Source organism: Pelecanus crispus, chromosome 9, assembly GCF_030463565.1.
Source record: "Pelecanus crispus isolate bPelCri1 chromosome 9, bPelCri1.pri, whole genome shotgun sequence".
In the NCBI taxonomy this organism is placed as follows: Eukaryota; Metazoa; Chordata; class Aves; order Pelecaniformes; family Pelecanidae; genus Pelecanus; species Pelecanus crispus.
In genome coordinates, this window is record NC_134651.1 from 32905352 (window position 1) to 33122066 (window position 216715).

The 216715-nt window shown below is 44.5% G+C and overlaps 6 protein-coding genes and 2 non-coding genes across 12 annotated transcripts; 6 read left to right on the plus strand and 2 right to left on the minus strand.

Annotated features, from left to right (window-relative positions):
• Nucleotides 1-3674: 3674 nt before the first annotated feature.
• Nucleotides 3675-32316, minus strand: LRSAM1 (leucine rich repeat and sterile alpha motif containing 1). Of its 4 annotated transcripts, none has more exons than XM_075716388.1 (25): nt 32293-32316; nt 27914-28097; nt 26267-26323; nt 23898-23942; nt 23358-23435; nt 22412-22480; nt 21597-21681; nt 20225-20346; nt 18940-19030; nt 17861-17991; nt 17175-17204; nt 15991-16113; nt 15762-15901; nt 15258-15302; nt 14154-14224; nt 13291-13390; nt 12260-12347; nt 11442-11516; nt 9833-9913; nt 7436-7531; nt 6734-6832; nt 5768-5899; nt 5250-5331; nt 4799-4947; nt 3675-4285 (listed from the first exon to the last, which is right to left on the minus strand). In XM_075716388.1, the coding sequence occupies exons 2-25, from the start codon at nt 27983-27985 to the stop codon at nt 4160-4162; spliced, it is 2187 nt and encodes a 728-aa protein (XP_075572503.1). In that variant the 5' UTR covers nt 27986-28097; nt 32293-32316; the 3' UTR covers nt 3675-4159. The 4 variants fall into 4 exon arrangements, with proteins under 4 accessions (XP_075572503.1, XP_075572502.1, XP_075572504.1 ...); XM_075716387.1 differs by lacking the exon at nt 32293-32316 and adding an exon at nt 31730-32135; XM_075716389.1 differs by lacking the exons at nt 17175-17204; nt 32293-32316 and adding an exon at nt 31730-32135.
• Nucleotides 32317-32711: 395 nt separating this feature from the next.
• Nucleotides 32712-35447, plus strand: RPL12 (ribosomal protein L12). Its single transcript, XM_075716508.1, has 7 exons — nt 32712-32786; nt 32891-32964; nt 33348-33446; nt 34168-34249; nt 34734-34820; nt 35159-35271; nt 35360-35447. Exons 1-7 carry the CDS (start codon nt 32750-32752, stop codon nt 35363-35365), a joined length of 498 nt encoding a protein of 165 aa, XP_075572623.1. The 5' UTR covers nt 32712-32749; the 3' UTR covers nt 35366-35447.
• Nucleotides 33884-34012, plus strand: LOC142594379 (small nucleolar RNA SNORA65). The gene has a single exon (XR_012831373.1). It is a non-coding gene; the product is annotated as a small nucleolar RNA SNORA65 (small nucleolar RNA).
• LOC142594378 (small nucleolar RNA SNORA65) lies at nt 34456-34584 on the plus strand. Its single transcript, XR_012831372.1, has one exon. It is a non-coding gene; the product is annotated as a small nucleolar RNA SNORA65 (small nucleolar RNA).
• Nucleotides 35448-43721: 8274 nt separating the features above from the next.
• On the plus strand, nt 43722-53419 carry ZMYND19 (zinc finger MYND-type containing 19). Its single transcript, XM_075716940.1, has 6 exons — nt 43722-43772; nt 44063-44122; nt 45634-45740; nt 50876-51016; nt 52010-52190; nt 53276-53419. The coding sequence occupies exons 1-6, from the start codon at nt 43722-43724 to the stop codon at nt 53417-53419; spliced, it is 684 nt and encodes a 227-aa protein (XP_075573055.1).
• Nucleotides 53420-59238: 5819 nt separating this feature from the next.
• Nucleotides 59239-66750, plus strand: DPH7 (diphthamide biosynthesis 7). The gene is made up of 9 exons (XM_075716757.1): nt 59239-59376; nt 59905-60041; nt 60479-60566; nt 61318-61412; nt 63030-63196; nt 63724-63796; nt 64617-64682; nt 64883-65055; nt 66112-66750. Exons 1-9 carry the CDS (start codon nt 59239-59241, stop codon nt 66726-66728), a joined length of 1554 nt encoding a protein of 517 aa, XP_075572872.1. The 3' UTR covers nt 66729-66750.
• Nucleotides 66751-70072: 3322 nt separating this feature from the next.
• MRPL41 (mitochondrial ribosomal protein L41) lies at nt 70073-70623 on the minus strand. Its single transcript, XM_009478289.2, has one exon. It carries the CDS (start codon nt 70621-70623, stop codon nt 70216-70218), a length of 408 nt encoding a protein of 135 aa, XP_009476564.2. The 3' UTR covers nt 70073-70215.
• A 335-nt stretch (nt 70624-70958) lies between these two features.
• PNPLA7 (patatin like domain 7, lysophospholipase) lies at nt 70959-204508 on the plus strand. Of its 2 annotated transcripts, none has more exons than XM_075716316.1 (36): nt 70959-70991; nt 71856-71890; nt 74397-74462; nt 74918-75005; nt 75640-75722; nt 80190-80278; nt 80674-80814; nt 83070-83229; nt 84279-84359; nt 90196-90324; nt 91721-91801; nt 92399-92543; nt 93110-93202; nt 97732-97832; nt 98718-98864; nt 103909-103986; nt 105048-105253; nt 111274-111405; nt 112648-112771; nt 126355-126468; nt 138375-138435; nt 140628-140777; nt 150933-150996; nt 151509-151677; nt 152841-153023; nt 153611-153729; nt 170693-170849; nt 178402-178518; nt 182995-183064; nt 185081-185197; nt 187181-187329; nt 188104-188256; nt 190975-191082; nt 197455-197539; nt 202496-202584; nt 203710-204508. In XM_075716316.1, the coding sequence occupies exons 2-36, from the start codon at nt 71858-71860 to the stop codon at nt 203788-203790; spliced, it is 3963 nt and encodes a 1320-aa protein (XP_075572431.1). In that variant the 5' UTR covers nt 70959-70991; nt 71856-71857; the 3' UTR covers nt 203791-204508. The 2 variants fall into 2 exon arrangements, with proteins under 2 accessions (XP_075572431.1, XP_075572432.1); XM_075716317.1 differs by lacking the exon at nt 70959-70991 and adding an exon at nt 71330-71348.
• Nucleotides 204509-216715: the final 12207 nt, after the last annotated feature.

Sequence of the window (216715 nt, forward strand, 5' to 3'; positions counted from 1 at the left end):
CTCCCCTATGCCTGGGCCCTGGTTATCACACCCATCCCCTGTGCTGCCTGCTGAGAGCAAAGGCGGTGCATTGTTCTTGGTGCAAAACTCTCCCTGCCCTCGGGTACACAGAAAAACAACTGGAGACGGTGCTGGGCCAACGTCTGTCTTTAATGTCTCATGGCTCTGTGGGCAATGCCCTTCCCCAGCTGCCATGTCCCTCTGCATGTGCCACGCTGGGCTTTCTTCTCAGGGGCAAAGGGCTTTTTTTTAATTGGTTTTGAACAGCTTCACCCACAGAAAAGCAATATGGGACCCTTCCCATCCCTTTTCACTCTGTCCTTGCTGCCTGATGAGATGGACTGAAGTGCAGCCAGGGAAATAGTCCAGCCTCTGGGACTGCAGCACTGGCAAGCATGCGCCGCCCCATGCTGTGACTCCTGCTGAGCTGCCGCCGGCGGGGTCTGGAGGCGCCGGATCATTATGAACACAACGTGAGCACAGCCAGACCCCAGGGGGTGAGGGAAAGCTCTGCAGTAAGTTAATTTTTAAAGAGTCTGAGGCCGAGCTGGGGCAGCCGAGTGTCCTGGGGCCCCCACATGCCTGGGCTGGATCCTGGGAGGTGCTGAGCCCCCAGTCCCATCCTCAGCCCTCTCCCTGCCCTCCTCGCTGGGGCTGAGCCATCCGTGGCCCGAGAAGTCCCTGACCCACCGCTGGGTCCATCCTGGCTGCCCCAGGGGAGGCGGCGGGGGGCTTTGGTGCAGGACGAGAGCCCCTCTCCCCCATCCAGACCTACTTGAGGAAGACGAGCAGGAAGAAGGTGGAGACAATGAGGACGAGGATGCCGGCAGCAAAGCCAAGGCGCAGGTTCTCCATGGAGGCGAGGGGGGACTGCGTGTCCAGCAGCAGCCCCCGCCCTGGCAGCCCCAGCACGAAGGCGCCTGGTACCTCGGAGCCACGTCGGAGGCCACGGGGGGACACCATGCCGCTCACCGCAAAGATGGGGGCGTGAGCTGTGCACGCCACCTCTACGGCCACGGAGCGCGACGAGGCTTGGCAGGTGGCTGGGGGGGCACCGCTGCCTTCCTCCCTCTCCTCTTCCTCCTCCCCACGCAGGGTCCCCAAGGCTGGCGTCACCCTGGGACCACCCGGAGCCAGCTCAGGCACCAGCGTCACCATCCTGCAGAAGGGGCAGCTGACGAAGGCAACGGCGGTGGCACGGCACACCAGCTTGCGCAGACAGCTCAGGCAGAGGGAATGGCGGCAGGACAGCTGCTGGGGGGCTCGGCCCCCCCCAGGACCCCAATATGCTTCATAGCAGATCCCGCACTCCCCGCTGCTCTCTGGCCCCACTGCCATGGTGCTACGGGGGAGCACAGCCTGGCCACCGCAGCTTTTGAAGATGGGAGGCGGGTGATGGCCGTGCCCTGGGAGGTGTGGGGGAGGCGAGGGTGGCCTCCCCCTGCTGAACTTCAGTCCAGCCCTGGGGTGCTTGGCAGGCACTGGACCGGCACGTTCCTCCTCTGCTGCCCTAGGAAAGGTGCTGCCCCCAAAAGAAAAAGAAAAACACACCTGCTTTTTTATTTTTCCATTTCCCTTTACAAATCCATTATATTCTTATTATTTCCCTAACACAATGGGTGGAGTTTTTTAATTATTTAGTTTAGGATAAGCTCACCAGTGGGGGACATTAGCCCCCTATGCATCCATTCATGCTCAGCCTCATTTCACACCAAACCTGGGGCATGTTTATCACCCAGCACAGGCGATGGCTCTGGCCAGCAACTGGCACAACGATCTCAGGGTTCAGGGATGGTTGTGCTGAGCAAAGAGCAGCTGCAGACCGCTACAGCCCCTGCACAGCTTGAGGCTGGATGCGGGCGAAGGGCAGGGATGCTTTTTTTTTCTTTCTTTAAATTTATTTTTTATTTTTCCCCCCAAACACTGAAAAAACCTGAGCACAGCCTGGGGTGACACAGGGCATCACTTGGTGGGGACAAGGTGGCAGTCCCCAGGCTCCCAGGCAATGCTCCAGCTGTTATGGTGTCTCCATACGTGGCTGAGCAGGGTTAGCCCTGCGCCTGTGTGGGGCTGCAGCGGCCCTGGGGATGAGGGGCAGCCCGGCACTGCCAATGCTCCGGGAAAAGCTGGCACTTATTTACAGGCAGGCAGCGGACCTTACCCTGAGATCCTGTCACTCGTTACCACCTGCCCCAGCACGGTGCAGGGGCACGAAGGCAATCAGTGATCGCCGACGGGACAGGACGGTGGGCTGGAGGGGCCGCGTGCAGCATTGCTGCTGCTGAGCAAAAGTCTTGAGGCAGCTGGCAGAGCCAGCGTGTCCCTTCCCCGCTCCAGCCGGACGCATGGGGCTCCCAGTGTGGTCCCTGGCTGCCCTGGGGGAGCAGGGTGCAGGGGAGGCTCCCTGTGGGGCTGGGGCTCTGGAGAGGCTGGCTGGGACCTGCCACCCTCCCTGCTGCCTTGCCACGCTTCATGCTCCGGCAGCTCTGACTCCTTCCTCCTCCCTGATCCTGGGGGAATGCCAAGCACCTCTGCTGCCTGCACCCCAGCCAAGGGGGAGCAGGGATGGGCGCAGGCGGGTGAGCCTCCCTGCCCTCATGCAGGCAGCCCTGCCAGGGCTCTCCTCGCTGTACCCCAATGGCCAGCTGCTCCTGTGTGCCCCCCCTTACCCAAGCACCCAGCAAGTCCCTGGATGGGACCTGCTGGCTCCTACATGCAGCAACAGCTCAACGCGAATGCAGTGGCTGCAGCAGGGAAATGTCCCCAGGGCTGTCCCCAAAGAGCTCAGCCCAGGGCCACGCAGACCCAGCCCAGCTCCCAGTGGCACATCCCCTGGGATTTCTGGTGGCACACAGCACTGCGCACCAGCCACCTCCACACATGCTCCGCACGGATGCTCTGCACGGGCATGGCACACGTGAGGTGGCCCCAGCAGGGAGGCCGAGGTCTGCCCCTGCCTGGAATTCCCCAGGGCTGCTCTGCAGCGAGCAGTGACCTCAGAGAAGTCCGAGATCCTCAAATTGTTCCTGGTTTGACAAGGGAGAGCAGGTGGTGAAGCTGGGACAGCCGGGCACGTGGCAGCTCTGCCACTGCTCCGCAGCCCCCGGCTTTCAAGCATCCTCCCCCTTCCAGAAGGAAAAAGGCAGCAAACAACCACCAGCAGAAAACAGCTGCTCTTTAATAGCTTCTCCTGGGGGAAGGGCTGTGGTGGGACTGGGCTTATCTCTGGATTTTATATTTCAGGTCAAGAGACAAAAGGCTGACTGGGATCGTTACTTATTAATGACAATGGAGAACTACCCGCATGCCAATGCATGGAGGCCATGCAGAGCTGCACCAGGCACAGTCCCAGCCCACCCGCTCACTGCTGGACTTGGGCTAGCTTCTGGGTGGCAGCAACGCTTTCCGCTCCCAATGTGTGTTTTTTGGATGAGGGCTCCCACTGGGCTCCTCTGGCCAGAGCAGGACCCTCAACTCCTGGATCTGGGGCTGTTGCAGACTCTTCCCTTCAACAGGAGGACGAATTAGGGGTCGGGGAGCTCCTCACTCTGCCCTGGGACCTGCTGCCCGTGGCTGCAGCCCACCAGTGCCCTACACACACTCCCGTGGGCCACCAGAGCAGAAGCCCCAGACCTTCAGCATGACATAGGTGCAAGGCACTGTCAGCACCCCAGTGCATCACATGCCCCTGGCCGAGTCCTCCCACAGGACATTCACCCACCTCTGGGCAATGGCACTCAATGCAGGAGCACAGCAGTGCCCCAGCCACAGCGGTGGAGCTGCAAGGTCACAGTGGCTTCAGAGATGGCATTGTGTCCCTGCTGAGCAAGGGGCATTTCTGAAGGCAAATACATTAGCCAGAGAGGAGGGACCACAGGTGCACCCAGTTCCATCACTCAGTGCTCCCAGGCAGGCAGGAGGAGGGGACGCAGATGAAGAGAGAACCCAAGGCAGAGGCTGAGAAGCCATCAGGGAACATGGAGGGTGCTGAGACTCCTGGGAGCAGCCAGCAGCCAGCCCGGGGCCATGCACGGGGAAGGCAGTGCTGGTCATGCTCTGCGAGTGTCTGTTTAATACTGACATGAAGTAGAAGGGGGATGTTGGCCCAGGAAGGGGTGGCAGAGGTGGTGCCAGGTAGCCTCTCCTTCCTCCATCCTGCCTAGCCACTGTGGAAGATGCGGATGCGCTGTGTGATATCCTTGCGGCACAGGGGGCAACTGTGCAGCCGCTCGCAGCAGGTCTGGCAGCAGCAGACATGGCCACAGGGCAGGAAAACTGTCTGGGTCTGTGGGAAGACAGAGGAGAGGACACAGTGTTGCTGTCCCGTAACACTCATCCCAGCGCCACTGTACTCCAGCACAGGAAGAAATGGGGCTGGAGGAGATGGGAATCACCCAAGGGTGTCACAGTGTGGGACGCAGAGCCCCGCACCCCTATCTCCATCCTGGGCACAGCCCAGTGCTGTGTGTGCTCGAGGGTCTGGGCTGTGCAGAGAGCATGAGTACAATGGGCCTGAGGGAAGGACACAGGTCAGGGCTGGACCAAGCAACCCTGTGAATGCTTCCCATGGCTGCTGTGCGGACGGAGCGGCACAGGAGCTCAGCAAGCTCCTTCCCAATCCCGCAAGAAGCATTGCCCTGCCCTGCCTCCCTCCCCTGCCCAAGCCTCAGGAGCTGGAGGGATGAGCACCCAGACATTGGCCAGGGCCAGGCAGGGATACAGATATGGGGGGGATGTGCTGGATACTGCCCTCACTCCACCCCCCTGCTCCAGCATCACACGTGTGCTGGGGTCTCACCTCCTGCTCCATGCAGACAACACACTCCGACTTCTTCTCATCCCACAGCAGTGGTGGAGCCGTTGGGACCACAGGGCTCAGAGGCTCCTCGAAGGGAGCGCTGGGTTCTGGGGCTGCAGGGACCTCAGCGTCCACCGTCCTCAGCAGCTCTGCAACCACAAGCAGGAGGTCTGAGCACCAGGACAGCTGCCCATCTCCCACCCACCCAGCACACATGGGGATGGCTGCAAGCAGAGGGGAGCTCGGGGCTCTAATAAATACAAAAGTCAAAGGGACTAGCTTGACAGCGCAGCCTGAGCTCTGCCAGCCGTCCCTGCCTCTCTTACTCGCACACCAGCCTTGCATGGCTCCACTCCCCAGAAGGAGGCATCTGGCCCTGCAGATCTCCCCGTTCAAGGCTCGGGTACCTGCCGCGAGTGTCAAAGACTAGGTGGAAAAGAACTGGTGGTACCTGGGATCGTCTTGGCCACAGCCAGGATCTCCTGAGCTCGCTTGAGGATGGCATGCTGCAGGCCAGCCTCCGTCACACCGATCTGCGATGCAAGAGGAGGACTGTTAGCTCTCGGAGGGGAAAGGAGGAGACACATGTCCCCAGGGGGACATTGTGAACCCTTGGGCCTCACTGGCAAGACCCAGCCGTGCCAATGGAAGCACCTCTGCCAGGCGTCAAAGCCACATAAGGGAATTCCCCCCGTGCCATTTCTACTACAAAGAGTATCTGAGGAATATCAAAAGACAGAGCCAAGCTACAGCTCACCCCGCAAGTGCTCTGGGAGGGCTCTCTCCTACTCAAGACAGGGCACAGAGCAGCACTAGCACCTCTCCCTGCTGGGAGGTGATGCACCAGGAGCACCAGCACTCCCTTCTGCCAGACCACGGGCACAGCCATGAGCACGGCCAGGCTCAGAGCAAGGGCCAGGCCAGCGCAGAGTCAGTCTCGTCCTGCACTATGTATCTGCTGTCTCATACCTTTTCCAGGTCACTGGCAGTCATGGTGCTGAGTGCTTGCAAGGATATTCGATGGTGTGCAAAGACTGGCACGTACTGTTCAGCAGACAGCTCAATTAGAAGGTTCACTAGCTGACGCTCCAAGCCCTCCTCCTGCAAAACACAAGGCAAGCTCCCAGACTTCGCTCTCGAGAAAAAGCATAGGGACAGGCAGCAGCAAGGCTGGCAGCACAGCCAGGCACTGTGCTCATTCCTGCCCTCTGCCCTGCTTGAAGCATTTTGCATCCCTGAAGACATTAAAGCTCAAAAGCCCAATAGCCAGAGGAGCTTTGGCCGTAGGCATTTTATGAGCGCAATTCAAAATGCTGTGCTTTGGGGAGAATGAAACATAACTGTTTTGGCAGCCAATGTCTGCAATAGCACCTGCTTTGCAAACTCGAGCTGATATGCCACACAGGCAGAGCTCAGACCCATCCCTTTGTGGCCACCCCCATGGGTATTTTAACAGCACAAAGTCCCTAGCTCAGTATGTTAGGGCAGGAATGGACAGGAGTTGCTGCATTCAGACAGATTTGCAGGGGAATTTGGGGAGCCAAGCAGAGCTGTTTGGGGGGTTCAGCTGGAACAAAAGTCCCTGCCTGGAAGGTGCTCAAAGTCTTCTGCTCCTGGCAAGCAGTTTGACAGTGGGATAGCAGCTCCAGCTGTGAGACAGCTGAGGTGTTGGCTCCTTACAGACCTGGGCAGCCCCATAACCTCCAACGTACAGAAATGAGAGAGGGCTGCTGGGCAGCTCTGTTCAGAGCATGATGGCTAAATGCAGGGCAGCCCAGGGTCTCCTCCAGCTTGTCAGCCTGTGCGAGGGGTCTGTGCCCTGCTCCCTGCCTTAGCTGAACCTGCGGGTCCATGCAAGGCTGCCTTCACTCCGCCCCCTCCATGCTCTGCACAGCAGAGCACAGCTATGGTGAAAGCATTAACTGCAGCAGCGACCTGGAGTTTCAGGGAGAGGGGCTTCTGGTTCAGCAGACGCTGGTACTGAATGAGCCAGTAGTTCTCCTGTTTGGTTTCACTCTTTGCCTCCATTTCCAGCTGAAAAACAAACTCATTCATTCAACAGCCCCAGATAACGTTGCAAGCGGTATTTAGGGCAGCCTGAGTTGCATGTATAGGAGGGGAAACCAACAGCTTGGGCTGTGCAGGGCCAGTTCAGAGCACTGCAATGGGCACAGCTATGGTAAGATGGGCATTTCTGGCCTTCTGCAGGCTGGTCCCACTTCGACCCCCCGCCCCAGCCAGTCTAGGGTTGTGCATTCCCTCCATTCACTTTGCCCCAGACACTGGAGCCTGGTCTCCTGAGGCTCAGGAGAGTCTGGAGGTCTTCAGGATTACAAGACCCACACAGGGCCCTTGTGGGATTGTGCTCTTTCCCCGCTACAACTCCCTTTCCTGATGGGGGAGATGATGATGATGATGATGATGATGATGGTGCCTCGTGCTGCACCAGGGAATGGCACTAACTGTGCCCCTGAGAGCTTACATTAGCACTTTCTGAAGTTAAATTAGTCTCTGGATCTGGACACAACTCCTCAGAGCCCTCCTCTCCTTTATTCCCGTGCTGACCCATGGACTCTTTCCCTGCAGCCAGCCCATGCACTTCCTCATCTACAGCACCTAATTAGGGGCCTTCGTTACCAGTAGTTGTCGCAGTTCTTCTTCCCTTTGCTTCTTTTCTTTGAGCAGCTGCTGCAGCAGGTAGCCAAGTGCTTGGCGTTGCTCTGTGATCACCCCCTGCAACAGAAGGACTCTGGCATCCACATCTCCGTACCATACCGATGCAAGCAATCACCCTGCCCTGATTTCCAGCAAAGCACTTACCATACCCAAAACAGTCACAGCATATGTGGAAGCCCTGTGTTCCACGGGCCCTTGGCCCAGCTGAGCAAACAGCCTGAATCCTCTCCTAGCAGCTGGCAAGGCAAACTCAAGCTGCACCCATTTTTTTCGGTCCTGCACTGACCATTATCCAGTAGTGCCAACCCCAGGCACACCTCGGGCAGCCCCAGACCGCGCTGGCCTGCAGCAGCTCTTCATCACTCCATCAGAAGTTCAGTCAATGGCATTACAAGTGTTCACGGTCCCCCTCCTTAACTGAGAAAGACCACCTGAAACTAGGTCCAGAAGCCTGCAGGTATGCAGAAGAAGTAAGGTAGCAACCTCCCCATGCCTTTGGGAAAGCTTGCTGTCATTGGGGTCTCACACCAAGCACTGCTGGGTACCACAGCAGGGTAAGTCATCACTGCAGCCACACAGCTGGGAAATGAGGAAAGGTTAATTGTCCCAGGAACATCAGACCATGTGGCATCTCTGCACAGTTCAGTCCCAGCTAGCTCATACCTGCTGGGAGGATCATTAACTGAGCAGAGGCCAGTAGTCATCGGACTTCAGACGTCCATGGACAAAGGGACAAGATGCTGTTAAAGGGCTGACCTCCTAAAGAAGAACTGTGGGGAAACCTTCATTGATTCCCATCTGGATCCTACACAGGGACAAGGTCCTCTGTTTAAGCAGGAGACAGGAACGCCTGCCTCTCACAGGCAAAACCCACCATTAGCTGATCAGAGATGCTTTGTCCTGATGGAGGCAAGAAAGCTCTTCTGCGTCAGGATCTCCACAGAGGTTAGAGGGACAACCAACGACACATGGGAGCTGCTCCAGATGAGCAACCCAGACAGCTTCAGCTAACCTTGAGATGAGCTCTCCTGCCCACCCACACTGCAGACACCCTGCTGGGATTGCTCTCTCTCAAACTGACCTTGCAAGAGACCTGTGCAAACGCCTTCCTTTCTCAGGCTGCTTTTGGTTCTTCCCACTTTCCAATGATTTATCAAGTTCATTACTATAGCACCTGTATATTGGGGGAGAAAGCAACTGTCTGCTGAATGGGAGATATCAAGCATGACTGCAGAAAAGCTTCTGCCACAGCACTTTGTGGGCACTGCCTGTGCACTGGGGGTTCTATCATAGCAGGGAACCTTTGGGCTGTAGACTGCTAAATGGCTGGGGGGTAGCCAGAGAGATGAAGCTGTTTATGCCTTGTTTCCTAGTGTCTAGTGCTGAAGTTGCAAACATAATGTGCTGCCTGCTGGGCTGCAGATGGGTGCTAGGGCAGAGCCTCATTTTCTGCACTCCTCTGGAACTTCTGTGGTCACTTAACAGGAATCATCCAAGCCCTGTGTCATTTGAACTACATCTGCCTGGGGTTCCTTGGTCTTCCCTACATGAACTTTGGGCAGTCCCCCACCATCAGGCCTCCAACACTGCAGTGTTACATGGAGGAGCTGCATGAGTTAAGGTAGCATAACCCAAATCTTACACTTCAAGGTGTCTAGCACAGGGCTCAGAGACAGTCCTGTCTTAAGTCAGCGCTTAGCAACCTGCTGGGTGCACCACTCTTGTAAAGTATATGGTGTTTGCTACTGATTTCGGGCTCACTAAACAGGTGCCCTAACCTGGCCAATAGCGCACACAAGAAAACAACTGATGCAAAGGCGTAATAACAAAATTCAAAGCCAAGCTGCTTAAGCCAAACTTGATATTCCTGAATGTGTGACTGCTGATGTAGTCAGCCCATCAAATGGTGGGATGGTGGGGCAGAGCAGCCTGGGAGACAAGGCTTGGAAATGAAGGGGGAGAGCTGAAATGAAGTAAATACATCACTGGCAGGTATTTAAAAACAAAACACAACACAACAATGTAAGAAGCCATGCGATGCGCAGCAGGCAGGTGTTTCTGGGACAGCCAATGACTGGATCGCAAAATCCCTCCCCACCCAGCAAACCTGGAACTGCCCATTGCTATCAGGGCCGGCTTATTTGTCTCTCCCCTGAAAATGCATTGAGATGTTTAGGAGCAGCAGCGATGTTCCCAAGTTACCAGGACAAAGAGGGTTTTGCGGTGTCCTGTGGGTAAGTACCCTTCTGACTAAGCATAAAACCATCTGGAAACTGCAAGGAGCAAAAGAAGCAAGTGGAGCTTTTGCGATCCCAGAGCAGAGAGAGGGTGGTGGGGCAGCCCCAGAGCCCTACATACCTGCAGCGTCTCTGTGTCCAGTTCTTGCCTCTTTAACTCCAGCTGTGTCAACTGCAATAACTCTGTTTCTATTAATTTAATCTAAACAGAAGATGAAACATTTTTTACTGACATTTGAAATTACTTCAATTTATGCTCTTTTAAAATGAGGTCTAACTGCTGCCCTGGGAGGAACGGCACTGCAGAGCCACCCAGAAGTGTGGGGAACCTCCTAATGCCCTTCCTATGCTCTTAGGGTTGCTCTTTGTCTTTTGCCTAAGGAGCTGTGTCCCCTGCTCTCTAACTGTCTCTCTACTCTAAACACCTTCTGTTCAAGTCTAGAAGCACACTGCAATCAGTTTGTTCAGGCACACCTTTTGCAGCCACTCTGGAAGGCAGCAAGTGATTGTCAAAGTCCTCCTAGCACCACCACTCAAACTGCAGATGAACTGGGACAGGGTTCTGGTTTCTAGATGCTCCAGCAAGTCCCATAATGATACATGCTCTTTCAGGTGGGCAACTGAGACACAGAGAGGTGAAGTGAGTTGCCCAAGATCCCACAGCAAAGCCAAGATGAGAGCCCAGCTCACCTATCTGCTAGGCCATGTACCATCCCCAGGCCACGCTGCTTAATGTGTGCCACTGACCACGAAATTCCTACCGACACCAGCAGGCAGTACCCATGGCTCCTACCTGTTCACTACCTGTGCAGGATGCTGGTGGGGTGGGCTGGATTTCAATAGTAAAAGGTCCAGCCGTGGTATCAAGGAACAAACTCCCTTTGTTTACAGAGCAAGGGCAAGCAAACTGCAGGGCTCTTACTGATGAACTCAAGCAACGGAGAGTCATTAGACTCATCTGGATTGTCCGTGCACAATCCATAGGCTTCCAGAAGAGATTGGTCACTGAATGACTCACTATATCCAAGCTCTTAAGCTTATCCACCAACTCCTGACCTGACACTTTTCTGCTAGTGTCAGATCAGGAGAGGGAAGATTCTGGAGCACCATGTCAGAAACCAGCCACCCATCTTTGTGCATCGACCACCACTACTTTCCCATCTTCATGCATCAACCACTGCTACTTTCTCCACCAGCTTTTGCTCTTCCCCCCGACTATCGCATTGCACCTTCAGCAGAATGGAGCTCAGAAAGGCAGGCTGAGAATGGGAAAGAAAAGGTGAACTTATGGCTCAAAGTGCAGTTCTGATGTGTTGGATGGAGATGCAGTCGACTCATGTGGAAACAGCAGCCCTGCTAAGTACACAACCTGAAGGAAATCGTAGTTGCAATTGCAGATCACCCCCACCGAGCCAATGCAGGTCTGTCCTCTAGTGACCACTCTCCACAACTTCATCCACATTAGTGCTGAGATGATTGAAGCAATGGCAATTCCACTACTTCCATGAATCTAAAACCTGCATTGTCACTCCCTCCTATGGAGCTGGGAGACTGTAGTTTAACCAACACTGCCCAACACTTTGTTACAGAGCTCCTAGCAACACAAGAGCTCTTCACTTCCTCCAGGCCCTGCTCTATGCTCACAGCACTTTGATCTTCCTCAGAAGTGTCTCATCGAATGGTGGTATGCGATGAGTAGCTGGTTGCTCTTTCCTCTGTTGCTGACTTACCTGGTTCCTGATCTGCCTGTGCATAAGATCCTTCTTCACTTGGAGAGCTTCAAAGGCAGCTTTCTGCATCTCAATCTAAGGGACAGGCAAAATCTTGTTTAGTGAGGTTGTTGATGCAGCTGCAGATGGGCCAGGAAACCCTGTTACCTTGCAGTGACTCATGTACAAGCACCTGAACAGTGCTTACTCTGGGCAACAGTGTCCTGATTACGCTATGACTTAGATCCCACAGTCCCAAAAGGTAAAACCCACTTTACAGACAGACACAGAAGTTATACTCATGTTCTTCAAACACACATTTTGAATGCTCTGTATGAACACCACCTCATTTTCAGCACCACTGAGCACCCAAGCTGTGCAATAGGGCATGGCTACCCAGCACTTCTGAAAAATGAGCTGCAGAGGTGTCAGGTTCAAAATGAGGTATTCAAAAGGAGCACAAGCTTTGAAAATGCTTCCTGTAGGCAGCTTGCCCCAAGTTGCCCAGGAAACCTGCCAAAAAGACAGGACTTCTGTCTCAAAATCCTCTCCATTAATCATCAGACCAGTTTTGCTTCCCATGGTCTGTGCTGCTGTCTTTTCTGAAAATTCACTGTCTAGTTAAAAAATATATACATTTTTCTTTCAACCACCCAAGTCAGTTTGTTAGAATACCAGAGATTCTCAAAGTTTAGCACATAGTGTTAAATAAAATAAATTTTGCATGCAGCCCAGCACAGTCACTGTTGCTCCTGTGCTCCACTCTCAATCCTGCTTTCATGTGCAGTTGCTTTCTCTTGACCGCCCCCCACCCCCAAGCAGTTTGCTCCCTTGCCTACCTGCTGCAAGATCTCACTAACAGCTCTGTTCTGATCCAGCTGTTGCCAAGCCAGGATTTGCTGGAACTTTTGATCCGTCTCAGCTAGGCTGCAAGAAGATGGATTTACCATGGAGTTACTGCTGAGTCTGAGACTCTTGATGCAAAACAAGAGGAAAAGCAGGCAACAGGGAATCCAGGAATGGAGAAATTTGTGACTGAACAAGGCTGAAGAGCCATGGCACTGTACAGCTGAAGGCTGACAGATTTAAATCCTTCTTTCATACAATCAGATGAAACCTACACCACAGACCAAGCCAGAGTAGAAGCACCACTGCCTGCATGCGCACAGCTTGAAGTCCAAACAGGGGCTGCCACTGCCCCAGCAAGCTGCTCAGGTGATGAATTTGCACATTGGTATTCTGCACTGGAAAGGGTGTGCTGATGAAGGAGACCCAGACAATGTGGCCATATATTGCCTGCGCTTGCAGGCAGGACTGGGTCTGCCCACTGCCCTCTGTTGGGCAAGTCACAGGCACACAAGGTTGTTTCTGTTCAGTGCCAGATGCTGCCAGATTAAAATTTCTCACCTTCTGGTAAACAGAATGAGCCAGAAGGCTCTCTGTACCTATAGCAATGCAACAAGTCCTACGTATATACAAACGGCATCCTTGAGACAACCCTGGGAGGTGAGGAAAGGAGTTCTGTGCTAGAGTTTGACACTGAACTGGCTAACAAAACAGGAAGAAGACCACTCTAATTTCATCCTCCATTATTTAGTAGAATGTATAAAGTAAAATAAACAGTGTAAAAAAGTGATAGTTCATCCAAAATATGATTAACATGCATATTCTTGTGCTCAGAAGGTGGTTCATTTAATCAAGTTTGACAGTTTCTTTAAATTGCAATGTCACCTGCACTTACACAGCTGTCCTGCTGCATTCCAGCGGCTGCAGGAGTTCCTGTGTGTATATATGGGAATTACACTGGGGACTGCTGGAAAGAAAGGGACTTTACAACAGTACCACCAGCCCCAGACATCTCCCACTGTACCTCGAGCAGGCCTGGTTGACAAGGTCTTGCCGACGAGACTCATAGGTCATTTGGATGAGCTTGTTCTTGTAGCTTTCGGCCAGCATTTGTTGCATGGCAGCTAGGAGACAGAAGTGCTGTCAGTCTGTGTCAGAAGCAGGTGTCTAGAACAAGCGCTCATCTACCACTGCCGCTACAATCACTTGCCATTAACAGTGCTTTCTCTCTCATTACCAACCTGTCCTTGCTTTTTCCATTCCATTCATTTCAGAGCAGACTCATTCAGCTGCAAGAATCATAGCTATTTATTGGGAAATTAGCTGAGCAAACTCCACTCTGCCAGTGCTTGCATGTCTCCAGCACTCAGAGGAGCCCAGTCACTTCCTACCAACCCTCAGGTGGGCTGCAGCTCTGCCTGTCCCACTGCAAGCAGCCCATCCTTAGGGTGACAACACACACACACCATTTCCCTTGCAACCCCAGCAGATCTGTTCATGGCCATCAGGAGCAGAAAAGGCTCCCTAGCACCATTCTTGTTTACCACATGCCTCCTGCCTCAGGAACCCGGTCAATTAACATCTGTTTGGTACCTCTGAGATATGAAGCACTTTGTGCTTCATATCCAGTCTCACAAACTCCTTGTGTGACATGCTGTAGCTATACAGGGAGCATAGCTTGCACCTGAAGGTGAGGTGAGTGAGCTGAAGGTGGAAGCGGTGGATCAGCTATGGCACATGTGCAATGCTACCCCCTGCAGCAAGCAACACAGCAAGAATGTGTGCTTGCCAGAGCATCTCCCACATGGTTGTCACCTATTCAATGCATCTCCAGAGGAACCAGGTCTGTCTTGTACCTTACCACCCCAAAGAGTTGTCTGGACTTACAGGCCACTTCCCTTCTGCGTAGATGCTCCGTCTCCTCCTGTGTTATTGCCATCAGCTGTTCCATCCTTATTCTGCCAAACAAACAAGAACAATTCAGCCACTCCTTCAAACAAGCATATCTCACTTCTCCTCCACCCACCCAGCTCAGAGCCTAAATGCTGGGCAGATTCACCCTGCCACCTGCTCAGGAAAGCCATGTGCTTATCAGAGACACAAAAGTCCTAGTGATTTCTTGGTAAGGAACCTCTGAGTCTATGGGACACAACATAAATTTTGCTCAAAGCCATGGGGACAATAGCTTCTTACACTGGAAAGCTGATCTTTCTGAGAAACAGAACATCCATGCAACACGTATATACTCTCACCAAACATGGTGCCACTCCCTTTTTTTGCTTTCCTTTCTCTTGAGGCTTGACGAGCACTTTAAAGCTGACCTAAGCAAGCAGTGCCAATGAAAGCAGCAGCCTGGCCTCCACTCCCACCTGCCCTGTCCTTGTCCCAGCACAAACACACACAGTGCCACTTAACAGATCAGGAACTGGTGTGGATGGAAAACTATGACATACAAAGGGATTATTTTCAGCCAGGTCAGTATCCCCATCCAGTTTACTGTGCTACTGCACAAACAGTTGGCTGAAGGGAGAGGGCAGCGTATAGGCAGGGAGAGTTGGGGACAACCACTTTTGGTGGCAAAGCTAGCTCAGAGTGTTGGCTGAATGGCAGCATTGCTTTCAACGTATTCCTCACAGCCTGTACACGTTACTAGATCATCATCATAAATGCCTTGCTTTCCAACAGACGTAGGATTTCTGTTGGTCCTTGATAGTGGAATGCAGGGTTTTCTTTCCAAACTCCTTAGCTAGGACCATTCAGAGATGAAAAAGAGACAAAATCACCATCTCATTGGGTTTGCCAGACTGAGTAAGACCAGGCACATCTAGTCCTGTGTCTTGCCTCCAACAGTGACCAGAACCAGCTGCAGGTATGAGATGAACTTCCCCTGACTTAAGGTGAATTCAGACTGATGGCTCTGAAAGAAAGGTCCCAGCCCTCTTACCAGCTTCTTGCCCCTTTTCTAGAAGAGCTTATTTCAAGGAGACTCACCTCTCATTCTCCAAGGATTTCAGAATGTCTGAACTTTGGTTTTGCCTAAAAAAAGATAAAACAAGAGGTTTTCATGACGCCGAACAGGACATCTTACTCCCCCAGAGGGCAAAAAAGACTTTGCTTCTCATGCATAGAAGAGCGGCTTTAAGCAGGCTGGTAAACTTGTGTCAGCACCAGCCCAGCAGGAGATCCAGCAGACTTAGGCAGTTGAGCCTTCAAATACTTCAAATATGCACCTTCCATGAAGAATTAATTTTTTTTTCCACAGCACTGCAAGACTCCAACAGCACACATATGCGTGAAACACAATTTTTTAAGGTGTCGAATTCCACTTCATTTAAATGGGACTTCGGCAGTTCAATAGCTAAGGCACCACCTACAGTCATTGATCCTGACCAGTTCCGTAACACTCAGAAAGGGCAAAATGAACAGCTCAGAATGGGACAAAATAACACAAGGCCCCGAGGGACAGAGATTACTGCAAGACACCCTGGGACCCACCTCTGGTTGTCCTCTAGCAGCTTCTGGATACGGCTGGCAATGCCTTGCTCTGCTTGCTTCAACTGCTGCAGCAGCTTCAGGCGCTCCTCCTCCAAACAGCGCTGGTGCTTTGTCAGACCCTCCTCCAGCCTCATCTGGTCCTAGGCCAAAGCAAGAGAGAACCAAAGGAGAAAGTGGTCAGTTTAGGAAAGGCAGTGTCTTGTACGGGGCCTGCCCAGAAGAGACCTACCTCTCTCACTGTCTGCAGGATCTCATCCTTCTGACTGTTGATCTGCTGAACAAGCAGAGCATGTTCTCTTTGCCCCATGTTCAGGCGCCGCTCAAATTCCAGCTTCTCCTGCATTTTTTTTTCCTGAGAGGAGCAAGAAGAAAGATGAATTCCAGAAATCAGTAGAGTGCTGGCTCTGCTCCTTCCCAAGCAAGAACAAATTCTGGCAAAAACATAAAACAAGGCACAGTAATCCCCTTGACTACAAGAAAACAAATCAAAAGGCAAACAGGAGGCTTGACGAGGGGATGGAAATATTCTCTCCTTAGGAATCCAAAAATTGCGAAGCAGAAGCTGCTGCTCTTTTTCATGACAGTCTCCAAACTCCCCACAACTCATTTCAAAGTCATAAAGCCGAAGTCCATGGACATCAACCCATACATCTGAAACACCCAATACAAACACCCGGAGGGAAGCCCAAAATTAAGGTTGTGTTCAATTCCAGACAGCAAGGGGACTCCCTTGTCTGAAGAGAACAGAGCAAAGGCAGCAGCCAGCTATGAGCAGCATTAGCTAAAGGGAGAGGTGAACTGCATGACAGGAGCTTCTGATTATTTCAAAGTGAGCTTTGCACGGGGGAAGAGAAAAAGACCAGTGAAATAAAAAGAAAAGCAAACTAAAAATGCAGCCAGGTGAGGGGAATGCAGGACAGAAAAAAGAATGCTAGGAGAGAGCAGGAATGGTGGCACTATGAGACAAAGGGCCAAGGTAGGAGTCACAGAGGGGCTGGAGTTCAGGGCAGGGACATACTGAGCAGCCTGTGCATGGACGGCTCACACACACCTGCCCACCTCATGTGAAAAACAAACTGAGCTTTCAGCACAGAGAGGCAAGAAAAAAGCCACCTGGTATGAAAGCCCCCAGATCCAACTGCAAACACAGACTGATTTAAACTGGAACTGATAGCTCAACAAGAGAGACTGCAGCTCAACGTCTGTGTGTGTCAGACGAGTCAGCCACAGATTCCCCCACGCTCCAACTTTTCTTCTGCAGTGAGGAGTGAGCAGCTCTGGGGGGGCGTTCTGCAAGAACTCAGTTCTCAAAATACTCAATTTTGGCTGAGCAACCGGATAAAGGGAGGGAAAACAAGGAAAAAAAAGTGGAGCTATTCTGCAGACAAAGCATGTGCAGTGGTTCATCCTTACCTTCCTCTTCTCATAATCCAAGAATTTATTCTGAAAAATAAGCAATATGAGCAGACATTTACTCCCAGGAGCAATATTTTGTAGATATTATTAGCCCACATTATATTTTTTCCTAACTGAGTAAAGACATCAACCAAAGGCACAAGAAGATTAACATAGCCACAAAGTCCAGTCATTCATGCTTCTCCAGGGTTAAAGAAATTTACTCTGCACTTGCTAAACAGCACAGAAATTAGCACAGCTTATCATAACATGCCTAGCCTCACCTTTCCCAGGTAGGGCTGGACATGCCTAGTACTTGGCTAGGAATCACAAGGTTCTTCTGCAGTTTGCTGTCTCCCCAAAAAACCACATGTGTTACCATGCTGCACACACCGTGTCACATTGTCACCCCTGTCCCTTGACTGCATCATTGCTTTCAAGGACAGAGACAGTTCTTTACAATGTGTGTTCCAGGAGTCAGCAGTGGTAACAAGATCCTCAACTGTCAGGGAGGAGATGAGCCATCCACGCCCACAGCGCTATGCCTGCTTCTGGGCACTGATGCTCTCTTGATCCGAAAAGACACATTTTATGGGTGAAAAGGTGATGAGGGATGATGCACTAAGTGCTCTGACATCCATTGATGGAGCAGAGAGACAAATCTAAAACCCTCTCACACAACTTCACACGCAGTGGAGCCTCACCTGCCACTCGCTCTCCTCCTCCAAGTACTTATGCACTGCCCTGTCCACCCCATCCACTGATGTTCCTCTTCCATCACTCTCCAGCACAGGAAGCAGATACTGTGAAGGAGGGTAGTATGCAATTCCACACTCTGGAAGGTATCAGACACAAAACAAGAACATTTGGTGCTTAAAGACCTCCTTGGCAGCATGGCCGAGGGCTGGCTGGTGCGTGAGACTGCTTCCAACTGTGCTCCCTCTCCCCACACACAGACGAGTGCCCAAAACAGCTCCTTCAGCTCAGGCAGGCTCAACAACAAGAAGTTCTGAGAGGAGGTAGTGCCACCCCATTCCCACCAGGAAGATAATCAAGGCTAAGCTGTTCAGAGAGAAATGCTTCCTTCACACGGGTACAGGCATGTTGATTTCTGCAGGGCTACAAAGGTTACTGCCCATATTAAAATAAGTTCTGGCTGTCCTTTTATTTTAGGGATTAGCACAATGTCTAGCAAGGCACTTCCCCTGCATAAAACCTCTTCCAAACCTTCCTGTCTGTATTAAACTCAGTGTTTACAAATACACAGTACAGTATCTTTGTCCTCTGAGTTTTCCATCTGGTTTCATCTTTCTCTCTGACAAACCATCAGTCTGCAGCCCCCAAGTCTTTTCTTACTGAAAATGAGGGTAGAAGGGACCTCGAGTGACTACTGAGTCTATCTCCTTGTCCCAAGGCAGCTATACCTGGACAATGCCTAATCCTCCCACTTGAGAAAATACAAATGACAAAACAAAATCACAGGGAGATGCAATGACTTCTTACAGTCACTCAGACAGTCTCCAAGTCAGCTATTCTGGTGCTTTAACAAACCATTATAAATTTCGTGTGACAGTAAGAAGCAAGTCTCAAGGAAGGACTCCTGTTTTGCTGCCTGCCAGCAAAGACACATCACTCACTGACCAGCCTGCCACGTGTGCACAGCATCGAAAACCACCCCAAGCAAAGCCAACCCAATGTTTGTCCTTCATTAATGCAATCTTTGAACATGCCACAGCACAGTCCCCCAAGTTCACACTACCATCCACAGACTCTTCTTGCTTACCTTTGCAGAGGAACTGCTGAATGGACTCTGTACCTGCACTGCAAATATCAGGTGATGGGTAGGTCATGGAAGAAGCATCCAAGGTCAGTGTCTCCAAAAGAGAACACACAGAGCTGCAGGTTATTCTGGTGGCCCAGCCAGAGTCCAACTGCAGTTATCCTTGCAGCTCCCCAAAATTTCACTTATGCAGTGATAATTTCATCTTACCCTAAATTCTGACATAAATACGGATTTGTATTGAATTGCATAAGGATGTTTGACATCTTTCAGAAGTGACTCCACTGTCTCTTATTTGGGAGCTTCTGAACTGGTCCTTCAGTGGAACATTTCCCTCATGCAGATGTGTTTAAGCACAAGAGGGAACAGCACTTCTCAATTACAGAAATTTTCTACAAATTTCTGTACGCTGGAGCCCTTAAGCATGATGTGTGGAAGGGATGGTGATACAAAGGACACGGAGGGAAGAGGGGTACCAGCAAGAACAAGTGGAAGGATCACTTGCTGTTTCGTCCTACTGTGGCCACCAAAAGGACCTAATGTTGCCTCCTGTAGAGAAGGGCTTAGCAGGAAGGCCCAGAAAAGAACCACTTTATCAAGCACAGGGCAGCAAGCTGCACAGATCCCTCATCTCAGAGGCTGCCCATAAGAGAAGTGAAGCCCAATGTTGTGTGTTTGAGACAGGAGAGCATTTATTCGCATCTTTCATGCTGCTGTCTGAGTCAGCCCTGTTGCCTGACATTTGCACAGTTTAGCATTGACAAGTTTGGTAGACAGAAGGTAACACATCCATAAAAATCTTGATGGTTGTCCTATTTTGAATGTGCACTCCAGGGAGCCAGAAGCCTACGGAGGCTGACAATGAGTCAGAGATCTGTCACAGCAATGGAGGCAAAAACCTCATCGGAAATATCCCATCTGCTCATTTTGAATCAGCCTTGGTGGAAGCAGCCTAGTCAATCTGAGCCCAGAGGCTCTCAGAGAGACAGCCCTGGCAGAAAATACCTGGGGGTTCACTCCCTGTGGATTACTTCTGTCATGATTAAGCAATGGCAAAAAGTGATCAGAAAAGATCAAAGCAGAAAGGGTATACAAAAGCTATTTTGGACACCATGAACCGCATATAGCCTTGTTACAATCCCCCACAGTGGGTCCTGTCCAAGCCCTAAAAATTCACTTTCTATGCTAAATTTATTATTGTATTGAGCAAGTAGGAAGGGAAGCAGCCTGCAGCAGAATTAAACAGCCTGCAAAGGGGAGAGACAGACATGGTTGACTGGGTGCATACCTCCAGTGTGCGGATGTGAGCCAGCACCCGTGGCAGTTCTTGCAGCATGTTATCACTGATATCCAGAGTGCGCAAACTCCGCAAGCCAGTCACGGTAGCAGGCAGCTCCTTCAGCTTGTTACCTATAGAGAGAGAAAAGTCATTTAGTACCACATACCTTCTCCAAAGCAGGACCCAGCAAGTTCATCTGCTGGAATACCAAACCATAATCACACATATGACTCATTTTCTATACTCTTCTACAGGGACGGGGCTATCATGGGTCACACAAGGACTCCAAAGGCTGCCATTGCCCACCAAGGCAAATGGGAATACTTGCACACAGCCCAAACGCACAGGTCCAGCAGTAGTTCTTCATGCCAAAACAACCTCCTCAGCTGAGGCCACTGCTGAAGGCTGGATCTGTGGTCTTTATCAGGAGAATATTCGTGAGATGGAGTCTTCTTCCCTTTGGTGCAAGTACCAGAGATGGGAGAAAGGGGACTGAGTGTGGGACTGCACATCTAGGGGTCAGAGGCCAGGTGCTGCAGACAGATATGGCAATGAACTGAGCTGCACTTCCAAGTTCCTCACCCTCCATTTCCTTCCTTGTTTCAGCAACAGTTCCCTGTAACAAAGTCTCCTTTTTCTCCCAAATTTATGGCACCGCGTATCTGGAAAATGCCCAGGAGTCTTGAAAAGAGGTACGGCTGTGACCTTTGTGTTAGGGTTGTGCGAACCTGGCAGGGCTACAGAGGCCCACAGGACCGAGCTCCGGGTGTCAGTGGACTTAATTGTAATTCAGTTTATCTGGGCTGACTGCTCTGCTTGCTTTACTGAACTGCTTCTGCCAAAGACCTACTATTTTTCTTACACTTGAATCTGCATAGATTTCTTAGGTTGGTCTAAATCATTATCCAGAGGGGGACAAACCCAGGCCTGGGACTCCTCTTGCAGGGCACAGAGTGCTCCCAGCTGGAGGTGGGTCTCACGCTCCCGGAGGAAGACGTGTGCCTCCAGCCCTCTCGGCACTCCTCACTGCACGAATGAGGCAGCTGGAGCTCTAAAATGCTGGCCACGTGCGGGCACACAAGTAAGCTTTCAGCTGTTGAGATTGGGCACGATGACCCAACAACCTCTCCTTCAAGAAAAGGCAATGGGCTGAATGAAAACATCATATGGACCAAGTTTGACCCATTTTCTGCTTAGATGATTCCTTCTGCCTTGCCAACTATTTGAATTCAAATCTTTCTTGTGTTCTTCCTTAGCATTCATAGTGTGAACCATTTGGTGCTTACCTTCATTGAAAGGAACAATTACTAATGCAGCTCAACATGACCCAGATAATAAAAGGTGCTTTGCCCAGAGCACCGACAAGAAACATGTGCCATACCTTTCACATTGAGCATCTGGAGCTGGGCAAGGTCTCCTATAGATTGTGGAAGACATTTTAAAAGATTCCTTTCGAGGTTTAGGACCTAAGGTATTAACAGAAAAGATATTCAAGATATTCTTTATACAAGTCTCAGGTCTTCTATGCACCTGTGCTGTTGGGACTATTTTCAGGCCCAGAAGGACAGTTTGAAAGCGGGTTTAGACAATGCTTGCTAGGTTAAAACAAAAAATTATTTTCCAGAAGCTCTGGATACAGGGTACGTCTAGCTACCTCATGCAGTGAGAAACCGTATTCACAACCAACAGCAGCAGTAGGTGCTGAATCCAGATGCAGGACCTGGGAAGCAAAGCGTCCTCCCCTCCAGGCCTGCACTCCCCCACCCTGGTGACTGAACCTAAAGCTGCACCCAAGCAGAGGGGACCCTCAGTGTGCACTACAACGCACTGCACCGAGTTTTCAACATAATCACACCAGGGAGAATGGTAAAACATGAATATTTTGCGAAATCAATTGGACTGGAAGCTCCAGCTCTGCTTGCTCATAGCACCTGCTTGGCAGTGTGAGCCATTTGGACTGACAGCCCTTGCACTAAGCTGGTACTATATAATTCAGCATGCCTGCTCTTCTCCTGCTCACCCTCTCCAACAAGCCAGTTCAACGGTGACAGTCAAGTCAATGGGATAGATCTGACATTCTGACGGCTATCATTTAAGTTGTGATTAATTATAAAACAAACAGCAGTAACCCCATATTCGTGCTGTCATGTAACATGCCCTTTACAGACACTTGGGATGCAGCTGCAAATATTTTACCTGAAGAGATGTCAGCTGACCAATATCAGCCGGAAGCGATGCCAGCTGGTTGTCATGCAGGTCTAGAACCTGGAAGAGTAGATGATTTCACCAAACAAGGTTGGGAAAAGAAGTCATGGTGCAAGAATGAAAGGTCTTGAATTATCTAGCAATGAAAATTACTTCCCTTCCAGTGAGGCTTTGAGAAGTGGCTTAAGTTTTCAAGGAGACATAGGCACTTAATTCTTGTAGGTCTTTTGAAAACTCAAGCGTCTATACATCAATAAACAAAAAAAAAGATTTGGGAGAGGAGTGACACCAAGGGAGCTGTTCCACAAAACTAGATTAGCCAACTGGATAAATCATCTCCATGGAGCCAGCCTGGCAGAAAAAGACATTTTCCGCAGGATCAGTGAGCTGAACTGCTCCAACACCAACGCTGTCACAGGGAGAGGGCAGGACTACACCTGGACACGTTCGTCCATGGGGAGAGGTGAGCTGCTGGAGTGACTCTGCCTCTTATGCAACCACAGCACAAGGGTGGTGGAGCTGGAAGCCCTCAGCATTTATATGACAGGTACGGCAATACAGCCCCATCACACACAGTCACCCATCACCAGTTTTGTTCACATTCAAATGACCCACCAGTGCAGAAGAGAGATGGATCTACTCCATAACACACTCAGCCTTGACTGACCACCACCTTGAGAAGCTGTTGAGGGGGGAAGTGTGGGATTATGAAGAGGATAAATGAGTTCTGGGACTGATTATGATTTTATACAAACCGCTCAGTGACCACTATCTGTCTACCTGGGAGGTAAACCTAGGAAAGGCAGGTTTCACACCTTGTTACCGATTCTTGGCGAAGACAGTCAGACAGAAGGAATTTATTTGGGCTAATGTGTTTTAATGCAGCTAGAATGCAAGGAAAATAGGCTGCAGATCAACTGTTAAGAATCACAATTACCTTCACAGTTATGAGACTCAGGAGGCTGCAGGACTTTGGAACTAAAGATGTTAGATTGTTCGTATGAATAATCAGCACCTGAGGAGGAAAAATCCCATTGAAACATGAACACAAGAGATGATGCTGTCTAGAACAAGCACATTTGTTGAGATTTAATTGTGCAGTCTGTAGAAGAGCTTAATATCTTATTCAGTATCATATAAAATATTAAAATAATAAATGGATTGTCACAGAAGGTCAAACATTTAACATGAGATCTAAACAAGAGCCTAGTTTCTTACATGAGAAATATCATTAGATAGGCTAAGATAGAAGCAATCACCTCATCTTTCATGACAGAAGTTAGCTCTAAAGCACGCAGACAGGCTTAGTCCTACCTAAACTGCTCTCTACATAGTATCGTACAAGTGGCCAAATTCATTACAAGCAAACTTCTTCTGAAGCAATAATATGAACAACCACATACAGTCATTTCAAACACAACAATAATACTCAAGCATAATAATAGAATTATCTAATAATTTCTGATTGCAACATTACCTTTTTTTGCAAGACTTTACAAGTTGCAAAGGCCCCATAAGGAACCTAAAAACAATTAAAAAATAGTTGTGTCAGACTTCTCAGGATACTATCTTTGTAAGCACTTCTACACTATTCACCTGTAAAGTGTGAATAATTAACTTCATTGAAAACACAAGTGATACTTAAAATTACTGGCCCCTGGTTTTGGCCCAGGATGCCAGTACTTCCCGGTTAGCTTCCATTTAAACAGCTTGCAGTATTTCTCCACAATACAGCAGTGCCGTGCATAGCACAGAACAGACCGAGGTTTAGGCAGAAGTCCAAGTCTTGTGTAATTTAATATTCAGTGTGCAGATGACTCAAGAGTTCAGGCGTATTTTCAGTTAGTCATCATACAAATGTATTCTATGGTTTTGCAACCTCGGCAAACATGCTATAGTGGGCTAAGTGAGAAAGGTGAGCAACAGGCAGGACTGAGGTCCTCATATGTGGTAGGCTTTGCAGGAGAGGGGCAGTCAGAAAAGGGATATTCCAGCAAATTCAGCCCATGCTAGCTAGCCAAGATTCTGAGCACCATGACCTGCTCTGCAGCATGGAACTGGCATCGGCCAAACTGTTGTCTAGAGTTAATTTTAAGACCAAACTGATGGCTTACTTTATTTATTGAAACTACAAAGGCTAAAAATAAGCAAGACAAGAGTTTTTGGTACCAGTCCAAAAGGAGCTGCTGGGGATCCAAGACCAGCTGCAGCTATGAATGGAGCTGGCTCAGTGTGCATCTTCTGTCTGCCACCCTTTTACCCAGACTGGCTCACAGACTGTCCCACACAGCTTGCAAACCTACACACAAAACGCTGTTGGCTTCTGATCTTGGAACAAAACACCCCAAAGTCTCAGAAAAGTCATTTCATACTGCAGAGCAGACAGCTATCCTCTCCAGGATGGTCCCAAATCTCTCCCCAAAGAGCAGTGCAATATCTATTAGCTTGTTTGGCAAAGGCTTCCTGTGACAAAAGGTTACACAGGTACCAATGTGTTTTAGAAACATACAACAATGAATAAAAACTGAACGTGAAATAGAAACGGGCTTCTGCTTAACAGGATTGCCTGGCTGCCAGAATGAAAAGCTGTGTCTCCTCTGAAAGCCTGGCAATCTGTCACTAACTGCTCACACTCCAGCAGACAGCTTGTTTCTAATTTAGTTGGCTCCCATAAAAGAAGCCAAGCTGGAAGTGAGATTTCCATCCTTAACCAACAGCCTGGAACCAGGGATTTTCACTTATAGATGAAAAGCTGGACATGAGCCGGCAATGTGCGCTTGCAGCCCAGAAAGCCAACCATATCCTGGGCTGCACCAAAAGCAGCATGGCCAGCAGGTCGAGGGAGGTGATTCTGCCCCTCTACTCTGCTCTGGTGAGACCTCGCCTGGAGTACTGGGTCCACCTCTGGGGCCCTCAGCACAAGACGGACATGGACCTGTTGGAGCTGGTCCAGAGGAGGGACACCAAAATGATCCGAGGGCTGGAGCACCTCTCCTATGAGGCCAGGCTGAGAGAGTTGGGGTTGTTCAGCCTGGAGAGGAGAAGGCTGCAAGGAGACCTTATTGCGGCCTTTCAGTACTTAAAGGGGGCCTACAGGAAAGATGGGGAGAATCTTTTTAACAAGGCCTGTTGTGACAGGACAAGGAATAACGGATTTAAACTAAAGAAGAATAGATTTAGACTAGACATTAGAAAGAAATTTTTTACAATGAGGGTGGAACACTGGAACAGGTTGCCCAGAGAGGTGGTAGAGGCCCCATCCCCGGAAACATTCAAGGTCAGGTTGGATGGGGCTCTGAGCAACCTGATGTGGTTAAAGCTGACCCTGCTCACTGCAGGGGGGTTGGGCTAGATGACCTCTAAAGGTCCCTTCCAACCCAAAGCATTCTATGATTCTATGATTGTATGATACAGAAGAAGCAGCACAGGTGGCAGACTTTGTAGCTCTAAGATTAGAAACAGTCAGCCTTAGACAAACAAATCCATTTTATGACTTGCAAAATTAGGCCATGAGGTCCCAAACTAGGGTCCTACCAAGGTACTGGTGGAGGGTATGAGACCACTCTGCCCTTCCCATCTTGTCAAATGAAAAAGGATTCCCAGGACAGAAATGTGGAAGCATCAAGTAGGACAGGCAATCTCCCACAAAAAAAAAAAAAAAAAAAAGGCAGAAGCAGCCCTCACCTGAAAGCCAGAGCTCAGCAGACATAGGAAGCAGCAGACCAGTAACAACGCCATTTCTGCCTCAAGGCTCACAGACATGATACTAAATGTGACAGTTGGTAACAAGAAGCAGACAGAGAACTCAGACCTGTGAGCTACTACTGGAAGTTGTACAGAACATACCTCCGAGAGTTCACATTTGGATATGTCAAGAATGTCATCAGCACCAGCTTCTTTTGCCTGGAGAGAGAAGATACACACCCAGAGAATTAGACCATGCAGAAATACATGGCCTCTTGCTGCATACTGACTAAACTACTCAACTGGCCCCTCCCTAGAAAATGCAATTACAGTTCTCTCTGTAATTCAATGATGACACTAGAAGCAAAGGGTGCGCTGCTACAACTGCAGCAAGCAAAAGCAACTGGGAAACCAAACTGCAGAAAAACCCTTTGGTGCAATAAATGAATTTCTGCACAAAGCACATCCTAATTCTGCAATTTTAACTGAAAGGATATGGAAAAGAAATTATGGGTTCTCAATAGAGGCACTTCCTAGGAATAACAGCAGTGCCATCCAAGCCTGTAAAGAGCCTGCTGTGTCATTGGCATGTCTTACCCACCAGACCAACCTTCTTCTGAACTGTACACAGAAACCAAAATAACCTACTATTGCCTTTTTGCTTCCGTGGGACCTGCAGAACCAGCTCTGCTGTGTAAGGAGGAGCAAGGAGTCACTGCTTCTGTACAGAAGTGATGTTCCGTGTTCAAATCAACTACATCCAATGCAGTTGCTAACAGCAGTGAAACTGGACAAACCTTACTGTGAGTAGCATTGCATCTCTGGAAATATTTTCTTAAAGAAAAGGCACGGCACGATGCAATAAACCCGCAATAACCTGCTTGTGTTAGTGCCTCTGTTAAGTCTTCAGAACTGGGTATCTGACCCTAAACTAAGCACATGCAATACAGAATTAGTCCTAGAACAGATTAAGCTATCCTTCCCCAGCCCCACAGGAGCTGAACAGAAACCTTCCAACTGAATAAATTCAGTAAAACTGGCTTCATTATTGGTACATAACAAAGCCTTCCTTTCCAAAATACCTTACAGACATCCAACAGGCATAATTCTGTCACTTTTAAAATGCAGGTGCCTCTGGGGTAAAGCACAGCAGACCCCCTATGCCAGCACTGGTCCATAGCTCCTATGGCAGAATAGGTGAAATAATTCAAAAGAAGATTGCTTTCAGAAAGCCAACTTTAAATCTGCAGCTGCTATAAGGCAGGTAGTTCTGCTGAACTTGATGGCATGAAAGCAACTTGCTGAGGATCTACCCCAGAAGATCCTGGCTAAATCCTACTCCAGGAAAACAAACAGCAGTATCTAACAAGCTAATCCTCTGAATCATAGGAAGAAACGAAATAATAATGAGAAGCGAAAGAGGGGCACAAGGCAAGCCAGTTGTGATGGGAAAGGTGATGTCACAGGTTCCTTGGCAGGAAAAGCAAACTGTGAGGTCTGTAAGAGTGAAGGGGCATGGAGGAGAAAGCAGGGATGGGGTCCCATATGCAGGCTGGCAGATGCGGTCAGGTGGAGGATGTTACATGGAACCACAGATGCAGAGAGGGATGGAAGTGGCATGAAGGAGACCTGTGATTGGGAGGGCAAAGGGAGACAGGGAAAGCAGGAATTCTCTGATGTACATTAGGAAAATGACCTGCTGTCTTGGTGAGATCGGTAACATGATTACTGGTAATGCAGGGGACATACTGATTCAGCTGGCATCCAAGACTAGACACAGAGAACAGAAAAGACCTCGGCACTGCTTACCAGGCACATTTGGTATTCAAGGCGCTTCCGAGCATCATCGCTGGGTTTCTTCTTACGGAAGAAGAGTGGCATCTTTAGTTTTGACTATAGCTCCGTCTCAGTGACACAAATGATCAGCGTAAATAAGGGCAGAGGGCTCCTGGAGTATGTGTTTGCTGGGGAGCCTGGACTACAGAACTGTGCTCTAATAAGGGGAGAGAGGGGGAGAAAAAAGAAAAAAATCACTGTCTCAGCAATTGTCTTTGTTTAAGCCCTTCTCTGGCTTGGTCAAACAGGCAGATTCCAGCACACCTCCATGGCAGAAGTGTAAACATGAGCCGCAAAAGCACTGCTGTGTCTCTGAGATGGGTTGATTGTCTTGGTCATCCCTGTGCAAGATAAATTAAGTCAAGCTGGAACATGTACAGAGAAAGGCTATTGAGTGATCAGGAAAATGCAGGGTCCACACTAGGATAGGAACTAAAAAAGCTGTATTGAGAGATCAAGCACCAGGGACAAAACCCGAACTATTTAAACTCAAAAGTCAATTCTGGCACAATAACAAGCAACTGTAAAATGTTCTAGAATAAAGCTAGGCTAGAAATGTGAAAAACTACTAATCCTGAGAGCAATACAGCTGCCTTTGCCTTCTAGGGCAGGTGAGAATAAACAAGACCCCAATACAGTTCAAAATACAGACAAGTGTTTGCAAGGGACTTGATGACTACTGAGTGCAGCAGAGCCTCCTCTGGCACGTCACACAGCCTGTCCCAGTTGCTTCCCAGGATGTCACGAGGACCCCAGACAGGCATTTGGAATCAGGATGCCCAAGCTAAACTTTGCTTCTCAGCTTTAGGGGTTGTCCCAAGTTAACAAAACACTTGATTCACTTGCTTTCTGGGCAGAAGCAGAGTCGCACAGGAATACTTTCCCCGTATTAGTCACACAGTGAGATGAAAAGATTCTGCTTAAACACCTAATAGCTTAAAGTCAGATTTTTAATAAAATAAAGCCAAATGAATGCCCAATAGTCTAATAACTGCCTGCAAAGCTAGAAGAACCTAACTTCAAAAAACCTCTGACTACAAACCAGAGCCGATCGCTTCTGCCCCAGCCACAAGCCGGGGTGTGCTATCTGCCCTCCCAAGCACTTAGGAGCTTCTCCCAGGCTGTATGTCTCCAGGTCAGATTGCCATACTCCATCCTGGGCTTACAGGGCAGCCAGATCTTCCCCAAAATGGTTGTTCCAGGTCACTACAGGACTGAGAGCTGGAGAATCTTCTTCTGTTAATTCAACTGGACTGTATGCAAAGACACCAGCTGATTCAAGTATAAAGGGAAGAGAACTTGAACCAGAAAGAGGAAAGAGTGGATCACAGTAAGATGCCTCATGAAATCAGAACTGGAGGTGGGTGAAGGGGTAACAGAAACTGGAGTCAATTCTGGAAGAGGACTGAACCAGCAGGGGAGAAAAAGGGAGTGTGTTGCTGGATTTTGTGGGAAGGGCAGAAAGCTAAGGCTGGACAAGAAATGGCGAGACCAGCTGGTAATTAGATGGACACCAGTTGGGATGCTGGGAAAGGAGGGACGGGAACCAGCTGAGCAATAAAATCACGGAGGAAAAGGCGTTCATCTGAGGCTGCTTGAGAGCAGGGGGCAAAAACTGGCAATGCAGAAAGAGTGCAGAAAGAGCCCAAGCTGGGGCTGCTGGTGAACAAGGACTCACAAAGGGAGCTGATGCAGGTGGGACTGAATCTGGCTTGGTCATAAGACTGGGATAAGATAAGAGCAGAAAAGCAACAGTGAGCCCAAAAGGGGGAGTTTTGAACTGGCTGGGCAAGAAGCCTCGGGGTACACAAGGAACCTAAAGAGCCATGATCAGCACTGCACAGCAAAGAGGGTGGGCCCAGGCAGGAGCTACAGCTGCCAAAAGTCCAAATTGAGATACACGCTATGAAGCTTGCATTGGAAGTTTCACTTTGCAATGACTTTTTTAAACAGTTTCAATAAGCAATTTTAAAAACAACATAAAAAAGCCAATACGTCACCAGTTCACCAGTGTGTTCACCAGTAAATGGCACAGCTATACAATACAGTTAATTTATGCTCAGTGAAGCTCATGTGTTGTACATAAAAAAGATGGTTCTCTGCCAGCTCAGTGTCTACAAACTGGTCTCAAACTGAAAAGCATGTAGCCACAGCATACAGCCAGAGATGTTCCTACAGTTGCTTATTATGGAGAACTCTGCCAAAAAACAGAGTTTTATATAGACAAATCCTTAGCGTAAAAGCAAAATACAACTTCAGTCTAAATGCATCCAAACAACTACCCTTCATTTCACTCCAGAAACAAGGAGGCAAAGACGTCCCATTTTACCGTACTGCTGTCATACCACTCTGCTGGAACAAGTGAGGAGACACAGCAGAAGGTGGCTACAAACAAACTCATTCTGTGCATTAGAATCAAACCCTAACAATTTCATGGCTCTTTCCCTGCCATCCCACTTTGCTGTCTTTTTAACAAGTTGAGGCTACTGAAATGCCCCTCTGACTCACCTCCCCCCAGGAGGGGAGGTAACAGCAAAAATTCAGAAGATTAAGCAAGGAGGGAAGTTGTCAGAGCTACAGTTTAGAAATGCAGGAAAGCAATCAAGAGCCATATGCAAGGGTCAGCCATCACAGACAGAAACAAAAGAAGGAAATTTAAAGATGAGAAACCAGAACAAGGGTGCCCGCAGCAAGACATCCGTAACTTTGCTGAACATGTTCAACTATTTGCTGAGGAGTTATGCATCCCCTTGTCATGTCTTACCTTTCTCTATTACAGCTAGACACCTTTTATTAGTCATGTGGATAATGGAAAATCATTAAAATTTCACCCAAGAAAATACATAAAGACATAAAGGCTGAAGGACAGACAGTTGAACAGGGAAAGAATCATATCAGGGGTCAAAAGATGAAGGATCAGAGACTTGTTAAATGGATTGAACAGCCTTTAAATGTCAAACTTGCCTTAGTGAAAAGACATGTCAAATCTGCAACAGCAAAGTTGTGCCTCTCTCTGTGAGATTGGCTTTGTATGCTCTGCTGACCATCATCAATTTTAAATGAGACTAGCACTCAGCAGTCAATAATGAGAAGGGCCTTTGCCATGCGACGACATTTTATATGATGTAATTTTTTTTTATTAAGTTATTGAAAGAACTATGTGTAAGTGCCCTGGACAGCATCCACCCTGCAGTAAGTGAGCATCCATGAATGCAAATCCTGCGTCCCTACGGATGCCAGCTGCTGGTCTTTGCAGGCACCTGCTCTGCCTGTGTAAGCAGCAACAACGCACACACACACAGGGCGAGAAAAGGCAGGGGTATGCCCTCTGTGTGTTTTACAGTCTGCAGCTGTTTAGATGCCGAAGGTAAAACAAAACCAAAACCCTAATTTTACAAACAAATGTAATCAAAGCAAAACAGCAACGTGGCTATATAAAAAGACCCAAACCAAACCCCAATTTCTGAAACATTTTGTACATCGTAAATACGGCATGGCACTGTAACAGACAAGATCGGGGTCTGAAAGGAAAAGAGATTTTATTTTCTCTGGGAAAACATGCTCAGGAGCACAGCAATGCAGCAGTGAGTCAGTGTCTGGATCTGAGTGGGGCTCCTGCAGAGATGCTGCCTAGTCAAGAAGGACAGAGCTGTCACCAAACATCTCTCAGGCCTGCTCACTGAGAGGAAGGTTATCAAGCGACTAGCAGTGGTAGCACCAAGCCCTGCAGCCCAACATGCACTGAAACAAGATTCAGGAAGGAGACAGAACTGCAGCTTTGTAACTTACTCTCCCGCAGCACGTTTACTCTTTGTGCTGGAGAGCTGTCATGAGTTGTACCACGCCCCCATAATAACCAGGCTCTGCTCAATCCTGTCAAGGTCCTCCCCTGGCAATGCCTGTAACAAATCTCCTCTCTTCTTCACCAGCTCCAGCTCTGCCTCTCAGTCCTTTCCTTCCCTTATTGTCACTATTCTCTTCTTCTTCTCTTTAGGGATTCCCTGCAGTGTCCCCCTCCCAGGTTTCACAGAGATTCCAAAGGCTATCTTTCTCGGTCCTCCTCTTCTTTACTCTTTTATCAGCCAGAATGGAGCCGTTCTGCGCCTGAAGGCCTGAGCGCTGCCAACACCGGCCCCGACACCTGAGGAAAGCAGCAACAATGAGCAAGGGCAGCGTCTCCTCCTGCAGCAAACACACCCGCAGCTTCGGGCACCACCTGCTCCCAACCCCCGGTCGCCTTCGCGGAGGCGGCAGAAGCGCCTGCACGGTGCCCCGTGCCTTCCCTCGCTCCCGCCCCTCTGAGGAGCCCGGGCGCAGCCCGGGAGATCTCACACCCACACGGAGCCTCGCACCCTCGGGAAGGGCAGAAGTCGCCGCCGATCCGCCGCGAAACCCGGCCCCGCCAGGCCCCGCGTCTCCGCGCTGAAGGGAGAAGAGCCCCGCACACGCTGCCGAGGCCCGGGGGCCGATCCCCCCCCTCCGGCCCGGCCTCGCTCACCGCTCCCCGCCGCCATGACGCAACACCTCCCCGCCCGCCCCCTGCAGGGGTCACGTGACCTCCCGGCCGCGGGGACCATTGAGAAAAGCGCCCAGAGCGCCCCGCCCCGACCATAGAGTTCAGCCCAGCCTCCCGCAGCGCTCGTGCGCCCCCAGGCGGGAAGGCTGCCCGCCCCGCCCACTGCCCGCCCCACCCTCTCGCGAGATCTCGGCGGCTATATCCGGTGCCCGCGCTGAGCCCACGGCCTTTCCGCCGCCCCGCCATCCGCAGCGCCTCGCCATCCGCCGCCATCCGCGCCCGGCGCCGCCGCCATGCCGCCCAAGTTCGACCCCAACGAGATCAAAGTCGGTACGTGCTGGGCCGGAGGGGAGGCGGGGGGGCGGAGCGGCCGGGTCCGGGCCGTGAGGCCGGGCCTGGCGGAGCGGGGCTGACGCGCGTTGCTGTGCCCACAGTGTACCTGCGCTGCACCGGCGGGGAGGTCGGCGCCACCTCCGCTCTGGCCCCCAAGATCGGCCCCCTCGGCCTGGTACGTACCGCGGCACCGGGCGGGGAGCGGGGGGAGACGGGACCGTGGGCGGCTCCTGGAGCGGCGGGAGGCCTCGTGGGGCGGAGGACGGCGGCGCTTCCCCCGCTCCAGGAGCGCGGTCGCTTGGGCGAGGGACGGGGCAGGGAGGCGGGGCCGCAGGTGTGAGGCGGCGGCGCGGGGTGAAGCGTGTCCCGGGTGCGTGGCAGCTTCAGTGGCGGGCGGCTGCCCCCGCCCCGCTGTCCGGCCTGGGAGCGAGGGAGGAGGGTTTGGGTGGTATTATGGTGCGGTGAAAGAAGCCATGATGTGTTCGGTACAGTGTAGGATGGGGATATTCTACTTGGATGCAAGTGATGTTTTTGTAACCATAATGTGTCTTTTCTTAGTCTCCCAAAAAGGTTGGTGATGACATTGCCAAGGCCACGGGTGACTGGAAGGGGCTGAGAATCACGGTGAAGCTCACAATCCAGAACAGGCAAGCTCAGGTACTAAACGCCAGAAGGGATGGCTTAGTGGTGCAAGCATCAAGCACAGATGAGCTCTGCTTGCTCGAACCACAAGCTTAAATCCCGGCAGGGTTGACTCAGCCCTTCATCCTTCCGAGGTGGATAAAATGAGTTCCACACAGCCAACTGTGTGGGGGTCTTCAGGGAAAGACCTTAAAATGCCTGCATGAACCTTCTGAGTGCCACTGGATTGAATCTGGCAGTGGGGCGGGGTGTGTGTTTATGAAGCCTGGGGCTTGCCAGGCTGAAGGTTCCCAGCCTGTGAGCAATGGGAAGGGATCTGCCCATGTGCAGAAGCTGATCTTTTATCCTGTTGCAGATAAAATTGTTCCTTCTATGGAACATCTGACCAGGAAAAAACTACTTCAAGCAACACAGAAATTACAAAAAAAACTCCTTACCTAGTCCTGTAGCCACCTGCCACTATACCTGTCCTGAATTCCGTGGCTGGTATATTCCAGTGGTGAGCTGAGAGGAAGCCCCAGTCCAGGAAGCAGTCCTCTTCTTGCTGTGGGGAGGCCTGTGCCGAAAGGCTGGGAACAAGTTTTTGCATCACAAAAAAGCCTTGTGTACAAGTGAACTAACCAAAAATGCAGTGTTCTGGCGATAGCTTTCCAGGCACTGACTGCGTCGTTGAGTATTTTCATTGGCTACCTAATTCTCCTTGGAGGGGGGGCAAAATTAATCTCTTTTCATTTAGATTGAGGTTGTTCCTTCTGCCTCTGCTCTGATTATCAAAGCTCTGAAGGAGCCTCCTCGTGACAGAAAGAAGCAGAAAAACAGTAAGTTTTCATCTAGGTTTAGTTCTGAATGTGATTTGGTGCTAAGAGGGGAATGGGTACCTTCCTTCCAGATTATTCAGCATAAACTGGCAAACAAGTGCCATGGGGATGTATCTTGGGCAGCGGGAATTCCTTAAATGTCAGAGTACAGATGACAGTCTATGCAAGCAGAGTTCAGTTTCTTGGAAGATGGGGTAGAACAGCCACCTGCCACTGTACCTGTCTTGTAGTGCATTGACTAGTACAGTCCAGAGGTGAGCTGACAGAAAATGCCAACTTCGGAAACAGAGTTATTCATCTTTGGGGTAACTTTGTGCCAGAGTTGGGGAGCAGGTGCACTGATCACAGCCCCGCTGTAGTTGTAAAGTCTCTGGTTTCCATGTGGTCTGAGTGCTGGGAATGGTGCTTCTCTAATGAAGCATGGGGGACTGGGAAGTGCCCTGTGTTTACATGAACTTACTAGTGCTGTTGCCTTGCTTCACAGTTAAGCACAGTGGCAGTGTCAGCTTTGATGAGATAGTGAACATTGCACGGCAGATGCGGCACAGGTCCCTGGCTCGAGAGCTCTCGGGTAAGTACTGGTGCTGGAGTTGCACTGAGTCCTCTCTCTGCTTGCTGTGAGTGCCTGAGCCAGGTTTTAGTCTGATTCCTGGGAGGGCCCCATAGCTGTGGTGTGGTGGTGGAGCTCCTCATGTGGCTTGGCTACTCAGGCACTGAGAACCACAGAACAACCTTGTGCTGGCTGTGAGCCAGCCTCACACCTGGTGAAGGTAGTACAGGATGGTGAAGGGTATACAGCATCAGATGTGGTGCTTTCTGGTGTGTTCCCTGGAAATGAGTATGCTAAAGTGGCAAGGTTTTTTTTTTTCCTGTGGTAAAGCCCTGACAAGCTGTATCTTCCCGCTACAGGGACGATCAAGGAGATTCTTGGAACTGCCCAGTCTGTGGGCTGTAGCATTGATGGCAGGCACCCACATGATATCATTGATGACATCAATAATGGTGCAATTGAGTGCCCAGCTGTAAGTATCCATCTCTGACTGAAATTGCTGTATAGGCTATTTAATAAAAGGCTCTCTACTAATGAGCTGTATTTGCTTCTTTCAACAGAGCTAAGACTGCAGAAAAGAAGTTGCCATATGAAGGCTCCTTAAGTTTTTTGTAGCACCTTAAATACTTAATAAAAGACCCAGTTGTCTGCAAACAGTGCTGCTGGCTTAATTTCTCCTTGTCCTATGCCGCATGAATAGTGGGGTTTGGCTGGGGACCACCTGCCCTCTCATCAACCAAGGTGATGGTTCTTACACAAACTTCAAAGCTAGAAGATGCTTATTTCCCATTTACTGCCCTGAAGTCATATGCTTGCAGCAACACCGAGCTTTGAGTGGAGTTGCCTCAAGCCAGCACTCCCAAACACACTGTAAAGAGCAAACATTGTTAACTTGTGTCCTGTGTAAAGCTTTGTGTGCTCTGTTCTTGCCAGTGCTGGATGTGCAGCTCAGAGCAGCAGGTGTTGCCTGAGGCAGGCGCTGTAGTAACAGGTCCACCTTCCCCTGAACCACTACAGCCAGGATGCAAACACATACTGAGGCCTGAAAATAATTTTGCAGGCTGCCTGCCTTGTAACCCTTTGCTAGAGTAGCTGCATGTGCTTGTGGAATGGAAGGGCTCTGACTAGTCCCTGTTTGAAATGAAATCCAAGGTGTGGCTGTTCAGTCAGCATTCCCAGGGACTGCAGGAGCCAGGGAGAATACCTTCATGTGTCTGGCATTGCCTCTAGCCCATCATCATTGGGAGGAACCTATGGCTTAGGTGGCATTGTGGGTTTTCCATTGTAGAACAGGTTAGATTCTTCACTTGGATTTTTCTCCTGCCTTGAAGCAGAGGAGATACTGGATTTTCTTCTGGTGACCAGGACAAGTACACACACTAGCTTGAGCTGAATTTCTTTTCTTTTTTTTCTCCTTGCTGAAGAGGAAGAAGTCCCTTGATTATGGGTGAAATCCTGTGGTCCTCTCTGTTTCAGAGAGTTGTAAAGAGCCCAGTCTCATGTTTCTTGGGTCTCCTGGTTCCTTGAATTGTGATACTGGGGGAGCAGGGTAAGCAAGCTCTGTAACCCCTCTTTACATCGTATGTTCCAGGTCCTGGTATATTCTCTGAAAGAAAAAGAAGCAGTTTAAATGTATTTCTTTTTGTGGGGGCATTCTGTAAATCAAGTGCTACTGCTTGTCAAGAATGGATCCTAAAACCAGGCTGAGCCACAAAACTTGTGTTTAGCAGTAGATATTCCAGCTGTTTCTGCTAGTAACTGTACCCTGCAGGAGTGCCAACCTAACCTGCTGATGAAGAGCTGCTGCTCATAGACAAAAGGAGTTTGCTCTACTAATGGCTCTTGCTGAAGGAAAGGCAGCTTGCTTGCTTCAGATAGAAAACCTGTCAGAGGTGTCCATGCCCATTATGGTATAGATTGGGGTAGGGATGTAAGTGCAGCTATTGAAAAGCACAGTGAGGAAAGAGCAAAAGGTTTAGCCTTGCTTATCCAAAATTAAATTTTTTGGCAAAGCTCTTGAGGAGGGCCTTGCAAACACCATGATCTCATCCAATGAGGATGCAAGGAACTGAAGTTCAGCTATAGCACATCTACCTATTTAACCTTGGAGAGGTTCCTGTGTGTTTCAGGCTTGATGCTTGAAATCATTGTACTTCACAGTATTTGACACGTGGTTCTCACACCTGAAAGCTCTGTCTAGCTGTTACAGTGGTGCAGCCGGGGGGGGTGGATAGAACCAGAGTCCTTCAAAGATCCGGGGGAAACTTCCTTCTATTTCTAGCAAAGGCTGGATTTTCCCTTGGGGCGGCACAGCACAAGGGATGATCTTTGAGGCTGTGGAAAGCTCTTAGAAGTGAAGTGAAATTACCCTGGTAATAAGAATGCTTTAGCTGACTCTGAGGTATTACTAAAAGCCCTATTAACAGCAGCATTATGATTGCAGTTTACTTCAGCCCTAACAGAGCGGGCGGGGGGGAAGTCCTGAGTGTTAATTTACATCTATTTTTCCAAAGGGAAAGGGCATCAAATTGTTTTCAGGATGCTGAACTGTATGAGCCTTGGTCTCAGAAAAACATTCTGCAAGGTATGTTTTCCTCCTCTGCAAAGTGGTGACAGTACTTGATCAACTTTTTTCTTGCCAGCATCTCTTGCAGATAACTCTTAATGTTATTCTTATAGGGTACTTACAGCCCCAGAGGAAAACTTTCTGGCTGGAGCTCTACTGCAGCGAGCAGGACTCTAAAGCGGTGTCCATTGCAAGAATTGGGGGAGGAAAAATAATAGTTCTGCTAATACTTCTAGGGGTGTGTAGGAGAGAGTATGGTATATGTGCTAGTTGGGCTTCTAAAGTTTGTTGAATGGGGTCTAGATTATTTATCAGGATCTGCCTGAGCCCTTTGTAGGAAGAAGCCAGTGCAGCAGGAGGGTGAAGTTGGCTGCAGCAGGGAATTGTCTGCTGCTGTGTCAGACATACCAGGTGCTGAATGAGCTGGAGCCTCTGTAAAGAGGAAAACTCAAGTCTCCAAATAAATTCCATCCCAAACTGAGTGGGAGGAGGTGAGCACCTGTAGTAATGTTTATTTCTAAAGTATATTCAAGTAAAGTGTTGTTTTCCAGTATACAAAGCACTCTGTAATTCCTAAGCAGCTTTAGTTGAAGGCTACTTGGATGCAGAGCAATTGTGAGCTGGTTTGGTGAAACTAAACCCTTGTGTTTGCTCTAGCTTAAGGCAGGAGTGTGGCTTGGGCTGAGCCTTCCCTGCTGCCTCTCAGCACACAGCAGTCATGCCCTAGGAATGTATCTTGTACTGCTTGTGAAGCATAAAATGTACATTGTGTTAGCAGCGGGATCTTCAGAAATCACCTCTATCTGCACGTGATTTAACAACAACTGCTTCTTTGACAAGACTTCCGTTTCATATCTGCTCTACTTCTGCTAAAGTACCTACTAGTGAAGCAGGTAAAACTTCACAAAGGTGGACCCTGGGAAAGGAGAAGTCTCCTAACCTGTCCTTGCAAGATCCAAAATGCCAGGCCAGCATCAAGGCCCAGCCAAAAGAAACTGCAAATCATGTTTGTTTTCCACCATAGTCCTGTTTTCTGAAAAGTTCAATGAAGCAACAACTCTGTAATTTTGCACTGAGCTCATGGGCAGGAGGGAGATGCATGACAGCACCAAGGGAGTTGCCAGGATCTTAGGAGAAAGATCAGGCTGGCAGTGTAGCGGAGGGTAGGTGACTGCTGGAGCGGGGATGCGCGGGTGGAGGAGTTCAGGCTGACCGGTGCATTTACGATTTCTGAGAAGATCCACGTTTGTCCTTTGTTCCCTGATGAAATGCGGGTACATTGCTCCGGTGACTTGGGGGCCATGGAGATTGAAGACTGGTTGTAGTGAAATAGGGAAAAGCATGACGAAAAAAAAATTAGCTTTTATCAGATGAAACAGCCATGGCAGACACCAATTTTACAGTACATCCCAAGCTGTGACTCTCAGTGTGGAGGGAGGAGCTGGTCCCTCATTCCTAAAGCAAAAGTGGCAAAGCCTGACCCAGGTGTCCCCAGAAATTGTGGTTCTCTGCAGAACCCGCAAGGTTTTGCCCACAGACTGTTACAGTCTGTCTGTTCCTTTATAACATGGGCTGTATCTTGGGCAGCTTTGCCCACAGTCCAGGCCCTTGCTGGCCTGTCTCGGCTAGCTGCCTGTCCTAAGCTCTGCACGCAGGCAGTGCAGGATTTTGGGCAGCTTCTTCAGCTGATAGAAGCAGAAAACAGGAGAGTTTGTGGCTTTGCTCTTTCGTCTGCTTTTTCTCCTGCTGTCTGTAGGGCCTTTTTCTGAGGCAACCAGGGAATAAAACAAGGCTGAAATGCCAGACACTTGCCATCTTTAATTCCTTGGCTTGGAGCTGACCACATATCAAACTAGGAACGGTGCTTGGATGCTCTCTGAACCAGGGTCAGGTGTGGTTCCTCATGCTCTGTAACCTGGCACCTTCCCCACCTCTCAAAGGACATGAGTTGCAACAATTTCTGATAAGGTATAGGGGGAAAAAAATCTTCTGTGATGAGTGGTCACAGGCTGCAACAGGGATGTGGTGGGGTCTCCATCCTTGGAGACAGACAAAGGTCAGCCTGACACTGTCCTGGGCAAGCTGGCCTGTCTGCATGTTGGGCGGATGGTTGGATCCCTTCCAGCTGAAGTTACGCAGCGATTCCACGACAAAGCTGCATGAATGTTCAAAAAACGGGTAGATGTGGCACTTCGGGACATGGTTTAGTCTAGTCTACCCTTGATTGGTTTAGAGTGGACTTGGTGGTGTAGGTTAATGGTTGGACTGGATGATCTTAAACGTCTTTTCCAACCTAAACGATTCTATGATTCTATGAATGCTTACATTACCTGAGGTAGGACAGCCTGGCAGCACCCCTTTCAGCAGCAATTTTAGTTTAAAGAGGTTTACAGTGTTTGTTGACCCTGGTGTTGATCCCCCACTTTGGTGTGAACCCCAAGAGCCTCAGGAGCCATCAGTGTCATGGGTGCCCAGGGGTGTCCTGTGTACCAGTACACACACACACACTGTGGTTTTTCCCCCACTTGGCAGTGCTGGAAATAATTGGAAAAATGATTTCTTTTGCTTAAGGGAAACTCTCTTGGGGCAGAATACATAACCTTTCCCATGCTACCTTAGGGCACATGCTCTGGTGGAAGCAACGTAGTGTTTGGAAGGAGGGTACTACCCTGCCAATAATTCATTTTTTCTAAACCAGGCTTCTTAGAAAGGAGGCAAAAGGCTTGTTAAAGATAGTAACAACCTACATTAACTTCACATTTAAAATCCATCTTCTTCATAACTGTTTGTGCTCCAAAGCCAGGATTTCTTCCCACTCTGGTGACCTATACCTTCAGGAGAAAATGAAAGGGACATTGAGAAGCGCTGAGCCCTGCCCAGGAGACCTTTGCTCTGGTGGCATAAGGGATTTGTGCGCTTTAAGGAGAATTAGCTTTCTCATTTCCCTGAGACAAAACAGGCTCTGAAAAGCCAAATCTTTAGGATTCATGTCTTCCTGCGTTACAAAATGTTAGGATAGAAAATCTGAATTTTGTTATAGCTTGGTGTAGGGTACGAAAGGCCCACGGGGCCAGCTTCCTTCCACCTGCCTGCAACACATGCTGTAATGGTGGGTGCAGTAAAGTTAAGCACTATTTACTGTGGGCACAGTGGGAAAGGGAAGGCTGAATCCAGCATCTCCCAGCGGGTGGGAGCCATTGGTGGGTGCTCATGGGGGTGCAGGTCCCATCCAAGCTTGCAAGCAGCATGGTGGGGTGTGAACCATTCACTAACAGGGCTCCTCATGACTCTGCCGTTTCTGATCCGGGGTGGATCAACCGATGGCATGGCTGTGCCACTGGGGCCGTACGTTGGCTCTTGCTAGCGCCCAGCCTAATGCCACGGTGCTCAGCCAGCTGCCAAGTGCATCTGTCCCCACGAGCAGGAATTAGACTCCATGGCCCACCTCTAGCAGAAGACCACAGTGCTGGGGAGATACCCTGCTCTTTGCAAGGGCGGAGAGGTGGTCTCCATCCATCACCTCCTGCCCCATGTCCTGTGGCTTCGAGGAGGCTGTGCCCTTCTGCAATGTCTCTGAGGGCAGGGAACCATACTGAGGGGGCAACATGGGAAGTACAGAGGGTGTCAAAAGGAAGACAAAAGGCCCAAATAGGAAAGGGACCTTTTTCTGGCATAAAGAAAGGGAGAAGCCTGCTTTCTGGAGGAGTTGCAGGCAGAAGACCTGGCTGGAAATGGGGCTTGGGCAGTACACACCTGTGGCTCACCTCCACTGTGGACATCTGAGCAGAGCAGCACCCAGTGCTTCACCACCCCTCCTAGGAGTCAGGCAGGCTGGTGTCCCTGCAGGGGCTAAGTGCAAGCAGTACCCACAGCAAACTTCCAAAAGGGAGCTAATGCCACAAATCCTGTGTGGTTTTTTGTGAAAAGGAATATGCAGATTACTTCTCCATGCTGAAATCATGAACACAAATTGCTGCAATGCCCTTGCATATCCATGTACAGCCCAAAATAACCCCCAGTGCTGGAAGGGCTGACAGTAAACTGCGTCCCATGGGGAGTCCTTCCACTGCAGGGTGACCTCACAAGCGGCGTTTTGTGAGGCCTGCGGTCCTCCAGGTCTCCCACCGCAGCTGGGGCTGGTTGCCTTCCCCAGCCAGGGCACAGCGAGTTTGGGCACTGTGGCCCACGCCTGGGGTCTCATTAACCACCCCCAGGCAACCTCAAAGCACACTGGCATCACCAGCATCATTCTGACTTTCTCCCTGGCCCAGACCATTTCTTCTCCCCACCCGCTGAATAAGAAACCCCTAATTCCTGCTCAGTGTGTCTCCAAACCACATGAAAGAGCAGTGCTGTGGGGAACCAGAGCTCTTTCCACCCCAAGTGAAGGCCCTGTGTGCTGAACACCAACCACCTAGCTTTTGCCAACAGTGGTACCATGGGCTCTTGTTTTTTTCTCTTTCAAATGTACGGCCACAATCACCAAAACCCACAATCATCAAAAATGAAGTGATGCCCCTGATAAACCAATAGGCACATTCATTAATTCACTGCATGTTCTTTCCTTTCCAATTAACGTATTAGAGATTTTATTTTTTCCCTTACAAATTCTTTAAAAAGTGAAACATTCTTTTTACCATGTATGTATTTTGTTTCAAATTCGACAACTTGATTGACTTTTTCATTAAACGCAATTACTTTTGCCTATCCTGTTGCAAAGGTTCACCTGTCTGGTTCGCTGTTATGAGAAAAGGGTCAGGTTTGTGCCCAAACTGTAGATGCAGCGCTTGCAGAATTAGGTACTCCTGTGATCTTGTGGGTCAAGGTGCTAATGATGGACTGCTCCAAATAGCTTCATGTGTTTAATTTCCCTGGTCCATCATTATAGCCTTTAGGTGTACCTCTCTTCTGTGGGACTGCTCCATCACAGGGATGAAAGATTCAGGAAAGTTTTCTACAATTCATCTTTAGATTTAACGTTAGATAGTCGTAGCACTGGTTTAAACCCACCTCCCTTGTTGTTCATGTTCTTCAGGACACAGTTGTCCTGTTCTGCCCTAGAGCTTTGTAACTTTGTATGTAGGAAGCTTCTTTGTCAGCCCTCCTCAGCTGCTTTATCCATTTATTTGCGCTTTGGATTCCCTCTGTTTCAAGTGTTGGTTTCTTCAGCGAACACATCCATCAGGAAAACACAGCAGGCTCTTCACACACCTGCCTCGACACACTCAGCTCCGGCTGCGGAGTCTTTGGGAGGGAAAGCTCTGCAAAACCCTTTCCCTGAGTTTTGTGGAATAAAGATTAACTTTTCAGTGCTGGTGATTCTTATTGCCGTTTAGATGTTAGTCACCATTACATCATGGAAATAAGTAACCGTACACTCATCCTGCTCGCATGAGGACGAACCAAACTCCCCAAGAGCAAAATGTCCTCGGAGCCCCCTCACTGCAACGACGGGTCGAGCAGGGCTCTTTCTCTCGTCCCCTTCTTTCCCCGCACCGTGCATGAGTTTTGGCAGGGACGCCCGCTCCAGCGCGCACAGCAGCTGCTGGGATGCCGGACAGGCGTCCGCGGGGTTCATCATGGCCGGCAGTAACGCCCAAGCTCTGTTCGTCGGGTTCGCCCGTGTCCCCGCAGGAACACCCACGCAGGCACCCTCCCAGCACGTCTCGCCCCGGAGTCTGTTTCCCCTCCGAGCCGTTTTCCAGCTCGGCGCCCGCGTCCGGCAGCCGCTGCGGATCGCCGCCGCGGGGAGCGCCGTCGCCATGTGCCGGGCACCGGGCAGCGCTTCCCCGCCGGCGGCGGCGGCGGGCCAGGGGCAGCGGAGAGGCCTGAACTTCCCACAGGAGCCGGGCGGCCTGCGGCTGGGCCCGGGGGACCCCGGCCTGCGCGGCCGCTGCGGACAGGCCCGCCCGGGCAGCGCGGCCCCTCAGAGGCCGCGAGGGAGGCGGGAGGCGGGAAGCGGGCGGCGGGCGCGAGCGGCCCTTTTAAGCCCTGCCCCCACCGCTCGCGCTCTCCAGTGTCGGCGGCACGAAGCTTCCCGCGAATGTGACGTCACCGCCCGCGCCTCCCTCTCCCGCCCGAAGCCCGCTCCCGAGCCCGCGCCCGCGCGCGGCCCCCCTTCCCCACGTGACCTCGCGCCGCGCCGCCCGCCGATTGGACGAGCCGGCGGCGTAGTAGGAGTGACGCGCCGGCGGTGCGGGGCGCCATTGGCCGGACGGCGACGGGTGGGAGGTGGTGCGGCGCCCCGCCCCCCCGGGTGTGCGCGAGGCGGCGGCGCGTGGCAGCGGCGGCCCCCGCTGGCGGGCTCTGAGGGGCGAGCGCGGGTGGCGGCGACCCCGGCCCGGCCCGGCCCCGCCATGACCGACTTCAAGCTGGGGATCGTGCGGCTCGGCCGGGTGGCCGGCAAGGTGAGCGCGCCGCGGTCGCGGCCTGAGGGCGCCGGGGGGCGCGGCCGGGCGCTGCGGGCCGGGCTCGGCCGCGCCGGGCGGAGCGGGGGGCGGCGGGACCGGGGTTCGGGGTCCGGTCGGGCGCGGTTCTGAGGGCCCGCGCCGCCGCCGCCGTGGCCGGCGCGGGGGGCGGGAGGCGCGGGCAGCCCGGCCGGTGCCGGCGGTGCCGCCGGGAGGGGAGGGGAGGGCAGGGCAGGGCCGGGCCGGGCCGGGCGGCCGCGCTGACGGCAGGCGGCCGCGGTGTGTTTCAGACCAAGTACACGCTGATCGACGAGCAGGACATCCCGCTGGTGGAGAGCTACTCCTTCGAGGTGAGGGGCCGCGCACCCTGCCCCCTTCACCCCGCCGCTGCCCCCCGCACGGTTCCCCCCGTCCCTCCGGTGCCGCTCCTGGCCGCCGCCGGGGGCCGGCCCCGGCCCGCCTGTGCTGCCCGCGCTCTGCCGCTGCTCCGCGTTAGTTGCTTTATTTTGCTTGTTGCTTTAGTGGCGGTACCAAAGCCCCCTCGCTGTGCCCCACGGACCGGCCGCCAGCCCCACCTTCCTCCCGCCGCCTTCGGCGGGCGCCGGGGCCCCTTTGCCGTCGCCTCTTGGGCCAACGGTGCCTGGGAGGACTTTGCTGTGGGACCGGTTTGCAGTGTTCTGGGGGTGGAGGCAATTGCAATCTGTTGCTGAAGGTTTTGGGTTTTTTTTTTTTTCCTGTGTGACATGCTTAAATACAACTGCTTATGGAAGCGCTCTGCCCTGCAACTTTCCTGCTTTGGGGGGGCGGGGGAAGTTTGAAATTATCAAAATACCAATATGAATGCTTTTCAGCAGGGAAAGTTCTGGGTTTTTTTTTTTCGTTTTAAATGAGCATTAGTTTAAAACAAATTAATTTTATTAAATAGTTTTTTGCTTTCAGCTGAAAGCTGAAACGTATACAAACAGAAATTTGTATACTTTTTGAGAACCGATAATTTTTGTCTCCCCTTATTTGGTTTGGCAAACTTTAAAAACTTTGACTCTGCACATAGTCTTGGATGAGAAAAACTTCTTTTATTGATAACTTATTATGGGACCAGAAAAAATTTTTTCTCTTCGCATCCACTGAAAGAGGGTAAGTGGATTCTACCAAGGCTTTGAAAGGGAAAGAATTCTTGATTAAAAAATCTTCTAAAACTAAGGCTTTTTTTGAGGAGGGACCATCTTTTGCTTTGTGCCTGTAGCGCACCAGGCGCTTCAGAGCTGCACTTAGGAGCGTTAAGTGCTGTGGCAATGCTGCTACCAGAAAACGCCGTGTTTGCCCATTCCTCCTCCGTGGTAGCTCACGGTAAGCATGTACTGTCACCGAGAGTGGTAATACGCTGCAAGCATCCTAAATTTGTCTAGTCCTTAGTACGGTTCGTGAGCATTAGCGCCAACACAAAGTGGAGTGGAGAAAAGAAGGCAGGAGCACTCCTTCCACTAGCAACCCCTAATTAGATTGGTGTAAAGCAACACTGAAAACAAAGCCCTGGTGGCTTGCTGATGGCTGTACAGAAAATCTGCACTAGAGTGGAGAATGGATCCTGGCCCTACAGGCTCACAACTGGATTGTTGCTGTTCTTTGTCCAAGTGGGACTCCTGCTGTGCCCAGCCTCCTTTCTTCCCTTTCCCATCTTCATAAAGTACAATAGCAGAGCTGGTTGGTTCCCCTTGGAGGTTTGAAACAAGTCAAATTCCATTAAGGTCAAGTGACCTCTAGGAGACAGGTGTTTCAATATTGGGTCCTCCCTGAATCCCAGTGGAGCATGTGCTCTGCTACTCAGTGTTGGATGTTCTCACAGCCTTTCCCTTTTCTCTAGGCTCGGATGGAGGTAGATGCTGACGGAAATGGTGCTAAAATATTTGCTTACGCGTTCGACAAAAATCGTGGAAGGGGATCTGGCCGTCTCCTGCATGAGCTGCTCTGGTAGGTATTGTAAGGAGAGCTAAATACTTTAAGGGTTCACTAAGGTGGAGTTTGCTGCCACCAACTTGTATGTTGTTTATTTCTCTGCCTGTAGTATTTTAAGTCTTCTCAGGAGGCTTGCGGCTACACTCAGTTGGAAACCCAGCACAGGGGGTGCCCATAGATCTTATTATGGCTTGGTTTTATGCTGAGCCTTCAGACAGCTGAGTCCCTGTAAAAACATTATTCCATGGAAAACAGTGATAGGTGAGTATTATTCTAATGGAGACCATTTAAATCTGAGAAATGCTGTTAAAACTTAATTTCAGGGGTGGGGGAGCAGGGAGCAGGGGACTGGCTTCATTTAATAGGTGAAGACTATTAGGTTGACTATTTAGTAGACTAACCTTTTGAGTTTGGGGTTTGGTTTTTTTTTTTGGTCCCATGATAATCAGGTACGTCTTACTGACAACAGTGAGAACTGGCAGAGCACTGGAGAGAGATAGAACCTCTGATAACTTAAAACTTTGGGGATTTTTGTTTGGCCTTCTGGAAAGCTGCCTCAAGTGGTGCTGATGGTGCTTCGTATCAGCTGCTATGTCTTATTTTCCATATTTTAAGAATCATTGCTTGATATCCTTTCTAGCTGCCAGTTTAGATTCAGAGGCCAGCTTACTCAGTTGTGAGAGATTAGTTCATCCAGTGAGCTAATAGCTGCTCTTTCTAGATTTCTACATGGGTTTGTAGAAAAGATAGGGTATGCTAAAGAGAACTGTTATTTCTTTTAAAAGCCTTTTTTGAGAAATTAAGCATGTTTTATATTCAGTTCCATAAACTATACTTAGCAGTCACAGTGCCCAAGATATAGCTGTGCTTTCTTTGTTGTTCCAGGTTACTTTTTATTCCCCAAACTAGTCTCTGTACAAGAGGAGGGAGACAGGAAGAATATGAGGGGCTGTTACTATTATTTACAATCTGGTCATTAAATATGGATTTTAACCTGCATCTGTTAATGTTTAATCTTGTTGCACATATAACTTTGAAAATTATTACGAGGTTGGCTGCAGTATGTGGGATAAATCACTGTCAGCTACTGCTAACTGTGAATCTCATACAGTAATAATTGTCATCTGTAAGTAGCACTAAATGGCACCTTAAAATTATTCCAGCTGACTGTTGTGAAGGCTGTGTAGATGATGACAGTCCAGCTGTTTGCTTGTTAGACAGCCCAGTCATTGCCTCTTCTGGTTTGTTTTACTTAAATTAGGAAATAATTCTAATGTATTCAGTTAAGTAATTCAAATTGTGTCACTCTAGCATGCACTGGTGTTAAAAAATCTGAGATCGTGTGCGTAATAGGGATTTTTGAAAGTCACAAAGGTGGGGCGTAAACTGGAGCTGCAGTTCTGAAGTTGCAAGTCAAATTCTTTGACTAAAAAATATGAAATATTTCAGCTGTTTCTGTAAATTCAGTTTCATCCCTTTGAGGGTGTACATTTTGCTGTGATCTTTAATTACAAGCTAACACAATGCAGGTTTGTATACCTTTGTGACTGAGTCTCCTAATGTCTTTAGAAAGTCTTTTGGCTACAGGTGCTATGTAGTTACTGCTCCTCCTAAACAGAATAGGCACGTTTTTCAGCTTTACTTACCTGCACTGGGGACTGCTTTGAAAACAAAACAGAAATGTGTCTTAGTGGCAGGTCCTTCCCTTTGCGAGAAGGAGTACTGCTGAAGGTTTTGGAGCCCTTGAAAGACAGGAGAGATGGGCAGTAGCGGTCATTACTCTTTCAGGGCAGGGCCAGCCTTACTTCTTGGGTAAATTAAAAGTAAAGAACTTGAATTAGTGCAGGTATAGGAGTGTAATTTAACTTTCCTCCCCAAAACGTACCTCAAAAAAGCAGCTCACTCGGAAAAAACTAACCTGATTGTGTGCTTCTAGTTTAAGATTAAGTGAGTAGGCATGTGTTGGATGCTATTGAAAGTAAAGCAGATTTTTAATTTTTTTTTTTTTTTAATTTCATTAAGCAGGTATCACTGTTCACATAATACAGCCCTCAAAATGGGAAGCTGGTAGCTACCAAAGCTGCAGCAATGACCTTCTCCCACTCTTCCCCCAAAGCCCTTCTGCTGACCTATGCAGAGCGTGAACTACAGTACTAAATGGGAACCAAGATCTGAAAAATACGCATGTTTGCTGCACATATTCTTCAGGAAGAGCTTCATGCAGCCACTCTTGTGCTTGCTGTGTTTTCAGGATGGACTGTTAGCTTCTCTGAAGCAGGATTTGAATACCTCTGGCTAGGGACCTGCAGAATAAGTCTGTCATCTTCTCGCCCTGTTCCCTGTATAGAAATCCCAGCTTGCTGTATTTTGGCTGGGTGTAGTGATGTTCCCTGGGGAATAGCAGCATCAGGAGATTAGTCATAAGTATCACTAACTGTGTGTTCAAGAAGACATCTAAGACCCGATTTCTTTTTTTTTTTTTTTTTTTTTGAGCACTTAACCATCATACTGCTTATAACCTACTCAGTTATGGCTGCTGTTGACTTCAGTTGCTGTTGTCTGTACTTGGCACTATTATGGGCCTCGCTTCTCAAGTTAGCTGCTGAAATATAAAAAGAACAGTATCCAGTTAATTCTCTGAGAAGTTTTGATTTAAGTGTTTCACCTGGCATCTTGTAGGAGCTCAGGTGTGGTGGGGGAGGTAGAAGCTACAGCTCTGCAGGAGTTGGCTGCATTACTGAGGCTGTTTCTTCTTTGTCCCCTTCTTCAAGGAGAAGGCAGGTTCCTCCATGAGCCTGTCCTTCACTGCGCATTTCTGATTAACTTCTGGAGATGGTCCATGCTGTACACTTTTGAAGCATAGGTCTAGGGTGAGGAGTGGTATGTGCTTGTGCATTCAAAGGTTGCTTGATTATGTATGGAGAAAAGGGACTGTTCTGAATTCTGCTAATTCTGGCGTCTCAGTCAAGGGGTATTCTGTTAACATTTTTATTGGTCATCAGCAAGACCCAATTTCCATGTTTACTTTAAGACCTTTGTCACTTGATGTAATAAAAACTCACAGCAATGTAGAGACGAATGCGGGTTTATACATAGTGAAAAAAGTGGGCTCACTGTGCTAGCAAATTTTATCAATATTTGCTTATGAAGGATTGTGGGTACAGACCTAGACTTTGTAGGAGCAGTGTAGGCATGTGCCACTCTGCTGTGGCTTCCTGGTGTCGCAATCTCTTGTAATCCTTTCTTTCCCCAACTCCATCCTTTCTTAAACTCTCATTATCTAATCCATTTCAAAAATACTTCTTAACTTGGTCTTGGACTCCCTTCCCCCCAGCACAGTTTGCTCTTGCTCTGAACTTGTCTCCTCCTCCCAGATTCCTTGTTCATATTTATCCCATCTCTTTTGTTGGCACTTTGTCCTAGTCTCAATCTAAGAACCTTAACTCCTTCCCTGTCTCTGTATCTGACTGATGCTCACCTTCGTCTGTTTGGGTCTGTGTACCTTCTGGGTTCCCACTTGTAGCCCTCAGGATTCGCGATTTCCTTGCCAGACCCTCTGGTAGCCTTCGACAACTCAAAAGTAGCTTTTCCTCCTTTAGGGCATTTCAGCAGACTCCTTTCCATAGTTTGTTTGCTTTTGTGTGGGTTCCCCCCACCCCCTAAAGAAGGATTTTATTCTTTTTACCTTCAAAGGGGAGGGCTTCTCCCTGTTCTGTGGCAGTCCAACAGATTCCCTAGCAGGAGGCCCCATACTCTATTCACATGCAGGCCTGCCGTTACAGGAAGAATTGCTTCACCTATGAGCTGGAGCATGGGCTGTGTCTGGGTGCTGCGTGTAGCCTCTCCAAGGGAATTCTACTCATTGAATTCTAGGAAGTTTAAGGTCATATGTGAATTACAAGTGTTTTTCTTTCCCCCAAGGTATGTAATTTAACCATAGCTGGATGGATTTTGACAAAGAAAACAAAAGACTACATTTTTCATTGTCAGTCACATTGAGATGAATTTCCCTGTTCTGCTGGATAATGCTAGAGCTTTGTAAAGGGAGGAAGAAAGTGGGAATTTTTTAACTTGGGCAAATCGTATCTCTTCAAAATTGGATGAGCCATTTGAACCGAAATGTTCAATAAACACTGAGCTGGAAGCAGCATCCAAACTAGACTTGGGTAAAGTTGTAAGTAGCTGTTGGAACCGTTTCCTAGAAGGAAATGCTGGGTGACCCTCAGACAGCACTGTCAGTTTTAAGTTGTCCTTCTTGATTGCTGCCAGTATGTTCTCTCTGTGCTTTGAAATTAATCATGGGATAACAAACATACCAAGAGACAATTTCTGTCCAAGCCTTACATTTCAGGTGGGATGGGGATTCCTGCAAGAAATGATACGGAAACTTATCCAGGCATAAGGGTGCTTGACAGTGAACTTGATACTTCATGAAATAGAGAAAGGAGAGATGAAAAGAAGGTGGAATGGGAAATGAAAACTGTTAGAAGGCAATAGGGAAGAATCACAATAGGACTTAATGTGCAGCCATCCTCCTTGCTGACAGTCCTGCTTTGGTTTTGAGCAGTTTCAGTAGATGTCTCTTGGTCAATTATGGAGTCATTGCAGGCTTTCTATGTGTTATGCACAATTAGAGTCTAAAAATAATTTGCATACTTGGTGAAAAGTCTCTTCTGTTGCTTTTTAAGAGATATTTCTTCATAAATAACAAACTCTGACTTCACACCGGTGCCCGACTTGCATTAATGTCTCTGATAGAATTTCCTATTAAAATAATAAAGCAGTATTGGCACCTTTCAAGTCTGCTCTGTGGAACACAATAATTACATAGACGCTTTTGCAGTAACTGGAGTAGGAGTCTCTGGAACTTTCTTTGCAGTATGCTTACAATTAAAATATACCATGATTGTCTTTTGATTCAACTCACTCATAATGGAAATAACCTCCTGGAACAAGTCTCTTCTGGGAGTTGATACATCTGAAGTAGCCACTGTAGTCTGTTGGCCACCCAGGTTTTACTGCAACTGTTTTGGTGACACCAGGCAGTGAGCTTGAATGCAGAGTATCTTCTGGAATTAGTATGATTCTTTGCTTTTTAGCTCTGGAGGCTTGTTCATCACTGACCCTCAAGTTGTTTTTCTCTCCTCCAGGGAGAGACACCGGGGAGGGATTGCTCCTGGATTTCAGGTGGTACATCTGAATTCTGTGACAGTGGACAACCGCCTAGACAATCTGCGCCTAGTTCCTTGGGGTTGGAAACCCAAAGCTGAAGAAATCTCTAGTAAACAAAGGTATGTCAATAATTGGCAGGGGGTTGCCATCAAAAAAACAAACGTCTTAAATTGTTGTGCCTCCTTCCTTCAGTGATTTTCATCTTGGCAGAGCCTTTTTTATTTGACCTTGGGCTACTTACACATCACTGTATGTCTTAACTTCCTCACCTGAGGAACAGAGTTAATGCTCACTGTTCATGCTAGCTGTGAAGGGACCATCTAACCCCATGGTATTATGCAGAGGTCCTGCTGTGCCAGATGTTGTCACCGCAGTAAAACAGTAAGCCTGCATTCCCTTCTGCTTGAGTGATGGCATCTGGGCACGCTGAATTCAGTCTGCAGATTTTACTGGATTGTGGCTCTTGTCCTTAGGCACTGAAATTCTAACAGCCTGTAGAAGCCAGAAGCTGCAAATGCTTACACTTGTAATTGTATATTTGGGTTGAAAACAAAATGAGTTCCTGGGATCAGCTTCTATTGCCTTTCACTTAGTAGGTTGTGGGAACTTCCTACATGCTGTGTTGCGCTAATGTTACTCAAAGCACATCAAGCTCTTAATGTCAGGATGGATTTGTTTAATTTGTGTTGTAATGCAGGTGTGTTCATTTTTGGTGGAGACCCATAGACTTAACATCACACTAGACACTTTTCTGCAGCACCCATAAGATGGGGTTGTTAGAGCTTATTAAACTGATTTTGAGATGTAGTGAATGGCAATGATGCTATCCTAGCATGTTTCTGTGAGTTCAAGAACAAGAAATGGACTTCAGGCCATTTACGCAGAAATAATTTTGCTTGATGTAAATGTTTCTTGATAGATACTTTTTAACTTTTTTGCATTTAGGCTAAAATAATCCTAAAAAGATGCTATATTAGAGGAGTATCTGTAGTCTGAGTCTTAACAAGCTAAATACAATGTTAACCCTACCTACTTTATTAATGAATTTAGAATCAATTTCCCTGTATGCATATTATGAATTTATGGACCAAACTTTCATTTGTTTTTTACAGGGAACAAAGTCTGTATTGGCTGGCAATCCAACAGCTTCCTACAGATCCTATAGAAGAGCAGTTTCCTGTACTGAATGTAACACGATATTACAACGCTAACGGGGATGTTGTGGAGGAGGAAGAGAACTCATGCACATATTATGAATGTCACTACCCCCCATGCACAATGATTGAAAAACAGGTGTGTTCAACAGAGTTGAAAGTAAGCATGTAATGACTTAGGCTACCATGTATGTCCAGGGATTTGTTCCTTAAAATGTAAAGCTTTATGTGTGCCATTCAGTTGCTGAAAGTGGTAATTCGTTTTAACTCGGGTTTTCTTTGGCATGAATCTTCAGACCCTATGATAATGTTCAGTTTGAGAGAATATAGTTTTGAATAGGGACAATAAATGACCTAGTGGCTTACTGGGAGGAGTGTAATTTCTGCCGAGTGTATGAAAAGACAGGTGGAAGCATTCCTCTAGGGACCCAGAGCTGGAATGAGCAAGCAGCTGTATAAGACAGGAGGAAGAAGCACTGTAAGAGGTTTTGGGCAGTGATGGAATAAAAAAAAAAAACATGCTTGACCTTCCATGAGAAGAGGGTGGATTTGAGTGGCCTTTATTCAGGGGAGAACTGGGAGGAAAGCTGGTTCTAGTTCTTTGCTGTAGGTAGATGAAATGAAGCAACATACATAGAGAATGGCAGAGAATGAGATGTCCAAGGGCTGCACCTCTTTGTCAGACAGATGTCCTTATCTATGAATAAGAAGGGCTTTTCTGGTGATAACAAATGCTGAGTAGACTAAAATAATTTTGTTCCACTTTTTTCCTTGGGGAAGAGAACGTTTGCAAAAATGGTCTTAAATGCCCTCCATTTGAAAAAGAGTGAGCTTTACCTTTTATTTGGGTCTGCATACGAAAGCTTCCTGGATAACCATAAGTTTGGCAATGGCTGAGGTTGTGCAGCCCTCCTGATCATTTCTGAATTTAAGATTTTTGTAGTTGTAAACAGAACTTCAGTTGCAAAGCAGTAGCAGTATGAGAATAAATGTGAAGTGCTCAAATATTTTGCCTATTAAGCCCATAATGTGATTCTGCAAGAGCAACTGCAAAATCAACAAATGCAATTACTTCAAAACCTTTTGATACTCTGACACTCATGGCAGGATGTTCATATTTGTGATAGGTGCAAAAGACATGATCATAAACCTACTCAGGAAATGATGTAGAGGTGCTCCTTGGCACTGAGCAGGCTCACTAATGCTGTCTTGTCTTCCTCATAGTTACGTGAATTCAACATTTGTGGCCGATGCCAGGTAGCGAGGTACTGTGGGTCACAATGCCAGCAAAAAGACTGGCCTGCTCACAAGAAACACTGTCGGGAGAAGAAGCGGACCTTCCAGCAAGAGCTTGGACCAGAACGATGACTGGGTGGCACAGGCCTCTTAGCAGCAGGATTCCTTCTCAAAGGCATTGGACTCTTGCTTTTGCACAGTAATGACAGACTGCTTATTGAAGCCAGAGGCACTGAAGAAGAAAAACCCTGTGATGCTTGAGCAGAACGGCTGACTGGACTAAGCCAGCTCTGACTGGTGCTGTGGAAAGGGATTGGGTCTACCCTTCCAGTATTATATTCTCAAGCAAAAAGACTACTGTGGAGGCTCCAGGCAGGAAGCTTCTCATTATTTATATGTTAATACGTTTGTAAACTCATGTACAGTTTTTGTTAGAAATTCTTGATAGGACTCATTAACTGTAATGTTCAGATGAGAACATGTTGTTGGCCTAAAAGTTAAAAAAAAAAAAAAAAAAAAAAAAGAAAAAAAAATCATGTAGCAAAAGCTTTTCCTCCCATGTGGCTAGAAGTATCTGTGGCTGTGCCAAGGCCAGAAGGCAGGCTCCGACATCAGCAGTTACTCTGGAGAAATCTGCATGGAAGTTATATTTAAAAAAAAAAAAAAAAAAAAAAAAAGGCAAACAAAGTAAAGGTTGGAATGAATCATTGTCTACTCTCTAGCTTTCTCCCCTTCCCTTCCAGCTGCTTTCAGAGCACAGTCACACTTGGACGTTGGAAATACCTACTCAGTAGGAACCAGTGCACCAGAAACTGGAGCGGAGTGTAGGGGACCATCTGGGATCTGTGCATTACAGGCAAGCTATAGCGTGTCGCTGCCTTCAGAGAAGGGCTGCTGGAGATTCTGATTTAAGCAACGAGTATTTTTAGAAAGCTGAATTAGCTTTCTTGTTATGAAACCTTTGTATATAAAGTAGTTGTAGGGAAGCTCAGGTAGCCAGCTGTGTGTGGATGTGGTTGCCCTTGTGGCTTCCCCGTAAGCGTAGCAAATACTATAGTGATGTGCAGATAGGTTTAAATGATCTACTATTTGGTAATTTGAGTTATTTATTCATTTTTTAAAGAGATGCCATTAATCCAAGAATCACTTTTTGATTTTTTTAATGTATTAATGAGTAAAAATATGGGAGGAGGATTTGACTTGCAGAGTACACGCCTGTTTTCAAACATTTTTGTCATGTATAATCTGAAAGTTTTTTCTTTTTCATTTTTGCCTTAGAAATACAAGGAATATCAACTGAGTTTCCTGAAGAACTCAATGGATAATTTAGTGCCAGGTGTTAGTCTAACTTCACAGTAGAAGGATGTGAGCTGCTGAATGCTTAATGCAGAGCCTTTCTCGGAGTGCTTAGTCAAATAGATATTTGAATTTTTTTTTGTAAAAGCCAGTAAGAATTTAATTTTTCAATCAGGATTCACTTTGCCACTTCATGTTGCAATGTTGGTCTTGCTTGTATTCAGTTTGTTAGAAAAATTGAACTGCTGTGGACTTCCAATATTATATTATGTTTCTAATACCTGCACAGGAAGTTCTTAATTATTAGTATTTGGGTGGGTTTTTGTACTTTGGCTTTAAGCATCTTGGGAAGTAACAAAGAACTTCTGAAGCTTCCTGCTGGAAGTTCACTTCGTAGGCACACTGTCAAGTTGCAACTCTTAGTTCATGGTTATACTGTAACTTTTCTGTATAGGCAGCCTAAAATGCCCTTAAGTATGAAGAAGTCAATCAGGACCTAATGAAATTTTCCTGTAATGGGTGATAACTTTTTTTTTTAAGGAAACATTCATTTTGCTTTAAATGAATTGTACAGTTTTTGCTGAATATAAAATGGGACATAAGGATTTTTTTTTTTCGAGGTACTCCATTGAAAAGGGCAGAAGTATTGACTTTTTTTTCTTTGGCTCCTTTAAAAGGCTGCTATTTGTCATGTCAATTTTCTGTTGTATTACCAGTAAACTGAAGTGCAGTCTTAGAGCATTTAAACACTTTTAAACACATTTAAACACTTTTGCAGCACCAAGCAGGGAAAATGGTCATCATTAGTCCTAATGTTTGTAGTATTGCTGCAAGGAGAAATGAGGACAAAGACAGACTGTGGAGGAAGCCCTGATGGGGCAACGGGTAGGTTCCTCTTGAGCAGCAGATGAAGGACTGAAGGAAGGGTGAGACTCGAGCTAAAGCGCCTGCAAAAATAGGATGGTGGGTTCTTAGGGCAATCCTGATACCAGTGAATGGGGAGGGAAGGGGATGGAAGGAAGGGGTGATGCAGGTGAGGAGGGAAGATGCCCACTAAGTTAGGGGTCTGTTAGACCATCAACTGAATGAAAAGTAACAAGTTGCCTGGACATCCTGAAAGGGCTTGGTGAAATAACACAGACACTGACTTTAGTCTGTAATCTTTGACTCCAGACTGTCCTTATGCCAGAGGAGGGAAGTGGCTACAAGGATTTTGACTTCTAGAAAGGTCCCAAGGGGACTGCAGTAAGCATGTAACTGCCTGTGAACAGTTTTTCCTGATTGGTGTGGGGAGTTGTGTGATCAACAATTCTGGCAAGAAGATCTTTGTAACTTCCAGATATCTTCCCTTTTTGTAAGGTGTGTCAGAAAGGAACCAGTTAAACGTGAATGTGGCAGCTCTGCTTCATATAGCCTATATGGTTTTTCAGAGGATGAAGTTCTCTTGTAAAGGACCTCCTTTCCCCTCTTAAGGAAACCAGGCTGACATGGATGTCCTCATACAGGCAAGTATCTAGAAAAGCACAGGGTTAGAGTACATGGTCACTTGCAGCGAGCCTGTGCAGTACTGCTAAATGAACTGACTTTTCAAGGACTTAGCCTGATAGAGATGCTGTCCATCTAAGGTGTTTCCTGCAGGGAGGAAGAAAAAAAAATCCTGCATCTATGTCTTAATTTCTTGGTTCTCTGAAGCATGGAGTACTCTTTGTTTGCACACACCCCTGATTCACCTGTGGACCAAAACAAGGCTTAATGAGTCAGGTTTCCTAGGCAGGAGCATTTGTTTGGAAGAGGAGCTCAAAACTCAAAAAGACTTCTGGGAGAAAAGACTTGCTGGGCTATGAGGAGTATGGAGAGAGAGAGAGAATGAGTGCAGTGGGTTGGGATCAGGGTATTCTGCACTTCCACAGCCTGTTGTACAGCCATCTATCTCTAAGCTGTGATGCCTGTCAAGCTGCTTGAGGATCTGCTGATTCATGTGCTTTTGGGAGACAGAATTTGGCTGTTCAGGCCAGTGCAGTCCTGCTGGCTTGGCTTTGCCACCAGCTGTGCTGCTGTGTCTTTGTGAATGCACGTGGCATCTTGTGAAAGAGTTCCTGCTGGTGGGTCACGCTGGCTGATCTTGAATCACCAGGAGTGGGTGAACATCCGTCTGGTGTAAGCCAGTTCCAGGAGGACCCCATGGGCTTCTAAACACTTTGAGGAAAGTCTGGAGGAAGATTTCTGTCACAGTTGCAAAGTGGCAAATCCAGCTCATGTCAGGAACCTGCAGCATTACTGATGCTGGCTGTAACAGAGGAGTGCACACACCATGTAAGCAGACTGTGAAATGTTACTTCCCCCCCCAGGTACTCCATATAAAAGTGAGGTGGTAATACCAATCCCAACCATTCAAAAGTCACAATTCAAACTGATAAAAATCATGGCTGGCTTAAGGAACACAAAATCTGAAATATAATGTATTGCAGGGATCAGTGTTTACCTTTTGATATTTGAGCCTTTAATACACCCATAGGATTATACTTTCAAGTTTTCCTCTGTGGTGGTGATTTAATTTTAAATGAAACTGGTGAAGGTAAAAGGGGCAACTAAAAGACTTAAATGCTTGGAGGTGGCATGGAGACAGTGTAAGACACCAGATTGGGGCCAGGAGCAAATGTTTACCACCCATCAAAACAGAATTGAGAGAGGCCAAAAGGAGGTTGGTGTGATTAAACAGCAGCATGTGGGATGCTTGCAGAGTAAGAAATCCTTTATATAATGAACTTGTGTCCAAATCTAGAAGATGGGAAGAGTAAGATTTGGCAGGTGAAATGTGGAAAAAAAGAAACAAAAAACCAAACTGCAAAATAATGCAAAGGAAGATGGAGTATGAAGAACATTCAAGTCAGAAAACTTGCACAAATAATTTTGAAAAATTCAGGAGCAGGGAGGCTGCCAGAGTCAGTAGCCCTGATGCACAGTAAAGGGAAGGTCTGACCTGAAGGTAGAGTCCCAGCAGAAAAAAACCAAGTGAATTGTTTGCATGTATTCACTGTGAAAGAGCTGGGGGAGTTCACACAGGAATACTTCCATATGGAGAGCTCAACAGAGAATCTGTTTAAAACTGAAGTGCTATTAGGAGAGATTAAAGTTCAGATGAAATGAGCAGTAACAAGTTGCCAGGCCCAGATGGTGCCACCTACGGGCTCTAAGGACGAATAAGCTGAGCTACCAGCTGGCATAGTAACCTCTTCCCTCAGTACCCCTGGCAAATGTGACAACAGTTTCTGAAATGAGTTTCAGGGCAGATGTGGCAAACTACAGCCAGGTGAATGTAGCACTTGCACTTAGCAAATTCATAGATGCTATGATGCATCATCAATGGCTAAATATTGGGGAGGAGTCAATGCAGTTTTTGTACGGGGAAGTTGTGCTTCGAAACCTTGTTGGAGTTTTTTTAATGGCCTCAACAAGCAGGGGATAAAGGGGATTTGGTTGGTACAGTCTGCTTGAACTTCCAAAATGCACTTGATCATGACTTTGCTGAAGGCACTTAAAGAAAAAAAGTTGCTATGGGAAAAGGGGGAACATCATCACGTGGACAAACAACTGTTTAAAAGACAGGAAAGGAAGACTTAAAGGGAGGGGGTTTTGGTGGAGGGAAGTCAACAGTTGGATGCCCAATATATTAAAAAATAATTGGGAAAAAGTAACGAATCAGGAAGGTCACAACATCCACTGATGACGTTATTCAGTGTAATAATAATATAATAAACGCTTGAGTGAAGAATTGCAGAAGGTTCTTGTGATACAGATTGATAGATGAAATTCAGGATCAATAAATGCAGTGTTGCTTATGGGAAAGTATCAAAAGACGAGCCCTTAGCTGACTGTTTTCACTTAGCAATGAGACCTTTGGGTTGTGAAACACCACACAGCAGAAATTTCTGCTTGGGGAACAGCTGCAGTAAACCAGGCTCAAGGAAAGGACGGGGGAGCACCACGGAGTAAATTGGTTGTGTGCCGCATCCTGGGCGTGCAGTTCTCTCTCTGCCTCGGAAAGGTTCAGGGCAGGGAACAGGATCCGTCCACAGTCTGGAACAGCTTCTGCGAAGGCACAGCTATGTCGACCAAGTCTCTGCTGTGGAAGAGAGATGAGCGACGGGGATATGAGGAAGGTCTTAAAGAGTAGCAGAGGGAGGCTGCCAAGGGACTACTACTGCTGACTTCCTAACTAGCAGCTCCTGGGTTAAAACGGAGCAGCAGTCCTTCACCTAACGCGCGTTTGAGCTGCAGACCCTTTCCCGCAGGATGCGGTGGGTGCTAGAAGACTGCACCCACCTGTATTTCCTGTTTGGAGGGAGCTTGGGCGAGTTCAGGGAAAAAAGCCTCATCCGAGGGCGGGTAAGGATGAAGCTCGGCAAGTCCCCGAGCTGCCTGTGCCAACAAGCCCGGCTTGGGCCACAGGGCTTCTCCTCCAGGCTGGGCGGGGGGCCGGGCTCGGCGGCCCGGGCGGGGGCAGCACCGCCCGCGGAGCCGCCGGTGGGCCCAGCCGGGCCCGCCCCGCGCCGCCCCTGACCGGGAAGCAGACGGGCGGCGGTTCCGCTGCGCGGCGGCGCGGCGTGCCCGGAGCCGTCCCGCCGCCGTCCCGCGCAGCATGAGCCCGCCCTGAGATGGCGGCGCCGTGCCGGACGCGGACGCTGCAGGTGGTGGACACGGAGTTCAGCGCGGACGCGGTGGAATGGTGCCCGGTGGAGGGCTGGCACAGCATCCTGGCCTGCGGCACCTACCACCTCCGCCCGCCCGCCGCGGTGAGCCCGCCCGCCCGGCACCGCACCGGGACTCGCTTCCACCCCCCGGCCGCCTCAGCCACCGAGGCCGGGGTCGGCGGGTGTTTCCCGCCCTTCGCGGGCCACCTCAGCCGGGCCCGGGGGTCCTCCCGGCCGCCTCAGCTACCTCAGCCGGACCCGGGGTGGTTTCCCGCCCTTCGCGGACCACCTCAGCCGGGTGCCTCGGCGGCGCCTCCGCCGCCCCCCCGGCCGCCTCGGCACCGCGCCTGGCCCTGCTCCTGGCAGTCCCGGCGCTGTGGGGCCGTGCTTTGTCCCAGCTGGGGTGGCTTGAGGTGGCCGCAGTGTGTGGGGCTGAGTGGGCCCTGCCGGTGAGCCTGGCTGGCTCTGAGAGAGCTGTGGCGGCTTTAGTCCCTTCAAAGGAGGGACTTGAAAAGTGGGAGCCCTCTGCCCTGCTCCTGCCGGCTGCTCCTGGCAAGATCTTGGGTGGGGAGAGGTCTGGGAGAGGTAGAATCACTACTAAGGCTAGTCTTTTTCCAATTTTTGGTGCAGACTGACTCCCGAGGAAGTAATGGGGCCTGTGACCGGACTGGGCGCCTCTACCTGTATCACTACAACGAGGATCAGCCTTACATCCCGCTGACCGAAATCCAGAGGATTGACACTGCCGCCATCCTGGACATCAAATGGTAATGCTGGCCCCTCAAGGCTTGGAGCTCACAGCAGTGTGGTCTGCTCTTCTGTGGTCCTGCTTTGGCTGTTGGTATGGCAGCAACATTTACTAACTAAACTGTTCCTGACTTCTTGGAGGGAAGTATTCTCCAGTTTGCTCCAGTGAGCAAAGGCTGCGCTCATTTCTGTTACGCTCTTCTGCTTATTTATGAACAGCTGGTCAGTGATTGTGGACCTCTTTTGTTTATATAGAGGGGAAACCTACTATATATTACTATATAATCTCCTCCATGCAGGTTTATGGGAACTTGAGGAGCCTTAGATTTTCTTTATGAAGTTTTTTTGGTCAAGTACCTTCTCCTTGTGCATCTTGGAATAAAAGTTATGACTTTGCTTTCCTGCTTGCATACAAGAAAGATGGACATTCAAGACTTGTTTAACTTGGATCTTTTAGGTGCCATGTTCCCGTTGCAGAACATCCCATGGTTGGTATTGCAAACTCGACTGGCGCCGTGGAGTTTTGCCACCTGACTGGAAGTGAGGTAGGTGGTTGTAACACCTGCTGCTGTTGAAGCTGTGTTTAACCCAGATTTAATACATCTCTGGATTTATTAGCAGTGTTCAGAGACATGTAGGAAAGCTTTATGGTTTCCATGACTTCCTCAGTATGCTTAGCTTTTTAAACACTTCTTTTGTCTTCTGATAATGTTTCTCATAAATCCCACAAATTTGTTCATGGCACCAGAGAGACTGGCTGGGCTCTACCCACCTGCAGAGTGTGGGAGATGAGAGGCATGAGGGGAGCAGAAGCAAACCTTGGAAATTGTCACCTGAGTATAAGTATGGACTAACTGGTAGACACAGCAGAAGATACAAAGTTGTTAAAAACAGGGAAGAATTTCAGAGAGGGGTTTCTTTCAGTTGGTGAGAGAAAGGAGTAATCAAGAGAGACATTCCCACAGAGCAAAGAAAGCGGAAGCCAGTCTATAAGGGAATTCAACAGTCAGGTCATCACTTCTGCACTTCATCACTCACTGAGAGGAAGCAAAGTTGAAGGGTGGTTTGGTGGGAGATAGGTAGCAGAAGGGTGGGGATCCTGCGTATGCATGTTTGCCCTTCAGCTAGTACTAAGCAATTGTACGTTGCTATGGGACATTTCATCTCTTCTTTAGTGTGGGACCCTAATATGCTCGTCAGTCTCTGGAAGACACCTGCTGTAGGAGTAAGCAGTACAAGTGTTGTTACATACCTGCTGTCTTCCCACTCTTAACTCATTCCTTTTCTTTCCAGTAGAAGAAGAGCTGCATGTTGGAGCCACGCTTCAGGGTCGATCTCGGTGCACAGTGTCTGGCCTTGTCTTTAGACTGGTCCACAGGACGAGAGCAATGGTGAGGATGGGAGACAAAGGCTGGTATTGGAGGTCATTGTGTGTGTGACAGTCTTCAGGCATAAGTTGAGGACTTTGATGAATGAATTTTTGGTGGCTTTTTGTGAAGTGGCTTAAGACTTTCTTGGTCCCAGCTGTCTCCCTGCACCTTCTCTAGAAGTTACTATTTCCAGATCAAAGGTAACAAAGGAACAAGAACACATAACGTGGCCACTGTAACAGGGACTAAACCACCAACAGATGTGAGGTTGTGCTATGGTGAATGGTGGCAGGTGAGCCAGGGACAAGTTGTCTGTTGCCTTTGCTAAAAGGAAAGACCAGAATGGGATGCAGATGGATCCACTGATTCAAACTCTGCTCTTAGAATGGCTGAAATTTTAGTGTGAAGTTCTGCTTAATAACTGCTAATAATAGCATATGTAGGAAGTTTAAACATGGGTTAGTGAGGAATGGGAGAGAATTGGTTTGGAGGCTCCTTCCTCTCTCAAATGCTCATACATTTGATTTCAGAAATGGCATCACTGCATGAAATAACATGAATTATCTGTACCTTGAAAGAGGTAGGGTAAGTTAAGTGCAAAACAGAGAGTGGTGCCTCTGGTGTGAGGCTGGAAACTGAGGGGATCAGGCAGTCGTGTGCTTAATGCTGTAGGGCAAATATTTAGTAGCTTTTGCTAATTAAAGCTGTTTCTGTGCATGCTGTTTAAGGAATAAGTAGAATTTCCAGTTCTTCTTTCTTCTTCCTTACATTCCTTCTTCCCCTTGTCTCTGCCCTTCAGGAGAAATGATTGTTGCCATGATGAAAAGTCCCTTTAAAACCTGTCACTGTTGTCACTTGAGAGACAAATAACCCCTTCTAGAAGCCAAATGTGCAGCCTTCCCGTCTCTGTAGGAAGGGGGTGACCCTATTTTTCTTGTGTGGAAATTTGGGAGATACAGTACAGTTTAGTAACTAACATATGGTGTAGAACTGGAAAGAAGTCCTGAGTCACGAAATCAGTACCTACAGCTGCAGGTAGCCACACTCATGTCAGGGAATGTCAGAAAATCTGTGCACTGTGAGCTGCAAAACTTTTGCCAGTGCCCCAAGTACATTGTGTCCAGAAACTACCACTGTGCTGTGCCACAGGAAGAGAGCAGGAAAGGTCAGAATCAGCCAGTGCCTCAGATGCCTGTGACAGCAGGGAAATAAAACATTTCTTCATACTCCAGAAGACAGAAGAGACTCTGACAGGTCCTTGTCAGTCTGACTTGAAGGAAAAAAAAAAATCCCTCTTCACATGGAATTTTTTAATTGATGTAATATCAAGCATTTGCGAAGTCAAGTTATGCATCTAGGAGAAAGAAAGACCCAAGGCTGGTTTTCTTTCCCTCACATCAGGGAATGGGGATCATTGATGTAGATGATTTTACAATGGGATGGGCTGAAGCTAAGAAGAACTGTATAAATGCGTGCATTCCTTCCACTGTACTACCAATTTCTATCAATGTTTAGTTGAATCAAATATATATAGCATTATGTTATCTGTCTATACTTTGGCTGCTATTTTTTACTCTAACACCTTCTTAGGACACGAGTTTCAGTAATTTCTAATGTTTTCTCTGTATTCCACTGTAGTGGATGTCCTTTGAGAGTGATCAGCAGTGATTCAGAAGGGAAGCTGAATCTTTTCTCCATAGATGAATCTGCTCCTTCTGTACATGTCCTGAACCAGTGGGAAGCTCACAAATTTGAGGCCTGGATTGCTGCTTTTAATTACTGGGACACTGATATTGTCTATTCAGGTCTGTAAGGGCTGGGAATCTCATTTGGGGGTGTTGGGGAGGTGGCACCTTGTTTAGGGATGTGTATTCCTTGGGATTTTACTTTCCAGGGTTGGGTATGCTGCTTGCATCACACCACTTGTAAGAGTTAAAGAGTTGGGGCCTCTGCTAGGGGTGAAAGGCTTCTTGATTGTGGGAAGTGGTTGGAGTTAATTAGCAGAAGCTGTGCTTTTTAAACTGTACTTTGGCTGGCTATTGGCAAAAAAGATGTTAGTCTCCTGTGGTGTGCAAAAGAGAGCAGAGAGCTTCTGGAGTCCAGTCTTTTTTTCTTCTAAATTTTTTTGCTTAGCAAAGTGAGGGTATTGTTAATGCATGCCTCTTCTGTGCTGATGAGTACTGTGAGCCTCAAATGATGTCTGGTACGTCCATTAAATGCTATGAGATCCTAGGGCTGAAAAGCATCAGCTCGGTGTTAACTGCATTGCCTCGGCGCCCTGCACTGGTCATTTGGATGGTGTTCAGGGTGACAATTTTTTCTCTTTGTGCAGGAGGAGATGACAGCCTGCTAAAGGGCTGGGACACCAGGTGCAGTTCAGAGACTCCTGTCTTCACCAGCAGGAGGTAAGCAAGCCGTGTCTGCAGCTGGACCCTAAAGCTATCGTGTATGAACATACGGTGCTACCGTGTCCCTTCCCAAGCAATTTGGAGACGTGCAGTGACAGTGGAGTCCTGTTTCTGCCTCCCTTGGGAAATGGAGACATCTATTAGATTTTTTTTTTTTCATCAGGACAATTTCAGGTTGAAACTTTCTTCTCTGTGTCCTTCAATATAATAAACAAACAGCTCAATTCCACGTGAAGATGGTGGTTGCTTCTTTCTAAAACAAGGATCCTGGTTTACACTTTTATTTTGGGAATTTCTCTGTGTGTTAAATTTGGTTATCACGGAACGTTTTTTAGAAAAACATTTTATTCTCCACTGTTCACTTATTTGAAGTAATCTCCTTTTTCTGGTGGCATAACATATCTTTTAGAATACGATTAAAACAATATACACAACTCTCCAGTGAATTTTGTATGTAACGTTAAAATACACTGGGGATTATTGCTATGGAAATATTAATGTTGGGAGTAAAGTCTCGTGGGATTGGAGTTGTGCTGAAATTCTTACGGGCTCTGAACAGCAGTTTATGGTACAATTATTACTAGAAAAGATTTGTGCTGAGAGACTATGTGAGTAGAATTTTTGCCCTGGAAAGGCTGTTGGACTGACTCTGTAGATGGAACTCTGCCTGTATATTTCACTGGGCTGAAATTTGAGTTCATCTTGCTCTCCTTTGATGTAGTTAGGTGGACCCAAAATCCTTGAAATTCAAGGAAGAATCCCTTCTCAAATCGTACATTGCTGTCTCTTCCTTCTGCTGTATGTTGCTCTTTTGCAGACACTCCATGGGTGTGTGCAGCATTCAGTGCAGTCCCCACCGGGAGAATCTTCTGGCTACTGGCAGGTAAATCCCTTCTAGCTGCTCTTCACTAGTGTGACCAGCCCCCTCTGCTATTTTGAACGTGCTACTGCTGCTCAAGGTGTGGTCTCTTCAGACATTTGGTGTGGTGAGGAGCACGCAATCTTTCCTAATTTTCTTCTGTACTTGTGGCACTGAATCAGCTGTGCTGCTTGTCTGCATATTTATTTGCGATATGTCTCCAGCTATGATGAGCATGTGCTGTTGTGGGACACCAGGAACATGAAGCAGCCACTGGCAGACACCCATGTTGAAGGTGGAGTTTGGAGGTTGAAGTGGCACCCAACCTGTGATTTTGTGCTGTTAGCAGCCTGCATGCAGAGTGGATTCAAAATCCTTGACTGCCGTGGAAGCATGGGTGAGTGTTCAGTGGAACAGATATGCGTGCTGCTCTCCTTTCCTGCCTCCAGGTTAATGGGGGAGCTCCAGCTCTGAGGTTGCTGGAAAGATCTGTATGTTGTTAATAGCCATAGACTTTTATTCCAACTTGAGGTAACTTCCAGCTTTCTCAGACCTATCCTCACTGTTGGCCTGATTGGTTGTGCAAAGGCACTGTCATTATTCATGTGTAAATCTCTCATAACTTCCTTTTGTGGGAAGAAAGCCTGTTTGTCCCGGTGTAAAGGCATTACCTGTTGACATGACCATTCTGGTTTGTATTCATCTTGATGGTTCAAAGAGGTTCTTCTGAATGTCAGGTGAGGCTTTACTGTCAGCAGAAGCTACTGGCCTGCTGGTGAATTGGTTATTGTCTCAGAAAGGAAGTGCTGTGCAGTCTAGTTAATCTAGAATAACATGAATAAGCTCTCCATGTGAATCAGAAGGCATTTACACGACTAAAAGCTTTGCATTTACATTACAAATACAATCTTGGGTAAAATGGTTGCCTTCCTAGGTTTCTCCAGGCCTTGGGCAGATCCACAGCTTGTGACATGAGGATAACATTTCTGCTGTATAGAGTAGGAAGGAACTTGATGTCCATTTAGTATCAGAGTCAAATGCTGAAAGCTCATGGGAAGAACACATCTGCAATTTATTAATAACCAGAACCTGGTCTGGAAATCTTACCAGTTGTATTTATGGCTCAGTGGGGATCACTGTGTGACCTGTCTTGTCTGTCTTGAGCCTTTTTAGGTATTTTGAATAATGATGCATGTTAATGCATGTTAAATCTTCTCCTGTCTGCTTACTGAACCAGGGAAAATGAAGGCTAATGAGAGGCAGCTGAAAAATTGTCAGGAGAGCCAGAACCTCATTTCTCCTAGAATGCTTAATTCCGTTGTGAATAAGACAATAACCAGAGAGCTCTTCCTCTAGGACATGGCCAATGCTAGAATGACTTATGAGTAGTCTGCAACAAACCACTTCAGAAGGTGATTTCTGCTCATTTCATATTTTTGGGTTTTTTTTTAAGCGGAAAACACAGAGGAATGTATCATCCTGTCATCCTATGTCTTGCACAATTCCTTGGCCTATGGGGCTGACTGGTCAAGGCTCTGTCCGAGGGATTCCTTGACTGCAACACAGGACACTGCTGCTGCGTACCACTCTTCAGAGGAGCTTGTGGGAAGATCACAGGAAGGAGATGAGAGACTGAATTTGCAAGTCCAAAACCTGAAGATAATTTATGAGTCTCCTACAGCTACTTTTGATGTAATATTGGATGAGGAGAGTGAAGGCCTTGCCTTGCCGCTCAAAGCAGAAGGGGGTCCTAAGCTGTCTGGGGATCCTGGCCTGGTTAGGGGCTCTGATTTAAAGGGGAGTTTAGATTTGGCTGAGGGTCCTGAGCGAGGAGGGGATCCCGAGTCAGCCAGCAGTTCTGACTCGGGAGCTAAGAGACCCAATGGTCTGGACAGAAGCGGTGATTCAACCAGGTCTCTAGACAGTCCAAAAGAAATGAGCATTATAGCAACTTGTTCTTTCTATGACAGTATCCTCCATGTCTGGAAGTGGGAGATGAGCCTGGTGACCCCTTCGGAGACGCCAAGTACTAGATCTCCGTCTGAAAGAACAGTTGAAAGTTTGCATTGACCAATCCCAAGGGAGAGGGGTAGGAAAACTCCCTACCGAGAGCAACATCTGAGCTTATGCTAATTTCTGTTGGGCTTTTCCAGTTTTATTGTTGAGCTTGTGAGTCTTTAAGGCCGATACCGATGGAATTACTGGCGTTTTATTTTCAGCACTGAGGAAAGCCTTTGCTTTGAGGGGTGTGGCCAAGCACAGACACGTTTATTTAGTTTTCCCTTAATGTACCAGTTCAAAGTAAGATAGCCTTCCTCCCAAAGGCTGCTTGTATGTACCTTGTATTTGAATCCCTTCAAGGCTGGTTTGCATTTGTACGATTGATCTGTTAAGCCCGTTCTCCTCCTTCCATCACAAACCAAACTTGTCTGTGCTGCTATGTGTAGATAAGCACATGGTATGTGGTCAGAGTCTCCCTGAATGTCTCAGAAAAGCCCATGAGTAGAGGCTTAGCTCTGTGTGTAGCTTGCTGTGTGATCTGTAAACTAGTATGTACCTTGAGAAGACACTAAAAGACAGTCCAGATACTGACAGTGCAATATGCTCATAGTGATCTTTAGTAGAGAGAAATTCTTTTTTAGAAGACTGACCAGTATGACAGACAGCAGTTCAGCGACAGGAAGCTTTGTTCTGAGCAGGGCCTTTCTTGGGAAGGATTCTGGTGTATCTGCACAGCCTAATTTTACATGAGACTCATCACCTGGTTGCAATCTCACTTTATCACTCTCCAAGCTAAGCACAGCCTGGTTTAGCATAAATTGTGTAGCGAGCCCTGCTATGTTTCAGTGCCACTCTTACCAAGAGGCTATGGGGGGGTGGTTATCAAACTCATGTTTTCTGCTCTCTGCAGTGAGACATACATTTAGGTCCAAAGTCAAGATCTTTCAGTTTTGCAAAGGTGAACAGCTTTAAGATCAAAACCTCCAAAAAGTACAAGCAGTGTTTCCTGACATCTTTTTAAGTTCAAAGTAAGTAAGTACAGAAACCAAAATCTTAACAACATTGCCCTAACTACCTCCAGGAATGGCTGCAGAATTTCTCACGGTTGCTCCATTAGCTTTCTTTTTTCACTGTGAAATATCAGCAAGATGCTGTTTCTGGAACACTTCTCTCTTATCTTCCTAGAAACAAAAAACCAGCTTAAACTAGGTAATTAACTTCTAGCTTGCATAGTTTCTCTTTGAGGGTCCTAAAGAATTAGTTGCCTGGAGGGAAAGAAACACCAGCAACAGGTATCTGTCTGTAACAGTGCTGCATCTAAAACGAGGTACAGCAGATCAGAATTCTACTGCTTTGAAACTCCTTTTTCAAGGGTGAATGTGTATTTTAGAAAACATTCTTGAGCACTGTTACATGAAGATTCATATTAGTATTATGAACAAGAGCTTTTGTTAAAAAAAAAAAAACACACCCTATTTTTGGAGGTTTCTAAAATAAAATCAATATAAGTGATTTATCTTCCTTGGTCGTTTTGATTTTGTGAAGTCCATCACAGTCTTCTGCCTTGTCCTGTGATGGCTCAGGTCCTTTGAAGGTGTTTGGATTTGGATGCTCTTTGGGAGCCAGAGTAGACAATCCAGTTTCCTCACACCTCAGTGAGAACACTGAGGGTGTATCCCTGTAGCGACATGGCTTTTGAGTATGACTCTGTCTTAAAAGGTTGTAATGCTTTTTTTTATTGCCATGTGAGATTAAGAGGAAACAGTCTGAGGTTAGTGAAGCTGGGGTGGTGTCACAGAATGCGACCAGATTGTGGCATTTGATTTATGCATTATGTTACTCCTTGCTTTGCCCTGAGAAATGAGGAGTCTCCTATTATAATCTGCCTTCACATACAGAAGATAAGGCAAGTGACTTGTTCAAGACCGAGCTGGTATTAGCACCAAAGGCTACAGGATCTCCTGCTTGCCAGCCTTGCATTCACCTCTCCTCCACCCCCCTCCAACCAGCTGCCAACAGTTGTCCTTTCTGGAAAGTGTGAGGTGGAGCCTGAGAAAGTGACATCTCTGGAAGGAAGGGGCCAAGCACTGCAGGAACAGCACCCAGAGCACCACCACTTTTGTATAACCATTCTGATGAGCTGAAAAATAAGTGAAAAATGCAGGTTGGGCTTAATTAATTAGAAAAACTGCGCCTTCCCTCACCCCAACTATGGATGTGATTCTTGAACTGTCTGTGCCAAAGTGTGCTAACTACTTCATTTGCGGTTATTTGGGGCTGCAGCACTAAGAAGTGGAAGCCAGTGCAGCATCCCCTCCCCACCTATCCAGCCCTGAAAATAGGTGTTTTTTTAACAAGTTTAAGGACTCATCTGTCAGTCTTCATTATGGGCTGAAATGCTCACTCACCAAGAACACAGTGAACATACTTCCTTTCTCCAAAAGCGAACATTTTAACTGCAATTTAATTCTTTAATGCTGAATTTGCAGTACTTTGTATTTGGAAAAACCTTGTGGAAAAAAAAAACAAACCCAGTACCTCTTGGGAGGGCTACAGTCCCCAGACACAGAACTGTCACACAGAAGAATAATTTTCTCAAAGACTCCAGCACTAGGGTGTCAGAGAAAACATGTTATTTCCAAAGACATGTAGAATTTAGCAGTTTCTACTTTAAACAGTTACACACAACTGTCTATGTAAATGTCACTTGTATCCATTCAATTTGATGAACAGCAAGACGCTGCTCTTTTAGGATTGTATGTCCAAAAATGACAATTCTTCAAGATTAAACAGTTACCTTGCTGCTTCAAGCAGCTGCGCTGCTAAGGAACAGATATTAAATGGACCTATTAACTGTATCTTGATTTACTCTAAAAGAAAGAGTAGTTTTAAGGCTTGGGAAAGTCTGGAATAATTGTGGCATTCAGTATAAGCTACAGTTCTCTCCTCAGAGAGAAAGTTTAGGGTATGGACTTGGTTTTGCCTGTTGGAGGCCTCACTCCTGGTTTAGTGGAACACTTCATTGGGGCTGAGGCTAGATCCATCACAGCGTTCCCTCTTTGGCTGCAACTGCCCCATAGTGCATGTAACAGCAGCATGCTCTGACTGCGGTACACCATTCGGCTTGCAGTGGCCTGCTTTCCACAGCTGGGGAACTCCAGACTCCCAAGAAGATAAGACCTGTCCTCCTTCCTTCCCAGAAGGAAGGGATGATGTTTCAGCAGCCCAGAGAGAAACTGCCTCCTGCTAATTATCAGCGCCTGGTCAATCAGCTCTTGTCTGACAGCTGGACACCTGCACACTTACACAATACAGGTATACACAGGGTGCAAGACACAAGGAAAGCTTTCCTTAGGATGGGAAATTAACCGCCAGCGTCCCCACAGCAATTTAAATGAGACATGGCAGAAAAGCAAAGTGGAAGGATTTGCTTTTAATAGCCAGTGACAGAAACTGTCCCATATTTGCTGGTGCAGGTCGTGTCTCACGCAACGGCGATGCTCTTCCCAGCACACTGAAGGGGCCGCAGCAGCTCCGCAACCTCGCTGCTTGCTCCCTACCGCACATAGTTCTTAGGGAAGAGCTGGAAGAGCTTGCCCTCCTGCGTCGGCTCGAAGCCATACTTCTCCAGGTTGTTGGGGTCAAAAGTGCCTTCCTTCACGTCCTTCTCGATGTGGGGAGCCACCACCTCGGTGAAGAGCTGCTTGGCTGTCATGGGCGGCTCGGAGCCCTCGGGGGCGCGGTACGAGACGTAGGGCTTGAGCTTGAAGCCCTCCAGGTCGGGGACGACGAACTGGGGCACCATCTGCTTGATGAGCATGAACTTCCTGTTAGAGGTGAGCACGCCCAGCTTCTTGGCCCCTCGGCCCTTGTTGTAGGTTCTGGGGCCTCGCTTGCTGGTGAACGGGGACATGCGGTCGGCGCCCCGCACCAGCCCGCGGGCCAGCTCGGTCAGCAGCCCCATGCCGGGCACCTGCGGACACCCGAAGGCTCAGCGCCCCCTCACGCACCGGCGACGACCGCGCCGAGCTCGCTCACCCCGCCGCGCTCCGACCTCCGCACGTACCAACACCGCCCGCTCCCATTGGCCGAAACGCGCCAGCCAATCCGCAGCGCCTATCATTACCTGCGACGGACGCGGGCCATTCGGCGCGGGGGTGGGGACTTCCTCGCCAATCAGCAGCGAGGAGCCTGAGGCGTGGGCGGGGCCTGCCGCTCCCCCACGGCGGCGGCGGGTTGGGTCCTCCCTCCGCGACCTTCGCCCGCGGGCGTGACCTTTGACCCCATCCTGGGCGGCCCCGAGCGCGGTGGCGCTGGCGGCAGCAGCTGCAGGTGAGGGGACCCCGCCCGGCCGGTCCTGGCCGGTCCGCTCCTGCCGCGGGGTGCCCGGGGCTCGGTGGGGAGCGGCGGCGGCGGGGGGCCGGGCCGGGCCTGGCCTTGCAGGCTTGTGCAGCTCCACGGGAGGCGCCGGTGCCCTGTGGCCCGGGCGGGAGGTTGTTCTTTAACGTCCGCGTTCCGTGATTTATTTTAACGAGAGGAGGGAAGCGGAGCCGGGCAGGGGCTGGGGGCTCGGCCTGCTGGCGTGGCGGCAAAGGCGGGGTGAGCCGGCGCTGCCGGGGGTGTGTCCTGACCCGCTGACGGGGCCGCGGCTTGTTTCAGTAAGGCTTTTCCCCCGGAAAATAAGCGCCGGTAAGTGTTCCCGTGTCAGTACGTGACGTGTAGTTGAAATCCGGCGTTTGCGTTTTCCTGAAAGAAAATGTAAGCCAGAGGTCGTTCTGTTTGCCGCGCTGGGATGCGGGCAGCCGCTGCGGGCGTGTGCAGGGGGTCAGTGCCCCTCTCTGTGGGGAGGGTTCCTTAGGGGAGAGCGGAGGCGCAGCCGCGTTCTTGGGCGTTTGGGTGAAGTCCTGTCGTGCCGCTTCCCAAAGGACTTCAGTAGCTGTCGTTACTGGTAGCTCTGCTTTTCCTTGAAGACTTGCTGTGTTTTGATTGCTCAGCGCAGAGAAAAAGGGGCAATGAAGTAAAAAAAAAAAAAAAAAAAGTTCCCCTTGAATTGTCTTGTTCTGCCAAACTGGAAGAGCAGTTCTGGTACGCTTTGTGCTGCAGAGTTAAAAAGACTTTGAATTAGAGAGTGTGGTCATCTTATCGGTCTTATCTCTTTTTTTTTTTTTTTAATTTTTGCTCCTGCTGTACCTCCAGACATGGATGAAGAAGGCAACAGCACCAGCCTTGAGGTACAGTATACTTTGCTGTAATTTTTTGGACATACTTATTTCTAGAAGCTTCAAGCTATTGTACCTAATTTGATCACATTTGGGTAATGTCTTTACATGCAGTGCTTTTACTTTCAAAGAACCTTTCCTGATAAGAGTTCTCTCCTTCCAAAAATTTCAAGATTGGTCCCATTTTTTTATGTGTGTTTTTTTTTTTTTCTGCAAACTGTTCACACTCTGCTTCATATTCTAAGCTGTTAGCAGAAGGATACAATTTAAGTACCTTTTACTTCAACAGTATGTTTTTAGCCTAAAGATGGAAGAATTTCAGAATTCTCTGGCAGCTAGCTCTTCTTGCATTTGTTCTTAATCATAAATACAAAACTCGTAGTCCAACAAGGTACGTGGTGCTTTTCACAGTAATGAAAGGCAAGGCCCATGGCAGGAAATAGTTTTTCTCAGAACTAAAAAAATACATATAACCCACTCATACGCAGTTAAAAAATGTTCTGTGAAGATCCAGTGTCTGCAGTCAAAACATAGGCATGTGGACCCCTGTGCTTATGAGCTACAAGGAAGTCTGATGTTTTGGGCAATCCTAATTTTAAGGCCTTGCTTTTTGCACTGATAGGCGTCTTCCACCCCTCCCTAAATGGGGTATGTCTCACTGTTTGCTTTTGATTGCAATGTGAAGTTGTTAAACTCTCAGCAGAGCTGCTTCTTCTGTGCTTGGTACTCTGGATGAGCATGAGCATTATTTATGTAGCTGTATATTTTTGTTAATTACTGTTAATTCTCATTTTCTTAATGAAATTTCAACATAATTGGGAAAAGCAGGTTAATGCTATTTATGCTAACACATACTCTTAGCACATCATTGCTCCATTTTCTGGTGGAGTGAGGGTCTTTTCAGGGTTGTTCCATTGTTCCACATGTGTTTTGTCTCCAAGAGTTGTTTGAGGGTGTGTAAGGCACGTGTGAAGTCCTTGAATTTTGGTGCTGGCTGTAGCCCTCCTAAGAGAGGTCCTGCAGGCTTGGGCTGATGGGAGGGCTCTGTAGAACTGATGACTTTGCTGTGACCTCATGCCTGTCTCACTGTCATGTAACAATAACTGCTTACGTATCTCAAGCATCTGTGAGGTTGCAACCTGTCTGCTTGCTTTCTCTGCTTTTCTGGAAGGATTGTCAGTGCTTGAAAAGATACCCCAACAGAGTATGTGGGAGAAATACCAAGTTCTCACTGGTGTTTGTGAGAAACCTTTCAAGAACCTCTCAGTTTTTCTTGGAGGCCTGAATTTCTTCTTTCCCTCACTGTTTTTCTGTATCAAGGCATGAGGCCTCAGTGTGTGCATGTGTTTTTTAATTCTTTTGCTCATGAATTTGTTTCTTCTCCTCATGTAGCACCAACATGACTGTCAGTTGGCAGCTACTATTTTCAATGTTATTTGAGATCATACAGGCCAGGACAGTAGCAGAACTGTGCATGTCAAGGGGAAATGCATTAAGTGACCACAATAAACATACCAAGAACTCACTGTGTTTTACCAGAATGTGTTGTATTTGTTGCTAACAAAGTTTCAACTTTTTTTCAAATTCTTGTGACTTTCCACTATAATCCCACTAATAATAGTCTGATAATAATAGTGATAGAGTTAGTTCAGCTGATGTTGGGAAGATAAATTGTCAATATGCTGTGTTAAAGCAACCTAAGAAGACAAACTTAAGACAGGGATCCGTTTGAGTTGACTTGTCAGGCAGGAGTTTTACTTACGCTGTAGAACTGGAACGAAGTTCATGAGAGAGGCTAGTTTGGCGACTCTCAGCGTGCCCTTCGTTTTTCTCTTGGTGGCAAAGCTAAATTAAGAGGTCACCCAGATCTGGAACTGAGGGCAAAAACTGGGACCAGAACTGCATGTGGTACTTAAGATTCAGGTACTTGTAAGGTTCAAGACTTACAGGGGGACATACCTGTCCTTGTACTCAGCTTGTTTCCTACTTGTTCCTAATAAGTGGTTTGCCTTTTCCCCCCTGTTCTGGTAAGTTTTGGTCTGGCATTTGTAAGACTAGTGTAACTGCCAGATTTTTTTCCTGAATAACAGTAGTCGGCCCAGGTCCCAGGACTGTATACCTTGGTTGGAGCTTTCTCCCATGTGCGTAATTTTCTTTTTATGGTGAATTTAATCTGCTGGTTTATGACTTCTTTTCTCAGCCTCATAAAATCCTTTATGTCTGATTCTCATCCTTGTTGCTCTGAATAACATAGAATCATCAAAAAAGTTATCACCTCACTGTTTGACCCTGTTTTAGGACTACTTAGGAATGTGTTGAACTGACACCAATGTAGAACTCCACTAATGACCTTTCTCCACTGAATGTCTTGTGTTTGCAAGGTGGGCTATAGTTGAAAGAAAGATGTTGGAAAATACAATCAAGTTGTGTTGTACGTGCCAGACCAGGCACTGAGATGTTTTTATGGAGGCTTTTTGCCAGTTGTGGGAAACTAATTTCACCTTCCTTTTGGTGCTAGGCTGTGTCACCAGCAGGTGGAACACGAATTCTTCAGTTTGTAGAAGACAGAATACAGACTACTATGGTAATGTATAGCTTTAATCAACTGGATGAAAGGTTGTGTGTGCGTAAATAGTGTGTAGCTTCTTTTAAGTTCTAGGAACTCTACGAAGTCACAGTCAAAGTCTGGGTGTTTGTTTCTTCACTGTCACTGTGCGTTAGGCAGGAATTAATTCCTGTTATTTCATCCCATGTACATTGAGTTGATCAGCTCACAGATCTTTGGGGGAAAAATACTGAATATTTTGCATGTGAGCTTGTGAAAATGCTGAATATTTTGCATGTGAGCTTATGAGTGAGACATTGATGTAGTTTAAACTTCTTGCTTGTGTGATGTTTTAATTAAAAATCAAGTATTTATGAATGTGTTTGACACTTAGACATCTTTCTGAGCTAAGTGTTCTTCAGCCCTCCAAAAAGTACTTAATTTTTCAACTTTAGAAGTTACTAAGTTCTTTCCCCTCTAAATTCCTCTCACAGCTGACCGGAATTGCAATTGGAGCTGCAGTCGCATTATTACTTATAGCAGTTGTTGTGTTTGTCGTTTACAGAAGAGTGAAACAATCTAGTAAGTACTCAATAACTGTGTGTGTTTTAAAAAGTTTCTTGGTTATCTTCAGTATTTTTGTAACAATATGTGGTAGATTCTGTGCTGATTTGTAATAATTGCTTGCTGCAAAGGTAGTGATTCTTGCAGGAAAACAGCTTTAAAAGGATAAAAAACTTGTGTTGATTCACTTACCCAGGTCTGAACATAGAATTCATAACGGTCACATGCAGGACACTTGAAGTTTTTATTTCTCTAGTGTATGATAGTCTTAGTATCAGTTGGCATGCAAATAATTTCAACCCTGCTGTGATTTCACTGTTAGAGTAATGAGAAACGGGTGAATTAGAGGTTTCCTTTGTGAGATTAAAATTACCTGATCCTTGTATCTGTTTAGAGAGCCTTTTTATCTCCTTTAGTGATTAGGTAGAGCCTCAAGCCAGCTCTTCCCTAGTCTGGCGTGGCTAACCAGAGTTGGATAATCACATATCTTGTGTTGGTTTAAATTCCAAACACTGGCCACAAGAGCTTGCTGCTTAGTAGATAGGAGCTGCAGCTGTTATGGAGGTAGCAAAATTGACAGCCTGTGCTCAAGTTTTGTTTCTCTTAGCATAGAGCTGCAGATGGTTTCTGATGTGATGCTTCTCTCTTTCAGAACAACTTCAGCCACATGTTCCTCAGTACAGATTTCGCAAACGAGACAAAGTGATGTTCTATGGGCGAAAAATCATGAGAAAGGTAAATGCATCTAGCACAGTGGGAGGGAAGTAAAGGTTAAAATCCAGTTTGGGAGGTGTTGTAAACTTTGAAATACTTCACTTACTTAGCCTGGCCCAGGGCCTTCAACCTATAAAATTTCACTGGAATTATGGGGATGTTTCAGAGCTCCTGGAATTCTGCCTGAATTGCTGATGGAACAGCAATAGCTTCTCTTTCTGGCCAAACCTTATCTTTTTCAATAATATTTGCAGACATTGAGGGTAGGAGTAAATCAAACTCCACTATGGAGTTGATGGTTTTTTATATATCTATAGTAATCTGTCTTTGTCAGTGTTTAGGATTATATTCAAGATATTCAGTGCTTGGTTGTGTAGTGATGGGGTCACGAAGGCCAAGGCATGGCTGGAGCTGAATTTGGCAAGGGATGTAAAGAATAGCAAGAAGGGCTTCTACAGGTATGTCAACCAGAAAAGGAAGGTTAAAGAAAGTGTACACCCACCCCCACCCCCCCCCCCCAATGAACAAGAATGGCAACCTGGTATCAACAGACGAGGAGAAGGCTGAGGTGCTCAACAACTTCTTTGCCTCAGTCTTCACCGGCAACCTCTCTCCTCTCCCCTCCTGAGTTGATGGACCGCAAGGTAGGACCAGGGGAGTAAAGCCCCTCCCACTGCAAGGGAAGATCAGGTTTGAGACCACCTGAGGAACCTGAATGTACACAAGTCTGTGGGAACTGATGAGATGCACCCCAGAGTCCTGAGGGAATTGGCTGACGTAGTTGCCAAGCCACTCTCCATGATATTTGAAAAGTCATGGCAGTCAGGTGAAGTCCCTGCTGACTGGAAGAAGGGGAATGTTGTGCCCATTTTTAAAAAGGGAAGAAAGGAGGACCCTGGGAACTACCGACCTGTCAGCCTCACCTCTGTGCCTGGGAAGATCATGGAGCAGATCCTCCTAGAAGCTATGCTCAAGCACATGGAAGACAGGGAGGCGATTCGAGACAGCCAGCACGGATTCACCAAGGGCAAGTCCTGCCTGACCAACCTAGTGGCTTTCTATGAAGGAGTGACTGCATCAGTGGACAAGGGAAAAGCAACAGATGTCATCTATCTGGACTTCTGTAAAGCTTTCGACACAGTCCCCCACAACAGCCTTCTCCCTAAATTGGGGAGATATGGATTTGATGGGTGGACTGCTTGGTGGATAAGGAATTGGTTGGATGGTCGCATCCAGAGGGTAGTGGTCAATGGCTCGATGTCCACATGGAGACCGGTGACAAGTGGTATCCTTCAGGGGTCCATACTGGGACCAGCGCTGTTTAATATCTTCCTCAATGACATAGACAGTGGGATTGAGTGCACCCTCAGCAAGTTTGCAGACGACACCAAGCTGAGTGGTGCAGCTGACACGCCAGAAGGATGAGATGTCATCCAAAGGGACCTGGACAAGCTGGAGAGGTGGGCCTGTGTGAACCTCATGAGGTTCAAGGCCAAGTGCAAGGTCCTGTACCTGGGACGGAGCAACCCCCGATATCAATACAGGCTGGGGGATAAAGGGGTTGAGAGCAGCAAGCAAGCTGCTTGTGGGTACTGGTAGATGAAAAGCTGGACATGAGCCGGCACTGTGTGCTTGCAGCCCAGAAAGCCAACTGTATCCTGGGCTGCATCAAAAGAAGCGTGGCCAGCAGGTCGAGGGAGGTGATTCTGCCCCTCTACTCCGCTCTGGTGAGACCTCGCCTGGAGTACTGCGTCCAGCTCTGGAGCCCTCAGCACAAGAAGGACGTGGACCTGTTGGAGTGGGTCCAGAGGAGGGCCACAAAAATGATCCGAGGGCTGGAGCACCTCTCCTATGAGGCCAGGCTGAGAGAGTTGGGGTTGTTCAGCCTGGAGAAGAGAAGGCTGCGAGGAGACCTTATTAAGGCCTTTCACTACTTAAAGGGGGCCTACAGGAAGGATGGGGAGAATCTTTTTAGCAAGGCCTGTTGTGACCGGACAAGGAGTAATGGTTTTAAAGTAAAGGTGGGTAGATTTAGACTGGATATAAGGAAGAAATTTTTTCCAATGAGGGTGCTGAAACACTGGAATGGGTTGCCCAGAGAAGTAGTGGAGCCCCCATCCCTAGAAACATTCAAGGTCAGGTTGGATGGGGCTCTGAGCAACCTGATCTAGTTAAAGCTGTCCCTGCTCACTGCAGGGGCATTGGGCTAGATGACCTCTAAAGGTCCCTTCCAACCCAAAGCATTCTATGATTCTATATTCAGTGCCTCAGGATTGTCCCTTTCAGATAATGACTTCCAGTACTGCCATTACATTCAAAGCTGACACCTTCTTTCCCATGTAAGTCTTTCTGCAGAGCAGATACTTCAATTTACCTTTCTGCAGTCTACCTGTGAAGAACCCTAAGCACTTCAGCATATGAGCCCTTGTTTTCTTGTAACAAATTGCAAGTAGGACTTGTCAAACTGACTCATTAGAGACTGTTCAAGAGCGGTTTATCCCAAGATTGACGTCTTTGCCTTGAATTGTCACAAAGAATACCACCTGTGCACTCAGGTTCCTGTCCTGATGTTTTCCTGTCCTATTATTCTGAAAGGTTTCGTCAAGAATTTTCTATCAGTCAGGAATCTGTTTCTGCATCAGTTGGTTAAATCCTTCAAGTCTATGGCTGCCTGTTTGATATTTAGTTCTGTTTTTTATTTGTTTTTTACTTTTGTCTTTGCAAGTGACTTCTTGGGAAATTGCAACAAGAAGGCTTGAGGAAATCTGAAGACAGACATTTCCTTTAATGGATTAGGTTAATCTTAGTAAGCATGCTAGGTGTTCACCACTGAGTTGCTGGCTTTCATTTAACTGAGGAGATTAATCTTCCTGTCTTTTTCCTCAAAATACATGCCTCCCTTGAAGCTACTTAGTGTATGCAGAATGTGAGATTATTTTTTTTTTTTCTTACTGACAGTACCACCATGGTCAAAAGAACTCATCTTTTCAGAGGTGTCATGAGTGGCTATGTCAGTTCAGAGATTATGCATTTGGTTTCCTTACAAGCTTGTACAATAGGTCCTGGAAGTCGAGGTGACTTCCTTACTCAACACTTCCCACACCAAAATCTATGTAGCAACTTCTTGGAACTCCATGTGCAGTTTTAGTATATGTGATGCTGTTGATAAAGTCTGACTCTGGAAAGCTGCCTCTCACTCAGGTGGGGACCCTGAGGCAGAGGGTGCGGTGTCCTGGCTGTGCCCTGTGGGATAACCTTCTCAACTCCAGGTGTACACTCACATTGCTAGGGCACTTAAAAACAAAATCTGTAGAAAAAATAAGGTACAGGTAAGTAACCTTGCTTTGTTAGTCACTGCTTGTTGAGGGACACTTCCTCTTGTGAACTGCAGCCTTCTGCCTCCCACACTGCTAAACTTTGTTGAGGTGAATTCAAATACTTGGACTTAATAATTAGACACTGCTGTTTTTAATATTCAGTTCTGGGACTGTGGTTCACTGTAGAGGGAGGAGATTACTCCCTGAACCTTGCTTTTGCATTGCAGATCAGGCTTCACAGAGAACTTGGTCAAAAAAAAAAAAACAGTGAAAATAAATTGTGTGTTGCCAGCAACTTCCTAATTTTAATATTCTTTAATGCAGTTGTTTGTATGTAATGCACTTAAGTAAAGAATGCTTAGAATTCCACATGGTAAAATCATTTCAGGTAGTTTTTGGTTTGGGGTTTTAGACCTTGCTTTTTGCCTGTATTCCTGAATAAGACAGAATATTACAAACTAGCTGCTGTTGATTGTACTTCATGTATTTTTGGTAAAACACCAAGATTTTACTGTCTAAAAAAAAACCAAAAGAAAGAGTCTCCAAACTAATTAAAGTGGTTTGGGTTTTTTTCTTTGTTTTGTTTTGGTTTTTTTTTTAGTTAGAGAAACTTTTTCCTGGATTAAACTCCTTGAGAAACAAACTGAGAGCTAGTAATGTTTTGAAAGCAGCTAATGAGATTTTGTTCTTGGTCTTGCAGTTGTTGCATTTCTCCAGAAGGTGGCACTTAGTAACTGTTAAAAACAAGTAAAAGCCTTGCTGCATGTCTGCGTTGCTGTTTGTCGCCAGCTCACAAACGAACCAGGTCCTAGTTTGTCAGAATCACAGACTGCCATAGGAGTACTGGAGGTTAAATGATACTTCTCTGCCTGATGTTGAGTGTTCCTGAGTGAGAACTGTATAGCTAAGGGTTTTTTTCCCTCTACCATCCATTACCACTGTAGTAGTTGCTTATTAAATTTGAAGTATATTCCATTTGCTTTCTAGAAAGAAAGTGATCCTGGAGTAGGTGTTGTTCCAATCCTCCAAGGTCATATGAGTGCTTCTCTCTGCTCATGTTCTAATGACTTGCTAGATAAGTTGGAGCCTTTGCAGGGTTGGAACTAGTGGGTTAGAATTTTTTTGTTTTTGGTTTTTAGTAAATGTTTTTGTTTTCATTATTTCCTCCTAGGTTACAACTCTCCCAAACTCTTTGGTTGGGAACACTGTGCCTCGCCAAAGGATGCGGAAGCGGGCAAAAGTTTTATCTTTGGCTAAAAGGTACTCGGACTTTGGGAATGGGAAAATTCATGATATGGAGGCTGGTTTTCTGGGGTTTTTTTTGGTTTTGGTGTGGAACCTATCCCTAGCATAGCGCTTTTCCATAGCTGCTGTTTTTTCACAGTCCTGTCAGCTGTGCATCAGCCTTGCATTTTGCTGGGAAGTCTGCTGAACGCAGTGGTGTATGGACATAGCACTGTCTGTAGTTTTGATGAAGAAAGGCAGGAAAGGAGCAGTTGGAGGGTGGAATGCTCCTGTTTTATGTACTTGATAATGTGTAACTTGGCATGGTGTCTATTCAGTATTGCAGTCAACCTATGGTGTCAGTATACAGCCCATACTTAAGACAAATGAGGAGACTTCCTGAACTTTCTGACTTGTCTTTTTCTTTGTAGGATTCTGCGTATTAAGAAGGAGTGTCCAACTCTACAGCCGAAAGAACCACCTCCCTCTTTGCTAGAGGCAGATCTGACTGAATTTGATGTAAAGAATTCCCATTTGCCATCAGAAGTCCTATACATGCTTAAAAATGTTAGGTAATGTTAAATGGAAAGATAAGTTTGGATTTTGGTTTTGATGGATGTTCAAGTGATCTAAATATTTGACAGTTCATGTCAAGTCTTAATTTTATTACTGCATGGTCAGAATCTTTATAAGCAGTTGACTGAAAGTTCATCTGAGCATGAGGAAACAATAAATGACTTCTAATTTTCTAGAAATGTTAAGAAAATAGTTGAGTGTGTTTTTACCAAAAAAAAAAAGATGTAGATTAGTGGTCTAAATTTGGTGATAATGATAATAAAGTTTTTCTAACGTGAACAGATTTCTATTAGTACATTTAAAATTCTCTTTGGATTATATCAGACAATTTTTTGTACAGAGAGGCATCATAATTGGTAAATGTTAATTGGATACCATATTGACAGCTCTCTAAACTGCAGAACCTTTTATTTTTCTGGATAAAAAGGTTGCAAACAGAATCAAAGTCAACTTAACAAGGCCAAGTGTCGGGTCCTGCACTTCGGGCACAACAACCCCATACAGCGCTACAGGCTTGGGGAAGAGGGGCTGGAAAGCTGCCTGGCGGAAAAGGACCTGGGGGTGTTGGTAGACAGCCGGCTGAACATGAGCCAGCAGTGTGCCCAGGTGGCCAAGGCAGCCAACAGCATCCTGGCTTGTATCAGGAATAGTGTGGCCAGCAGGAGCAGGGAGGTGATTGTCCCCCTGTACTCGGCACTGGTGAGGCCACACCTGGAATACTGTGTCCAGTTTTGGGCCCCTCAATACAAGAAAGACATTGAGGTGCTGGAGCATGACCAGAGAAGGGCAACAAGGCTGGTGAAGGGTCTGGAGCACAGGCCTTATGAGGAGCGGCTGAGGGAACTGGGGTTGTTTGGTCTAGAGAAGAGGAGGCTGAGGGGAGACCTTATTGCTCTCTACAACTCCCTGAAAGGAGGCTGTAGTGGGGTGGGTGTTGGTCTCTTCTCCCATGTAGTTAGTGATAGGATGAGAGGAAATGGGCTTAAGCTGTGCCAGGGGAGGTTTAGGTTGGAAATTAGGAAAAATTTCTTTACGGAAAGAGTAGTCAAGAATTGGAACAGGCTGCCCAGAGAGGCGGTGGAGTCACCATCCCTGGAAGTGTTCAAGAAACGGGTAGATGTGGCACTTCGGGACATGGTTTAGTCTAGTCTGCCCTTGATTGGCTTCGAGTAGACTTGGTAGTGTAGGTTAATAGTTGGACTGGATGATCTTAAAGGTCTTTTCCAACCTAGATGATTCTATGATTCTATGATTAATCCCTACAGACCTTTGGCGGGTTGAGAGGAAAGGATGGTCTTTGTGCCAATTCAGTCAAGTGTTTATATTGCTGACACAGCAAAGAGGATGAGATCTTCAGACCTGTAATTTCGGTTTTGTTTGTGTATGTTCATTTTTCTCCCAATTATATAATTTAGTCCTGAAGGCCATAGATACTGTAATAAAACTGCTATTTAAATAATCTAAACTTTCTACTGTGGAATTATGATCTTCTATGACTAATTGATGTTGCAGCAGAATTTGATTGATTGATCCTGTTAAATGTGAGCTAATGGAGCTGTATGAAGGGCCCTTCTGGTGCTGTGCACAGAATGATCAGGTTTAAGACACGTATTTCTGTCTGCCTGGTAGTGACTGACTAGTTTCAGTATCGCAGGAGTCCAGTTGCATGTTACCTGCAGGAGATGGAATATTCCAAACTTACAAGTACGTGCAGATGACAGGAATTTTTCCCTGTTTTCAGTATTTCTTGTGTATTCTGTTTACGTGGATAGGGTAGCTGTATGAAAAGGGAAAGTTCCATAGGGTAACTTTTCTCATGCAATGCATAAATCTTGCAGGTGTTTATATTTCTTCCCCTTCAAAAGCTATGCTGGTGTTTGCTTGAGGAAGACTGGATATGCTTCCTTCTGAGCTTGCTGGCATTGCTCAGTGCTACTCAGAAAGGAACTCCAGTATTTATAGTTTTCAGTGTTTCCCAGTACTCTTGCATTTCTGTCTTCTTGGGGAGCTCTGCTGCTTCTGCCATGCTGTTGAACTGCCATGCAACAACTGTCTCTGGGGTTCCTCTGCTATTTATCAGAGTCATAGAATGCATTGGGTTAGAAGGGACCTTTAAAGATCGTCTAGTCCAACCCCTATTTGTGCCTAGAGGCTTTGCTAATTTAGGAAGATTTTCCAAAGGCAGTGATGATTTTAGGTATCCCTTTGCGGAAAAGGGAAAAAGGCTAATATCTCATTTTCTTTTCTGCAGGGTCCTTGGCCACTTTGAGAAACCTCTTTTCCTGGAACTGTGCAAGCACATGTTTTTTGTGCAATTGCATGAAGGTGAATACATCTTTCGTCCTGGGCAGCTGGATAACAGCATCTACGTTGTGCAGGATGGCAAGCTGGAAGTTTGCATTCAAGAAAGTGTAAGAATAAACTGATTCATAGTTCCTGAGATCAATCTGTTGGCATAGCATATTGGTTGGCATGGATCATTAAGTATTGATTAAGCTTAGACATTTGAATTGTAATGATTTAGGAAGGATTACTTACAACCCTTCAGGGCCATAATATTTATGAAGATCAAGGTTTTGAGCTGTCGTCCCCTGTGTCTTAGATGAGAGAGCAAAACACGATGCTGCTCAGGCATTCTGAAATGTCCTCATGTACTCTAGTTGCATAGTTACTGAGGGAGGACAGGATGCAAGACTGGCTTTGCATAGCATTGGAAACATTCTCCTTTTGGATGGTAGTTATATAAAATAGTTACATGTACAGATCAGGAGAGACCAAGTACACTTCATTCCATAATATTCTAGCGTGGTAGTTAGCAGGTTTGCCTGGAAGGTGGAAGATTCAGATTCAAATTTGGGTAGACAGGGAAAAGAAATGATGGCTTGTGTTATAGATGAGTCTTAAAATGTTGAGTGCTAGCCTTCTGCCAATTTAGAATTTTTTTTTCTTCTTCTTCCTAACTGAACTTTGAGTTTAGCTTTAACATGTGAACAGTTTTCTGATGGCTGAAAATGCAGGGGGGTTGTGCTTGTATATCATCCCAAATTTGTTGATTTCTGTATATTTTTATATTTTGCTGTTCTTTTGTTTTGTACTACCTCTTGATACATAATCCCTTGATAAAAGGAACTAATTCTGTCTCAGAGTGAAAGAAGCTTTTTTTTTTTTGGTTGTTACATAGCAAAGACAAGCAGGTCACATCTCCCCCTAGACAAAACTTGCTTTTAGTTTTTTTTAATTTATCACTTTTAGAATGGTAGTTTCAAACTTTGGTTTGAATTGGCACATTTCCATCAGAGCAGAAAGAAAACAGGCATCCAAGTTGTAATGGGGGACCATGTCTGTTAGGGCTGTTCAGAGTATCTGGGAGAATGAGAACAATTTAAGCTTTTTGAAATGCTCCATATATGCCAAATATGCAACTGTGAGCCTGCAGTAATCTTCTATCCTACACTTGCAGGATGGAACAGAAGTGGTTGTTAAGGAGGTGCTGGCAGGAGACAGTGTCCACAGCCTTCTCAGCATTCTTGATGTTATCACGGTGAGTTCTTGAACGTGCAGGTTTTCTGCAGTGCTGCTTTATGTCACAGAGCCTGTCAGGGGGAAGTAGACTTTTAATATGGCTGGGAAAGAATCAGAATGGAAAATGTTTCTTTGACCAATTCTTTTCCTCCTCCCAGGGCTTCACAGCTGTAAACTTAGATCTTAAGGTGGTTGTGAAACGTGTATGCTTGACAGTGTAACACTGGCTATTTCTGATAAGCAGTAGGATTTGAATTATTCTTTTATGGCTGGAAAAGTGAGGTATGGTTTGATTTGCTCAAGGTCACAAAGCAGTCAGGAGGAGGACAACCAGGTTGAGGGTCCAGCAGTCCAGGCTTTTACACTGTTTCATTTGTTACTTACTGAATTTATTTTTATTTAGTCTAATGAAAATAAATCTGACAGTTGTTATTATTGTAATTATACTGTGAAACCAGTTGATGGATTTAATTTTTTCCTAATATGTTAATGTTGCTGGTGACCATCTGAAGGTTGTGCTCTTTGGCAGGCGTCAAGATGAGCTAAATGCTAGCTGGCTGTATTTACTGCACAAATTAGTGGTGTGGATTTTGTTTCAGTTGGAATTACAATGATGGTTTTGCTGAAATTGTCATTGAATTGTATCTGTTTAGGAATACTTAAATTGAAGGTGGTGAATTTATCATCTTCAATAATACACAAGCACTTAAAGTGCTTACTTGAAGGATTTTGGTAGTTGAGAGGATGAAGATAATCTAATCGATAAGTTGTTCATATTTGACTTTGTATTATGTTTCTCTTGTGCTTGGCTGTCATTTCATTACAAGGTACTGTTATTCTACGTGTAAGTAGTTTTAATGATTCTGTAAAGTGTTCTTTGCAACTTTTAGATGCATATATAGAATCATAGAATCATTTAGGTTGGAAAAGACCTTTAAGATCATCCAGTCCAACTGTTAACCTAACACTGCCAAGTCCACCACTAAACCAATTAAGGGTAGAGTAGTAATTTCATGTTTCCTGGCTTGGTGGCTGGATTATTTTTTAATGAAAATAAAAACTAGGAATCATTAAGGTTGGAAAGGATCTCTAAGATCATCAGTCCAATCATCAACCCAACACCGCCATGCCCACTAAACCGTGTCCCAGAGTGCCACGTCTACCCGTTTTTTTAACACTTCCAGGGATGGTGACTCCACCGCCTCTCTGGGCAGCCTGTTCCAATGCTTGACTACCCTTTCCGGGAAGAAATTTTTCCTAATAGCCAATCTAAACCTCCCCTGCCGCAGCTTGAGCCCATTTCCTCTCGTCCTATCACTAACTACTTGGGAGAAGAGACCAACACCCACCTCACTACAACCTCCTTTCAGGGAGTTGTAGAGAGTGATAAGGTCTCCCCTCAGCCTCCTCTTCTCCAGGCTAAACAACCCCAGTTCCCTCAGCCGCTCCTCATAAGACCTGTGCTCCAGACCCTTCACCAGCTTCGTTGCCCTTCTCTGGTCATGCTCCAGCACCTCAATGTCTTTCTTGTATTGAGGGGCCCAAACCTGGACACAGTATTCTGGGTGCGGCCTCACCAGTGCTGAGTACAGGGGGACAATCACTTCCCTGCTCCTGCTGGCCACACTATTCCTATCTATATCATTTCCATAAAACCTATTGAAACTAATAAACAATTTTTAAGATTGGTCACACTTTCTTCTGTAGAAAGTAATGGCACATGAGTAATTTGGACTGTACAAGTCTAGTTCTTGCTGTCAAATCCATATTAATAGCAGATTTAGAGGTATCTTTGCCCTTGTTACTTCCAGCAGTAAATTTTCTTAATATTCTGAAGAGCAGGACCATCGTATAGGAACGTGAATACTAGTCATGTTCTTTTCCTACATTCTTTTTGAATAGACAGGAAGTTGACCTTCTTGTATAACAATGGTTTGTGGTTTTGTTTTTTTTTTAAAGGGTGGTTGCCATTCATTTTGTGTTGTATGGGGTTTGTTTTTGGTTTTTAATTCTCATTCTGTCTTTTTTTTTTCTCTTATTAGTGATACCACTGGTAAATCAGAAAATAAAAATTATTGAAAATGTGTTGAAAAGAGTTATCAGCATGCAGAAAAGTATATAATCAAAAACCTTGCAAATATTTTTGCTCAAGTAACTTGTTCTCATTTATTCTTACAACTCTTTCTTTTCTCCCTTGTTTTTCAGCTCTGTGAACTGGTTGTTTTATTTCTGTTTTTCCTCTTTCTTATGCTCCTTGCTGACTTTATGTATAGGAGTAGCATGAAAATGGGCAAGGAGACAGAAAGTAGCATTGATCAAAGTAGAGGAGACTTGTCAATGGCATTCTAAATTAGTGAATGAGTTTTAGAACTTCCTGCAGATACTATAACGTTAATTAAGTTTCACTGTACCACCAAACACATGGAACTGGAATGAAGAAAGAATGTATTCAGAGAGGATTTGAGTTGTCTGAGCTGAATTTGTGATTCCTTTGACTGATTTTGTAATGCATGACATCAGGCCAGTCCCGCACCTGGTTGAGAGATGTGCAAGAAAATTGAGGTTGCTGCAAGAAGTGGCAACCTCTTGGTTGTTGGATCTAAAAGAAAGGTCATGCAAGAGTTACTTTTCTAATTTAATGTTCCAGTTTTTTAAATTGAAAAGACCCCTTAGTTCTACTAAATACAAAGATAGCGGCTGTGACGTAAGGGACTTGTTCTGTATTTCACTTATTCTGAGAACAGATAAATGCTGCTTTCTCAAAACTTGAAGCAGAAATTCGAGGCTTTGAATCCAGGTAGATGGATTAGTAGCCTTCTCCTGGTATTTTGGAACAATTCTGTGTTGTAGTTAATCTGACTGAATTGATACTCCCTCAAATATTAAAGAAGTCTCTGAACTAAACATTGCTGATGTCCATGCGAGTGTTCTCAGAAGCTGTTGCTGAGTGCTCACTCTACCCCTCTGTGCAGTCAGATCTGTTTTCTGAATGGTGAATTTTCATTCAGAGTTAAACGAGACAAATAGAGATGGCATTTGATGCCGATTGCTAGAGCTTTGGGTTTTACTCTTCCTTTGTCCTCCATGTGGAAATGGTATTTGGAAAACTGTGCATAGGTGGCATAGTTGGAATGAAAAAGAAGAGACTGGGAGGAATATTGATCAATTGCCAGTGACCAAGGGGACAAAAAAAAGAAAGTCTGAGCATTAAAAGAAGCTGAAAAAACACTTGGATAAAGGTGAGCCTGCAGGGCTCAAGTCTGTTTAAATGACAGTAGACAAGATAGATGAGGTTATAAAGAAGTAATTGATTGCTGCAAGAACTTTGGCTTGCAGCAGTGTTGGTGTGGTGTGGAGGAAGATGAAATGAGAATAGAGAGAATATGCCACATTTTGGGGTACAAAAAGGACTTACCACTCCAAGTGGGAGAATGTAAGGCACCTGTGTCTCTTGTAGCAGATTTCTTAACCAAATTCATTTGGATTTGGCCATTGGCTGTCATCTGGATTCAACTACTACTTTAGCTGTGATATTTGTCACCTACAATATTTAATTACTCCACATCTCTTAGGGCAAGACAGAAGTAAATAGTTTTCAGTGTTGAGAACAAAAAGTTCTCTGTTGAAAACCCCCTAGTTCACTACTGATTATAACTTAACCGTTCCTTGTGACCTCAGTGTGTGATTGTAAAATATTATAATTTAAATGTGGTATTCTCCATGTGCGGCTGATTACATTATATTCGAGAGAACTGACAATTATGGCAACATTTCCTCTTTGCATTCCTCTGACAGCTTTCACCATGTTCCAGACCAATTAGACATGGTGGTTGGCCCTTTCAAAAGCAGGCTGCTCTCATGCAGGGATTTCAAAAAGGAAAAATTACATGCTGAAAAACTGGAGGGATAGACTGTTCTTTGGAGAAAAAGGCTGCTGCATCATTATCCGTTATTACCCTTAAACTGGTTTTCTGAGAGACTGTCAGCATTGGTCTATCCTCAAGCACTGTTCAGAAGAAAACACCAAACACTTCACTGGGTAGAATGTAGACCATGTAAATGTGATATACAGTGTGTATTTTGCCCTTTTTGAAGAACTATTATGGAATGCTGTTAAACTTAATGCTTATCCTTTGTCCAGCAACTAAAGATTTAAAAAATTTCTTTAGTTTTGCACTATGTATTTGGTATAGAAATTGGTAGGAAATATAGTTGATGGCAAGTACAGTGATATATGTACTTAAAAGCAGACATATATGCGTTTTCTTTTACATTTGAGTATAAGGAGAATTCCAAATTACTTCTTCGTCTGAAGCCAGGCTTTAAACTGGCCTGTAAAAGAGGAATGTTGCATTTATTTTTGGTTCAGCAAAAGGCACAGAAATGTAATTTGTTAATTTCTTTACTTAATTAAAAGAAACTCAGGAAAACTGAGGATGCGTGGTATCTTTGCACTGTAGGTCAAAGAGATGTTTAAAACGTCAAATCCCTTAGGAACTTGAAAATCAAAGCTATTAATATCATCCCGAGATTTTGTAAAAAGGTCAGCTGAAGTTGGTGTAATTAAGAAATTGGTTCCAATCTATTTAATTTAATTTTAGAATCTGCTTCATCGTGACTTCCAGACCAGCAAGGCAGGGAGAGCTGTAGCTTTATTTTCCAGAGTGGTTATAGTTGTAGAGAATGTATCTTGTTGGTTTTACTGTGTTCTTTAGGCAGAAATTCTTTTGCAGTGATTGTGTTTAGTTGTCTGATGCGCTGGAAGACTTACAAGTTTTTCTGTTTGTGATCAGCATTTAGCATCTGTGTGTTTAGTGTTTGGAAAAATCTGCCTTCTGCTGCTCAGGAGGAATCAAAGCTTCAGAAGCTGTAAGGTGACTGTGTTAAAGTAGGAACTCTGTTTCTTCCTTAGCTCCTGCTCCATCTCACAAAATGACTCCTTTTATCTTTGAAATATTGGCTAAATCACTGTTTCATGTATTAGTAAATGAATTCAAGACTTATAGATATTCTTTTCAGCATTTAGTAATGGGGTAAAAGGAGTGTTGTCTGGAGTTCTTTATCCAAGGGTTTGGCAGTAGATTTTTGTTAAAATCTATTTTGATTCAAGGGGGAAAATCCTAAACCAGAGGCTTGCCTTCCAGTGTAAAAAATCTCTGTATTCTGCACACTTACAGTTTTAGCTTTCATCGGTTTGCTAATTCTCCATCTGTTCTTTGAGCAACTCTAGACCCAGTTTATCTCAAGTAAAGAGAAGCTGTTTGGCTTTGTCATTTGGAATATTTCATATATATATATATATATATGAAGAGAGAGAGAGAGAGATATCTTGGAACACAAGATATTTCTGCCTGGTTTTTGTCTTATTCCATTATGTATGTAATTACTATACAATTTTGTTATATTTACTGCTGATTGTGTGAGACTATGATTGTTATTGCAGCAAATAGCTTGGTCGTCAGTACAGATAATAAAATCATCAAAACCTCTTTTCTCTGCAGTCTTGAATAGCTGGAAGTTGAAATACTTCTGAAGCCTGCCTTTGTCTGTAATAAAACTGTAACGGAGTTGACAGACTAGCCAGTTCCTCTTAACCTGATACACCTTCCTGTAGCTCTTATTTCTCTACCTCTGTCTCTGTTTAATGCTAGTGAAATTGCTGGTGTGAATTCACCTGACCATGCTGCCCTCATTACACCACCTGTAGGTCATGGAGCATAAGTTCAAGGCTTTTTGTGGTCAGATGATGTCTGTCAAGCATACAGAATATCAAAGTAGAAATTTGGGAAGCGATTGGGAAGAATTGGGTCAGATAGTTGTTGGATTAACCTTCTGTCTCTGAAACTTTCTATTAGGGTCACCCTGCTCCTTACAAAACAGTAGCAGCCCGAGCAGCCATTCCGTCCACTATATTGCGACTTCCAGCAAGTGCCTTTCAAGATGTCTTCCAGAAATATCCTGAAACTCTTGTTAGAGTGGTACAGGTAAGCTTCATTGTTAAGTAGAATTGGGCGGGGGGGGGGGAGTGGAAATCACTCTAATTCCAAAGTTACAAGGAAGACATTTTGAAGTTCAACAAGCTCATCATCTTTTTGCAGATACAGAACTGTTCGGTATAACTTCTTATCAAAATTTGGTCTAGTTCTGCTATTTCTCTCACTCTTAGAGCCCTAGAGTTAATGATCTCAGCATTAACCACGTACAGGAACAAATAATTCAGATATATATCTCTATACACATTGAATCAGTTTCTGCATGTGATAGCCTCTTGAATCAGCGTGACCTGTGCTGTAAGCTCATTGGTCCTGGTGGAGTAAGTAGAATGTGCTGGCATGGGCTCTGCATTATGGTTATGCACCAACAAGACTTCAAAATGATTTAGAGTATGGAAAAGACTGTCACATATTCTGAAAAAGGACTGATGTACCCTCAGAAGCTGTTTGTTGAGGGGTGATGCTTTGTAAAATTCACAAAATTCAGACCAAGATGTGAATTTCCACTTCAGAAGCAATTGTCAGCACCTGAGGAGAGAGCTCGGTTTTGTATTAGTTTTAAGATCACCTTCCCTTGCTTTGCAGGAGACAGTTTTCAAGTGAGCACTGCCAATATGTCTTGTACATCCTGCAAGTGGAAGCTAAGCTAGTGCAGGGACTAATATACTAATGATTTCAGTTTGGAGAGTTTGCCAAGTGGTACATTGTCCCACAGGTGTAGTAGTCAAATGGGTGCATGTGACCTGATCAGTCATTCTGGTCTGTCCTTTTGTTTTACTATCACTTCTAAATATTTTTGTCCCTGCAAACTGTTCTGGTATCTGGATGATTTATGTGTGACACATGAACCTCCTAACACTGATGGTTGAGGAGAACAGATCATTATACCAATTTAATTTGCTCTGTGAGAGCTGATACAGAAAAGAGGATGGCTTCAGAGTGGGAATAAGCTGCCAGGGCAGAGGAAGGTCAGGTGGCAGTGATGTCTTATGCTAGTTTACAGTATTTGTAGAGCAGTAGCACAGGCTCTGTATGCGGAAAGCTGAAATAATTTTTTTTAATTGGGGGGGCGGGAAATGGAAACAAATGCATTTATTTCAAGGCATGTTTATTATTAGTGTTTACAGAAAGCAAAAAGCATCATTTGGTGTTTGGGAATAAGGCTTTGGATTCTTGTGCCATCAAATGATTATGAAGTCTTTGGTAAATCACTTGAATCTATCTTAGCCTCAGTTTATCAGCTGCTGAAAAGGAATTTCAGCTTAGGGTACAGTCTGTATTATAAAGTGCTTTCAGGTACTCTGGTACGTAACTGTATCTAAATCCAAGAACAAGTGTGGGAGAATACTAAATCCATTCCTGTTGCTTCTTGATTTCCCATTTCTAGATCATCATGGTAAGGCTGCAGAGAGTGACGTTCCTTGCTTTGCACAACTACCTTGGTCTGACTACTGAGCTCTTCAATTGTGTAAGACATTTTGTCTGCTCTTACTATGCAGCCTATCTGTGACTTGGCACGGAGAGGTTTTCCTTCTTTCAGAAGATCATAAAGCAAATGTTACATATTAATTTAATAATGACAGTACTTGAGAAGTAAGGTACTCGCTATGACCAGTCCATAAAATCTGGCCTACGCTGATAGCGGGGGAACTGGAGGGAGAGGGACAAGCTTAAATTTCAAAAGTTTGAAGAAGTGCATCACTTCAAACTGGTGTATGTGCATCGCTGTGCATGTACATCAGTATGTTTCAGCAAGTTCTGATGTGCTAATGATACTGAGTCACTTCTACCTGTAACAGTTCAAAGGATGATGTACCCTTGGTAGAAGAGGGTCAGGTCAGTGAATACTTAAGTAAAATGGACGTCTGTAAGTCCATGGGCCATGATGGGATGCACCTAGGAGTCCTGAGGGAGCTGGCAGATATCATTGCAAGGTCACCCTTGATAGTCTTCGACTGGTCCCTGCCACTGGGAGAAGTACCCCAGGGGTCAATAGAGGGTCCAGTCATGTTTAACATGTGTGGGTGTGTGTTTTATGTTTGCCTTTTTGCCTTGCTGCTTGCAGCAGAGCCAAGCCATTCCGCTCATCTCTGTGGCAAGTGTAACATCTGGAGGAAGTTCGAGCAAAGCAGTAAAAAGACAAGTGTCTAATGTGTCAGAGGAAGATCGTGGAGAAAAGTCTGAAAAAGCTGGGGAAGTGCTGGAAATAGGTAATGTTTCTGGAAATATGTAGTAACTGTCCTTTATGATGTTCTTTAATTGTTGTGCTAGTCATCAGATGATTTTTATTTAATTAGAGTAGTTAGGGTTTATCTTAAATCAGTTTCAGATTTGAAGTTTTTGGATAGTCCTTAGCTTTAATAGGAAATTATTACTGTGTTTTTAATGATATCAAGGGGTGAGGGGGAGAGAAAAAAAAAAAAGTGGCTCCTAATGTTGACTTCATAGGAGGAGCTGTGAAAATTCTGAACTCTAGGTAGTAGCAGAACCATTGCTAGGTATGTGTAGGCTTTTGGGTTGAAGTGTCAGTGAGGAAGCTGAACCTAGGAAAACAGATTGAGTTGAATTTTGCCTCTGAACCTGAAATTTTTTTTTTTAATTAAATCAAAAGTGGGAAGCAGGTTTAAACAATGTTTAACAATGGTGTTTCAAAACCTTTAACACAGACTTTAAGTTTTAAAAGTGGGTAACAAGAGGCTCTTCCTGTCAAAGAAATTTATTTTATCAGGGAGTACCATGTGTTTACATCTGTGGAACTTTTGTTTCTACATTGCAGATCCGTTGAAGATTTCTGGTACAGAAAACTCTGAGCATGTTTTCAGAAGAAGCTTTTCTTCACCTCCCTCTGCAGCGTCTGTAGAGGCTTCTAGTAAGTAGTGCTTGACAAAATTGTGGGAGGTATGTAGTGTATCTAATCATATGGGGGAAGACCCATGCTCTCTGGAGCACTGGGTTAGATAATCTTCCTGTTTATGTTAGATAATCATCTTGCAGTAGTACTGCTTCCTAACTCATTCGTCAAAAATTTATTTTCTGAAGTAACAAATGGACTATTATCTAAGGGACCATTCCCTTTCTGTCTTTATTAGCCATGGGGAACATACAGTAATTGACTGCTGAGGGACCTGCAAATGAAGAGCTTTATTAATTGATATAACTGAAACAAAGTGAGTTATGATGATATGCTATCATGCAGAAGATGACACATGGTTCCTGCTTGGCTGGTTGTCCCAAAGAGCACATTACATGGCTTTGGTTTTAGAGGAGTGTTTTTTGAGTGGCTAATAAAGGTGCTTTGTCATTGAATGCTCTGATGAGACATTTATGAGGCTGAGCTGTTTTGATGCTGCAGTATTCATTTCGGTGAACTTCAGTCATTTCCACTGTAGACATCTTCCTCTGAGCCAGTTGTTTAGGTTAGCTTTATGTTCAAGGTAGAGAAACTGGAACTTCTTGGGTGAACCATAAAAGGAAGGTATCTGTCTTTTGTTAGCTGAGGACCAAACTAACCATCCTGAGGTAGTTGTAAGATCATGCTTAGATACTGTAGTCATTATCGAGATACTATTAATAGAGAAGTCATATAAAGTCTAATTTGTGGAATAAAGGTAGCCTGGATACATTAGAAAATACATATATTGCTTACATTGACTATTAAATGGTTTAGGAGATAAGAACATACTATGAGGGGTTAGAGAGTATGGAGACAAGGAGAGAGGAGGGAGACAGGCTGAGGGAGCCCTCAGCGTTGAGGGCTTTCCCCAGTGTAACGTTTCTAACACTTGTGGCTATCAAGTTGGTAGTATGTAGAGAACAGAAGAAGGGGTATCTTGCTTCATTTTTAACAATAGAGAGTTGATTCACTTTCTCTTCAGTTTCTGCTATGCAAATATACAATGTCCCAGTTACAGTTTTTCATAACTTCCATGTTACTGTCCAAAGGGATGGATGTGGCAGAGAAATAGGATTTTGGCTAGTGATAAGTAGATCATCTTTCTGAACCAGGGAAACAAATTAAGGGAAAATATTGAAGTGACCCATGCAAGACTTGGCTTTATTTTCATATATGTTAGGTTCTTTTGCACTACGTGCTTATAAAATGTACGAGCAGACTTGATTCAGTTGTGAGTTCAGTGATATTTGTTCTGAACATAGCCATTTTTCCCCCCAGGTAAATAAAGTAGTTCAGTGAGATCTGCCTATGCAGCCCTGTAACACTTCTAAGAACACGCATGGACTCTACCTTAAAAGCTTTTATGTGGAAGGATCCCTGCATACTTAACAGTGAATATGCCCATTTGTCCTTTCTTTCTCCTTTTATGTGTCATAAGAGTTACGTCAGGGTACACAGAGCTTAGCAGAGAGAGAAAATTAATTTTTACTGACAGAAGGAGCATATCTAATTGGGTAATTACAATTTGCTTCAGTTAACGGAGTTGATTTGTGTTCACTGCACTGAGGTTACAGTCACTGTTTAGCTTGCACGGAAAGTATCTTGATGTCTATAATGAAAAGATCAAGATCTTGCTTCAGATTCTATTCCACTACCTTACTGTGTGTTCAGACTCCATGAGAATATTGATTCAGAGAAAAGAGAAGTGTCTGTTACTACAGTGATACAGGTGCTATTATCTCAGCATCTCTTTGATTTCCTTGGCTCATTAGAATTAACAAAAACTGCTAAAATTACTTTGGGGTAAACATTTTTTTGCCTCAGTTGCTCCTGGGGTTGGGCTGTAATTTGTTCTTCTGTTTTTTGTATAGCTATTTAACTTGAAACATAGAAGTTGTGTAGATGAGGAGATAAGATCCTGCCAACTTAGGCTAGTCTACTTTTGAAGTATACTAACCCTTTATGTGGAGAAAGATGTAATTAAGTCATGTGGAGTATCTGGGCTGCTGGACAGAAGAATTAGATGAACAAAATAAAACAACAGGATCTCTTATATGTGATAACTTCATCAGTTTTATTGTTCCTGGAAGTAAGTGTTCCCAACTTAATTTTTTTTAAGGTTAAATAGCAGTTATCTGTTATTGGTTTGGTTTTTGGGGACTTTTTATCAAGAGTTAAGAGAAGCTGCTTTTCCATTTTCAGAACTGAAGCCATGACCCTACAGCATACCTGCAGGAGTGTAGGATCACCTGCATTAGGAAAAGCCAGTAGTTCAGTGAGCGAGTACTTGGAAGGAAAGAGGCAGCTGAAATACTGCCAGGGACTATGTCAGTTGCCATTGTTTTTGCAGTGACTTCCATACCAGCAGTGTGTGGGATACCAGCGAGCATGTGTTCATCAAACAGGATTGCATTCCACTCTTGAGTTTCCCACTGCCTTCTGTTCTTTTGACTCAACGGTTCTCATTAAAGCTTGTTCTGCTGTATCCTTTCTAACTCCCATTTGAGCAACAAGACAGTTTAATTAATCACTGTGTGGGAAGCTTATATCTATGACTGAGATGAAGACTTCTACTTTGAATAGAAGTCTAGTAGACACAAGCTTTCACTCTTAGAATGCCTCCTCTTTTTTCTCTGATTTTTTTAATATGCAGAGCTATGTAGAGGATGCTTTTCAAGCCTACGTGCCCATTATCAGATTATTTAGGTTTAACCTGAGAAGTGTGTGTTTAGATTTAAAATGCACTTGGTATATTGGGACTTAGTAATTATGCTGACACTGTCACTTGTGGGGCAGTATAATTGACAGGTAGTCAAATCAGCCCATATGGAGTTCCATGCTGCATTTTCTACTATCCCAGCTTTTTTTGTTTGTAACTAATTTAGGGTCTTTAATGTTGCAGTGTGTGTGAAATTCAGTTAGTAGCATCAACAGCTTTTTTTTCTGGCTTTTTTTTTTTTTTTTTTTTTGTCTTATGGTTTGTAAGTTTTTCTGATGAGATCTTTGGGTCAACCTGTTGGGTTTCTTGTTTGGAAGCTGATCATTAAATGATGTTATGACCCCAGTGGCAGATGTGGATTTACTACATGCAAAGATTTGTTCATATTTGTAGACAACATGGAAGAAGAGTACTCTGAGGTAGATCTGAATCCTTGGGACAGTTTGATTCTCTCCTTGTCCTAGCTGGGGTGGAGATGGGAGTCAAGCTCCTTCAGAAATAAAATAATTGTATTTTTAAAATTAAATTTATAGACAGCTGTTCATGGGAGGGTAATACTTTCACATGATCATATGTAACAAGGGTGTAAATATAAGGCAACTCCATGTTTCCAAAAGGCAACTTTCCAAAGATCAGGGCAATCCTGGGCAAACTCGGGGAGGGGGGGGGGGGGAATTCAGAATTAAAAATTTGAGCCCTTTCAGAGTTTATTAAGTAACAAAATTCAACAGTCAGGAAAGACAATTATTTTTCATAAGGGTCTATCCTATTTTTGAGCAGCAATTTGTATTTAAAAAAGCAAAAGTATAAGAACAGTGTAGTAACAGAAGGAAAAAGGTGTAAGAGAGAAAATTTAAACTTTTCTGAATATAGTCTATTTTTGAGATATAGTCGGCATAGAATTATGATACAAATGATTATAGGTTTGTTTGTTAAAGGAAATTGCGATCTCTGCATGATTCTTAAACTCATCTGTAAATCATCAGGCTGATATGTTGGTATCCTATTCAAGGTAATTAAATAGGAAATGTTTCCCAGTTATGTTTGTGTTATTGATTATCTCAGATAAGTTCCTGGAAGGTGGATGGGAGAGCCAAGGAGCTAATATAATTAAGATGTATTAAAATTGGGATGTAAGGAATAGAAGTTGTTAGTGACTTCACATTCATGAATGAAATAAGCGAGACCTGGAAGAGAATTCCTTATGTATCTCTCGGCACATGATGTGCATTGAAAGTTTGGAGAAGTTGTAAAAAAGGTCTGAAATGATTTTAGGCATTGGGGGAGGGATGCTTTCTGTGGAGAGACTTTCAGAAGTTGCTGATCATAATATTCTCCCCATAAAAGCTCTTAAAATATATCAGGTACAAAAAAGTTCTTTGGTTTAGCGGAGAAAAGGCTTGTAAGAATAATTTCTTGGAAACCGCAAGGAAAATGTTTGGTGGATTTGCCTCTTCCTGATAATCTTCAGATACAAATGATTCTGTTTTGTCTACCCCAAAATAATTATTGTACTCTGCACAAGAGTTGGTGTGGGAATTTTGAGACATACTGTATATGTGAGCTTAGATGAGAAGATTTTAAATTCCCATCAGATCTTCCAGGGCAAAAGGAACTAGGAAATAAATTGGAATATGAGGATGCCACTTTCTGTTTTATCCCTAAACTTCAGAAACAAACAAAAACAAAACAAAACAAAATGTTGCTTGACTTTGTGTACTATGTGCTATTTCTAACAAACTGTAATAGTGGAGATGCTTAAAAAAAGATTTTATATTGCTTGTAGGTAATTCCAGTGGTGCTAAGTCAGACATGGACATGGCGTATGAAAGAGCCAGAGTGCACTTCGGCTCTGAGGACACTGCCAGCAGTCCTGTTGTGGGCAAGGTATCCCTCCTTTAGATACTCCAGCATGTTTCTTGCATTGCACTTCCTTACTCATCCTTATTCCTTGACTAATAGAAATGTTTTCTTCCTTACTTCAAATACATGCCTGCATGTATTTGTCTCTCTACAAGTCGTGATCTTTGGTGGTCTTGTATTGCTGTGGTTTTAACTTATAGTTGTTCAGTAGATTTTGGTAACTGTTCAGGCTTCTTAGTGAATATCTGGAAACTGTGAAGATTCCCTTGGCAAGTAATGGAAAAGCACTGCTGCTACTGCTTAATTTTGGGTATATTACCTTCCTCTGACTCAAGAAAAGGATTATTTGGAAAGGTGAATTTGTCAGACCATGCTTTATTTGTGAGAACTACTTTGTGGCAAGGAATTAAAAACCTGTGAACTTCCTGTAGGTTTTCAGTCATGATTTAAGAATCTGTTTTTCTTTTTGTGGTCTGCTTTTTACAAAGACTGGCCTGAAAGTTAAGAGCACAAAAATGCTCTTGAATTATAAAACTGCAAACCAAAATCTGAAGAGAAACTGTGGTTCAGTGTGACCTTGACGGACGTTTTATCTTTTCCTCCGTCTTTGTATACGGTGCTGCTCAAATTTTAATTCTGTCAAGCTGGCACCTGCCTGGTTTGTGAAGTCTCTTATTCTTTGCTTTCGCAAACTGCGATGAATAGCTTTGACTTGAGAGTTAAGCTTTGCAGAAAAATACAAAGATAACGAAGTTAGCAAGCTGTTGATTTTTTGGAAACCTAGCTTTTTTTTTTTTCAGGCCACCAGTTGTGCTGGATAGAGAACACAGATGATACGGCAAGTTTTTGCTGGGTAGGTGCCAATTACATCATCTAAACCGATACTACTTGTGTATCTGTTCTTTGCAGTCGATATTGAAGAAAACTGTTACAGTGACGGAAACTCCTTCGGCAGTTTTCCATTATAGTGCTGTGCAAGATTGCTGTAATAGCAAACATATTGATGCCATCGTCGAAGCAGCAAAGAAAGACCTTTCAACCTTGATGAAACTTGATGTAAGTTATTGCAGGAACAAATGGCTTTGGTTTTGCTTTTCATCTCATTCTGCCAGGCACTAAAAAGTAAATTGTCTCCCTAGTACACTGTAGACTAGCTGAATGTTTTATTCTCTAGTCTGTTGAAGTTATTAGCAGGACTGAAATAAATCTGAATTATTCTGCCATTTAAAAAGACCATACTGAAATGCACTGCATGAATCTTGTCTCACTGTACAGATTTATCCATGTGAGAAGTAAATGTGCAATTTCTGCTGCCTTGTAATTTCATGCTCTCACATACTGTGTGAAGAAGTTATGTGAAGGTGTTCAGGTGATTGCTGAATCTATTAATCCTGTTGGCATAGCATCTGAGTGCCTCATTTGATTTTTGGAATTGAATCTCTGTATTTGGCCATTGGCTATGAGTGCGTTTCACAGCTGAGTGACGGTGCCATGCCCATTCCAAGTTAAATGCTTGGTGCCCTTGCAGTCGTTATTGAGCCCAGCCCCTGCTTTATCACCTTCATGTTGTAAGAAGGAATGAAAATGTTTGTTTTCATTGTTCCTATAATTCCAGCTGCATTTCATTACAGAGGTGTACCTGTTCATGCAGCTAATAAGACAATTTGGGAAAATTGTACATCTATCTAAACCAGTCACAGATATCCTAGTTTTATTACAGCATATGTTTCAATAACTCAAGTCTGTTGATGCTGCCAGAGGCCTGGGCACAGCTGCTGCGGTCTCTTCCTCTGCTTTAAGAGCTCTCACCAAGCAACACTTGCTAGAACTTAAAAGATTTTACTTTTGGATATTAACATTCCCTGCTGACTTCCAAGTTATTGGACTGGCCTCAGATGCTGCTTGTGACAAAAGTTTGTATCCAATATACAACTGATGTCTTCCTTTTTTAGACCTATTGGATCATGAGCAAAAATTCCAGGATCACTGAAGCTACTGATTACAGCACTTGTTGGTTTGTTGTTTTTTTTTTTAATCTAGAATAAATTTCTCAGTAATTAACTAGTAAACAGATTAGAGTTGAAGTTAATTAGAATCATAGAAAGGGTAGAATCATAGAATCATTTAGGTTGGAAAAGACCTTTAAGATCATCCAGTCCAACCATTAACCTAACATTACCAAGTCCACACTAAACCAATCAAGGGTAGACTAGACTAAACCATGTCCCAAAGTGCCATGTCTACCCGTTTTTTGAATGCTTCCAGGATGGTGACTCCACCACCTCTCTGGGCAGCCTGTTCCAATGCTTGACTACCCCTTCCGGGAAGAAATTTTTCCTAATATCCAACCTAAACCTCCCCTGGCGCAGCTTGAGCCCATTTCCTCTCGTCCTATCACTAGCTACTTGGGAGAAGAGACCAACACCCACCTCCCTACAACCTCCTTTCAGGGAGTTGTAGAGAGTGATAAGGTCTCCCCTCAGCCTCCTCTTCTCCAGGCTAAACAACCCCAGTTCCCTCAGCCGCTCCTCATAAGACCTGTGCTCCAGACCCTTCACCAGCTTCGTTGCCCTTCTCTGGACACGCTCCAGCACCTCAATGTCCTTCTTGTATTGAGGGGCCCAAACCTGGACACAGGATTCCAGATGTGGTGTCACCAGTGCCGACTACAGGGGAACAATCACCTCCCTGCTCCTGCTGGCTGCACTATTCCTGATACAAGCCAGGATGCTGCCTGGGCCTGATCCCCTGGTTGGCCTGCACATGCCTGTTGAGTTCACTCAAGACGAACCTCTCCATAATCTTTCCCGGCACTGAGGTCAGGCTGACAGGCCTGTAGCTCCCCGGGTCCTCCTCCTTCCGGCCCTTCTTGTAGATGGGCATCACATTGGCAAGCCTGCAGTCATCAGGGACCTCCCCTGTTAACCAGGACTGCTGATAGATGATGGAAAGTGGCTTGGAAAGCTCCTCTGCCAGCTCCCTCAGCACTCTCGGGTGGATCCCATCTGGCCCCATAGACTTGTGAGCATCCAGGTGGCATAGCAGGTCATTAACTGCTTCCTCCTGGATTATGAGGGCTCCATTCTGGTCCCCGTCCCTGTCTTCCAGCTCAGGGGGCTGAGTACCCTGGGGATGACTGGTCTGGCTATTAAAGACAGAGGCAAAGAAGGCGTTAAATACCTCAGCCTTTTCCTTGTCCTTGGTGACAGTATCCTTAAAATGCAGCATCTAATAGGCAGTGGTTTTAGCATGAAGATCTAAATAGTAATGAAATAAGGTAAGCTTTTCAAACTCTGATATTATAGCAACCCAGTTTTTCATAAGTGAGTAAGAATCTGATGGAATGTAGCCAAATGCTAGAAATCTCATTTAAAGACCAATGTCAGGTTTTTTTGTGCAGGATAGCAAAAGTTGATTATTCTTTTTCAGGCAATGGAAGAAAAACCTTACTGTGTTTAAAATATGTGTTCAGTACTACTTACATAAAGGAAGAAAATTAATTCTGTAAGCTTTACTCTTAAAAAAATTAGCTCAGAACCTTTATTTCTTAGCTGTCTGGAAGCAGTTTAAGATGTCTTTTTTTCAGAGCAGCCAATCAGTGTGACTAAAATCAAGACGTTTTGATGACAGATGGTCGTATTTTGGGTTTTGGTTGTTTGGTAGGGTTTTTTTTTTTGTTTTTTTTTTTTTTTTTTTTTTTTTATGAGACTGAGAGAGAGGAGGGGATAATTTACTATAGGAGAGAGGCAGTATTATTTCAAATGACCCTTAGGTATCTGACTTCAGAATTACGATTGTCTTTTTTTTCTTTTGTTCTAAATAACTTGATTTCCTTGGGTCTCTGTCATGAATCATTTTCAGTCTCATACAACTTTTACATGTTTTCAGCTTTGTCTGTAGTTTTGATATGAGAGTTAAATAATGTTGCAGGGCATATTTTCTGCATGGGTTATAAGGGAATTGAGTCACTTCCTTTGACAAAAAAACTCTGTCCCAGTTAATTGCTGCTTTGTTTATTGTTTATAAGTGGTCTGTGCTTTCACTTCTGCATCATAAACGTCTGCTAATTTATTATAGTAACACAAAGAAACTTGCTATGAAATGGATTTTGTTGTGCTAGTGACTTCTTTTCCTAAAAGCTAGTGGCTGGAGGAGGCTGGAGAGGATCAGTAAAAAGTTATTTAGCTCAAACCCAGTAACTGCATGCTGAATTTGGGTTTGCTGGTCTTGCTCATTCAAGAGAGGAGATACTAGACAGGATGAATTTTGTCTGTGATCTTGTTTTGTCAACTCCTTTGTTGCTTAATCAGGGTAGTAATAGCACAGAAAAGTAGAATTTCAAGGACTGCTTGGAGGTCATTCAGTCTCTTTTCATGCCCAAGGCAGAATCAAATATTGCTAAGCCATTTCTGGCAGGTTTTTGCCTAAGCTGTTCTTAAAGATCTCCAATGATGAAGACTTCACACCTTTGTGTGCAATCTATTTCAATACTTAAGTAGTCTTAGACATGAAGAAAATCTTTGCAACGATTTTTGGTAGAGCTAATGCAGCCAAAAAAAGCCATTGATAAGTAGAGCTCATTAGGGAGCTTGTATTCCCTTACTGTGAGATACTTTCATAGTTAAAACTCTGTCTTTAGGTAATACTATACAACCATAAATGTATAAATATAGGAAAAAACATCATAGAAATTAGTTGAGTTGATATTGCTGAACTGAAATATTTTGACAGGTGCTTGTCAGGTTCTTTGCATTGGATATGTTCCCATGAAACAGATTGGTTTCAATAAAACCATTTTTTGATGAAAATCTGTTCTTTTTATCAGTTGTAGGTGTAAAGAATAATTCTGATTATTTCACTTGCTCTATTTTTTTTTTTTTTAACTGAAAATGAAAAGAGAAAAACCTGGCATAACAATTACAATGGTAAAATGTTTACATCTCTGCTGTATTGTCTTCCTGCTGTTAATGACTATGGGCAGATTCTGCTACACTGCTTGCACTGAATTGTATCTTACTGTGCATGCAGCTCTCTTGCTTTTAGTGGTTCTACTGCTGTGGCAAAGTACTGGACATGGTAGTGTGTGGCTTTGCCTTGCAGAGGTTAAGCTGCGAGACACCAAGACTGCACTGTCACTCTTTAGCATGAAGCAAGAATCACATAATTGAGCCCACATTTTTGCCCCTACCCATAATGATAATAAAATGTTGAGCTTTTGAAGATTTGCTGGTTTGGGTGAAAGTTTTGCTGAAGCAAAGGTAGCCTGAGGCATTAGGGTTTGATACTGACTGCACATGGGACACCAAATTGTATGGGCAGTTCTTTGAGATGAAAGAAAATTCTCTCCATTCCTGGTGATTGTCTGTGTTATGTACTCAGGATTATGGTGGTGACCAGCATTGGAGCTGGGAAGGGATCTTCTGATCAGCTGATGCACTTAACCAGGTCAGCTCCTTGCCATTGCAAGGGTTTGGGGTTGAGCCCAAACTGAGGGCAGGCTTTTGGAAAGACCCTCCCTCCTGTGTGCTCTTCAGTCAGGAGGAAAATTCCCACTCTCCTGTGCAATCCATGTGTGCATGCACACAAGAATTCCTTACTTTGGGGAAGCTTTTGGTCTACATAGTGTATGAAAATCTGCTATGCGTGCACAGCATGGCTGAGCTGCATGACCAGGGAAGGGCTGTGGTAAAGCAAGTGTTAGATCATCTTGTCCAAGTCCTCCATGATGTAGACAGTCTCCTCTGGTTTCACCTTCCTTTGAAAATAACATAATACTTCGTGGTTTTCATGCCAGATGATGTAAGTCTCTTTTTGTTATAGACCCTTAAAAGAGTCTGGGGGCAAAACTGACAAATATAAAATCCTTAAGAATCTAAGTCTGATCAATTGAAACAAATGAAACCTTTTCTCTTCCAGAAAAAATGTTTGTTGGGTAGAGAAATATAAAAATCATGTACCATATTTTGAAGGGATTCAAGTACTTATTACACTGTCTTTAGTAATTATTATCCTTATTTGCTTTATTTCAGTGCTTCCTCACCTCTGATCTTTACATGTGCACTGACAAGTAAATTGTACCCCCTGCCCCTTTCTTCTCCAGGATCCTTCGTTGTTGAATGGCAAAGTGACACTGCATGAGGTTACTGCTGGGACTGTGCTATCGAGGCAAGGAGATCAGGTGAGTGAGCGTCATTTGAGAGTAGAGAGAATGTAAGTCTGTCTCAGTCTTTGCCCCGCACCATAAGGTATGTATACACATTGATGATAAATAAAAAATCCCCCCAACCCCTCCCAAACGTTATCTTCTCAGGGTGAAACAATCCCAGCTCTCAGCCTTTCTGTGTGGGACACAGTAGCAGTGTAGCAGTAGTGGTACCTGTCTGTTTTCAGCTTTTATGTACCTTCATATGTACCGTCTTATGTACGTTCACTATGAGGGTGGTAAGACACTGGAAGAGGTTGCCCAGAGAAGCTGTGGATGCCCCATCCCTGAAGTGTTCAAGGCCAGGTTGGATGGGGCTTTGAGTAACCTGGTCTAGTGGAAGGTGTCCCTGCACACGGCAGGGAGGTTCGAACTAGATGATCTTTAAGGTCCCTTCCAACCCAAACTGTTCTATGATTCATGAGAAGGTATGGAGTATCATACCTCCATGCTTCCTGAGGAGGTATGGAGACTGGGCAGCCCTTTTGCATGCCCTGCACTGCGGGCTTTCGGTGATGTCACTCAGTTGCAGTAAAGTATCCCGCCCACCCCCCCCCCCCCCATAGAAATCCAGTATTATTTGTTTATAGGAAAGTGTATTTAGGATATAACGAGATTAATTTATAATAATACTGTATAAATAGACAAGTTTATGCAAAGCAGATGAGGGGCAGCTCCAGTTACAGTGCTGCTGTATTCTGCTCTGCTGAACTGCAATGTCCCTCATCATGCTGCTGCGATTACCCCATTATCTCCATTCTCAATTCTGTTGTTATTTCTTGAGATCTTACACATGCAGCCTTCATTTTTCATAACCATACAAAGAGAAACACATTTTTCAATATTGTGGCTGCTTAGTTTTAAATATTCATAACCTGCTTTTAATAATTCACTATTGTGTCTTATTTTATCACCTAATCGTTCAAAACTATAGGGAGCTTTCTGGAAAACAGATAGGTCATGATAATACTGTCACTGTGATAATTGCTTTTAAAATCTTTGGGGATTTTATTGATCTCTCTTTCCATTTTTTCCAGGATGTTAATGTTTGCTTTGTGGTCTCGGGGATGCTTCACGTGTACCAGCGGAAGATAGACTCGGAGGAGGACACCTGTCTGTTCATTACCCATCCAGGAGAACTCGTAGGCCAGCTTGCTGTCCTGACTGGGGAACCACTGATTTTCACCATCAAGGCCAATCGAGACTGCAGCTTCCTGTCTATTTCCAAGTCTCATTTCTATGAGTGAGTTCTGCCATGAAAACTTATATTGATTTTTCTTACTTTTTAATTTTTATGGCCCTTTTGAACAAAGGGGAGTGTGGATGTATGTGTGGCGTAGTACTGCTACAATACATCCTGTAGCAAACCAGATAGCTTATGTGAGAGTTCTAAGCGCCCAGATGAGCTCTGACCCATCTATCAAATGGCTTTATCTCCAGCAAGAGGTAATGCAGGGAGCATGGTAATATTAAGTGATGGTATCTCCTTTGTCCCAGGTTTATAGAGCACTTAACCCAATAGGGTGTGATTTATGACCCAAGACTCATATACTTCATAATCCAAATAAGTAAGTTTGGCCAGAGCCTGTGCTTTGCTGGGTTAAATGCTCCTTTGCCAGGCCCTTTTTCTTAGATTCATTATTCTTTTTTGCTGGAGAACCCATCCCAGTTCTGTTTCCAAACACAGCCCAGGTTGTTGGATGTGTTATGAATGATTGGTTTTGGTGTAACTGTAGGTTTTCAATGCTCACTAACAGAATAGGTCAAAGAAGAATCCTCCTGTGCAAGACAGGTTCCTTTCTGGACCTTCGAAGTAGTACATGACTTGTGACTTAATGCTTAAAGGGGGATACAGGTATTTCTTAATTAAAAAACACAAACCCGGTATGATGACTGTGGTTAGCCTCATTGTCCGATATTAATGATTAATGCTCTTGATTTATTCCATGATCCTATTGTTAAGACTTACTATTAGTTCATACATGTAATTTGTGTCAAATACCTCTACTTCCTTTTCTAACCTCCTTTTTCAACTTCTGCTTGAATGTGCTGTCAGTCCATCCATGTGTAAGACTTTTTGAGGTTGTGTTTTCTAGGCCACTATTATCTTGTATATTTCTGTGTACTTCTTACTTTCTAAACAATTCTAATTGTATTCCTAATCAATTCTACCACAGAATCTTATTCTGTGATTTTTTTTCTTTTTTTTTTTTTTTTTTGTAACCTCAGGCAAAAGGGCTGTATGCTATAAAACTGAACACGCTGTTCTCAGCAGTGTGCTTGGTTGATTAGCTGTGTTTTTCCAAGTCTGTGCAGTGGATGTCAACTCTTTGACCTAATTTCTGATAGATGCTCCCCACTTGTGCCATTCCATGCAGTATCAGATCTATTTCCTGTAAGCTCCTGCTTTTTCCTTCTTTCTTCTTCTACAGTTGTTTTCCTACTTGTTTCTGACTTTGAATTTCATTATGTCATCTTAGCCAACCAGTCAGATTCTACCTTTTCCTCCTCTTTTTCAGTTTTGATGTTCAGTCCTGGATTGACTCATTTGCTTGGGCTCATTTTCCTGGGTTTTTTCTTCTCTTTCAAGAATTGACTTGTCTCTTGTTTATTCCAACTTACCTTTTGGCTTCCATTAACTCCTTACCAGTCAGCGATCTCTAGCCCATCACTGTATATTGCCTCTTCATCATTTTTGGGACCTTTGCAAATCTTTCTTTTTCTCCTTTAAAAAATCTGTTGCCAGTTCTCTGCATTTTACAATCTCTGTGATCTTCCAGCGTTCCATCTTCACAATTTCTCCTGAAACCCAAGTTTTATATCACTTCTAACTCCTGTTCCCATATTTAAAAGTGTCATTGTAGAAAGTCTTTGAAAAGCATGACGTTACTTCAAGTTTGTTTATTTTTGCTTTGAACTCTATGAGAAAGAAAAACTTGTTGATAAAATTAGAAATAAGTTTTATTTTCCACTTTTTGTGCCAAATTCTGTGCTCATAGTCCTACAATGTTAGGCTTTCTCCTTTGCTCAGAATCTCACAGGAATGATTTTTTTTTTAGGGTTGTTTTTTTCTTTAAGTTTTTTTTGGTGGGCTCATCTTACTGACCAGAAGAAATTTGACAAGAACCTCCATTATTCTCCAAAATTTCTTTCTTCCTTTCTTGTCAAATATATTACTCTTTTTCTTTGAGCTGCCCTGGAACATTGAATGTGTTTTTTTCTCAATAATTAATGAGCGGGTGAAGCAGAAAGAACATGGTCAATAGTTGTCATTAGGCAAAGAGCACAGTAATGGAAGTAGCCCAGGATTCAGAATTGCATATTAGATGTTGGACAACAGGTTAAATCCTTTTCACTGAAACTTTGAGGCAGGAGCCTTTTATGTGGTACTAACATGACTAAATAACTATCTGTAAATGTAGAGTTTAAGTATAGGGGTGACACAAGCTAATTATATAGTATATACCTTAAATGCTTTGCTATTTTGCTGAACTGATGTACTAAGTGTGCAGTGCCTACGCTGCAACTGTTGGTGTCTCCTGACGAAGAGTGTAATCAAGTTGTCACCAGACTCTCTTGAAGGAATATGTTCAGGTTCTGCAGTACTAGGGACTCTGTCACATTTTTTTTCTTCAGTAAATTTCACAGTTTAGAGTCTTAATCATGTGCGCTTGCCAGATTAGCAGGCATGCTTTGATTTTTATTTCGTATTGCCAGCCAAGCTGGATATCAAATTGCATCCACATTCACAAGAAAATCTGCGTAAGTCCCAGGCTTTCACAGACACTAGTTTAGCCTTTTCATCACTATATCTGGTGAGCTTTCTAATAAGGAACCCTGAGGATCCCTTCAGGAACAGGTTTCTGTAGTATAGAGCTTCAACTTTTAATTTTCCCAGTGTCGTGCATGTGCAAAGCAGGAGAGCAAAGGTGAAAATGCCCAGGTGAGAGGAAGGAAACCTGGCTGATAAATGGGGGCGGGGGGCGGAATGTGCTTTTCTCTTCTTGTGCCTAAGGGTGGGCTTTTACCTTCCATGCTAATACTCTTGTAGAAGCTGTATAGCACTCAGTGAAATAACAGAGAGCTCCAGATGGAAATAAAAGCAGCCTGTTAATAGTTTACAATGCATTAAGATACATATCTTGAGGGAGAAAAAGGAGTAAATGGCTTTTATTGATCACAGCAGACAGCCTGTGTAGGAGGAGACTTGGAGGGCTAAATAAGCAAGTAGAGTAAAAAAAAAAATTACCTAAACCATTCAGGAGTTTTCAGGGGGTTTATTTAACTTTTAGATCAGCTGAGAAGGGGGATAGGGCTGGGTGTTCGGGGTGTGTGGTGAGATTAGGCTTGTCTGTATTAGTGGTTATCCTGGGGTGCCGTATTTCAGTTAGGGAACAAAGACTGACAATGCTCTTTCCATGCCTTTCTCTCATCCTTCCTATTTTTTAGGGTGCGAGGTTAGATATGAAGCTCACATGATTTGTGCTTAGTGAGAGTTCCCACATACACAGTCTCCTAGGTAGATTGTCTTAGAATCATAGAATCATAGAATTGTTTAGGTTGGAAAAGACCTTTAAGATCATCCAGTCCAACCATTAACCAACACTACCAAGTCCACACTAAACCAATCAAGGGTAGACTAGACTTAAACCATGTCCTGAAGTGCCACATCTACCCATTTTTTGAACACCTCCAGGGATGGTGACTCCACCACCTCTCTGGGCAGCCTGTTCCAATGCTTGACTACCCTTTCCGGGAAGAAACTTTTCCTAATAGCCAACCTAAACCTCCCCTGGCGCAGCTTGAGCCCATTTCATCTTCTCCTATTGCTAAGTACTTGGGAGAAGAGACCAACACCCACCCCACTACAGCCTCCTTTCAGGGAGTTGTAGAGAGCAATAAGGTCTCCCCTTAGCCTCCTCTTCTCTAGGCTAAACAACCCCAGTTCCCTCAGCCGCTCCTCGTAAGGCCTGTAAGACCCTTCACCAGCTTCGTTGCCCTTCTCTGGACATGCTCCAGCACCTCAATGTCTTTCTTGTATTGAGGGGCCCAAACCTGGATACAGTATTCTGGGTGCGGCCTCACCAGTGCCGAGTACAGGGGGACAATCACCTCCTTGCTCCTGCTGGCCACACTATTCCTGATACAAGCCAGGATGCTGTTGGCCTTCTTGGCCGCCTGGGCACACTGCTGGCTCATGTTCAGCCTGGCTGTCAACCAACACCCCCAGGTCCTTTTCGGCCAGGCAGCTTTCCAGCCCCTCTTCCCCAAGCCTGTAGCGTTGCATGGGGTTGTTGTGACCCAAGTGCAGGACCGGGCACTTGGCCTTGTTAAACCTCATACAGTTGGCCTTGGCCCATCGGTCCAGCCTGTCCAGGTCCCTCTGCAGGGCCATCCTACCCTCCAGCAGGTCGACACTCCCACCCAGCTTGGTGTCATCTGCAAACTTACTGAGGGTGCACTCAATCCCCTCATCCAGATCATTGATAAAGATATTAAACAAGGTTGGCCCCCAAACAGAGCCCTGGGGAACAGCGCTCGTGACCGGCTGCCAACTGGACTTATCTCCATTCACCACAGCTCTCTGGGCTCAGCCGCCCAACCAGTTTTTTACCCAGTGAAGAGTACACCCATCCAAACCATGAGCTGCCAGCTTGCCAAGGAGAATATTATGGTAGACTGTGTCAAAGGCTTTGCTGAAGTCCAGGTAAATGACATCCACAGCCTTTCCATCATCTACCAGGCAGGTCACCAGGTCATAAAAAGGAGATCAGGTTGGTCAAGCAGGACCTGCCTTTCATGAACCCACGCTGGCTGGGCCTGATCCCCTGGTTGATCTGCACTTGCCTGTTGAGTTCACTCAATATGAACCGCTCCATAATCTTTCCTGGCACCGAGGTCAGGCTGACAGGCCTGTAGTTCCCCGGGTCCTCCTTCCGACGCGTCTTGTAGATGGGCGTCACATTGGTAAGCCTCCAGTCATCAGGGACCTCCTCTGTTAACCAGGACTGCTGATAGATGATGGAAAGTGACTTGGTGAGCTTGGTCTTATGGCAGCCTTCACTGTAAAGGGAACATTGATGCAGAAAATGTACAATATTTATCATTACTCTTCTTTGTTTCTGCCCACGTGTGGCTTTAATGTAGCTCCCTCATCTCTGTCGGCGTGCACTTCAAGTGCTGGGTCTGCATACAGTTACCTACTTCTTTCTGAATTGTGCTGCCTGTTGTGAAGTAACTATTTTTTAGTAGTCTGCCATCAATTGCTCTTGACACTGCACAGGAACAGAGAAGATAAGATGTCTTAACACATACACCATCTAGAGATTTGTGTGATCAGTTCACTCCTGTGGAGTAGTGCTTCAGTAAGAATTTGAGTGCTTACTCACAAGGTAACAGGATGCATTGATCTTTAGGCTAAAAAAAATGAGAAATAACTGCTCACGAATGTCTTATCAGGTGTCTGTGAGAGCAATTTCCCTCAGGCCTCGCAATCAGTGTCGAGTTTGCAGTTACCACTGGCAGAACATTCTCAAAGTTTTTCAGTTTGGGAAAAGTATTGAATTATATGGTGTCTTTACTACTGAAGACTTTAAGCATCACTCAAAAGATTCACCGTGAAGATCAGGAGCTTTATTAGGAGATGTTTCAGTTCTTTGTGGTCTTTGCAACAGGGAAAAGGGAACATTTGTAAAAAGAGCAGGTCTCCTAAGAGCAACAGACTTCACATATAATAAAATTTAGGGGAAACTGTGAGCCCATGCACATATGAGAGACTGAGAGGTGCAAAACATCAGGAAGGGATAATCTTCTGGACAATATGAACATTTTCCTGAGTTATAAGATACCTGGGTGAAGGGGAGGTTTGGAGGGTGGCTCGTAAGAGCTGGCATGGCTCCCATCCATCCTGCTGCTCGCTTAAAGAGGGGAATTGGGCCAGGCAGCAGGACTAGCTGGCATCCTACTAGCATAGTCCTGCTGCTACTTAGGACAGTGTCAACTTTGAGTGATGCTTAATTTGGGCTAGGTTGGCAGGCTGGCCAGCCCTGTACTTTGTCAAATTATCACTGATGTAGTATGGTTGTGGCGATAGAAGAGTGTGTATATTGGTATGTACTAATGTCTGAATTAGTGCCTATATAACTGCCCAGTTGCATTGGCAACAGCTGCATTGGGATGTTGTGCCTGTGTGTACCTATTCCTGTTTTGGAAGTACTTGAAAACACTTTGTTTGTTTGTTTGTTTGTTTGTTTTTCCTTCTAGGATAATGCGGGAGCAGCCAAGTGTAGTTCTTGGTGTGGCCCACACTGTTGTGAAAAGAATGTCACCATTTGTTAGGCAAATGGACTTTGCCCTGGATTGGATGGAGGTTGAGGCTGGACGAGCTGTTTACAGGTAAGATGAGGACAAAATTGTATGTTGTCTGTTAATATCTAAGTTCTCCTAGTTAAGGAGCTGTGCTCTCTTGGTGATACATAGAATAAGAAACTCATCGGACTAAATTTATCAACTATTCCATCAGGTTTATCTGTTTGCCTGCTTTGAGATTATTTTTTTTCTGCAGTACTTATCAACATTGCTTCAGTGTCTTGTCTCCAGGGATTATTAGAATTCTTTCATGCTATTCCTCATGCTTTATTTTGTCTTGGCAAGCTTTTGAAGTGACATGATTGATTAAGACATAGACATTTACATGTTCTGGTGGTAGTTTCTGCATTGTTAAGGGCATGAACATCTATTGCTCAAAGAGTTTTTCAGCCTTTCTAAAATAAACAACAAAACTCAAAGGTAATTCAGTTAGGCTTATTCAATAGTAAATAAAACATAAAGTGTGGTGCCTATTTTCAAGGGGCAAAACTTATCTTTGGGAAAACTTAGTTTTATGGATTTTTGTACTAGGATACATTTGAGCCATTATATGGATGCTGCAGTGTGGGAGAATGAAGGTCTAATTTAGTATGTGTTCTGTGTAATTGTAATTTTTATAACTATACCTGCAGCACTAATGCTAATGGAAGTTTTGGACTACTTTGTACATCAAAGCAGTCATAGCTCTTGATATCTTGTTAAAATCTTTTGGAATTCCTTGCGTTAGTTGTAACTCCGCTACCAGAAGTATGGCATTTCATCCATGTACTGGGTTACGCTGGAAATCTGCATGCCAAACAGCACTCTTAATCATGCAAACTTGATATAGCAAAACCCTCCTGATAGTCTAAGATGTGTGCACCAAAAGGAATCCAAGTCCTGAGCCACTTGGGGGTGTTTCTCTTTGACCTGCAGAATTTCCCTGTGCATCCATATTGACCTTGCAGTGACAACAACCTCCTGCTGTAACCAGTAACAAGCCCGTTGTCTCCCCTAGAGACCACTTGCATTCTGCTTCCAGACCTAACTAACATTAACCAGTTGTGCAAAGCCTGTACATTTAAATGTTAAACATACTTCCAAGTCACCTTTTAACAGATGCCTGTTCAGTTTCTTGTTTGCTTGTTATGTTTAACTGTTGGTTAAACATTTTCCTATGTCCTCTAAGCCTGGTAGGGAAAGATGATCAACTTATTAAAAGACTCTAGATGCATTTGCTGAGCAAAGATGCTTCACTAATCTCCTTGTTATTGATTACTCTTTCTGCAGGCAGGGTGACAAGTCAGACTGCACGTACATTGTGTTGAATGGTCGACTTCGCTCAGTCATACGGATGGATGATGGAAAAAAGCACCTGACGGGTGAATATGGACGAGGAGACTTAATTGGAGTGGTAAGAGCCAGTTTCGAAAATTAATTGTTTGGCTGAGAAATTGGTATTGACTCCACACTAAACAAACAAAATCTTGCTCTGATCAATTGTTAATCTTGGTTAAGGGCTTTCACAAGTTGAAAAGATGGAAAATCCCTTCTACCTGGAAACTTTATATGGTAATACATGAATGGGATTTTTAGACTTGGTTTAAAAAGAAAGATTAAAAAGTCACAACCAAACCAAAAAGCCCTGCACAATGCTCTTTTGTGATATGGGTTACTTTTTCACATTGAGAAGAGAGCAGCCCGTTAGAATAGTTCAGGAAGAATTGCAGGAATATGCACTACATAGGGATTTGAATAAATTCAGTATCATAGAAAGACTGCGTTTGGCTGGGGCCCCTGGAAGTGTGTAGTCCAACACCCTCCGAGTTAGCAGAGCTAACTTCAAAGCTGCATCAGGTTGGTCAAGGAATGTGCAGTTCTTAAAGGATATTAAAGCAACTTTTGATTTAAAAATTGTAGTATTTATCCATGTTCAATTTCTCTCCCATGCTCATGGTGTGTTTCTCAGACCTAGTTGAACAACTGAAATGGGAGTCCTACATCATAAAATATGCATGGCTTGTTTGAGTTTTATGTTTAAAATTAGAAGGTTTCTGAAGTTCTGAGACTTGTTGTTCAGGCCCTCTTCTGCTTTCTGAGCTGAAAACTGAACATTTAATGTGTATCTGTTTATAGCCAGAATCAGCATACCTCTGCATAAAGAAAACATGAGAGTTGCTATTAGTAGTACAGGAAGAAATTCTTGTTTATAGAGATGAAGAGGAAGGAGCTGGTTTCCTCTAGAGAGCTGACTCAAGATTGTGCTGATTGCAAAAGGTGGTATTTTTGAAAGTGGCATGATCCAGCGGTTGAGTGTTACCCACTGGTACAAGAGGTTCTCCTCTGCTAACCTTGCCTTTCTCCCTTGATCGCCGGCTATGTCTATAATGGAGGACTCTGTCTCTGTAGCTGGGGCAGGAGTATAACATCAGCATGTGAGACCTAGTTGTCTCTGGCAGGTAGGTCACAGACCAGTATCTGCATTGTAAAGTGTTCACAGCAGAGGTCTTGTGTACCCTGCAGGACTGGGAACTGACCTAACATCTGAGTTGTTTGTCTTGAGAGAAGTAAACAGTTTTCCTGTAAGGAGGGTGAAGTCTCTGGACCTTTTCAATGTATGTTCACAGCTCATTTTCACTTGCCTAGTAACTTTAAATTGTGTATCATTCCAAAGTGTTTGCAGTAGCCTAGAAGAAGCAGTTCTGGTGATACTCCCAGCAGAAGACAAAGGTAGTCTGTATTGGTGACTCACAATATTCACTGAGTTATAGATGGACAGTATTTAAGGATATCTTCCCAAGATGAGTGCTACTTCTGGCTGAGGAGTTTTGTTGGCTTGGGACTGTATTTGGAGAAGCACATCTATTATTGAGTGTGCTAGGCACACTCACAATTTTTTTTTTTTCTTTTTTTGGGATACCTCATTAAAGGTAAAATGACATGGTTTGACAGGAACAAAAGCTGAGATCTTTTGTGACTAATCATGCTGGTATGAGGCCTTTTAGAGTGTGAATAAGGGTTTGTCAGTTTTGACACGTACAAACATTTTCCTCCTCATTTCCCTGCTTTCTTTCACCAGTGGTGATCTGCAGCTTCGCTGTCAAGCTTCTGGAGTTTTGCAGAGCTCCTAGGTTAAAACAACAGAGCTGCTGTTCTACTTTCTGAAAGCAGTTCTGAGTGACAGTGGAGTGTACAATCAAAACTCTACCTCCTGTATGAGCACTAGTGCTGATTTTGGCATAAAATTTCATGGTGGCTCAACGGTTTATCTGGTGAGGAGAGAGAGGTTGATTCGGTGGATGGACTGGGACATGTTTGCTGTAACAGTGCCATGTTTGCTGGTGAGTCCCCAGGCATGGATACAGAAATACCCATATAGTTAATGTCTAAACCATAAGTCACTTTTCTGGATCCACGTTATGACATGAATCATTGGAAGACTTTTGTGACTCCGTGGACGTCATCTACTCCTTCCTACCCACAGCTCCCAGGCCCACTGACTCATGCTGCCATTTGTTGAACGAATCTCGATGCTCTGGCTGTCCTTACAAATCCTCCCCCATGTTTTCGAAAGATTGCCAAGATTAATGTAGCTGTTCTTTGCAGAGGGCATTAGTAGAATGGCATTTTTCCTTTTAAAAAAGATTTGTTTATCCCCTTCTGCAGGATCTGTTATAAACCTTTAAAAGCCTGCTGTAGGGCTGGGTTTCTTCCCCTGAAAGTAAACTAATTGGAGGGTTCTAGGTGCTTGCAGGGAATGAAATTAGTAGTTGGTATTGGTAATTGGTATTTTGGTCAACTGATGGCATGTTCCTCCCTGAAACCCCTCCAAGACCCCCCATGCCATTCTGAACTGTGGGCACTAACTAAATATAAGAGCCTTGTAATTGATGTTTGTAGTCGATGTTTATTGCCTTTATCTCAGAACTTTAAAAATGCTGTGTGTCATATGCATAAGAGATGAATATCTGCCATTTCTGCTTTCAGAAGAAAAGCACTGAAAAATTAAGGATTTCAGACAAGATGTTAGTTTTCAAGCATGTGCATGTGCTCCCAAGGCTAAACTTGTGGCTCAAACTGTTTTGTTCCTTATACTGACTCAATGGCATCTGTTTCTGAGGTCTGTCAGGGGCGAAGAACAGATTAGAAACTATAGTTTGCCTTCCCTGTGTAGGTAGTTGAAGAGTTGATGAGGATAGTGATGTCAGGAAAATGACTCCTACTCCCTGGGAGTCTTTTGGAGGGGTACTGCCAGCCACTTGCTGCTGCTCACCCTATCGATGGGCAAATCCAGTTGCTGTATCAGGTCAAATCAAGTCAAAGGCCTTCCAGGTAGTTTTTAAAGGACAATGATGAATCTGTTAGATAAATCCCTCCCATTTGAAATACAGTTGACCACTTGAAATGCAGTTGACAGAAGTCCTGTTGTCTAGAGACTGATTTGACCCATTTTGGGAAGAATCTTTTAATTTGTTGGTGCGGTTTGCTACAGATGCACATGTGGAAAAATGTTGAAATATTAATTTTATTACACAATTATGCAAGCTAAAGGATAAAATGCAAGCTAACCCTTCTAGCGTCACTTCTACCATGCCCAGCTGACCCTAGAGGAAATCAGAAAAGCCCACTGTGTGTTGATAGAATGCAAGGGCATTCTCTTCACTAAGTTATTTGTTTAAAATGCTTATATTAGTCTCTCACTTTTTTTTTTTTCCTTGATGTAACTGCTTTAGTTGTGATCTTGGTTAACTGCTGCAAATTGTAGTTTTTACTCTTGTCTTGATCTCATTAACACATTATCTGAGAAAGAGGATTACCTTTCATTCATTTATTTGTTATGCCTATCGATATCAGGCAGACTGGCCCAGGCTTTGACGTTGGTATTGTCCCTAGCACTGCTGATGAGACTGGGGCAGTTATTCAGTATATTTTTACAACCTGCAAAATAGATTGTCCCAGATGGGTTACAGGATCACAACTCCAAGCATCTGGTGAGAAGGGTATTCTTTGCTTTTTGCATTGTTGGAAGAACACTAGTGGGTGAGGAGAAGGGGAAAAAAAGCAACAGAGCTATCTTGCAGAATAATCTCCTGCTAAATAAAAATTATTTGTATACTGCCTGCTCCCTTTAAATATCTGGATATGATAGAACCTTCTATGCAATTAGCTTTTATGCAAGTCAACACTTGTCTTAATTGGGTTCCTGAAGAATGGCTGCAGTGATGGTAAGATGACTAAATCCAGGCAGTTCTTGGGGGCCTCAGTGACAGCTGTTGAACTTAGAATATTTTTAAAAGCTGGTTCTCTTACATAACTTATAGCTAGACTTATTGGTAGCCACCTGCCTCATAAAACTGTTGTCTGCAGTGTCCTACCAGCAAACCAGTTGGCTTTCAAAAATGCCCTATTGAGTGGGAAAGTTGCAGCAATGTTTTGGTTAATTCAAGATCCTTTCTGCTTCTTTTTAACAACCAGAATGCTCCTCCTTATTAGTAGGAGTATACGCGTCATTTTTGGGTAGCTAAATAGCAAAACAAGTGCAAAAAGGCATTTGTGCACTAACACTTCCTTTTAATGCAGGGCAGCATGAGTGATATATTGCAAGAAAAAGAATCCTCATCTGCCGGTGCTGCGACATACCAGTTCTGCTGTGGAAGAAATCATGCTTTACATTCCAGAAATAATGGCTCTTTTAAGTGTTTTTTTTTTTTGATGTTAAGCTGTTCATCTCATTAATACAGTTAAATGTGCATGGCTTTTTTCTCTCTAAAAAAAGTTGAAAACCAAGAAGAATCTGTAAATGGTGTATGATTTCCTTAGGGATTTGCAGCATTGTCCTTCTGAAATATAACACTAACTGTTAGAAATCTTTAATTGCCGAGTAATCCTCAAAGGAAACACAGCAGTATCGGGACTACACTTGTCAGGCTTTTGTTCTTTATCAGTATTAATGTTATCATACGCCGCTGTCTTTTGACACTACCAAAGCCAGCTGAATATCATTGTACCCTTGACAACCATGCTAAATCTGTTAACCAGCCTTACCAGAGTAGAACTTCACTTTGTAATTTTTAAGTGTGTGGAATTTTTTTTGCTGATTAGTTGCATGTAATTTTTTTTCAGACTGTGAATTCTGTTTCTAAAGCTTTAAGTCACTAAAAAAACAGATTTCAGGTTAATTCAGGTTAGTGGTGCCTCAGGCGCTCTCTGTGCGCAGCCCATATCTGGAAACTGGAGGCGGATGAGGTCCAAGAACTGAGCTGGAAGACGTGGTTCTGAAAGGAGGTGTTCCCTTTCCATCTCTTCCACCGTCTGTCTTGGTAATACATTACTAAACATTATTATTTGTGTAGCAGCATCTTAGGTGTGAAATTGTATTTAAAAAAGAAAAAAAACCACAAAAAACCCCCAAAACCAACCAGCCAAAAACCCCAAACAAATGAACAAAAACCAAACCAAAACACAAACCATACAACAACAAACCCCCCAGTATTTACCAGCAATGAAGTGAAATACCAGAAGCTCTGAGAAATGAGTTCACATTTGTACAGCTGAATTTGTATCAGACTGAAATTAGAAGCTCGATGTCCTGATTTCTAAACCTGTCTTGAGTGTGTTCTTGGCTGAACTGAAATCACTGATCTGAGCCATCTGAACCTCGGTTTTCTACGAGCATCTTCATTTATGGTGTGAGCTGCTGAATACTGTCTATTTTTCTGACTCTTTTCTCTACAACAATTTATTCTTTTATCCACAATAATTTATGTTTTATCTTTATTTGCCTCAAGTTCTAACAGCTGATGAAGGTAAGAGACCATTCATAACCGAAAATTGTTGTGGTACAGTTTAGTGGTCTCATCCCTGGCTGCGAAAACCACAGGCACAGTTTTGACAGGATCTGGTGTTAAATCATCTGGCATTAATGTTATGTGGGCAAGTCATTTGGCTTTGTAGCTGCCACAGGTAAAATTGCAGAGAGCTTTATCTCCTTCGCCAAATTCTTTTTAGAGACTATAAGGATCTTTGACAGATAGTGATAGAAGTTGTGACCTGCTGGGTTTCAGACAGGTGATTTAATACATCCAACTGTCATTCCTTAAGCTATGTCATGTCTCCCTCCTGCGTCCAGCTGAACTCCCTTGTGATAGTATCATTGCTAGTGTCCAGCTATCAACTAACTCTTGATACAACTTCTGATCTGCCTGCAGTCTTGCACTTCCCTTGCCTTCTCCTCCTTTCTCCCTTCCATTTTGAGAAATGCTTCATCGAGCTAGGCTGGCTTGTGAATGACAAGGGTTAAAACTGCATCCCCTTTAACCTTTGCAAAATGCACAAATAAGTTGTTAGTAAAAGAGATTTTTTTTTTTTTCTTGAGTAGAACTTTTCTTTTTGGCAAGCAAGTAAGAGTCATTCAGTAGGAGAGAGAGGTGTGATCCTGTTCATCATGAAAATGCTTGGAGGCCAGTGAGTAGTGGGAGGCAGAGTCCAGCAGAGGCAATAGAAAGTGTTTCTGGGGGAAGAGTCAGCGGTGAAGGACGGGGAAAGGATATTGCTAAAGTTCCAGCCAGGTTTGGTATTCTTGTGGTGTGAAGTTGAGTCAAAGTCAATCAGGTCTTTTCCCTTGTTGGAAAGTATTTGAGCAGGTCTTCATGTTCTGTTATCTCTTCTTCCACTGTTGAAATTCAGGTATAATTGCACCAGAAGAGGAGCATGCTGCATGCCTGTAAGTAGCATTGCACTTGCAGATACTCTACAAACAACCTGGATAAATTTGATGGATTTGTTGGGTGTTTTGTGTGCATGCTTCAGATAGGTTTTGATATGTTTTGACTGTAATGTTGGATTAGGGGAGCAAAACATGCATGCAACTTCCCATCTTTTCTGTAGCCACATGTATATAAGAAGTGAAACTTAAATACACTAGGTAGGACTGTTATCAATTCCCTTCCCCAGCTATAATCTTTTTGTTTTCTGTCCCTTAATGACGTTTACTGCTGCAACAGGACTGTCGTTGCACTGCTACAAAATGCAGGCTCAGTCCTTTCGGGAGAACCTGTAGCATGACTCCCACTGTCTTAATTACAAAAGGTAGCAAGTTCAGTCTTCTTGAATTTTTACATATATTTTACATATATGCTTACACGTATGCATCTAGATATAAAGTAAGACTTACATGTATGAGTGTATGTGTATATGTACGTAAGTTTTGGGGGTTATTTTTAATACATATATTAAAAAATGAGAGGGGGAGGTTTGGATTCTTCTTTTTGCACAGCAGAAGTGCTGACTGTCCTCAGTCACTGGGTTAACTTGGCACATGAAGTATTGCAGAAGGTGGTTGTTAGAACAACTTTCAAGAGTACATGGTGTACTGCATTAATCCGCTGGCACTGCTCCCACAAATGGCATCGATTTGCAGCTTGTCTGGTTGCTCTGCCCGCTCATTCATTGCTTCCAGCAGTGTCTCCTCCTTTGTCCTTTTCTGATACAAGCGAGTTAATGTTTCAGATCCTTCTGAACTGATGGCTGGAGGAGATGCCTTTGAGATAAGCATCCTCTGCTACTTCAGGTGCAAATGAGCTGAAGAAGGGTCTGAGAGCAGCTTGTTTAAACCAGAAAAAAAATTGTTCCATGTAGTATTTGGTTGCCTTTCATGTAACATTGATTGTGTTACATTGCTGTCTTCAGTTGCAGCAGCATCATTTCCTGTCCTTGTTTAGCAAAACCACTGCTGTGAAAATCCACGCGTGTGGGTCTGTTTTGTGCCTGTGCTGTTCCAGTGCTTGTGTTGGCCGTTGAGATACAGGTGTGCTATCTGGTGCCCGTGCATCTGACTTGTTGCCCATCCCTTTCCTTGAGTCTCCTAAACTATCAGCAGATGTCAGTGTTGATATTTCTTCTTATGCCTCCACAGGTGCATCTACACTTCCTTGCACAGTGTATTTCATCCCTGTCCCTTGCGTTTCCTGCTGTCTTGTGATGGTCCTTCCCCAGTGCCTTTGGGTGAGCTGTTGGTTTTGTGTAGTGCCAGACACGGTTTGGGGTAACATTGTGTGAGGAGAGAGCGAGGAGGCAGTTTTGGCAGATGGACCCCTGAGCTGTTTGTCTTTTCAGTGGGGAGCTGGGGTGTCTGTGCAGGGTGTGCGCACTGGCAGCGGCACCGCAGTCATGCTGGGAAGCGTCTGTCTGAATTGCTGCACCCCTGCTCAGGATAGTCTGTGCCCCCTCCACTGATGCTGCTGGAAACTGTGCCTGTGTTGAAGAGAAGAAAATGCCTTTTTGCTATTTTGACTGTTACCAGAGTTCTCACTTTGTTTTGTTAGATGTGACGCTGCTTTCATTGAAGCATGGCTGGATGTGTTCTGACTGATGTCCCTGGCACACTCATTTGTAAGAGGGTGCGTGTTTGTGGGGTGCTGGATCTTGCCAAAGTGTCTTGTGGGAACATGAAAACTTGGGCCTACAAATTCCAGGCTAATTGACAGGTGGTGATTGTGGCTTTCATGAATGAGGATTTGGAAGATGAAGAGTTTAAGCTACATAATTTAATAATCTTTGGGGTCCTAACCTGCTTCCCAGGGTCTCGTTATAATTGATGCTTTCATTTCTGTGGCTGCTGCTCCCTCTTACTGCATCGTGTCCAGGGGGTGGCAGTGCAAGGGCACCCTTGATGTGGAAAGATTACTGCTTTTTGTGAGCTGGTAGTAAAGAAAAGATATGAGAGATAGGAAGGAAATATGATGTATGAGAGAATAAAAATTCTAGGGTGGAACAGTAGCTATGAAGGAAAAGAAACTGAAAGCAGTACATTGTGAAATTAAATGTGGATGGGAAGGGAATGCACAGGAAGAGCCACAAGAGCATATAAATGTGCCGGTAGCTGAAGGTCAGGGAGGATGGACCTGTGACTATAAACACAATCCTGTTGACTTGTGTCACCAATTCAGACTGGTCAGACTTGAAAACTCACTTGGAAAGAAATAATCTACATAAGAAACCATATTTTGAAATTACTTGCATTTTACTGTTTGCTGACTATTAGAAGAGTCACCCAATAATTTGTTAAAGTGAGGCTGAATTTGCGTGGAGGAGCAATGTTTTATTGCTAGTAAACAGACTAACATAAAACAGCCCCAGTTTCGGTCAAGTCCTCCATGAAGTCTCAGAGATGCTTAAGGCTAAGCATGAGAATAGCTGTGCTTATTGCACTGGGGCTATGCACATACTTCAACAAATCACTTTGAATATTTGCTTGAAGTAGTTCAAAAAGGCATTTGGAGTAATATAGACCAACTTGGAGAAGACAACACTTTCTAGTTTTTACTTTCCAACTGTGTAATTTGGAAAGCTGTAAGAAGAACTGTCAGGAATGACTGCTGAAAATGAAGTCAAAAGAGGTCATGAGAACATAAATTGCGTTTTCCCCTCCTTTTAAAAGATTTACAATAACACTTCTTCTTTGTAGAGAACGTGTAAGCTAGGGTTGTGAATTGTGCATTGTCCATGATGGGTGCATTGTACATGTTTTTGTCATTGTTTAGTACTGAACTAGGAGAAGCTACGAGAAGCCTAGCTGTCAGAATTAACTGAAACAATAAAAAGAGCATAGGTCTATAGTTGTTTGTTTTTTTGTTTTTTTTTTTTCTTTTTGCTAATGTTAGGAACAACAGAACCTCAACAGTGCGGGAGGGACCATCACCTATGGTAATGTTCTTGTAGTTGATCATGAATCACAGAGTATCTAACACTCTAAATTGATATGTGCTCCTTGATGCAAATTATTAATAGCATTTGAGGCATTGCTTCATGCAGCTCTCAGAGGAAATGAAAGTTAAGGCAATGATGGATGGACAGATTCTTGAGGGTGTGATGGAGGTAGAGAGGAGACGTTGATGCCTGCTGTAAACGAGGAGCCAAGGGGTAGACCTCAGAGCCAGATGAGCAATGAAAGGAACATTTACCATTTTTGCATGACTGCTAAGATAAGGCATAGCAGTTGGATTTCAAAGAGCAACGGATTTCGAAGTGGAAGTAGCACTGTAATGTAGGTTTGACTTTGCAGCTGTGGCAGGTGATCGAAGTGTTAAATTTCTTTTTTTATGACCAAGGAAATACTCTTATGGGGTTGATCTTCTGATTGCAGGTAGATTTTATTCACAGAATTGTTTAGGTTGGAAAAGACCTTAAAGATCATCAAGTCCAACTGTTAACCTAGCACTGCCAAGTCCACCACTAAACCACGTCCCTAAGCACCACATTTACATGTCCTTTAGATACCTCCAGGGATGGGGACTGCACCACCTCTCTGGGCAGCCTGTTCCAATGCTTGACCACCCTTTCTGTGAAGATCTAAACCTCCCCTGGCACAGCTTGAGCCCATTTCCTCTTGTCCTATCGCTAACTACTTGGGAGAAGAGACCAACACCCACCTCACTACAACCTCCTTTCAGGGAGTTGTAGAGAGCAATAAGGTCTCCCCTCAGCCTCCTCTTCTCCAGACTAAACAACCCCAGTTCCCTCAGCCGCTCCTCATAAGGCCTGTGCTCCAGACCCTTCACCAGCTTCATTGCCCTTCTCTGAACACGCTCCAGCACCTCAATGTCTTTCTTGTATTGAGGGGCCCAAAACTGGACACTATTCCAGGTGCGGCCTCACCAGTGCCGAGTACAGGGGGACAATCACCTCCCTGCTCCTGCTGGCTACACTATTCCTGATACAAGTTCATATTAAACTTCAAGCTAGATCTCCAAGTATTTGTATTTACAAACCTGGAAAAATAAGAAGACTTGTTCAAAAGGTTTACTGGACAGAGGAGCCCAAGGATTTGAATGTGGCTTAAGACTGAAATTATTTTAAGTGCTCATGTTGCATGAAACTTTTTTTTTTTCTAAGCAAGAAGAAAAAACTCAGAATGGATGACATCTCAAATGGTTTAATAAGAATAAATACAAAGAAAAGTGTTGTTTACAGGGGAGAACTGTGACTCAATGTTAGCATATGATTTTAATATCCAAAAAAGGTGAGAATAGCCAAATACCTATTTGATTTGGCCGATTCCCATGTGCAGAAAATCTAAAACTAGTGCAAAGAAGGCTTTATATCCATAGGGTGTAAAGAGGGGAGTGGTGAGAATGTAGTGAAGATGGAGCATAATCCTACAGATGGTCCAAATGTTGAATGAGAGCCCTCTCACTTCCAGTGAAGAGAAAGTACTTTATGAATAGTTTGGGATAACTAATAAAAATAGAGATTGGGAACTGAGATACTAATATCCAAGGGGAAAGCAAAATTTGAATTTCTTAGTGTGCAGTGTCTGGGACCCAGATATTTTCCATGCTAGAATACCGGGGTGTATTTGCATGAAAATATCAAAGCTAATGACAAGACTTATACAGTACCTGTATGTAAGACTCATACAGGTTCCAATTTCTGTAATCAGTTGGGAATTACATTCAACAAATTCCCTGCAATTGCAGGGGTCTGTAACACTGGTGGTGTTGCAAATGCCACTTGCTCTGGAGATCTGAATGGCTCCTTGTAAAGGAGGTTTGTAAAAGGTCTCCATCTCCCCCCCGCCCCCCCCCCCCCATCTGCCTAGGGATGAGATACAGTTCAATTTGAAAAGACAAAGTCACAATTTGGAGGGGAAAAAAAAATCCCTGAGGCTTTGTTTTAAAGTTAAATTTTAATTCCCTTTTTTACAAATCTTATCTTTTTTGAAAGACTTGTGAGCCCTTTGGAGCACAGTTAATTTTATGCACTCATATATCACAAAAAGAGTGGAAAAGGATGTTAGACAGTTTGAGTGTTTTCCTTCTCACAAATTAAACTCAATCGGGTGATGACTGGCTGAGAGGAAAGGTTTTATTTTAACAATTGAAACTCTTAACCTGCTTTCAGGATAAGGAACTGAATTACAGAGCCAAAAACTGTGATAAAAAGCTGGTAATAGGGGAGAGAGGTAAAACAGAAGGTGTTATACAACCATTTGGGGAACCTAAAGGGGACTTGGTTCTCTAAATGTGTGTACAAAGATGGCATGACCTTTTTTCTTTTTTCTCCTCCTTCTATATAATGAGTTTAAAATATTGATTACGTAACAAAACATCCCTGCATCTGAACAAAAACCAAAGGCTAGGTCTTGCAAAATGTAGTTATACTTTAAATTTACTTGTACAGTTTTTCATGCATAGGAGTTGGGGTTGATTAAACTCTTCTGTACTAGCTAGAGTTAATATTAGCAGGCTGATCTCAGCTTTCTGGACTAATTGCAAGTTTTTGAGATCTAGATGTTCTGGCTGTCTGAATTGTCCATTTTGTGCACGTGTCATCTTCCAAGAATGCACTCTTGTTGGAAGTGGGGTCATGGAGTTGCATGTTTCAAATTAATTTTCTTGTACTCTGGGCAGAAGTACATGCCTGGGCACCTGGCACAGCTCAGCCATTGTACAGGGTATTATATACATTGTGTTAACTTTTTGTATGTCTGAGCCCCTAGTTCTATAATAAAAGCATTGCTTGTGTTGGAATTTGCTGTAAACATAAGCTTTGGAACTAATTCTGGGGAAAAAAACCCAAACAAACCTACCTGAAAAACCAACCAACCAAAAACCCCTATCAAACCCCCCAACCCCAAAACAAGCCAAACAATTGTAAGCGGATATATTTTCTGTTTCTACTGGAAAATGTAAAATGCAGTAACGTTCATTTTTATTTAGTGTCCATAAATTGCAGATAGAGTGAGGAATTTTTTTGTTTGTGTTTGAATCTTAGTAATTACAGTTACTACAGTGACAACTTTTTAAAATGACTGATCTATGGATTTTAAACCCAGTAAACATTGCCTGTTGCTAAAACTTGCAAAGCTGAGCACCACGCTGTTTCTAAGCAATTAAATGTCGTAGCTCACGTCTGAGCTCTGAATGATGCCATCTCGCCTAGCAGGCTATCTCATTAAGCATGTGAAGATATTTCACCAGGGAATTTGATTTCTGCATTTCAAAACAAAATAAGAGCTGGTGGTGGGTCCGGTGGCTCTGCAGATGGTGCTGTTGGGGATTTGGGGAACAGCTGCATTTTGCAGAGCAGGCTTTTAGAGACTGGTTTTGTTTATATTGTGTCAGGTTCTCCCCATAAAGGAGAATATCTCTGTATTAATTTTCATTGCATGATCATTTTCTTCTTCTCTCAAGAAAATACATGTTTCTAGGTGAAATAATTGGGCACTATTCAGGTAGGTGTGTACTGTCACACGTTTTCCTGTTTGCATAGCACAGGTACACATGCATATGTCAAAAAAAAAAAAACCAAACCTGAAAACATGGAAGAGCAAAGCTCACTTCTGGCCAAAATGTGCTGATTTGCTCCTCAGCCCTTTCTTCAATTTTTAGGAAGTCTTGATTATTTCAAGTTTGTCTGTATTTAGCTTCTGAAAGTAAAATGAAAGTATTTCAGGATGGCATTGAGGAAAGAAGAAAGAGCGAGCAGTAGAGAAGTGGGGTTTTCCTTTCTCTTAGATGGCTTTATCACAATTAAAAATGATGGGTTAAAAGATGTAAGTGGTGTTGTGATGGTGAGTTCATTGTGTGCCTCTGGTTGTTGTTCTGGCAAGTGTTAAAAGCAGTTCTTATGCTCACTCTGGAGATGCACAGTGTGTGAGAGCTTGCAAAAGCTCAAATAAAACTTTCTCTTGTAATACTGTCTGTCTGGTAGTATGGGTTCTAGTTCTGTAGAAAAACTGCGACTGTCCGATAGCAGAGCGTGCGCCTGAGAGATTTGGATTAGATAAATGCTAATACTTGTTGCAGATGGATGTGCCTTTGGTAAGCTCCCTCTGTAAGTGCTCTTGGGGGGGAAGTAGCGTTCTGTTTTGAATATGTGTGAGCAACAAGTATGACAGTCCAGTTCTTGGGAATTGTTCCATTTCTTCATCCTGACATTGGATTTTTGCAGCATGTTGTGAATTATCTTTAATGTTTTGGCTATGTGCTTTTTCAGGTAGAGGCATTAACCCATCAACCTAGAGCCACAACAGTACACGCAGTCAGAGATTCAGAACTTGCCAAACTCCCAGAGGGAGCACTGACATCTATCAAACGCAAATTCCCCCAGGTAAGAAAATTAAAAGTATCTTCTGTCTATCTCAAAAGATGTCTGAGGAGCTAAAACTCTCCTTTAGCACCAAGTCCTCTGGGTTTTTTGTATGATTGATGCATACTGAGAAAACATTTTGTTCTCTTTGTCTGCCTGATCTGATCTATACCAGACTTTCAATGGCTTCTCTTCCTATATCTTCTAACCAATTTTAGCATGTTTTATTGCAGGGCTGTTTTGTATATCTGGAAGAAGTTCATGCTAAATACAGGGAAATGGAAAAACATTTGCTAAATGCAAAGTGGAAATCACTTAGTCCTATTGATAGTAAATGAAAGTTTGACTTCGAAAATCACTTTAAAATGTTGTTATGCATTTGTCTTGCTCACTGGGACTGAAAGTCATAACTTGGTTATATGTACCTTTATTTCCAGAGCATTGATATTTGGGGATTGGTTTTCTTCTTCCTTGCGTTTTAGGCTGTCAATCCTCATTCTGCAACTGCCAGATCTGTCTGTGTCCTGAAGACTGTGATTGTTCTCTTTGAATCCATCAACTCATCCATCTTCTTTAATTCACTTGACCTCTCTCTTGCAAATCTGGAGACTGACGGACTTGAAATTTAATTCTTTTGTCCCCAAGTACATCAGGGACATAATACTAAGCACTAAATCATTGCACTAGCCTTAAAGGCAATTCTTTAATGCTGTTAGTTCAAATTATTTCTGATTTTTCTTTTTGCTGTCTTTAAGACATATGCTTATTTTACCAGATTTAAAAAAAAAAAAACTGCAAAAGTAATAAATCTAATTAAAATACTTGTATTCTTTTGCTTTCCTAGGACCCATAATAATGTTTTTGCTTATTAAGTGTTTCTGAACTTCCATTGTGGGTTGTTAAGGCAGTCCTGTTCTCTGGATCTCTCTTGAATAGTCCTCTGATTTTGCTGTTCTCTGTTTAATGGAACAGATTTCCTGCCCAGATTTATGAACAGGTAGCAGTGTGCAACTTCTGTACATAACTAGCCACAAACTGTGTAATGACAGCATGGCATCCTGTCTTGAATTGCCCTTTTAAATATCACTCTCCTTGTGACTGATCAGGAAGTGAGGAAATGTGCCAGGTGGGATTTAAAACCACCTTTCTCCTTATATAGTGGATGTTTTTAAATGTTACTAGTAAACATTTAAACTGCAAATTACTAGTAAGCACTGAACATGTAATATTTAGTAACGCCTTGGATGCTGATCTGCACAACGACTGTGTTCTAATTCTGCCTCTGTCTGGGGCAAGAATTGATTTCAGTGTCTCTTTTCTCCCTCTTCCCTTTTCCTATTCTATCAGTTGGCAAAATTGTTTTACTCTAAAGAGTGCTCTCTGTGGAGATGTGAATCTTCTTGCGTTGCAATTAAAGTTGAGCTTGAGTGTTTGTCGTGGTTTAGCCCCAGCCAGCAACTAAGCACCATGCAGCCGCTCACTCACTCCCCCTACCCCGATGGGATGGGGGAGAGAATTGGAGGGGTAAGAGTGAGAAACACTCCTGGGTTGAGATAAGAACAGTTTAATAATTGACATAAAGTAAAATAGTAATGATAATAATAACAATATGATAATGATAATGATAATAACAATATACAAAGCAAGTGATGCACAATGCAATTGCTCACCACCCGCCGACCGATACCCAGCCAGTTCCTGAGCAGCTATTGCTGCTCCCTGGCCAACACCCCCCCCAGTTTCTATACTGAGCATGACGTGGTATGGTATGGAATAGCCCTTTGGTCAGTTTGGATCAACTATTCTGGCTGTGCCCCCTCCCAGTTTCTTGTGTACCTGGCAGAGCATGGGAAGCTGAAAAGTCCTTGACTAGCATAAGCAGTACTTAGCAACAACTAAAACATCAGCGTGTTATCAGCATTCTTCTCCTACTAAATCACACAGCACCATGCCTGCTACTAGGAAGAAAAGTAACTCTATCCCAGCCGAAACCAGGACAGTGTATAGTATAATTCAAAACATTTATTTGTAATAGAATTCAAATGTCTTCCCATGTCTAAAAAGTGCAGCCTGTCAGCCTCAAATTCTTAACCTTTTTGAATATGGAATTAGTGTTCTCTAGACTTGCATATAGTTTGGCTAATTAGTTGCAATGAAACAAAATGCTAAAATATATCTTTTTAGGAAATATGTTGCAAAAAAGGTTTTTAGAAAAACACATTATTGCTGCTGTTTGAGATCTCCTAAATGGATGTTAAATTGGTATCAAAAATGTGAGAGCTTACATTTTTACTATTGGATTATTTTAGAACAAGTATTAGAAATAGAAGGAGGAGTGTAAGATACTTTAAGTAGGTGATTTATGCAGCTAATGCCTTCAGACTGTCTTAAGAACCTAAGATAAAATATTTTTTTATATGATCTCAAAGTTCTTTTATCTTCTCTTTTTGCCTGTTAGGTCCATCACATCAGATAAGAGAGGAAGGACAGAAGTGAGAATTAATTGAAGTGATGGAGGAAAACAATAGGGTAGAAAGTTTGAAGTCAAGTAGAAAGTACAAAGTCAACTTTCAAGTGAGGAGGAGTATACTGGAGAGAAGTTTTTGATCTGGAAGCTAATAAATTGCATACAGAGAAAAGGGTCTGGGTAGCCATTTCTTAGAAAAAGAATCCAGGCATTAGAGGATCAAAAGCTGACCATGCGTGAACAATGTCATGCTGTTTGGGGAAAAAAAACCCAAAACCAAAAACAAAACCCAAACAACAAACCCACCGAAACACCCCCCCCCCCCCCAAAAAAAACCCACAAAAAACAAAACCCAACAAACCCCACCCAAACCCTATGTTAACAGAATGCTTTTTGGAGTGAAGAAATCCTTGCATTCTTTGCGATATTGGAAAAGCTTCAGTACCAGCATGTGGCAGCACATTTGAAGGAAGAGGCAGACCAAATGAAAAGAGTCTAGAGGACAAAAAGGCTGCAGGACAAAACACCATGTGACTGGTGTTTAGAAATGTTGACTTATAAAGGCAAAAAGACTGTGAAAGGTTAAGGGAAGGTATGGTAGCTATTTTCAAATGTATAAAGTTGTTTTCTGATAGAAAGGGCATGAGCTACTCACCATACTGGAATAGAGCAAATGGTAGTGTACTGAAATTGCAGCAGTTGGATATTAAGAAAAAGCTGATTCTACTCCCTAGAAAGGCTAAAAGATTGTTACTTGTTTTTATAACCTCTTAAAAAATTATCTTTGAGGTGCTGCTTAGTGCTGAGCAGAGGGATGGGCCAAATAAATTCTCTCTGTCCTATTTTCTCTCCTGTTATTCTAGTAGAGTGATTTATACACAGGATTTATGATGTTGTTTTCTCCATCCAAAGAGAAGTAATAAAGTAATGAAGGGATAGCAGGTGCATTAGTTTTGAAATAATTGACTAGGTAGCAAGAGCTAGCTTGTGATTCAGCACTGTGGTGGAGGATTTCCTTCTTAGTCCTCTGCAAATCAGAAAACCATCTTTTTTGGGGGGCAGGGGGAATGCAACTCTGCCTCCATCAAACATATGCTTCCCTACCAACTGGTAAGGTTAAGTTAACCTGAGTCTCACTTGGTGGAATAGTGATCAAACATTGGTGCTTGTCCCCTGAGTCAGGTGAAATGTTCTCTTAATTCAGAGGAATCCCGCACCAGGAAGAATTGCTTTTGTTTTGGTGTTCCTCTTGGCAGCTTCCACAGAGCATAAATAGTGTGTATCTTAACAGCCAAGAACCAGGCAGTTCCTGAGACTGAATTACCCTTTCAATTAGTTGTCCCTGAGCTTTACTACTTCCTGTCAAGGGTGAAGAACCCTTTACTTCTAGGAGTTAGTGGAGGGACTTCATCCTGCAGGCTTTTCACCAGTCATTGAATGCCTTGTAAGAAAATATTACCTGATGGGCAAGAAAATTGTAAATGTGGGTGGTGCTTGCCAATGAGAACAAAGTGAAATGAGGGAAATCATGGTCTATTAGTTCATACAGTAATTCAAGTTCCTTGAGCTGTGATGTACAATCTGGAAAAACTGCACAGCTGATCCTTGGGGAAGCACCATATGCTTGCCCTCTGTTTTGTCTTCTCCCCTGGGCATCTGCTTTGGTCCTGTCAGAGGCAGGATACTGGTCTGCTGGGATCTTTGGTGTGACCCACTATAGCTCCTGTTATTCTGAGGAATGAAAGAGAGGTGTGAGCCTGGGGAATCTAATTTTAGTTATAAGTGACAGCCAAAATTTCAGAGTACATGCTCAGAAATGACAGATGTTGACTTCTAGATCCTGCTCAGTCTGCCGAAGTCAAATCTACATCTTCTAGCTTCTCAGGAAAGCATCCCAACCTCGAGATACTCTGGATATGACATCCTAGACATTCCCAATTGAAAGTGGTCCACAGTGCAAAACTTCTCCTTTGTTTTCTCAGGACACATGCCTGAGGGCCACAGCTCTCCAGCATAGCCATCAGGGCACTCAGCCAGCAGAGCATTTGCTCCTCTGACAGCCTCGGTGCTTGCTTCTGGTGCTGCTTGAAGCTTTTCAGCATTGCAGGAGTGAAAGGGAATTGATTCTTTCTATTTTCGTCACTGCCTTCAGTTCTGTAAAGTAGGACAGAGAATCAGCTCACGATTTTTGGCACTGCAAAGCAGTTTCGAAGCAGTAGTGAGAGCGCAGAATTTGTGAACAGATTACAGAGATGTTCTAACATCAGTGTATAACTTGGATCACATTTCATAGATTATCTTTGCCTCTACTGAGCTGAGATTGGTTTTATAATTCTAACTTGAAATTTAGACCTGCTGTGGCTGATGGAAATTGCATTGAGAAAATTGGTTAGGAGCTCTGGGGGGTTGAAATGTAAGAAAACCTTTTCCATGCTAGAAATGCATGCTAGAAAATATGGAGGTTTTCTGCATCTTTCTTATAATTCTCTAAGTCTGCCCTTGGGGTTTAGATATATACAGAACCCATCATCCATCTTGAACAGCGAGTCCTGCTATCTTTGTATGCGTATTTCAACCAGAGCCTTTCTGAAGTGGAAGGAGCCTTCCCTAGGGTTATCTGCCTTACAAAGTGAGTTTGGTAATGTGCCCTCTTTTCAAAACGCTTCCCTCAGGCTTTGTATATACTGTGCGTCACATTATTTAAGCTTGATGTGGTGCTGTGGAATAGGTCAGGACAGGCCATGCTTCTAGATTTTTCTGTATTTGTCCTCATGGCCCATTAAAATAAGTTTTCCTTGACTGTAGGAGAAGTGGATGTGAAAAGGAGACAAGAAAAACGTTCAGCGGAAGCATGGTCACCGACTGTAGCTGCCTGACATGAAGCAGGCAGGAGTGAGTGCTTAGTCATAGCAATGATGCCAGGCTGACATTTTTCTTCAAGACACAATTGATCACAAGTGTTAGAAGCTCAAACAGCCCCAGGATAAAGCTTCAGTTCTTCTGTATGCTTTAGTGGCATTTGCGAAGGTGCCAGAAATTGTTGTGAGTGAGCATTTAAGATTTGCTTTGTCACGACGGTTCTCAAACCGTTTGAAGTTTTAATTGGAGACCCCTTGCTTAGCTCCCTGATTCTGTGACAAGCAGAGCATTTTATCTGATCTGGGACCATGTAAAGCTTCAATAACACCATGGTTCTATTCAAGTTGATGATCTAATTTACCTCTCCTCCTCCCTTGTCCCTCCAAAAAAAAAAAACCTTAAGAAAACTGGTAGAGAGTAATCTCAGTTCCTGGAAAGAGCTCCACAGAAATGAACCTGCTATTACATGAATTTGTATAGATAAAATGGCTGTTATTACTATTTTACACCAATTGCATTTACTTTGTAGAATAGAAAACCCTTGGCAACCCTGTTTTCCATGCTAGCTTGTGGGGTCTCTGTGTGGTAGAAAACCCTTTTATGTGTCCTTTAACTAAATCACAGATGTATGTGAAGGTCTGTAATACCTTGCTATGAAGGTACCGATAAATTGTTATTTAACATATTTAATTTAAAGGTGGCCTATTGGATGACTGATTTGAAGTTTTAAAGGCTTAACTATTAAGTGTCTTATTTCTAAACTTCAAAGTCACCAGAGAAAGTCCTTAGCTCGCCTGCAAGTAGTCTTGTTCACTGTGAGAATACTGGTCTTTTGGATCTGGGTGATGGTAGAGGATCCACTAGAGAGGATCAGAACAGACTTGGAAGGAAAACCACACTCAGATTTGTAGAGTTACATATCTGTTGGTTGTACAGGATCCAAAATGGCTTGTCAGGCTTGCTCCCTGCCTACTTTAGCCAAGGCTGGTTTCCTAAACCAGGGACCCACAAGAAGACACCTCAGAGGATGGTACTGCACTTCCTAGGGACTGGCCCTTTGCTTTCTTGCACAGGAGCTTTGTTGCTTAGATTTAAAATAGCATGCAATTAAACCTGAACCTTAGTGCGGTGTGGACCAGAGTTGACGAATGTATTGTTTCGGTTGTGTTCTTACATATATTTCTTCTCTTGTAAGAAAGATGGATTTGTACTACACAGTACCTTTTACATCAATTACTTGTTACTGTGAATTTGGATATTGGTGTAGATTTTGTGGGATTTTCCCATGATTTCTCTAAATCAGCTTTGTTGAAAGTTAGCTAAGATGGGAAAAAGCTTTGTTTGGTACCATCATTATCTATTAGCAGATAGTCAATTTGCCAGGCAATCTGTACTATCCACAGAATGAAATAAATATCCATATGAAAGTATTTTACAACTGAATTCTCATGAAAACCACTTTCAAAAGTGCTTATTGTAAAGCAACTCTTAAGTTTCACAGTTGAATAGGAACAAAAGCTTTAACTAGAACCCAGCCTTGGAAGATTAGCTAGGTGTGGATAATAGGTCGAAATATTAGGAAATACAACACTGCAGAGTGACCATAACCACTTGGTGTGGAAATTACAGTACCTGTGAAGCAAGTGGTGCTCAGGATAACACCTAAGACCTGAGATGGATGGGGTAGTCAGCTGTGTGTTTGCACCATCGGTAGCAGGTGATGCAGAGCTGTAATATTGCCTGGCCCCATTGCTGAAGGGCATTTGTTTTGAAACTGAAATTAGTCATCCTAAAGTAGACAAATACAGTCCCCTTGGGAATGTGAAGTTTAGTCCTTGCCCTGCAATGCAGAGGCTGCAGGTCTGTTGAGTAATTTAACATTAGTTAAGCAGAGGGAAAATTAATGGTTTCCCAGAGCCTTCTCTGTAGCAGATGTAGAAGCAGACTTTCACGTTCAATACGAGGGAGCTGGGGGGATTGGAGGCTGCTAAGAGAGCTCGTAGTGTGTCTTACTGGGGATGGAGCTGATTAAGAAACAGCCAGAAAGACAGCATGTTTCTAGGTAGATGAGGTGGTAAGTGATAAGCTGGGTCAGAGAGGTGGGATTGTGCTGAGAAAAGTGCTCTTTAACGCCATTTGAGAAAGAGAAGTACTCTTTATCTTGTTTTGCCCTGCACAAAAGCGTTCTGGTGAGTTAATCTGAAAAGGTGAGTAGGTGGAAGGAAGAGGATCAGCATTTTATTTGCCTTGCAAAATGTGTGTCTCAGCTGAATGTCCTGCTCTGGGATAGGTTTTATGAATTTACAGTTGCAGTAGGGTCTGTGAGAGCAGGAGAGGTTTTGGGGCTTTTGGAGAACGGTGTGCTGATGCACCTGCAATCCCAAGTAGTTTTTGAGATGGAGAAATACTAATTTTTTTTAGCCCTCTAAGGTTAATTTTCTTCCTTCTGGCCTGAAAAGTCTTTTGCATAAATTCAGGAGAGTGAGTGTTTGTTTACTTTGTGAGGGTTGGTGTTTTTGGGGGTGGGTTTTTTTTTTTTTTTTTGGTTGGTTGGTTGGTTTGTGGGTTTTGGTGGGGGTGTTTTGGGGTGGGGGTTTGGGGTTTTTTTTTGTTTTTGTTTTTTTCTTTTGTTTTAAGTTGACCTGATTGTCTTTATGACCCAGGCAGCTCCATGGCTCCAGAGCCCAGGCTCATGCTGCAAGACCCTATCGGTGTATATTTAGGTTGCTGGCAAAGCCTTGTGACCTTTCTGAGTCATTTCACAGCTTGAGATGGCAGCAGTGGGTAGGAAAGTGTGCTCCGTGTCACAAGGACAGGCTTAACCTGCATTGTGGCAATTTCAGTGGCGCCGCTCTATTCATGCCTGGCCTACAACAGAAGGGCCTAATCGATGTCTCTGCTTCTTGTTACTGATTGAAGTGATTAACTGTGATTAACTGAGCAGGATCTACTCATTGCTAGCATGGTTTCTAATTGTAAGGAATGATAAATTCAACTTCCTCACAAACTGAAACAAGTTTGGCTCCATCCCTAGTACAAGGGGTCAAAAAGTTGCATTTACTTTGCTGGCAATTAATGATTCTTGCCTAATATAGAAACCTCCCAGTGTTCTTGGATAAGTCTGGACTCCAACTCACTGTCTTTTTGCAGTACAGATTTTTCTTCAAACCTGAAATCCAAACCGCCTGATTCTGTGCCAGTGGATTGGGCTGCAACTCGGTGTCTGTGGAGAGTGGGGTATGTGTTTGCAGGGCTGGGTGGATGGGTGCTACAAGAGACTGTAAAATCCAGGATGCGCCATAGGGATGAGCACACCAGACGCATCCGGCTGTGCTGTGAAGGCTGTCTAGCCCTGAGTGACAGTGGCACAGTGGAAATGAGACAATTTTGCATTTGCAGATGTCTGGGAAGTGCTCTGTGTTCTTCTGGCACTATGCTTGGGAAAGATAGGCGTTTGCATGGGAGAAGGGGTAGAAGTCTTGCCTACTTTTGGAAAAACAGTACCTGAGTCCATCAGTGGCTCAGCTGTGCTGGGGGAAGTGGTGGAGGCTGTGTGGCACCTCCAGAGGATTGAAAACTCAGTGTTTCTTCCATGTCAGTCCAGTTTTCCCAGCAGTGCTGCCAGAGTTCCTGCCTTCCCCCTCTGCCCGAACCCTCACTGCCAATTCCCAGAGCTTTCCCTGTGAAATATAGCTAAATAGGTAGGGTAGGAATAAGCGACTGCTGAATTGCTGCCCAGATGTCTGTGCCGAGGTACCTGCCTGCCAGTGCCCCGTTATCTTCCTTTGTTCTGCCTGTCTCTTCCAGGCATGCTTGGAATAACTCTGCTTTCCCTGCGATCCCTGTGCATAACCTACCAGCCTGTGGGCTAATTTCTGCTTGCTCCCTCCTCCTGCCCAAGCTAAACCAGCCCCCTCCATGCCACCCCGGTCTTTCCCTGGGTCCCCTGCCTTCCTCATCATAGACCCTTGGGCTGTATCTAGCTGTGCTGCTCCTTCTTGTGCAATGTTACTGGAGGGGTTAGAATAAAGGGGTTTGGAAACCTGAAGGTTGATTTTTTTGTATGTTTGGTTTTTGTTTGGGGTCGCCCCCCCCCCCCCCCCCCCCCCCCCAGTTCTCCCAGTTGTATTGAATTTGGTGAAAGCTGCTCTGGCTGCTCTGCACAGTAATGGATGTAGGTCAGTTGTTGAAGCTTGGGTCTGTCATCAATGAAGAGATGTGATTTATATTGACTTCTCTCTCAGATGGATGGACAAGTCTCTTTTAAAGGAACACATTGCCTTTTTGTGAAAGAAAATCTAGTGTATGTAATGTAAAACTCCAAGGAAATTTCAAGCCAGTTCTTAGCTCCAATCCCAAATTGATGTTCCTTCGACGTTGCCATGACTGCAACAGAGTGACTCATCCCGTTATGGTTAGCAATTTGCTTGTCTTACAAAGTCACTGGGGAAATAATTTTTCCATATCTATACGTACCAAGGCTGTAAGGTTTGCTCCAGCAAACAAGACAAATAATATTTCCTAGTAATAGGAGCAGCCAACTGGAAAACGAGACCAATAGGTTCTATTCTTAGTTCCATTATTAAGCTTGGACATTTTCTTTAACTTAGCTGGTGTTCTCCTTAGCTGTCTGTAAAGCAGAAAAAGTTACAAATACAGGAGATGGTTTTAGTAACTAATGAAAACTTTGATGTTTAAATAGTTCAGAAGTGTAAAATGTTCATAACAGCTTCCAAAACTGCTTAAGTAAAGTCCTAGTGTGCAGATACAGGTTGTTAGGTGAATGCATGTGAGCTGGGTATAGCTAACGCTCTCAAGAGGCAGGTTGTCTCCCTTAGGAAGGGCAATCAGTCTCATAATTTTTATTAAGAATTCCCCTTTTCCCTCCCTGCACCCTGTAGTTGGGATAATTTTCCATAGCTACACCCAGCACCATTAATTGAATCCCAGAACTGCAGATCTTGGCACTATTAAAGTGATAATGAGTCGGCTGGGTGATCATCAGCTCTTGTTGTAATTTGGACAAATGGAAGCATTTTAGATCCTGTTTGAGATTCCAGGATAAGGAAGGAGGCTGAGAGCTTGCCAGCCGTTGGGAACTGCCCTCGTTTGTCCTTGCTTATTAGTGGCAGCAGTCATGCTGCATCGGTGCTCTCAGTGAAGCAGGTATGGACAATTGTGTCCACTCTTGGTGCAAATAAGAGAAACGTTAAAGAAGTTGATCTTGGATCACTGAGGAGATGGTTGATGTGGCATCTTTAAGAACTTGCAGTTATGTCTACGGGACAGAAGTTGCTCAAATAACTTTGTTTAGCTCTTACTCCTTGCTCCTCTAAGTTGCACTGTGTTGGAAGCTACCTGCTTGCTCTTCTCCCTTCCTCCTCCAGACGCTTAAAAAATATTGGCGCTCAGTAAAGCTATGGAGATGTATAAATGATTCTGATGGGCATGGTGACCTGTTTTCGTGCTTACATGGTCTTCTATTTGAAAGATGTATCCTGAAGTGCCTGTTCTTATTGGAACAGTGTGTCTTTCTTTGTCCAGAATCCAAGGTGGCCATTTGCTGCTGCTTGTTTAGGTTGTTAAGAGTTTGGAGAACTTTAGTTGTTGTGGTTTTTGGGTTTTTTTAATGCCCTCCTGAAGATTAGAGTTATTTTGACCTTGAATTATTTGTCTGTGGGAGAGTATGTTATGATTGCTCTATTAATTCTTAATGCATTTAAATATCTCTTTTCCTTATTTGGTAAAACATTTGTGCAGAGCTTTTCAGAATAAATGATGCATTTTCCAAGTCTATCACTCCTTGGTATTGCAGTTATTAGTCTTCTGCTATACCACTTATTGGGAATTATTGATTGTTAACGTTGGAGATAAGCTTGTCAGTTTTCAGATATGCTTGGCTATTTGAATACTGGTTTATATCGATGTAAGCCCTGTTTGGAAAAAAGCTGGGGAAAAAACCTGTCCCTTCAAAGGTACTGCACAAGCATGATTTGAGGAGGAAAGCAATTTCTTAGATAGTTCGTTCTGATTCTGTAGGTGTTTAGAGTGTGTGTTTGTCTTTTATTCACAGTGTCTTAAATTGGTTACTGTAAACGTTGACTAAATCACAGGGTGAATTAGGTGGAAGCAAGACTGTGTGTGGAATCTGTTTGAGTACAGACTTGAACCTTTTTGAGCCTTTAGTAGCTACAGAAGGTGGAAGTGTGCAACAGCCACGGAATAGGGAGAGTGACTTAGAGGTGCAAGCACACTGCAGAGAGAAAAGAGGAGAACTGAAAATGCAATTCGACATGTTTCCCAAAATAATTGGATTTTTTTTCTTTTGTTCCCAAAGCAAGTTAAATACTGTCTGTTTTGCTTTTGGTTTATTTTCTTGTTTTTCCAGATTAGAGTAAAATAAGGTAAAAGAAGTCAAGACAAATGATCAGTCACCATACATTACAGCCAGGAAAGCAGCTGTCATTATAAAACCTTGTCTCTGTATGGTTCAACTTGAGATAAATCTTAAAGTTTGAAAGTATCTGTTTAGGTGCACTATTTTTAGTACATTCTGCCTGAATGTTTGTTTCTTTTCTTTCTGTTTCTCTCCCATTGCTAGGTTGTGACTAGACTTATTCACTTGCTGGGAGAGAAGATTCTTGGCAGTCTTCAGCAGGGAGGTAAGACTCATTCCTGGATTACTCCCATTGATGCTGGTGCTTCCTTGGAGCTAGATTGGCATCGTTAAATCTGGACACAGGGCATACTTGAAAAGAGAATTTGTGGCTAAATATTTTAGCTGTTGTCACAAGTGAATGGTAATTGCATTATATATGCATACACTTTTTTTTTTTGGTGGAGCATGGTTAATTAAGTGTGGGAATGGAATGATTTACAGTTGAGATAGAAAAGTACTGCTGCATATGTGCAGTGAAATCTCCTTGAAATTTCTTGCAAGAGAAGAGCTCAAAGGAAGCATTGGAAATAGCAGCTGTAATAGGCTTGAATCAGATAGTCATGCTGAGTGGCATCTGCATGTAGACTGACTTGATATGTCTGTATTTGCATTATCTTAATGAATTGTCTGAGAGGACATGGTCTGCTATGGATTGGTTCTTAAGCTTTGTGTATGTGGCAGAGGCAAATCAAAGTACATTTGCTGATTGAAGTGAGTAGGAGGAAATTTTCCAAATTTTCTTGAGTAGCTTTTAGAAGAAAACAGATGCATGTTAACTACTGAGGGTGTTGTGGGGTTCTTTGCTGTTGTGGGTTGTTTGGGTTTTGTTTGGTTGGGTTTTTTTAATTACTTTTATTGCTGGTTTTGCAGCATTCCAAGGAGACTGAAAATGAGGTAGCCAGCTCTCATGTTTTGGAGCAGTCTTGGGGAGTGAATCTCAAAGTCCACTCTTTGTGTACATGCTCAGCTTTCTGTACACAATCAGTTGTGTACGAATCTCTAGTGATAATTGTACTTAATTTTGTGCATACTGAAACACCTTTGTGGCCTAGGGCAGAGTCTGCACTGCTTGGGAAATAAGGCAATATGTGATCTGGAGAAAATGGGAGGAAAATTAAGTGACAGTAATAGGAGTTCAATTAGAGAATTGCCATTGAAGTTCGGAGGAGGGAAGGACTGGTGGAGATGAGAGAGAGGAGCAATGATGTGTTACTTGTTTGAACCTACAAATATCTTCTTGAAGATTACCAAAAAGAGTGGAAAAACTATTTAATGTTCTGTGCAGAGCTACTTTAGAAGACTTGAAATAACTCAATTGCTGAATATATTTGAAAAAAGTTTATCTAATATCTTTGTGTCCTGCAATGTACTGTCAGTCTTGCATATAGACTTTGAATGTGTTTTCATATGGTATATCAAGTACTTCCATATGTCTGTCTCAAGAAGTCATCTTAATGGTGCATTTTAGGCTTTTGCTGGGTGAAATGAGATAAGCAGGACATTAAATCCTAACTTAGATGACAATAAGTTTATTGTGTGCTTAGAGCTGAGTTGATAGGCATTAGCAACAAAGTAAGATTGTCTGAGAAGGCTTAGTTAAAGAGAAAAGAAATAGTATAAAAATAAAAAGAACAATTTGTAGAACACTTCTATCATTGATCTTTTCCTGTTCTAAGTTATCTAGGAAGATCTTAATCTTTGTCACATGCATCGCATGCTCCTGTCAAAAAATGCTTTCCTCTGCCTGTACTCTTTGTCCTTATTCAGCTTACCATATTATATTGGAGATACTTCCACAGTTACTTTGCAGCTGCCTCAGAAGTTCCATATTTTATGTTAATACTCCTAAGCACATATCTGTAAAGCAGCACATTTTCCCATCTTGGAGAGAAGTGAAAATAGGTGGAGATACACATTTCCTATAGGAACTTTGTTGAAAACAGGCATTTTTTCCTTTATAGGAATACCATAAAAAGCAAACGTTAATTTTTTGAATATTTTGATACTGAAAACAGGTTTGGGCCTTTTGTTAGTTAAGCTAATTCCTCTTGTGGGCTAAATCAATGCCTGTTCCAAAGTTATGGCCGTTCAAAGTGCCTTTTTATCTTTTTCTCAACAGGTCAGGTAAATACACATTGTATTTAACCTGTTCCTGGCATCCAGATGTTTTTAACATTGCCTGACTTTTACCCACACATGCTATGTCAGCAGCCAAAAATGATGGAGATCGATCTTCATCCTCTTACAAATTAAGTATGTGGGAACTCTTTCCTTTTATGTGATATGCAGGATGTTAGATTTGTCTTAGGTTAAGCAATTTGGTGACACTTTTCCTTGCTGCCTGACAGTTGAAAACAATGAAATGACACTTAGCTTTCTGGGTTGGCTGATGGCAAGTTTTTCCTTTTTGAACAGGTCATCCTCTTGGATTACACAGCTCGAGTAGCAAGTGGGATGCCGGAAATCCTGCCAGCAATCTCTCCACAGTAGCAATTATGCCGGTGTCTGAGGAGGTCCCACTTACTGCTTTTACTCTGGAGCTCAAGCATGCTCTCAGTGCTGTGGGTAAGAAGTGTTTACATGTTACTGCATCACGGGAAATAAATGCTTTTTATCTTTTTAGAGAGGTATGGCTAGGTACCTGTCATTAGTCAAGGGTGGATTCATGCTGCATTGGGGGGTAGCGGTACAGCAGTGCTCAGGATCAGCCTTTTTCATGACCTCTGACTTCTCTGTTCCTATCCCTAATGTGCATTTAACGTTAGTGGAAAACTTTGTGGCCTTAACGACTCAGAAATAGCAGCCAATCTGTGTGGCCTCTCAGCTTGGCTGCCATCAGCAGTCCTAAGGCTGCAGGCATTTCAGTGGACAAATCCCACCACCAGCGCACCATGCCCATGGTGCCTGTCTGAGAGTCTGATTCTCTCTCTCATGTGTGAGAGTCTTTCAGGCTTCCTCAATTGTACAGCTTCATCCAGTAAAGGATTTCTTATGCAGTTTTCTTTTGTTGAGGTAGCACAGTGAGTGGTAAGCATAAGACTTGATGGAAGAGGCTTGTGGAGGATATCCAGGTTGGCACTGGAAGTCCATACTTAAGTTTTAAATCATTTTCCCATTTGTTGCTAGCTTGTTTGTCTGTCTCGTGCTCATAAAACCATGTATTCAGCTCATAGTTGAGTCATTAATTGCTTTATCGGTTGGTGAAGTTGTGTGCGCAAGTTCCAGTTGCTCACAAAACCATATATTCAATTCACAATTCAGTTCACGCTCAGTACTACGGTTTGACATTTTCTGAACATCCTCTTCTCATCCTGGTACACTATCACAGATCTCTTGAGTAAATCTTCTGTAGTCCTCTGATGAATTGTTAGTCTGCTATCTCATGGCTTATTATTTTGAAAAGTACAGGTTACATGGTGCTTGAGGTATAACCACTTACATTTATTGGTTATTTCCTTTTTGACCTTAAAGATATCTGGAGCTGGCCCTCATTATTCTGCTTTAAAAATCTTCTAGGTGAGCAGGTACAGGAAAAAGCTGTTGATGCTTGAACTCTTTCACCTTTTGAAATATGAATTTGTATGCAGCTTACGGTGGAGATGTGTTACAGTGAGTACTAATTTGTGGGTGTTTGAAGATTCCTCTTATTTTGAGATGGCAGAAAAATTTTACATACATAATGGAGCACAGATCTCAGCCATAGCTATATTGCTAATGGGTACTACTTATGGATTGCTGCCAGCTTGTTTTGATGTGTGACAGCACTAGGAGCCTGTAAATAAAACAAACAAAAACTTAAGCACATAGATGGACTATTCAGAATAAAAATAATGATTCCAGCTGAAAGCAACTAGAATGTAACAAACGAGGGTTTTGTTATGATCATTTGGCCTTTCCTTGTTCACCCTTAGTGTTTCTTTTCTTTTCCTAAACTGATGTCTGTGTAGTGCTTGGCAGCTATAGATGGTACTATACAACCTTGGCATCTGAAGTTCTTGCAAAAGTGGAGCAGACGGCTGCAGTGGGAAGAGGAAAGTGTTGTGTGAAAACACAACTAGCCATATGGTTCAAAACACAGCTGGTAGACCAAGCTCTCTGGCCTTGATAGCCTCTGTTCGTCGGGTCAGCCTATTGCTTATTCAGCCCCGCAACGCTTGGAGACAGTGGTTAACCTTCTGCCAGTGCTTTAGTGTGCATGTTTACATACTGTACAGCGCTGAGGGTTTTTTCATGCAGAGTGGTTTTGGTTTTTTTTGCAGAAGCAGCATTCTCTTTTTTTTTTTTGGTAGCTTTTGTAGTTTCTCCTTTATATTATGGCTAATAATTGTTTGGGTATTCCTTATTGGTGTGTGACAAAGTGCTCTGAGCGATGTGCCAGGTGGTGCTTTGCTATGAGGAAAGGGGCTGGTTTTTGGAATGATTTTTCTTCTGACTTCTTGCATCAAAAAATGAAATGAGTAGTCAAGTCGGTGTTGTGAAATTTCAGTTTATGCAGTATTCACATAACCATTAGAACTGTGTCCATTTTACTTGTGAGGAAATTGAACCATTATGTGAAAAGATTTGCATTAGAGCCTTGGTGAGCAGCTGGTGCATTGGAACTTCGTACCTCTGCTACCTGAGTGCTTACTTGCTTCTAACTTTCAGATTGGCTAATTGGCACTTGGGGCTTGGGTGTGAACTGCGATTAGACCTTAAATGTGTTTATGGAAATGAGAGGTGTTATTTAATATGCTTGAGAAGGCTTAATTGAAAATCTTTCTCTTAAGGAAGTCTCTTTCAGTGCATATGTTCCTAATTTTGAAAATAACAGGTTTCTCTGTAGATTTGCTGCTATTAGCATATTTTTGTTGTCTATTCTTTTGGTTTTTATTGAACCAACTTTTTATAATTGTAAATTGTAATCAGATGTTGCCATTTAACACTTGACTTAACATTTGATCTGTATTGCTTCATTGCTCTGGGCTTGAAATATGTTCCAGAGCAGTGGAAGGTAGCCTTGGTATGTGTGAGCATGTATGGGGTGAAAGCAGTTGGGTTTAACTTTCTATTGCAACTTAGTATATATTATTTTAGAAAATGCCTTACTCTTCCTGCTAATATTAATGTAGATGAATATTGCAGTGATGCCTCAAATCCCCTTGCTGCAGGTTGGAGACAAGAGGATAGAAGAGGAGAATGCAAGCAATAAGACTGAGATCATTGCAAGAACCATACTTGGGAATCAGCTGCTGTGGTTCTTGGGAGGAGCCTGTCCTCACTGCAGGCTGACCCTCATGCTGGGGAAGGTGGTCAGGATGCAGACTAGGTTGTAACACAACCTGTAAAATTAGATTAGAAGATGGTTTTTCTTTTCCTAAAACTGGCATTAGAAGGCTATTGGCAGTGCTAGGAGTTGGAGCTGGATGAAGGTTAATTTATTTAACAGGTTTTTGTTTTCTTTTGGGTAATTTTTAACTGCTACCATCTTATTAAAGGAGTATAAAAATAATGACAAATAGAATATCTCAGTCTGATAGTGGAAGCTCCATAACACCATGAATTAATATATACTGTCCACAAGAATTGGAAAATTATTCAGAATATTTTTTCTTTTTTTTTTTCCTTCCCTCTCCCCCAACACTTCTGCCTGTAATGAGGCAGGACTTATTGATCTGGTTGCTTGATTCTATTGTGTGGGTTTAAATATATTTTTTAATTTTTTTTTTTTAATTTGTAATGGGAACACCTCACATGACCAGACTGCCTCTCCATACTGGGCTTTCTGGGCCCCAGAGCGTGCTCGCCTGGCTCGCCAGGCTGTGCTGCATTCTGCACACAGGGAGCACCAACATGTGGTACCCACACACAGCTTTATCCAACCAATTCGTGCTGGTTTCTCTGAGGTTTGGTGTTTCTATGGTTAATGGTAATTCAGATATTGTTTCTGGACAGTGTGATTGTGTCCCAATTAAATATTGAGTGATGTTCATGTTTCTATGGTGTTTGTTCTGTTAAAAGCTGGACAGTGAAGCAGGTACTTGGTATTTGGCAGAAATAACTCTACATGAATGTGTCTTCATCTTAAGACAGGTATAAATGTAAAATATGATCTGAGCATTGAGGAGAGAGTAGGAAAGTCCTGCAGAGCATGGTGAACTGGAGGCTACATCACTGCTTTCTCACTCTGCTTGTATGCTTCAGTGTAAATGCCCTTTCTTTGAATCTTGGTCTTTGGGTCTCCAAAGAATAAGGATGTAGAATATAAAACTCCCAAAAAGCAGGGATAGAATTTTCCACCTCTGAACTGGAGTGAAATGAAGGTGGACAAGTTTCACTGCTGTGTAAAGTTTCAGGTTAGGATAATCATCCTGATGAGTTCTGGTCAAGGTTTGTGATGTCTATTTTTATTATGAATACTTTTTGCCCCTTAATCCTGGTAGAGCTGAGAGAATCTCTGATCAAACAAAGCTCTTCTGTGGTATTCAGATTTTTAAAAAGTATCTGCCTAACTATTTTTTTGTTCTTTTACTGAGACCAGCTGAATGATACCACATGGCTGTGCAAATTCTGATTATATGTGGGAGCTTTCTGATCGTATATAATTTTAAACTGAAGTAGAGAGGGATTCAAATCCAACATATGTGTGTGTCTCCTTCCTTTCTGCCTTTTAAATATAAGCTTTCTTTTAATTTCTAAAAATGTATGATGTATTGGAAAGATCACTGAAATATCTTTACTAATAATTTATTGGCATTTTTAATTGTAGTTCTGCCTGAATTCCCCTTCTTTACACACAGATTAGATTTAAATGTTTAGTGTTTAATGTGGTGCCTGGACCCTGGCACAACTTGATATTTTTTGCTGGGGGAGATCTTCTGACACTGGGACATCAAACTTGTTTATCAGTTCTGTCTCTCTGACACATAATTTTGTAGACTTTTATTAGGCCAAATATAAATTCTCTTTTGCTGAAGTCATAGAATCGTAGAATCATAGAATGCTTTGGGTTGGAAGGGACCTTTAGAGGTCATCTAGCCCAATGCCCCTGCAGTGAGCAGGGACAGCTTTAACCACATCAGGTTGCTCAGAGCCCCATCCAACCTGACCTTGAATGTTTCCAGGGATGGGGCCTCCACTACCTCTCTGTTCCAGTGCTTCACCACCCTCATTGTAAAAAATTTCTTCCTCATATCCAGTCTAAATCTATCCTCCTTTACTTTAAAACCATTACTCCTTGTCCTGTCACAACAGGCCTTGCGAAAAAGATTGTCCCCATCTTTCCTATAGGCCCCCTTTAAGTACTGAAAGGCTGCAATAAGGCCTCCCCACAGCCTTCCCTTCTCTAGGCTGAACAACCCCAACTCTCTCAGCCTGGCCTCGTAGGAGAGGTGCTCCAGCCCTCAGATCATTTTTGTGGCCCTCCTCTGGACCCGCTCCAACAGGTCCATGTCCTTCTTGTGCTGAGGGCTCCAGAGCTGGACGCAGTACTCCAGGCGAGGTCTCACCAGAGCGGAGTAGAGGGGCAGAATCACCTCCCTCGACCTGCTGGCCACGCTTCTTTTGATGCAGCCCAGGATACGGTTGGCTTTCTGGGCTGCAAGCACACAGTGCCGGCTCATGTCCAGCTTTTCATCTACCAGTACCCCCAAGTCCTTCTCCGCAGGGCTGCTCTCAATCCCTTCATCCCCCAGCCTGTAATGATAATCGGGGGTTGCCCCGTCCCGGGTGCAGAACCTTGCACTTGGCCTTGTTGAACCTCATGAGGTTCACACAGGCCCACCTCTCCAGCTTGTCCAGGTCCCTTTGGATGACATCTCATCCTTCTGGCGTGTCAGCTGCACCACTCAGCTTGGTGTCGTCTGCAAACTTGCTGAGGGTGCACTCAATCCCACTGTCTATGTCATTGAGGAAGATATTGAACAGCGCTGGTCCCAGTATGGACCCCTGAGGGACTCCACTTGTCACCGGTCTCCATGTGGACATCGAGCCATTGACCACTACCCTCTGGATGCGACCATCCAACCAATTCCTTATCCACCAAGCAGTCCACCCATCAAATCCATATCTCCCCAATTTAGGGAGAAGGCTGTTGTGGGGGACTGTGTCGAAAGCTTTACAGAAGTCCAGATAGATGACATCTGTTGCTTTTCCCTTGTCCACTGATGCAGTCACTCCTTCATAGAAAGCCACTAGGTTGGTCAGGCAGGACTTGCCCTTGGTGAATCCGTGCTGGCTGTCTCGAATTGCCTCCCTGTCTTCCATGTGCTTGAGCATAGCTTCTAGGAGGATCTGCTCCATGATCTTCCCAGGCACAGAGGTGAGGCTGACAGGTCGGTAGTTCCCAGGGTCCTCCAGGCAAGTAAGTTTGCTGTGCTAAAATTTTTTCCACAGTGCATTTTATACTGGGCAGTATCTTTATGTGTATTTTTTCCAGGTGATATAGATCTGCAACCATTTCTAGCTATCAGAGATCAGTCCTTGACTTCTGGGCCTCTGATTTCTGTGGACAACTTTTTGACCGTGTTTTATTAGACTTAAAACTAGGATATCTGTATTCCTGCTCCTTCACATCTTATGGAATTGGTGTTACGTGGAAAAAAAAAAATCATAAAAGTGAGTACCATGCTCATCTTTGGAAAAAAAGGAAGAGTTACGTCTCTTGTGTGATACTTATGTCTCTTTACTGGGGCAGGATTTCAGCTTGAAGGCCTTGCTGAAGGGCTGTCTCAACCTTTTCTTGAGTGCCTTATATACTTAAAAGATAAAATGAACTAGACTCTGATATTTGCCAGCATTTTTTTTTGTTGGTTTTTTTTTCCCCTTCTCACTTCTCTTTCATGGGCTTGTAGTTCTGTACTGAAAAACAGATGACTGTTTGGATGCTCCATGAGGTTTCTCCATGAATCATGATCCTCTGTGCCTGGGGGTAAGACTGCTGCCATGTCATGTTTTCTCACCTAAAGCACATAAAAGTTGAGATTTAGAATCCCAGTGAGTTCACAGAAAGAAAAATTCCCCAGGGCCTACTGAAAGTTGCCACCTCTGGCTTGAGAAATTCATGAACTGCGAATTGCTGGAGGCTCAGAGAATGTCATTAAGTTTTTCTTGCTTTAATACTCTTCCCCAGCAATCTGCTGCTGGTCACAGCCAGAGACACACTATTGGGCTTAGATAAATATTTAATGTTACCTTGTATCACCTCTCCTATGTTCTTAACTTTGAGCTATTCACCCTGTGTCTAATCCTACTGGAAGAGAACAGTCCCTGAAGGGTGCAGGCAGCTGCTGCAGGATGGAGGGATGTTTTCATGATGCCAGTTGCAGCTGTAAGTTGCCTGTGAGGCTGATGTCAGGTGTGAGAGAGCATCATTAGACATTAGATGATGGTATGTAACTATGATAATGCATGTTGAGGATGCAGTAACATCATCTTGGACATTCCTGCCTGCTGGAATGTTTGTATTTTGAGGGGGTATGTACTCAATGATTTTTATTACTTTGTTGCTCTCAGCAGTTTAGTTTAAATAACATTTTTGGTCATTCTGTTTTATGCACTTGAGAACACATATGTTGGTGTTCTTGATCACATTAATAAAGGGTTATTTAATGGTTGATTAATTGGGAGCTTGCTAGAAATTGGAAGTGTAGAACAGATGGTTGTTATTTCTGAAGCAAAACAGAGTCGGTTCAGTTGGAAGCATCACCATGTTCTGTTGCTGGGGATGAATAAGGGTCTGGGTATCTTCATCCTGCACTGCTGGTGTGCAGAGAGGATGCTGGGCAGACTCCTCCTGAGCCAGCACAGCTGTGTCTCTGTACACACGTGTTTGCGTCATATACTGTGACCTGTGTCTTTTCCAAATACAAAAGTGAGATGAGTGGACTGAAGTGGATGATTTCTGAAGTCATATGCCTCTCCAAGGCTTTTTTGATGCTTGATGGGGATGTATTGTCCTCATTCAAGATACCTGTGGGTGAAGCAGTCATCACCTTGACTAACATAAAGCTGCACTCCAGCTCTACAAAGTCTGCCTCTTGCCTTGTATGAAAGGTGTTCTGGCTGGGTTGCTGGGTTTAATGGTTTCCCCTTGGGGCATGTGCCCCCAGTGCATCAGATCAGTATGGTGCACTCCAAGCTCCTTTGCTGATGTTCTTGGATCTCAGTGACTGGGTGCAGGGAGGTAACAGGCAAATGCAGAGGTGGAGCATGCTGTTCTCTCCTCATCGTTAGTCTCTCTTACTTGACATTTTTATTGTATTCCTTAGCTCATTTTACATTCCTGGCTGTTTGTCTTTGCCTACTAAACTTCCACCGCTGTCATAAAGCTTTGTAAGTCACACATCCTGGAAGAATATTTGAGTCTACATATCATTTCTATTTTGCTGAGAACTTTGACACATTAATGAACACAAATGATAACTTTGCTGTTGAATGCTTTTTCAAAATTTACCTGCCCTCTCTCCCTTGCTGTCTTCATAGCATGCAATGTTATGAGTATTTCTTCTGGGAGACCTCTCTTGATCCCATTACCAAATCCAAATTTGTGCTAGCCCAACTGTTTGTGAGGCTGAATGGTGAACCGGATCAAAGAATCTACCAATGTTAAAAATTAAGTGGTAAAAACCCTCACAAGCATTGGGTCTGTTCCCTGCAGACAGATGGTTTGAGCAGCACAGGTGCAGGAATGAAAGGCAGGTTAAACCAGTTCAGGTATTGAAATGCTTATGAACTAATTCCCTCTATTTTGGACTTGTTGCTTTCATAGGAACCAACTGACATGAACTTTATTGGAGGATGAGGAAATTGAATTCTACTCTCAAGGCATCCTCCTTTCTGTGCTTTTACTTTTTGGTTTTTGGTCTCCACTACAGGCTATTCTTGTCCATTTTTGTTTGCTTTTCCTTCATCGTTAGTGTAAGAGCAAATGTTATTTGGTAGTTTGAAAGTACAAGATGAAAAATCATACTTCTGAGGTTTTTTCAAGTCTAACACTAAAGTATGTTAAAACAGAGTGAAGTCTTTGCAGGAGGCATCAAGCATTGTGGGGGAAATGAGTTGGCTCTGAAGGTCAGGATGGACAGCTCCAGATACTGTACTTGTGGATTTTGCTTTTTGAGCATATAAGTGTGAAATTGTGACCTTTTACCCTGTTGTTCATTCATGGTTCCTTGATTTTTACTAAACACATTAAGCCATGCTGCTTTATTAATGCATTGAGAGACCTCACATAATTGTTTTGTTATTTCGTACATAAATTTCGGTTCTTTTATTAATGAAAAAAATGAAGGGTTACATTGTGAAAACATTAATACAAAGTGACTGCTCTTTCATGTTCTGTAAATGTGCATTTCTCTCTCAATATGAGACAGATAATCTTTTATTTAGGTATGAGGTTAATCCCTTAAGTTTTCTTTTCTTTGCTTTTTTGTCTTTTAGCTGCAGTTATTCTGCAACCTCCACCACATATGGCATGTATTGCTGCTGATGAAATAGAATTGCTAATAAGAAAAATAAAGTGCCTGCGAGAAACTTTATGTGCACCAAAATTCATCTCAGATATAATGTTGTTGCCAGATGTGTGTGTATGCCTATCTCTATAGCGGAAGTAGTGTGAATCAGACTGCGTGCTACAGATTTGGGAATCTGTTTGTCCTTGGGGTTCATAGTGGTATAGCTTCCTGTTGGCATGTTGAATAAGAAGTAATGCTACTATAGAGAGCTTTAGGATTCATCTGGGGAGTTGGTTCAGTGCAGGATGAACAAATTGCGTATTTCGATAGGTCAGTGAAATAGCTTTTTTCTTTGAAACCAGATTCCTGGGCTTTCTGGGGTTGCAAAAGGTATTCTGAATGTTGTGTTTGTGAAAATGCAGCTGCAGTAGAAACTGTAATCCTACATGACACTGAGGAATGCGATAAGAGAGCTTGTACTCGGCGCTGGTGAGGCCGCACCCAGAATACTGTGTCCAGTTTTGGGCCCCTCACTACAAGAAAGACATTGAGGTGCTGGAGCGTGTTCAGAGGCGGGCAACGAAGCTGGTGAAGGGTCTGGAGAACAAGTCTTATGAGGAGCGGCTGAGGGAACTGGGGTTGTTTAGCCTGGAAAAGAGGAGGCTGAGGGGAGACCTTATCGCTCTCTACAACTACCTGAAAGGAGGTTGTAGTGAGGTGGGTGTTGGTCTCTTCTCCCAAGTAGCTAGCGATAGGACAAGAGGAAATGGGCTTAAGCTGCGCCAGGGGAGGTTTAGACTGGAAATTAGGAAAAATTTCTTTACGGAAAGGGTGGTCAGGCATTGGAACAGGCTGCCCAGAGAGGTGGTGGAGTCACCATCCCTGGAGGCGTTTAAAAAACGGGTAGATGTGGCACTTCGGGATATGGTTTAGTCTGGTCTACCCTTGATTAGTCTAGAGTGGGCTTGGTAGTGTAGGTTAATGGTTGGACTGGATGATCTTAAAGGTCTTTTCCAACCTAGATGATTCTATGATTCTATGATTAATGCAGTAACAGAGCTCTGGGAATACGGAGAATGGGAAGATGTTATTGTAGATAAGCATGAAAATTTTTGTGAAGACTTTGTGCCAGCTCTTTCTTCTACAACAGCTCTGATCAATGCACTGATCCATCATGTTCTTCATAGCAAATTAATGGAACTGCATTTGTTATAGCTACAGCTTCTCAATACAGTTTGTGAGGAGCTGAATGGCAAGTGTTCACATATGAAACTTATTGTTCTTCCAGGTCCTGCTTTGCTGCTCACCAGTGATAACATCAAACAGCGACTTGGTTCTGCTGCACTGGATAGGTACCTGCCCTCATTATTATTTACAAAAAAATGCAGAAAGATACTGTGCTGGTCTTACAAATATACAGTGTTTGGGAACAAAATCCTGTGTTCTAACATATATTGTGCTTTCTGATCAAGGTGTTTGAGACGATGTTTCAAGAGTATTTGGTTCAAATGTGGGTGGGTTTTCTCCACAGTTACTTTCTCACTTGTGCAATTGGAAGAGCTGAATTGGTCCAAGTGGGTATTGTGTACTCATTCTTAGGGATGCCATGGAAGTCTTATTGAAGTTAGGCATCACTGCATCCTCTTTCCTCTGTGTATATATCTAATGGTGTAAATAATGGAGAAATAAATAAAGCATGAGTCTGGAAGTGTGGGCAGATAAGGTTCTTAGGCTGGATGAGAGAGAGATGCAGGTCTCTAATGCCCTTCAGATTTTGTGCTTGACATGTAAGATATCTCTCTACCCTGTTAGGAGCTGTGACATAAAACTTTTTGAATTTGGTTTTTTTCTTTTTTGTCCCCAGTATCCATGAATACCGACTAACTAGCTGGCTGGGACAGCAGGAGGATATTCACCGTATTGTACTCTACCAGGCAGACAGCACCCTTACTCCCTGGACTCAACGCTGCATCCGGCAGGCTGACTGCATCTTAATTGTTGGACTGGGAGACCAGGAACCTACTGTTGGAGAGGTGTGGAAATAGCTCATTCCCATATCTGCAGTGTTAACAGTCCAGACCTTCTAAAGAAGGTTGTTTCATACACGTGAGTTTTGCTGGGTTTAATACCCACTGAAGCATAAATAATGAAATATTCCTGAGATGTGTGTTATAAATAGAAAAAGGATTGAATGAGGATCCTCTGAAGTGGCAAGTTGTATATAAAAGTATTTCCAGCTAGGTGGTTCTCCTCCAAAGAGTCATATTGGCCAATGGTAAATCAAAAGCCAAATTGCTTTGAAGTAATACGGCTATTGCGTTTCTGTCCAGAATTTCTTTGCAGGATCTCCAAATAGAGAGATAAAAATCTTTTCTGCCTGAATGGAATTCATTATGTGTGCCTAGGAAATACTAGATATAAATTGTATTGCATGAATAATTTAATGTATTCTATTACAGATTGTAAGCTAGGGTTTTTTTCTCCTTTATTATCTATTTTTATTTTTGATATTTTATTACCAAAGTTTGTTGACCAGGCATATAAATTCTGCAAGAATTTAAAAATAAGGTCACAAGTGGGTTTTTTTAGGATTGTGAAGTGCTAAGTCTGACCTCCAAAGAACCTGGGACTGTTACCATCTGCAGTGTTCTTGTGTGTCACTTTGTGTTGGTTCTTCATGACTGTATGTGGGAGGCAGGAAGCACAGTAAAGGCAAGTCTCCATCAGTTGCCTAAAACAACAAAAAAATAAAAATAAGGAATGCAAGGAGGAAAAAGTGGTCTGATTGGACGTGAAAGAACAAAAATGCTGAATATTTGCAGAGTTAAGTATGACTTAGGAAGCAATCTCATTTTTCATGGACAGCATGTCTCTGTGCTGTGCATTTAATGGTCTATGTTTTAGGTAAAAAGCATTCATTTTTAAGTAGTCGGGTTTGAATCCTTGTCTGATTTTAAAGTTCTATATGCCATGTAAGCCCACAGCTAACAGCATAGCTATCTAAATCAGTCTTGTTTGAGGGTTCTTAGTGTGCACAGCTGTCTGCTGATTCAGATAGAAATAGGGGTCAGATGTGTATATATATGCGTGTGTGTGTGTATAGATAAGTATTTCACAATACAGTATTCTGTTAAACTGATAATGGAGCAGTAAATACAGAGGCCCCCATTCCTTTGATGTGTATAATGTGCTGTAGCTGGAGAGGATGCTGGAGAATACCGCAGTCCGAGCCCAGAAGCAACTTATCCTGCTCCATAAGGAAGATGGGCCTCTCCCTTCCCGAACTGTGGAATGGCTCAACATGCGGAGCTGGTGTTCTGCTCATCTTCATCTCCACTGTCCACGCAGAGTCTTTTCCAAAAGAAGCCTGCCCAAGCTGGTAAGAGATTCCTGCTTTAGTAGCTGGTCCCTTAGCTGTAGTACCTTACCTGTAATCCGTGTATCAAAGGTAATCTGATATAATGTTATTACAAGATACACTGATGTGCAACTGACTGTTACACAGATAGCAATCTGTTTGGCCTCAATTTACTATAGGAAACAGGGATAAAGGGCTCGTATCTTCCTTATGGATGCATACTTGGCTTGGCTGAAGACACTAAATACTATCTCAAGGTCATATTGATAGGTGTGTACATGCGGTAGAGTCCTCATTAGGAGGATCCCCGTGCTTGTGCAAATCATGCTAAAGGTAGAGCAGAGGCGGACTTGGGATGCTTCCCAGTAACTTCAAATCCTTGTCAAGAAAAAGAAATAGCTGCAAAGAAAATACTGTACTACGATGAAATTCTCCCAGCTACTATGAAAGTATGAGAGATGCACATGATCACTAGAACTGTTTGGATAGTTCATTAACCCTCTTTTCATTTGAAGAATAGCTATCCAATTTTTAACTGTATGTTGTTGACTGGTAGTGTAGACTCTACCCTGCCTTTAGAATTACCATCTTCTGCCTCTCCTCTGCAGATAGAGATGTACGAACGCGTATTCCAGAAACCACCAGACCGTCACTCTGACTTTTCTCGCCTGGCTCGTGTTCTGACTGGAAATGCCATTGCGCTGGTCCTTGGGGGTGGAGGAGCAAGGTAGGTGGCTTAGCCTGGGCACGCAGGTGCATTGCTGCCAGATCCTAGAGCACCACTGTCACTAGGCTGTGACAGATTCTTCAGGATAACAGGCATCCTGTAAAATCAGCACTGTTCTGTAAGCAGCATTTGTGGAAGACACTGAGGAGTTGCTTTTCTTATGCAAACTTAACCTGCTGTGTGGATTTGTGCTTGGATTTCTGCAGAAGGAACATGAGTGTTTCTGACCTCTTGAGACCTCTCGTAAGTTGGGCTTAATACCAGGAGATGGCCAGGGCACTAAATATGACCCTTCTTTCTTTTGTTGACCTACAGTATGGATTTTTTTTTTCCCCCTATGGATTCTTGTATTAGAAAATGGCTCACAATATTTCAAAGGCCCCCAAAGCTTTTCAAAGTTTGAACAGCAAGAGGAATTATGTTCTCTAATGGACGAATGTTCTCTTCTTTATAATCACCTAAAACCCCAGGTACCGATACACTTCTGACAGCCTTACTTTACAGAAAGATTGTATTTTTGCAGACATGGGGGCAAGGCATGTGCTGAACACTTTATTAGAATTCTGTCTGAATTCCTGTTGAGCTTTGGAAATAAATTATTACTGACATTTTTCTTTGGAATCCCTTTTTGAGAGCTTTATGTTGAGACAGAATTTAGTAGCCCTTTGTCTCAAGAGAGCGCCGTCTTCCTTGTCTTCATCACCATGTTCTTGAAGCCCTTCTTTAAAACAGTGCTTTGAAATACTGCTCTCAAAAATAAAAAATATAATTTGCACATAGTCTGTCTATTTAAATTCATGGAAATATCACATTTTTGTCTTTGGGCCAGTTCGTGCTTTGGGGGGAGTATCCGCTACGGTAAAGGTTAGAGCTCCTTTGTGACAGCTTGTTCTGATTAGTCACTTGATGCTGAGACAGCCACTGCTTTGGCTGTTTCTTTGAGTGTCTGCAAAGATGCCTTTATCCTGCTTGCTTTCACAGTTTCCTCACCTAAGATGATTTCAGTACTTCATTTCTGAGATAAGCACTATCCTGTGGAGACACAAAGCAGAGGAGGGGAGATCCTACTTTATCTGGGTATCTTGTGAGGCTTCTAATCGACTTGTGCAAAGGACTTGTGTGTGTTGGGTTTGGGGTTTTTTTTTTGTTACAAGCTATCTGATATCTCTGTCTCTACTGAAGCCTGTGTCATGCTAAAATATGTGCACTTCTGTATTTCTGGCAGCACATTTTGCTCATTCCCTTCCTTTCTTCCTTCTGTAAACACTGCTGTAACTTTTGCCAAACTATTTATTTTTTTTGTTCTACTACTTAATTTGCAAGCTACCACCTGCTGGTTTTCAAGAGCAGAGGTAAGAAAGAGCAGGATTATTGAGCCTGTTTGTTGGTCCTGTGTTGTCCTCCTCCGCAAATTTGAACCCCTGCGCTGCTACTGTGTTGGCTTTAGGATTTCTGGATGCACACCACCCATTCAGCAATGTGACCATGTCCCATTAGCCATTAATTTGCTCATTTCTGCATCCATGCAATATGGAGGACTTTAAGAGGATTAAATGGCAGAATGGATAAATACGATAATTTCTTCTTTCTCTGAAACCCTATTTGTTATGGTCTAAAATGCTTTTTCTGGGGGTTCAGGCTGGCATGTGGATTGTGTCAGTATTGTACTTCCAGTGGAAAGGTACTTGCATGCCATTTCTGTAATTGAATTGTCATCTAAATTGTGGTTAGGTGAAAGATTCGGATTTTCTTTAAAAATTGCTTTCAAAGTGAGAGTATAATTAAGACTCAGGGGAAAGCATGAAGTTACTCGGAACACTGTAAAAATCTGCCTTTGGAAGGTTCACAGGTCAAAGTAAGTTCTTACGTCCCTATCTCTACTAACAAGGGAACTTCAAGAGATGATGCACTAGGTACTTAAAATCATCCTGTGATTAAAGCCCATTCTGGCTAAAAACATCTTGATGGGTTGCTGCACAGACTCCTGATAGCATAGCCTTGGGATAATATACTACACAAAGTAACCTCCTACCTTGTTCTAGAAGCATGAATCATACTGGTCACAAAAAACAGAGCGAGCTAATAGTTACAGGGTGCTGGCTGGTGGTTATTTCTGTTAAAGGTATTGTGTTCTGTGACTCCAGCAATATCAATTATTTAGTTGTTATTTTGGGAATGTTTGTCTGGCTTCCCAGTGACAGTTAGTTTGGGAGGTTTTGCCAGAGTAGCTTCCTAGTAATTATCTTTGTGGTTTGTCATGACAAAAGGCACATAGGAACTAAAGGTTTTCTTTCTCTTGTGAGTATAAAAATAAAACAAATTGAAGTGATACTGTTCTAAAATTATAGTGTTTTGCTTTTATTAAGTGCTAACTTAATTTCAGATAGAAACATTGTAGAGTTTCAGAGAAGGAAAGGGGGTTTGCGTTTAGAAGAATAATACCTTTGAAATGTAGTTGCAAGAATAATGACACATCAAACCCTGCAACAAAGTCATAAACCCTCCTATAAATCATTCTCATGACCTTTAGCCATCCCACATACAGCCCACCCTTTCTTTGGTTTTCTATAGTTGTCTTAGCTAAAGCTGTTTGAAAACTAAAATTTATGGGGAGTAAATAATTAATACAGAAGTATCTGGGAATCCCTAGGGCTTTGGGAAAAAAAAAAGGGTCGTGCTGTTTCACAAGACTGACTGAAGCAAAATTGTCATAACAAGCTTTGTTGTTGATTATAATGTCATTATTCTAGGAGTGAATTTGGTCCAATGTGCCTATTCCACATAGGCATAATGGGAAAATACAAAGTGCTAGCCCTGTTCCAGTTTGGTTATTTTGATGTGAAGCTGTATTTGCAGTAGCACACATGATACAAATACATGATGTGCGTAAGATATGCTTCTTGAGAAGGAAAGAACTGTCATTAAAAGATACTTGCCTTTTTTGGATGTGCTATCTAAAATAAGGCATAATAATCAGCTGCACGTTCATGCTGGGAATGAATGCATGTGGTGCCTGAGACTTCTACCAGCTGGTACTTGTGGAGTCTGCACGTCCTGCCCCGTCTGTGCTATGTGATGCATGGGTGGACAGGGCTCTGCAGTACACTGTGTCCTTCCCTTCTCTCTGCTGCCCTTCCCTTCAGGCAGAGCATTTAAGCTTTCCCTGAGGAGCTGCTGTTGAAGGATATTTCATCAGGCCATCTTTTCTCCTTTTTCCATTTAGTTTTCTCCTCTACCTTATTATTTCACCTCAGCTCTTGGTATGTCGAGTAGTTTTTTTTCTACAGTGCTTTCTTGCTGACTCTAAGGATTTGACCCAAGACTCATGCCTTTTCGTTTTGGGCAGCTGGCCTCTTTCATTGACTTGTTCTTTCTGGCTTTTCTTCTTTATTTTCAGCTCTGATCCTCTGAACTAGGAGAAGCAAGTTACGCCTTTCGTGTTATGGAGATATTTGTGTCTGATGAACCCACTTGTTGCCTTCTCTGTCTGTGCTCCTGAAGCCCCTGCCGTGTGCAGGGTGCTCTCACTCCATGCTTTTAGTGAAGGCCAAACGCGCAGGTCCATCTACCCCCTGGTCACTTACTAGCTGCTGCACTGACCCTGACTTGGGTCTCTGTGCTCCTTAAAGCCTGGCTTTATCTTCTGATTTGATGGCTTTACCCAATGATGAAAAGACTAGAAGAGTGCCCAAGAGGCAAATGTCATAATTATTCTGCTCTTGCGAGACCACATTTGCCTTCTGCACCTTCAGTGTTTGACTCCAAGACCACTGATTGCATGCAGAAGAAAAAAAGGAGGCTTTACTGTCGTTGCATCCATTATGTTTTGCTGCAACTCCAGTTCATTCAGGCAAGTCTGAGTAAAACCTGATTATCAGTCTTGCTTACCTTCTCTGCCGCCGGACACTGATCCCTTAGCGCTGCTTTTCATCCAGAAGGCACAAAGGCAGAATTTGTTTGTGCTTAGTCTGCACTGCAGCAAAGACTTGCAGCTTATGAGTAATCCCTAGCATAGCCAGGTTGGGCAAAACTGCATTCTGTGCTTGGAAGGAACCAAGGGATGTACAGGTCAGATTGCCCTATATATATGGGTCAAGCAAGGAGAAGGTAGGACATGCCCACACCCACCTTGGGATGTGGTGGAGGCACATGCACATCTCCCAGAATTTTTATTTGAAGGCTGGGTCCAATGTTGGCAGCACATTGAGAAGTTTCCCAGCTGTCACCGTGCCCCTTTGTGTTTCTGAGCAATCGCAGTAGAGAACGATTGATGAAAAACTCCCAACATAACATAAGGAAAAACTTGAAAGAGTCATTTTGAGAACTTTAGAAGATCATATTCCTTTTCTGAATGTTAATGCATGCTAAAAGCATGCAAGTTTGGCTAGGAGGTGAGGAGTTCTTGCATATGAACAAACCCTGTAGTGCTTCCCCTGCTCCATCTTGTTTAAAAAGGACCTCCCTATCCGTGTAAAATACTTGAAGGTGAGTATATGCTGTGCTGTAAGATACTGTATTCCTATGATAGAGTCTTTGCACATTGCTGTCCTCTGGGACAGAGAGCCTTCTGGGGAGCTCCCAACTGCCTTTAGCAGACGAAGGGATGTGTTGCTAATGTTCCAGGGTCTGTAACACAGTACTTTAATTACAGTCTCAGCAATTAAGTGGTATCAGAGTTGGCATTAAGAGCAAAGGCTGAATTTGCAGTATGCTTGTGTGAGGAGTCAGAAATGATTAATGAAGAGGCTAGTATGTAATGGGGTTTGTTATTTTAACTTGGAGGGAAGCCTTAAAATGCACAAAGGCCTTGTGGTCTCATCCTGGGTGAGGGCAGGCTGATTCTTAATTCTTTTTCCCATGATAACTGAGGACCAAAACACCCACTTTGTTATTTAGTTGCTTGATGCTTCCTACTTAATTGGATTTTACTATCTTAACTCTGAGAAACTTTCACTTTTTCATTGCATGATGCAGGTCTTCAGTGTTTGGCAAGAGGATACACTGCAGGCAACAGAAATTCTGCTCTTGCCTCCTGTGAAATTCTCATCAGCTTTTTCTGAGAAAAGCTATGAAGTCACTGTTTTCTTTCCCTTGCTTGAATTGGTTAAGGAAAAGTTGACAAGCTGCCAAAATTAATGATGCTCAGCATCATAACATGGTAACGCAGCAGTTGGACTTACTGGGGCAATGTGCTGCAAGGAAGGGATGTTAGAACTAAAATCTCTTCTTTTTTGGGGCTGTTAGCTCTACCAAAGACCAAAGTCAAACAGCAACGTAAGAAGGTCTCGTTTCCAGCACTGCTGCTGTGAAGAGCAGCACTGGGAACTGTAGCTGTGCAAGTTCTCTAGTGACTGAGATCCCTTCTGGACTGTCATCTTTTGCTCCATGGTCCACAGAAGCAGAGAGAAGCATGTCTGTTCCCTGAAAATAAGGAAGACTGCACAGAAAATGTCTAAGCTTGTGAGTCTTCTAGGGCATAATAAAAGTGAAGGCTCCTAGGTTGGGACTGAGGTTTGCACACCATGGGGTGAAACAGGATGGCTCATAGTTCAGTGGTGGAGCTGACATCTTATACCCCAGCCTACAATGTGTGATGAAACATCTGAGGAATAAAAAGCTGGAATTTGAGGTGGAAACCATGTTCCAATGACAAAGTGCTGTTCTTGGGATGGACAGTTTGCTCACAGGATGCAGACAACATGCTTTCTGTGCTGTAGCTTCCTTTCCTGTGGTGCAGGTGATAGCGGCGTCATGGTTATGAAACCCTGATGTTCAATCTTGGGCAATAACAGAACCTCCTGGGGAGACCGCGTGAAGTTTTATGGTGCAGGTGCTTTGGATTCAGTTCCAGCAGTTATGGAAGATTAATTCTTACTCCTCTGCTAACATGGATAACTAACAATCTGAGGCTTTTTACTCCTATCAGTAGGAAAAGTGTGTGTGTGTATGTTGTCTTAAAACTGCCACTGCGGAGCTGCAGTACTTGAAATAGAGGTGGTGGGCTCATAAGATCAATTACTATGCCTCAGATACAGGGTAAGCAACTGGAAGCTTGAAGAGAGTACTATTAAACTTGACCACAAGCACCCAGATGATGTGCTGTTGCAAGAAGATGGAGGAGGAGTGGTGGGGGGAGAGGGAAGGAATTTGGTGCCTGAATTCAGAAGCTGTCTCCAGAGATGTGCACCAAAAATACTGTCATAAAGAACACAGAGCAGTGTTTTCGCCCATGGGATCCTAAACGTACTTAATACAGAGATTACAGACGAGATGAAAGAAAATCCCGTGGGAATGTCCTGGACTTTTGATGTTCCTCACATAAATTGGAACACAGTAAATGTTTTTCAGCTCCTTTGCTGGGTTCAAAACTTTACATAGACTGAGTCTAATGAGGGGCACCCCAAGGTATGAGGTATAGGGATCTATGGAACCCAAATGTGCTGGTGTGACTAGTTCCTTGTGCTGGAGAATAACAGTACTGCTCATCTTGAGAACTTGCTTCATAATGTCTTCTTCCTGCTTCCATTCCTATCTAGATCGTATATAATCTATTCACCCTTTTCCTTTTTCAACCTGGCCATGTCTCTGTCTGTAAGTCTCCATTTTCTCTTTCTGACACATCCAAGCCCTAAGATTACCCAGTTTCTTTGCACCCTTTTCATTCCACTCTCCTGCTTGTTTTCTTTACATCTGCCTTTTTGTTCCTTTCCTAGTCTTTGCTTTCAGGTCCTCTCTCAGAGGACCTATTGTAAAAAAATGGAGTTTGCCAGCTGCTTCTGCCATACTGGGGGGTGTCCTTATTTGTCAACTTAACAGAAATGCACTTGGCTTTGAAATAATTCTCAGATCATGCAGTGAGCTTTGGGACTATGCTGCATTTTGCAAATAGATTATTGATGGCGAAGTTTAAGGTTGCTCTCAGTGGTTTATAATGGGGTATAGGTATCCCATTCATTTGTTATCTCTGTCTCACAGTGCTCAAAATTCACAGGAAACAAGAGGGCTGACAGCTTGAAAATATGTAAAAATTAGGTTCTGATTCTTCGAAGTAGTCAAAAAACACAGTCTGATAAAACACTTATTCTGAAGTAAATTATGAAACAAAATTCTTGCAAAAACCATTGTTCTTCATTCTGACCTTGGGAAGGATAGTTCTGAAAGAGCAACAACAGCCTCTCCGAGGTGCACGTGGTGTCATGAGTTATTGTCATGCAGCTATTGAGGATTAAATCACTGAAGTGAGGAATGGGCAGTCAGGATTTCACTTTCTTGGTGTTCAGCTCCTGGTATTCCATGGGCTTGAGCAAATAGCTTAAACACTTAGAACTTGTGTTCTCCTTACGTAAAACAAGGCATTTACCATCTCAGCTTTGGCATCTGTTCAGGTTACCCTTCAAAACTTGCTCTGAAGCACTTATATGGAAGAGAAGTATAAACCATTATGACTAGGAATTGTTTGGGGTTTTAGGAGGGTAAATGGATTTACCTAAATGGATTTATGCTGTCATCTCATGGGTTGGATGTGTCTGGGGAATTTGCTTGAAACCTGACATCCAGCCCAGTTATTATGATAAACTTAATTGTTTATTCAGTGTGCAGTGGCTGAGGAATAAGCAGGCTGCTGGTAACCCTGTTTGTGTTGTCTGGGTACAGTGCCAAGCCCACTTTTGCAGGGGCTGCTGAGATTTGAGAGTATCCTTGCCTGTTCCGGGCAGCAGAGAGCCCACACAAGCAAACGCTGTAGTCCCTAGCCAATTCTGGGCAGTGCCAGCTCAGGTGTCTTCTCCCATAGTGCAGAGATGCTGTAGGAGAGGGGCTCTGATGGAAGCAACAGGTTCCTGAGCAGCTGCCTCTGAAATAGTCTGTAGGATGTGCCAGGTCCTAATCAGCTGCGGGGTGTGCATTTGGTTTCCTGGAATCGTGGACAGGTTAATGGCTGAACGTGGTGATGTGTGATCTTGTAGAGCTAATGTGGGTCCAGCACTGTCCTCAGGCAGGTAACAGCCTTGGTGGTGTGGAGAGTGGTGGTCAGCGGTGCTGGCCTCTGCTTGGGTTTGGCTGAGATCCCTGTCTCCAGCTTGGTGTCTGGCAGTCCTGTAGAGAGCCTGTATAGCACAGATTGGGTCCTTCTGCGCTCAGTTCACACCATTTCCTATTTTCTACTTATGCAAGATAAGAGTGAGGATTTTTTGCAATTCCTGTTTTTTCTTTTTCTCTCCCCCTGATACAGTCAGGCAGCATCCATGAAATTCGTGCTTTATTTCCAATTGCTTGTTCAAGATACTGAGATGGCATGTAAGGACTCTGCTTTCCTTTTCTATAGCAAGACAGGTCTTGAAGAATATGCACCGCTAAAAGGATCCCATTCCTTATCCTGATATTGCTGTAAAGGGTGTCAGGAAATGGAACTGAAATATGAAAGAAACTTGAAAAATGCTTCTTCCCTTCTTTTAAATGGAAGACTGGAACTTACACTCCAGCATCTGCAGTCTGTTAGTGGCCAGTAACGGCTGATGAAGCAAGATTTCTGCAGTATGGAAGTATCAAAATGATATGAAAGAGGCTGAATCTGCTTTATGTCATGAAAAAAAAAAAACCTGAATACTTGAAATATCCTTCCTCCAGTTCCCTTTCTTCAAAGTAATCCCTTTGTACACCAGGCCAAATCTGTCTTTTGACATTTGGAAGGGCAGAAAGTTGACAGCCCCGAGGTTAATGCTCACAACCTTTGCATTCATCAGCCTGCAGTCTTCACCCTCCTTCATGTACAGTTAGCTTGCTGCTGTGGTAGGTGCATTTCGGAGGAAGGGAAGCTATTTGATGACCTGTAATATGTTTTGGTGTGTGTAGATAGATATCTATATCTCAGTGCACAGTGGAGTTGTAATTTTTCTTTATTATATCCCTTTTTGAAGCTCAGATTGATGTATGGGGGCTTCAGAGCTTGTAACTATTCATATAGGTGTTCGGAGAAGTGGCCTGTGCACTGCGTGTTTGTGCTCGTCATGAGTAGAGTATCCATTACCACGTGCAGATAAACTAGACCAAAATCTGAATTCCAGTGTCAGCCACATAGTCAAGCTCCTGGATTCCCTATGTCTTTCAAAAAGCAGATTTGATTTCAGGGCAATATCCAGGAGCTAAAATAACAGAGAAGAGTCTAAACTCTTTATCCTTAAAGGTAAAATTACACCTTTGATTTGGTGTTTTACTTTTGGTGCTGTTCTGTAGAGGCTGAAGAAGAAAGATAAGGAGTGTGGGCTTTTCCTTGGGAAAGATGATGATAACTTATGTTTGGATACCTAATTTGAGTCTTATCCATGTCAGCCCTAGAGTATATTGCTTGAACAAACAAAACCCAGGTCCTAAAAATAAAACGGTGAGTTCTGAGTATTTGCTTTTGTTGAGAAAACCTCATGAGACATGACTGTGAACTTGTACTGAAGGCTTCAGACTTTGTTTGCAAATGGTTGGTAATAGACTGCGGTGTAATTGCTCCTAAGAGGCTTTGCTTTGATTTCTTCAGGGACTATATTCATCTTGTGTATTGCCCAAGAGCTCAGCCATATTAATCATGTTTATGCATCCTTTCAAAATTCTGCCTTGAAGTGCAGTTCTCTTAAACACAGATAGAGCTGTGTAGCTGTTATCAGATCTGAATGCTAATTGCTTGGTGAGTTGTGTAATAGTTGGGTCATCACATGCACATAAAAGCCATGTTCATATGGCTTGGCACCCACGTAATGCTTAATGATCTGATTTTTCTTTTTCCCATCTGTAGCATCTATGTAACTGCTCATTTGCTCCCATTTGCCATAGAGGTTGAATATTTTAATGGCTTCTATTAAATCCTCCAGGCAGCAGGAGCTTGGGAGCCATCTACTTCAAAGTTATGACTTTAAAAAAAAAAAAAAAAAAAATTGCATGTGGTTTATTTGGACTGTCCTGTCCTGATCTCCAGTCTTCAACCCACCAAACTCATTTAGTCATAGCAGTACTTTGATATACAGATTAAATTAAACAAGGAGTTGTTGGAGTTGTATTTTAATTCTTGTTACTAGTTTTGCACCTCTTTTTCTCAGCTGAAAACACGTGCCATGTTATAGAGCTGCAAGTTTGAGGGAACGCTTTCCACATAGCAGTTGTAATGCTCTGTTGGCAGGTCCACATGCTTTCAGGAAGATGGTAAAGCTCTTGTATTGTTGTGATTTTTAGGAATCTCTGTCTAACCTTATCTGGGCAATGAGCTTTCCTGTTAAGAAAGAAGAGATTGGAGAAGTTGTAAGTAAAATCACAGTTAAATTCTTTAAAGTGCTGTCCTTTTGTCTTATTTCTGCAGCTTCCAGGCGTTATGCTCAAAGTGGGTTGTTCTAAGACTTTTCACGAATAAGTCTCAAAGGGATAGGGGAAGGAGGATATACTTGTTTTCTTTTTTTACAGATAACTGAGTTGTTTCTTGGCTCAGAGTAAGAGACAGGATTTTGTTTGGCATCCCCACGCAGAGAGTGATGGCAGGGTGCAGTTTGCCATTCAGCCTCTCTTCCCTCTTTCTTCCCTCCTTCCTCCTCCTGTACACATCTACCGGAAGGTGCTGCTGGCAGGTGCGATCAGAAAACAAAAATGCTGGTGCTTTTTCTGATGTACTTTTACTCTGGCTTTGTTTTGTGGTTTTTCTCCCCTCCAATGGCTTACTCATGTATTCCTTCGCTCCCCAGGACTGGGTAGACCTGACAGCCCTCCTGGAAGGGCTGAACAATTTTTGCTCATTTACTTCTGTGTCAGGCACAAATCTCTCTGTTTAAAGCTTGTTCTAAAGTTAGTATATAAAACAGAAACAAGATCAGTGCTAAAAGGACATTGTATTTGGATTGTCTTGCAGGAAGGTAGTTTCACTGGGGTTGTGATAAATAGGAGTTGCTTTTTCTGCCAAATGTGCCCACATAGCTGTGAGTGCACAGGGTTAATACGCAACCTCTATAGCATGGCAAGGCTAAAGGGAAAATGGCTTCTTATCTCTGAGTTAAGGAGATGGTGGGAATCTGAGGGCAAAGCTAAGTGGGAGGATGAAATGAGGCTGCTGCTAATGGAGGGGAAGACAGGAAGAATTCAGATCTCTGGATCAATATGTGTGTAACTGTGGACAGTTTTAAAAATGGGCAGCGGAAGGGAGAAAGCTTTCTTCAGGGCAGCTGCTGGGAAGGTGGCTGTTGGTAGCTGGATGTTGGGGTGAGAACTAGGTAATGTGGGATTATTGCCTCTATTTAGCTTAGAAACGGGGCTTAATTAATTAATGTTGTCCTGATTGGAAACTTTCTCGTAAGTGTGCAAGTAGTACAGCAGGAGCAGAAATGCAGCAGTCTGGTTTCTGTTATCCTTTTGAGCTGACAGCTCATTCACTATAATTACTCTGGCAAATTTATGACACCAGGAAGTTTTATGATCAGGAAAGCTGGGAAATAACATTATTGGAAAGATACAAGTATGATTAGTTCTCAAAGCAATGTTTGTATGTATTGTTGCAGCTGCAAAAGATTGAAGGTGCCAAACTGGAGATAATACAATTGTAACTTGTAGAAGACTCACTTGATTTCTAAGTCAGCAACTGTGCCACTCAGCATTGGGATTACCAACAAAATATGTACCAAAAAATGCTTCTTTTTATATAAAGAAGAAACTTTATCTCACATTTCCAGATACCACTCTATATAGCCCTTCATTTAAAAAACATCTAATCTTCCCACTGCCCAAATAAAATGAGTACATCCAGCATAACTCTGAGAAGGTATCTAACACCACCACCACAGAAGATGTTATTCAGATAACAGTTCTGTAGTGGAGGTAGCTGTATCTGTTAGTCTGAGACCCACTAATTCTGTAACCAGCCCCAGTTTGGGATCCTGGCACAAGAAGTGCAGGTGAATCCATGTGCTGTACCTGGCAGTGTTTTGGGATATGCAGTCCTTTCCTGTGGGCTGGAAGCTCAGTCACCTTTTCTAGCACTTTCAAAGCAGTGTTGGGGGAATCATTGTCCAACGCACCACTTTTGCATGTCTCTAAAATGCATATAGTAAATACATATTCATCTGCGCTTACCCTGTAAGCTGGGTGATCTAACAACTGCTTGTAACATGCTTTGAATCAAAGCTGTTATATGAAGCAAAACCTGTTTTTATTTGTGTAGCTTTGCTTCTCCAGGAGTTTTCAGGTTTGTTAGGCTCTAGTGGAGCTCAGTAAATTCCCCTTGACAATTTATCTGTTTTTCTGCTTACTTTGCCACTTAACTACGTCAGGAAGGTGGTGCAGCAAGCCATGTGTCCTGCTCTGGGGAGGCTTTGGTTAGAGACAGGATAGAGCTCTGCAGCAACCATGACCTTAATCCTGTTTTTAACCAAAGGAAATAACATCTCTTCAGTTCAGAGATCTCTCCTTCATCCTGATGAGTCAATTAGGAGAAGAGGTGGGTGCTGGGGAGGCTGAATACCTGAACCGTATTTTCTCTTCCTTTCTGAAACTGAAGTGGACTTTGGAGGTGTGTGGCATGATCAAGCTGCAGCCTTGCCTTGCTGCTCCGTTAGTCACGGTCTGAAAAATGAGTGTCCCCTCTCTGTGTGCTCACAGTATCGTGTTTATGCTTCCTAACGCTGACAGGCAACATTCTATTGATATGTTAAACGTGGCTTGTGGAGAAAATATTGGTGCACAGTCTCTGTTTTTTTATTAATTGTATTTTCTTCAGCCCCCTGACCTGAGCACAGAGGACAGCCTGTATTCCTGCTGACACTTTAATCTGAACTGTCCTGCTGCATTTGCTCGCTTCTTTCTGAGAGTCATATCTAATCTGAGCTCTGGCAGGCACGTGTGGAGCAGACACATGCATGTCTCCCAGAAGAATTTTTCTTTTATCAGTTGTGCTCTGGCCTTTGTGCATTACAATCACATGCCAGTGGCATTTCCCCAGGGGATGAAAGCAGGAGCTTGTTTCAGGAGCAGGAATTTTCCTGCAAGACCTTCTGGCAGAAAGTCTGTGCTCTCTGCTTGCTGTGCCATGTTATTTCAAGGAAGCACGTCTTCAACCCCATAAGTCCTCTCCCTGCCTCCTGGTCGCTTATTTGCGCTTGAAATTTAGGAAGCACAACACTGCTTCTGGAGGCTTTTTAAGTATATTGCAAGCACGAGCTTGGTAAGTAGTGTAGTGCTGATGCACAGAGCAGCCCATGACTTGCCTGGCTCAGATCAGGTTGCGAGGCAATGGTAGGGGTGAAAACAGAGTGTGGCTCTTATTTCCAGTTATTCCTCAAACTGGTGCTGTTTCCACTCTCTCTGCAAAGGGTACTAATTGATCAGGCTTGTCCTAGGGAGTGATAGATGATGGAAAAGAGTTTTTGTTAATATATAGACTGCACTACTTGGGCAAATCTTTAGTTTCTGGTGCAGATTATTTGAGAGTAATCTTATAGGTCATTTGTCCTTGGTGCCAGGAGTCCCTGTCACTGTCCTGGGACAGGCGTTAATCCTCGCAGGGGAAATGCTCCGTCCAGCTGCACCGTCAGGCTTTGAGGCAAAGGACAGCTGCATGTGCAGCTCCAGCAACATACTGTACATCTGAGAAGCTCTTTCCTCATATCTAGATGGCTTCCCCTGTTCCTCCTTACCTCCGGAGTAAGTGACATTCAGCCCTGTGTCAGCCAGGTAACCGGAGATTTCCCTGTCCCTTCCTCTGCTCCACACGATTGCTCTGGCACTGATGTGTATGTACAGCGTTGCCATAAGCAATCGTCTTTTGTACTCCTCTTGCCAAACACTTGTATTTTCACGTATCACCCTAAAATGGGGCAGATCCCCCGTGAAATTGTGCCTGGTATTACAAGAAGCGCATGATCCCTGTTTTTCTTCTGGGCTAGTACTCTGACTGTTAACGGGGATGTAGCTCCTCGCTTCAGTTTCTTTTCCTTTTTAGTTGTAGTATGAGAGCTGCCCACACCGGCTATCTGTGATGCACCAGCAAGTTGTCAGTGAGCGGGATGCATGCTGCCTGGCAAAGCGCCGGCTCCGGCACACAGCTTCCCTTGGCAGCCTGCCTGTGTTTATGTACGCAGTGAGCTGCAAAGAAGTGGCCAAGAGAGAACCAACTGCGAGGAGTTGTTGAAAAGTTTCACGTAGTAGCATTGCTGGGGTAATGATGGCCTAAAGCTGTAGGAAGGGGAAAAAACATTTAGGAAGAAGTAATATCTTTAGGAGGCCAGGTGGTGCCTGGAGAAATTAGGTGGGTTCAGGCACATTTGCCTTTCCTCAGGATTTTAGTTTGCAAAAATGGATTCAACCACAAAGCTGTTCAGGATGCTGGAACTGGAAGAATCAGCTTTGTAGTCATGTATAAATGTTTCACATAACTTAGTCTGGCAGTCAATAGGAGGTCCCTTTTTGAGAAAGTAAAGTACTTTCATGCCCATCTTGCAGGTCAGTGCTTTGAAATCGATGCATCTGTTGGAGACGTGGCTGTTATGCATTTAGCTGGAAGATAGTATTATTGCCAGGGACTCTGCTGATGCAAGACACAGAGGTGATGGCTTGCCAACAGAAGGAATACTAATCTTTTGTTATTTATTCAAGGGCATCATACAGCAAAGTAAAACGAAATCCAGAGTGATCGCATCAAGTCCCTCATATTTTATGGACGCACAAATGCGTGAAGGAGGAGATCTAGTTTCAGAAGAGGTTAAAGGGAGAAAATCCAGTCTGGAGCTAGTCCTGGCCAGTTTAAAATTGCCCTCCAAGCAGGAAATGCTTTACAGTACTTAACGTGTCTTAACAAATCCACATGATGTAGGCTTTCTCCGGAAAGCAGGTTGGATAGTGTAGGTCTGTTCCTCAGCAAAACATCAGTGTCAGCTAGTGACTTACATGCAGGCATAAGGCAGCAGTAAGTGCCAGGCACAAGAAGCAGATTGCAAAAATAGCTGCAATTGAAAAGCCTAAAAACAATGGGCTCCTCTGGCAGGGATAAAAATAGAATTATTTTAACTTAGGGCATCTTGTGAGAAGAAGCAATAGTAAAGCAGGGAAAGGAGAATTTAGAGAGGAAAGCTAAACAAGCAATTTTCTGCTCTTGGATTACACCAGTGCAGATCTGTCATTGAAGTCATTTACACCGAGAACCTGTCTCAAAGCATTTCAGCAGCTGGAGGGGATTATTTAGATGGAAAGAATGTGTTCAGCATAGCTTGGCCAAATGACACCTATGGTGGACTTGGCAGCTGTTAGCAAGTATTTATAGGATGTAAACAGCAAGGGGAAAAAGGACGGAAATAGAGCAAACCTTGGGGAGACAGAAAAATGGGATAAAAATGGGAAAAGGAGGATTTTAAAGCTGTATGGGTTAGACTGTAAAGCAACCATCCAAGTAGAATGAACTAATTGACTTAATTTTAATTGGACAAAGCATTTGAAACTGGAGGCCATAATTTTGTACTTATAAGAAGGCAGTCGGCCTTGGCTGTTAATTTCTCTGCTTCTGTAATGGTTCTGTAGAACAGACAGGGAACCCTCTCCCATTAGGGGATTGCTGTTTATAAGATCAGATCAAATGTTCCACCTATGCTCTCTTTTCTGAAGGTAGGTAGTAGCGATTGCTTCAGAAATGAGTATTTGCAACAATTAGCAGCTTCTGAGCTTCCTGAATGCAAGGCTGCATCTCTGATTTTTTCATGTTTAGTAGCCATTGACAGCCTGGTACCTTTGATTCATCCAGTCCACATTTAAATCCATCTGTGATTTGACCTCTTCAGCATGTGGTAACAGTGGTTTCCCCAATTCGTGCTTTACATGCACGTGTCTGTGTGTAAATCCTTTCCTTTACATTAAACTTTCTGCATGGTGATATCATTGGCTGGCCCTGTGTGTGTCCTGTCAGTCATGATCTTCCCCAGTCGGAGATTTGGGTCTAGTTTCTTCTCACATTAAGTTCTTTCCATATTCTGGTCATCTTTTTTGCTTCTCTCTGTCATTTTCTAGTTCCGCTTTTTTTTTTTTTTTTTTTTTAAGTGAGAAGCCTGAACTTGCTTGCAGTTTTCAAAATTCTGGTCCATCCTAGATGTATGTTCTTATGTTTTCTGGTTTACTCTGGTTTTTTTGATTTGCATTTTGAATTTCCACTGAACACTAGGTTAATATTTTTCGGAGAATATCCACAGTGGTTCCAAAATCTCTCTGTGTGAGCAGAGATAGTTAAGAGCTCATTGCTGTAGGGGCATTGCTACTTCTGTTTTTTTTCTTGTCCCATCAGCACTGAGGTTCATCCGTTGTTTATCACTTGACTCCATCATTGCTCTGAGGTCCTTCTGCACTTCTGAATTTAAGGAATACATTTACTATCCTGAAGGAATTTGTATCATCCTCAAATGCTGCCACCTCATCTGCCCCTTTTCCTGGGTCTGTGTGCTGAATGAAACTCCTGCCTTCTCATCACCATTTGTCTCTTCTTGCTCTGTGTTTCCCATCTTCAAATTCATTATTAATCCATGTGGTGACCCATCGTGCAATCCCAGCCTGGCTGAGTTTCTTGAAGAATTGCTGGAAAAGACTCTTGTGGAAAGATCTCTGAAATCCAGCTGTTCTTGGCTGCTTTGGAAGAACCTTAGTAGATTTTTTGATGCATTGCTCCCGTAAAGCCATGTTGACTTTTCCCCTGCATGTCCACTGACTTGATTCTTGGCTGTTGTTTTTGTATCGCTGTCTTTCGTACTGAGGTCTGGCTAGGTGACCTGTACTTCCTAGGATCCTTGGGGAGTCTATTTGAAGATTTCTGCATTCGTGACATCTTTTTCTGGTATTGAGGCTTATTTAGCAAGAGATTGGCAGTTCAGCTAGTGCACACTTAAGTTCTCTTAGAAGGTAGCATTCATGTTTTTATGCTCTTTCAATGGCTGTTTGTCTGATAATGTCGTTTTTTCTTTTCTTGACACAGGGGATGCTCCCAAGTGGGCGTTATCAGAGCACTGATCGAAGCTGGCATCCCTGTAGATATGATTGGAGGAACATCTATTGGTGCCTTTATGAGTGCCTTGTATGCCGAAGAACGCAGCTACAATCAGATGAGGATCAAAGCTAGGCAGTGGGCCATGGTAAGCATTGGAAATGTTGCACTTCTGTCCTCAAATGAAGTGTGAGAGCTTAACCGCAAGCCTTAGCAGGCAGCAATGCACAAACAGCCACCCAAAGAGAGTGCAGCCATCTGCACTTCGGTGTCTGTATGATAAAAAGGGTCCCTGTCCAGCAGTGAAGGAGTGAATTGGGAAAGCTGCTCACTGTCACGCTGGCAGGCAATGCAGGCACCTGAGGAGGCAGGAGTCAAATGCTTGACTTTGCTCTGCATAAACTCCAGTCACAGTGTAAATGTAGAGTGATGTTGTTTAAGTGTGTTAGCCTGTGTTTATCTTTGTTTTATCTTCTGTTTTATGTGGTGGAATCTGTTTCCTTTCCAACTCTCAATGAATGTGTTTCTCTTTTGTATAATTTTCTCTCTTTCGTTCTCACATGCTGTCATTTTTCAGTGGAACTGATTGACAGAGGTAATCCTTCTCTCAACTAAATACAAAATGTGTAATTCATGGTGTAGCCTCAGAATTCCAGAGTGGTGGTACTCTGTGTCAGGAGAAATTTTTAACTTTAAATATTTAATACAAGCAAACCCATATTTTCATAGTTAAACCAAGGTTTGGGAAGATTGTTTTAAATAGTGACTTCTGTGGGTGAATTTATTGATAGGATGTTGGGGGAAAATTATACTGGCACCAGGTTACACCAGGTTCAGACTGACTAATGGTGAAGATTAGCATTATTTCTGAAGTTTGCTAGTTACAGTGTGATTCCAACTTTGTATTGGTTATACAAAAACCACATTTTCACATTGGTTTTCTTATTGAAAGGGAAGCAATGTGGGGGAGTTTCCTAAATTGGATTAAGTTCTGGGTCTGCTTAGATCTTCAGTTTTAGGGGGAAATAGGAGTCTGTAGTTGGCACATGTATACTGCTTACCTTTCCCAAGTGTCTTCTAACCTGCCACGGCTTTGAGACGACATCTACTGTATCTTGGTAAGGTGCCACTTACCTTGCAAGCTAGATGGTCTGGAACATTAAAATACATATTGAGGACCCAGTATGTTTGTGCTCCCCTGGTGGTCAGAGGACTGTGGGACTCTATTTCACCTCCCTGTCACTGTTTGCTAGAAGAATGTGGATTTTGTGCTTTTTATTTAAGAACTGCCTGTGCCTGGCTGGGTTGGGAAGCACCCAAAACATTAACTGTTTATGATACAGAGCAGTTCACTGCAATCGCAGAAGTGGAGGAGGCTTGAGATTAAGGACATAAAAACAACTGTACTGAATCATATCAGACATCTATTTAACCTTGCACTCTTTATTTCTCACATTGGTCACTACCAAATGCTTACAGAACAGCATCTGAGCAGGGCAAGCATGTGGCAGTACCTCCCTGCAGTGTTTTCCTAGCCTCCAGAAATTTGTGGCTCACTGCCTTCTCTCCATTGCTCATGGTTAGGCTAGAGCAATGGAATTTTCCTCCATGCATTTGTCCAGAGGTTTATGTCCTCTTGTTTGTTAACATGTCAGATCTCTTCTGCGCAGGGGGTGATGCAGAGCTGGAAATGCTGTTTTCTGGGCTTCTCGGGGCTGTGCTCCCATGGAAGCCTGTTTCATTTCCAGCATTGCAGCTCTTGAGCTAGCCGGTCTAATCTGGTATCACACTCGCTTTTACCAGAAATAGTTAAAGATGAACAGAAGAAATTTAATCTGTTGATTAACTTTTGAACACAGAATGTTTCACAAAGGAAAAGGCAGGTTTTGGCCCAGCCTTAGACTGTTTCTAGTATTGGTACCTTGAAATCTGCAAATAAGTAGCTGCAAGAAAGGTTAATAACCTCTGTTAGAGCAAACATTTCATCTTATTAATGAAGAATGGGTTTTCATGATTGTTCTGACAAGCTTGCCAGGTCCACATCCAAACCAGAAATTGTTCAAGGGTTTGAGAATGGAGGGGAAAAAAAAAACCAAACCAAACCACTCTGAAGCCCTTTTCACTGTTAAGAGCATGGTCCAGCAAAATGGTTGCATTGTAAACTGAAGCAAGCCATGAAAACCCTCTCTCCAAGTTCAGATCACAGCTAATGTACAAAGTAGCTTGAGGGATTATAAATCTTTTTAACAGTGGCTATTCTTGAGTTATTTTCTCTTATATTGTGTCACAGAAACTGTAGACTGAGCAAGGAGAGTGGCTCCTTTCACTGAGCACCAGCTCTGTGTATAAACGCAGGGAGGTTTGTTGGGGATTCATAAAAGATCCACCCGAAGGGACCGAGCGTGAGTGAGATGACACATCCATCAGATAAGCCCCAAATTCCTAGTGTCCAAAAGTTGCAGGACCGTTCCTGCTGTCCTGCATAGCAGCATCACTGCCAGTGAGGACCGCTGCAGGAGGCAACTGTGCAAGAGATGCTCTGGGGAGTGTCTTTTATTAAGCCACCAGTATGCAAAAAGGCTTGAGTGCTCCCTGCTACAGAAGCTGCTGATTCTGCTCCTCTAAAGCCTGTGAGCTTTTGCTGGTGAAGGTTATTGCTGAGTGCTCTTTGTGCAAAACATTGCAGCCTGGCTTTTTTAGCCTATGGGGGCTTTTGAAATGTCTTCGCTGTGATGGATTAGATAACTCTGATATTTTTTATTTATTTATTTTTTTAGTCCATCAAAATAAATGCTGGTTTTGTCCTACAGTTATTTCTCTTTTTGGTATTTTTAGAAATTGGCATATCTCTAGTTGTACATTTGGGGCTGGGAAAAGGGATATTTTTAATGGGATGTGTTTTCTGGACCTAATGAGGCAGCAAAGAAATAAATGACTTTTTTTTGTCAAAATACAGAGGGGTATGAAAATTACAAGTGAGATTAGTTACCTTATATTTTCCTCTGTGTGTCTTCCATACCTGTGTTTAACCAGAAAAACAAACAGAAGCTTTCATGTTTCCAGATTGTTGGGTTTTCTTGGGTTTTTTTAATTGGAGAATTAATATTTCAGAGTATAAATATTTCACAAAGAATGGAATATTCTACTGTTGAAGGGAATATAGTTACAGGAATGTGTAGCTAAAAGGCTTCCCATAATGAGAATTAAGAATTGCTGGGTAGGATGCTGCAGTCGTTTGCTGTCTGTGATTTGCATGACAACTAAAATAAACATGGGGGTTTTCTGAGGTCACAGTTATGAGTTTCTGCCTCTCCCTGACACTGCTCTAGTATTTCCACATTGGGAGATACTGTGGTTTAAAGAGCTGATCTGGCCAAAAACTCATCACTTCTTTCTTTTTTTTCTTTCTGTCATGCTAGTTTCTGGCCAGCTCATCTCCCTGAGCTGCCTGCTGCAAAGGCAGCTGCGCAGGGCAGCAGGGAGGCAGAACCATCAGCCCCAGTTTGGGTCAGATCAAGCTGCTGTCAGACTGGATCCTGACACTCTTCTTGATCCGTTACATCTGTTGTTTTGAGGAAAAAAAGCTGTTCCCTGCCATACCAGGTGGTGCCACACCCATAGCCTGTGAGAGACCGGGTGCAGGTTAAGGATGGCTTGGGAGCGCAGAGGAGGAGCACAGCAGCAGTGTGCAACTGACTGTGGCTCAGCAGAAGGGTGAGCCGGAAAGGATGCGATGCCCATGCGACAGGGACCACAAATGGTCCTGTCACTGTGGAAGTCAGAAGAGAGCATCATTAGTAGGTGCAGTGATTTACAAATCACTTTGCATCCTACACTGTTTTAATTTATTCATACGCCAGATCTTCCTGTATAACAACAGCTACAAGGACAGACCCTGCAAACAACCACAAAATCTGAGCTGAGTTGGCAAACGTTGCCAAACTAGATTGGCATGAAGAGCGGGCAGGATATTATGGTAAAGATACATCCTGACCAGAGGAGATCAGCAAAATAAACTGGTCCCAGTCCCCCAGGTGAAGGGAGTCTTGGTTACTGTGCCTTAGCACTGGTTCAGGCACAGCAAAAGGTAATATGAGCTAAAGCAGCTTTAAAGTGCACAGTGAATCCTAAATAAATAAGAGGTTCATTACAGATTGCGTATTAATGAATGTGGACATGTTGTCTCTTAAACTGGGTTGATGAGTTGCAACAGCGAACCTGCTTTGGGTGTCCTCCAGCCTGCTGGTGCTCGAGGACAGCATTGGCCTGCCAAGGTGCGCTCTGTTGCAGTTTGGTGCTTTTTAATTGCATCTTTAAAACTTTATCAACCGGTTTGAAGGTTTTATTCACTAGGTTTCTCTGCTTGCAAAAATTAAAACAGGGCAGATTGCTTTTCCCTTATAAGCCAGCTGAAGTGTTCCCTCTGGTTGCCTTTCAGATGGAATTCTGTATTCGAGATTATTAACAACAGAAGACAAAAATAGTTGGGTGTGTTTTTGTTAAATCTTAAAAATTTGTTAGATCAAGAGGTACAGGAAAATGTAGTGATAAGGCCTGATGGTTCATATTTACCACTTCAATTGTATTATTTGGGGTGTTGAAATTAACCCTAAATCAAGCATTATAATTTGCAAAATTCAGATAAAAGGTTGCATGCAAAATCCAAACATGCCTATTGCTTTGAAATGCCCAAGTAAGGCACCATCCTATTTCTGCCCTGTAGTGACCATGTCAGCTAATGATCATGCAGATGGCATGTTAATGTTACAGGATCGGAATATCTGAATCTGATTTTAAACATATATTTACTTACCTTGCCTCTCTCCTTTACCTGACTCTGAGGTGATTATGGTTTCTTAGATGGACTAATTTTAACTTTCTTCAACTCTTAGATTTCTTAATAGTTTACCTTTAAATCTGAACTTCCGTTATATGTTATTCCTGCCTTCAGGATAAATATATCTCTGTAGTGCTGTTTATCTGAAACTGTTGGCCTGGACTTTGTTTTTGTTTTGTCTTTTAAGATTTTTTTTTTTTCTTTGTGAATTCCTTTTCTTGTTTCATTGAAACTTGATACTTGAACACTGAAAAGGCACTAAAGGAAATTCTGGATGCTATCTCTAGTAGTTTAAAAAATATTTAATGTGTTCTGCTGTTTTAAATTTTTGATCTTGCAACAAGTTTTCCCATACCCTTGCTTTTTTTTTTTTATGCTCAGGAACATGGAAGAATCCTGGGATTATCCTGGGGTTTGACACCAGTTTACAACCATTCTGCATCAAAGAACAAAATAGGCAGACATTACAATTCAGGTTTCTTTTTGTCCCTCATCATGTGCATTTGCTCTTGTTTGCAGCCTTGTCCCTTCCTTGTTGAAGTTGCCTTCTACCATGGAGTAGCTTTTTAAAATAATTTTAGGATTGAAGGTCTTGTTAATAAGAAAGCTCATCTTGCAGCAGGGCTGTAGAAATGAAAGTTCATGAGATGTTCATGAAGAATTGTAAAATACCTGCTCTCTCCTAAGAGAATTGGTAGAGATGCCTTAAGGCTGGGCTTCCCATCACTGTGCTGTTAGGGAACCGCTGAAGTTGCATCATTCTTGGAGATGCCGGTGTTGGCTCTTGTGCTGTTGGTTAGTAGAGAAGTATGAAGTGGAACAGAAGTCAGAAGGCTCTGGCTGCCTTTCTAAGCAGTGGTCTTTAACTTAATTTATCTTGAGAATGGTAGGTGGTAGCAGCTATTCTTGGAAGGCTGAGGGAGGCTGTTGGCCATCAGCATCTGCTAAAAGGGCATCTTCCAGTTATGAGAAATTAGAATATTAAGAAATAACCGTTAATTAGAAGCATTTTGTTCATGTACAGGATTACTGTGAGTGTTAATTGTAGGGAAAACGTAGAGGCTCAGCATTATAAAGATCCCTCGCAACAAGGATAGCCCAATGTTTCGTGCTGAGTTGGAGAGATGTTTTTTCAGTATTAAATAAAGGATGTTTTGTAAATGCCTCTTTCCTTGATTTAATCTAAGTAATGTCAGAGACTAAATCCCTATTTTAAGTACAAAACTAATTCCCTTTAACTCTGAAGCTGTGGGTAGCATGTCTATAGTTAGGTTGGCACACTGTCCTCACCCCATCAGAACCTAAAATGAGGATGTGAATGAAGGTGACAGGTTCATAATTGGGTTTGTGCTAAGGCTTTTACATTCTCCCACATTTCCTGTTTATATACTTGTTTTTAAGGATTTTTTTTTTAATACTTGGGCATGTATTCTCTGGGCAGATACCTAATATATATTTAAAAGCAGCTGGACATGACGATGTAGGCTAATCCTGCTCTTCTTTAAATCATCGCTAAAGTAAAGCAAAGACCAGATGTTGATCACAGATCCTTTAATAGACTGCCGTTTTAGAGGCTGTTTCATGCTGTAGGTCTCTGCCTGGGTACAAAGCCATATTGTCTGTTGTTTGTTAAATTATAGAGAACATGTAGGGAGAGAAGATATTTCATCTAATAGAAATATTTCATCCAGTGAAACCCTATTTAATTGCAAATGAGTTAATTGGGGTTTTTTGGTCTTCTATTGCACTTTAATGGAGTATGATGTAATATATTAGGCATTGAATTTTGTTAGGATTTATTAGGATTTGAGACCAATAGCATAGTTATAGGACAAATACAGTGGCCGTAATGCCATGTAGTTTAGGTATTTTCATCATTTTATCTTGCAGGTTAGTGCACAGATGTAGTGCACTTGAAATGGAAGGGGAAGAAAAAAATCCATGAAAGCTTAATTACAGTATACATGTGTCTAGAAGAGACACATTTGACAGTGCCTGCCGCTGTTATGTAATATAATAGGTATCTATAGTGCTTTAGGAAACCTAATGTAATTTGGTTTATCTAGCTTATGTAGAGTGCCCGTTGTAGTGCCTAAATGCTGGCTACCAAGCAGCAGTTGAAGAGCACAATAACTCACTTTGGGAATGAAAAATAATTGACACTAACACATAGAAAGTGTGTTTAAAGCTCTTTAAAATGTGACTGACTGAACCTCATTGCAGTCCCAGAGAATCACATATATGTTTTTGTAAGCGCTTACTTCAGACTGGGTGAAAAATTAGGTGTGATCCAGAAATGAGATGAGATGTACAAATGTTTACATGAATTCTTATATTACAGATTTATGATTTCCTTTCCACACAGGTGAAATGCACATACACTGTGGAAAACTTTAAACAAGCTGAAGTTTCAACCCAAAAGGATAATGAAGAGGGAGATAACTAATAATATCTTTCTGCTATTAAAAAAAAAAAAAATCAAGAATTAAACTGTACCATTCACATGCATTTGTTAAGGCAGAAACCTGTGCCCATGCACACTGCTTTAGAGGGACGTTTTGATCTATGGGTAGAAGGGAAGCAATGCAAATGTACATTCTTCCATAGCCTTATTGCAAACTGGCTACAGAGTTTGCTGCTTTTTGTTTTGAATGTATGGCACCATACAAGGAGTTACTGGTTGTAGTTTTTGTAGTGGTATTTCTGTCCCCCTGACAACTTCTGTACTTACAATAGCAATGCTTCCAACGTGTTGGCTGTGGAATCTGGAATATGATGTCTCTTGAATTGCATACTTTAATATGGATTCTTACATATATTTACCTTTGAAATGCTTTTTTTTTTTCCCCCCCTTCCTTTTTAGGTTATGAACTCAGTGTTTAAGACTATTCTAGACTTGACATATCCAATAACCTCTATGTTTTCTGGAGCAGCTTTTAACAACAGCATCAACAGCATCTTCAAAGATAAGCAGATAGAGGTAGGTTGCTTATTCACTTTATGTATAGTAAATGATGTCCCTGTATTCTGTTCTGGTGAAAACAGCTTTCTTCCATGCTAATATGAGATATGGGGCTGTGGGATGACTGAAAACATGCTAAAACTGTGAATGTGATGTTACATGAATGTAGGAAGGAGCCTGTTCTTTCATTTTGGTTGATTTAGAAAACACAAGTAGTAGATTATTTGTAGCTACTTCTGTTCTGTTTGACAAAGGCATCCTGTTTTCTGAGAGAGAATGTTAAAATTGTGTCACTGAAGTAGAATTGCTGAGACTGTTCTATCATTTTTCTGCAAATCAGGTCTAAGAGACCCTTAGGGCAAACCAGAAGAAGGTCTTGAAGATGGTAGCAATGGGCTTGGCTTTTTTTTTTATTTGATTTTTGAAGCTAGAGTGAGTTTTTATGAACAGCCTATTGAGAACTGCAATAACGTCAAAGTGTATTGCTTCCTGTTTTGCATATCGTGACCTTTTGTAATTGCTAGATGTTGTATGGTCTGCCTGAGCTGATAGCCATGCTTAGAATCCCACCTATCCTCTGTCCCTCAGCAGTAGCAATTTATAAAGCACGTTATCAGTGGTTGTCCTCCTAGATCACCAAGCTTAGAGAGTGTTTGGGTAGTCTTGCAATCGTACCTAATTTGCAGTTTTAACCAAATTATTCCTGTGTTTAGAATCCTTGTGATGAAAGATTATGTAGCAAATTAACACTATATATACTTTAAATATATTTATTAAAAAAATCTAAAACATTCCCTACTTAAATGCAAGTTTGAAAATAAATCGTGAATCATTATGTGGCTTAAAACTAGCATTCTGCTGTGCAGAGTGGATGGTGCTGGGAACAAACAGATTTGAGAGTGATAAGTCCTTCTGAGACTGGTATTATTTTTGTTTGTTATTTGGGCAGCACCAGCCATACTCTCAGTTCTTCAATCATGCTTCCTGAAGCACTCCAGCTCCTATCTTTAGTTCCAGCAGTGCCTGATAGGAAAACATGTGATTGTCCAATGACTAAACCAGCTCCTCTCTACTTGCTTTGACATAGCTGAGGAGCTGCTGTATGCGAAGCACTGAGACCTTCTTGGTGGTGTGAAGCATGCCCTTCTCTCGGTTAACTTGGTGTGAATTGTGGATGGTACATTGCAGTGTGAGGCTGTAGGATAATGCTGAGCAGAGCTTTGAGAAGGAGTGAGTGACAAAATGGAAGAAAATCTCCTCTGAGTTTAGGTGGCTCCAGCTTCCCCTGGTCTGCTATCACTGCTTTTGATTTCAGCAGTCAATTTATTGTACTTCCCTTTAAGATGTAGTAGATTCCTTCCTTACGGTTTTTAACAGCTGTAATTGTATGATCTGTTCTAACCTTGCAGTCACAGGAAGGTTTTATCCAAGAGAAATCCGGTTCTGAGGCATGCAACAGCATCATCTTTGTGTGTGCGTGTTGAGGGTCATCGGCTAAACCCTTCAGTCTGTGCCTGAGGACTTCCTCACATTGGAAGACTTCCATCAGATAAATAAGGAGAAATGTTGTGTAGCTGTGCAAGGAGAGAGGCAGTTACTCCTTCATTGCAATTCATGCTATCAGCACAGGTTAACCAGTCATGTCACTAGACAGATGGAAATTGAAAGCTGCCTAAGTGTAACTTACAAAGTAACAGAAGCTGAACTAAGATGCATTAAGCCTTGAACAAATGTTTTCTTAAAGCATTATTTCAAAGCACCTAAACTGCAAACATCCATCTTTTCTCAGTGGTTGGAGTGTTTTCGGAGGGGGGTGGGTAGCAATGATTTCCAACTGGAAATACATATTAGCAAGAGTTAATTATAGCCTTAAAAACATAGGTTGTGTTTGGATGCTTGACCACAACTGCTTCTTCCTGGGAGAATCCACAGTAATGGTAGCAGAACCCAAGAACTTCCTATCCGAGGGGCTGGGGTGGGTACTGGCCCTTGTGTCTCTCTAAAAGCTTAAAATTAGGAAGCACAGGGCTAGATGCTCCTTTTTACTACCCATGGCTGTGAGGTGGCACTCCTGCACTTATCACGCATGCCCTCATCCTCTTCTGCATCAGAGCCAGGGAGCAGAAGCACTTATGATGAACTGTTATTTCTGACATTGAAAGGGAGGTTTCCATTTTCTCTTAAATTTGCTCTCTAACAACCCTTGTAACGTAGGTGTCTCCTGATTCCCAGCAGTGCTGTTTGTGGGGTAGCCCTGGTTACCAGCAACCCCCGTGATTGCTGCTACAGATGTCAGCCAAAGACGCTCCACGAGAAGAAATCAGCCTGTGCAAGTTCTTCCAGGAAAGAATGCAGAAATCCAGGGCAGGGCGCTTGAAAGATATTTCTCAAGAAATACTTTATTGCTCCTCTGAAATTACCCATCCTTCTGGGAGAGCACCAGGCTCTGCAATTTTTATGTCCCATGCCAGAAGCGCAAAATGCTCTTGCAAGTCATTTCGGCTGAAGGTTCAGGTGTGAGGAATCAGAAGAGAGTCTTATCAAGTCCTGTTTCAGACTTGAATAATGCTCTGTCTCCAACATAAATGAAACAATATCTGAGAAATGCAGTCTTTATTACTGCGTGATATGTCTTGGTTTAGTTTCCTTCATGCATGTGTTTGCATGAATATGAAAGGAAGTGTCAGATAGACTTCTTTCCCTGTTCCCCTGTTTTTGCTTAAAATATGGTTGATGCATTGAGATCTGCAATCATCAGAATATCTATAGCATGGAGAGGCACCCCTAATACTCTCGTAGTCACACTTTATTCATCCGCCCTCCTATGGCATTTATACCAGATGGGTTGTAATACTTGTGCAGCATGTGTTAGTCCTCCCCAATTCCACCATCTTTGCAGAGCTGCTTAAGAGATTAAACTCGCTAGAAAAAAACCTCCTCCTTGGCAGTTCAGAATTTTGTATTGAACAGCACAGAAGCTTACGCCAGAAATACAGACTGACCAGAGAGGGAGTGCTTCTCAGCTCATACTGATAGCTGGAGTCTAAACCCTTGTTTGGCTTGAGTTTAAGGCACATCAAAGCTATGCTACAAAAGACCCAGACACCTCATCCTGTGAACAAAGAGGCTGGCTGGATGGGAAAGCAGGTTTACATCTTCAGTATTAATTCAGCTTTGCTGATTGACAGAGAACTATCAGCTGTTCTCTGGGCATAAGTTCAGTTTATTCAAACAAGTCCTCCTCCTTCCCCTTTGCCGGCAACCCTTTCATTAGACACCATGGAGACTTCCCAAAATGATCCTCTCCAACAAACTCCTATGCAGTTGGGGGGCCACCTTCCCATTCAGTTTTTCCAGCTAGTGGGATGTGAGTACAGACATGGCTGAAACAAAAATGAGAACTTCCCCTGCCAGGAGCAGGGCATGTTGATTTGGTCTAGCTCATGTTGAATGAACTTGCAAAGTACTTAGCTCAGCCATTCTTTTTGTATATCATCCTGCTTATTAGGTAGGTTATGTACCACACTCCTCACTGCTATTTTACCCTTCAATATCTGAAACAACCTCTGGGGTCGTCTTGAAGATATATCTCGCAGGATCCCTTGTTCCTGTAGGTAATGCTGCAAAGATTTGTGTTGTCCTCTTTGACTCTAAGCAGCTTTGGGTCTCAGCAGCATTGCTCTGCATCTCCTGCTGAAATGACCCTTAGCTTCATCATCACAAGATACAAATTGAATGTCATTTAGTCAAGAGACCATGACTCATTCTTCTCTCTCTCTGTCTTGGTATCTCAGGAACTGAGGCAAGGAAGATGCTGCCTGCTACAGTCTTAGGTTCGGGTTACAGGGGACTGAGTGATAGCATGCCCGTCCACAGTGAATACAATTATGGAAGACTTGCTCTTTGTAGTGGATGAACACCACCCTGAGTGGAGACAGTTGGGTGAAATGCAAGAATGGCCATATTGGGTGGGATCAAAGGTCTTTCTAGCTTAGTGCCATGTATCCAGGGGAGGCCAAAAGCAGCAGGTATTTAGAGACCTAGATGAGCACCAAATACATAAAAAGTGAGTCTTCCCTTGATGTTGTCCTCCAGCAATAAGCAGCCTAGGGATCTCTTTAGATGAGAGTTATCAGACCCTCCCACTTCATCTGAAAGGAAAACAGGTATCAGAAGGTGAACTCCTGATTTCAGTGATGAAGTTTCTGTGCTGCTCTGTATGCTGGACAGTCTTCTGGAACAAGTATTTTTTGCTGTTGAAAAAAGGAAATAAGGATTTTTGTCTGCCTTGGTTCTGCATGAAGTGTTTGCATAAGAAACAAATTTATGAACTGAAACACAGGGCTGACAGCTTTTTCCTCCATCCATGCAAGTGTTTTTTTTTAACAGAGCTGTAGACACGCAGAGGTTGTTGCTTTGGTTTGTGTTAGGCACAGGTTTTAGTTTAAGTGCAAAGTTACATATTTAGTAAAATTGGGACCTTCTCTGTCACAGGATCTGTGGATTCCTTACTTCACGATCACAACTGACATCACTGCCTCAGCAATGAGAGTCCACACAGATGGTGAGTGTGCAGGTGGCCTTCTCCAGCAGCAGGTCTTAAATAATGCTGTGAGACTCCATGTTACCCCCTGTTTGTGGAATTTTCCTCACCTTTCAATTTATCTTTCCTTTTGTTTCTCCCGTCTCTGTTATTTGCAGAGCACCAAACTGTGGTTGTACACAGATAACAAGGAACAGAGCTGTTGGAAAGAAATTAAATGAGATACTGTATTCACTATTTAGAGAGAAAATTAGTCCATTGATACCATTCTGTTTCCTTAAAACATCCTGTGAAGTGCAGCTGGTTTAGCCATAAATCAGAACTAATGCAACCAGAATATTTTAGATTCAAATTCCCCATAAATGAAGCTGTTTTCCCAATAAAGAGACTCCTGCGCCTGAAGCAGAGGCTGGTTATGTTCTCATTTCTGTCCAGTCCTCTTTATTTCTCTGGTGGAAAACTGTAATGTACTTTACTTGACTGAACAGAGGAGAAAGATCCAAGCTGTCTGCTCTGCTGTTAGAACATGGTGGCAGCCCTGTGGGACGCTTCCTTTAGCTTTTGTCTATTTGGGGTAACGGTGCAGTGACTCAGGCTTCAGTGAAGAAAGTAGAAGCCTACCAGCTACCCCTTGGGTAGCTGAAGCCTTTCCTGCCACGTCTCTGATGTTTTGTCTTTTCAGCTGGCGCAGGTAAGGCTCTTCATTCCTGCTGCTAGGGTGTGGGTTACAGAACTGCTAAATTATTCTGACACTGGGGCTTTGTTGACCAAGGACAACCAAGGGAGCTAAAACAAGCAGACAAAGAATTAACCTTTCTTAGAGGTTTTGTATTCCTGTTCTGCAGCAGGTTAAGCCAACTTAGATCAGGGAACTCACTCTATCTGGCTGCTTGCCCCTGTGGAAGTTTAATATAAGGATAGAAATCAGCTGGAGAATGGTTATGGTTGTCTCCAGAATTCACTGAAGGGAGAGGAAGGAAGTTCCCAGCTGCTTCAATTGCCCATCTTGGTTTCATCTGTAGGGTGTAACACAAGAAGTCAGCATTTTTCTTGGGTGGAAGTTCCAACTCAACTAAAACTATTAATAATAAAACCCAAATCTGCCAGTATTGACCTGTGCTAAACAGTAGGATTAGGTTATAACAGAAACAGAACTGTTACATATTTAAAAAAAAAAGAATTAATTCCCAGTTTGCTGGAAAGAGTTGCTGTTTGAAGCACCAAGTAGTTAATTATTGAGAAGTGAGCTAACACTGCAAGTCTTACTTATTCTTGATATTTTCAAGATTCGCTTCTCAGATGAGACTGATCAGCTGATGCAAATGTTAAGAGAGAAAATAAGAGCCTTAAAGCAGAATGTTTTACAGGAAGCAGATCCAATCAATTTCTACTTGATTAAAACTTTCTGTTTCTAACAGCTTGAGAGATTATAACTTTCTTCCTTACAGCACTATTAACAGAAATGCCCAAAGAAGAGGTAAGATCGCCACCATGTACTCACACTGGTTTTACAAGTGAAAATGTTTACTTAATACAGAGCAGAGAAAACACAATTTTTGGGCTCCTACAGCATATATTTTTCATGTTCAGCTCTTGCTAAAAGTCTGGGTTTTGTGGATCTCTGTAGAACATAATGGCTTTAACTGCACTTCAGTCTGCTTATTCTTTCTATCCCTTTGTCCCCAGGAGAAGTCTTTTCCTTTCCTTATCAGTGTAAGCTCAGCAAAGCACTAAAGATGATCCCCTCAGTCAGGTGTATGCTGAAATCTCCTTGAAGGCAACAAATATGAGGCATGGGCTTAAAACTGTGGTTTCTAAGGCCTTTGCCTGATAGTATGTGTGAATAACCTTTTTCTTTTTTCTGCCCCGCCCCCCCCCGGATTATGGCACAGAAAATAATAAACTGCTTTAATAACTTTCTAACGGTATTCTCAGGAGAGCCTCTATCTCCCAATTATTTTAATGAGTGCAAAAGCCTACCCCACCTTTGTGGCAGTAATTAATGCTGTTGCCATTCCCTCCCTCTCATTCCTGCAGGTTCTCTGTGGAGGTATGTCCGTGCCAGCATGTCCCTCTCTGGGTACATGCCTCCTCTCTGTGACCCAAAGGATGGGCATCTCTTGATGGATGGAGGTTATATCAACAACCTTCCTGGTAGGTGCACAGATCAGTTGGGAAGAAGTTACCAAGAACACAGCCTGTCAAACAGCCTGCAAAACTTTGTCCTCTGTTTTTTTTTTTTTTTTTTCCAAAAAAGGACAAGGAGAAATATTGCAGACGCTAATCTAATGATGGTTACCAGGAGTCATTGTTCTCAGTTTCCTAGGTGTTTGCTTTATCATGGCTTTATTAAGGCTATTTTTTGTTATGAAGTATTTCCTAATAGACTCTGAACTTATAATTCCAAGCTAATTTTGAATTTATTTTAGTGCTCACTGAAAGGAGAGAGCAGAAATTAAACTGCAAACATACAGTCTATCTTTTGAGTTTCTTTTCAAAATGTATCAGTTGAATAAGAAATAATTCTGAGAAAACAACAGCATTAACTCTTCACTGTTCAGACTGGTGTCACCCAGAGCCTGAAGGGTTCAGCTGACAGGCAGTGGTGTCTTGGTTAGCTGCTAGTACATGGCAGAGGTGGAATCACGGGGCGTTCAAGAGAGTGGTGTGGAGTTTGGGGTGTTCTGAGGACTGAACCCAAAAGAGTCCAAGGTGTGTGAATTCACTTGTGTGTGTTTGGGATGTGTTTTATGTCAGAGTTGTCATCACAGTCCGAAAGCATTGGAAGGTGGGTGGCTCAGGAGGGTGGCCAAGATAGGAGACCTGTGGTGTCATTGCAGTTTGTGACTGTAATTGTGTACAAATAAAGAGGAAGGAATCTAAGCTAGAGACTCCGCATCTGAGCAACCTCAATCATTTACATGTTCAAGACAAACCCAGATTGTATTTTTCCATCAGGGCTGTATTTGCCTAAAAACCAGAAGTGGAAATAACACAAAATAGACCTCCAAAGTCTGCATCTGACATTGTCTGTTTGTGTCTGTAAGCAAAAACATGAATTGCAAAGCAAGGCACCTTTTCCACCTGCACATATTGGAGAGGGCAAAGAGCATACATGCAGGTGACACTAGGTGGAAAAGATACAATAGACTGAATGAGCCCAGAAATATAAATCCAAGTTACAGAACAGATCTGATTTAAATAAGTGTCTAAATTAAGCATCTAAATTGGCTCTTCAGAGCTGTGGTTTTCCTACGCATAACTATTCTGGAAACTGCAACTATCTTGGACTCTGGGGGTGTGGAAGAAATATAAATTCATTCTGTGAGGTACATGTCCTTCCTTTCCCTCCCTTGGCACTTCCCTAAATCCTCGCCCATATCCAAAGGCTGCAGCTAGTCCTTTTACTGACCTTGAAGTAGGAAGTGTTGCCTCATTTCTCTCCCACTTGCAAATATGAATCTTTCTCTTGGATCCCAAAGCTCTTTTCAGACTGAAATCCTCCCAGCCTCTCCTTGCTTTCTGGTTCCTATGCTGCTCCTTTCCTTTATTACCTTCTATCTGCAGCATTGACCTCTGCACTGCTGACTCTCCTCTTTAAGGCCACTGCCATTTGTTCTCTCTACATGTCCCCCAGATCTTTTGTTCCCATGAGAACGGCTGCATGAGGTAGAATTAATGTGTGTTTAATGTGCTCTTTCACATTACACCTACTCTGTTGTAACTGTGGACCCGAGCTGTGTGTGTCCCACCTCCTCTCCCCTGCTCCCTGCTATACACTTTTGCTGCTACCTTCACGTTCATTCTGGTGACAGCACAGCCTCAGAGAGAGGCAGGTCATCCTGACTTATGTACTCTGTAAGTGATGTTTACCAGCAGTTCAGCAATGGAAACTCACTCTGAGGTTACACAGGGGCTTGGTCAGCGCGGAGCGGGCAGCAGGTGGGGTAGGAGTCTCCCTGGGGAAATGGTCTGTCAGCAGAGTTGCTGCAAATGTTTATGTCTGAGGCTGTTCAGAGACACTCGTGGTAGGTATGATGTCAGATTATATACTCCCTAGCAGCATGTATGTAAGCTTTGGTTGAGCGGCACCAGGGTTGGCAGCACTGGTACTGATACAACCTTCTTTCCCACTAGCTGATGTTGCGAAGTCCATGGGTGCAAAGGTGGTGATCGCAATTGATGTGGGGAGCCGGGATGAGACGGACCTCACCAACTATGGCGACTGCTTGTCTGGCTGGTGGCTGCTCTGGAAGAGGTGGAATCCGCTGGCTGAGAAAGTCAAGGTATTGCAGACTATATTAAAACAGCAGCTGTTTTTTTTGTACAGAGCTGGAAGCTTTTCCTTATTCATTCAGGGAGTAAGCCTCATGACAGACAGTCTTGTTTCTTAGGTTGAACTCTTACTTGTGGACAAAACAAGCTGGGCAGTGCCCTGGCACCAAAGGAAAGGCAGTGGGATGGGAGAGGGTAGAGCCCCAGTCTGGGAAGGGGATGGTAGAATTGTTAGAGCAATGAAACCTTTTCTTAGAGGTGTAGTAAGTTTTAATAGTCAGAATTTATGAATTTTACCAATAAAAGTAATTCAATGTTTCTACCCTATATGTCTCTGAACTGTTGATTTGGGGAGATTTTAGCACTAGACAGTAATTAACATTACTACTACTGATAAACACTGGGATGTAGAGTATGTTTTGGTTCCCCCCCCCTTGAAGGGTCTTGAAGGATCACTGTGCCCCTCTCACCTTGGCACAGGTTTCTCTCTTAAGGTACCACTATATCCTGGAATGAAAGACTTAGTTCAACCTTGAACTGCAGAAATACGTTTGAAGGCAATTCCCTTTCTGCTGTGGATTATGGAAACTTATTGGCTAGCTGTCCACACTGCCTGAGAAACAGATGGAGGTGCTGATGTGTGAAGGTTTCAGCAGGCTTTTGTGCGCTCTTGGAAAAGAAAAAAATGATAGATAACTTGCTTTTTCTCCATTGTGAATACAGGACATATTCTGAAATGAAATTTCTGAATTAATCATGATTGGTGTGTCTGGCCTCATTGGCAGGTGCTGAACATGGCAGAGATCCAGACACGGCTTGCGTACGTGTGCTGTGTGCGGCAGCTGGAGATGGTGAAGAACAGCGATTACTGCGAGTATATCCGGCCACCCATTGACCGATACGGAACCCTGGACTTTGGGAAATTTGATGAAATCTGTGTAAGTGCATCCTGGGGAAGGCAGTTCCCCCGTATTGCCATTCCACAGAAATCTGCTGGTTTGTGTTGCTTGTTATTGCCTAAGCTGTTGGTAAGAGAAGTCAGTTGGCACAGAGTGAATAACTGATGCTAAATAATGCTGTGGAATGATATAATGACTGTGAGATTGGATTAACAGCAGAAATCGAGTTAGTAATCTTGATTATATAATGACCTGTGAAGGGATCAGTTGCCTCGCTCTGTTTCATGACAATTCTTGCTCAGCTGCTTCGTAAAAACTCTTGGGTGTCTGAGCTGCTTTGGGCAGTTGGGGTTTGTCAAATGGTGTCATTTCTCTCCCTTCGTTATGTAGCTTGTTGTTGCATGAAAGATTTGAAGACGACGGTAGGGTAGGCCGTGAATCGCTGAAATGGAGGGCAACATGCTAAAATATCTGGCTCGGTTAACATTTCAACACTTCTATTAATAAAACATATCATCCACAATTCCTCTGCACCTGATAGAGTATCAGGAAAATGGCACCAATGTCAGTGGAAGGACGTTGTAAAAAGGGTAGTACCAGGTTACAGTCTCTGGGATTTAGTTTTGTTTGTCGATGTATCAGAAGCCAGCATGGGAAGAACTGACTCCAGATGTGCAGTTGAATTGTCTTAGTGACATAATTCAGCATTCACAACAAAAACATCTCCGCCCAGGTTGAGGTAATGATAGCAATTCTGGTTCATTGTCTCTTGTCAAGGAAGTTATTTTACTGTCTTTTTCCATTCTTTGCCTGCTTCAGCCATGCAAGCATCAAAGCATCTTCAGGTGTTTCTGCATAGCTTTGCTCTTCTGCTAGGCTGGAAAAAACCCACCACCACCAATTTTCCTTTAAGTTTATCTCCTTTATAGATATAGTGAGAACCTACAATACTCATTAGGCTGCAGGTTGATTTCTCTAATACTGTCTTATAAGTACTAAACAAAACCAGTAATACCATTAAGCCCTGCAGATTCACATTTGAGAGAGTCCTTAGGACCAAACAGCAGCTATTCCAAACCACCAGCTGATTTCCCCAATATAAATATTTTCTCAAGGATATTTGGTGTCTCATAGCTCCTGGGCAAACAGTGCTGTGTGCCAACAGTGGATTTAAGACTTTGGTGATAAATAATATTCTTCGCTAGATGGAGTGCCCTGCCCATTCTGAAAACCTTGATGAACGGGTCTGGTAGTTCATCACAGTAACAGAGAGTAAGCTGTCAAATACGTTGTTCTGTCTCTGTCTAATTTGGTGGTGTTAAAGAGATTTAAAGACGCCAGGCAAATTTTTCTCAGTGAAATAAAACTTGAGAAAAGTGAGGTTTCTCAAAGGTGTCACTTTCTGTGAGCAAGTTCTTGGCACGAGACACTGGAGGTATGGAGGGGCAGCACCCTCTGGATTTTCATTCCCTGCAGCATAGCTACATAACTTTTGTCCACAGGGAGGCTTTAAACTGTGCTGACCTTAAAGGAAAGGGCATCCTAGGCATTCCTTTACTGTTACAGGCTATGAAGTAGTGGGTTTTTTTATTTCAGCTATGAACCTGGATTCTACAGAAAATAGAAATGGGCACCATATAACCATTCAGCACATTCAAAAGAACAAAAATCCTCTCTTCTTGTCAAAACCCCTCTTCTGTATCAGCCTAGAGCCATGTTGGCTGCATATCTTTTCCCAAAGCTCAGGTTCTCACAGTTATTTTTTGATCAACCTGACCCAGCCAGTTGTAGATCTGTCAAGTCCCTTTTTCTCCATCCACCCTGGGCTGAGAAGCTACGATAGATTACGAGAGGTGAATTCCAGCCTGAGTGCCTCCCGTGCTTTGAACCCTGGTCCAAAAACCAATGGAGAGACAATACCAGCTCAGCCAGGGCTGCTTCCAGTGCTCAGGAGTTGCCACACAAGCCTGAGGTTTAGTGTGTGCTGCCAGCATGAGAGCTGGAAATAGGATCCAGGACTCCTGACACCTGTTGCCCTGTCCTTTCAATTTGATTTTTCAACACCATTTCTACCATCTTGTTAGAAAAGGAGTAAAACTTGGGGCAATCTGTTTATTTTTTCCAGTTGTTTCCATGCTAAGGACACAGCAGCATGTTACTATTCCAAGTGCAAATTACTTTATGCTTTTAAATTAGAGGAATGTGGAGTTTGTGGGTTTGGTGTTATCTGTGGGCCATCATTTCTGCTCCAGGAAACTACTACTTGCATGTTCAGTGCTGTCTGTCTTAACTCATTGCAGGAGATTTTGGAACCGGGTGCCCTACAGTAACTTTTCTTTGCTAGACTTGAGCCAAGGGGGCAAAAGACACAAATTAATTAACATCTTGTTCCAAAGAAAGAGCCTGTACTGGAAGGGTGTATATGTATGCGTCCTAAGCTTCTCTTTATATGGCATTATTCTGTGAACAGCCTGCTTAAAGCCACTGCTGTAAAAATAGTTGTGTCAGGTGGCACTTTTCATTGCATACTGTGGGGTCAAAGGTCAAGTTAGCATTTGGACTTAAAATAGCACCTTGTTTGCTTAATTGTTCCCCTAATTCTTAAGCTGAACAGCTTATGTAGCTCAGGCTGGAAGGTAGCAAAAGTACATCCTGGCTTTGGGGTAGACCTTTGGATTTCCTACTAATTTGCAGATTATATGACTAATGTTTTTTTAGTTATTAATTACTTTTTTCCCCCAACTCTCTTTTTTCCAGGAAGTGGGATATCAGCACGGGAAGACAGTATTTAATGTCTGGTGCAGGAGCGGAGTCCTTGACAAGATGCTAAGAGACAGGCAAGAGACTTGCAAATCCAAAACTGATGTAAGTGTTCAGTTTAAATGCACTATTCTGCAAGAGCTACTTGATGCACACCAGATTGCGTACTGCCCAGACACTGGGCAGGAGTATGAAGGAGCATGATCGATTGTTTTGAGTCCTTATTGTGAGCACGCATGTATTAGTTAAAACTGTATTTTAGGCAAGAAAAGGTATGATGAGTTTTTCAGAGGCTTCTTTCCTTGAACCATAGCCTGGAAGAATGAGGTCCTGCACTTCTCTGATCATCAGGTACAAGTGTGGCCAAAGCATGCTCTGCCAGAGCCCAAGATCTGATGTCTGCTATCCACCCCTGATACCTGATGCGTGCCCATGCAGAGATCCATCCGTATCCTCAGCAAGTATGATGTGGTCTCTGAAACCCCAAGAACTGATGTAGCGCTCTGTAGGGTGGCTCCCCTGTTGCTGTTTCATTCTAACAGGTTATTGATACCATGTTTATAACCTGGAATCATTCACAAAATAAATGTCCTTGAAGGAAGGCAGGATGCTCACCAGTAACCAGCATTTTCTGAGCCATGTAGCTGATGTGGACATGTTTACACACTCACCTTTCTCTTCTCCTTCCCTGTGTACATCAGCAGTCTTGAGGGCACTGAATGCTGCTGGCTCAGCTGTCTCCAGCACCAAGTGCTGGAGTGGGGGCTGTGACTGTGCCCCCGCAGGTCCTGTGAGAGAGGATGGTCTGTGCTTTCAGGTGATGGGCCACATTTGTACCCATCCCTTGAATGCACATGTAGGCTGCCGCCTTGACTAATGCTGCGTAGGCACAAGGAGAATCATAGAATCATAGAATCGTTTAGGTTGGAAAAGACCTTTAAGAACATCCAGTCCAACTATTAACCTACACTACCAAGTCTACTCTAAACCAATCAAGGGCAGACTAGACTAAACCATGTCCCGAAGTGCCACATCTACCCGTTTTTTGAACACTTCCAGGGATGGTGACTCCACCACCTCTCTGGGCAGCCTGTTCCAATTCTTGACTACCCTTTCCGTAAAGAAATTTTTGCTAATAGCCAATCTAAACCTCCCCTGGCGCAGCTTGAGCCCATTTCCTCTCGTCCTATCGCTGACTACATGGGAGAAGAGACCAACACCCACCTCACTACAGCCTCCTTTCAGGGAGTTGTAGACAGCGATAAGGTCTCCCCTCAGCCTCCTCTTCTCCAGACTAAACAATCCCAGTTCCCTCAGCCACTCCTCATAAGACCTGTGCTCCAGACCCTTCACCAGCTTCGTTGCCCTTTTCTGAACACGCTCCACCACCTCAATGTCCTTGTTCTAGTGAGGGGCCCAAAACTGGACACAGTATTCCAGGTGCGGCCTCACCAGTGCCGAGTACAGGGGGACAATCACCTCCCTGCTCCTGCTGGCCACACTATTCCTGATACAAGCCAGGATGCTGTTGGCCGCCTTGGCCACCTGGGCACACTGCCGGCTCATGTTCAGCCGGCTGTCTACCAAACAAAAAAAAGTAACCTTTAAGTTAAAGTAACCTTTTAAGAATTATTTTTCATTTATTCTTGTGCCACAAACTTTAGGTTTTACCTGGATATTGTTCTTGGTGCTAGAAACTGGTCTGCCAGGGCAATGGCTCTCTGCCACCAGCTGCCTGATGCTCGGCACAGAGGACATGAATCGGGTTCGCTGGCATTGATCTCAGCCATAGCTGGCTTTCAGGTTGTGACTCAAATAGTTCTCAGATGCTTCCAGAAAACCTGAATTAAAGCCTTGCTGGAGATGTGTTTTTAGCCAAGAGTTAAAACCCCTGCAAAGCCATAGATTTGTTGCTTTGTTGCTTTTCTTCCTCACTCCTGTATTAGAAAAGGCATTTTGTAGAACCATCATTAAGGCTCCGCAGAAGCTTGCAGCTCTGTCACAGTACAAGGTTTCACACACCTTGTTCTGTGTGCCTCATCACATCTGCACAGTTAATGTACAGTTTGGTAAATGCCTTATTATGGTAAAACTACAGGCTACATAGTGTTGCTTTGTGGTTACAGACCCGTTAAGATTTCTACTTAAAAGTAGGATAAAATTCTCTTGGTTTTACAGTTTAAGGATTAAGGTCAGCTTCTAGCGTTGGTTCGTAACTCATTGGGCTAACTGAATTCTTGGTGGGGAAGTTTCAGTTGTTTTTAGGAAGCAGTTATCACCTTTTTGAGGACTTGGGTACAAGATTATAATATATTGGCTTATTATCCTTACCCTGCTTTGAATTCCTATGATTTAAAACCCAAGTGCTACAAAAGGCTTCATGTTTTACCCAATAATTCATCTTTATCGTCTTTTAGAGATAGGGAAATGAGCAGTAATATTTTAAGTGATTGCCAAAATATATCATAACTGTAGTGAGCCTCACTAAGGAAAGTCAATAGAGGTGAAAAATGCCATTGAGAATTTGCAGCTCTTCCAGAGATTGGTGGTAGAGCACTTTTGCTAGGAGGGAGATGGCATGAGCAAGGGGAGAGGAAGGGCAGTACTTGCAGGGATGGGCATTAGCCCAGCAACAAGGGGTGGATGACGCCTACATCTGAGCTAGTTGCCCTAGACCCCCATTTGTCACCGGAGAGAGATGAGCCTCTGTAGGGTGTGAGTCACTTGATGAAATGGAAATGGCTCCATTGGGATAAGATGAGTGGCACCTTCTGCTCCGGCTGTGTGAAGGGAGCCTCAGGAAACTAGTGCCAATGGCTTCCTATCATCAGACAAATCCCCCCTCAGGCTGACTGGCAGGGTGAGTGGCTTTGGGAAGAGCACAGAGGGACTGAGCTTCATGGGAAACTAGCTGGTGATCCGAGTAGCCTGAGGAGCCCCAAAATTCATCAGCTTGTTATTTCTTACTGGGAAGATGACCTGGACTAGGAGTTACATTAGTCTGAGCTGCAGAAGACGGGTCCTCATTCTGCCTCTGACACCTTGTGTTCAGACTAGTTATAAGCTGGTATGTGTTTGTTTATGTGTATTAATAGTCATAAGGAGAAGTCAAGGGAGAGAAAATTGTGTGTGTCAGAAATGGTTGTATGTCCTATTTCATTCTCTAATGTTTATCACCAACTGGTAACAAGCTCATATTCCTTGCTGTAACAAATGCTTTTTTTAAAGAAGACTTCTTTTAAAATTGCCCATTATATGGGATACAGTAATTCAGGCTAATATTTCAGTTGAATCATGATATTACAGCTGTGCATCAAGCAGCATGTTGGACATTTATCACAATCAACCCTGGTTTTTATGGCCCTTCAATTGCTCTGGAGATCAAATATGTCACATACTCATTGTAGACATGCCTGTCATTGCATTTCTGTGTATGCATTTTATAACAAGGCAGAAAGTGCTGATTGCTAAGACACGAAGAGTATGAAAATAATGGGTTCAGGAGAGTGACTCAACAAACTGCCCAGGTTATGGAGCGGGAACCATCAGCTTTGTGCACTCCCCCAAACTTGACACTAAGGCTCAGCTCCGGGCTGTAATCCCAAGGACATAGGAGGCCTTCTGCTCTTCCTCTGAAAACTCTGGAGTCCAGTAAAAACCAAGATTTTTTTTAATCTGATTTTTGTTTCAATAGATTTATTTCTACAAAATAACAAGTATTGGAGGCTCCCACTGGGTGTGTTTGTCTTTTTTTTTTTTTCTTAGTCCGTCAGAGTCACTTAAGTCCTTTAGCTCTCCTGTCTTCCAAGGATAACAACTGATATTTTTAACTTGCCTTTCATTAGCGAAGGCTTTGATGTTCTATATGGTTTAGTTCTCAGCTATTTCTGGAGTGTTCCACATCTGAGAGCGCTGAGCACGGTTTCTTATCTTGTTTCCATGTCGTAAGCATTGAATTTTTACTTAAAAAGTCCAGATTTTTAATCATTTAGATACTTTTCCCTTGCTTTCATCATTCAGTCACTGTTTATCTCATCTCAAAAATATAAATACCGAAGGCACAAACAACAGGAACCTTACATAAACTTCACTTGAACAACCCTTACTCTTCCCCAGCACAGAATAATGCAATACCGTTAATTGGATCTCCTTGGGGAAGTTTTGTCTACTGAATTGTTATTCATAGTCAAAGCTAAATATAATCTAGCAGACTACAATAGTAACTGTCTTTCTCCTCTAATTTATTTAATAAAGATTGTGCCGAAGAGAATACTTTCCTCCTTGGAAAAAAAAAAATACCAGCAGAAAGGTTTTAGAGTAGGTTTCAAATGAGTCTGAGACACTTCTTTGCCTCGTGTTAACTGATGGGAATGTGGTTTTGTCCTTAAAAGTAGTAAGAGGAAGTGTTTAAACATTAAATTCCTGTTTGCAAAGCATCAGACAAGCATGGGAAGAAACCTTGTTTCCCAAAATTGGTGTTCCAGTCTCAGTGCTAAGACTTTGGGGTGAAGCTGCCTCAGCAAGTGTCCTCTAACAGGCTTACACGTGGGATCGTCTGTATGTCAGCTACCGTAACAGATGCTCCTGCAAGTATGGTCACACTTATGATTGCCTTCATACTAATCTGTCCTCACAACTTGCCTGCGGGAGCTCAAGAGCTGATGGTGGTTTTCCTGAAGCACCTTTTGGCAATGGCCACTGCAGGATTTTGTTCAGCTGTTCATGTAGTGCCCTGGACTTTCATCCCCTCCAAAGCCAGTCCCTGTCTGCTCCATGCTCCCAAGGACAGCCTGGCGTGTGTTTGCCTGAGCGCTGGGTGCAGCCATTTTGCTTGGTAAAAATCCACATTTTTAGAGTACAGGTGATTGCCTCGAACATTGCTGTGTCTGCTTGGTGGCCAGAGTTTGCACATATCCCTGGCTTAGTCATATGGCAAAAAATGAAGATGTAGATACTTTTTTTTTTTTTTTTTTGTCCCCCTATTCTGGGGAACAGCCTTCTGCAAATGCTTCACTGGGGACCATTCAGGCCAGATGCTCAAAATGAGACTGGACTGACTCACCCTTCTTGACGGTTCCTTAATGGTCAAACTGAGCTTCCTGACTTCTGTGTATTTTAAAGTGTGTGTCCTAAGCTACTGCTGTTTCATTTCATACAGGTATTTTGTAATTCCATCTGGGCTTTTTTCTGTCCACCACTCCCCACCAGCTGTTTGTCCTGGATCCACACCTTGCTTTAGCTGTACTAAATTACATCAAAAGTTAGTTACAGATTAAAGGTCAACTGAGAGCAATCTGCTGCAGCTGTAATGGGCTTCTGCTGTGACCCCCATGGGGGCTGTATGATTCATAGTAGCAGTGCTCTTGCCAGAAGAGCAAAGAATTGCTCATAAAAAAAACTGTGTTAGGAAACTGCCCTGTCTGGAAGCATGTGGACAGGTTTGGGCGTTTAGAAAGAAAGCTATCATAGCAATTCCTGGCAGCCCAATGCTGATAACAAGCCCCCTGCCAGCTCTTCCCCATCTCTCTCCTCTGGGGGTGCATGCTATTGTACTAGTTAAAATCACTGGTTTTAAAACAATGTGAGGGTGTTCATGTTTCTGTCTGGTGACCTTGTGCCTGGCCCGGAGGAGGCAGGTAGGGGTGCTCACAGCATGGCATGCAGGAAGACCAAAACAGTTCTTAAATGCCAAAATTGGGTTTTATTAGAGGAGAAACTGGAGCAGGCACCTTCTCAAAATAGACAACACTCAACCCACTGCTTGGATGAGACAGAGTAAAAATAGAAAGGGTTTATTGAAAAGAGGAGTTACAGTGGGAAATATTTCTCCTTGCGGGTGGACCACGTACCTCAGGCTCTTACTCGCTGCAGCACCTCCAGCTCCATGGCTTGCTGGGGTCCCCGGGTGGGTCCTGATCACCCCAGTGCCTGGGTTGCTGCCTGCCTGTCTGTGCAGCCTCCTATAGCATCGCTCTGTAGGCTCAGGGCTGGGCCATGTGCAGTGTCCCACCTGGGCATTGGGGCCTCTTCTCTTTCTCCCAAGGGAAAAGGCGAAAGCTCCCCAGGGGCTGCACCCGGCTCAGCCGGTCCCTCTTATAAAGTAACAGTGATGGAGAACAAACAAGTAAAATGAGCGCTGTCTGTCATGGAGTCCAGACCCTCTGGTTCTTGTCTTTGTGATGTTTTCTATAGTTTGCTAAATTTTTAATAAGGTTTCTTGTTGCATGGATGGAGAAGGAGCCTTTAGAGGTTGTCCCACTGTTTGCACTTGGGAATCCTGTCTCTGCCACCAGACCTGCATCAGGAGAGTTGTTTTGTGAATTCTCACTGATGAGTAATGGCTTTTGAGGGGGCAGCTGTGGAGATTTTATGTGTCTGGAGCTTTCTGTCTGTTCAATATCATTTTTCTGTGATAAAAATGGTTGAATTTTTTGTGTATATTTGTTAACATACCTAAAACTTAATGCTGTGTTTCAGAATGTGACCTGTCCCACCACCTCTTTTACGGACCTGGCAGAAATTGTGTCCAGGATCGAGCCCGTGAAAGCACCCGTGGCAGACGGTGAGTCAGGTGATCTGGCTGGCACTGCAGAAGTGTTGGGAAGGGCAGCGAGGCAGGGACGGCTGCTCGATTCTCCTGTGTCCCTTGTCTAATGGCTTTCTTTTAACACCCCATGCTGTAAATTGTGGCAGTTCAGGGCTGGCTGCCACCTCCGGTGTCTACTGCACAAAGCCAGCAGTGGTGGGCTGTATCCTTGCTTCATTCAGAGCCTCTGCATGCAGGTGTGCCTGAGCTTGCCCCAGGCCAGACCTATGTGCTCCCTCCCACTGCCACCTCCTCTGGGAGAGGGTGGGAGTCAGATGTTCTGCCACAGTGAGACATCCACTGCCAGCCTGTTAGTGGCGTGGTCCGGCATGGTTTCCTGGTGGGAGTAATCCCTACTCAAGTTAGCCTAATCTGAGTGAAATAACACGTGTGGCAGCTCCTGCAAAGACAGCTTTCACTCCCCTTGTGCTGGCCCATGTCCTTGCAATGTCTTTGCTCTTTGGTCCATGTCCTTTTGAGATGGGAGGAGGCTGATTTAAAGCTTTCCCTGCTGTTGTAAGTACAATCTGGAATGACTCACTGGCTCCATTGGTTTTTGTATGCTTCTGTTACGGGGAGCAGTAGTGAACTAATGAGGGACAAGTAACAGCTCCTGAATCTTTACACAAAGGCACTCAAGTGCCTTGTGCCTCAGGCATGCCGTGCACCGCAGTACATGCCATAACCGAAGCTCACTTAACAAAAAGGATCAGAGCTCTGCAGGCCTGAAATCTCCAAGCATTTCACCAGTGCTAGAGCTCTTTATAAACAGTCTCTCCCCTCCTCCTGATTCTTGTTCTTGCAGAGGGGAATCTAAAGTTAGCAGTCCTCCCATCTGTGACTGTTTGTAGAGATGTCCCTGTGGTAATTTGAAATGCTAATTGCAATCATATGCCTTATGAAGAAAATATTAATCAAATGTGGTTGAAACAGCCATTGTGAATAAGAATGAAGAGTTCATGTAACATGGTTATTTAAGGCATAGGCATTGAGACCTGCTAAGATTTAACCAGTGTACTGGGACAGATCTCCCTTCTTTATATAGTTTCTGATTATTCGCCCCCATTAGGAAAACCTGCTTTCTGCTGGGTGAGGCCATGAACATGAATGTAACAGAGGGACACATCTTTCAGACAGTAGACAGGGCAGATTTTGGGCTAAGGAGGGCCTGTGCAGGGGCTGCCTGGGATGGGATGGGCAGGTGCCACATGTTCCTTGCGGATGCTGAAAGCTGGTGGTTGTAGAGACTCCAGAGGAGGGGGGGAGGGTGACAGGAGAGTGTCACGCATGTGGGTGCCCTGTCTTGAAGGACCCTTTGTATTCGAGTTGTGGGTAACTCCATGTGCTGCCTGCAGAGACCTTGCCTGTTTTTTGGTGGGCAGTGGCTGTAAAGGCATTCCTCTGAACATGGCATCGCCTCGGTGCCTCCGGAATGGCATTGCTTTTGCTAAAGAGGTATCTGGAGCTATGAGGGAAGTGGGCTGTACCGAGGCGAGCTCAGATGGAGGGTGACACCTCCCTGGCAGTGGCCTTGCAGCTGTCAGATGGTTCCTCATACGTGCTGGTAAGCCTTTGCATTTGTCTGCTTGTGGTGGTCATGAAGATGGTCTGACTGCTTTTGTCCCATGTAAGTAAGAAGACAGAGGGCTTCTTGGTATCCTGGATGTGAAATGGCACTGTCAAAGAGGGTGAAACCTTTTTTCTCCGTGGAAATCCCTTCCTGAGTGAGATCTCAGACCACATGGATTTAGAAAGGCTCTGCCTGTCCTGACAGCATACCACAAGTCTCAGGATGGGTGGAGAAATTATGTCAATAATTTTTTCTAAAGAAAGAAAATTAAAATGATCATGTTCTGATTGACTGGGAAGCCCAGAAGGGGGAAATGTCAGTACAAAGGATGAAAGACCCTGATGGGCAGAGGCTGGCAGAGCCTCCAGGTCAGAAGCTGAATCTTCTTTGTGGGGAAAGGGCAGTGTAGTTTCTTCTCCACTCTTGAGCAAACTGAGAGCAATGATTGAAACCATTAAAAAAAACAAAAAAGGGAGACTGTCCCTCAGGAAGGGGTGAGTAGAGGGAAGCTGGGCGAAGTCCTGTGCTGGACCCAGGGTACCTGTACTGCCAGTGAGCAGGTGCGGAAGCATCTGTAGGAGAACAGAAGCTTGTTTTCACAGCTGAGCCACTGCACTATTTGTGGCCATGTTTCTGTTCTGCATCCAAACATTTCCTCGATTGGGCTTTTCTGTCTTTGTTCATCTGTAATTGCATTTTATGCAGCCATGGCCAGGGGAGCACAGATGCCATCCTCTAAGGGTGGCTCAGCAGCGTCTCTGGTCACGCTCCCACCTGTAAGGGATTTCTGAGGACCAAAGTTGGTGATCACCAAGGGTGATTTCCCACAGCAAGTTTCATGCCCCGTTTTTCAAAGCAGCGATGCTTTGGGCCATCCCCATGGCCAGGTCTCACGGTGTGAGGTGAGGTAGCACGCTTGCTGCACACGATGGCTGAAGGAGATCAAGTCACATAGCAGAGCAATTGTAGCAACAGTCATTTGGACAAAAGATTTGGGAAAGAGAAATGTTAATTGTGGTGCCAAATGCCTGATTTTGCAATACAGCTGAAGCAGGAGACATCCCAAAACCTCTCAAGGGACTCAGTTATCAGGCACTAGGTCACCCTCTGCATCTTCAGTGCTTAAAACGTACTTTTATCAAGAACCACTAATGCACCTGAGGTTGTGATGAGCTACCAGATTCCCTGATTTACATTGAAGCCTGTCAGTGTTACTGAAACAGAAACCCTCTAGCTACGCAGCACCGATTCTCTTCAAACGTGGTGTTGCCTGCAGGAATCAGGCATATATAAAAGAAATGCTGAAAGCTACAGAATCACAGAGCAGATCTTTGGCATGAGAAGTGTAACCTTCCTGCTGTGAATATGCTCCCCCCGCTAACAGTAGGCTTGGGTACCTTTCTGTGGTGTAATCTCCTCTTCACTGCCTCATTTTTGAACTACAGTGTTTGGGTGTTGGTGTGTCGAGCAGGGCAACGAGGCCTCGGTCCTGCTTGATGCTTCTGGGAGTTTTTGTAGTGTAAAGGAGTGGTCACCCCTTGAGCCCCAGACACTCAGTCTCAAGCGGGGCAATGGAAGATGATGTTTAGGGATGGTAGGACCACCTTCTGTTCTCCTTTCCCCTCTAGTCCTCCAGCACCCAGAGTTGCTGTGTGAAGGATGTGAGAATCATAGAATCATAGAATCGTTTAGGTTGGAAAAGACCTTTAAGATCATCCAGTCCAACCATTAACCTACACTAGGGACACCCCTCTTGTTTTTTCTGTCTGTATAAAGACCTGCTAAGTGCTGAATACTGCTCAGAAAATCGAGGAGTTTCGTTTTGATGGTAGTCAGTTTTATTGGAGCTGTAAAATTCAAACTATTGTTTGTGCTGTCTGTTGCTGTTCAGGTGAGCTTCTGGTTTCTCTGGTGTGTTTTATCAAAGATTATCAGTAGTGGTTTTGGTATAAACTAACAATAATTCTCTGATCCACAGTAAAAAAACCTACTAAAAAAAATAAAAGACGACCAAATGTCTTTAATCCTAATGTTCTAGCAGTTGGTTGTAGTTATCGTGTTAGAAGAAAATGCTGTGGAACAGACTGTGCTGTTGTCTTCAGCGTGGAGCAGATGCTATTGACTGTTCCCAAAAGAAATACTTAATCAAGAATCCAGTTTAAACACGAGCCACTTTCTTCACTAGTGGGATGAAAACCAGGTATTGCTTCAGCAACTCAAGGCACACTTGAATTAACTCTCGAAAGTGGTGGAAAACCTAGCGTCAAAAAAAAAAAAAAAAACCCTGCCATTTTAAGGCGTTAACTTGCATTCTGAAAAACTGTGTGCCAGAAACTGTGCAAAAGGAAGGTGGCCATCTGCCACTCACTTTGTTTTGCTGCCTGTGTGCCTTGGTTTCACGCTTGGTTGGGATGGGGCTCTGCAGTGGCTGCTGGTGCATTGGGTGGTGTATTGGGGCCAGTGATGGGCGTCTGCCCATTTGTTGAGTGTTGAATTGATGTGGGAGTCAGTCCTGTTAGCAGGTGACTCTCCTGCTTTCTGTTTTACAGACCCTAAAGTGATCTCCAGGTGCTAGAAGAGTCATTGACTCTGCACTGATGTATCTCATTCCTTGGGAGTGGGCTTTGGTGCTGGGGACTGGGGGCTTGGTGGCATGTCCTGCTGCTGACTGCTGTGCCTCAGTGTGCATAGCTCTTGAGCTTCCCTAAATTATGTTAATCTGCTGGATTACCAGACAGAGCAGGTGATTGTCCCCTGTGGAGAGGAGGGAAGTGTAAATGTCACTGACCCCTGTGGACCGGAGATTGTGAGACATGTAATGATCATCTCCACACCAGGAAGAGCTTGCCCTGTGCCTGGAAGTCCCTGTTTCCAGTGAGTCTGTGACCGATGTGTCTAGGGGAGTTTGGATTGGTAGCTCATAGGCATGTCTTCTGAAGGTATTTTACAAGTCTTCTCTGGACTGATGAGTGGGAGACAGCAACTATTCTGTGAAGAGCATTCACCAGGAAGTGGGAGTATCTCCCCATTGCTAGCGTTTGTGTCACGTTGGCCTGGGCAGCTGGCACCCACCAGAATAACACGGACAGTTTGTATCTCACTGCTCTTGCTCCAGGCTCTTTAGATTCTAGTGGGCTCCAGGACACCAATTCACATACGGGACATGGTTTATTTTATGATCTGGCTGGAGAGCCGATATCTGTGCTTGAGTAGTCCCAGCTCCCTGAGCTGTGGAGAGTTGGCCAGCAGACACCCTGCACTGCACCAGTGCTCGATGGAGACAGCTATCATTCCTCTTCCAGTTTTCTCTGCCTCACTGAATGCTAGTTAAAACCAGTGTTTTTTCTCTCCTCTCTCTTTAGATGAGTCAGACTACCAGACTGAGTACGAGGAAGAAATTCTGGACAACCAGAAGGATGATTATGTCAATTTCATAAAAGACTCTGACTCGGTATGAACTGCCCTGGAAACAGGCAGTGCCTGTGTCATTGCTGAGTCCGTGTGAATGGTGTGCGGTGGGTGTAAGGTGGAGGTGTCAGGAAGAATACCGAGAGAAGCACCTGGAAGGGACTTGCTGAGGAGGACTGTGCAGAAATGTTTGCTTTTCATGTAGTACAGACACTAAATGACGCATGCTCACCCTGTTCAGGTCAGTCATCTACAGTGGTGCTGTGTGGCAAAACCTGGCCACGGTTAAAACCTGGCCACACAACTCCGTGGGTTTGCTTGCAAGCTGGGTCAGGGCTAGAGAGCATATGGCATGAGGAGAGGTTGAGGGAGCTGCTTTCTTCAGCTCGGAGGAGAGGAGGCAAAGAGAGGATCTGACTGCTGTCTGCAGCTGCCTGCTGGGTGGTTATGGAGAAGACAGCAGCAGAGATGCACAGCAAAAAGACAAGACACAACTTGCACTAAAGGAAATCCTCACTGGGTACAGGGGGAAATACTTCCCAATAAGCATGGCTCAGAACTACAACAGGCTGTGCAGGGAGGTGGTGGAAAATACATCCTTGCAGATACTTGAAAACCAAATAGGTGCCCTGAAGAACCAGATCTAGCATTACAGTTAGCCCTGCCTAGAGCAGAAAATTGTATTATAACCTCCAGAGGTCCCTTCCATCCAAAGTTGTTGGATTCTGTGGGACTTCAGGTCCACCCTGAGGAAAACCTGCACTGAGGCCAGACTTCACACGATGTGGCCCACAGCCTAAGCAGCAAAGCTTGAAGGGTTGTATCCCTGCCGCTCTTAGACTAGAGTGGCCAGCAGGTTTAAAAGGTGAAGCTGCCTGTTGTGTTAGACATGAACAGTTTCTCGGTGGGAGCATGTGAGCAGTTTGGGAAGGTGCCTGGCCTGGGTTGCTGCCTGCATGAGGATGTAAGATGGCTTCAGTGCTTTGAGTGAGGAGCTGGAGAATTTTAAAAAAAAAAAAAAAAAAAGATTTGGTTTGCCAGGCTGATCTCTGGTGGGTAATGGTTGGTGGACAAAGAAGAGGTGGAGTGGAAGAGGACAGATTTTATGCCGTTCAGAGAGGATGCTGAAGAATGAATTTGTGCTTTTTTTTTTCCCCCTCTCCTTCAGGATGAAGATATGCAGATAAGGAAGCGCAGGAATCTCCCCAGTGTGGATGGCCAGGCAAGCAGCACAGGAGAGCCAGGCTAGCACTCAGAAGAGTCTGACCTTGCTGGCCAAGAGCTACATCCCATTTGTACTGACAGCAGCTGTATTTAATAAATATTAAAAAAAAACCAAAACAACATCTAGTTGAAATTAAGCAAGCTTTCGTCCTTCTCCAGACAGGGTATGGGGCATTCAGCTGCCAGCACTAAGCACAAATATCTGCATCGCGCCCAAGTCCCCTTGGACCTCCCATGAAGGGTGGCTGATGTGTGCCACACTCCCTCGTACAGGTGCCAGTATGAGTGGCCAGTTATTATCACTCTGAGACTGGCAGAGGGGAAACGTGCTGGGAACGTGCAGTTAAATGCTGCCTTGATTTTTGCTGCTGTATGTTCTAGTCGCTGTTTTTACTGCAAAGGCCCAAAGAATGACAGGATGTTATCCTGCCGTGTGCTGAAAAGGCTCCGAGCAGCAGCACTAGAGAGAGGGAGGGTTTTGTGGGTCACAGCAGTGTTGCTTTCTTTTCATATGAATCAGGTAACTGTAATTAACTCCTCAGTGACTTTCAACCATGTACTTGTGAGCAGTGCTTTGACAGGAGCAAGTCTGAATGTATTTCACTTGAAATCTAAACCTAAGAAATTGATTAATGTGAACGCTAGCTATAGAGCCTGTATCCTCAAGCCATCAGCAGAACATTTATTGACAGATCATGGAGCTGACACTTGCTGGGCAACTCTGGAATCACTACTTGGCTGTATTTGCCCTGTGAAATAAAGTTATTCTGCTAGATTGAAATGTCCGCGTGGTTCTTTGTGTTGGTCCCACAAAGAGAAAGTTGTCAACAACTAAGAGCCCAACTTGCCTCTGCTTATATCAGACTTGCAAAGAAACACATGCGCTTTTCAATTCCTAACCCCAGCAGGAGTCACTCGGTGTATTGTCAAGCATTGGAAAGAAATCTCCAGTGCTTTTCCCCCCCGGAGGGCTGCAGCAGTCGGTGTGAGTTGGACTGTGTTCAGAAGTCCCCCAGTGCTTGCTGCTCTTGTCTCACATCTGTCATTGCCAATAGCTCCACTTGGCTGGAAAATCAAGCTGTTCTTGCTTTATGTAAACTCTTCTCAGCACTAGGTCTAGGTGCTGTTGCCTTGAGGGCATTTGTCATCCAACCAGAGCACTGAAGATGCTCCTCAAAGCTGCCTCCTTTACTGAGCTGTCCTGGCTCCATGTCAGGAGCTGGCGGTGATACCTCCAGGCACGACCAGAGCTAGGCAGCACAACTTTGAGGCCAGAAACATGTTTGGTGGCACCACCAAGGACTGTGGGGGTTGTAAATGCTGTGAAATGTTGCCTGTTCTCTACATTTAACTTCCTCTCCCATGTACTCCCTCGTGGCACAGGCTCTCCTCTACCTGCCCTGCATCATGTTTTCTTCTATCGTGTCCATGAATGTGCAGCCTTTACCCAGGGAGGCCGTTCCTCTAACACAAAAGTGTATTTTCAAGTGTCAGAGCCTCAGGTCAGTGTTTTGTTCACAGAGGGACTCCAGCCCTCCCCTTGGTGAGACCAGCCAGCCTGGCTGCACCTCTGGCAGGCCCCAGGCCCGTTCAGAAGCAATGGAAGTGACTGGGGACCTTCCCTGCAAAGTTCATCCAGATCTTTGATGCAGATTTTGGTTAATGCACTTGTACAGAAAATGTTGCAGTTGCTGGAGGTTGTTCCCCACTATTGAAAAGAATTATTTCTTGCAAAGAAAACTTAAAAATGGCTTTTGAAGTGGAGGTAGAGCAGCCAGCAGCTGGGGGCTTCTGTGAAGGCACAGGCTGCCTGTTAAGATGGAGAACTTAATTCCTGTTGAGATTCGTTTCAGTGTGGTGTTGGTGTCCATTACAAGGAACGCTCATAAGCTGGTGACAAGCCTGGGAAAACTGGGAGTGAGTGCATGCGAGTGCCCACCTTACAGCTGTCTGCTTTGTTTCTGCAGAGCTGCTCCGAGCAAGCAGAAGAGGAACACATCTCGTTCAGCAGCAGCGGCACAATGTAGAGCTCTCTGTTTTTTCTGATGCGGGGATGTAAACCAGATGTGAGTCTCTTCAATGTCTGTATTTAGAGGAACCTTTTAAAGTTGTACCATATTCCCCTCTATTCCAATAGGTTATTAATTTCCAAGTTATGTATTCTAACTCTAAACTTCCCTGCAGCCAGACTTGCACCTGGACCCTGGGTGTGAGCCACTGGGCTCGTGGTTGCATAGGTTGAAAGAGTCACAGAAAACAGAAAAATACTGGGCTCCTGGGTGTGCTAATTAGAGCTGCTGTATTTGCTTTGTGCCCCGTTCCACGGGGAAATGGCACTTAGTTCAGATGTATGAAGACAGAAAATAAACCTTTGATGTGAGACTAAAAGTCTCTTCTAAATAATTGATCACAACTTTCCTCCCTAGCTGCGTTCTCCCTAGCTGAGCCCTGGACATTAAGACAATCTTTCCTTCTGTGCAGAGGAATGTAAAACAGTTATGGTACAACTTTAAAAGCAAAATTTTTTTTCCAGCCTGCTTTGCTGCTGGCTGTGGTCTGCCCAGCTGCCTGGTCGGGCAGTGCAGGGTCCTAGCAGTGTTTCAGCCCCATCCTGCACTTACACCCAGGTGCAGCCTAATGATCCTGCACTTGCGTGTGCAGTTCCATGTCTGGAGGTTTTAAACAGTCCCTGCCCACTTGGACACCCAACCCTGTGCTAAGGAGTTGGTGCTGGGTCACTCCTTCATACCCCAGGCTCTACAACAGTCCCTCTGCCATTTTGCTAGAAATGCAGCAGGAGAAGGTCGATTTAGAAGAGCCCCAAGTCTGCCTGTGTCAGCTGTCCTGGCTGGGACACTGTCCTGCCAGTCTTTGTTGGCCTGGTGGGTGCTAGCTTTGGCTGGAAACCGCCTGCTCTCTCCAATTTCTTCATGGGTGTGTTACATCCCCCAAAAGGTAAACTCTGACCAGAAGCTGGATGAATTTGGCCTTTTTCTGGAAGAGACAAAACAGCCGCTGAGGCCTTGAAGGTTTTATCTCAGGTGAAGAGGACACAGAGCTTGTTCCCACAACAAACCTGATGCCAGCCGTCACCCAATGTGAAGTAGCAGGATCGGAGCAAGGTCCTGAGGAACTGTGGCTGTGAGCAGTACCTGCAGTGGGAAAGGTTCCCCTCAAAGCCTTTGCCTTGATACATCTGATGGTTGCTGACTGCTAGGGGTAAAACCTTGAATAAGCTTTCAGCAACATGTCCCAGTGATGGATTTGCAGCAGGTCGAGTACCAGTGCTGCTCGGTGGCCTGGGCTAAGCTCATCCAAGCAGACAGCGGGGAGAACCAGGGTAAGAAATGCCCACAGGCACAGCCCGTGCTGCCTAAGGGCTCTGACAGTGACCGTGGCTGCTGCACTGAGGGGACAGACATGTCCCAAGTCGGTGATTCGAGAACCAGGCACCCACTGGAAGGGGAAGCCATGGACGAGGGAGTGTGTTTTGGGGCAATTTGTTTGCAGGATTCCAACTCCGGCCCTAGTGCTTGAGGGGAAGGGCTGACAGCGCAGCTGCCATCCGTGCCTGGTGAAGAGCCGCTATAGCTGTGCTCTCCCGACCTCCTGTGCTGGTGAGCAGTGGCACTCCTGTCCCCATGGGGCAGCACCTTGGGATGCAAATGCCAAATGCATTAACTTCGGCATGAACTTACTTAATTGCTTCATTAACACAGTGTCATAAGCTGTTCAGCTCTTAGAGGCAGCTCTGGTGGGATTTGGGAAGAAGAATGAACTACTATTGCCCACGTAGCAGCTGGAAGCACCTGTCCAAAATCTCTAGGAAGCGTTGCCTCAGCAGGGGCAGAGCTTTGATGTCGTGCCGTGCAGCTCTGGCTTATGCACGGCTGTTTGCTGTGGCTTCTCGGGTTTCTCACCCTGTGCGGAGCCGGTTGTGTTTGTGCAGCCTGTCCAGGCTTTGCTCCACGAGCAGGAATGGCCAGGGCTGCCACGGGACCCTGCGATGCTTCTTCCCTGGCAGACGTCATTCTCACTGCGTGTTGTTCCAAAATTAATCTCATATTTACTCGTGCTCCCCTGACCTCCTCCGACGTGTGATTTTCCTTATGTGCTGCCCGAGGACTGTGTTTAAGCTGCCAAGATGCGGGGGCTTTGCTGCGCCTCTGGGTTTAATTTACTGTTGCTGTGAGTAAGAGCCGGTAATAAAATCAGCAAATGAGAAATTTAGCAAATATTTTCCCCTCCCGCAGGGGCTCCACAAGGCCGCACCAGTGCCTGCTGCTGCCCACTGTGCTGAGAGCCCCGCCGAAACGCGGCCACAGGACTGTGGCTTCCTGCAGGAGTCAGGGCAGGAGGCATTGGCGTTATTAAGGCACTGTTTGTTTGGTAAACATGATTTTGTGATGTGGCTTTTGCTGGCATCATGGCACAGACTCCCAGGAGTGGTCCCTTCCAGGCCAATGGCTGATTCCTCTCCTGCTGGGTCTGGTGGGGTTTGCGTCCGTGCTCCTTGTCCCCATCCCCTCCTTGGGTCATGGTGGCTCTGACCCTGTTTTTCCCCAGTGGCCTAAATTTGGGGTTTGGTATAGTGCTGAAAGGTTCCGGGAGCAGACGGGGCATCCATGGCTACTCCCGCATCCCTTGCCTGGGAGCTGCCTTGGGAAGTAGGGATGGGGCACAGCTGACTGCGGGCACCGGATGTGAAAGCTGGGAAATGCCAGCATGGCCAGCTCGCTGCAGTGCGGGGACATCCACGCTGTGCAAGTCAGCTCTGCCAAACCCCCTTCCTTTACTGAAATCAAGGCTTTTAGGGGAAACCATGGCACTAGCAAAAGCAATCAAAGCATTTGCCTGTTGTTTAAAAAAAAAATTATAATAAGGAAAAGCAAAACCGAAGTGGTATTAACATTCATCTCAGTTTTGGAAGAGAATATACCATAAATCTATATAATTGTGTGTCAAGATTGTTCCTGGAAACACTTTGCACACTGCAGAGGCAGCCCTGAGCAGCGTTTTGAGCACTGGGAATGCACCTGGTGCCTGAGCGTCACTTAGCGCAAACGTGGCGTTTTCACAGGTAATTGGCGGAGCCACCGTCACCGCTCTCTGCTGTGGCCGGCACCAGCAGGGACGGCTCTTAATTAAGCCTCCCTCAGTCAGGGGGGTATGGACAGCAATGTGCTTCTCGTCACGAAGCAGCCGGGACTGCAGCTCTGGGAATGCCGTCAGGTTTATCAGCGAGGAGTGACATTTTGGTCCGATGTGGCTTCGGATACAGAACCATGCTGTGCTGAGCCCAAGGCCCCCCGGATGGCATGAGACACCTCCGGCACTGGTAGCCACAAGGTGCATGATGCTGCTGGAAATACTTTTTTTTGGAAATCTTCTCTTTAGCTGGGGTATCTGTCAGGGAGGGCAGGCTTAGCATTGCTGGCGGGTGACGCTGGCCTCGCAGGGATGAGCACAGCTCTGCATTATAGCACTCAAGCAGTGTATAACTTGGGACCAGAAAGAACACCAAATGTGCATTAATTTTAAATGTACCATAAATGACACTCTTTTTTTTCGAAGGCGGCACATTAGATGTGATGCACAGCCCCAGAGGAATATGTCAAATAAGGCTGGTGCCTTGCTTGAGTAGCCCTGACCTGCCTGTGCGTCCCTGGGCAGGACAGGGTGAGCTCTGCACTGTGCCCATGGCCAGGTGCTTGAACGTGTTGCCACTGCGTGGACCCCTATGGGTGGTCATGGGTGGCCCCAAATGCCCCGCTTGCCCTTGGTGTTGGCTACCAGGGTGCCCTGCACCCCACCAGGCTCCGGGAGGCACAGTGGTGTGCTTTTTGGCACTGGTTGTGCCCACGGCTACACTTGCAACCACTATAAACTCTTTCACTCTGTCTCGGGTGCATGCGCACTCTCTTCGTGAGCCAAGTTGCAAAACTCATTTTCCTCGCAGTGACTAATGGCTGACTCGAGGCAGAAGCACTCAGTGGCAGTTTTCAGCCAGTCACTGCCATTGCCAGAAGGGTTGTTTCTGCTCCTTGAGTGAGAATTTGCTGAGTCTGCATGGCACATTGGCTCTCATGTGGTTGGATGTGGCAGGGAAAGACGTGTGTGCCGGCTCTGTTGTCCTTGTCTTCATCTTTCTCAGTCCTGTCTTGGTGCTTTCCCCCTCTCCAGCTGGTGTGGGTCTGTTCCTGTGTGACCGGGCTGTTGCTACTGTCCTTCTCCTGAATTAGGTGCTGAATTAGCTGGAAGTGGCTGGTAGGTGACTTTCCCTGCTGCAGAGCTGGGGGATGCTAGCCCAGCTCAGGACATCCCTTAAACTGCTGCCCCATGGCTCAGCCATGGCACTAAGTCATCTGCTGGCTGTAAAATCCCTCCCCTTCGCTTGCTTCCTCGCTGGAAATAGAAAGCTTTTAACGAAGCAAAGATTGGAAAAGCTTCTAGAGCGGGGCTGGCAAAGTGGTGCACCCTTGGGATTTCAGGGATAACAAGGTGGGAAAGAGCTGGTGAGGAGGAGGTCATGCTGGCCTCATGGATCAGTGCCTGGGCCACAGCCAAAAGTGCCAGTGTGGGGCTGCCTGACCCAGCCAGCCATGGCCATCTTCGAGACTCCTGGTAGGACATGTGCTTGGTGGTGAAGGAGATTTTGGTCCCTGAAAGCAGAGGGGAGAGCTGAATCTTGCAGGGGTCGTTGGGGTGAGTGTGCCTCTTTCTGGGGCTCCTCTTCTGTGAGCAATGAACCTTCCAGTGCACTCCAAGTGTCAGAAAAGAGGTTTTCTAAGTGCCCAAGAGCTGCCACATTCATGGAGGTGGTGTCTGCACTGTGGCCGGTCCTCGGTGCAAAACGGGCAGTGGGAGCAAAGCGCTTCTGCTCACGTCCCTCACAGTAAAACTGGGATGGCAAGTGGGGATTTTAAAGTGCTGGCAGGGGATGGATGATTTAAAATAGCACCTGGATGGTGTGGTTGGTAGCACCCTGCCAGCCCCCATCCCTCAAGCACCAGGATCGCACGGACTTGAGGAGCCAAGCCTGCCATCAGGGCCCTCAGCACAGCGGCTGCCAGGGGAGGCTCTACCGAAGGTCAAGGCAGATGCATCAGCTGCCCAGTGATGCTGGGGCTGAGCCCGGTCCCTGCTGAAGCTGCGAGCAGGGTGGACACCAGAACCTGGGCGTGGACCAGCCATCACAGCAGCTCCTCTCCCCATCATCAGAGTCAATCTGGATGGGGCTCCATAGGGGACCAGCCGGGCTGGCTGTACAGTCTGGCTGGCTGGGTAGCTGAGTTGTTGAAGGCAACCCCCGTGGGGACCCAAATCCAGGCTGCATCAGCGTTGGTCTGGGAGCTGCTGATTCTGCACACGAGGCAAGAATAAAGTGGAAGCACAGAGCCCCAACAAAAAGGCTGTCAAGTCCCAGCAGAGCAGCACCCGCCGGGGGGGGCCCTGCATGTGTTCCCGCTGCAGGCAGCCCTGGCTCCTGCAGGACCCTCTTCCTCCTCCCCAAAATCTGCCCCTAGGTCAGCTGTGCTGATCTGCAGGGAGACAAAGCACTGCGTGCTGGGGCCTCAGTGCCCTGGGGGAGCCATTCCCGGGGCCACCGGTGTGCTCCCTAGCACGTGGCTGAGCAGGGACCCAGCGGGGCGAGCGCTTTGCCTTGCCAAACTAGGTCACGCCGTGAACTTGAGCGATGCGGCGGACAGAGCTAAAAATACCAGCAGAGCCGAGTGTTTCTCCAGCAGCTGTGAAGGGCCGTGGCGTTGCCGGGTTGGACTTTGGCCATGAGATGCCCTGATCCTGGCCCTGTCCAGGAGTGTCACTGGTGCCCTTGGGCTGCTGGGGCTGGCGGTGATTTAGGAGCAGGTGATAGAAAAGCCCCTCTGGGGCTGCAGCTCCAGAATCTGCCCAAGAAACTGCCGCTCTGCTGGTGGTGTAAATAATTCATTGTGAGGCAACTTGCAGCCAGGCCTCTGCTGCTTGCAGAGACCCTCCCGTGAGCCTTGGATGTCTCATCTCCAGCCTCCTCAGAAAAACCACCTCAGCTTCCCTTTATTACAAATGTGTTAATGATTAGTGGCAGAAAATAATGGTGGGGGGGGGATGTAACCCAAGCCTGATGTAAGAACTCAGCAAACCACTTTTTTTTCTCTTGGGAACTAGAGTACTTTCATTTTAATGTCACACTTTAGGAGGACGTCAAGAGGATGGGGATGAGTGGCCTGGAGTGCACTGCTGGGACAAATGTGGCCAGGTCCCTGTGCTGCTGTAAGGTAGAGCTGGTGGTAGGCTGGGGGCTGGAGCCTGTCCCCAGCCCCATGGCTTGTACCAAGCCCATGTGGCTGCTGCCTACAGCTTGGTGACATTGTCTATCCCCAATCTGAGACTTTGTCTGTCTCCTTCGGGACTTCAGCCATCCCCTATCTGGCCACAGCTCCTTGCACTGCAGAAAAGCACAGGCAGGACAGTCCTGCCTTTCTCATCCCCTGCCTCCAATTTCTGCACCTGGGACCAGCGCTGTGTCACTGGAGTGCTGCAGAAGCAATTGCCTCTGACTTACTTCCCCTGATGTCTAGATTCTCTGCATCCCATCTTTTTTGGGTGAAACATTTCTTTCGCTCCTGTTTGAAAGCTGGCCTATTTTAATACTGCCAAGTGAAAATGGGTTTGCGCACAGAAAAGATGCCAGTTGCTCTGTGTAACTTCCCTGTCGTAATTATTCACTGCCAGTCCTCCTGCTTCCAGCAGCTGTATAATTTATCAGCTGTGTTTTATGCTCATTTCTCAATCAATGATGAAAACATTGATTAGTGTCAGGCTGGGACCAACTCCTGCAGAATCCCTTTAAATCATCTCTGTTCACTGATGACTCCCTGTTTTGGAGATGGGTTTGCAGCTCTCCATCCATTTAATGTGGGCTTTATTGAGATTGTATAGCACTAAATTTGTAATTAGGGTGTCATATAATATTAAGTCAAACACATTGCCAAAAGTTAAGCAAATAATGGCTACGTGGTAACCTTTATCTACAAACTTGTAATTTTCTCAAAGGATAAAATGAGGCTCATTTGACAAGACATTTTCCATTACACTATAGTGATGGGTGTATTTTTAATATTTGAATTCTATATTAATTGAATCCTCTGTGTCCTCTCCATTTTTCAATCTGAATGTCACGCTGGACCAACCGACTGTTAACCAGGGCACCCGCTTTGCCCGCCAAGCACCATGTTAGCATCCTGCCAAACTTGGCGTCTCTCCAGGCTCCGAGCTTTTCAGCAGCAAGTGAACACAGCTCAGCTCGGCATGCTGCTTGAGGGCCCTCAGGTGCAGATCATGTGGATCTGCTCATTTAGAAACCCCACAGACATCACAAGAGATGCTCTCGGTTGTTAGCAGACCAGAGAGTATTTCATCATCCTCGTGTCTTACATTCCCATGCTTTCTAAATGCAGAAGAGACACACCGAGGGCCTTGTCACTAGCAATGCACCTCCTCATCTAGAAATGCCGTGACTTCTCCGTGCTTGGAGATTTTTCAAAATTCAACTGAGCGATCCCTGAGCAAGGCAGTGTTGCTTTGACATCAGTCCTGCTCCAAGCAGGATGTTGAATTAGAGACACCCGAGGTTGCTTCTCACCAAAATCTTTTTATGCTTTTCTAAGTCTGTGAAACAAATCTGCAACATCATTAATGTTTCTTTTGTTTCTAATATATTTAGTGAACAAATTCTTACTGGTCATGGCTTTGCCAGGCATGGGTTTTCCTCTGTCTGTTAACCCGCTATCAATATCTCTGCTTCATAGCTCATTGTGGCGATTGCTGCATATTGATTGCTATCTATTACTTTCTTCCTCTTCATATATATTGTCATTTTGCTTCCAATTGCTGTTTTCAGGTTACCAACTTACAGGATGGGCTTTCAGCCAAAGTTATATTTTCTTGACACTGCTATATTAGCTTTTCTGCCCTGTTTCAAGCCCTACTGTCGTGGTTTAGCCCCAGCCAGCAACTCAGCACCACGCAGCCGCTCGCTCACTCCCCCTACCCCGATGGGATGGGGGAGAGAATTGGAGGAGTAAGAGTGAGAAACACTCCTGGGTTGAGATAAGAACAGTTTAATAATTGAAATAAAGTAAAATAGTAATGATAATAGTAACGGTATAATAATGATAATAATAATAATGATATACGAAGTGATGCACAATGCAATTGCTCACCACACACCGACCGATACACAGACAGTTCCCAAGCAGCGATCGCTGCTCCCCGGCCACCCCCCCCAGTTTCTATACGGAGCATGATGTCATATGGTATGGAATAGCCCTTTGGTCAGTTCGGCTCAACTATTCTGGCTGTGCCCCCTCCCAGTTTCTTGTGTACCTGGCAGAGCATGGGAAGCTGAAAAAGTCCTTGACTAGCATAAGCAGTACTCAGCAACAACTAAAAACATCAGCGTGTTATCAACATTCTTCTCCTACTAAATCCAAGACACAGCACTATGCCTGCTGCTAGGAAGAAAATTAACTCTATCCCAGCCAAAACCAGGACACCTACTCAAAGAACTGTTGATTTCTCACTCTGCAGGGGCTTTTTTCCCCCTTCAATTTTCCTCATAATTGTCACCACCTTCATGAAGTTAGCGAAGCTGCTTGTTCCATGAGTGAAGAGACCAGCAAGCCATACCAGTCCACGGGAAAGTTATGTGACTCCGTAGCACTCTGGCAAAGTAGGCTGGAGCAGCTGTGCTGAGACCATCTCGTCTCTACCCCATGACCGAGGGAGGCTCTGCTCTGGCTGGTCGCGCCCAATACAGCACCTGAGCAGTTCTTCCCACACTAGAGCATCTCTGCGGTCCCTGGCAGTCTGTTCCACTGCTTCACTATCCTTCACCAGTTTTTCTTTAGGTCTAACCTGAATTTCCCCACCACAGTTTAATCCCATTGCTTCTTGCCCTGTCCTGCCTTCAGCCTTGTACATAACTGGAGCGTGTTGCTCTGGCTCCCCCCAAGTCTTTAATTTTCTGGGGTGCATTGGTCCCCCTTTCAGCCTTTGCTCAAAGGCTGCAATTTTGCACCATCCGACCCCTCCCGGTGCTCCCTCTGAGCCCTCTCCAACCAGCCCAGCTCTCCCCTGAAACACTGCAGTCAGAACTGGGCCAGGTCCTCCAGCTGGTGTCATACCAGACCTGCGGAGCCTGGGCATGATGGCACATTTCTGTATTATTTCTCATGCTGTGACGTTCACCTTTTCCGCACAAGCACAACATTGTTGGCTCCAGTTCAGCTGAAGATTTGCAGCAGCATCCAGGTCCTTTCCTGCAGAACAGCGACGGATTCAGCTGCTGCCCATCCCAAGCCCCCTGCGGAATCTCACTCACCATCCGTCTGATTTCACTACGAACCTCTGGGGGCTGCTCTTCTTCCTCCCTGCAGAACAGGGCACAGGCAGGGAGAGCAGAACAGATAACCCCCTCTTACCACATGCACACACCCACACCACACACCATAGCCACTCCTTTCCTGTGCCCTGGGCTATTTTATTTGCAAATGTGGAATTGGTTACCCTTGCCAACAGGGTCTAACCTAGAGGCTCTTTACTACCTGCACCTTTGTGTGATGCCCCAGCTGAAGCAGATGGCACCTATTTTGCTACACCCTCACTATGGCCAAGAGATGCTAATGGCCCTGAATGTGTGTGCAGCCCTGCATGAACCTCCCCATGCTGCCCAGAGCCACTTCTTGTCACTAGCACAGATGCACCTATGTACTTTGGGCCAGAGAGAGGAGCTGTGGAATGCCCTGCAATGCGCACAATATAGCAAAGCCCAGCTCTCCTGTTTTCCTCACCTCCCTTTCAGCTTCTCACTCCTTCTGCCACAACCGTTGCAAATAGTTTCCTTCCACCCACCAAGAGGGAAAGGCTAAATGTATCCCTCCTCATCCTCAGTGGAGCTTTCTGAGTCATCCTTCCCATACATTTCTACCTGCTCCTCTCCTTGCTTCTTGGCCTCGTTCTACACAGGATCAGTCCCCATGCGCACAGTTGCCGTTCCCTTGAGCAGCCTCGTGACAGGCAGAAGTACCGTAAGGGAGGGAGCTGGCCCTGCCTCTGCCCTGGGCTGTGCAGAGCGTGGGTGCTGCCTTTTCATCTCTGCCCAAGCCCTTTTGCCAACAGTAAAGGTAAATGTGCAAGACAGCTGGAAATGGTTTCATTTCTGTGCCCAGCACCTTTAGATACAGCGAGGGTCGGACATGGTGCAGGGTAGGGTTGGAGCGGAGCTTCAGGACACAGTCGCACAACTCTCATTTAGTAGCAACATTTTCTCTTCCACCTTAAATATAACACAGCCACTTCAACATTTCTTCTGCTGCGTGGTACCAATGTCAGGACAAAGTCAGACTGTTATTTTGCCAAACAATGAAATACTGAGATGTGGATGGAGCAAAAACTGACTAATCACTGAATCATTGAGCAATCAATTACCATCAGATCTGTTCCTGGAGCTGTTTCGGGAATCCCGACCTTGAGGAACCTCCATTGTAAGGGCCACGTCCTGCAGCCCCACAGCTGCTGAACAGTCCCTGCTGGTGTTGGGGACCCTGGGAGTAAAACGCGTCTCTGGTAGGAGCAAAATCAGTTTCCCTTCACCAGGAGGGGGGTGCAGTCTGGGAACACGTCACCCTGGGAAGGGGGATCACCATCCAGCAAGAGTGCCACAACTTGGCCAAGCAAAGTTGCTCTAGCGTAAGCGACAGTCCTGCTTTGAGCAGGCAGCAGGACCAGAGACCTCCAGAAAGCCTTCACACCAGTGCTTCCACACTTCTGTGGAGAAGTTAAGGAATCTTCTCCCTGTATGAAATATCCACATTGTTGTTTCCTTTCTTGTATTAATTGGTTTTATTTATTGTAGTTTATTCTGAGGGGCTGGCTTATGTCAATTTGAT

Coding starts and splice junctions, on each gene's coding strand:
- ZMYND19 (XM_075716940.1), top strand. CDS start 43,722: ATGACCGACTTCAAGCTGGGGATCGTGCGGCTCGGCCGGGTGGCCGGC. Junction 43,773..44,062: donor TCGGCCGGGTGGCCGGCAAG/GTGAGCGCGCCG, acceptor GGTGTGTTTCAG/ACCAAGTACACGCTGATCGA. Junction 44,123..45,633: donor TGGAGAGCTACTCCTTCGAG/GTGAGGGGCCGC, acceptor CCTTTTCTCTAG/GCTCGGATGGAGGTAGATGC.
- RPL12 (XM_075716508.1), top strand. CDS start 32,750: ATGCCGCCCAAGTTCGACCCCAACGAGATCAAAGTCG. Junction 34,250..34,733: donor CAGAAAGAAGCAGAAAAACA/GTAAGTTTTCAT, acceptor CTTGCTTCACAG/TTAAGCACAGTGGCAGTGTC. Junction 34,821..35,158: donor CCTGGCTCGAGAGCTCTCGG/GTAAGTACTGGT, acceptor TTCCCGCTACAG/GGACGATCAAGGAGATTCTT.
- LRSAM1 (XM_075716388.1), bottom strand. CDS start 27,985: ATGCCACTCTTCTTCCGTAAGAAGAAACCCAGCGATGATGCTCGGAAG. Junction 15,902..15,990: donor TCCTGCAGACAGTGAGAGAG/GTAGGTCTCTTC, acceptor GCTTTGGCCTAG/GACCAGATGAGGCTGGAGGA. Junction 7,532..9,832: donor TGGACACAGAGACGCTGCAG/GTATGTAGGGCT, acceptor CTTCTGTTGCAG/GGGGTGATCACAGAGCAACG.
- PNPLA7 (XM_075716316.1), top strand. CDS start 71,858: ATGGATGAAGAAGGCAACAGCACCAGCCTTGAG. Junction 75,723..80,189: donor GGCGAAAAATCATGAGAAAG/GTAAATGCATCT, acceptor ATTTCCTCCTAG/GTTACAACTCTCCCAAACTC. Junction 126,469..138,374: donor TCAAACGCAAATTCCCCCAG/GTAAGAAAATTA, acceptor TCCCATTGCTAG/GTTGTGACTAGACTTATTCA.
- DPH7 (XM_075716757.1), top strand. CDS start 59,239: ATGGCGGCGCCGTGCCGGACGCGGACGCTGCAGGTGGTGGACACGGAG. Junction 61,413..63,029: donor TCCACAGGACGAGAGCAATG/GTGAGGATGGGA, acceptor ATTCCACTGTAG/TGGATGTCCTTTGAGAGTGA. Junction 64,683..64,882: donor AATCTTCTGGCTACTGGCAG/GTAAATCCCTTC, acceptor ATATGTCTCCAG/CTATGATGAGCATGTGCTGT.
- MRPL41 (XM_009478289.2), bottom strand. CDS start 70,623: ATGGGGCTGCTGACCGAGCTGGCCCGCGGGCTGGTGCGGGGCGCCGAC.